General features: G+C 45.4%; 2 protein-coding genes and 1 long non-coding RNA gene across 3 annotated transcripts; 2 read left to right on the forward strand and 1 right to left on the reverse strand.

Moving 5' to 3' along the window:
* Positions 1 to 18,124: 18,124 nt before the first annotated feature.
* Znf704 (zinc finger protein 704) lies at positions 18,125 to 210,285 on the reverse strand. Its single transcript, XM_075971487.1, has 9 exons — positions 209,709 to 210,285; positions 154,621 to 154,859; positions 62,359 to 62,462; positions 58,751 to 58,977; positions 46,633 to 46,733; positions 39,956 to 40,214; positions 36,806 to 36,907; positions 29,976 to 30,073; positions 18,125 to 29,086 (listed from the first exon to the last, which is right to left on the reverse strand). Exons 1-9 carry the CDS (start codon positions 210,165 to 210,167, stop codon positions 28,975 to 28,977), a joined length of 1,701 nt encoding a protein of 566 aa, XP_075827602.1. The 5' UTR covers positions 210,168 to 210,285; the 3' UTR covers positions 18,125 to 28,974.
* On the forward strand, positions 198,931 to 200,557 carry LOC142850741 (arylamine N-acetyltransferase 2-like). Its single transcript, XM_075974657.1, is given in 2 exon segments — positions 198,931 to 199,561; positions 199,564 to 200,557. Coding segments are annotated over 2 exon segments (879 nt in total). The 5' UTR covers positions 198,931 to 198,967; the 3' UTR covers positions 199,849 to 200,557.
* Positions 210,286 to 210,492: 207 nt separating the features above from the next.
* Positions 210,493 to 225,323, forward strand: LOC142849419 (uncharacterized). Its single transcript, XR_012910574.1, has 4 exons — positions 210,493 to 214,120; positions 222,229 to 222,341; positions 224,463 to 224,658; positions 225,167 to 225,323. It is a non-coding gene; the product is annotated as an uncharacterized LOC142849419 (long non-coding RNA).
* Positions 225,324 to 288,358: the final 63,035 nt, after the last annotated feature.

Raw genomic sequence — 288,358 nt, forward strand, 5'->3', positions numbered from 1 at the left:
CCCTCACCTGAACAGCACACCATACAGAGGCTGTACTGGCCGGCTCAATATGGCATGGTATCAGGACGAGAATTGCACTCCACATGGCCTAAGACAGGGTGCCCTGTGATCTGCTTACTTTAAATCTTGCTAGATACCTTTTATTTGAGGAGCTCCAAAGACAGGTGACTTATGACAGGACATCCCCCAACCTAAGACAGGATACTGGGAATCCTAGGACGGGTAAGGGGGAAAAAAGGCCTGGTCCCCACTTGACCTAATATCATAAGGCACCCCTCTGTTCCCAGGAGAGGTAAATTGCTTCACCATTCAAAAGAAGGGTCTCTCCTTGTCCCAGTCCCTTCTCCTTAAGATCTGACACCATGATTGGACTCTGACCTGATGCCCTCCACTTAATAGCTGCCTGTCTTTATAAAAGAAAGGGGGAACTGTAGTGAGCTGGACAGGATCGCCATTACAAGATGGCACTGACATCCTGTCTTGTTGGAAATAAACAACTCCATATTTGGCTAAGCCTTTGGGAGCTGCGTGTCCCCCCCGCTTCCCGCATGCGCGGTGGTTTAGAGTCCTTGGGCCTATCCTGACGCAGTCTAGTGTCAGCTGATGGTGGCAGCCAATCACAGGGCGACCCATGTGCCTACTCCCTATATAAGCAGCTGCTTTAGTGCTCTCGGGCGCCTCTTGTTTCCTGCTCCCCTCAACCAAGGACACTCCAGTAAAGCGTGATCTGAGAAGAATCCTCGTGTGGTGGTTGTTCTTTCTCGCTGGTCGAGAAGTTCACCGCATACAAGCTTGACTATTAAAGATGACAATTAACTATATTTCTTAATTATACATTACATATTAAATAAGCTACACAATCACAATACCTTAATCAAGAACAAAAATATACATATAAAAAGATTGACCTTAAATTTTTATCAATGGAACAAGATCCATACCAATGCAAATCTTTATAGTATATCCCCCTTTAAATATAAAGAAACATTTATAAACAATATTTGGGAATATGGGTTCAATTCTCTCCAAACTGCTTCCTGCTATTTATTGAGCAAAGTAGTTTTTTGGGGTTGTTCAAAGTGACCTTTCAGGGGGTCTTGGTCCATCAAACCATATTAATCTGGAAAGAATCCACAGGTTTTCATCCTCTGTAGAAACAAAAGAAGATCCTCTTTTCCAAAGTAACATATCCTTAGACCCAAATTCTGAAGTCAAGATACCTTTACAATATACATGCTGGTTTAGCTTAGAAGCCTATACAATGAAATGTCTTTCTGTACTTAGCTCCTTCACAGTCAAAAATTCAAAGAAAAAACAATAATGTACACATTCCAGACTCTGTGTGTACAGTCCATCTTTATGTGACTTATTTATTTTAAATCTATTACTTTTTAATATTTATTTTATTATCTTTAATCCTTTAATCTATGACTGTCGGTACTCTGTCTCTTTAAAGACTTTATTTTGTTTTTTTATAAAGCGTTTACTTCTTTTTATAACTCTCTATACTCTTTTTATTCTCTCTCTCAAGCCTATGTACATCTTTAAAACACACTGCATCTCATTTAGAGGCCTTTTTCATCTGAATTTGTCTTTATTGCATACCTTTTCTGACCAGAAGTGCTTCTTAAAATGCTAAGTCCTTCTTATGAACTTAAGTGGTGTCATTACTAGGGGAAATATGGCACTGCCTGCTTGCCCTACCCAGTCCAGCATGGTGGAGCTATTTGCTGCCTCTGAGAGCCATGTACATTGCCCCATTTTTAGGCACACAGTGGGTCTATGTCAAGCCATTAAGCAGTTGTAGCACTGTGCTAGTTCATGCTGGCAGCACAGCCCAAGAAGCCACAGTTTCAAAATGGCACAGCTCTTTTTTTTCTGATACTGGTGAATCAGGAAAACCTCTCTTAAAGGAGTTGCAGTATGCTGCCAGCAAGCAAGGCCCATTTGGGAAAAAACATGTGGATAAACTTTGTTTTTTTTTCAGTGTCTAGAATTCCTTTGCAAGCCATCTAAGGTTTTACATTTATTTAGTTGGCCATGTGAGTGCTAATTTGTTGCAGGGAGGCCACTTGTTGGTTCCTGGCTGCTCAGCCCTGATCAGACAGAAACTATATTATTTAAATCACTGCTTGGCCTGTTAGCTCTAGCTTCTTATTAACCTTTACATCACCATGAGGTTGTGGCCTATCAGCAAAGTTTCAGCACATCTGTCTCCGGCAGTGGCTCCATGGCTTCTCTCTGACTCTGCCTCCTTTTTCCCAGCATTCAGTTTAGTTTTCCCTGCCTACCTCTATTCCCTTCGCAGGCCCAAGACAGTTTCTTTATTAACCAATGGTATTCACAGCATACAGAGGGGAAATCCCTCATCATGACTATGGGTTTCCCCTTTTTTCACTTTTCCTAGAAACCCCTCTCCTCCCCTCCCATCCAGGTCTGCCCCAATTCTGTCTCTCATTGGAAAACAAACAGACTTCTAGGGAATACTAATAAAATAAACTGATAAAGTAAAACAAAACTAACATACCAGACTAGGACTAAAGAAACAAACAGAAGGAAAGGAGCCCAGGAAAGGCACAAGAATAGACCCAGAGCAGAGATCCACTTGGTATATTCTGTAATTCCATAGCAATACTAAACCAGCAAGAGAACCTTTGTGTACCAAAGTCACAAGCATGTGGAGGTGAAGGCTCTGTGTGGACACCAGCTAGACTACTCTGTGTTCAATGAGTTGTGAAGATGCTGTCTTCAAGTAGGTTTCTTGCTGTCAGTTTGTGGGGGAGCAACCTATAGTTTTAGCAACAGACTGGGTTGTTTTGAGTGTCTCCATGGGATCGCTTTGTTAGATGTAAACCAGTCCTGGTATTGGAAGCTTCATTTGTTGACAGGAGATGTTCAGTTGGGACTCTGTCTTATCCATCATTTGGCCATTACCTCTCCTTTTCTTTCTTGTAACTACTTAATCCTGCCATCCCAGCCCCACCCTCCCATAACTATACATTCTATATCCTTTTCCTATAAATCTGTCTCCTAAATCTCTTACTCTGTACCCAACCTCTGTGGTTCTACAGGTGGTAGCTTGGTAATCAATGACTTAACAGCCAATATCTACATATAAGCAAATAAAGTCACATTTCTCCTTCTAGGTCTGATTTACGTCACTCAGGATGATTTTTTTCCTAACTCTATCCCTCTACCTGTGAATTTCATGGTTTCATTTTTAACAGATCAGTAGTACTCCATTGGATAAATGTAGCACATTTTCTTTATCCATTCTGTTGAGGGACATCTGGGTTGTTTCCAGTTTCTGACTCTTATGAATTAAACCACAATGAGCATGATTGAGCAAGTGTATCTGTTCTAGGAAGATAGTCCTCTGTGTCTATGTCCATGAGTGTTATAGTTGGATGTTGAGGCAGATCGACTCCCAGTTTCCTGAGGAACTGCCACTCTGATTTCCGCAGTAGCTGTACAAGTTTGCATTTCCACCAGCAATGGAGGAGTGTCCCTCTTACTCCACATCCTTGACAGCAGGAGCTGTTGTTTGCGTTTCAGCCATGTTTATGTTCTCTTTATTTATTTCTAATTCTGTTAGTTGGGATAATCTCTCAGTCTTGTTGATTTTCTCAATGAACTCGCTTTTGTTGTTGTTGGTTTTTTTTGTGAGACAGAGTTTCTTTATGTAACAGTTCTGGCTGTACTGGAACTTGCTTTGTAGACTAGGCTAGCCTCAAATTCAGAGGTCCATCGGCCTCTGTCTCCCAAGTGCTGGATTAAAGTTATAGGCCATCACTACCTAGCTGAACCAACTTTTTGTTTTATTGATTCTTTGTAATTTTTGTTGTCATTTGTTTCTATTTTACTGATTTCAGCTCTGAGTTTGGCTATTTCTCTTGAGTATGATTTGTTTTTGTTTTAGAGCTTTCAGGGGTGCTGTTAAGTCGCTAGTATGAAATCTCTCTTTTTATTTTTATGCAGGTGTTTAGTGCTATGAACTTTCCCTTTAGAACCACTTTCATTATGTCCCATTAATTTGGGTATGCCATCTATTCATCCTCATTCAATTCCAGATAGTCTTTAATTACTACCTTGACCCATTTTTTGTTAGCAGTGAGTTGTGCAGGCTCCCTGAGTTTGTAAGCTTTCTGCTGTTATGACATCCAGCTTTATTCTGCTGTGGAGAGCTAGGATACAGGGTGGTATTTCAATTTTCCTGTACCTATTGAGACTTGCTTTGTGTCCAAGTGTGTGGTCACTTTGGGAGAAGGTTCCTTAAACTGCTGAGAAGTACGAGTATTCTTTTGTGTTTGGGTGAAATGTCCTGAAAATATCTGTTGCATCCATTTGGTTTATAATGTTAGCTCCAGCATTTCTCTTTTTAGCTTTTGTCTGGATGACCCGTCCATTGGTGAGGGTATTACAGTCTCTCATTATTAGTGCATGAGGGTCAATTTGGGACTTAAGTTGTACTGGTGTTTCTTTTTCTTCTTGGGTGCCCTTGTATTTGGTGCATAAATGTTAAGAATGGCTATGTCCTCTTGGTGGATTTTGTTCTTAATGAGTATGTAGGACTTCCCTGTCTCTTCTGATTACTTTTGGTTTGAAGTCTATTTTGTCAGATATTAAAATGGCTATACCAGCTTTCTTCTTGGGTCAATTTTCTTGGAGCATTTTCCTACCCTTTCACCCTGAAGTGATGTCTATCCTTGATGTTGAGGTGCATTTCTCAGATGCAGCAGAAGGATGGATCCTGTTTTCATATCCATTCTATTAGTCTGTGTCTTTTTGCTGGGGAATCAAGACCACTGATTTTGAGAGATGGTAGTGAGTGGTGCTTGTCTGTTCCTGTTATTTTATTGTTGTGGTGTGTGTTTCTCTTCCTTTCATTTGGGGTCTGGGATTATTTATTCCTTGGGCTATTTTGGATGTGGTTAAGCTCTGTAGGTTGGAAGTTTTCTTCTAGCACCTTCAGTTGGGCTGGATTTGTAGATAGATACTGCTTAAATTTGGTTTTTTTTATCATGGAATGTCTTCCTTTCTCATCTATTGTGATTGGAAGTTTTGCTGAGTATAGTAGTCTGGGATAGCATCTGTGGTCTCTTAGAGTTTGTAGAATATCTGTCCAGCCCTTCTGGCATTTACAGTCTCTGTTAAGAAGTTGGGTGTAATTCTAATAGGTCTGCCTTAATATGTTACTTGTTCTTTTTCCCTTGTGTCTTTTAATATTCTTTATTATGCACATTTAGTGTTTTCATTATTTTGTGGTGAGGGAACTTTACTTTTCTGGTCCAGTCCATTTGATGTTCTGTATGCTTCTTGTACCTTGATCAGCATCTCCTTTTTTAGACTAGAAAAATTTTCTTCTATGATTTTGTTGAAAATATTTTCTGTGTCTTTGGCTTGGGTTACTCCTTTATTCCTATTATTCTTAGGTTTTGTGTTTTCACAGTGTCCCAGAATTTTTTTTGGTTTAATATTTTCTTTGATCCCAGGCATTCATTTCTTCTATTGTGTCTTCAATTTCTGAGATTCTTTTATCCATCTTTTGTAGTCTCTTGGTAAGGCTTGCCTCTGAGGTTCTTGTTCAAGTTCTTATAATTTTCATTTTTAGATTTTTCCTAGCTTAGGTTTTCATTATTGAATCTATTTCTACTTTCAGGTCTTGAACTATTTTATTTATTTTTTTCCCCACTGTTTGTGTTTTAATAGAATTCTAGAAGGGATTTATTAATTTCTTTTTAAGGACCCCTCTCTTATTTATAAAGGATATTTTAAGGTCTTTGTTTTATGCTTCAACTGTTCTGCAATCTTAGTTGTGACTGTGGTAGGTTTGCTTGGCCCAGGTGAAGACACACTGTTCTGGCTATTACTGGTAGCACTTTTTACACTGGCATCTAGCCATCTGGGTTTGGGAAGATTGTAATTCTAGGTGCTGATGTCTGGTCTTGTCTTTGTTGGGTGGGTGTTTTGTTCCTTAGTTTCTGTTGCTCTCTATGATTCTTAGGAGGGTGTGGTGTTCATCTGTTGCCTGGTAAGGAGTTTTGGGAATCTGATAGGTGTGGCCACTGGCGGGGTTCTGGGTAAAATGTTTCTAGGTATTGGGAGCTGACACTTAGGAATGCAGATGGGCTAGGAGGTGGAGCTACTGAAGGGCTCTAAGGAAGGGAGGAAACTGAGCACTCCCCCACCATCTGTTTAGCACCCTGAGAATGGGGAAAGGCCAGAACAGGTGGCCTGCTGCAGAGCTGGGGATGAACGCAGAGGGTTCAGTTTAGAGGAGATGAGGGAGAAGTGAGGAGCTGCAGTTAGGCTACTGCTTCCCTGGTCGGGGCATCCTGTGGACTCCCAGGGATAGTGATGTGTGGGAGGAGGCAAGTTTGGCGAGGAAGATCTGTGTGATCATGTGAAATTATTAAAGTTTTTCTGAGTTTGCTAAGATTTGTTTTGTGTCCCAGTATGTAGTCTATTTTAGAGATGCTTCCCTAGGCTGTTGGTAGGATCCATATTTTTTGGTGTTTGGGTGGAATATTCTGTAGATATTGTTTGGTCCATCCATTTCATGTATGATGTCATTTAATTCTCTGTTTAGTTTTTGTCTAGACAACCTGTCTGATGGAGGAAGTGGGTTATTGAAATCCCTTAGTATAATTGGTTGGTGCAAGTCTGTGTCTTTTATGCTTTTTATAAAATTGGGTGTGTCTGTGTGTATGTATGTCTGTGTGCATGTATGTATGTATGTATGTATGTATGTATGTATGTATGTCTAGGATTGTAGTGTCTTCTTGGTTAATTGTTCCCTTGATAAGAATGAAGTGTCCTTACGTATCTCTTCTGGTTAGTTTTAGTTTGAGTCTGTTTTGCCACAGTTAGGATAGCAATGCCTGCTTGCTTCCTGTTCCCATTTGTTAGAAATACTTTTCTCCATGTTTTTATTTAAGAGGTTGTCAATCTTTAAAGCTGAGTTTCTTGTAGACTACAGTACGATAAACTTAATACATTTATTTAGCCTGTGTCTTTTGATTGGACAGTAGAGGCCTTTAATACTTAAAGTTGTTATTGAGAAGTGTGAGCTGATTGCACACATCTTTGGTGTTATTGTTTGTGTCCTGTGTTTCAGTAACCCTACCTTCACTCGTTTTATTTCTGCAGCCTCTTGCTTGTGTTTATTCCTCTCTTCAGTCTGAAATATGCCTCTACTGTTCTCTATAGGGCTGGCTTGGTAGGCATGGATTCTTTTAGCCTGTTTACATCATGGAGGGTTTTTCTTTCTTCTTTGGCTACACCTGATAGTTTGGCTGGGTATAGTAGTCTAGTTTTGTATCCGTGGTCATTTAGGATTTTGAGTATTTTGTACCAGACTCTTCTGGCTTCCAAAGTTTTTTATTGAAAAATCAGTTGTTATTCTAATGTGTTTATGTGTGGCTTGTGTTTTCTTCTCCTTGCAGGTTCCAGCACTTTCTGTTTATTTAGTGTTTTTACTATGATATGCCATGAGGATTTTCTCTTCTGAATTTGTCTATTTGGTGTTTTATGTGCTTCTTGAATGGGGTATGTCTTTCCTTAGTTTGGGCAAGGTTCCTTCCATGATCTTGTTGAAAATCTGGTCTGTGCCACTGACCTAGAATTATTCTCCATTATCTATGTCCATAATTCAAAGATATGATATTTTAGTAGTGTCCTACAGTTCTGGCATGTTTCTGTCCTATATTATTTTTTTCATATTCTGTGCTTGATTGGTCTAATTCTTCTACTGTATCTTTGAGACTGATATTCTATCTTCTTCTTGCTCCACTTAATTGAAAGACTTCTCCTGCATTTTCTAATTGCATTATTATTTTTCAATTTCTGCCTCCAGTTCTCTCAGTGTTTCTACTTCTTTATTTAATTCTCTTTTCAGATCCTACATTGCCTCATAATTCTCCTCCGATACGTCTATGCATGTTTTTGTTTTCTTGGACATCATTCATGTATTTATTCAAGTTCATTCTCTTCAAGTTTGTTGAGCTGTTTGTAGCCTTATTACAGGCAAGGGCTTCAGAGTGGTCCAGAGCATTGGGTGTGGGAGCCAGGCTCATCTGAGGCCTAAGGTGAAAGCAAGAAGCTAAGGGTTAAAGTGAGGACTCGCTAGGTTGGACTGGAGCATATACCATGCTGGCTAGGGTGGACCTGGAGGATGGACATAATGTGGGCACCAACAAGTTAAGGTCTGGTGGACAAAAAATGCTAAGCAAGCACAGGACATGCATCCTGGTTCACGCCCGGAGGTTGGGAAGGTGTGGGCATGGGCCCTCAGATGGGATCAGGCTTAATCAAAAGTGGACTCTAGTTGTAGCTACTGTGTCAGTTGTGGCTTCCTTACTTGAGTAGAATAAAATATCTCTTAACACCTTGTCTGTGGCTACTGATCTCATACTTTTTTCCTCATACTTGTCCACATGGCTCACCAGAATTTACTGTCCTCTGGCAAAGCCAGCAATCTTACTTTCCTGTCATACCTAAGCTGTATATTATTTCTCTATCACTGCATCATAACTTAGTTCACAGGCATCTTAATGACCTGCTTCTTTCACTTGCTATAGCAATGGTCTATATTGATGATGTCATGCTGATTGGACCTAGTAAACGGTAGGTAGCTTTCTCAGGAAAGCATTTGCATATCTTAGAAAAGGAAATAAATTCCTTCCACACTCCAAAGCTAGCCTGACTATGGCTGTTGCTGGGTGCCAGATCTACCAGGAGCAGACGCCAACACAGAGCTCCTAATACATCATCACCCATGGGGTCACCAGGCTGTTACCGCATAACAAGCCGAATACATTGGACTGCTTCCATCATGGGGCGGGCAATGTTTTGTCCTTACTGGAATACTTACTCTGGTTATGGATTTGCCTTTCCTGATAATTCTTCTGCCAGAACGGCCATTGATGGACTCATAGAATGTCTTATCATTGTTATGTTAGTCTACAAGGAATTGCTTCTGACCAAGGAACTCATTTCACAGCCAAGTACAGAGAGCGGTGAGCTCATGCTCTGGAATTCACTGGTCTCACCATGTTCTCACCATCCTGAAATAGCCGGTTTGATAGTATAGTGGAATGACCTTTTTATAATGTACTTTCTATGGCAACTAGGTGGCAATTGCCTGGGACAGATTGGGCAGAGCTCTGCAGAAGGCTGTATATGCTCCGAATCAGTGTCCAATATAAAATACAGCTTTTCCTATAGCCGGGATTCACAGGTTTATAAAGTGCCGGAATTAAAGACATGTGCCACCAGCCTGGCTCCCATTAACAAATTTTTTGCTTTCTGTCCCATGGCCTTGTGCTCTGCTGGCTTGGACATTGACTCAGAGCAGTGTTTATTGCAAGAGACACAGCGACTATCCCACTGAACTGGAATCCAAGACTTCACCCTTACCACCTTAGGTTTCTGTGGCCCCAGACTCAACAGGCTAAGGAAGGAGTTACAGTGCTTGCAGGGGCGAGTGATCCTGATTACTGGCGGTGTGTGTGTGTGTGTGTGTGTGTGTGTGTGTGTGTGTGTGTGTGTGTGCAGATTAGATGGCTTCTCCTGAGAAGGTAAAGGAGGACGTTTGGTGTACAGGAGATCTTTAGGGTGTCTTTTGGTATTACCATGTCCTGATCTGAAGTCCCATAAGTTTGATGGAAGATAGCATTGAAAACCTGTTTGCTTCCCAAGGCTTTCTTAACCCTGGTTCCAGGCACGTGACCTGTTGATACTGTCTAACTTTGGTTCCTCCAAAGAAATTCTTCATCCTTCTAGTAAACTCTATAGTTGGATCTTAATCTTATCTTTTTGGGATTATTCCTTTTTTTTTTTTGAATTTTTCGAGACAGGGTTTCTCTGTAGCTTTTGGTTCCTGTCCTGGAACTAGCTCTTGTAGACCAGGCTGGCCTCGAACTCACAGAGATCCGCCTGCCTCTGCCTCCCGAGTGCTGGGATTAAAGGCATGCGCCACCACCGCCTGGCTGGGATTATTCCTTTTGACCAGCAACATAGGTGCAGTTGGCGCCCCACATCTCTAGCCATTGCTACAAGGCCAGCAATGAGCTATACTGCAGCATCTGACCTGGGATATTTTCCTGTGATGATCTTGGCATGATAGTGCCACAGAAAGGAACAGACTGTACACCAGGAGGCTCTGTGGTGGTGTTGAAAGGGGTAGTGACAGGCCTGCTAATTGTGGGCTGTGTGAAGGCAGGGTTTGTGGGTAGTGGACAGGTTTTACTTGGTGGTGAGAACGGTTGTTTTCAGGCTTCCCAGGGTATGCCACTCTTTGGGGGAATAGACTCGGGGGTCAGCCACCAGGCCAATGTCTGCTGCTTAGAGCAGTGGACATCACCCCTCTCACAGAGGGCATTCACTGTGACCAACACTGCTTGTCCCCATGTGCCCTGTCTGTGATATTGTGGGTTTCTCGGGTTCTATTTTCTGTTGCCTAGGCAATACTTGTTTAGAATTAAACTAAAAGATAAAACCAGAGAAGCATTCCTTGCAATACCCTGACCCTACTCCTGAAAGTGTTAAATCTTAATGGCAGCCTAGCCTCTCTCCTGTGTCAAAAGACCCAAATGTTCTCATGACTTCATCGCATTTGCTCTGTGTTTTAATAGCATAGACCTCTGCTGCAGCTTGTTTCACTTAGAAGCATTAGCTTTTCCTACTTATCTACGGAATTCTTGCTATGTGCAGGGCAATTCTACATAAAAACGGTACGTGTAATTCTACATTTTGTCTCATGTGTTGGGTAACTGTCATTTAATCGATACAGTCATTTGGGGTTGGCAATTCTGAAGATATATTTATTAAAAAGAAGATTCAAGGTTCTGAGTTATATAGATATCTGTGTCAGTCTTTAAAATGTCTCTCTCTTTGCTTTTGGTTTGGGTCAGGCAATGATAGTTTGAAAGCAGAGTGTATCTCTCTGAACAGTGTGCTTATTCATTTAAAAACATGTTGAGACTTGATGCACCACACACGGTGGCCACTGTGAGCAGGAGTCAGCCTGCGCCCCTGACAGAGTTCTTGGGCGGGACTTTTGGAGGCTTGGGAGCTTCATATTTTGCATTAGAGAAATTTGTGACATCCTCAGGTGTTTCCGCTGCTGTCCCTTGGGACAGCTAACATCGGATAGGAACTTGTTCACTGAGTAAAATTATTCCTCTGAATCAGTGGGAGCTTGGTTCTAGGACCTCCTTGGACACCCAGATCCTTATACTCAAGTTCCCTCTTTGAAATTGTGTGGTATTTTCATATGACCTACACACATCTCTTGGAACACTTCAAAACATCCCAAGATTTTTTAGTATCTTGTGTAGATGCTATCTGAATAGCAGTTATTCTGTTTAGAGAGTAATTTTTTTAAAAAAAAATCTGTATATGCCCAGTACCAAAACAACTCCCCTGCTCCAGGCATTTACAATATGTGGTTGGTTAAATTCTTGTGCAGTCCTCATAGAAAGGGCTAGATGATTTCACACTCCTTTGTAGGCAAGCATTTGTTGCCTAAGACTCTCCTTAGCTGCTGTCTGTGCAGGAGAGCATTCCTGGAGCTGCAGGATAGGCAGCTTAAGCACTGTTCACTGCTGTGGGACAATGGTCTGGATCCTGTCAATTGTATTTTAATAAAACACTGATTGGCCAGTAGCCAGGCAGGAAGTAGAGGCGGAACAACCAGGCAGGAAATAGAGGTGGGCAAATGAGAACAGGAGAATTCTGGGAAGAGGAAAGACTCAGTCTTCAGTGGTCACCCAGATGTAAAGGATGCAGATGAGAATGCCTAGCTAAGGAAAGGTATCAAGCCACGTGGCTAACACAGACAAGAATTATGGGTTAAGATGTAAGAAAGAATTAATAAGAAGCCTGAGCATATAGGCCAACTAGTTTATAATTAATGTAGACCTCTGTGTGTTTCTTTGGGACTGAACAACTGCAGGACCGGGCAGGACAGAAACCTCAGTCAACTGTTCACTGATACTGATGTTCTTGTCTGTCCTTTGTGGCTAAAACAAAGGCACCTGTAGTAATAAGGGTGGCGGGGCTGCGTCCCCAACACCCCGGCCGCCTGCTCGGCTAGCTTTACCCTAAATAATTACACGGACACTGTATTCTTTTAATCACTGCTTGGCCCTCTAGCTCTAGCCCTTACTGGTTAATTCTGATATACCGATCAACCCATCTCTAATAATCTGTGAGCACCGGTCTTACCGGGAAGATTCTAGGTCGGAGCTTCATTGCATGTGTCTGCCTGGGAGCAGGGCATGGCGTCTCTCTGAGGCATCTGCTCCCGAGAGAAGAGCTGTGGAGTCTGAGCTCACTTCCGCTTCCTCCCTGCATTCTGTTCTGTTTACTCCACCTACCTATGTCCTAACCAATAAAATGAGCCAAGGCAGTTCTTTTATTAGCCAATGACCTTCCTCCATCATTTCCCCTTTTTTTGGTTTAAACAAAAAAAAAAAGAGGAAGGCTTTAACTTTAACATAGCAAAATTACATATAACAGTTATCAAGTAAAAGTTACAATAATCTTTATCACAACTAAGGAAAACTATAACTATAACTAACTATTCTTAACTCCATCAAAGACTCCAGAAAGAAAAAAAGTAACTTTTAAAACTCTAGAAATGACAGAGACATCTCGCTGCCTGGACAGTCACCCAAAGTTCCTCTGTACCATTGGGGCATCCATCTTCAGTCTTCAGGCCCATGGTATCCAGCAGACATTTCCATAAAGCAGGAAAATTCAAAGTCAGTTCAGTCACTATCTGTTGTGTCCTGCAGAATGTCTCGCAGACTCTTTCATGAATCAGGAACCCCGAAAGATCATCTCACCTTAGGCAAGTTCAATAGTCCTCTCTGTGTGGGTTCTCTGTGTCCAGTTTATGCAATAGTCCAGGCAAGAGCAGTTTCTTGCCCAAATGGCTATCAAACTCCATAAGGATCCTCTTCGATGCCCATCTTCCTCTTGAAGTAGATTGGTGCTGCCAGGAGCAGAGTGTCTCATTGTCATGAAAAGTCCTCAGTTATTAAAACATTAAATGTCCTATTCTGTAATCTTTGAAAGACATGAAGAATGTCTATCTAAAATATATCTCTATATATCTAGAAAATCAAACTAACATGACTACAAGCTTTACTATTATCGATGATTATCCATTAACAACCTATATTTCTTAATTATACAGTACATATTTAAATGCACTACACAATCACAATACCTTAATCAAAATCAGAAACACTTATACATATAACAAAATTGACCTTAAATCTCTATCAATAAAGCAAAATCTATACTAATGCAAATTATTCATATCTATATCATATCCCCCTTTAAATGTTAAAGAACGTTTTATAAACCATATTTGGGAACATGGGCGCAGTTTTTTCTCTCCAAACTGCTTCCTGCTGAATGGGGGCGTCGTTAATTAGATCATTTAGGGTGTAACCTGTGTGCCAGGTTTATCTCAGTTGGCAGTTGAGTGAAGTAATTTTTTGAGGGTGTTCACAGGAACCTTTCGGGAGGTCGTGTTCTATCATACCAGATCGGGATAGATGCAATCCACAGGATCTGGTCCTCTGTGAAAACAAAAGAAGAATCTCTTTTCCTAAGTATCATATCCTTAGACCCAAATTCTGAAGTCATACCCTCATGATATCCGTTCTGGTTACACTTGGCAGCCCATATAATGAAATGTCTCTCTGTACTTAGCTCCTTCACAGTCAAAAATTTTAAAGAAACACAATAATACAAAGAATCCAGACTCTCTGTGAATTTTCCATTTTTACGTGGCTTATTTTTACTTTATCACTTTACTTTATTCTGTCTCTTTAAAGATTTTACCTTTTTTTTGACATTAACTTTATTTTCTATATTCTTTTTCTTCTCTCTCCCAAGCCTATGTACATTCATCCAACAGTGTGACTCATTTAGTGGTCTGAATCTGTCCTATTGTGAATCTGCAATTTTTTACTATCCAGGAGCACTTTTGATTTGCGCCCTTAAATCACTAGGCGCTTAAGAATCTAAGCTGTGACATTCCTAGGTTAACTTTTTGCTTTTTGAGCATATATCTTTGATCTGGAATAATTCTGTAGACCAGGCTGTCTTTGAACTCTCAGAGATCCGCCTGTCTCTGCCTCCCAGGCATTGGGATTAAAGGCGTGTGCTACCACACCTTGAAGTCACAGAGGTCTATCTCCCACTGCCTCCCAAGTGTTGGGATTAAAGGTGTGTACTACCACACACAACTCTCTTCCTTTTTTTGTTTTTTGCTTTAAGAACTTCAACTTTTAGTCTGCATATATTTTTAACACACAGTAAACCATTTAGAAATTTTCTTTGTCTTTGAATCTCTCTTTACTGTATATCTCTCTTTTTTGACCACATGAGTCTTTAATTTACCAAGCAATCTCAGTAGGAATAAAGGCGTGGCTTTGCCGGCTAGATGTAGCCCATTCCTTAGCTTTCTGCCATTCCAACCTTCTGGCTGAGGTACTGGCTGTAGCCATGTTTATGGCGTTTCAAGGTCCCTGCCAGCCAGCGAGCTACAACAGACAACACTCAAGTCCTCTCTCTGTAGCCGGCCCTCCTGCCTCAAACAGTCAGAGTTTGCCCTGGCAGGATGGCCCAGAAAGCCGGCATTTTTAAACAGTGCAGCTTTTTTCCTGCTACGGCTCAAAACCGAAAAGCATGCATTCAGCTTTTCGTCAACACCGTTTAAGTGTTTCGTGGCAGGACCTCTTAATGCGCTGTAGGCTTTGCAGCTAAAGCTGAGTCAGGAAGCCTCTCTTAGATGAGGCGCTTGCTTGCCTCTAGCAAGCAGAGTAGACGCGAGAGAGTGCTGCTACCAAGAAACCATGCAAAAAGCTGTCATTTTGTTCTAGAATTACTTCCCAAGCCGTCTCAGGCTTTATGTGGAAGCAGTTGTCCACGTGGGCGCCATTTGTAATAATAAGGAGCAGCGGGGCTGCGTCCCCAACACCCCGGCCGCCTGCTCGGCTAGCTTTACCCTAAATAATTACACGGACACTGTATTCTTTTAATCACTGCTTGGCCCTCTAGCTCTAGCTCTTACTGGTTAATTCTGATATACCGATCAACCCATCTCTAATAATCTGTGAGCACCGGTCTTACCGGGAAGATTCTAGGTCGGAGCTTCATCGCGTGTGTCTGCCTGGGAGCAGGGCATGGTGTCTCTCTGAGGCATCTGCTCCCGAGAGAAGAGCTGTGGAGTCTGAGCTCACTTTCTCTTCCTCCCGGCATTCTGTTCTGTTTACTCCACCTACCTATGTCCTAACCAATAAAATGGGCCAAGGCAGTTCCTTTATTAGCCAATGACCTTCCTCCATCAGGCACCAAGTCAAACATCTAGGACACTCCCCTCAGGGGTACAGAGGCTGGAGGCTGGCAGCACCGTCAAAGGAGAGCTGGCATCGTATCTGGGCCTCGCAGATATGTTATGGGTTAGAACAAAGAAGCTCTGGTTGTCTTCTATGAACCAAGCTCCCCTTGCAGTGGATTTGTGTAAGAGGAGATAGAGAAGATGAGAATGAACATCTAGAAAGAGGTAGAAGGACATGGTGAAGATGTGAAGCAAGAATGAGGTACAGCATGGCCCAGACAGCTTCAACAGAAAATCAGTAGTAGGTCTGTATACGACTCACAGTGGACCATGTAGAAATGGGTCTGGAAGGCAAGGAGTGATCATCGGGTGAACTCAGGGAGAGGAGAACCCAGTACCCTGCGCTCGGTGGACTCGAACCATTTAATTAACCTTTATGAATACGACTCTTGGATAAAGATGACTCAGCTGCTCTACTGTTGGACAGGAGTGAACCCTGTCCACTGTATATATGCTGCCTTCTTCACACCCATGAAGTCTAATATGTATAAGTTCTAGGAGGTTTATAATAGAGCAACTATCATACTATACTGTAATATGTATGTAAATGTGTTCTCTTTCATGATTTATTTTAACTGGTGCAGATGTGTAAATCTGTGTGTGGGAGCAAGCATGTGAGTACAGAAGCCAGGAGGAAGATGCCAGCTTCCCTGGGGCTGGAGTTGCCAGGCTGTTGTCAGTCAGTAGCCTGACCTGGGTGCTGGGAACCAAATTCAGGTCATCCAGAAGAGCAACCACTAGTTCTCTTAACCACTGAGCTCTTTCCAGCCCCTCTAAAAACACTGTACCAGCCTCTTTCTTGTGATGTGGGATGCTAAACTGCTTCCATGAGAAGAAAGTGAACACCACAGGCACTGGGATACAGTGCTAGGTTACTACTGACCACACGATCATTTTAAGGACCACTGTGAAGCCACGGCAATGCTAACTGACCACCTCTAGCTGAAACAGAGCTCCAGATGAGAGGTTCCACCACAATGCCATAGAGGTGTGGTGAGAAAGACCCAGCCCTGTTGCCTGGCAACGAGAAGCAAGCAGCCTTGGTAGCATCTCCTGCACCTGGTCCCTGTGCTGAAGACAAGGCAATCAAGGAAGTTCTGTGAGTGGGAGGTGACTAGGCTGGAGCAAGCGATAGGTATCTGTGCTGGCTGGTTTTATGTGTCACTTTAACACAAGCAGAGTCTCAGAGCGGAAGAAACATCAGCTGAGGAAATGCCTCCATGAGATCCAGCTGGAAGGCATTTTCTCAACTAGTGATCATTGGGAGAAGAGTCTAGCATGGTGCATGGTGCCACGCCCGTGCTGCTAGTCGGGGGTCTGTGAGCAAGCCAGGGGAAGCAGGTCAGTAAGCAGCACCCTCCATGGCCTCTGCATCCGCTCCTGCCTCTGGGATCCTGCTGTTTGAGTTTCTGCCCTGACTTCCTTTGGTGATGAACAGCAATGTGGAAGAGTAAGCTGAATAAACCTTTCCTCCCCAAATTGCTTTTTGGTCATGGTGTTTTCATTGGAGCAATAGATGAAAATATCCCTAAGACAGTATCCAACTGCATCCACTAATCCCCCACTCAGTAGGCAGATACGAAACCTGGCCACATAGAGCTCATCTTATTAACTGCCATGAATACTAACCACCGCACCCCAACGCACATGTGCAGGGCATTTTTATTTTAGAAGGAGCTGTACGAAGTTGAATTGAGAAGATTCCGGTATTTGACGAGAGATATCTGAGTATCAGAGGGCTCTGTATGGCAGAGTATTTTGGCGTTCATCTGTTGATGTGTACCTGGACCCCCGTTTCCCCATTTGTCTGAGGCTACAGCATTGGCCCTAGGTCAGCTGCTCAGGACCAGTAGCGCACACTCCTCACTCTCTCAGGCTGGCTGGACTAGAAAGGGATATTGCTTAAGCCAGGCTCATCAACTTTATGATCATCCTAATACTTTAAGATTTAAGTATTAAAAAGTGCAGTAGTTAGTTCATCTAGCCATAGGCAAACTGGCTTCCAAAGCTTCCATTGCTGCACACGTGTATCTGGCTCTTGGAGGTGGACACAGTCAGTTCTCATGGCAAGAAACCTGTTCAGTGGAGGCTTAGCATTGGTACCGACATGGGGCATGGTTTTCTTAACACAGGGTCGGAAACAGGCAAGCAGCTGTCGCTCTGGGCAAGGTGTAGGCAGGAGGGCTGAGCATGGGAGTGGCCTTGATGGCAAACAGTTGATATAATGAAGGTACGTCTTTGCTTTTAAACAGTTGTTACAATTCTAGGCTAAATCCCAAACGTCCTATTGAGTTTGGGTGTGCTTCACACACTTGTGTGTTTAAATGCTAAGCCTTTAGCTGGTGGCCCTGTCCTGGGAAGCTCGGTTTGGGGAGGAGACAGCATCTAGCTGGAGGCAGTGGGTCCCTGGCTTAGGGAGGAGACCGGCACTGCTTTTGACTGGAGGATCTGATTTCTGGTTTGCCAAGATGTAACTAGCTGTGCTGCAGTTTAGTTGTCATGGAAACAAAACTGTAGCCTCCATGCCCCCTACCATGATGGATTAGAGTCCCATAAACCATGAGCCAAAAAACCCTCCCTCTCTCCCTCCCTCAAGTTGCTGTAGACATTCTGCTGCAGAATTGAACAAGTAAGCAATACACTTATGACTCTGGATATAAATGGTAGGCCTTGCATAAATAAATGGCTCCAAATAGAAGCAGATACACAAAAATTTTTATTAAGTGGAAGTTAGACTTACTTCGTGGTGATTAACCAGTTACAAGTGCATCTAAATTCATGTGTGTGGACACTGTAGAAATCAGAAGGGTCTTACTGAAAGACCCGTATTCTGGTTTGGTTCGTGCCAGTGCAAGCCAAGGGTAGAACCATACACAGAGTCAGTACAGGTTGACGATGACGTCAGACAAGATTGGCAACACCATAGTAATTGTTACAGCTAAGCATTACAGAACATGAAAGTCCAAAAACCAGAAGACTATTTCTAGAGGGTTCTTACTCTACACCTTCCCCTCTACCACATGCTTTGAGGACCACCCAGCAAGTCCTCCTCTCTGGGGGACACAAAGGGCCAGCAATACTATGAACTTCTGCTGGTCCTCTGGATGCCCTCTGTAAGTGGACAGCAGCCGTCCCCTTGGGAAAGTGCAGTTTAACTGGTGTGAACATTTTCTTTTGTAAATCTTGAAACTGAAAAATTTTCTTCTTTTCCAATTAGCACCAGTTTATTTTAAAATACTTTTTCCTGGTGTTAAATTTTAGGAAACATTTTTTAAAACACAAAGTCCAGAACAATAAAGGACAAAAAAAATTTAAAAAATGTGTTAGGAACAGCATTTAGAAAAACAACATCATTGAAACATTTGACAAATCTATGTACAGTGGGCCAAAAGCTGGCAAGGAGCATGGCTGAGGAACAGTCTCAGAAAATGTCTCTCTCCACCGGAACCTCTGCAGGCCGTACTTACAGACAGAAACAGTATCGGAACATCTGGATTTGGCTAAAAATCATATAAAAAGACAGGCCGCCCCTCCCCCATAACTTCTAATAAGGTAGCAAACACATCCAGCATGACTTGAGTACCGGGTTTAGAAGTGTGTTTTCCCATATTTTACAAACAGCCTAGAAAGCTCAGCAGACACAGAAGAGAACCGGAGCAGCGGAGAAACGGAGTGCGTCCCTCATTGTCAGCTGGAGGACGGAGACAGCACTGAAGAGGAAAGACCCTTATCAGAGGGAAGGTCTCATGAAAACGCCTAGGAGGCTGGAGAAATTCGGGTATATTCTATACAGATTTTTCAAGATATAAGCGATCATCTCTGTGTAATTTTGAAAAAATTGACTATTTGCCTTGTCAGATAGTATTTTTATATTTTGTTCTTTGAAACTATAGCCTAAACTCTTTGAAGAACACTCCTACCCTGGCTGGGTGGAGAGTTAACCACAACAGACAGACCTTTCTACAGTTTCCTTTGCCGCTTCGCTTCTTCCTATTTCCCAGTGCTGGGGACTGAAGCCAGGCCCTCGCATGAGCCAGGTCAGTGCTCTGCCCAGCCCCATCCCTGGCCCTCATCCCCCTGGTGATCCATCTGACTACAGCACCAGTCTCTAAGGACTCGGCACAGTCTGTGAATGCCGCACGGGCAGTGTATCCTCAGCCCCTGTACTGGCTAGAGTTTGTTTTTTGCTTTTTCTGAGTCCGGAGCTCAGATGAAAGTCTTTGAAACCATCGGACAAGAAAACAAAGGCACCCCACACCCTTATGAAGATTTGTATTCTCATTTATTTTTAATAATCTGTAGTTGTTTCTATGAAAAAAAAAAGTTCTTGGATTTGATATAAAATACATGTTTCTCTCTGAAAATGCATAGTTTATAGTTTTATACATTCACTCATTATTAAAGACTTTGTAAGGAAGTACTTACCCCTGAATGATGGCAAGATTGTACCTCAAAAGACCTCTATGTATGCTGGATAGCACTGCCGTGACACCATAGCTGCCACCCCAGTGTCCCAGAGGCCACTCCCTCCACTTGAGTTTGGCTTCTGTTATGAGACAGCATTTCCCCTAACTACCCCACTTTAAATATTCGGTAACTTTTTCCCCAGATATTTTGGTGTAGAAAACAATTTCAAAGGTGGCTCACCTTTAACATCGGAGTTTGCGTGTATATCCCACCAAAGGGCAACCTGCAGCTAATAGTCCCCCTCCAGCCCCTCCTGTGCAAACAACGATCACAGGCCGCTTGACATTTGCTTTTGATAATAACCTTGAACCCTTTGGGGCCTAGTGCGTGTTTTCTTACCCTGAGTTCTTCCATGCATACGGGACTTTGCTATGAAGTATTCTGGAAACTTACACTAGGGCATACGAGCTGATCCATAGAGTGTTTGAGTGGCTGACCACAGTCCAGCCATTAATTACAAAAACAGGACTTTTAGGGCGCACCGTAGGGAAACATGGAGTAATGGCTTGGTTATACTGTCCGATCCACAGGCCTGACTCATGTTTACACCCAGGGTATTTTTAGTTGCCATAGGAGCTGTGCGCACTGGGAGGTACCATGTGCTTTCTGCAACCTTTGGATTTCATTGGAGCTTTCTCCAGTCGGGACACTGGGGTTGATCCTGCCATGTCACAGCCGCTGACTGTCATCTGTCAGTTTGGGGATGGATCCCCAAGGGTAACTCAAACTCAAGAACAGCCAAAAGCCCTTAGGGCGCCCTTTTCCATTTCTGTCTTGTTACCTATGCCTGAAATAAGGGGTGGTAAGAGATGAATGTTTAACAAGGTGAACAGATTGAAGTAGTTTTTGCTTTCCAGACACAAAACAGAAACAATTATATCCCAAAGGCACCCCGCCATCACACAGGGAAGGCCAATTCCATCCCTGTACTCCTATCCTCAGGCAGAAGCCAGAGCCTGGAAGGTTTTCATCCTAGGCCTCCCTTCTAATGCAGACACAGATGTCAGCACCCTCTGCCCAGCCAGCTCTCACCTCTGTGCAATGGCTGTAAGGAGAGCCCTAAGCCACAGGGGAGGCAGGGCCAGGGACTTCTCTCAGAGATCTGAAATGGATCTTCTGTGCTCAGTGTGTTAGGATGATGCTGAGGGAGACAGACCTGTTCAGACAGGGACCGGCACTTTCCCTGAAGGATGGCGGTAGCCTCTGCTGAGCAAGATGAGCAAGACAGGGGTAAGCATCCATGCCCTGGGAGACTTCAGAGGAACAGCCAGAAAGCAACCAGTGAAGAATGGCGCAACCCTGGCTTTGGAAATGAACCAAGACAACTCTCAGTCCTCTGGGTTGGGGAGATGAGGACCTTAAAAAAGGACTAAAAAAGTGTCCACCAGAGAAGCTGCACACTGCTGCCAGGTGGCTGAATATGGCAATTAGCTGGGGACTTCTCCCAGAGTCGCCAAGTTCTGTCTTCTTTGGGATGCTGGTTTCTTCTTCAGCTAGGGACAGTCAATGCAGACAGAAATGGGAGGCACCTTGGTTTCCCCAACTGTTTCTGTCTTTAATGATAGCTCGCTTGCCTTTTTCAGGGGTTGCCATGTTCCACTCTGGCTATTTTTTTAATTAAATTTTGGGGGAATTGATCCTATAAAGGAAGTCTAACAGTCAGCCCCCAGGATGACTTTCTGGTGGTATTGCAGCATGAGGGGTGCTGTCTTCGAATGCTCACAAGTCTATGGATAATGCCATAGAGGAAGAGTACTAAAAAGAGGATTACTATTTAACTCTGAACCTTACCTCAACGTCTAGTTATTTGCTCTCTTGTTCACGATTACTAGGTTCTTTCTGTGTGTACCAGTGACACCAGTGCAAAGCTATACAACGAGCTGTCTTTCCATCATTCTGCCTCCAAGCACTGAATTACTTACAACAGTACGGCATCGTTAATAATAAGTGACCCTGCTAATGAACTAGGTAACAGGGCAATACAGGTTTCTGGGCGCTCCTTCTAGTCCTCTGACAAGTCCTTGTGAACTTTACTCTGAACTGGGGATGCTCCAACTCAGCCTGGCACACAGAGCCTTGGATGAAGGACATTCATACCCTGGACAGCCTTTTACTCATCCCAGTAGATACAACCCCAAACTTTGCCTGCACTGTTTAACGTGCATTCAAATGTAAACGCAAGGACTATGAAAATCTAGATGCCAGCAGCAAAGTATTTTTCCCCCAAGGAGTCAAAATTTTTTATTTAGAATATTGCTTTAGCTAATAAATTCCTTGGTGACCAGCACGGTAGCTGTAGTAAGGGGTACACTTGGGGGTGACTACATTTCCATTTAGTAACACAAGTGAGTGTGCTCTTTACTTCTGCATGGAGAACATGGCAGCCTCTTGAGTCACTCTGGACCACAGCCAAGCCAGTCCCTTCTTCCCTCTTTGCAGGTAACGATGGTGCCGACTCACTGGGTTCAAGACTACTCTGGACTGCCATGGATTGGGGGAGTGACCTTCGTTTTCTACACTAGGTTCTTATGAAGATCAAAGGAAATAATGTCTGAATGAGACACGTTTTACCATAAGAACTGTCCCAATAACATCATAAGATAGACTTAAAAATAATGTAGTGGCTCCGGTGAAAATCTGTCCAGCCCCCACCCCCACATAACAAAGTTATTCTTATTTTGATTTTGTCGTCTAAGATGTGATGGTTTTCTATGTGGAAAAGCTTCCTTTTAAGGGAACGGGCACCCCAAACACCCAATGCCTATTAGTGTGGAAGGACCTTGACGGATCAGAGCTGAACAAGGATAAGAGTGGCCTGGGAAGCATGGAGAGGGCAGAGGGCTTTGGCATAAGAGGCGCCATGTGTCACCTTCAAACTTGAGGGGCACCTGGCGGTCTTCTACAAAGGCACAAGACTGCTTTCCGTTTTGTCTCGCCAGCCCTTCATCACAGTGGTCCCGGTAGCAGACACAGTAAGAGTCAGGATCACAGCTACTTAGTACTTTGGGGTGTGGCCTGGATGTGCCAGGAGGCAGCTCTCAGCAGAGCTGGGAAACGACTTAGTACGTCCTGATTGTGGCAAGGCTGACTAAGAATACGACGTGACTACGTTGCCGTCCATGAGAATAATCTCTCGGGATATTGCTCAGACTGTGCCCGCATGTCCATTCTGTGGTGCTCGGGGAGGAACGGGGTCTGTCAGCCAAGGAATGTGGGACTGACTTCCAGAGCTCAAACTGTGGCACAAGATCCCTCTGTCCCCACGCAGCTTTTCTTTGGTCTCTAGTACTGGCCAAGAATGTGTGTTGGTGGTCAACACTGAACTGTCTCCAGCTGGGATCTAGCAACCTGGCCTGATGTCTGTGGGTTCTGATAGTCAGAAGCTCAGTGGGGCTCAGTATGGGTGTTCCTTCTCAGAAGATGTCAGCTGCCTAGCCTAACACCATTTCCACCATTCCCTAGTGTGGTGTCTACAGGACTTGTCCAGGCATCCTAAAGCAGCCTCTGTACAGATGCTTCCATTCACAGGTGGAATGAGACGCACACAGTGCAGAACAACGTAGTAGTGAACACTGCTGGGCACAGAACAGATCTAACCCTTATGCGGAACTATGGCCTGGCTGGCCTTCTGACCACTTGCTGAGTTACCCAACAAGGGCTCGGCTGTCCTGCTGTGTCTGCAAACTTAGCAAAACCAAACTAGCTTTACGATCACTGACCACTTGGAAGGAAAAGACGCCTTCTTTAACAGTGCATGGGCTTGAGGACGTGGGGCAGCTTAGATCCCAACTCTCTGTGTAGGTCCCTGCGTGGTTCTTATGTCCCATGGGAATACTGCCACCTTCTGCTCACAACCTTGTGTGCCTGGGAGGTTTTCATCGTGAAAAACAAAAGTCAAACAAAGCAGTTATTCTGATGAGGAAATTATTCAGTCGGTGCTGAGAATAAAATCGTCTCAAACGCTGACTGGTTACAAGTTCTTTGGGTGTGTATCCTATGAGTCTAGCCATTCCCACCAAATGATACTTGTTCATTAAATGCAGGCATGTAGCTCCAATAGACCAACAGGAGAACACAATTCATTTACACTAGAGGGATACCTTTTCCATAGCCTAGGAGTCTATCTGTAAGCATCTCCTCTTATGTTTAATATATCAAACGCGAATCTTCACATGACCCCTCCCCCCCAATGCTCTGAAAACACACTGGTCCTGATAAGGGGAAGTTTCTGCTACATCGATTCTCTTGCAAATAACCTTTCTGTCTGTTCTGCATTCTGACCCCTGCTCAGAGGGTTTAAAAGGTACGCATCAAAACACTTGCTTAAAAGAGGCATAGCCCTTGGATTGGTGAACAGGAACTGTGTACCATATCAACACTTCCTGTCAGTTAAAATACTGCATTTTTTAAAAATAAGCTAAAATGTATAAAACCAAGGTCATTTCCCACAAAGTGTTCATGTTCTCTGTCATTATAAAACACTGTATCTTGTAAAATATTTCCAGTTCTGATAAACTTGAGAAGTATTAACGCTCATTATAAAAGTGACATGTCTCTTGTAGATGCTGAAGCAGTATATTTCTTTCATTTGGAAATTTAAGTTGTAATTATTATTGTACTTAAGATTATATCACACATTACAATTGTGATCCTCAGACCCACACAACAAAAGTTATAAAACACGAGATTGTCTTCGGAAAACAAGGAGCTATTTACAAAACAGGACAGGAGACGAACCTCTCACTTTGATTGCTCGTCCTGTGGCAGGTACACTCGTTAAAGCATGTGTATCACTGGAAATAGACCTTTCCAATGTCAGTCAGCAGAAGCAAGTCAGTCGAGAGTACATTTTGTACTTCCTTGCTCTGTTGGTGTGCGTTACTCAGGACAATTGGTACCTAAAAGTGCTAACCTTATTGAATTTACTAACTTTCCATTTGGCTAAATTTCTACAATGCAGAAAAGACAGGATGAAATGGTTGCAACATGGAGAAATCCCCATAGGTAGGAGGACAGGGGAACCTGTGTGCTGCTGGTGGGTTTCTTCCAGAAATAAACTTTCCAGTTGACTCATATGCTTGCATGCCCCACGCCGTAAGACCCGCGCCTCCATACTATCTGCTGTGTCGTCCATTTGTATCTACTGACACAGGTCAATGCTACAGATGACACGGGTGGTGGGAATCCCACAGGATGTGAGAAAGAGCAGCACCTTGTCCACAGCAGTGAGCTCCTCAACATGGCACTAGAGCGAAGCCCGGGTCTCCAACAGCGCTCTTTCACCTAGGGAACGCTGTGCAGAGCTGATCAACAACTGCCCAAACCAGGAGATTACAACAGGGAACAGCGAGGCTCCTTGTTCACAATCACATTCAGGGAAAGCCTCACCGTGTCTACGAATACCCGGGCTCAAACACCAGTCAGCTTTAGGTCGGCTACAAAAAGACAGTGGGTGCATCTGCCACACCTCACGGAAGCTGACACTGTCCAGTTGGCATGGATTTGTCTTGAAATGATACTGAGTTCACATGAAAAAAAAATCAACTTGTTCTGACAAGAAACAACTTGAGACCATACAATTCCTCCTAGTCCTGGGGTTCTCCAGATCTGTCTTCGCACATCCTTCCTGCTTCCCTGAGGGAATGAGCAGTGTTACAGTATTCTGCTGCTAAGCTCGATGTATTCTCCTGCGCAGATACAGTCCTCACCTCGTTCTCAAACCTCCTCCAGTGAGGGCCACCCTTGTTGTGCAGTGCAGTTGAATTGAGAGATGAAATGGACTCTTGCAAGGCTGGCTCACTAGAAGCCCAGAGATGACAGACTTCAACTTCTGACATCTTGAATTGCAATGGGGAACAATTCAATTTCAGAATTTTTTTGCAACATACATGTGACCATCTCTGAAGAGAGTGCTATTCTTTACTGATAATGCTCATTTGGAGCTTGGTCACAGGAGGCAGGGGATCATCTCCTAAGGAAACCTCTTGGCCATGGAGCTGTCAAGAGTCACTCTGAAGCCCACTCTGCTTCCGAAACCCATTGCTTTCTTCCTGACGCTGGCTTTTCTCACTCCACAGAGAAACTTCTGGACAAAAGATGGCAGAAGGGTAAGCCTCGACAAAGCAGCTCCTGTCCTGTTTCAGACAGTTGCAACAGACATGGAGGATCCCTGGCTGCTTAGCCCCAAGATGAGCTGGAGGCAGGGGGGCTCAGGTCTCCTGCACTGCCTCCTGGACATACTTGCTACCCTGGGGGTTTTCTCCATGTTGTCTGGCTAACTTCCATACACAAAGTGCCTCCAGGAAGGTTGAGGCTGGAAACTATTGCCTGTCGCGCCCATTGCGCTTGCTTTGCCTGGCTATACAATGTGCTGTCAGTCACTGAAATACCTTCTCAGGGAGAAATGAGAAACCTGTTTTGGAGAAAGGGACATCATGGAAGAAAAAGAATCAGACATTTCCACTGGACAGGAATTCAGTGTGCACATCCCTCCTTTGTAGACAGGGCTGTTAGCCCTGGGGATGCACACAGCTGCAGGCTAGCAGCCAGCTCGCCTGGGATACGTCTTCTCATCCATTCTCTCTTTGCTTCTCCACAAAATGCAGACACAAAAAGAACTTAGCTTCATGGAGATGGCATCAGATGAAAAGTCAGGCTTCATTTGGCACTTCATTTGGTTTCCCAAATAACAAAATAACTACTTAAAAAAATGTAACTCATAACAAAATGTAACTCATATAATCAGCAACTCTATGTTGCAATCCAGAGCTTTCTGGTTCCCTGGAGATTGCACCCTTCCATACTGGGAACGGGCAGCATGTGTGTCCAGAACTGGCCTCAGGACTTGTCTGCACTGGAACCCCGATGAGGGCTGGCCATGCAGAAGAGCTGGTGTGATGAAGGCTGCAGAGGACAGGAGGGACCCAGGCTCTGCTGACAATGTGCAGTTATGCAGAACTACTCTTGGGCTGTGTCTGGGGGAGAAGGCCACGACACCTTGCTTAAGGATTGTTCTCATGCAGAGAGCATTCCTTCACTCCGAAGTCCTTCAGGAGAAGATGGATTTGACTTCACATCATTGCAGTATTTTGATTAAAGTCTTCATCTGAGATAAAATAAATTCCAGGAAACTTTGCTGAGGAGAAAAACCTCTGGCCTAGGGTCCATCTATTATTTAAGCACATAGTGAGCTTGATCAGACAGCTGGCCATGACAATCTGTGTGTGGCTCAGGACTTCTTGGACCAGCTAGGACATCACTTCACAGCAGAGACTACTGGAGATAGGAGAGAGGACATACTCGAGGGGAGGGGGAGCGGGGAACACCTCAGCTCTGTGTTTAAAAAAAATGTTGTTTCCTGGTTACCGTCAAAACACCCAGGAGAGCCAGTGCCCTGATGTCGACTATCAGCCTATGGGGAATCAGATAGAGCACATTTTCTTGTCTCTTGAAATAATTTTTTTCTTTTAAATACCTGAAGAAACAGATCAGGATCTCTTTCAAGAAATAATCTTGTATAAAGTCACATGACTTTAAAAAATAAGATTGCCAAAATACATGAAGGCAGAAATTCAGGGCGTTGCGCTGCAGAACCTCCATATGACCCTAACATAAAAGGGGTCTCTAGATGACTTCGTCCCATTCTGTAAAAAAGCGCTATGTACAATCTTTAAACATATATTAAGCTTTTCTCTGTGCAATTTCACTTAACATTCGTATGGCTGACACCATGCCCCCACCCCAGTGCCTCCTCTAAGGTGCTCTTACTCTTACTTTGCATAGGTATAGGACATCCAGTTCTTTAAGCAGGGCAGAAGTGTTCTGACGAGGCTTGGTGGCTGCCTGCCACGCTCCAGTCCTCAAACATGCAAATCCACTGATTTAGACATTCCATAGGCATTCCAGTGCAAGCCCTGGCCCTACTAGATGGGGAGAGTCCTATACCAAGATGCATTTTCCTTTGGGCATCCCCTAAGTTAGTTTCTAAGCAAATTCTTAATTCATCTCTCTAATATTTTTGTAAGAAACGAAAGGTTTCTATCTGTTATCCATATATGCCACTCTGTCCATTAACTCACCCCAGGACATGTGGAGCATGCCATGGATAAAAGTGCACTCAGAAGGGAGGTGGATCTGCTGCCCGGGTGGAACTCTCTCACAGATGGGGGCACGACAGCCACCCTCTGCCTGGAGCACAGCTGTGAGGCAGTCTGGAGATTTCCACCTGGGCAGTGTTTGGAGAGCAGGATGACAGCCCACGGTCCTGGCCACAGATTGACCAGACAAAGCCAGGCACTGCCCCAGCTGCAGTTCCTGTGACATTCCTGAAAGAAGCGTCGAGGCTTACCAGATGGCCCCGGTGCCAGCTCTCACCTGAGCTGTGCCAGGCAGAGAAGTAGGTGGACCACCACTTGGGCGCCAAGGACAACTCCCAGATGCTTTCTGAAGTGGCTCGTGGCCTCAGCCTGCAGCTGAAGTCTGCCTGTGATTCCCACTGCCAGTCACTTTTGGCCTCAAGCTACCTGGGGCTCCAAGCTATCATCTTTACAAGGTTTCTCCTTGGGTCCTTCGTGAAAACAAAACAGACACAGAAAAAGACAGCCAGACTGCAGCTCTTTCTTCAAATACATCATGATCCAGACTGCTCCAAGCAGCTGGCTGGAAAACAGGGAGACGGCTATTCACAAGGTGGGTTACCCTTTGTACAAATACTAGCGAATATTGTGTAGCTTATGAATGTACTGTTTACGTGTCAAAACCCCTTGAAAATACCACAATTCAGAAAGCTTATCAAAATCTTTCCAGGTAAAATGGCCTGGTTGGTTAGGTTGCTCCAGAAGTCCAGTTTTAAGAGCAGACGAAGAGTAAGCAAAGTTACTTTTCTTTTGAAGGAAAAAGTCACTTTTGCTGCTCTTGTCTGGGCTCTCAGAGCAGTGCAGGTGCTGATTTTTTTTTTTTTTTGCTTTAATTCCACCATGGAATTATATTCCCAGAATTCCAGGAAAGGCTTTCCCTGGGCCTTGAATGGCTTCCTTTGGAAGGAGAGGCTTTCTCACCACCCGTCGTGAGAGTGAAGCAGGGATGGCTCAGTCGATGAAGCGCTGGCACGCCTTCTTCCAGCGGCAGGCGGTGCACCACATGTCCCGGTTTTCCATCCCATAAACTTTGCGGCACTTTTTGCCTTCACCTCTGGGCTTCCTGTAGGACAGACAGCACAGATATGTTCAGGAACAGGGCCTTCTGGAGAGAGTTCAGAAGAGTGAGGGGGCAAGAGAAAGACAAAAGCCTGCCCAGAGGGAGCAGAAGCTCTCTGCAGGCTGGGTATTTGCCCAGCCGCTCTACTTAAGCTGCTCCTAAATTTCATTCATGGAAATGTCCATCTGGCCATTTTGTAAGGTTAAGGAAGTAAACACAGGAGTTAGGGACTGGGAAGAAAGCAGCTGCTGTTCCAGCACGAGGAGTAAGTCTGGACCGCCAGAACCTGAAGAGCTGAACCTTACACAGCATGGCGGGAGGCACGGACAGGGAGATCCCTGCAAGCTCTCGGGCCAGCTCGCCTGGCATATGCGGTGGGTGAATGAGAGATCCTGTCCAAGTATGGTAGTAGGACTAACACCTGAATGTCTTCTGACTTACCCAGGTGCACCATGCATATATTCATACACACCACACACACTTTTCTGCTTCCCCAAATACCCTCCCTCCTGCAAAACAAAAACAAACAAACAAGCATGGAATGGCAGGGAGCAACACCACTCTTCCAAATTTTCAGTGTGCCTTTCTTTCCTTTCCTGTGTTCTGAAATCTGGTTGGAGGCTTCCCAGGAGACTCTCCTGGATCTAGATGCAAACCATAAACCGTCACTCATGTCATACAGAGTTAATGCAAGGCAGCGACCACCATTACCTACCCTACAAATGGAAGTGCTCTTCACTAGCTATGGGAATGAAAGAAAGCAAGCATGCTTCATGGGTTGAGGAGAAACTACAAAAGGTCGTGGAACCGGAAGGTTTTGGTTCCTTTTTGCTATTTTCCCATTTTCTAGGAAATTCCTTGAGGTGAAGTCTGCAGCGTCAAGCAATCATACCTTAGGCTGACTGTCCCTCTGGGCGGGGAGGACAGGACCGTGTGAGCGTGCTGTCGCTGCTCTCCGGAGCCCACTGGGTGGTGATGTGTTGGAGACACCTGGGGAACACAAGGAAAATCAGGTTGACAGGACAGACTCTCCCACACAGCTATTAGGCCTCAGTGGTGTGGGCAAGGGTCCGTGCGCAAAAAAACATGGAGACAAACTGTTGATTTTCAGCTGTAGGAGTTAAACAGGCAAGGCTGGAGCTCTGTAGCTGGAGGAATAAAGGCTAAGCTGACCAGGTAAGGAGGATCCTGCTGATTGGTGTCCCTGTCCCAGACCCCACAGAGTAGGGGACGTGCACAGTCCTTCTCTCATTATTATTATCTTCCATATGCCCACGGAAAAGCACACGAGGTTCAGAGCACACAGTGGCTTTTCCAGCTCTAAGCTCCACACAGTTCCACACTGCTACCCTCAACACCAACATGGCCAGGGCTACCAGGGTGGCCACTCTCCGCTGCCACCTGCACGAGGTGCAGGGACAGCCCTCAAGCTTGTCATCTGATGCAGCAAGCATTTACCACCCAGGATCTCATCGGCCCTGCTCTCTACATTTTAATCTTTGTTTTGTACCTCAAACTTTTTCAAAAGTCTACCTTGAAGTATATTTTACCAAGTATAAAACATACTTTGTAGTACTATGGATGGTATTAGATGCTATTATTTATAAATGAATACAATTATTAGGCTATGTGACCACAATATGTTTACTGAGTAGATAATGACTTCCAGGGGGTTTAAAGAACTCTAAACAATAGTGTTTGAAATCACAGCTAATCTCTCCCAGGTAGTGAGGACACTTGAGCTATACGGAGCACTTTCTAAACAGGAAGTCTGACTCTGTTGTTCTCAGTAACAACAGCAGTAAGCGTAAGCATCTCTCGCTAGCCTCATGCCAGGCACTGTGCTGAGCAACACGAGGTTGCTTTAGAAAAGTCCTGTGCCAGGCTTGAGATCAGAGTTCGTGGACGCTAGAGCAAGGGATTTTAACTGTGCCTCACATGGGAGCAATCATATGGATTCGTGGTACTTCTCTGTATGTGTTTTAGAGAAATTTCCTTGTGATCTTCTCTTTCTCATAGTGACTGGAATAATCTCTCAGGAGCATTTACAACCCTGTCTCTAGGCAAGCAGTTGCACTAGCTACTTTTCCTGTGATTGGGACAGAATACGTGACAGAAACAACCCACAGGAGAAGCTTATCCGGGCTCACAGTTCAGGGATTCGTCCATGCTGGGAGAGGGCACGACCTGCTCAGTTTCAGAGTTCACAAGGTAGGCCGGGCTGGAAGCAGATATGAACTTTAGGAGCCTCCAGCATCAACCTGCTTCCTCCAGCTAGGCTCCCCCTCCCCCTCCCCCTCAAGGTGTCAAACATTCTACACAGCACCAGGTGGGGACCGAGTGATGTCCACATGAACCTGTGTGGTATGTCACTTCATATCAGAACTACAACACTACCCCACGTGAAGCATGGGCTTTCTACTCACTTCCTCCCACTTTTGGGAACATGTAGCTCAGGCTGGTCTCAAATTTACTATGTGGTTGAGGTTGGCTGTAAACTCTTGATTTTTCTGTCTTTATCTCTCAAGTGCTGGGACTAGAGGTATATACCAGCATGCCTGACCTCCCCACTTCTCCTAAAATTTTATGTTGGGAATTTAAATCCTCAGTCTGGGTGTGTTGAACGATAAACCCTTCAAGAAATCAAGGTGAGATGAGGCCATAGTGTAGGCCCTGACCCAATAGGACCAGTGTTGTTATAAGAAGAGATGCATGCACGCACGCACACACCTCAACAAGACTAGATACCAGAGGGCTGGCATGCATGTGCCCCTTCTCTCTCACTGTTGACATTGAAGAAAAGCCAAGGGAAGGCGGAGCTCCAACTGCAGATGTCTCCAAACCAGGAGAGCTCTCACCAGAGGTAAACAGTCAACAGCCTGATGTTGGACTTGCGGCTTCCAGGAAGGAACTGGCTGCTGATTACACTGCCTACTGGATGCAGTTTTGCTGTGGTAGCTTGAGATGAAGGGACCAAGACCTCTTAGTTTTCAGTCAAAACAACAGAGAGCGGCATTTTGTAGCTGTGAAGACTAGAGGCCAGCCACCAGGACAAGAGGAGAAGGAAAGCAGTGGTAAGGATGGCCTGCTCCTCCTGCACACCCCCAGCTCAGGCTAGCGAAGGGCAGCGGTGTCTGCACAGGAGTCTCCATGGCCATATACCGGGAAGCGCTTGCACAAAAGTCAGCAGAAGCCTGCAGCCCTGGGGGCTGCTCTAAGGCTTCCTCTAGGAGTGTCCTCAGGGCTTTCTTCAATACCAGAGCTCAAAGTGCAGAAGGAAAGGCACCTGTGACCCAGGGTGACCACCTAGGGGCATCTGTCTCAGAGCACAAAGACAGAAGAAATGTCTATAACATAGAAACCACTGGGTTTGGAATTTTTAGACAGACTCATCCTTAATGTTCTTTATAATTTAAAAACTTGAGAGTTGCGATCTAAAACCATTTTAGAGTAGGGAACTTCAGTCATGTTCTTGGATTCTGCCCGGCTCCCTATTTTCTAGGGGTTAGGGCGAGCCATTGGTTGGCACGAAGTCCGTGGACATGCCAACCCTGCGGCTGTGGGATGGACTGTTCAGAATGCCTGCCCACGGGGCAACAGGCCAGCAGGCTCCGACTCTTTTCTCTCTGAAAGCACCGCCAGGGCACGCAGGAGCATAAGGAATACTATTTGTGCTCCATTCTTGTCTTTCTAGAGTCCAGCAAAGCTTTTAAAAATACACCAGACCCTTAAAATAGGAACGGCAAGTCTGACTGCTGCAGTGTTTACCTGAGTCCCGGCCAAAGCAGATTACAAACCAGAGAGACTGCAAACTCTCTGGTCTAAGAATAAATCAGAAATGGGGGACGGAGGCTGGGAGAGACTCAGTAGTTGATAGAGTGCCCATGGTGTAATCATGAGGACCGAAGTGTGGAAGCCAGCACCCCTGTAAAATGGACACAGTGACACCTGCAGCCCTCGTGCTAGAGGCGGGGCCGGCAGATGCGAGGAGCTCACTAACTGCAGCCCTCAGAGCTCACTAACTGCAGCCCTCGGAGCTCACTAACTGCAGCCCTCGGAGCTCACTAACTGCAGCCCTCGGAGCTCACTAACTGCAGCCCTCGGAGCTCACTAACTGCAGCCCTCGTGCTAGAGGCGGGGCAGGCAGGTCCCCGGAGCTCACTAAGCAGCAGTTTAACTAGATACGTGAGCTCCAGGTACAGAGACCTGCCAGGAACAAGAAGATGCAGAACAACGGAGGAGGACAACTGGTGTCCACTGTTGTCTGCACACCTTGTGCACACACATGTATACACGCATATGCATGCACGCGCACACGCACACACACGGATATAAAATGTATATAAACAACACAAAACCACACAACAAAATGAAAAGGATAAACGAGAAACAGCCACAGGAGGCAGAATCTCCAGTTAACCCAGATAGTGCATGTAAGTGCAATCTCGCTGCTAGAATATCCCTGGAAACTAACACAGAAATGAAATATTTTGTAAATAAATATGTACGTGAGTAAGTAAATAAACCAGGAATTCCTTCAGGCCTGGGGTGGTGGCTCCCAAAAGCTGAGCACTGGGTGTTAACTGACAACTCACTGGACCAAAAGAAGGCCAGTTCAGGGGGGAGGATTAAGACTGAAGGTAGAGACAGCTACAGTGTTCATAGAAGACTTCGAAGATTCATTGTTGGAAAACAAACACCATAAGGAATCCTGGCTGGCATCCTGCAGAGATATTTAGGAACTGGGAGGACAGACAGCTGGTTAAAACCCAGAATGAGATCTCTATGACAGTTTAATTTAAAAACAGCCCAGAAGAAGCTACGCACGGTGGAGCCCGAGGCAGGGTAGCGAATTCAACATTTGCCTGGGCTATAGTGTGAGTTTTTAAGTTCAACCTGAACAATTAAGTAAGATCCTGTATCAAAATCACAACTGGAAAGAGAGACATGGCTACACAGTGGAGCATCTGCCTGGTGCACGAGGCCAGAGCGCGGTGGAAATCAAGAGTTTGGACTGTTGGGGCAGCGGTGAGGAAACCCGAGGCTCCCCTGTCTCACTCTATCCTTACTTTTACACCAGATGAACGGCCGAGTGCTGGAAAGTCTTCCCGCGTTAAAGCAGAAGCTAAGGAGCTGTCACTGCGGGTCTGCAGCTTTCGGTCTAGGTGCGACCGTGTGTCACCTAGAGCACACACTCTGGGTCTTTCTGGGACGGCGTTCCAGAAAGGCACCAGGGAGTGCGTAAAACCTACCCTGAACCTGGGTTCCTGTGGCCTGGGCCCGGAAAAAGACTGGATGTGAGTGGAGCAGCAGCGTTCATACCTCCCTGCTTCAGACTGTGGACACAACGCGGCCAGTCACTGCCACACCCAATGCCACCATGGTGAAGACAACACGGCCAGTCACTGCCATACTCAACGCCACAATGGTGAAGACAACACAGCCAGTCACTGCCATACCCAACGCCACAATGGTGAAGACAACACAGCCAGTCACTGCCATACCCAACGCCACAATGGTGAAGACAACACGGCCAGTCACTGCCACAGCCAACGCCACAACGATGAAGACAACACGGCCAGTCACTGCCACAGCCAACGCTACAACGGTGAAGACAACACGGCCAGTCACTGCCACAGCCAACGCCACAACGATGAAGACAACACGGCCAGTCACTGCCACAACCAACACCACCACAATGGATACGACATGGTCATTCACTGCCACACCCAACGCCACCAGTCACTGCCACACCCAACACCACCATGGTGGGCTGTGAGACCAAATAAACCCTTCCTTCCTTAAGTTACTTTTGTTGTGATTTGGTCATAGCAACAGGGAAAGTAACTAAATGCGCTAGGCTATCAAAGAAGGCATCTTAGCCCCCCTTTCTGCTGCTGTAATAGAATACCCTGGAAAGACTTTATTCTGGTCCACGGTTCAAGGGCATACTCCACTATGATAGAAAGCCAAGGCAGTGGGAACTTGACGCAAGGACACATCGTGGCCACAATCAGGAAGCAGGGAGTGATGGATACACACTCATCTCTTGTCAAGTTCCCTTCATTTATACTGTCTAGATTCGCAGCCAGGAAATGGTGCCAACCATGGCAGGCCAGCTTCCCATTTCTCTTTCTATGTTCTTTTCTGCCTGCCTATCTCCCCGACCCCTACCGCCACTACCGCAGTCTTCCCATTCCTATCAACACAAGACAGTCTCCCAAAGGCATGTCCGGAGGCCTGCCTCCCAGGTAATTCTAGATTCTGTCAAGTTGGCAGCACTAACCATCACAGATGGGCTAATGGCAAAGTGCAAACAGCAAGGCACTCTGGGCCTTTTTATGTCTCCCAAGGGAAAGTCCTGAGAGGAAGTGGTTCTTATCCAATGGGAACAGGAGTGGACAAATGTCTGTGCTACAAACAAAACTAACGCAAGAGTGTCCACGGTCACTCCCTGAGAGTGGCCAGGGGTTACCACTATTCAGTGACTTTAGTAATTATTCCATGTTTATGGCAGTTTTTGAGAAATCACAGGAGTATTTTCTGGAAGCCAGCAGGAGGCCATTTGCTGTCACCAATCCCTTTGTTGAGTTTGGTAAATATTAATGGGCAGAACACAGCATAGTTATTAATCCTTAGGAGCTGAAACCTCTAGAACTTGCTGGGGCTTGCCAAGGAGTTGCTTTGTGTAAGTGTGGGAGAAAAAATAAGGTTTAACATCTGCTATTGTTAGCTTAGTTCTGAGTCGCATAGGGAGTCACACCCGCTTGTGGAGACGGGGACAGTGCAGGTCAGTCTCAGAGAAAACTAGGTCGGATCCAGAATGTTTTAAAATGAACTGTTAGGAGCCAAGTAAATCCACAGTGGTTTAGCAGGATCATTTAATACATTGAGCTAATTTTTATTTATCACCTAAATATGGCTGCACTTGTAGCATTCATTTACTTTATTTTATTTTTGCTTAGGCTTTGAAAGAAAAAAAAGTGATTTCAATTTATTTAACTTTTGGATCTTCAAATGGTATACCTCCAGGACAATATGTCAAACTAACAAGATTTACAGAGAGATTTGTAATGGTAAACAAGCTCTGTAGAAAGGTGGGTCAAACTGTTCACTCTACAGTCCTTGGAGATGCACACAGTGCAGCCCAGCATCACCAACTAACATGCTCTTCTGGCTTCCTAAAGTATCAGGAAAGCATCTTTTCCCAGAGACACTGCACCCACCTCAATTACAACAGCTTGCCCATGAATCTACAAGTGTCAATTCAGGACAATATACCTGGGATTGGAGAGATGGCTCAGTCATTAAGAGCACTGATTGCTCTTCCAGATAGGACCTGAGTTTGATTCCCAGTACCCACATGGAGGCTCACATCTGTAACTTCAGTTCTAGGGGATCTGACGCCCTCTTCTGGCCTCCAAAGGCACTGTATGCATGTGGTGCACAGATATACAAGCAAGCAAAACACACATACAAATAAAATGAAAAATAAAGCAATTTTAAAAAAGAAGGAAGCATGAGCCTCTGGAAATAGATGTGATGAGTGCACCTGTAATACCAGCATTCATGGGGCGGGGGCAGCAGTCATAGGCCATCCTCAACTACATAGGGCTAACCCGTGGTGGTGTTCTGGGCACCAACTCCATCTTTCTCATGTCTGTCCCACAGTTGGCTCTCTCAGTGTCCATTTGGCTCACCTCGCCATGCTTCGGTACTTACGGGAATGCCGGTGAACGTAACAGGAGGAGACTGCCAGGAAATGCTGAAACTGTTGCCGTTGGGGGTGAACTTAGACCCCGGAATAGTCACTGGGGGCGTGGCCTGTGAGACAGGAAGCAGAGAGGGCTGTAGGAAAGATTGGCTGTCCAGGGTCTTGGCCCTCATTACCAAAGCTGGGCTACGGGGACAGGCAGGACAGCTCTGGAATGTACGCTAGCAGGCAGAGACTAAACAGGGCCATAGAGTATCCAGAAACAAGCCTTTCATATACATATAAGCAATCTTATATATGCTTATGTAGAAGCAATCTTATACATACGCCTCAATCTACTTGAGGCATAGGACATGGCTTTTGGCTCTCAGTTTCTGAAATTTAATCACCAAATTTTTGGACATATACAAGTAATTCTTGACTATCAAATCAGAAAATAAATACCTGAACAATACATTTGGAAATGGGTACATGTGAGTTATAAATATTTTATAAGTGTAATTTAGTGATATACATTGAAATTCTCATTGTTTTGTCCATCAGACACCTCACGTTTAAGGGTTGATTCTAAGAAAATGGACACAACGATATTTGCTGCACAATCGTGTATTCGGAACATGTTTGGAGGCTTGGCCAGTGATGTGGTTCAGCAGGTAAAGATGCCTACTGACAAGCCTGAAGATCTGAGTTTGATCCTTAGGACCACAGAGTGGAAGGTCCTGTGACCTCTACATGTACAATGTCAAATGTGTGTGCATACACATGTACACAAAAGAAATGAAAGTTTAATAAAAAAATTTAAAATTGATCAAATAGCTATAATGGAGATGACAGAAGTCAAGTCTATATAGAAAGTGATTGCATCTGTCTTCTCCAGGTTTACTTGTTTTTGAATTACAAATATTCCAGCTAGTTATGGCGGTTGTGTTATCTGGCATCATTGGGAAACACGTTGGCAGTAGATAGAAATATCCATAAACTCTTTGTTCATGTTCTACATCACTCAATAACGAAATGACACTGCTGAGAATTACAATGAAAGCTAAAAAAGCTACAGGCAGAGAATGTTCATAGTAGCCCACCCCCCTTTTTCTTGTTTTTTATTTATTTTTTGACCTAGACTAGCCTCAAACTTGTTAAAATCCTGAGGCTGTCTCCACCTCTCAAGTGTTGGGATTAAAGGCATGTAATACTATGCCCAGCCCCATGTGGTCACGACAATGGAAAACCATGGTAGTCAGTCACATAAACTATCAGAATGATTAAAATGATTATTTCAATTTAATTAATTGGATACTGGTGTGGGACCATAATCTGTATTCTGTCAATTATATTTTAAATAAACGCTGATTGTCCAGTAGTCAGGCAGGAGGTATAGGTGGGACAACCAGACAGGAAGTAGAGGCGGGTCAGTGAGAACAGGAGAATTCTGGGAAGGAGGAAGCCCATTCCTATGCATTCGTTGCCCAGCCACAGAAGAAGCAAGATGTGACTGCCTTGCTGAAAAAGGTACCGAGCCAGCCATGTGTCTGACATACACAAGAATAATGGGTTAATATAAGTTGTAAGAGTTATAAGAAGCCTGAGCTAATGGGCCAATCATTTTATAACTAATGTAGATTATGGGAACCAGGCGAGACAGAAAACTCAGTCAACAGTGTACTATACAGTTATTTGGATTTTTTTATAAAATAGGTAGGGGAATGTAATTTCAAAAATGCAGGGAAGATTTTTATGAAGTTGCCTGAGGTACCCTAATTGTTAGGGTAGCCATGGCCTGTGTTAGAAGGATTTACTTCTAAGTCCCTAGGCTTTTGGAGTCCTAGCTATGACCCAGTCGATTGGTCTGGGTAGTGTTCAAACAATTTCCATTTGAAACAACTTCTATAGAGTGCTGACACTGTTGGACTGGGGAACACTAGCAGCCACTGGAGAGGGTTAGCTACTTACTTAGCAGTGGAGATGCTGAAATCCCAGCTACGTGGTATGACCTCTGTCACTGCTCCAAAGCTTGCCAAACAAGGCTCAACTTTTCATTCACTTTAGTTTTTATTAAAAATGTTAAATTAGCCAGGCATGGTGTCACACACCTTTAGCTCCAGTATTTGGGAAGCAGAGGCAGGCGGATCTCTTTGAGTTCGAGGCCAGTGTACAGCCAGGGATATTGAGGGATACTGTCTCAAAAACAAAACAAAACAAATGACATCTTTAAAAGAAATGTATTTCCTGTGGCCATGTGTATAGCATGTGGATGGCCAGAAGACAATTTCCAAACATTGTTCTTTCCTTATACCATGTAGGTCCTGGGGACTGAGTGACTCCTTAGGCTCGGGGCAAGCCTGATACATTGCTGGTCTCTTGACTTTACCCTTCTGAGACAAGGTCTCACTAAAAAGCCCTGACAGACCCGGAACTTAATACTGTAAATCAGGCTAGCATTGAACTCAGAGGTCCCCTGCTCAAAGGTGCATGCCACCATTTTTGGCTTAATTTTCACATATCAGATGCTTGGAAGCTATGCCAGTCACCAACCTGAGGACTTTACGTGGCTAAGGAGTTTTACCCTTTTAACAGCTCCTAAGGGACTGGGCCTTCAGCTGGTTCTGGGGAGTTCAAGAACAATCTCCAGGGTCCATGTGAATGAGGTCATGACTGTCCCCCAGCGGTTCTGAAGATTGGCAAAGGAACAAGTGCTCTAGGACTAAGCTCACCCCAAGCCCTCTGCTTTCCCTTTTACCACCAACTTGCCCAGGATGGTCATGGATGTGCCCTATCATCTTAGCAAGCTTCAAACTTGTGATCCTCCTGCATCAGGCTCCTGAGTAACCAAGAGCACAGCCCTGGGCCACCAGACCCTTCTTCTTGTTGTTTGGCTTTAGAGACCAAGTCTCAACTATGTAGGTCAGGCTGCCCTTAAACTCTATAGCCCAGCTCTGGCCTCAAATTCATAATCCTCCTGCCTCAGCCTCCTGAGTGCTGGGATTAAAGGCATGATCCACCACTTACGACTTGAGATCATGACTAAGAGTTTGAAAAATAAAAAAAAAAAACCAACTAAATTACTGGTTGCCATGCATGGAACTGTGTTTTGTTGAGTTCTCTTGCAGTTCTAGGCTGAGGGTGGGGCTGCTGCTTTTGACAGGACCCTAGCATGTTACCTGGTAAGCATGGTCCGTGTGCACGAGGTAGAGGGTGGTGGGGGCTGAGCGGCTCAGCGGTGTCATCGGCTTGGGGTCTGTTTTGGCACAAGGCGCTTCTGTTCGGCTGCAGTCTGGGACAGGAAACGTGGGAGGTGAGGTCAGGGACTGCGAGGGTGAAACCGGGGCCAGGCCCTCAGACATGGAGTCGGTGTTGAGCTTGATCTCAGTGTAGTAGAAGTCCTCCTCTCCATCACTGTAGTCGGATTCCCCAACTCGCCTAGGGAGGAGAAAGCAAAGCTCAGCGATCAGTCCATCTGCCTCCACCTTGGGCAGTCCACCCCTTCGACCTGGAACATTCTCCTCTCTGCCTGGGAGCCGCCACGTTTGCCTGCAGCACTCGGCGACCCTTTGAGGGAGGTCTTCACCAGCTTCCACCACCAACACTGTTTGCTAGGAACGTGACTTCCACACTCTTACACTAACGGTGTTAGGAAAAGTCAAGCGGATGTGGGCGTGATGGCACTAGTGGCTCCGAAAGGAGGCGAAGACAAGCAAGTAGATTTGGTTTGTCTGATCGTATCAAATTCACCAGATGCTGAACATCTAGATGCCTACATTAATGCTATAGATTCAGCATCCAGAACCGTGAGCCAAATAAACTTCCGCTCCTTTCACTTACTTGGCATCAGGTATTATGCCACAGAAACAGAAAATAAAGACTTTTAGAGCAGTCTTTTTACCACCCACCCACGCACCCACCCATCCATTCATCCACCTACCTCCCTATCCGTCCACCCGTTCATCCACCTACCTCCCTATCCGTCCACCCGTTCATCCACCTACCTCCCTATCCGTCCACCGGTTCATCCACCTACCTCCCTATCCGTCCACCCGTTCATCCACCTACCTCCCTATCCGTCCACCCGTTCATCCACCTACCTCCCTATCCGTCCACCCGTTCATCCACCTACCTCCCTATCCGTCCACCCGTTCATCCACCTACCTCCCTATCCGTCCACCCGTTCATCCACCTACCTCCCTATCCGTCCACCCGTTCATCCACCTACCTCCCTATCCGTCCACCCGTTCATCCACCTACCTCCCTATCCGTCCACCCGTTCATCCACCTACCTCCCTATCCGTCCACCCGTTCATCCACCTACCTCCCTATCCGTCCACCCGTTCATCCACCTACCTCCCTATCCGTCCACCCGTTCATCCACCTACCTCCCTATCCGTCCACCCGTTCATCCACCTACCTCCCTATCCGTCCACCCGTTCATCCACCTACCTCCCTATCCGTCCACCCGTTCATCCACCTACCTCCCTATCCGTCCACCCGTTCATCCACCTACCTCCCTATCCGTCCACCCGTTCATCCACCTACCTCCCTATCCGTCCACCCGTTCATCCACCTACCTCCCTATCCGTCCACCCGTTCATCCACCTACCTCCCTATCCGTCCACCCGTTCATCCACCTACCTCCCTATCCGTCCACCCGTTCATCCACCTACCTCCCTATCCGTCCACCCGTTCATCCACCTACCTCCCTATCCGTCCACCGGTTCATCCACCTACCTCCCTATCCGTCCACCCGTTCATCCACCTACCTCCCTATCCGTCCACCCGTTCATCCACCTACCCATCTATCTGTTCACTGTTCATCCACATTCCTGCCTATCCATCCATTTATTTGTCTGAGAATCATTTATTTGAATATATTACATATAAAACATTCCACCTCCTAACAGGAACAAAACATAGACTCTGCTTTGATGGAAATTTTTGTTTATGTTTTGTTTGGTTTTAGTTTTTCGAGACAGAGTTTCTTTGTGTAGCCCTGGCTGTCCTGGAACTAACTCTGTATAGACCAGGCTGGCCTCCAACTCAGAGATCTGCCTGTCTCTGCCCATTGTGTGAGTGCTGCGATTAAAGGCGTGCGCCACCACCACCAGGCTTTCTAGAGGCAGACAAGAAATCCCTAACACACAGCCATTTAGTAAGAGGCTTTGCTAAGTCCCAGTAAAAGAGATAAAGCAATACTTGAGAGTCCGTAATTAAGGATAGAGGTTGGGGTACTGAGCTGTACATAGGCTGCTCAGGCTAGCAGACACCTGCATGCCGGGCTTCAGAGGGAGCACAGAGCCTTCGCTAAGAAGCATCCCCCACAAGCTCATGTATTTGAAGAGTTGCTCCCCACCTGGTGGTGCTATGTGGAGAGGTTATATAACTTTTAGGAAGTACAGCCTGTGGAAGAAGTATATCACCAGAAGAGGCCTTGGAGGGTTTAGAGCCTCAGCCATTTCCTGCTTGCTCTCTCTGCTTCCCGCTCCTGCCATCTGCTCCATGTCTTCCTCTGCATTTCGGACACTAGCCCTCTGGAGCTGTAAGTTAAGAGCCTCTTCCTTCTGTGAACTGCTCTGGTTACAGAGCCTCCTCACAGTGATGAAAAAGCAACTAACACACTCTGGAATGGAGGCTCAGGCAGGCTCAGGTGGGGCTGCTTTGGCCTCTGTGACGGCTCTGGGATCCAGAGTTTATTCTGGAAATTACTAGAACCCCTAGGAATTTTAGGAAATGGACATTATTTTTAAAGGACCACCATAGTTTTTGTCTGAAAGTTGAAAAAGTTGGGAAAGGGCAGGAGAAAAGCCTTGAGGTGGATGCTGCTATCTGTAATCTTGAAGCACATCAGTAGTGGTAAGGGATGAGGGATGAGACACCACAGTCTAGATTCATCTTAAAGTTGGGGCTCAGGGCTCACCTGCTAGCCTTGTATGTTCCTTTCAAAGTAAATTTGTCCCTTGAGTTAATGCCTTGGTGTATTTTTGTAATTTTTTTCCTTTTTTATTTTTGGGGTTTTGTGTTGTGTGTGCTGAGATTCAAACTCAGGCCTCACTGACAGAGGAGCATGAAAAGCACATTAAGAGAAAAGAACTTCCTCTGGTCAATCGAATGAAACCCTCAGTCTGGGTGGAGAGCGGACCTAGTCCAAGTTAGGCTGGTCAATCAGGAACCATCTCCTAGGAAGGTACAATCACCCCGAGCAAGGAAGGTTCACTTTGAGCCACGTTTAGGACATAAATGGAATAATTATTCCTTTGAAGATTTTCTTTCTTTTCTTTCCTCCCTTCCTTATTCTTTTTTGAGAAATAGGGTCTCTTTATATAGCCCCAGCTGTCCCAGAATTCACTATGTAGACCAGGCTGGTCTCAAACTCATAGAGATGTGCCTACCTCTTTCTCCTGAGCTCTGGAGTTAGAAGCATGCACAACTATATCCAGCCTTCTAATGTAATACTGCGCCTTTCCTTCCCAGAATTCCTCCTGGGAGCTCAGTCCTTACAAGTCACTATGAAGGTCTGCCGGGTCTGACCCACCTTTCCGAATCTTGACTTTTCCTTATTTTTTCCCTGTCTCATGCATTAGATGTAGAAACTAGGTATGCTCTCTCTGGTACATTCTTACACTTCCTCCAGACCTCCTCCTCCCTATGTGGCTGCCTGCACCCAGGTGGCTCTCCTCTATGCCAGCTTAACTCAGTGACAGGGTTTCTGTTTTCTAACCCTTCTCTTCTCCATTCTTCCTCTAGGCAGCTGCTGAGATTCACAACTTGCCTGTCTTGGGTTCTTTTAAATTCTAATGATATTGTCCTCAAGCTTCCAGTGGAGTGTTTTTAAATTATTCTAATAATGAAACTTAGACCCCAAGAGGGGACCTCGATTTCCTGGCGTCAGTGCTTATTCAGAACACCCTTCACTGAGCCATCTCTCCAGCCCTGTTGTGGGCTCTGAAAACCTTTGTCTCCTCACTATGGCTATCCTTCCCCGGGCTGTTTTCTGCTGATCTCTGAACCACTCCACATACAGTCAGCATATTTGGCACTGACTGGCACCCACCGAATCCTGCACGAGTGAGTGATACACAGGCTGCGGTGGCTAGAACCATACTTTCTGGAACTGGATTTTTCAGGCTGTGAACATTCAGTGTAATTCTGGCAGCCCAACACGGTCTCATGCCTTGCCTTGGTGTCTTAATTTATAACATGCGATCACAAGAACAGTTCTTTGTTTACGACGGAGTAACCGTAACCGCAGAGAGCTCGCTACTCTCCCTGATGCGGGAAGCACTACTGAGTGTTTAGTAAATAAACACAAGAACTAAGCGCTAAAGCCTCCCTCGCCTGCCCACAAGACTATCATCCAGGGCCTTAACTAAGCGCCAAAGCCTCCTTCGCCATGCCCACTAGGAGACTATTACCCAGGGCCTTTAAACTTCTCTACCTGGAAGAAAATTGTGCTTTCTCACAGAAAGTTTTGAGTTAAGTAACTGTTATGACTCAACATTTACTAGCCTTGCAAATTTCCTAAGAACTAAATCCCCAAAACCTGACTCTCTGGAATGGCTGAGAGCAAGGGGCACCCTCAGTCCATGGGCACCCGTGGCAGCAGCCAGAGCAAGGGGCATCCCTCAGTCCATGGGCACCTATGGCAGGAGTCAGAGCAAGGGGCACCCTCAGTTGATGGGCACCCGTGGCAGCATGGCCAGAGGTGGCTAACTGAAAACTTGTTTCCCCTTGAGTCATCCCTGTATAGACCTAAAATAAAATGTTCTCCTCCAGCCTTTGGCTTGGCCAGATCAGTGGCTTCTCACAGCCTCGCTCCATTTCCTCTACGCTTCAGAGCCCTGGCATCTGGGGATGTGTCTCTGCGCTGTATCAGGTCAGGTGGGGCTTGGCTTTCTGACAGGCATGCCACTGAGGACCCCAGAGAGGGGGACAAGGAATGAGTGCCTGTTCTATTCCTGTCCCTGCTTCCTTTCTAGTCACAGGCAGGCTGAGCTGCAGCTGGCTGCCAAGTGCTACTAATAGACACTCAGACCTGAGGGAAATCATGAATTTTCCAGGGGGACAGAAGAGGATCAGCCCCTGAAGACTGGGAGCTGAGGAGAGGCTGAGAAACAGGAGAAAACCATGCACTTTTTAAGTCTGCATGGCGTGTCTGAACTTTCATCAGATGCAGGACCTGTTGGTTTTGGGCGAGGCTGACATGCCTCTCGGTCATTGCTTACTAACACGCCCAGTATCCAACAGTGGCACACCTGGGCTCATGGAGTAAGGGGAAAGACTGGGTTCCTCAGTCTGAGAAAGCACAGGCTGGGGGCTTGAGGTCCTGTAACCTTCGGGAGCTCCTTTCCCGGGCAACGGCTGGCAGGATGGTGAACTACAACTCACCGAGGTGACTGTAAGAGCATGCTGGTTAAAGGATCCTAAGGAAGTCAACAAGTGGCTGACCCAGGAATGCTGCCCCCCTAGGAATGCAAACTGCATGCTCTCTCAGTCTCTAAATACACATTCATGGAGCACAAGCGCTGTTTAGCAGGGCTTGTTGGCAAGCTCTCTGCTGGCATCTGGGGACGTGTCTCTGCGCCATATCAGGTCAGGTGGGGCCTGGCTTTCTGACAGGCATGCCACTGAGGACCCCAGAGAGGGGGACAAGGGATGAGCACCTGCTCCATTCCTGAGCTGTTCCATTGCTCTGAGCTATTTCTGCCAGTCTAAGCAGTGATCTGGGGGCAGACTGTGCAGGACTTCTCACTCCAGGGGGCAGGGGAGGGGGCACTGCAGTACTGTGACATTTCCTGAACACGCAGGCAGAGCCTTCAGTTAGGGTAACACAGCCTGGCCTCACTTGGCCACATTCCTGATGCTTGGTGACCTTATGGGCATCCTGCTCTACAAAGCTTTGGTGTGTCCCAAACATCTGCCTGAAGACTTAGGGAGCCAGCTCTGTGCTGCTTTTCACAGCCAACGGGGCCATGGCTGCAACCTCGGAACTCTTCCCGTCCACCTACACCACTTTCACACAGCACACACTTCCTGCGTGTGCTCCCTTCTGATAAGGTGACTCTTATTTCTCCACATTCATTTTGTTTGATACAAGAACCCTTCCTTCTGTGTTGAGCACTCAGATGTACTCAGATGCTGACATTTGCCTACTGCACACTGGTGATAACTATGGTCGTGGGGCATCCCTTCTAAAGCCCAGATAACTGGACAAAACAGAGCCAGGAGGAAAGCATGGCCAGTTAACCCCAGGGCCATTGGCTGTGAGCCTAGCTGCGGGCTCCTAACCCTAGCTGTGTCTCCGTAGGAAGGTTCTTATGAAGAAAACAGGCTCATCTGGGCAACAGACTGAGTCTGACCACCACATCTGGCTTTATCGTTGAAGGTGTGATGACTTTTTTCCTTTTGCCTTTGGGGGTGGGGAATGGTTCATTCGGAGACTCTCGTAAAGTGACAGTAGCTTTTGAGGGTCTAAGTCATGACCTGCAAAAACAATGAACGCTTGGATGTTTCATTTTACAGACACCAGGGGCTCAAGGACTCTTGGAAGTGTGCTCACCGCCCCCAGGGGAGGAGCCCTGGTGCTGTGCTCTATACTTTGTGTCTTTGCACAGCCTGTCTTTGACCTCAGTCATTTTAAGTGAGGACCTGAGTCAATGACCCAGGAAAGAGTTTAGGGAGGGGGGCTGGGCAGCTGGAGACTCTGTGGCTGCCTATCAGCAGCATCCCCTCCACTGCAGGGATGAGGAGGAGCGTGAGGCACAGTGCAGTGCACACTGTCTGAGAGCGGAGCTGCTGGGCTGTGCTGTGAGGCTGCCCCAGCTCCAAGGGTAGGAGCGGGCTATCTTACCCGAGGTGGATGGCCCGGATGTGCTTCTGGATGCCTGCTGCCGTGTTCAGCACCTTGCCACAGTTTTTCCAAAGGCATTTGAACATCACCTTCATGGAGTTCTATAGAAAGGGGAGGAAACAACGTCACAATGCATGCAAACCCGCCCAGAGTCACCTTCTTGTCCCCCTGACCATTTCCCCTTCATTAGAAACTTAACGGTGCGCCATGTTCTTGATGACTGAATTCTCCGCTCTGGGATTTTCCCGGCTGGTGACGAGCTTCAGAAGCTCAGACTCCTTCCATTTCTTTCTGAGAACCGAACTTTGCTGCTGATTTTAACCACATTCCCAGAGGCCCCCATTAGCAGTGGCTAATTTTAACCAGGTGCTTAGTAGGGTAAGGTGCTGTCCTGAGCATGTATTTAATCCCCCAAGATGGATGTCACAGGGGTCTCCATGTTACAGAGAGTTGCAGTGAACCAAGGAGCGGGGCTGGAATCTGCTCCAGAAGCCAGCCTTCATGCCAGCACACAATCACACAGCACCCATCAATGAGGGCTTAGCATTTTCAAGAACTCCCAGCAGTGACTGAGCCACCACGCGGACTTGTCCTGTCAACCACAGTGCTCTTGACTACAAAATAGGAATAGTAATGGAGCCCCTTACAGATGACCACGGTGCCTTACTGACATCATGGGCCGGAACCAGCCGACCCACGTAGAGGCAACCACTCACTACAGCAGGTGCCATGGGATTATTGTCGCTGTGTGCCTTGAACTGCATTTTTAAATTTTTGCAATGCTTGGGGCGGGACTCAGGTGCTTGCACACGCTAGGTAAGTGCCCTGCCATTGCCTCACTGTGGTAGCTTGAATGGAAATAGTCCCGCAGACACAGGGGCCGGCACTATGGGAGGTGTGGCCTTGTGGGAGGAGAGGTGTCACTGTGGGTGGGCTTTGATGTTGCAGAGGTTCAAGCCAGGACAGCATCTCAGTCACTCTTCCTGCTGCCTGCTGATCTGGATGCAGAACTCTCAGCCCCTTCTCCAGCGCTGCATCTTCCTGCATGCTGCCATGCTCCCACCGTGATGATAATGGACTAAACCTCTCGACTGCAAGCCAGCTCCAATGAAACGTTGTCCTTTATAAGAGTTGTCATGGTCACAGTGTCTCTTCACAGCAACAGAAACCCTAAGACGACTACATTCCCCAGTTCCCCTGGAATGAAGTCTTATTTAGTTTATATACGTGTATGTACGCATGCATGTTTATGAAGGTATGATGGTTTGGATGATAATGGTTCCCATATCATCATCTATTTGAATGCTTAGTCACCAGGGAAGACTCGGGAGGTGTGGGCCTGTTAGAGGAAGTGTGTTGCTGAGAGTGGAATCTGTCTTCTCTGCCTCTCTCTGCCTATGGTCAAGATATAGGATTCTCAGCCACCTCTTCATCACCAGGTCTGCCTGCATGCTGCCATGCTCCTGCCATGATGATTATGGAATAACCTCTGAAACTGTAAGCCACCCCAATCAAATGCTTTCTCTTCTAAGAGTTGCATGGCCACAGTATCTCTTCCCAGCAGTAGAACAGTGACTAAGACAGAGGATATAAGCCACGCTGTACATATGGAGGTGACGTAGGAGGGTCTTCTGTCTAGATGTCACTTTCATTGGTCAAATAAAGAAACTGCCTTGGCCTTTTGATAGGACAGCAGCTTAGAAAGGCGGAGTACACTGAACAGAATGCTGGGAGAAAGAAGCAGAGTCAGGCAGACACCATGAATCTCCGGCTCGAGACGGACATAGGTTAGGATCTTTCCTGGTAAGCCAGAGCCTTGTGGTGCTACACAGATTTAATGGAAATGGGTTAATCAAGATGTGAGAGTTAGCCAAGAAGAGGCTAGAAATAATGGGCCAAGCAGTGTTTAAATGAATACAGTTTCTGTGATTATTTCAGGGTATAAGTGGCCAGGAGTCGGGTGGCAGGAAGCAGCCTGCTGCTCCTTTTATTACAGTTTGGCGCCCATCCACTTAAAAACGTGAGAGGGCTTAAAAAGGAGAGAGAGAGAGAGAGAGAGAGAGAGAGAGAGAGAGAGAGAGAGAGAGAGAGAGAGAGAGATATTAACACAGTTTTTTGCTGTTTGTTGGTGGCGTGCTGCAGAGAAATTTCCCTGACTCAGCAGCCTTAGCAGGAAAAAGGCTGCGCAGTTTTAAAATGCATCTTCTGGGCTGTGCCGCCAGTGCGAACTCCAGCTTTAAACATTTCAATGGCTTTTATGAGACTGGATGTTTGTGTTCCTGCTTGGGATTGGGAAGAAAGTACTCCGAGACCATGCCAATGGCTCAGCGCTTCCCGCCTGCACCTGGGCAGGATCAGGCTTAGATAAGCCTTAGACAAGCAGGAGAGCATGGAGGATTTCTGCCGCCATACAGAGAGATGTTTCCAGGCTGCACAGTGCTCTGCATGGCAGATTTGGCTGTAACTTGGATGAAAAGAGTTTCTGTGCTGCACGCTAAGTCTCAGAGTTAAACTGCTACCTGGTGGCCCCAGAGCTAACAGAAATGGTACGTCCTTCATTTTGAAATTGGAGAGAGGTGGAGCCAACATCCAGAGCAGCCTGCTGCTCTGCAGCTCAGTAAACTCCCAGCTTCTTGCTCCTGCCTTTGCTTCAGTATCACGACTCTCTGGAGCCAGAAGCCCAAATAAACTCTTTCTTCTATAAACTGCCTTAGCCATGCTGTTTTATCACAGCAGCAGACAGGCGGCTGATACCATCCACGTACAGCGAGTATACACAGCAGCAGACAGGCGGCTGTCACCATCCACGTACAGCGAGTATACACAGCAGCAGACAGGAAGCTGTCACCATCCATGTACACCGAGCATACAAAGCAGCAGACACCATCCATGTACAGCGAGTATACACAGCAGCTAGCAGGCGGCTGACAACATCCACGTACACTGAGTATACACAGCAGCAGACACCATCCGTGTACACCGAGTATACACAGCAGCAGACACCATCCGTGTATACCGAGTATACACAGCAGCAGGTGGCTGACCCCATCCATATATACAGAGTATACTAAAAATGAAGCTATAGTGTACTTTTCATTCTTTAAGTTCCTTTTGAAAAGAATTTGTTTTTATTCATGCCTGTGGGCTTGCTTGCTTGTGTGTGCTCGATGGCTGTGCAGGTGCCCGGTGAGGCCAGAAGCACACACTGCATCTTCTGCAGCTGCAGTCACAGCGGGTGTGAGCTTCCTGATGCAGGGGCTTGGAACAGAACCCAGGCTCCTCCCCAAGAGCAGAGTGAGCTCTAACTGCAGTCACTCTCCAGCCCTGCACTTTCTGCTTTTCAGATTACATCTTATTTACTTGTGGGACCAAGCAGGGTGGGCAGCCAGTGGCTCAGCAGCTCCTCAGGGAATTCCCACGCTGCCCGGTTTGATCCCACAGGTCAGTCTGTTTGTCTCTCACCCTGCTCAGCAACTCCAGAGGTGGCTCCTGCCCGTGGGTTTCTGGTTGGAGGTGGTCAATGGAAGGGTGCAGGGGGCAGCAGAAAATCCTGATTTTCCTGGCTACCATTTTAGCAGGCACAGCTGTGAGTGGTTACATTTCTCTTCTGAAGTTGCCATTTCTGCCAGGGGATCACTCCTCCAGCTGGAATTCTAGAGTTCTGGTTATTCCTAGGTTCTGGTAATCGCCCTGGTTGTTTGGTTCTTCACGCTGCCGTGGTAGTGGGGGTGGGCTTGCCTGATTAGATCCTGGGTTGTCCCACCATCCCTGTTCAAGTCCCCAGCCCCAGCTCTAAGGACACGAGTGTACCACGGACGCCCTGCCAGAACTTGAACTATTAACAGCAAACACAGGCTAGCAAAGAACATGAATAATGGTTTCAGGGAGGGAGGGAGTAATAGTGTGATGTTTTTAGTTATCTGTAGGTTTTTTAAAAATAACAAAAGTTTGCAAATTAAAAACAAACACTGGGCCTTTAAGCCCAGTATACTGGAGGCTAGCTTAGTCCACATAGGGAGTTCCAGAACTGCCGGGGCTATGCAGAGACCCTGTCTTTGAAAACCAACCAACCACACATACAAACAAAAAACCGGGAAAGATAATTTTTATGTTAATTTTTAAATTTAAAACATTTATTCTATTTTTAGTGTTAGTTATGTTGTTTGCTTTCCCTACTGCTGAGTCCCAGGCCCCTGAGTGTACCAGGTAGGCAGACTACAGTGAGATCCGTAGCTACCTATTTTTAACTTTAAATTATTTATATGAATTATTTCCTAAATTTTAACTTTTACTTATTCCCTGTCTGCTGTCCTGTCACACCCCTTTAATCTCAGCTCTCAGAAGGCAGAGAGAGCTCCGGGGATCTCTGAGTTTGAGGCCAGGATGGGCTATACAGAGAGCTCCAGACCAGTCAGGACAAAACAAAACCAACCAAACAAAAACCTGACTTGACTAATGCTGCTTACCCAAATGAGGAGAAAAACAAACAGGATGGAGGGATTATCTCAGCCTCAACTGACCCGAGCAGCTAGCTTTGTTCTACACAGGAGAGGGTGTGCTCCCAAGGTCAAAGACACTTATGGTAGTTTAATTCTTCTCAGGGTCCCCTTGCTATATCCAGCTGAAACCAACCCTCTGTCCAGAAACAGACTACTTGCTGTTTTGCTGGAGCAAAAGCAAGCCACAGGAGGAGGAGAGCCGAAAAAAAAAAATAGCTAAATAAACAACGCCTAAATTGCCACACGGTCCAAGCTGTCTGGAGGAAGCCAAACCAAGCAAAGCTGCTGGCCAAGCCACGGCGGCCAAGTGTGAACGGCCCGTCTGTGCTCAACCTTGGCCTCTCCTCCAGGCTCCAACAGATGTGCTGCCCGCAAAAGCACAGGGCAACAGCTGAAAATTCACCCCCAGTGGAAAGCACTTTCGCTGAGCATCAAAGTCCCTGTCAGCTGAGCTGAACTCTTCACAAAAGGCCCTCTTCACAAAGAGCAGCTGACGGGCAGGAAGGGCAGGAGGAGGCCCGGGAGCGGGAGCTGCCACCTCCTTGCCTGATCTAATATTACAAAGACCCCTGAGGCCAGGCACTCCAGACCACTGCAAACTCATAATTTTAAAAATGTTCTAAGTAAGATGTGTGGACACTTCTGGCAAGCTCTTCAGATTACTCAGTTGGTGCTGTTGGTTGTAGAGAAATTCTAGATTCTTTACCTATGCAGCTAGCTTGAGACTAAGGGCCTAGGCAACTGGCAACCTTTGACCTCAGCTCTCAGCCAGTTATCTATCTACTACCTACCTACCTATCTATCTATCTATCTATCTATCTATCTATCTATCTATCTATCTATCTATCTATCTATCTATCATCTATCTTTTGTATTTTTGCTGTGTAGCCCAGGATGGCCTTGAACTTGCGACCTTCCTGCCTTAGGCTCCTGAATACTGGGACTATAGAGGTCTGTGTCACCACTCCTGACCCACAATCCAATTTTTGTCCCCAAGACAGGGTTTTTACTATGTAGCTCTGACTGTCCTGGAACTCACTATGTCTAGACCAAACAGCCTCAAACTCACAGAGATCCATCTGCCTCTGCAAGCCCTCCCCCCAGCACCCTCAAACTCAGAGATCCATTTGCCCTGTAGCCCCTGTCCCCGTACCCTCAAACTCACAGACATCTATCTGCCTCTGCAGCATCCCCCCCCCACCCCTGCCTCCATGCTGGGATTAAAGGCATGTGCCATTACACCTGGTCACAACCTTATTTTAAAATGGTTTCATACCTGGGCTATATGGAGTCCCCTTCTATTTTCCTGATAAACCTGGACTGACAGGATAGTTGCCTGAGGTAGCTTTCAGTCCCAGGGCTGGGAACATGGCTGAGATTTGAAGTATGATACAACATGCCTAGGAATACACTGGATTAAAGCAACAGTCTGGAAGCTTCATGACCACCACCACCACCGTAGCACCATAGCCTAGGCACTATCACACTGGCTCTTCTGAGCACTGGAGACTCCCAGGAACGTGTTATTATTCAAATGGGGATTGTGGGGTATATGCAAGTATGTGGGTATGTGTGTGTCTAAATTTCAGACCTGTGGATCAGGGCTCTGTCATACCACACAACCTTCTCAACTTGTCTCCAGGGCTTCTTCAGGGTCAGAAGAGCCACTGAGATCCTTACCAAGGGCCAATGCTAAAGAAATAAGCCCTTAAAGGATCCCAGCTATAATATTAACTGAGGAAGTAGCCTTATGGGTCCCCTCCTTTATTTGTAAAGTGAGCAGATTAAATGAAATTAGTAGGTGTATGAAGCGAACTCAAAGTACTGAATGAATTCAAACATTAGGTAAGCCCCACCCACATGCACGGTTTGTTGGTAGTGTCTGCCTAGCATGTGTGAAGCACGTATAATGGGCACATGGTACACACATGTAATCTACTACTTCAGTCAGTCAGTCATCCCTAGCTACATAATGAGGTCGAGACTAGCTTGGTCTTGAAGTGAGACTGTCTAAGTGTGCATGGAATGTATTCGTCCCTGGCGTCCGCATGGCGTGAAGACTGACATCAGCCCACTGTCCTGGGTATTGGCAGTGTTTCCTCTTTCTTGGTAGTGTAGCGTTCTGCTATACGAATACGCCGTCATTTCCTTTTCCATGTGCCTGCTGGCGGACTTTGCGTTGTTTCCGCTTTGGGGTGCTAATGAAGAAAGCTGCAATGAACACTTGTCTGTAAGTTTTTTTGTGGATATGTGTTTTCTAATCTCTTAGGTAAATACATATGTAACAGTAGAGTTGCTGGGTCATATGGTTAGCATATATTTAACTTTGTAAGAAACTGCCAAACTGGTTTTCAAAGTAGTTACGCCATTTTGCATTTCCACTGGCAATGAGTGTGCGTTCCTGTTGCCAGAACTCGGAACTCTGTCTGCACACAGCATGTCTCCACGCTCCCCCAGTGCTCACGGCCACACCGCAGCAGCGGGAATGCACCAAGGGGCACGGGAGTGTTGGCGTGGTCAATAGGAGTGGTGGTAACTTGGGGAAAGACATCGGTAGAAGTCACAGAATTATATATTAAAGGTGAGCTCATGTTATTTTGTGAAATCTATACTCAATATAATAAAGATGAATTTAAGATATTTCCCCTAACAAGCAGGTTCCTGAGCTAACAGAGATTCCTCGTCGTGTATTTTCGTTATCCATGGGTTCTAGACGTAAATTTCATCCTTGTGGTCACCTGTTCCCTCGTAGGTGAGGTCGAATGGTTGCATGTGGAAAGGTCAGGACGACAGTGGATGACATCTGAGGTCTCTCTCTAGGCCACAAGGCTGGCCAGTCCAGCATCCTGTTAGCCCAGATCTCTCATCTGCACCGGGTCCTCTCCTGGGCTAATCAGCGGGGCTAATCTTGGTGATCTGTGCAACAAGTGCTTAACTTGTGGGAAAAGAGCACACGGCTGCCTGAGCGCGGTGTTGGCACAGAGCTTCTCCCTGCACCCGGTAAAATGTCCGGAGTCACCACACCCACGAAGTAAGTGAAAGGGGACAGAAGCCAGAGCCCCCAAGTGTCGCTGAGGTGCTGCTGAGGGTCCTGCGTCAGGTTTCCTGGTGCACTTCCAGTTCCGGCCAGAGCTACCCTCACTGTGCTGCTAAAGTGTTCTCACGTCAACCCGAGTTCACTGGGCGACTGAGGGCCTCAGTAACCCTGAGCCGCTTGGCGCTGCTCCCCCACACCCCCCACAGCACGGTACTAGTGGCTGCATTTATTGTTCTTCCATCTTTTCACATAATGCGCACAACAGTCTCATCAACATGGCACCTCCAGAGGCGACACCCCAACTTCAGAGGATGTTCAGGCTCTAGATCTGAAGGAACCAGGAATCTGACATTTTCCTTACTTGTTGGCACTTCAGGCTTTCCAGGAGTCAATTCTTAGCCTTCTGTAGAAATGGTTTTCTCCTGAGACTACCAGAGTGCCCATACCTTAGGTCATTGCATCACCTTGTGGTCATGACAGGAAGTGCAGCCTTCTCAGAGCCCCACTCTACCTGAAACCAGAGGGAAGTCTGCTAGAAGGCACCCTCAGGAAGCTGGCCTCTAGGGCCTGTGCTCCTCTCTGCTCGCAGTCTCCTCTGCACTCTCAGTGTTTCCCTCCCACCTAGCACAGAGTGTTGGTCCAGGGACGGCTGACTATGCTGCCCACATGCCACTCTCCTCTGTGGGCAGCGAGGATCAGTAGATCCTCCAGCTCATTCTGCCTCAAGAGCATCGTCTTTATTATTTCTGCCAAGCTCACTGTCCTTATGCCAGGATACAAGCAACACAACACTGGGCAATACACACAACTCAAAATGAGCTGCTCCCGCAAACTGGGAATAAGGTTGTATCAGAGATTTGGAAGATGATTAAATGAAATGCTGCATTTAACTCTGACTAAACATGTAAACACAGGGGTTATCAGAAAATACTTCTCAGTAAGAGACAACACTTTTCTTGCCTATGCAATGCAACTCACACTTTGAACTTCTTTACATAAATGGATCCACAATAGTTATCAGTGAGCACCTGCAGGAGGTCAGAAAGATCACAAGTGCAGGGAAGGCTTTCCCTGCTGGGTTTGTAGCTCAGACAAGGTCTACTAAAACAGTTCCATGTTCCATCACATGGGGCCATATTTAGCAACTTCACAACTGTTCTTCCAGGCAAGACAGGCACACGACCAACTTTACGACTCAGCAGGTGAAGGGAGACAAAAATGGCTTTCTTAGGTTCTCAGAGCATTGTCTAAGGCTGGAATGCGGCTAGTTTGACTTTGGATCACAGCACCTAGATTTACCATGCACCACAGGGAGCAGGTGCTTCCAAACTTTTGTAATGATAAGCTATAGTATGAAATGCCCCCCACAGCATCCGCTCACACGTAAGTAAGTACACAGCGGAAATGAAAACCGGAGAAGACAATGTTGACCTTACATCCAGCACATTCTCTCCCGTCCTGTTGGGTAAAGAGTGTTGTTCATCTCTCATTAGATCGACTCACAGCCTACTCGTGAGTCAAAACTCCCATGCTGGAAGGATCTTGTCTAGAAATTTCTCAAACAACCTCACTAGATATGTGACCACTGCAAAGACCAAGAGTTCAAATGCATACTAAGAATCTAAAAGAATAGACAGAAAAATAAGATGAACTCCACCAATAAGAACAATGTGCTCAGGCAAATGAATTACTCTTCAGTTCGGTAACTCTGGCACTTGGTAGTCAGCACCAAGGACTACAGATGTCTGGACCCTCAGGCAGACAGGCGACTGAAGCACAGAGCCGACTCTTCATCCTCACCGCACTTTCTGGCTGTGCACAGGTATGCTATGGAACGTTCCTTTTCCCACTGTCCTAGAAGTATTGCTGAGCTTGGCTATCAATGCACACATCTGGAGTTCTTGTAATGATTCTGCGTGAGAGGGATCTTGGCAGCAGGTGGGTCCAAACCACAGCAGGGGAGAACCCATGCAGACAGAGCTTAAGTCAGTCAGTTTAATGAGATAAAGGGACTGAAGGGAAAGGAGAAGCAGGGGCGGGAGAAAGGGAGAGGAGGAGGAGAAGGAGGATGAGGAGGAAGAGGAGAAGGAGGAGGCGGCAGTTTCGTCTTTTAACTGGGACAGGGTACTGTCTGCCACATGCACAAAACTGAGGCACTCTGCCAGGTTTCCATGGAACAGGGCCAAGGTGCACCTTGAGGGAGCCCACTCCCTGGATGCATGTGCAAATGCTGATCTATATTTTAAGGTCACCACTTGGTTGATGACAGAATAGTCCTTTTTTGCAGAAACCATTCTGCCTAGCCATTTGGTCCAGAAAGAAAGGGTATGACTGTGACAGAAAAAGTGGCATTGCATGAAGTTAAATTAATTCTGTAGAGACCTTTTGAGACACGGTTCGAAATGTAAAAGACCCGAATGACAGCGCTTGCATCCTGCAACAACATCTGAACTGCTTCCGTCTCTCAAACTAGTCTAGCCTTTTTGTGCATAAACCTCTGCCTACCCAGCTCTCAGCCTCTGAATGAAGCAGCTGTTCCCTGCCTCCAGGGTGTTTAGCATTTTGCCTGGTGGTGCTCAATGAATACCAGTTCACCCAGTAAACAAAAAGATGGATAGCAGGTGTCCTGTTTTCTTGCTATTTTTTACTACTCGAAATAATTTTGAGGCCAAAGCAGTAAAACATTAGTGACTATCAGTTCCCTCATCTCTAGGAAGGCTGAGCCTGGAGGAAGAAAACACCAAGAGAATAAACAGTTCTAAGGACCGGTTAGTCTACCACCTAGCATTCTGTGAAGGAAGCCTGTGCCCTTCAAATGAATGTGTATGGGTGTGTGCATGCCACGGTGGAGGTCAGTGGACAAGCTGGTGTCAGTCCCTGCCTCCCATCATGTTTAGACACCAGGGTCTCTTGTTTACCGCAGAGACTCTGTCTACAGCAGAGCAGCTGGCCTGTGAGAGTCTGGCGAATCTCCCCACTTGCTGTCGACCACGGGGATTATGAATTAGTTCTGCAGATCTGAACTCCGGTCCACACGTTTGCACAACAGCACTTTGCCCACTCTGTGATGAGGCTTCCTCCTCTTTTTCCTTCGGTGACTCAGCTGTTTGTTAATTTTCTGAAGTGTGTAGACCTGAGTCAGACCAATGCAGTCTCACCAGAAGGCGAGAACAAAACTTTTGGTTCCACACCACATTATAAACGTATCTGTAAAAGACGGTCATTAATGCACTACGAAAGCACCGGAGCCCCTGTTCTATGAGCTTCTGTCACACACTGTCCACACCGATGTCAGGACTGCTCGCCCAGAAACCCTGGGAATGGCAGGCTAAACAAGAGTTCAGCTCCAGACAGCTGTCAATCATGTTGGCTGCTGTCCATGGCTCCAAGCTCTAGCTCTCCTTGAGTCATCAAGTGAGTCCCAGGGTCTCGAGGAGCCCTTACATAGACCTGGCTTTTCAGGACACTTTCTCCAGGAAGGACTCTCTTCTCTGAGTCACGGTGGCCCTATTCCTTGGGGCACACCCAAAGAGAACTATTGTACTTCCACCCCTACACGTTCCGAGTGATGCTGAGGGAGGCAGCAAGGGTGCTGGACCAAGGCCTCCTCTTTGTTTTCCTCTCTGAATGCGTTAAGGGAAGAGCAGAGTTGCAATGGTCCTCAAGGCCTCGCTTTGTTTTGTTTATGAATCATCATTAAGAATGATAACACCCGTGTAAAATTTTAAAACCAGCATACAGAGTCACATAATTTTCAAACAATGCTGTAATGTTCTCTAGGTTTAGTAGCAGTGTTGCTGCAGCCTATGAACTAAAAATGCTTCTATACACAGAGGGTGAAGGGTCATGGAGAAGGCTCAGAACCTACATGGCAGATGGGAAGAACCAACTCCCTCCAGCTGTGTCTAACCTCTACACGCACACTCAAACACACACAACATGAACAAATACGTGTTAAAAAATCCAAACCCTGAAATTGGTGCTAATCCAAGGTTACTAAAGAGAATTTAGAGACTATGGGTTTGGATGGCGGCTCTGGTGAACTCTGCAGGCAATTATTAAATTATTAAATACATCCCAGGACATCTATATAGTCTATAAAGTACTGCCGGGAGGAACAAATGGATTATAGTCAGTTAACTACTGAGCCCAATACTTAGCACTTCTTTACATATTTGTTTAGTAAACATAATTTTTTGAGATGGAAGCATACACATTCATATGTTAACTTTTACGTATCTAGTTGTGTAAAAATGAACAAACCCTTTTGGACTGACTGAAGCAGAAGAGAAAAAAATACTGATTATCTTTTAAGTGCATTTAGGGACAGGAGGTCTTAGTCCAATATTTCAGCTTCAAACACAGCAATGCACACAGAGGATGGAACATGCACACCGACAGGGCACGGCCATGGATATTCTAGTCATTTTTGTCTCGAGACAGGGAAAATGGCTATGTCAAAGACAACTAGAGCAGAACATGGCGTGTGTGCTCAGTCTCAGGAGTGACTAAGCACCAGTACCTTGGGTGCTGAGTGACTAAGCACCAGTCCCCTGGGCACAGAACATGGCGCGTAACCCACCTTTCTCTTCCTGGGAATGGGCTCGTCGAAGAGCAGGTTGCTGGCCTCGGCCTCATCGATGCCATCGTCAGGTGGTGCGGGGCTACGGAAGGGCTTGAAGCTGTCAGCGGACAATGGAGGCGAGGGCGTGGACGGGTTGGACTGGTCGCTGGGAGCACTCCAGCTCCAATAGCCGCTGCTGCTGCTGCTGGAGGGTGCGCCCTCTTTCCAGGACCCGCTGAGGCCCTCTGTGAGCACAGGGGACAGCGAGTAAGGGCCCATGCTGCATGCAGTAACCCACAGAGGCTATAAGCAGTGAGCTATCACTTATCCCAATCACGTGACAGTTTCTAAGCAGTTGTTTTAGCAACGATGCAACATGGCTGTCTGGCTCTCTGGTATGTGTGCTTTAACGTGCAGTACCCTTTCCTCGGGATTGGTGGAGATTAAACAAAAACAAGAAAATAATAGTTATTTCTTGTTCTTGTGGGGCCTCTGGGTTTGCTGGCTGCAAGGCTTCTGCATGTGGTATCCTACATACTAGCCACCAAGTTGCCCCCTCTGGTTCCAATTCCCCCCTTTTTAAAAAAAGACATTACTCATTGACTATGGTTCTTGGGATGTATGTCTAAGAAATCAGATTAAGACTTCAGACTATGGGAAATGGCGCTTTCCAGACCAGTGCTGAGCAAACAAGTAACTGCGTCTTTCACTCTGACTGCTGTTAGGCCCTTAACCTTAATTTTCAACGTTAGTGTGTAAAATAGTGGCCTTTATAATGGCATTTCCACACACCTGCGTCCTACACCTCATTCCACGCTCCCCCTTCCCTCTGGGCCGTCTTACTAGTCCCTTCCTTCACACCTATTTGCTCCCCAACTTCTGCGTTCACACTGTGCATCCCCATTCCCTCTACTTAATGGAGCTCACCTGCAGTTTCAAGCAGTTACACCTATCACTCAGAGCAGAGCATCCCCACTTGACAGTGGCACAGGAAGTTCATCTACCTGCTGCTCTCTAACTGGTAAGTGACCCTGGGCAGCTGAGGCCAGGGCCTGGTTTGCTGGAGGCCCTTGGTCCTCCAGAGCATCCTCCATCTGCAATTGTTGGCAGCCCCACTGACTGAACTGTGCTCAGCTGAACTGTAGGAGTCTGATGCACAGATCTCTTCCTATGCGCCAGAGGAGGGGACCTGTAACCACTGTAGATTAACGTTATCTTTCAAGATGTCCAAGCTTGATTAGCACTTACGTAAATTCTACTTTCTTTCTAGATAATTCTCTTCCATATTTATGTTCATTGTGAATATATTCAAACTCTACTTGTGAGGGAAGAGGAAATCCCAAAATGCTTCATTAAAATCCTATTAATGTCTGTGTAATTACTAATGAAGCAAAAATGAGTAGATTAGTATTTGTAGAGAAATCCCTACCCTTACCTAGTTACGGAATTCCAGAAGTTACTCAGTACATCAAGCAAAACGTTTAGTAAAAGTCGTTAAGTTTGAATCGAAGTAGAAGTTGCCCACTTTATGAGGGTAAGACTCTGGCAGAATTACATGGTCTTTTTTGCATGCTTGCATCTGCTGGCATCACAACGCCAGCGTGGTATTTCCTCCCTGATGGAGAGAGATGGATGCACACAGCACACTGCACTACTCTCCAATGACAAGACAGCCTACACAGCGGTCCTGCAGCCAGCATCCTCACATCCTCCATAGAGGCTTGCACAACAAAACCAGGTGCTGGGTGTGTGGTCGCAGGACGAGGAGGAAGGAATTGCTTTTGAGAACTAGCTATTGTCACGGTGGTATGTTACTTCACTTCACGTGAACGTCAGCGGTGTATTTGCCTACCAGTCTGGGAATACTTCTTTCACTCCTTAGCCAGGAAGACTAGCTAACACAGTTTCCAAGGCTGCAGATTTCCTTATCTTAAGCGAGTATTAGTCAAACATGCAGATGGGCCCAGTTGGGCTCTTAGCTCTTCGCAGAGCTACCACTTAACAGGAAAACTCTCCTTAGTCACAGAAAAGAATCACAACAGGTACCCCAAATTCACTGATAGACCTGAATTCTGGAGAATGGCTTTCAGCCTCTTAAAAACTAATGGATTTACTATTATAAATTGCTTTCCTTACTTAAAAATTTGCGTCCTTTTGCAAATCAAATGAGAAATATCAAATTCAGTAGCTGAATAGTTTTTTTAAAAAAAATATTTTATATATTTTGAGGCAAGGTCTCTCTATGTGGGCCAGGCTGGCATCATTACTTCACAGAGATCCATCTGCTTTTGCCTTTTCAGTGCTGAGATTAAAGGCATTTGCCATCACGCCTAGCTATGTTGTTATTTTTTAAAAGCCATAAACGAACACTGACATACTCTATTGCTGTGCTAGGGAAGTGCATATTGATGTATGAAAAGGTTTATTTTAATTTTAACCTTTAAATACAAAGGAACAGTAGAAATGTTCTCGAAAAAAGAATCATATAGTAAAAATAATGATTAATTTAAGAATATCCTTTTCCCTGTAAGAATTCAAAGTCATTCCTAGAATATTTGGGGTCACCCCAGTTTTCCTCCTCCAGCAATGCTGCTTGGCTGAGAAAGGCAACTCTGGGTGTTCATTTGCCAAGAGGCCCCCAAAAGGTCAGACCACTAACCAGGAACGGTCACGGCACCTCAGTGCATGTGCTTCTGCAGTGTCTAAGTTCATCTACGTATACGTACACACATACAAACATGTATGCAGCCTGACTTCCTAACCCTAACTTCCACTGTCTGGATGGATCACTTTAGCAGCCTGCTCAAGGCTCAGAAGACAGACTTCCAGCCAGGCATATAGGACCTGTCTCAATGAAGCTGCTATTGTCCTCTGCCCAACTTTGCCTCCCGCTGTCTGCTTTCCCAGTTTATCTCAGGGATTAAATGAAGCAGTTTCACCCCACGATTAGGAAGGCAGATATGAAATCAGGAAGACGGGAACTCCACACATACCTTGGTTTACCTTTCTGTAAAGCAGTGATAGTAACAGCATCTCATATGCTTGCTGGTGGAAATACAACGAGACAAAGCAAGCAGAATACTCTGCAGATAATTAAGTCAGTGCTTAATTAGTATGCTATTAATGAGGCCATGACTGAGTCTTCTTTTCCTAAAGAGACTGTGTACTCTCTCTGAGCATGGACACTCTTTATACTCTATTGATACATTCAAATCATCTAGGTCGTACCTAGTAGATACTGAATTCGAGACTGGACTAAATAATTCTCTTTGGTTATGAAGTGTGGGATAATGCTTTTACAAACTGCTGGATCTTCAGTGAGTGCACTGATCCAACTATCTCCCAATCAGAAAGAAATTATGTGAGGAAAACAAGTTCATTAGACAACTCTCCCTTTGCCTGGGGAAAAGGAACATAACCACTGCACAGATGTGTCCTTGGAAGGCAGCAAACACGTGACAGAACTCAGAAAATGTGAGCTGCCCAGGTGAGGACCTGAGAATGCTGGGGTCTTAGGAGGATGAGGTCGGTAGTTCCAGGGTCTCCATTTCCCCCATTTCACCTGATTTGAATAAGGTCCCCAGGAGAGGCCTTGCTCTTTCCCAGAGCACATACCCTAGGCTTACCATTGGGCCGCACCGGAGGACTTCGGACCAAAGGGCTAGTTGACAAGCTGGTTAGTACCATGGCTGCGGTCACCTTGTCCATGTCCAGTTCTTCTGAAGACTTTCTGTAAAACAGGAAGAAGTGCTGTCTGTGTGTGCCACGGTCAACCACAGTTATTTTTGAACGTATCCTTGGGGAAATTCAGCGTTCCGCTAGTGGATTTCTAAGTAAGAGGTCAAGCGGTCCAACCAAAGCCAAATACACAGGAAGAAGGGGCCCTTCTTCATCATTTGTCCAGCAACTATTTATTGATGTGCAGATGAGCCAGGCAGACGCTGCTGCGGGCACCAATACACAATGAATAACAGACAGACAAACAAACAGGAATAGAAGAATCTCTGACAGTGGCAAGCGGTAAGAAGGGTACTAGTGTCGACATAACAGTGCCTGAGCATCTGAGGAATGACTTTTGGGTGATGGGAGCCGAGGAGGCTCAGTTCTGGGAGTGGAGAGACATGTATCTCTACAGCAGCCTGAGGTACACCAGACAAGCTCTCCAAGGAGACAGTGCCCACGGAATGTTCGCCTTTGAGCCCATGACATCATACGGTTAGTATCTGTGAAACAACAGCTGAGCTGGCATCATGCAGAGCAGAGGTCAGGAAGCGCAGATGAAAGAAACGGTGCCTGGGGCAGTGGCTGCTGACTCTGTGGGACTGGTGGGGAGACCAGAACGGTGCTGTCTGGATCGGATGTTCCCTAGAGCCTCCACTGAGATGACAGCAACTAGGCGAGAAAAACATCCAAGGTGTTTAAACCCGAGAGTCCCTCCCATCTTGTGTGTGTGTGTGTGTGTGTGTGTGTGTGTGTGTGTGTGTGTGTGAGAGAGAGAGAGAGAGAGAGAGAGAGAGAGAGAGAGAGAGCGAGCAGAGGGAACTGCCTGAGATGGTGATCTCATCATCTTGATGGCATTTAGAATCACCATAGCAACAAACCTCTGGGCCTGTCTGTGCAGAACTTACTAGATTGGGTGACCTGCGGTAGAAGACCTGCCTTAGTCATGGGCTGCGGCATTCTATGGCTTGGAGGCTATACTCAATCAAAGGGAGAATGCTAGCTTAGCATAGCCATTTATCACATTTATCACTGTCTGCTTCTGACTTCAGAAACAAGATGGACTGCCCTTGGCTTCCCGGCAGTGATGGGCGGTTCTCTCAAACTGGGAGCCAAAACAAGCCTTCCCTTAGGTTGCTTCTGTCAGGCATTTTGCCATAGCAACAAGACAGGCACATAATACATTGCTCAAGTAATTTCAGCATGAAGTTACCAAAAAACAGTTTGACTTTCTGATACCCAAGCCAGTACTAAATTATTATAAGTTTATTGTTTCAATCCAAGGCACTGGAGGATGGCAACCTTTAACATTTTCCCATGTAATTCTTCTCAAAATCTCTATGTGCTCACACCCCAGCCTGTGCGATCAAAAGGTGAGTTGTTTCGGTGACTGGCAAGTAGAAACACCTGTATAAGCAAGCGGGAGGAGGGTAACGAAACTGCTCCCGTGGACGCTGGTGAGACAAAGGCCTATCCTGGGAAGCAGGAATCTCTGTGCACACACTCAGCCGCTCCGATGGAAGGCCATGGAGATCTCAAGCTCACTCCAGGTGGGAAGCTTTCTCCATGCTGGCTGGTCTTCGGACACTCATGCTACACTACTGGGCAGGGTGTACCCAGAAGTACGTACTGGAACGTCTCAGGGGACAAACAACGCTTCCTGTTGGAACTGGATCCTCCCTGCAGGAAGGCACTGACAGCTGGTGCTGTGAACCTGGCTAAAAGCCTGTGGCGGGGTGGGCAAGTGGCAGCTGCTGCTTCTGAGTGAGCGCTGATGTCCACAGCTGAGTGCGCCTGTAGCTTTGCTCAGAACAGCCTTTCTGGGTGGACAGCAGGAAGCACAGAGACCTAACCCGTGCAGGGCTGGAGATAACTGACTGTTGAATGCCCAGTCATGAACGGGACATCTCTGTCACTCCCTCCCAGGCTCAGTGGAATGCTGAAGTCAAAGGCCCCTGTGAGTACCCGCATTAGACCTGCCTAAAAGATGGAAGGGGCAGGGCTAACGAGGTCCACCCCTCCCTAAGGATGGTTGCTAGAGGAAGCAGAGACTTTTCTTCCCACTGTTAAGCCACTTGGTGAGGTATACAGTCCTGTAAATAACCTATCACACCCCTAGACACCCTCAACGATTGGCTCACCTAAACAAACACACAAGTCAAATGGAAATTTAGGAAAGGGCAAAAAAAAAGATATTAAAGTAGAGAAAAGAAGAAGGGAAAAGGATAGGGAGGTAAAGAAGGTAATACATATAAGCATGATCAACATACATTATATAATGTATGAAATACCACAATGAAACTGTTTCCGTACAACTAATAAATGCTAATAAAACATTAATAAACAAAAACCAAAAAGCTGGCTTATGTGATTTTAAAATGAGAAACAGTAACAAACACATCACTGTACATTTAATAATAAGCTGTACATTTATTTTATATTGCCAAAACTACTAGTACATTTCAAAGTAATTACTGACTGTCATAAAACAGATTTCCAAAGACGAGTAAGAAAAGAATACAAATTAGTGTAAGCAAATATTTTTAATGTTTGTTTAGTTTTTGCTTTTTTTTCTTGGTGAGCAGCGTTTCACTATGTTCTCCTTGTCTGCTTGAAACTTACTGTGTGGACGGGCTGGCCTTGACTGCTGCAGCAATCCTCCTGCCTCTGCTGGCGCCCCCAGCTAACCAGAGTGTTCACTTATCTGGATTACCTTTAGGTTTTCCATCAGTCCTGGAGGTCACTGCCACCAACAAAACCAAAGGAAGGTATGGCTTGTGATCACTTCATCCAGATCTCTTAAGAATTTGGATCAAGTTATCAGACTACAGCCTCGTGCTGAGTGGTGCTTTTGTTTTTATCTTTGTTAATTTCTTTTGGTACAGTACTATCTAATTACTGATTAATTAGTGCTGCAGACTCGAATCCTTATAATTAACACAAAGGGATGATACATGAAGTTGACTCTGCTCCACTGGAGGAAACCGCTGTTAGGCCTGCTGGTAGATTCGGAGTGGCTGAGGGGTGCCAGGAGCCATAATGGATGTTCTCCCTTAATGTGAAACTGAATTTACTATTGCAAACCACACCAATCCCTCATTTACTAAAGGCAGAGACCTAACTAAAAATTAATCTCTCTGCCACACTTGAGTTTTATGGAAGTGAGTGATACTTAGAATTATGGTTAAGGGGACAGGAATTTTCACTGTCATTTTATGTGCTATCCAGACCTGGTGAACAGGACAAGTCATAGACGACTTTGAGTTGCTGTCTCACCACCTGCAGGGCCCTGGGTACATACTTAAGCTGAGTCTCTAAATGGTTTCTTCATCCAGACAAGGCCTCGGAGAGGACAAATGAGAAAGCAGACATGAGCACCAGCGTGAGTCTCAGTGTTCCTGCCCAAGTCCAAGCTCCCCAGCGGGTACTGACATTCACATCCGTGAATCTATCCATGGCGTGTCCCCAGAAAGGCATTCTCTGGCTCCTTACTCAAACCCAACAACAGAAGTTGTCTTCTTTCTCCTGCCCTTCCCCTTCTATGTTCCCCTTAGTGGGTGTGTGCACATGCGCATATGTACGCACGCATGCTAACGCATGACGTATTTCATGAATGGCAAAACTGCTCCCAGCTCCTCTGTAAGAGGCTTGTGGAGACACAGCTGTGGGCTCCTGGCTAGGACAAGTTGGTGCTGTGACAAAGACAGACAGCCATGTGTAGCAAGCCCGGGCAGACTCTACAGAAAGAGTCCATGCTATTGATACTCTAGGAGTGCTGTGTGCTGGAGGCTGCACCAGATGAGAGTTTACTGTCTCCAGGTAAAACAGCCACCCGCCCTCTGAGTTCTAGTGGAGAACCAGACTTTAAAATGCCTCCCTCCCTCCCTCCTCTTCCCTTTCTCCCCACTGCCCCTACTTTCTGGCAATAATACACACCAAGAGGAAGATCATGTGAGAGATTGCCCAGGTGAGTGGAAGAAGGATGCTGAGGTCGAAGCCAGCCTGGGTGCTACAGTCTCAGGAAGGACGGGTTTCTGGGTGGTGGGTGAGGACAAGATTGATGAGGGGGACAGCCTGGAATGCAGAGCCTTCTGGGAGGGTTATCGTCCTATTTTCAAGACTCTAAGAGGCACCAGACTCATAATGGATGTAGTGGGGACAAGCTGGGAAAGGTTCATGAGCTGTCAGATTTGTCTTTCAGAGAGCTCCCTCTGGCTGCCTGTGAAAAACAACGTCCTGGGTTTAACACCAGGTCTGTGCAACAGGCTGCTGGATGACGTCATCTGTGAGATCAGGGAAGTGTGGGCTGTCTCATTGAGCTCAGGCCTCAAGTCCCAGGATCTCACAGCTGGGCACTCAGCTATGGCAGGGGCTTGTGTGCTCAGCCACTGTTTTTGCCTTTTATTCTTTGCAGCTGTGCACTGTCTTAACCTCTGCTCGGAGGAGTGTCAACTAACACTGTCTCCCCTGCTCTCCTCTACCAGCCACGGGGAAGCACGGGGGTGTCATGAATACCATCTACCTACAATTAAAGTGCTGTAGTAAGAACTGGAAATAAAGATGAACAATACCTTTCTTAAATTAGTGTAAATCTTCTTCCCTGGCAAACTACTAAAATCTGCTGTCTAGACTAAAATCAGTCACTTCTCTTGCTTTCAGGGTTGGGCTCAAACCCAGGGCCCTGCACACATGCGCTGAAAGTTCCGCAGCTTCAGAGTCTCAGGAACGTCCAGAAACAAGCTAGAAATGAAATCTTTTCTTTTGAAGATGTTACAGCATCTATGCTCAGTTTTGGAATCCAGGAAGGTTTTACTAAGAGTTTGGGAAATGAGATCTGACAACTATTCATGTGATTAGGCACAAAAGCTTCTTTTTCTATAGGAATCTTGTAAGAATTGATGCTGCAGTGGTTTGAATAAAAATGGCCCCCATATGATGTGAGATGCCTCTCTGCATGGTATGAATACCATTGGTTAATAAAAAAGCTGTCTTGGCCTGTGATAGGACAAAAGAATAGAGCTATGCAGGGAAAACTAAACTGAATGCTGGGAAAAGGAAGGCGGAGTTTAGAGAAGCCATGTATCCCCAGCCAGAGACAGATGCCGGATGGAACTTTACCTCGCAAGCCTCAGCCACGTGACAATACATGGGTTAGAGATGGGTTAGCTTAGGATATGAGTTACTCAGAAATACGCTTAAGCTATTGGCCAAACAGTATTGCAAAGAATATGGTTTCTGTGTGATTATTTCAGGAATCTGGGCAGCCGGGAAACGAACAAGCAACTTCCTTACTATACCCGTAGGCCATATTTGAATGCTTAGTCATAAAAAGTGGTTCTTCTTGAGAAAGATTAGGAGGTGTGGCCTTGTTGGAGAAAGTTTGTCACTGGGGTGGGTTTTAAGATTTCAAAAGCTCAAGCCAGGCCCAGCATTGCTTTCTCTTCCTGCTACCTGTGGATCCAGATGTAGAACTCTCGGCTCCCTCTCCAGCACCATGTCTGCCTGCACACTGTATCCTGTCATGATGATAGTGAATTAAACCTCTATAACTATAAGCAAGCACCAGTAAAATGCTTCCCTACATAAGAGTTGCTGTGGCCATGATGTCCCTTCACAATAGAACAGTGACTATGACAGACGTTAGCACCCCTAACTTAGGTACTGTCTACCTTGTTTTGTTTTCTGATCTAGGTCTCTCACTGGGCCTAGAAGTTGCTAATTAGGCTGGACCAGATAGTCGGTGAGCCCCAGAGATCTGTCTTTCTCTGCCTCCCCAGCACTGGGATCACAAGTGCTTGCCACCACGCCTGGTTTTTCACACGGATAATGGGAAATCATATTACATGACTGCATGGCAAGCATTTTACCAAATGAGCTATCTCCCCAGTCACACGTTTAGCTGCTGAATCTTTTAAGATTACAGGGAAACTCAGAGAAACATTTTGTGGTCTCGATCAAACAACAGAAAAATTAAACACATCCCTACAAGGCAGCATCAACCAAGACTTCCGAAACTACCTGTGTTGAAGATCATTTTTAAACACTTCTAATGTATTGATGAACAGATACTTTTATTAAATACATGAAAAGAACGGCTCTTGGAAATCACTGCACATTTCTAAACCATTGGAAGACGGCAGGGTCCACGATGTGGTGGTTGATCAATGGCAGGGTATGTATCCAATAGCCATTGGGTTCATCCAAGTGGTAACAGGATTGAGGACAGAACACTGTGGTGTGGGTCTTTGACAAAGCAAGAAGGAGCAGGATGCCAGCAAGGAAGGACAAAGATGGAAGGAGCTTTAAAGCAGCAGGCTTATCCAAGAACCTTCAGCACAGGAGCAATAACAATGTGTGTGTGTGTAGAACACTACAAACACAAATTGTCCAAATAATGGAGCAATGGATTAACAGCCACGGGGACAGAGAATTGCCTTCTTGGGAGTCCCTCCTGCTTTAGGATGGAGTTTAAACCTCACACGACAGACCTCGGCTCTCTGTATTCTGAGTCTTTTAATTCCACCCCCTTTCCCCAAAAGTACAGAGCATGATCCTTTTCCAGTGCTCAGCAGTCCTGCCCAAGTCGCCAGGCCCCTCTTCCCAGACCTTGATTCTAGTACTGGGCTCAGCACTACTACTAGGAAGTCCCTTCTACCAGCTGCTCACTGTATACTGAACACACTTGCTCCTGCCCCGTACAGGCCAGGGCTCACTGTATACTGAACACACTTGCTCCTGCCCCGTACAGGCCAGGGCTCACTGTATACTGAACACACTTGCTCCTGCCCAGTACAGGCCAGGGCTCACTGTATACTGAACACACTTGCTCCTGCCCAGTACAGGCCAGGGCTCACTGTATACTGAACACACTTGCTCCTGCCCCGTACAGGCCAGGGCTCACTGTATACTGAACACACTTGCTCCTGCCCCGTACAGGCCAGGGCTCACTGTATACTGAACACACTTGCTCCTGCCCAGTACAGGCCAGGGCTCACTGTATACTGAACACACTTGCTCCTGCCCCGTACAGGCCAGGGCTCACTGTATACTGAACACACTTGCTCCTGCCCCGTACAGGCCAGGGCTCACTGTCTCTCTCTACTCTCAACATCCAAACTCCCTTTCTTAGGTTCAGTTCTCATGAAGGATCCAGGGGCACTGCTAGTGACAGTTGCTGAGGAGTGATAGGAAGAGAAACCAAAACATCTAAAAAGCTCCTGTGGATACCCACTCTTCCACTGTCCTGTTGAACTTGGTGATTTCTTCACTTCCTCAGTGGAAAGCAAAGGGGGTTTTTAGCTTTGAAACACATCACCCCTGCACATATTTTTCTATTGGCCTTAAAAATCAATAGATCAATCAATCAATCAATCAATCTTTTTTAAAATGCTAGTTTATCTAGGCAATATTGATTTTTCTCCAATGTCTGTGATAATTCTTCTATATTCACAAAGCCTCAGGGACCCACTGGTGAACTCTAGGATGTCAGCAAGAACATTATTAAAGAGTCAAATCCCCTGAAAAGAATTCTGTGTGCTTAGCTGGAGTTCTTGATGTGAGTGAGCGGCTCACGGAGCACAGCTCAGAGTCGCATCTCCAATACCCCTCAGAGGCTCTTCCACTTCGTAGGTCTGAAGCTTCTGACTACAGCTCACATGCTCTTACAGGAGACACGGGCAGTCTTACACTGTGTTCTCTGTGAACATGTCATCACAACCCAGGATATTTGTGGGATATTTGATTGCACTGTGAAAGCCGAGACTGTGCTAATAAAATCAACCTTGGATCAGGGGGCAGAGCCAGGAACTAGCTGACAGAATTAGCCACAGAGAGTACGGAGAAGCCAGAATGACGGACAGAGAAGCACACAGGAAGAAACAGAGGAGGACTTAGAGATTTTTAGTCCCTTTGATTTGGGACGGCTGGAGAGACACTCTTTTGTTGGGTCTCTGGACAAAAACGAAGGTCAGTGGTTGCTTCTTGACCTCTCTGAGCCAGCAGGTTTTCACCCCAATATTTGACTCCCAAGTCTTTATTGGTAAATAGAATGATAGAGATTTAGTTAAAAACTACATTTGATGGCAACGGCAGGGCAGTGCTGGGGGGACCTGAAGCCCCACCCTGTGGTGGGTGCTGACTGAGGGACTGTGGGGTGGTGGGTGGTGGTTAAAATAGCCATAGATTCAGGTGCAGCCACTAAGCCGACAGGAAAGCAACAGGCCACCACTTATACACACTGTGATGGCAAAGACCCGGGAGAACGTGACAAAGGCTGAACGTCTTCTGAGAGCATGCACTTTGTGGGCCTCTGTGTATCTGTGTCACTGTGGGTTAGTGTCATGTGTTTTGCAGTGCTTGCATCTGGGTCATATCCACGTGTGTCTGGGTCCTGTGTGTACGTATGCATGTGTCTATGCGCATGTCTCTGTGAGTTAGGGTCCTGTGTAGTTGTGTGCTGAGTATCTGTATACACGTTTGAATCCTGTATGTATGTGAGTCTGTGCTATCTCTGTTATACTGGAACATGACTGTCCCTGCTTCTGTCACCTTTTAGGGACAGCCAGCATTTTCCTTTTTAACTCTGTGAGATGAAGTCCTTGCTAGTTTTTCTCCATCTCACTGAGGAATGTACCTGCTGTCTTCAAAAGTCCATGTAAGACAACCGCTCTCTCCAGGAACCTCTTCGCCTGGCTGCCTCTGGCCAGGCTGCTGTCTGTTTGGGCTGCCAGCCAGCTGTCCCACAGCACTGCCTTGTCAGCAGGGCCTACATTCATTCAGGGAGAGCAGAGTCTACTCTAGTGGGAAGGCAGAGCCCTGCATCATTCAGGAAACCTGAAGTTAGCAGTCTACTCAATAATGGCCCAGTTACTCATCCGAACTCCATCTCTCATGCATGTTCCTGATGTACTGTGGGGCTCCTTATGTCACTGCCTGGAGGCCTCAAATCCGTTTTTGCCCCGCGAATGTAGAGCGGTAGCCACAGTTTACGGAGATAATTACTTTATGCAGGAAGCTGGAGAAAACAAGCCCAGCCAAAGGTATGTCAGTGTAAAAACTATGGAAGAAGTCACTGCCCCAAGACAAAAACGAGCCAGGAGCAGCAGCAAAACCCACCAAGAGAGAGTTAAAAAGACAGGAGTTCTTATTTCTGCTGCTCCCCGGCCCCACACACACCCATGACAGCAACCGCTATGGCAGCAGTGAACTGACCACGGCTCCCTGCCATTTATCTTCCCAGCTATTATAAGAGAGGATTTTAATCGTCCTTGCTAACCAAGCTCCCCATACACATCCCAGGAGCACTAGTGGGGCCCCCACTCCATCTAAAACAATTCTGCGGCTCTGGCTGCCCAGTTATCAGGAGGGACTGGGACAGAGGCCCTGCCCTTCAGAGTGACCATGTGAGCTGGACACAAAATGGCAGGCTCTACTCCCTCACAGGCCCTGGGATGCGAGATTGATGCTACAAGTCCAAGGCGTCCATACCTGAAGCTCTAACAGGGGTGGGAGAGGGTTGGTAGGTGCGGAATCAATCCCTCCTTAGGCAATTAACTTCCACATCTGGCTTCAAAAAGGAAATAATACAATCTTCAAAAACTGTGTCTTCTCTGCAGTCACAGATACTGCTGACTGTAAACCAAGGACGCTAGACACACACTATTGTAAACTGCCACTGTGTATTGATGTCTCTACCATGTTCTACTAAGAATCAGACTTTGGAATTGTTTTTTAAAGGAAACTCGGCCAGTTGGTCCAAGCAGTGAGTCCACATTACAGGCATATGTCATCACACCTTGCCATGACTTCATTTTCAACTGGAGGCATACACATAAGTTTCTATGACTGAAACAGTCACGTGAACTAAAGGGCAATCCATTTCAGACTTTTGTATTCAATTTAAAAATATAATGAAAAGAATTTTGTATTTACATATAGATGGCTTTGTCTACATTAGTGAGAACATAGTATATAAAAGTTGAAGTCTATACATAGATTAAATTATAGGCCATCTGCCAATTATGAAGGTTTTTGTGTTTTTTCTTTTTTTGAGACAGGCTATTATTATGTAGCTCTGGTTGGCCTAGAAATCTCTATGTAGACCAGACTGGCCTCGAACCCACAGACATCCTGATTAAAGATGGTAGTCACTTGGTAGTCACTTTTATAAAATTATTTCAATAGCTTTCCTTTAGTAGTCTCCTGCTTATCATCCTTTTATCCTTTAGGGCCACACTTTATTTTAGGTACAGCAATGTCCTTTCCATTAAATAACACTGCAACAGAATGGTTTTAGACAGAGGGCAAAAGGGAAAATTTCAAACTACAAAAATCTTCCCTCAAAACAAATTTCAGAAATCCTCTTCCCAAATGGGTCAATGTAAGAAATACATCCAGTGGCTAGTTCTGTCCTGCTCTCCTGCACTAACTGTCAGTGGGATGGAAAGAGAGCCCACATTCTTGGTCTGCCTCAGGGACAGCATGTGCGGACTCACGAGAACGAGAGAATGGTTCTTCCACGTAAACACCCAGGAGCAAGGGACATAGGGAAGAGGGCATAAAGAGTGTTTGATTAGATTTCAGCTCACCTCCTGTACTCACAAACCCTACCACAAATGCCTTGATTTCTGCTATTTGGTTGGACCATATGAAATTGCCAACATTTAATAATCTCTATCTATATAGATCTATGCCAATTTCATAAGGTTGAACCTGATTATTTTCATGTGTTTTGTGTGTGTGTTGGTACATGTTTGTGAGTGCACACACGTGTATTACATGTGCACTGGGAGACTGCAGGCCAGCATGAGAGTCATACACCTTTTTCTCTGATCTGGAGCTTCCTAGGTGGCTGCCAGTAAACCCAAGGCCCATACAGCCCGCGGGCCATAGACAGCACACAAAAGTTCAACTGTCACACCGGGGGACTCATCTCCACGCCCCCAGTACTGGGCTTACGCGTGACCGCCACCACCTCTGGCATTCCCCATGGGTTCTGGTTTACCAATGGCTCAAGGCCTCAGTCCACCTGGACTGCCCACTCTGGTTTTCAAGCTTACAAGGCAAGCACTTTACTGACCGAGCGAGCCATCTTTCCAGCCCCTCAAACTGATTAGCTGTGCTCATTGAAATGCTTACCTTGAGTTTGAGACCAATGAGCCCGTGCTGGATAGTTTCATGTCAATACAACATAAGCTAGAGTCATCTGGAAAGAGGGAGCCTCCGTTGAAAGAAAAAACTGCCTTTACCAGATCAGATCTTGTGGGCAAGCCTGGGAGGCATTTTCTTGCTTAATGATTGATCCCTGTGACAGCCCTAACCCTGGGCTGGTAGCCCCAGGTGCTGTAAGAAAGCAGACTGACCAAGTTTGTAAACAGCACACACCTTGGCCCCTGCATCTTTCCTGCCTCTGGGTTCCTGTCTTGACTTCCTTCAGTGGTGGAACCTGACCTGAGAGGTGTAAGCTGACATAAAACTTTTCCTCCCCAAGTTGCCCTTAGGTAATGGCATTTTAGCATAGCAATAGAGACCCTGGAGGAGGAAGAGCCCAACAGTGGTTCTCTTTTCTAAGGTCTGAATTAAGTGTTACTGAAGATCCTCCCCATTGGTAAAGCTCAAGGCCTCAGTCCACCTGGACTGCCCACGTGCAGAGTGCTGTTTGCACACTGAGCAAGGCCAGCTGGCTGCAGGAGCCTACAGTGTCCAGAATGGGCTGGCTCCAGCGGCCTTGCTTAGCTAAGTCCTTGAGCGAGAAGCACAGGGAAAGTATGGACTTGTCGTGGCTATGAATCCAGGAGACACAGGCTGGTACTGCCACTCCCTCCAAAGGTGCTAGTTCCTTTGCTGAACAAGTAATTTTACCACTAGGACTTTAGCAACTTAACATAAATCTCAGTAATTCTCAGGTGGGATACTGGCCTCAGCTATTCTGAGACACACCTTGAGGGAAAGTTTTTGTGTGTGTGTGGGGGTGGGGTGGGGGTGGTTCCGTGCCTTTCCTGACCAGGCCTACTGTGATGCCTAGCTTTTATGTCAACCTGAACCAAGTTATAGTCATCTCAGAGGAGGGAACCTCAATAGAGAAACACCTCCCTCCATAAGGTCGGGCTGTAGGCAGCCCATGCATAATTTTAATTAGTGATATGGGAAAACCCAGCCCATGTGGGTGGGGTTGCCCCTGGGCTGGTGGTCCTGGGTGCTAGAAGAAAGCAGGATAAGCAAGCTATGGGGATTAGCAGCTAGCTTCATGGCCTCTGCATCAGCCCCTGCCTTTATGGTCCCATCTGGTTTGAGTTTGTGCTGAAAGACCCTACAGACCCCCTCCTCAAAAACCGTAGCTAACATGCTCCCGGGGGAACGTCCTGTTTGCTTTTAAAAAACCTCTCCGGATCAGCAGCCAGCCTGCTCCCGTAAGAACATCCCATGTGCCTGAGAGAGCAGGAGATCTATGAGATAGAGATAGGAAGACTGCAAGGCAAGATGTCAATAAGATAGGACATCAACAAAGCAGGTTAGCTATAAGATAGGAACAGGATGACTGTTGCCAGGCATCCATGCTGAGAGAGGAAACCATTCATGCCCCTGCCTCCTTCAGGTCAACCGATAACCACGCTTTTGCTTCTGTAAACTTGCTTTTGCTCTTCCCTATAAAAAGCCCGCCCTCCAGTTGGCAGGTGCGCAAATCTTCAGAGAGATCTTGCTGCCCACAGGTACCTGTGTCTACTCAATAAACCTCTTGTGATTTGCATCCATGTGGTCTCGGCCTGTTCCTTGGCGTTGGGGAGGTCTCCTCTAGAAAAGAGGTCCTCGTCGAGGGTCTTTCAGTGCCATGGCTTTTCTCAATGGATTATGCTTCAGGATAAGCAAAGGAAATAAGCCCTTCCCTCCCCCACTTGCTTTTGGTCACGGTGTTTGATGACAGCAATAGAGCCCTATCTAGGACACCTAGGTTTCCCACCTTTCGTGGCAGAGAAGGTCATGGATTTAGGACACCGCCCCCCCCCCCCAAGACAGGGTTTCGCTGTGTAGCTCTGGCTTTCCTGGAACTCACTCTGTAGCCCAGGCTGGCCTCGAACTCACAGAGATCTGCCTGCCTCTGCCTCTTAAATGCTGGGATTAAAGGCAAGCACCACCACCACTTGGCTTAGGACTTGGGCACAGTTTAAAGGAAGCATTAGAGAAACCAGAATTGTCACACATAGGATTTTTTCAGCAAGGCAAGGAAATAATAGCTCCTGCTCACCATAAGGCTGGAGTGGATGCTGGGTTGCTCTTCTGGTAGTCTGTGGAGCCAGCCTTCACCCAAATCTCCCCAAATCCAGAGCATTGCTTAGGCACTAATCCTGAGCTTTGTCTCTCAGTCCACAGAACCCATCCTTATGGCTCTCAGGGTCAATATGAACCCATCCTTGTGGGAAAGGTCACAGGTGCTCTCTAAAGAGATGCACATTCTGATGTAGCCGTGCTGTGTGGAAACTTCTTCACCCCAGAGTTCTACTGTGTTTAAATGCAGAAGAAAAAACCACTCCATCAGACTCCAGAAGTTTTTGACCCAGCACCAGCTAAAGTTGTGAAGACCTGATAGTTTCCCTGCCGACTGTGATGCCTGCAAGGACCCTCACGTTCTATTTCAGACACCATGAGGGCCACTCTAAAAGGTGATTGGAATTGCCTTTGCCAAGCTGCTCAAACCCAGGGCATAACCTCTCTCCTCAGGAAAGTTGAAGAGTGAGGACTTTATACTTCAGTTTCTGTAGGGTTAAGCCCAGTCTTAGGGGGCGTGTTTGCCTCGGGCTAATGTTTACCTATAAATCTGCTGGGCATACGCCCAGCCGCCCCTTCTGCTTCCTGTTCTCCGAGGGAACCTTGGTACTGTAAGTCTATTTCCCCCATTAAAGCTGTATATATTTTTTACAACCTGTCTGCATTCATTTACGCCGCTACAAGTTTCTGTTTCAATCGCAGGTTCTAGCCTTGGGGAGCCGCTGTTGATGAACTTGGTCAACCTGAGAACCCATGAGGTCCACAGTAGTAGTATCTCCATTGTTAGAGGAGGACACCAAGACCAGAGAGGTGCAGTGGGTGATGAAGCCTGGACTGCATCCAGGCACTTTGACACCAGGTCTATTTGTGATAGACTGAATGGATTAACCTCTTCAAGACTCCTCAGTTAGTCCTAGCACCCAAGGTAACAATATCTGGAGGTGGTGTTTAGAAGCTGAGCAGTTTGAGGTGAGGACATGAGAATATAGCCCCCTATGTGGTAGACTGTGCCCTTGTCAAAAAAGGAAGAAAACCAGAGTCTGCTCTCAGCCTTGCAGAGACGGCCATCGGCAAGCTAGAAGAAGGACCCACCAAGAACCAAGTTTGCCAGCACCTGGATCTTGGACTTTAGCCTTTAGGAGAACAGAGTGAGGGCATCCTGTGTGAGCCACCAACTTGTGGCATTTTGTTACACAGCATAGATGAGGACAATGCTTTCACCAATGTGCTAGGGAAGGAAGCTTGGCAAGTGTCAGGTTGTGTGTGACTCCAGACATGCTGGTGAGTGGCCCTTAGCAGACAGTGACAGCACTTCTCAGAGACTGGATGCCAGTGACACGCCCCCAGTTAAATGCTTTCTTTTTTAAGAGTGGCCTTGGTCATGGTGTCTCCTCAGAGAAGCAGAACAGTGACTACAACTAATAGTATAGATGTGTTTAGGGGTAAGTCCTTGATGATGTGTTTAGGGGTAAGTCCTTGATGATTCCCCACCATTCACTAGAGAGAGGGGTTTAGTGGAGCATTTGTCTGTGGTTGTCAACATAAACATGGATCAGTTTCAGGCAGTCAGTCCACTAAAAGGAGATACGACGTCTATACGCTGTATGTGTACAACATCTATATGCTGTATGTGTACAACCTCTATACGCTGTATGTGTACAACATCTATACGCTGTATGTGTACATCTATACGCTGTATGTGTACAACCTCTATACGCTGTATGTGTACAACCTCCATACGCTGTATGTGTACATCTATACGCTGTATGTGTACAACCTCCATACGCTGTATGTGTACAACATCTATATGCTGTATGTGTACATCTATACGCTGTATGTGTACATCTATATGCTGTATGTGTACAACATCTATACGCTGTATGTGTACATCTATATGCTGTATGTGTACATCTATACGCTGTATGTGTACAACATCTATACGCTGTATGTGTACAACCTCTATACACTGTATGTGTACAACCTCTATACGCTGTATGTGTACAACATCTATATGCTGTATGTGTACAACATCTATACGCTGTATGTGTACAACATCTATATGCTGTATGTGTACATCTATATGCTGTATGTGTACAACCTCTATACACTGTATGTGTACGACATCTATATGCTGTATGTGTACAACATCTATACGCTGTATGTGTACAACATCTATACGCTGTATGTGTACATCTATATGCTGTATGTGTACAACCTCCATACGCTGTATGTGTACAACATCTATACGCTGTATGTGTACAACATCTACACGCTGTATGTGTACAACATCTATACGCTGTATGTGTACATCTATACGCTGTATGTGTACAACATCTATACGCTGTATGTGTACATCTATATGCTGTATGTGTACAACCTCCATACGCTGTATGTGTACAACATCTATACGCTGTATGTGTACATCTATACGCTGTATGTGTACATCTATATGCTGTATGTGTACAACCTCCATACGCTGTATGTGTACATCTATATGCTGTATGTGTACAACCTCCATACGCTGTATGTGTACATCTATACGCTGTATGTGTACATCTATATGCTGTATGTGTACAACCTCCATACGCTGTATTGTACATCTATACGCTGTATGTGTACATCTATATGCTGTATGTGTACAACCTCCATACGCTGTATGTGTACATCTATATGCTGTATGTGTACAACATCTATACGCTGTATGTGTACATCTATACGCTGAATGTGTACAACATCTATACGCTGTATGTGTACATCTATACGCTGTATGTGTACATCTATATGCTGTATGTGTGCATCTATATGCTGTATGTGTACAACCTCCATACGCTGTATGTGTACAACATCTATACGCTGTATGTGTACATCTATATGTGTACAACATGTATACGCTGCATGTACAATATCTATATGCTGTATGTGTACAACATCTATACGCTGTATGTGTACAACATCTATATGCTGTATGTGTACAGTTTCCTTTCCTAATTCGGTTTTTACGCCTGGCCTGTCATTTATAATGGGTTTCTTCATTATTATTTTATATGACAAAACCTTTATTATTTCCCATATCCCTGAGAACTGCTGCTGTCTGGCACTATCAATTAAAAAGTGGCTCTCACAGAGAAGAAGGGTTGATGGGAGTCATCACCTTCACTGTTTCCTCTTCATCCACATGTGCAATATCCCAAACAACTACAGCACATGAAGCAAGTCCATATGCTTCTGGTTACAAAAGCCCAGGCCAGGCTGTGTGTGTGTGTGTGTGTGTGTACCAGGATGTAGCTCTCAGTTACTGTTCCTTAAAGCTCACCCCAGTGACACACTTCCTCCAGCAATGCCATACCTCCTGATCTTCCAATCCTTCTCAAATAATGCCACTCACTAATGACTAAGTACTCAAGTCCACGAGTCTATGGGAGCCATTCTTATCGAACTACAAACTACCCTTACGTTCAGGAAATGCTGCGGAAGAGTGCTTATGTTCTTACTCTAGAATGGAAGAGTAGTGGAAAGGCAAGGCAAGGCAAGACAGCCATTGTAACTATAAAGTCAGCAACTGTGGATGCCTGTCCTGGGTTTGCACAGGAACGAGCCTGTCACAGGCAGGCACAGATGGAAGAGACTTCAAGGGGCCCCTCCCTGCCCCGCCCTGTGGAACAATTCAGGAAGGGGGGGTTCACTGCCTTCAGTGTGTACCTACAGGTGACACCACCAACCTTCGAGGGCTAGTTCTAATCCAATGGCCACACAGATGACCCTGGATAAACTAACAGATCATAAAACAAAACTAAAAGTCATGGATCTAGGAAAGGAGCTGGTGGGGGACAAGAAGGAGAGGAGGAAATAAAGGATGGGAGAAAGACTAATCAGAATGTATTATACACATATGTGAAATCACCAAAGAACAATAAAATGAAATAAAATTAGAAATTTTATTTACAAAAGGGGAGTGGTGGTCTGGGGCTAAGGGGCAAACCACCAGTTTGCCTACCGTGTAAGGAATGTGTCCAGGGTTAGTACTAAGTATTGAGGCTCAGATTTATTACTTTTTTTTTCTGGAGAAATTAAAAGAGTGAGACCCTAGAGCACAACATAAATTACATGACTTCTGCTAAAGCAAACAGGCTTGCTTCATGTGCTATAGTCGTTTGGGATAAATGTGGATCTTTGTGAGTTTGAGGCCAGCCTGGTCTGTAAGAGCAAGTTCCAGGACAGGCTCCAAAGCTACAGAGAAACTCTGTCTTGAAAAAAAAAAGTAAATAAATAAATAAATAAATAAATAAATGACAAAAATGTTGATGTATTTTACTGTGGGAAAGCTCAAGGTTATGAAACACAGGAGTCCTGAAGGTCGAGGCGTGCAGGAGAGCTGAGTGGGAGTTAGAAGCTAGAAGCTTCCTAGGATGAAATGACAGGATTCACTGAACAAAGAACTAGCGAGTCACCAATCACTATGGAAATCAATACAGCAGTGGAAGCCATTGGAACCTTCCACGTGTTCCCACCAGCACCAGGGAGCTTTTCTCCCACTATTCCCGGGGAGGTTCCTCTTTTCTTCGGATGATCCAATGCTTAGAAAGTTCTCTGCACTGAGACAATACCCTTCCTTACACAGTCATGTTCCAGAATGAGAGAATGGCTTAGACCCCTCTTCCATAAAAAATGCCTCTTAAATTTGATAAACCAAAATGTCTGAGTCATTTTCTTTTAAAAATGGGCTAATTGCCCCTTACACTTTGTTTTGCGTGAACAGCCTAAACGTCTAATACTCATGCTGTATTTCCATGAAGGAAATAAGCTCTAGTTTGCTCTGTCTTACACACAGGATGGATCCCAGTATTGCTGGCACGTCAGGACCTAGGATCTATGGAGGGGACTCTGTGCAAGGTGTATGTGTGTGTGTGTGAGAGAGGGGGGGGGGGAGAATGATTTAAGTTTTCTTTTTAATAAGAAATATATGTAAAACTTACATAGAGAAAAAATTATGCTTTCAGAGTGTAAAGTTCAGTGGTTTTCAGTATACTGTAACAGGGTGCTGCCAACTGTCACCTCTTCCAACACTGCCAGCAATCATCCCAGGAAGACTGTCCATCCTCCAGCCTCTGCCAACACGGTCCATTTGCTGTCTACAGATTTGCCTATTCTGAACATTTCACATAAATGAACTTGCAATCAACTCCCTTCATTATCACAGTGCTTCTGGGGTTCACTGTACTGAAGCAAGTGTCAGTCCTTCACTTCACTTATGGACAAACACTGCTCCACTGCACGGACATGCCACACTGTGCTTGCCTACTTATCAGAGGGCGGGGCATCTGATCTGCTTCTACTTCATGCATACATAGGAATTTTTCTGTGAGCCTAAGTAAGTAGAATTGCTGGATCACAGAGTGATTATAAGTTCAATCTTTAAAAGAAATGTCCAACACGTTCCACATCAGCTACAAGTCCCAGAAATGCTCAAGAGGGTTCCTATCCCCACCCCCACCCCCTTTTCCACATTTGTCCATCTTGTCGTCATAGCCGCTCTTACTTGCACTGTCCTGATGACTAACGACGCTGAACATCCTCACGAGTCTCATTTATGCTTGCTTATTTTTAATGGAAAAAAATAGTTACTCAAATCATTGGCTCATTTCTTAAAACTGTATTGTTTTTTAATTAGAGTTTTTGGATACTCTGAATGTTTTCTGCAAATACGTTCTCCCATTCTGTAGACTGTCTTCATTTTCTTCATTGTTCCCTTTACTGCATTAAAGTTTGGGGGTTCAGTAAAGTCAAATTTATCTGTTGTTTTCCTGTGGTCACTTGTGCTTTTGGCCTATGTTTAAGAAACTACTAGCAAGCCTGAGGTCAATAAATGTACGCCCCCATTTGTTCTAGGAGTTGGGTAGTTTCATCTTTACGTTTAGGTATTCGATCTATGTTGACTTACCCAGGAGACCTTGTCATTTGTTTATAGATGTCCAACAGTCTCAGCACCACCTGCTCAAGGGCAGTTCCTGTTGACACGAACTGTGACTAGGGACTCATTTCTAGTAATGATATCAGACATCTGCTTTCTGAGCTGCTGACCGATGAGTTTGGTATCACCAAAGTCCCTTAAGTACATCTCAGGTGTCACTGTTAAACAGACTTCCATCCATTCTGCCCTTTTACAGATGGTAACTGCAGCTCAGCAAATGGGCTGCACTCTTACTGCTATTGGATACCCTCTTTTTGGTTCACTTAGTCATTTCTGAAAGTCCAAAGTTCAGCAGCGTCAACACTTCACCTCAGCTTCGATCAGATGGCTGAGATAGGGACTGGTGTACCTTATCAGACCAGGCACCTGCAGACATGGTGCAGACATGGAGATGATGGATAGTACAGACGTCAGGCAACACTTCTAAGAGTACTGTTAAATTATGATTCCACATGGCATTCATGTCTTCATGTTGCCTTAAAAGCTGGCCATGTCTACAAATCATTGCTTACGATTTACGTCAGAGAGGGCTGCACTCCAGGAGCCCTCCCTCCTTAAATCCAGCACTGCCATCAAGGCAGTCACCCCTTCACTCCTGCTGAGGAAGGCACTGTATGATGACTGCCAGGCCTCACCCAGTGCCTGTCTTGCTTTGGGTTTTAGAGGAAGACATGATGTTGGGTTTGAAAAAGAATAGTTCATAGTTCATAAATATGAATGCTTATCATTATTATTGAGGAGAATTAGCAGGTGTGATCTTGAGGAAATAAGTGTGGCCTTGCTGGAGGTACAGTACCATTGGGGGAGCACTGAGCTTTTGGAAGCCCAAGTCAGGCATTGGAGTTGCTGTGCTTTTTTTCTTCTTGTTTGTTAAAAAAAAAAAAAAGAACAAGTGGCAGGAAGCAGGTTCTAGAAGGTGGAAGTTGATCTGGGAGGAGCAATGGATGTGAATATGATAACAGAGATTCTAAATTAGATAATAATGAAATTCTAAAATAATGAATTAAAATTTAGATTAAAAAGAGGGTCTACTAACATTGGTATGACTTTTTTCCCATGTAAACACCGGCAGCTGTGGGATGCAGGTCTACTCTTAGAGAAGCCACAGTTGTAGCCATCGGCACTCCTATTTAAAATCTGATGTCTGAAACCTTTATCCAAATTAACCAAAAGGCAGAGAGAGAATAACCAAATTAACAAAATCAGAAATGAAAGGGGGGACATAACAACAGACACGGAGGAAACACAGAGAATCATCACGCCATATTTCAAAAACCTGTACTCCATAAAATTGGAAAAATGAAAGGAAATGGACAACTTTCTGGTAAATATCACTTACCAAGATTAAATCAAGATCAGATAAGCAAATTAAACAGATCTATAACTGCTGAATAAATAAAAACAGTCATCAAAAATCTCCCACCAAAAAAAAAAGCCCAGGACCAGATGGTTTCAGCTCAGAATTCTACAAGACTTTCAAAGGAGAATACCAATACTCCTCAAATTATTTCACACAACAGAAACAGAAGAAACATTGCCAAACTCCTTTTATAAGGCTACAATTACCCTGATACACAAACCACAGAAAGACATCACTAAGAATTACAGACCAATCTCAATCATGCACATTGATGCAAAAATACTAAATAAAATACTGGCAAATAGAATCCAAGAACACATCAAAGCCATCATCCATCATGATCAAGTAGGCTTCAGTCCAGATATGCAGGGATGGTTAAAAATACGAAACTCTGCCAAAGTAATCCACCATATAAACAAGCTGAAAAATAAAAACCACATGACCATCTCATTATCTGCCGAAAAAGCTTTTGACAAAATACAACATCCCTTCATGATAAAGGTCTTGGAGAAGGCGGAAATACAAGGAACATACTTAAATATAATAAAGGCAGTATACAGCAAGCCAACAGCCAACATCAAACTAAATGGAGAGAAATTCCCAGTAATTCCACTGAAATCAGGAACAAGACAAGGTTTTCCACTCTCTCCATATCTATTCAATATAGTTCTTGAAGGTCCTAGATAGAGCAATAAGACAACAAAAGGAGATCAAGGGGATACAAATTGGAAAAGAAGAAGTCAAATTCTTACTGTTTGCTGATGATATGATAGTTTACATAAGTGATCCCAAAAATTCTACCAAGGAACTTCTACAACTCATAGACACCTTCAGTAATGTAGCAGGATACAAGATTAACAAAAAAAAAATCAGTAGCCCTCCTTTACACAGATGATAAAAGGGCTGAGAAAGAAATCAGAGAAACAACACACCCTTCACAATAGCCACAAATAGCAAACAAGTGGATACTTGTATGACAAGAACTTTAAATCTTTGAAGAAAGAAACTGAATAAGACACCAGAAAGTGGGAAGATTTCCCAAGTTCTTGGGTAGGCAGAATTAACATAGTAAAAATGGCAATCTTACCAAAAGCAATCCTCAGATTCAACACAATGCCCATCAAAATCCCAGTAAAATTCTTCACACACCTCAAAAGAACAGTACTCAACTTCATATGGAAAAGCAAAAATCCCAGGATAGCCAAAACAATCCTGTACAATAAAAGAACTTCTGGAGGCATCATAAACCCTAACTTCAAACTCTACTACAGAACGACAGTACTGAAAACAGCCTGGTATTGACATAAGAACAAATAGGAGGACCAATGGAACCGAATAGAAGACTCGGATATAAATCCACACATCTTCGAACACCTTATCTTTGACAAAGAAGCAAAAAAAAAAAATCATCAAATGGAAAAAAGAAAGCATATTTAACAAGTTGTCCTGGCATAACTGAGTATCCCATGTAGAAGAATGAAAAAGACCCATATCTATCACCATGCACAAAACTCAAGTCCAAATCGATCAAAGACCTCAACATAAAGCCAGCCACACTGAACCTTACAGAAGAGAAAGTGGGAAGTACACTTGAACGCATTGGCACAGGGACCCACTTCCTAAATATAACCTCAGCAGCACAGACACTGAGAGAAACAATTAATAAATGGGACCTCCTGAAACTGAAAAGCTTCTGTAAAGCAAAGGACACGGTCAACAAGACAAAATGACAGCCTACAGAATGGGAAAAGATCTTCACTAACCCCACATCTGACAGAAGTTTCATCTCCAAAACATACAAAGAACTCAAGAAATTGGTCACCAAAAGATCACATAATCCAATAAAAAAAAATGGAGTGCAGACCTAAACAGAGAACTCTCAACAGAGGAATCTAAAATGGCTGAAAGACACTTAAGGAAATGTTCAACATCCTTTAGTCATCAAAGAAATGCAAATCGAAACAACTCTGGGATTCCATCTTATACCTGTAAGAATGGCCAAGATCAAAAACACTCATGACAACTTATGCTGGAGAGGTTGTGAGCTAAAGGGAACACTTCCGCATTGCTGGTGGGAATGGAAGCTGATACAGCTCCTTTGGATGTCAGTGTGGGGATTTCTCAGAAAATTAGGAAACAACCTTCCTCAGGACCCATCAATACCACTTTTGGGTATATACCCAAAGGAGGCTCATTCATACCACAAGGACATGTGCTCAACTATGTTCATATCAGCATTGTTTGTTATAGCCAGAACCTGAAACAACCTAAATGCCCCTCGACCAAAGAATGAATAAAAAAAAATGTGGTACCTTTACACAATGGAGTACTACACAGCAGAAAAAAAAACAGTGACATCTTCAATTTTGCAGGAAAATGGATGGAGTTAGAAAACATTATTTTGAGTGAGGTAACCCAGACACAGAAAGACAATTATCACATGTACTCACTCATAGGTGGTTTTTAAACATAAAGCAAAGAAAACCAGCCTACAAACCACCATCCCAGAGAACTTGACAATAATGAGGACACTAAGAGAGACTTACATAGTTCCAATCTACATGGGAAGTAGAAAAAGACAAGATCTGAGTAAATTAGGAGCATGGGGACCTTGGGGGAGGATTGAATGGGGTAGGGGAGAGGCAGGGAGGGAAATAGAGAAAAATGTAGAGCTCAATAAAAATCAATTTAAAAAGTCCTATTTGAAATGTGCCGGAAGACAGTCCTTTTGTTGAACTTGTATCGCCTTGATGTGGACAACAACAATCATGTCTCTAGAGACCAAACAGTGGCTGGCATGGAAGACCCAACAAACATTTGAGAGATGATAAGCAAATCAATACAAATCCTGCACTCTCCAAAATTTTCTTTCAGGCTTTTGTGGGAGGGGTGTGTCCAGGAGGTTTGTCCCTCCTGGAGTATTCGAGTATAGACTGAGGTTTTGTTTTGTTTGTTTTGTTTATTTTGCCTTATGACACGGAAAACATTATTAATAGCAGGGCCATATTTTCAATCTCCCATAGTAATAGAATGAGAACAGGCCAGATTAAAGGCAGAGTCTCTTTATATCAAGCAAGCAAGTGATTAAGAGCGGAATTCTGCAGTTATTTTTATGATCATGGGAAAGGTACATGTTTACGGTCAGAGAGTTAACAAACCACCAAACATCTTATGGTCAGTCAATTCTTTGAACATGAAAAGTATAATTCACACTGTTGTTGAGGAAAAACCACTGAAAAAAGTTAACCTAAGCAAATGACCAAAATCTAACATCGTTTAATTAAAAAGAAAGTGAAGTCAGCTGTCTTTAATAACCCAAAGGCAACAGGAAGTGAACGATCTCAATGGGTATGACTTGCACACATGAGCCCTCAGAGCCAATTCTTCCAATGAGGCCCTACCTCCTAATACTCACACTCACTTTGGGGGCCATTTTCTTCCAAACCACCAAATTCCACTCCCTGGACCCCAAGGGCTTGTAGCTATAATCATACTGCGAAAGCGCACTCAGTCCAAACTCAAAAAATGCCCCCCCCCCCCCCCCCCATCTATCAGTCTCAACACTGTTAAAGTCCAAAGTTCAGAGTCTCTTCTAAGAGTCATGCAATCTCTAGGGGTAATCAATCAAATATCAAAATCAAAAATCAAATCACACTTCCAACATATAATAAACACAGGGAAGGGAGCATAGTGAGGAAATAATGGACCAAAGTAAGACTAAAAACCAGCTGGGCAAATTCCAAACTGTGCATCTCCATTAGACAGAGGTTTTTATTGCTGTGGTTTGACCTGACTTTAATTCTTTCATGAGTAATGAGCTGACTAAGGCTCTCAGGTAACACTAACAATTGCTCGGGAGCCCTGGCACCCCTGGACCAACCTGATTCACAGCCACTCTAATGAAATGAACCCTCTGCGCCGCCTACTGTGTGGGCTTTTTCCTCTTCCCAGCTTCATGTAGTCACATCTGCAGTATTCTTCAAAAATCAACTTCTCCAAAAATTTAATTTTTCCTATTGACCATAAATTCGCACTTGACTAACAAGCCTTACCTGTGAATAAAGGGTAGCATACTGGGCCTATTTTAGGGCATATAGGGAAGTGGTGGGAGAAGTTTCTACATTTATTTATTGTGTGTGTGTGTATGTGTGTGTCTATGGGTGGTGGGAGAAAGGGACAGTGCCTGGACTGTAGCATTCCAACATAAATATTTTGCTCAACAACAACAAAAATCTATTATAACTGGCCTTCCTATTCTCCTATTTGTCTCCAACAGAAGTCAGATTTAATATTTATCAGCTGAACAGATTCCTTGGAAACAATGGTGATTTCTAAGATGAAAAAGAACAATGGATGAACAAATACGGTTATATTTCTCAGCTGTAAAAAAATCAAAACTCTGACTCATCAAATTAAATTACTCATTAAGACCCAGGCTAAGTAACTGTACTCTGTATTCAGGCACTGATGAGGCCGGGCAGAAACAAGGTGATGCTGCAAAAGGTAATTCACTCCCTGCCCCTCTGGGCAGCAGCTGTATCTAGGATCACTGATTTGCAAAAATTTCTTTAAAGTTTCTACATTTATTTATTTAGTGTGTGTGTGCCCGCCCAGCCATGTGTGCGGAGGTCATCACATCGTACAGGAGCCTGCTCTCTCCTCCCACTATGTGAGTTCTGGGAAATCACATTCCGGTCATCAGGCTGGGCAGCAGGACTTTATTGCTTCACCCCACCTAGGATCACTATCAATGCCTTAGGCCTACACAAGATGAGTATTGTTCTTTCCTTTGTCCTCAGCTAGAGTGTCTGGGGTGGATGTTGAAAGTGAACATCTTATTCTTCTGCTGGCACAAGATGCTGATTTCTGACGGAGCAGTCTGCAGACCTCAGCTAAGGCTGCGGGGAGGTAGCATTCTTGGCGAGGGTTCAATCACAGGGTAACGTGCTGGGTGAGTCAGACTGAATGCTTAAACCTTCAGAACTACTTTTCCATCTCTGTGTGGATGACGTGAGGCCATGGAGGGGCTGATGCCCACGGAAAGTGTGGGGATAGATGTTGCTGACTCCTCCACTCTTCAAAGCCTTCTGCATGGCATGATCCCCATCAGCGAAGCGTCACATACGACTACTATGAGACTTTGGGGTAGCGCTGGGACATGGATGTTTCAGAAGCTCCCAGGAATCTCTGGGAAGGGACCCTCCATGACGTCCACTTTTGTACTTCATTATTGCTACCAGGGTGAGGAGCATTAGACCCAGTCATGTGACCTGTAAGTACCACAGGAGTCTAACTTCAAAGGCCTGGGCACTTCCCTGTCAAGGAGATCCTTTTAGGATTCTCTCCCATGCAAACCAGGAAAAGTCTCTCCCCAGTCTGTTTGCAAGTTCACCTCTTTCCTGTCAGGAGGTTTTGAGGCATCAGGTCACGTGCAAAGAAATGAACTCCATGTAAGGAACCTCGGTCCTTAGGCCCCTATAGTGGTATAGTACTTGTGCTTTAATAAATAAAGCTTGTCTGAAGATCAGAGTGCAAAGCAACCACACTAGTCAGCCATCCAGGCCAGGCAGTGGTGGCACACACCTTTAATCCCAGGACTGGGGAAACAGGAGGCAGATGGATCTTTGAGAGTGCAAGGTTACTTTTGGTTACCCAAGATCAATCCAGAAACAGACCCAGGCATGGTGGTTTACACCTTTAATCCCCATGTTTGGGAGTCACACATCTTTAATGCCAGCACTAGGGAGGTAGAGACAGAAACTCAGTGAAGTGTGGAGTCTGATGATTCATGGAGCCGGGATCCCCCCTTTCGGTCTGAAGATTTGGTAGAGGTAAAAAGTGTCTCTAGTGATTGGCTGCTTTGCTTGATCTTCAGCTTGAACCCCAGTATCTGTCTCTGAGTTTTTATTATTCATGTTACAGTCCCCTTAACCCTGACTCACCCAAAGAAACCCTCACTGAGGTACACACACTGCAGCCAATGTCCAGGAAAGTCCCCTCTCCTAAAACTGACCAGAGACATCACACCAGGAAGCTATGGTGTCAGGTACAGACCCATAGGCCAAGTGTTTACACACACACTGAACATGCCCCAAAGATGTCTAGTAAAGTGTTTGGAATCACTAACTCATGAGTCAACAATTTCAAGCAAAATAACCAAATCTGGGGCACTTGTCTGTATCCTTAGGATTGCATACTTGTTCCCCAAGTCTGCAGACAACAACTCAAGAATCTGTTCATACTGGGATTATAGGTTTATTAGCCTTTATGTACCAGAGTCACTGTGGATTAGATTTTACAGGGAAGACTGTGAGAGCAGGGACCGTCCCTAAGTGCTGACCAGCAAGATTTGTCACTTGCTCTTCACCTCACATGAGCTGCTTCTGCTCCTTGGTTTATTGCCTCGGGGAAAACTAAGAAAGGCCAATTAAAATACTGCTTAAACTTTACCACATTGCAGTTCCCAATCGCAAAGGCGCTCTGTACTCTTAAAATAGCCCAGCATTTAAGGACTTTCTGACAAGGTCGCTAATGGAGAAATGTATGTGTGGAATGTCTCGAGTTCAGTGGCATTCTACCCATGACTCTGTAGTAGTTGCCATGACAGCAGGTCTAAGACTTACGGTGAGGACTTACTCAGCTCTGTAAGCTTATAGCACCACTAACGCACAGCGCAGTACTGATCACATAAATAACTTCTCTAACTACGCATCCATCCATCCTACCATGTACAAGTTTCTACCAGGCACCAAGGACACGGTGGAAAACCTGTGCACACTTCTGAGAGTTCCTAAGCAGGGTGAAGTGGTGTACAGGGCTGGAGTAAGGTTTATGCTTTGCTACTGATTCTATTACTCCATTTTATCAACTATAACTGAAAACAGGGGCATTGTGACCTGACAAAGTGCTCCAATCCCCTGGGCTCTTCTCCGTCCCCTTTGCCAGCTGGACCAGTTCTTCCCATCTTTCCTCGTCTTCTGTGGTCTTTTGTGGTGTGGTTTCCTGTTGCAATGGCTAACGGCTGTGTAGCTGGCACTGCCTCCTAAGTTTTTTATCTCTTAATCACCTCTTCCAGCTGTCTCCTCTAAGATTTCATTTTCATGGCTTCTCCATTTCTAAACTAGAAGTTGTGACTCCATATTACCCAAGAAGTAGAGTCTAGCTTCCCTGGTGTGCAGCCAAGGCCACTCACAAGTTGTTAAGCTGTTTCCTCTCATTTACCAGTTTTTAAATAATTTATTTTTTATCCTTTAGGTTTTTGAGATAGGGTTTCTTTGTGTAGCCCTGGCTATCCTGAACTCACTCTGTAGATCAGGCTAACCTCAAACTCACAGGAAAGCCCCTGCCTCTGCCCTCCGAGTGCTGGGATTAAAGGTGGTGCCACCACTGCCTGGTTTATCACTGGGGTTCTACTTACATATAAATGTTCGTGTACCTGCACGTTGCCCTAGGATAGTCTCAAAGCATTCAACAAGCCCTCAACTAACTGCTAGTGTGTTCGTTCCTAGCCTTTGCTTCCATCTTCCAAACACCCCTAGCAGTTCAAGGCCTCAGTCACTCAAATCCTACGGGGAGCTTCCATCACCTCATGGAAGTATTGTTTGGGATTCTCTTTGTTGCATTTGCTCTTCTGGAAAAAAGCCCCAGCTTGTATTACTGAGATCACCTAAGGTTATCTCAAATATCATGTTCTCCAGAAGCTAACAGATTCCCCCACAAGAATGAATTCATCGCTATATTATGCCACCCAACATTCTGACCTTTGGTGACACCACTGCCTAGGTCTCCCTTTGGAAGTAGAGGGTCACCCCCACCATGCTGTCGGAGGGAGCATCAGGGAACACGGTAGATGCAATCGGGGCCGCTGTCCTGTGGTCAGGCCTTGGGACAACAGCATGTGTGTCTTGTCTGTTTTGCATTTCTGTCCATTATGAAGAGAACACGATGAATTGACTAGCTTGCTGATCAGAGGCACATGCCAGTCATGTGACAGAAACCTGAACCCAGCTACAGTGTGGGCCAGCCCTGCCAGGTCCAGTGTAGATCAGCTGACCTAGGGTTAGCCTGCATGAGAACAAGGGGTCACAAAAGCTTTGTTTTAATGTGTGAAGTTTGGGGTGGTCTGACACCTTGCACTACTGTGCCATTGGCTAACCAACGAAAATTCGTACTGTAGGTTCCCTTTTACGTGACTGATCTGCTTCCCCCAACTGTGAACTTCTGGTGGGCTGAGACGTGCTGTCTTTATCTTTGTTCTGTAGTGACTTAATTCGCTTCTTGCATAGCATGAGCACACTGTATATTTTTGCTGGTTGCAACTGGGTACTAATTTACTGAGGTTTAAAGTCCCAAGTGGAAGTCATTAGTCAGGGATGGCACTATTATCCAAATCTCCCTCCTGCGCTTCTAGTGAGGGCATCAAAACAATCTGACACGCTTCCAGGAAACAGACCAAAGTAACAAAAGCCTCAGAGTAGTGCCCAAAGAGCTGTTAGTGACTACGCTGTGATAATGGCAGGCTACTCTTTTCAAATGTGACACAGGTCAATTATCAGGAAGAGCTAGGACAAAGCCCTAACATTCTCTTCTGGTAACCAGCAGATTTGGAGCCTGTCATGCTCGCTGAGAAGGGATTCGTGTTCCTACCGATCTTTCTGAAGAGCATTCTCTTCCTTGTCACCAAGGACTTCAGCTAATTCACAGATGTTTAACAGGTTTATCACCGGTTTCTCGGGAAATGTGCCGGGAGGGCACAGGTCTCAGCGGCAGCCACAGGAGGCTACTAAGCAATGAGAGATGAGCACACTTCAGACAGACGCGAATTTGCTCTCCATCCCTGGCCTGCTTTCACATAAGCAATTGTGTAACCTCAGGGCATCATTTAGCTTCTCTAAAATGGGAAGAGCCAAGACTGACAGGATGCAGTGCTTGGATTGACTGTCTACATGCCTCATTTAGTTCTCATAGGGACATCATGAGAAAAGCCAAGAACTGTAAGAGGTTAATTTGTCCAAGGTCACAGAGCTATTAAATGGCAAAGCCAGGGTTTAAATTCAAGGTCAGATCCATACATTTCCCTGGGCACCACTGCCTCCTTGAAAACCAACTGGAACCACATCCCCTGTACTGGGCTTCACTTCCTCCCTTGGAGGCCAGCTCTCATCTTTCCCTTTTTCTACTATTCTCCAAGCTCCACGCCAAGGTCATGACTAATGTGAGGACGTCTAAACTTGGACTACTCCCATTTGCCATTAGGCCGAGAATAGGAAGAGCTCTAGATTTCCCCAGGCCTCACATCCTCCACTGGGAAGAAAAGATAAAATGCTACCTGCAAGATACGCTAGGTCAGCGGAGGCACAAAGACTGTGTTAGTAACCAACCAATACCTGATTTGAGCTAAGGCCTATTCCCACATGATGGGACCCACACCCAACACTGCTTGGGGGACCAAGAACCAGAAACTAGATAGCCCAGGGACCTAGGGTAGAACAAAATTCTACTGGTTTAAATAATAATAATTTTCACAATATATAAAACAGCTTACCATGCTTTTGTAACTAAACCAACCAAGCAAATTCTGGAGAATAAACAATACCTTACACACCCTTTCTGCCTTAAGTCTCTAAAACTACTATTATTAAAATTCTATCATCCACAAAACCATGATACACATCTGCTTGACCAGTTTAATCAGCTCATTAGCAAAGTTTTTTAAAGAGGTAAATAGTCAGAATATTAACAGGGTTTCCCTATTTTCTGTAGGCACATGGGTCCACAGTGCCAGTATATTCATGTGTAGGTCATCCATCTGCTTTTGTTTTTGTTTATTTATTTTTGAGGTGGTCTTTACACTGGGAGCTGTGGCCTACTGATTCTGCCCATCAGCAAGCACCAGAGATCTGCCTGTCTCCACACCCCTACTGTGGAGACTGTAAGTGCCTGCCGACAGGACAAGCTTTTGATGTGGGTTCTGGGGAATCAAACTCGGGTCCTCGTATTGCACATCAAGCACTCCACTGGATATCTTCCAGCCACGACTATTTTAAACTCAAAATACAAATGTAAACAAGACCCTTGGAAAGAACTACTTTTGAGCAGTGTGCTGACATCAATAAGAACCTGGGTATACTGGGATTTTTCTCAGTTTTCTTTCCCTACAACTCAAAGTATCTTCTCTAGTTATTTCTCAAAGTATATTTCTCTAGTATTTTCAGTGAGTCTTTACGAAATCCTGTGAAGTGGGAAGGAGGTGGTCAGACGGGGCTGCAGATGAGATATTCAGTCCAAACTGTGTCACTGACAACAAGCAGTTGTCCTGTTTACGAACACATCCTGACACAGAGTGACGAGGTGTCACTAACAACAAGGAGTAGTTCTGCTTACGAACACATCCTGACGCAGAGTGACGAGGTCATTGTAATGACTCCCTCTTCTTTTCCCAAGCTGGAGCTGGGTTTAAAGACATCCTCCTGCGTGTCTTTATTCTCCTCACGTCTCTGGGAGAAGACGCCATCCAAGACCCTCCCTCTATGCTTTCAACTTTATTCTCCGCCCCGTCACTTCATTACTTGTTGTGGCATGAACTTGGAATGCTCTCTGTCTGACTGTTGTCCAGACCTTTTGAAAACCTTCATCCAACAGTTTTATAGAAGCCAGAGAACAGCCACTGGGGCGCCTAGGCTCCTTCCTCATCTTTACTCTGTACACGCAGCCAATCCAAAGCTCTATTGATTCTGCCTCAGAAATAACCTAGTCTTTATTGCATTCTGAGTTTTCATCATCTCTCATGGAGACTTCCTCTTGAGGCCATAACTTCTTTATTGGAGAAGTCCCTGCCCACACCACAGACATCTTCTGTACATACCGCAAGACCACGTGTGCAGTCACCTCAGCAGTCAAGGGAAATCAAGCCATCCCAGGTCCGAAATCTTTCCTCTGTCCCTAGTGTGTACCACTGACATCCACATTTCTAGGCACAGTTGGGAGCACATTCCCTTCCTGCCAGCTTGAAGAACCCATCTTTCCTCAGGTGCAGATCCTAAAGCTCTGGGATAAGATGTGGTAGTTGTGTTACATGATGGTAGTGCAAGACAATGCTCCACGCTGTATCTGGGGCAAACTCACTGCTTATGTGAAATTCATATCTGACTCGGCTGTGTGTGTGTGTGCCACCACCACCCAGCATAAAGACATTTTTAATCAGTTTGACATTCAGCTCTGAAAAAAAAAAAGAATTCAAATAATATATGTGCTTGCAAATCGCTTTTTATAAAAGTCTAGGCATTGAGTAATAAAAAATTATAGAAAGATACTTTGGAACAACTGAGGAAGTTTGAAGATGGAATGGACCCATTTCAGCGTGGGGGTTATCATAACAGTGGCTGAGCTCAGACAAGTGGGAACAATGATATAATGTCTGCGATCTGCTCTTGAAATACTGCACTCAAACAAAGGAAGCAGATGAAACAGGCTGCCGGAGGTTGATAACTGTTTCAGGGTAATCAGTGTGGGGTTCAGTCGGTGAGCCTACTTCAGTGTATGCTTAAACTGTCCACGAAATCTAAAATAAAACAGGCCTTCTGGAGTGTAAATAATTTTCTTAAAACTAGACCATATGATACCTTTACTTTCTTCTTTTAATCCCTACTGCGGCAGCTGAGAATACAGGTAATTGATTAATGATCCCTCCCTGCTTAAAGACAGTCTGTGGAGGAGGCACTATGCTCAGTGCCTCCATGCAATGTTCATTTAATGCTTACAACCACTTTCTGACCTAGGCTTGGTTGCAAATACCACAATTTATATAGGGAGAAAGCAAGGTCTGCAGAGTGACAGATTTCATTGTCACAGATAGTACGCTGGCTCCCATGGTGACCTACACTACCAAGTATGATATAAACCAAGATCTCCCCAGTGTATAACATAAAAAGTGTGGGAAACCACTTGGCAATGGTCTCTGCCACGCAGAGTGACTCAGGGTCAGATCTGTTGGCTCAGACTCGGCTACTGTTTAGGTAGGAGAGGGGACACAGTGCTCTGAGCAGAGCAGAAGCAGAGAGAGCCGACAGAAGTGTCCTCTCATTGATGAGAACTATCCTACAACTGTCTTCTTACTTTCCTTTAAACAATCTATGACCACACAGCTCGCCTTGTGTGTGTGTCTTCTGAAGACTGGTTATCTTTTGCAGGAGTTCACCTCAGGTCTTAAATAATTCATTCCCAGCCTCTTGTTTGGCATGCAAGGGAAGAGAGGGTGAGCAATCCTCTAGGGTGAACATCACACAAGCGAGGAGCTGGCACAGCTGCAGCCCCGGAGACCCCGCCCGGATGAGCTCATCCCTTGGCAGTGCAGATCAGGATGACATCATGTTTCTGGAGAGCTCTCTCCAGCCCACTGCAGTAGCAGCGATCTTGCTTTTCCTGAGCGCAGTAAAAATTAGCATCAGTATTTCTAGCTGCTTCTAAGGCAATAGCATTTTATTTAGCGTGCTGTGGGATGCATAACACATTGCCTGCGTTACTATCAGCTCCCGGCTCATCAGTAAGCAAGTCCCAACTGCTGCAGTCACTGCACTTCCCAGGCCGACAGGGAAGGAGGCACTTCAAAGCCACAGTCCCAACACTGCTTCTCTATGTTCTTTCAAAGAGTATCAAAGATGACCACACCAACAGGATTAAGTAATAATACGAATTATTATTTATTTACACCGGCTTTGTTTGGGGACGGGGCCTTGTGAACCCCAGGCTGGCTTCACACTTTCTATGTGGCAGCAGACGACCTTGAAGCCCTTCTTCCCCTGTCTAGTGCTGGGACTACGTATAGGTTCCAAAGAAGCTACATCTTTCGCCCTCATTTAGCTTTTGCGTGAATTTCGGAACTCTGCTGAATGTTGATCATATATTATCTGATCTGATCCTGCTCCAGGCTAAGAAGTAGTACTGCCTTGTCCACACGTGTACATACTTTTTCGACAGGACACTAAGGCACAGCCAGTTTGGCTGGCTAACAGCCCATAACTGAATCATCACACTGCAGTGCTCTGCGGGCCACACCCCTAAGGATGGCGCTGTTTGCTGACAATGCAAAGAAGCTGGCTATAGTGGCACACATGAGCAAGTCAGTGTGCATGCCTGTAATTCCAGCACTGAAGGCGATCACGGCAGGAGCACTGCTTCCAGTCTGAGGCCACACTGGCTACAGAGTAAAACCGTGTCTCAAAGGGAAAAAATTAAATTAAATACAGAAATGAAGACTGTCTTGATGAAAGCTAGAAAAGCTTCGTACCTGGAATTCCCACCCCAGCAGGTACTCCAGTGGGTGGGTGACCATGAAGCTGATATTTTGCATGATGCAACCACTTAACACAATAAATGTCTCATGTTATAGTTGCCAATGATCCTAGCTTATGGACACTTTCCATTCCAGTACCTGGGAGTCTGGGAGTCCTATGTCAGCTAAGGCTACATAGTGAGACCCTGTCTCAAAACAAAACAACACAACATAACAGAGAAGTTCTGGTTTAAAGGCCCAGAATGACGGGGTGTCTGGGGTTTGTCCTCAAAGCAGTTTATTTCTGAAGTAGCCTACTGTGGTAACACATGCAGAGCTTTGGGAACGAGTAGATCTAGGGCAATTGTGTTCTTATGTTTAGTTTTTTGTTTTTTTCTGGAGATGGGCAATGAGTATAACAAAAATGGTATGACAAAATCTTACCCACGACATTGAGTCCCCTGGATCTGCATTTACAGGGGATTTTGGCCACTTCATGTGGGTGCTAGGAATTCAACTCAGGTCCTCTGCAAGAGCAGCACAGGCTCTGAACCGCTGGGGTGCTCTCTAGCTTACCATGAAGCTCGGGCTGCCTTGAACTAGAGGGCTTGGCTTGTACCGTGCCACCATCTCAGATTACACCTATTAAACAAACGGACCAGACAGTTTGATGTTAACTACACAAATGCTAGGTACAAACTATACCAGCAGACACGTTATGGTGGTAACCAAGGAAGGAGTGCCAAAGCCCAGCCACATGGCAAGGAACTAGACTGAAAAGTGCAATTTCTGAGAAACGATTGCTTCTCTTGTTGATATAGGCAGAAGTGAAGTATCCAGAAGTATTATTTGTATACCCCAAGACACTGCCTCATCTCACGCTGTTTTGGTTGAACAATCTTAGGAAATGGTTGTGGATTTAGTTAATTGTGGTCTGAGGGGTAAAACAGAAAACACCACATTTCTCCACTTATTTAAAGGGCTGCATCTTTGCAGGCAGTGCTGATAGTGAGTCTTGTCTTGGCACAGTAAACCATGGCGAATCACTCCAACAAATGGGTCACATCTGTGACAACGTGGGAAACAAAGGGTGTGCCATGAGTGTCTCCGTGCTCAAGTTCTGATCACACTCTGAAGAAACAAAAAGATTCACAATTTGATGGCCAGAGGTGACTTTACAGGCACTTACTTCAAATGTTTTCACAAGGTCAGTTAGCTTTTGTCATTATAACAAAATCCCAAAGATCGCCAGCTCATGAAGAGAAAAACATTTATCCTGTCTCAGTGCGGACGGCTGCAGCCCAGCACTGTGCAACCTCATCACACTGGGCCTGTGCTGAGGTAGCTCCAGGATGCGAGCATGAGCCAGAGCAGACTGCTCCACTGGTGAGCATGCCACCAGAGACACAGGGATCTCCCCACAGATCCTACCTCCTACTGAGAAATTCCACCACCTCCCAGTAGCACTGGGGACCACACCTTTAAAACATGGGCCTCTTCAGGGGATGCTCAACACCCAAACCACAGGCCTAGTCATAAAGTAACAGATTTAGTCTGATTGTGCACTTGTTCCCAAACTGATGGGCGAGGAGGGATGGCAGCCATTTGTTTGTACCTGGTACAAAAGACCACATTTACCTCTACACAGACAGTACTCATGGTTTCACAATGCACACCAGCGTCTAAGGAGTCATGCACCAGAACTTCTATTGGCCATTGCTATTATTTAAAAAGTTTTCCATTTAAGGTCAGTAGGATGCTCACCACCAAGTCTGACAGCCCAAGTTCAATGAAGAGGAGCCATGATGGAAGGAAGAACTGACTCCTACGTTGTCTGACCTTCTCAAGGAGACCACGGCACTCATACCCACACACAAGTAAAAAAGAAACAAGCAAATAAATATAAAAGTACTTCCATTTATAAACAATAAAAGCAATGGTTAAGTTTTATAAACAAAGCCATCAAGTTTAGCTCCAGCTGACATAGCAGGTCCAAGGAATAGAGTACGCAGTGACCCAAATTCAAAGACCAATGCTACTCACATAATTTTTAAGGTTAAAGGTGCCATAAACAGTAAAAGACACTGGATGATTTCACGCCCTGGACAGTTTCACGAATTTCAATCTTCACTACGTCCCGCATGCAGGAGAGTGCTCTGTAGTAAAGGCAATAATCTGATACCCAGTGTCAGCTGGAATTTTAGTCTATTGGGCTTACAGTGCTTCGAGCAGACCTGAGGATTAACTGACAAATATCAAAACTATTATAAAGCACAATTACACTGAGGTAGGACTTTTCCAAACCTGCAAACATGAACAGCCCTGTTGAAATCAGCATCTTCACTCAGAAGCTAAATACACCAAACGCCGATTACATGTGCACTGGAACAGGAGAACCTTTGGTTGTGTGCTGCTTTTTACTTGCTTGGGATCAAGGGGGTCCTGAGTCTGTGTCTGGCTATCTTCCACATGCAGACGGCGAGAAGGCTCACTTATCTCCTCATATTGACATCATTTCTCTTCTCTATTCTGAGAACAAACTAGGCAGTGAGTGACTCTGAATCTTCACTTCAGCTCTGTGTCCTGTTTCACTCATCAGTTCCCTTTCTTTCAATTCTTCCTTTTCTGTGTCTACACCGCAGAGAGCTACCGGGGTTGCTGCAACAACCCTTCCCATCCAGTATTCTCTCAGTAGCTCAGCTCACCTGCAGCACCAGAGGACTAGGTGGAGTCATAGTATGTCACTTTGACATTACCAACCCTTAGTGCTTCCGCTCTGTTTGAATGGATTTCTAGTTTTGAGTGAAAACAGTTACCGAGCCATGAGGCCACCTGAGAAGCAGTCTCAGAAGCAAGCATTGCCAGGGACCAGCTTGACATCTATATACCTGGGCTTCCTTTCTGTGGCTCCCGTCACAGTAAAATCTGAGCTGTGACTTCAACCTTAAGAGAGTCCTCCAGCAAGAACTCAACCAGTCAAAGATCTGAATGCCTGACTTGCCGGAGCATGGGGTGGGGAGACGATGGCCGCTACTGAAGTCACTGTGACGTGGGGCCATTTGCTACACGGGGTAACACAGCGCTCTACCCATCTAGCAAGTTCCCATTTCTGCTCCTCAACTTCTCAGGGAGCTCATTTTGGTAGCTGCCAATTCAACTGTAAAATTTCTAGTCTTTCAAAATATCTCATAGTACATACTAACTTTTAAAATGTCTGTCTAATAAACTCTATGAAACTATACAAACTCAGATGTCTATTATCTGTAACTCCCCCCTCCATACACACTTTTGTACTGTTTCCTCATGATCTTAGTTACTATTGGCTAGGGTCATGGATCATGTATGTGGAAACCACAAGGTCGCAATCCTACACAAAAAACTGCAGGTAACTAAGGAATACTGCGAGAAGGAGAAACAGTCTTCCCCAAGGAAGAGCAGACCAAATGGTCAGCCCTAAAAAGAAACACACAAGTAACATAAACCATGTAGGTTATATTTAGGAATATATATTCATATGCATGTATCCATATAACAACAGTGAATGAAAACAGAGGCCATGAATTTGAAAGAGAGCAAGGAAGGCTATATGGAAGGATTCGGAGTTGGAAAAAAGACAGAAAAAATGAAGTAATTATATTTTAATCTCAAAAGAAAAAAACTGGAGCTCCAGATGACATGCTTGTCCTTGAGCAGGACCTGTTGCTACCAGCAGGCTTAAAACCCAGCAGCCCAGGGTATCCTGACACAATTTCAAGTGTTAGGAAAGAGGGCCCGTTCTCACACCAGGGGAAGCCAGCCAGCGTCCCATCCTACAGTAAGAGTTTGCTATCTTGTCCTATCGTGTATCTGTCTGGCGCTGTAAGTTCCTTTCTCCTTTCTCCTGCCGAAGCCCTGCCGTGTTTCTCAGCCTAGGTCTGGCAGGATCAGCACACATCCCAGTGGGAAATTAGCCCCATATAGTGGGCTCCACTCTCCCTTTCTCTCATTTTCCAAGTGTCCCTCAATTTGGCCTTGCAGCTATTTAATATCTTTGGGCTGTTAATTCCTTTTAGCATAGCCCAACCACTGTTTACTACTCCTGTGGGGAAGTTTGGTCTAAATGCTCCCTATCAAAGAAATCCTATTTTATTAGCTAAGGTGGAGTCAGTCACCTCAGAAAATACTGCAGAAGGTCATCTGCATAACTGAGTGTGCTCAGTCCAAAATCATGACTTCTACGAAATCACTCCCATCCTAAAGGAATAATCAATATTTTTTATTTGTTTGGTTTTGACTTTTTAAATACAGGATGGTCTCAAACTCACATGGAGTTTAGGATGGCCTTGAACTCCAATTCTTCTGCTCCCATCTCCCAAGTCCTGGGATTATGGATGTCCATTACCCAGGCAGAAATCAATATTTTTTAAGATGAAGTAGCAAAGAGCTGTCAGTCTACTCAATTTATCTCTTGTTGAGGGAGAATTGTTCAGATGGCGATTCCACTGTGCCAATGAAGTCACCCTGAATCAAAGGACACAGTCAGCAACTGGCTGATCAGGGATTAGCGGAGAGACATTGGAGGACTGAGGAGGTCTGCTGGAGATGGGTAGGCAGACAGAAGAGGGATTTCTGAGGGGATTTTCAGGACTGATAGATCTGGAAAATGTGGAGACAGGGCCAGTCAATCGACTGTCCACTCTCCCTTGGATTTATCAAGTCTTTGTCTCAATTTCTGACTCCCGAGTTTTACTATACAAGAACAATTTAGGAAATCATTTCAGTCAGTAGTAAGCTGGTCATAATAGAACCATGCAAACCCTATCCGTAAGAAACAGACAAGTTGTACAGGGAATGTTGAATCTGCAAGATCACTGCCTCAGAGTGGTTCTACTCATAACCAGTCTTTGAAAGAGCGCTGGAACTTAGCACTGTGGAGCGCTAGCCGCCAAGCCGGAGAAGAGTCAGACAAGTCCCATGGAAAGGTGCATAGAGCACGGGAATATTTTCCCAGCATTTTCTGGATTCACTAATCCTAGCGTTACACCAAAACATTAACCTGAAAGTTAGTTACTAAACCAGAAGAAGGGAAATTGTACCTGCAGGGATGATGTGACTACCAGTAATAAAAATGAGACGTCTAGTATAATACTCAACAACATTAGCTAGAATTGAACTTTTAGGTACTGCAAATTTAAAAAATGGAGGAAATAGGTTTGGAGAAATGCTCAACAGTTAGGATCATGGGTGACTCTTTCAGAAGACCCAGGCTGGGTGCCAAGCATCCACCTGGAGGCTCACAGTCATCTGTAACTCTAGCTCCAGGGAATCTGGTACCCTCATGGGACCGCACTGCATTCTCAAGGCACACAAAACCCACTTATACACATAAAATAAAGATAAGTAAATGTTTTTAAAAAATGAAGGCAACAAATCACTGAATCTGACAGTATGGCTTTAAAGGAGATGTTGAGAGACAAAAGCCTTACTTCTTATGTTGTACAGCTGGTGTTATCTAAATCAGGAAGATGAACAATTCATCACAACGCCTTGGGAAGTTTTATTACATACTCTACTCCAGTCATACTTTATAGGAATTACAGCTCAACAGGATTATTCTCCCAATTTTCAATTGTGGGATGTAAGTGTTTAAAATTCGTTATCTCCTGGTTGTATTTCCAGCATCATCTCTACCTTTGATGGCTATGAGCCACTCGGAGCTGGCCCCCAGCTAAGGTGTATGCATGGCAGGGTGTTTATTTATCCAGTGAATCAGGTTCCTCAGTTTTGTTTCCATGTCTCAGATTTGTCCACTTCTCCAACTTCTACTCTTTCCAAACCATCCTGAAAATTACGCATTCCTCCTGCCACACCCTCTACAAACACGGGCCAATTTGGTTTGCGTGACAATCTTCAATGGGAATGGGTCCTTCACCTGGCTTTCAAGGTTTTGGTATTATCTGGTCCTAATCTACCTATTCCACGCCAGCTTCCACTGCCTTTCGGAGAACTCCATCCACATCATTCCGTCACAGTGCCTGGCTGGTGTTCACTGTGGGGTTTCAGTTCCCTCCGAGCTTCTGGTTCCTTTCCTTCTTACCAGATCATACAGAACATGGTCCCTTAAATACAAGCGACCACACACAATCACGTCTTCTCTGATTTGTGTTTCTTATTTCTTTCTTAAAATTTAATTTTACTCATGAGTCAGGAAGCAAAAGTCCATAATGTCTTCATTTACCCAGTGTCCTAGAGATGCTGAGCTAGCAGTCTTCTCATATGCCACATGCTGTGCCCAGCCACACACACCCTATCCAGCTACATGCCGTGCCCACCCATACCAGTCATACACCCTGTGTCTAGTCACATACACCGTGCCCAGCCACACACGCCGTGTCCAGTCACACATGCCGTGCCCAGTCACATGTCTGTCCAGCCACACACACCTTGTTCAGTCACAAAAACCATGTCCAGCCACACACACTTGTATCTAGCCACACACCCCGTGTCCAGTCACACACACCGTGTCCAGTCACACACACCGTGTCCAGTCACACACGCCGTGCCCAGTCACACACACCGTGTCCAGCCACACACCCCGTGTCCAGCCACACACACTTGTATCTAGCCACACTTGTTGTGTCCAGTCACACACACTATGCCCAGAGAATGCTTTTTAAATATTTCAAAGTTACATCTAATGCTGAGTTCAGTTTGCTTCACTGAACGTGCTGGGTGTGTCGGTCAGGACTCCACCACTTGCTACCCATGTGATCTTAAACTCATCTGCATGCCGATTATACTCAAGCGTGACATAGAGGGCTAGCTTCACACCGGCACTGTGTGAACGGAAGGAGACCTCAGCACAGCGAATGGTAGGAAGTGTTGGCTTTATAATCAAATGTCCCTAGCTGGTAATATTTTAAAGATCTTTTTAAACAGTTTATGGCAAAGCAGTGCTTGACTTCTAGCCTGCCACACACAGAGATCTTTCTAGGTTTGAACATGCGTAGTATAAACTGAGACGTTCTGGAAGTGTCCAACATCAGATTCCAAAGGTTTATTTGAAAGGGAATCGTAAATAGATGAGTAATATTTTAAAATATTGATCATTTTGAAATAATTTTCACAGATGACTTAAATAAATTAAATTATTAAAGTTAATATTACTGAGGCTGGGGATATAGCTCAATGGTAGAACATTTGCCTAGTATGCATGAGGCTCTGGGTTTAATTCCCTGTAGCACAGACACAGGAAATTAGCAATATCTATTTGCTCTAACTTTTTCAAGCATGAATACTTTAAAACTTAGTTACATGTGAGTCTCACAACACTTTTTTTGACTTTATTATTGTAGACGGATAAAGCGGAAGACAATGAGTTTCCTCTGTAGTTTCTGAAAGAGCTAATGTGTCTCCCCAGGGTGCTACTGAGTCCTCAATCACAAGATAACACAAAGCAAAGCATGTCACACCCTGCTAATCACGTCATTAAGGACGGTCTCCCTGGGTACAGAGTGTAATCACTGATGAGAATATAGCACTCAGGGACTTTGGGTAAATTTCAAACACCCATTCAAGGCATCTTCTCATCCCTGCCAAGTTTGTCATGATCTAATCTGGGTGCAATTTAACGCATGGCATTTCTGTCACAATTCAAGAATGCACTCAACTGGTACAAATACATTTATTTATTCACAGAGCTGGGAAAAGGGTGGTCTCTGTTCACTACTGTGCCGAACCAATGGGCTATCTCATTGTTCAGGGGTAAGGCCAGCGGTGATGAGAAAAGAACATTAGTCAATATTAAATACTCAAGTAGTGAATTACATGGTTTGCTCAAACTTGCAGACACACAGATACTGCTGTAGTTTATTCTGGTCCTCTGAACTGCATATCTTCTAAATTTTCATTTATTCCATGACAACAGTAAATTGCTATAGAAAAATCTAAATTGTAAAATTAATAATAATAACAACAACAACAACAATAATAATAAAGTAGAAAGCCAGACATGGTGTCACACACCTTCAATTGCAGCACGGGAGGCTCTCTGTGAGTTTGAGGCCAGCAGTCTGGTTTACAGGGCAAGTTCCAGGACAGGCAGTGCTGTATTATGGAGAAACTCTGTTTAGAAAAACCTAGGTAGGTAGGTAGATAGATAGGTAGACAGATAGACACACAGACAGAAAGATGATAGCTACCTAGCTAGCTAGATGATAGATAGATAATAGACAGGCAGGCAGGCAGGTGTATGCACTGGTAAACTTCAGTGTATAGGAGAGAACTTTTCTGTTCTCTCATTCCCCTTTTCTCCTTACTTTGTAATATGTATAGCAAAATCCAATATATATGACATAAAAACTTGATATTCCAAAATTCACAAGAACTAAATTATTTTTACACTTTTGGGATGCCTATATATTTCTGTTTTTTTTAAAATGTAATTTTAAACTTTATTATATACTTTTGGCTCTTTTTGGACAAGGGTCTTGTTATATAACCTAGGCTAGCCTTGAACTCATGATCTGCCTTGTTCTCCTGAGTGCTGGGTCCTAGTGAGTTCTGATGCCATGTCAAGCTATAGTTTTCATGGCTGCTCCTACTATGTTATTTTCTACTGTATAAAGATAGTCAAGATGGGTGTGTGGGGGTGGGGGAGTAGAGTTTAATCTCAGAACTGCCAAGCATAGGGAGAAATTCCTTGGTTTGGGTTGGTGGGGCTGGGCCAATCCCATAGTAGAATCCTAGCTCTAGGAAGAACTCTTTGAGAGAGATTTAGGCATGCATGGACATGATATCTTGCAGAAGTAATTTTAGAGGCTGGTAACACCAGGATCAAGACTAGGCTGATATAGAAATGATGGGGGGAAAAGGTAGATTATTATGATAAAAAGGGGCAGACTATTGAATCTACTTTAATGTAAAAAAACAGCTGTTAATCTCAATATACTTTACATTGGTATTGATTTTAGTTTATTGATACACATTTAAGGTCAATTTTGTTATACTGTATATATATATGTGCGTGTGTGTGTATATATATATATATATTTCTACTCTTGTTTAAGATATTATGTTTATGTACCTCATTTTAAAATGTTATAATTAAAAATACAGATTAATAGTCATCTGTAACAGCAAACTTATAGCTGTACTAGTTAGGTTTTTTAGGTATAAAAAAGATATATTTCAATTATATAGGTAATCTTCAAACACTTCAAAGGCCTACAGAATAAAAGATTTAAGATATTTTAAGAACTTAAGACTTTTCTCAAGAGTGAAACACATCTGCTCCTGGCAGCACCAATTACTTCAAAGAGGATGATGGGCATCGAAGAAACTTATGATGACAGTTTGCTTTCAATGTGGCAAGGCTAGCCATTTGGGTAAGAAACTGCTCTTGCCTGGATTGCTTGGTAGTTTGCTGTATTAACCAGACATGCAGGACCCACAGAAAAGTGACAGATAAACTTTGCCAAATCAAGGCAGAATTGTCCTTCAGGGTTCCGGTTACACAGAAGAAACTGCTAGACATTCTGCAGGTCACAGAAACTTTGCCAAGACAGGTGGAACAGCCCTTCAAACTTCCTGCTTCACTGAAAAGTCTGCCAGACACTTTGGGCTACCGGCTGATGACGGATACCCCAATATTAAAGAAGAACTTTGGGTGACTGTCCAGGCAGCCTGCTGTTTCTGTAATTTCTAGAGTTTTGGAAGTTACTTACTTGTACTTCCTGCTTACTTAGATAATATTATATTCTTCTGGGGTCTTTGAAGGAGCTGAAGACTAGATAGTTATATGTTTTCTTAGTTATGATAAAATATAAATTAGATATAAAACTTTAGACTTACAAAGATAGGATAGATGGTAGAGTATTTAATTTTATCAAACACAAATAGACTTAATATTGTAACTATAATTCTTGCTTGATAACTGTTTTATTATATGTAATTTTAGTATGCTAAGTTAAAGCCTTCCTTTTTAATTAGTTAGAAAAGGGGAAATGCTATGGATTATTGTTCTGCACCCTGTGAATATGTGTTGCTCTCATTGGTTGGCAAATAAAGCTCCTTTGGCCTATGGCAAGGCAGGATAGAAGCAGGCAGGAAATCCAAATAGAGATACAGGAGAAGGGTGGAGCCTGACAGACAGCATCCAGCCATACAAGGAACAACCTACAAGCAGATTGGTTATGCCATGTGGCAATACACAGATTAATAGTAATAAGCATGAGACATTGGTCAAACATTTATAATTAATAGTAAGCCTCAGAGTGGTTATTTGGGAACTGGTGGGTAGGAAAGAAACCTCCGGTTACACTTGCAACCTACTTCAGATAATGTTTTAAATAAAGCATGTACCTTAACACTAGAAAGAAAAACCACTTACAAAATTCACAATCAATTTTGCCAGCAAGCATGATTATCACTCACATGAGAACTAAATGAGAGTGCGCCTGTCAAAAAAAAAAACCCCATCTTTTTTATCTTTTCCTGTAATTTTGTGTTTTTGCAACATACCACCAAGTTCTAGTATCAAGACTGCAAACACACTGTACTTCAAAATAGGCAGAGAAGCTCTTTGGAGCCATGCAGACTCTAAATGCAGGGTGTACAGGACAGAAACAAGCCAGCCTTTCAGAAAAAAGTGTGAGCATCAAAATCTTCCAGAGTATTCTGAGTTGATTAAATATATTTCTGTCAAGGGAAAGCGGATTTAATATCCTAGTACAAACCTGGCTCTTTCATAACTTGGGCTTTCTCAGGCCTGGGTGAAGACTGTAAACCAGCGCAAAATGTTGGAATACAGTTCGGCAGCCTCTTATAAAATTAGAGCATACATACTCTCTGCTCCTAGGTCTCTGCCCAAGGGAAATGTAACCTCATATAAGTATGTTCCTGGAATAGTTATGAAGATTCAATTAGGACCAAGAACATGCAAGAGGCTTGGAGGAACGGTGCATGTGGGGAGATTTGGGATGACACACGTGATCTTTCCTGGTTAAGTAAAGCATGACAGAGCACAGGATTTCAAGGTGCAGCCCAGGTAGGGGTAGTGGTGGTGGTGTGTGCACACAAATACACAGCTGTGCATGCAGAGCAGGTAGATGCTTGGTGCGTTCCTCCACCATCCGCTGCATCATTTACTGAGGTAGAGTCTCTCACTGAACTGTGGTGGGACAATCTTTGTGTACACTGTGACGATGTGTCTTTGCCAAGGTGTCTTTTGATTGGTCTAATATAGAGATGAATGGCTGGGACTTCCAGGGAGAGCGAAGAACTTAGGGTCAGAATCTAAGTGTGCCAGAGATGCCAGCGAGACACTGAGGAATTAGAACGTACAAAATGGAGGAGATAAAAAGTCAGGTGGTAGAATGTAGATTAATAGAAATGAGTTAATTTAAGTTGTAAGAGCTAATTGGGAACAAGTCTAACCTAAACAAGCTTTCATACTTAATAAGCTTTCTTGTCACTATTTGGGGGCTGGCAGTCAAAAACAAGTCTGACAAGAAAGACCCACTAGCTAGACTGGCTGGCCAGCAAGCCCAGAGATCCTCCTTCGTTTATTTCACAAGACACTGAACTGCCACACCTAGCTTTCTCTTGCATGGTTCTGGGTATCCAAACTCAGGTCATCACGGTCTCATCATAAAGGCAAGCACTTTATCAACCATGCCATGACCCCAGCCCTGAGACCTGGTGCTTTATGCTGTGGCTCTACAGTAATCCACATTACTCACCTGTAATTCAACCTGAGACCTATGCTGGCCTATGTCATCTCCTAAACGCTGGGCATACTGCAATGACTTTGAGATTCCAATCCATCCTCGTGCATTTTTGTCTAGAGCCTTCCATAAGATGCTGGAGTTTCCCCCTGTGTGATTCTACTCCGTTCGGCACTTCTGACACTCTGAGTCACACTGAACCGTGACCACAGGAACCAGCTAGGAACCTGAGAGGGCAAGGGCTGTGAGCGACACTGACCGTGGCTTCAGCAGGAAGGACTGATCACAGGGGTGAGTGAGGGGCAGATTCCTGAAGGGAGAGCTTGTATATGCAGCTGGTACGTATACACTGGTGTACCAGTCTACTAGGAATCCATGTCCTAAGGACTGGAACACGAGAATACAGCCAAGAAAGCAGCCTGCAGCCCATGAAGTCCTTTGTGACATGAAGCAATGCTTGCTTCCATTTTAAGGGCAAGCATATTAAGTTGGAAAATTGTTGTGAAATCCTAGATCTAGTTTATACTATTTGACAATATGTTGTCTTCCTAACACATATGCTTAATTTGGGCTTCCCACATCTGTTTCTTCGACACCAGTGCTTCAAATGTTCTGCTTGAAGAAGCTGGGTAATTGAATGAATTGTTTTCAATCACATGGGGCCAATTCTGAGTTCTAGGCAAGTTTTTGGGACTTGCTAAATCCAGTTTATAGCCTAATTCTGTGGTAGGCCACACTGGCCTCAGAGCATGAACCAGCCCTCCCAAAACAACCAGATGCTTGCTATTCTGGAACATGCCAAGCTTTCGTAAGATTCTGTTTTCAATTTAATTGAAAAGTTCTGTGTGTGAGACTTAAATAGAGATTCTACCACAAATAGCAGGAGTATCAAGTGACTCCGTTCACACTAGTTCTGATGAAAGACTCATCTATATTTGTTAAGTTTTTAGAGTATGTGTATGTGCATGTGTGTGTGTGTACCAAAACACAGATACCAAAATATGCGTGTGGAGGTCAGAAGACAACTTTGTTGATACTTTCTCTTTCTACCTTTATGCAGATACTGAGGTTCACGCTCAGGTTGTCAGGCTGGTACCTTGTTGGAGACAAGCACCTCTGCCTGCTGAGCCACACGGCTGGGTCTACCACTTATTTCACATGCCATAAACTTCTGAAGCAGTCCTACTGAGAAGCAGAACTAGAGGCAAAGGGTTAAAAATGACTCTTCCCATTAAAAACAGACAGAGATAGGGATGGCATTAGAGAAATACTCAGGCTGATGGGAAAACTTCATGGTGGCATCAGCAGTTACAGTAAGAGCTACTCCAACTATAATGGACCTTGTCCCATTTAAGACTTGTGGGGTGAGGGAATGTTTGCAAACCTTCCACGTTTTGTAGAGCCTTGCAAACAGTCCTTCAATAGAACCCTCCTGTAAATTACAACAGCTCAGGAGAATGTCACTTTCACTTTTAGAAACATCCAGATTATCGTAAGATGTCAGTGATTTCTGGGGACTGCAAACCCCCAGACCCTGAATTTTCTATGGCCCTTCTGCCGGAGTAAACAACTTGTTTTCCTGTGCTTGCAGCTGCCCTGAGCACGAGATCCTCGTGAGTTCTGATGGCAGGGGAGTGGTTGCTGATGGGCTTGCAGCTGAAAAATTCCGAGAGCTAGGGCATGGCCATTAGTCAAAGGCAAGCCCTATATAAGGTGTCATGGAACACAATAAAAGGGGCATTCTTGTTTCAAGGACCACCCGTGTCTCTGTCTCTCTGTGTGTGTGTGTTTCAATTTCAGCTCCTTGCCAGACTTGCGGACGGACCCATGGTACAGACTCTACAAGTAATGGTTCCTGGATTGTCAGAAAACAGCTATGATTGAGAGATACCCCTTTCAAAAACTCACAGTGAGGGTGTACTCAGAGCAATGCAAGGCAGAATGATAGCCCGCCCCTAACTCAGCTACACTCCAGAGCCATCCATGAACAGGGGCGTGTGTGGTGAAAAGAGAGTTGATGTGGGATTCCCCTCTGTAGGTTGTGAATATGTTTTATTTCGTGAAGAAGCTTCTTCAGCCTATGGCAGGGTAGAAAATATCCAGGCAGGAAATCCAAACAGAGAGATAGAGATAGAGATAGAGATAGATAGGTAGGTAGGTAGGTAGATAGATAGATAGATAGATAGATAGATAGATAGAGAGAGAGATAGATAGATAGATAGAGACAGAGTCAAAGAGACACCACATAGCTGCTGAAGGAGAATGATGCCAGAACCTTACTGGTAGGCCACAGCCTCGTGGTTATACACATATTAATAGAAATGGGATAATTAAAGATGTAAGAGCTAGCTAGGAATATACCTAAGCTATTGGCCAAAAGTGTTGTAATTAATATGGTTTTTGTGTGATTATGGGTGGCTGGGAATTGAACAGTCTCCATTTTCTAAGAATGATGAGTTTCTTGGTTGCTTGAACACACAAATCAACAATAGGTGGCAGGTGCCCATGTGCCCAAGATACCAGGTTATTAAACCCTGGCATCAATGCTTTAAGCTTGTAACCAATAAGCCATTTGACCTCAGGGTTTGAACTTCTGGATGGCTTTGCTGAGGGCCAATGTATGCTCACCCATTCACCAGCACCATCTGAACTGCGGTGGTCTCCATCTTTAGGTGCCCAGGAATGGCTGGAGAGCGGAGAGTGAGTGCAGGAAGCAGTGGGAGAGAGAGCAGCTTTGCTGAGAGAGCTGGAGGAAAGTCCCACAGACCAAGTCTCGAGGGTAGCATGCATGAATTAGAAAAACACGAAACTCTGGAAGGAAGAAAACGGGGGGGGGGGGGGGGGAGGAGGAAGGGAGCAGCTAGTTTGAAAGCATTGTTTCCAGCATCTAGAAACCCTTTGGAAGACACAAAGAGGACCAGAAGGGAGCATACGTATTCAGCCCATGCTCAGAGGCAGGGAACTAGCACTTCTCAGCCACGATTCCAGGTTGGGATACAGGCACTTAGGAACAGAAACTAAAGCTCCAGCAACTTAGTATCCAGGTGGTTAAGGAGTAAGTTGTGAGTTCACCCCGACCAAAGCTCTGTATCAAAGGGTTCAACATCAGTGGAATTAATCAACCATGAATGTGAAAAACCTGGAAAAACCAAAACAAACAAAACAAAACAAAAACAACTGCATCTGCCTAACATGGACAGACCTTTTCCTTGTCTTTAGTCCTTAAACAATTCAGTATAACACTGTTGCTGTCCTAGACACTGTGGGCGCTCTACAGAGATTGTCAAGCGCATGAGGAATCTCGCAGGCACAATGCATATACTGTTCCAGAAGGCTGAGTGTTATGGCTCTAACTACCAGTATATGACAAACGGCGTTCACCCACCTGATAGATATCAGTTTATTTGTTTAGGTTAGGAACTGTATTTATTTTTAAATGCTAAGGAAGAACCCAGTGTCTGGCCCACATTTAATATTTCACAAATATATAGTTAGCATCTAGTAAGTATCTTATGAGAGAAAAGTGTCCTGCAGACTGTGGCAATGCACCAGTGACCCATGTCTGTGACATCAGTAACAGAAGCAGGAGGGGACCCCTCCCTGACCAGGAGTGACTTCTGAGGCTACTCCATCAGGCTAGATTTAACAGTCTAGCTGTGTGAAGATCTTCCCTTGCCTGAGTGTGCAAATGGCTTTGGGAAGTGAGTTTTCTGCTAAGAGAATCACTTTAACTTCTGGCTAGAATTCAGCACAGTGCGCTGAAATTCCTACTCAACTGTGCTCCTGAGTAGACAAGTACACTCAGGCCAAGGTTCTGGGCCTCCTCTCCTGCTCAGCTAAGGCCTACCTAATGGATTCTGTCCTAGTCCTGGCACATCTCCCTGGCAGCTGTGACACTGATGGTAACTGGTGCAGAGATTCTACAGAGCTCTGGAGAAAGGCCTGCTCAGAAGAGGTAGGGACTGCCAACAGAGCTGGCCCCGTGCTATTCCCCACTCACTGACCCAGAGGGCAGGGTCTCACAAGATCCTACTACAGTTCCACTCAAGAGAAAACACTCAGGCCATGTCCACACTGAATCCTAAAATCTCTAGTGGACACCCTGAGAAAAGGAAAATATCAGTAATAATTAACCATGCATTTATATAAAAGATAAAAGATATGGAAGATGACATTTGATGTAGAATCAATATAAAATTACAAACAATGTATTTTAGTTCACTTTCTCCACACTGTCTGACAACTAGTGTTCAGTTGTCATCCACCAGGAGTGATTCTCCGAGGCTGACTCTGCCCAGGCAAGGCCTGCAGGACCGTTGACTCTAGAAACTGTTGCAGCTTGGTGTCTCCCTAAATACCTGCACTGTAGTGTGTAATCTCATGTGATGTGTATATGCAATCTCATAATTACATCTCAATATTATGAGCACATATGTGTGGGTGGTCAGGAAAATGAATTTTTATTTAGCTATATAGTTTTGATATATACAATATACACTGGGGCATGCTTCATAACTAGATCTATTTGTCCCATGAGGGCCATGGACACTAAAAAGCCTCCTTTGTTCTTCTGCCTAGTCTAACTGCACACAATTAGCTCACTTTCCCCTCAGAGCAAGTTCAAACTAGACTAAAGGCTTTCTGTAAATAGATCCTAAGTTTAAAACCTTACAGCTATGCACTAGGTCAGAGCTGCAGATGTCCAACCAAAGCTCCTACACGGTGCACCCTAAGAAAGACATAGCAATTCTTTGCTTGCTAGTCTATTAACAAAACACCTACGTCTCAAAGCTCAAATCTCACTGGACACTGTGCCCCACCCACCCTGTCTAGTCAAGGTCTTGGTCCTGTAACCTTGGATGCTTGTGCAGCCCTGGCGATGCTCAGCTCCTAATCGCTTACCCTAGGAAAGCGCTTTCGGCCAATGAGAGGGAGCTCCTGTAACTTCTTTATCACAGTTTTATGTTAGAGGAGAAGAAGCTAGGAGGAATTAGAAGTAGGACAGGAGGATTAGACTAGATGCAGAACAATAAAGAGACTGAACTGGAAAAGCACATGTGAGAGAATTTGTCCTCCCTGAAGAGAAACTTGGAGCTGGACCCCGAAGGTTCTTGTTATGTCACAACCTATCTCACACCCTAAACTTACATCTCATTCCAATTCTAATCCCAAGTCTACACAGCTGCATGCAGGGGGCAGCTGTATGTATGTAGGCCACTGTAGGAGGGAACATATCTCTGAGGGTCTCAGTGCCACCTTTAAGGACATTTCGAGTGACTGTTCCAAAATAAATCTGAAAATAATTCAAGAAAGAAAAAGAAAAAAAAAACCCAAAACACTGGCAAACTTCTCGTCAACGAACAAATCCTGCATGAATAAATGTTTCTCAGTACAATGTATAACTCTATGAAAATAGTTTAGCTTCTTTTAGTCCACTAAGATCTTACTATCTGTGTATAGTAGAGGAAGGAGGGGCAGCAGGCATTTTAAAACCTTCCCTCTGGTCTCAAAGGAATGACCTCACCAGAAAGGCAAAGTGGGTGGGTGGAGCACTGTGCCCACGCCAGAGAACAGTTCCAGGGTCAGCCTGCTCCTGCCTGTTTGGCTTCTACCCACAGAGGCAGAAAAAGAGCCCTTTGAACAGTCACAGAAATAGCATGTTAGCTTCCAACATGTAAGCCTCTCTACCTGCCTAGTTGAACACTGCAATTGCCCATCAACTGGGAAGTTTACTTTTCAGTGGTAACTGTTTACTGGCTACTAATTATGAGGTGTTTTCAGGGACAAACAAAACCTGTAAGATCATTAAGAAATGTTTCTGAAAAACAATACTAGAAAAATAATGCCAACAAATCTCTAGCACATGTGGCCTGCCAAAGTTGAGCCAAGAGGCTATAAACGACCTGAGCTGATCTACTAGAGTGTTGAAACTGAAAAAGAAAACTGAACCGACAAAAGGAAGCCACAGGCCAGACAGACTCACCACTATCCCTAGACGGTTTGAGAAGAGTCAACAATGCACTCGCTACAGTCTGCTGCCTGTTGCTGTGACAAAGGCCAGGACCAGAAGCGACTTGGGGGAGGAAACCATTGTTTGGCCTCTGCTTCTAGGCCACAATCGTCACTGAGTGAAGTGAGGGTGGGAAGTAAAGCAACAGAGGAGCTCCATCACCTGCTTCCCTACTGGCTTCTGCTCAGCTAGCTTTTCAACCGCACCACCCTGCCTAGAACTGATGCCACCCAGAGTGAGCTCAGCCCCACCACACCGACCAATCACCAGCCAAGATGACCTCTCACAGTGAGTGAGCTCAGCCCCACCACACCAATCACCAGCCAAGACCATCTCTCACAGACATGGCCACAGGACTACCTGACAGAGGTAATTCCTCAACTGAGGTTCACTCTTCCTAGGAGATTCCAGGTTATGAACTCTAGATTAAGAACTATTAAACATAGTTCTTTAAGTGCTCTACCAAGTAGGTAGGCTTAGAAAGGATTCTACCAAAACTCACTTTTCAAAGCCAGTATTACCTTAACACAACATTAGGTAAGGAAATTATAGTTTGGTTTCCTTGATGAACACAAATACAAAAATCCTCACTCAAACACGAGTGAACTGAGAGGCTGACAAGATAGCACAAAGGCACTTACTCACTGTCAAGCTTGATGGCTTCAGTTTGATCCCAAGAAATCACAAATTGTCCCGTGCACACGTACACGTACGTGTACACACACCCCCAAACAAATCATTAAAAATACTTGCAAAATGAATTTGAAACATTAAAAGACTGTATGCTATAATCAAGTTGGATTCCTTCCAACAATCCAGGATGATTCGGCACCTGTGGGTCAATGCATGTATATAAATGGAGCCTAGGAACAAATAAAGTAAAATAAATCACACAATCATTTCAAATGAAGAAACTGCCTTTGATGTGTTTCTTTTGTTTTCCAAATATGCCTTGAAGATCATCTAGCAATACATAGTAAGACACGAGTATGCTGCTTGGTGCAACGTGTAGAGGAAAGTTCTCAAAAGGAAGCTGCACTTCCAGGGACCCTTCTGTAAAGCTGATTAAGTGATTTCAAGCCCAGAGCCCAATTATCCGGGGCCATCTTTAAGCCCTTCCATAGCCATTTAGTGTTCTCCTCTATTTGGGAGCTTATAGTGTCTTTTGTGATTGAGGACAAATCCTTAGCCCTCACTCACTATGGTGGTTTGCATGAAAATGGCCCCTACAGGGAGTGGCACAACTAGGGGGTGTGGCCTTGTTGGAGAAAATGTGTCCTGGAGGTAGGCTCTGTGGTTTCAGCCAGACTCCCGCTGCCTGTGGATCTGGATGAAGAATTCTCAGCTACCTCTCCAGCACCAAGTTTGTCTGTGCGCCACCATGCTTCCTGCCTCTGAACTGGAAGCCAGCCAAAACAAAACATAAGAGCTGCCATGGTCACGGTGTCTCTAACTAAGACCAACCAAAATGCTAACAGTGCTATCATCTAACACGATGCTTGTAGCAGAGCTATTTCCACAGTGCTTTAACCTGCCCATTTAATGTCCACTAATGTCTGGGAAAGGAGTCTTGCTCTATGATGTTCTTTGTTCTCTTACTATAAAGATTAAACTGCTTCCATATTAGAACATAGACATTGAGGAATCTAATCTAAATCTGTGTCTTCAGGCCATGGTCACTCATATTTGGATCCAGAATAAACTATCTCTTATCCCTTTGAGGTCGGAATTGTACGTTTTTGCTCACTAATCACATGTCACTGTTTCTGGAGTTAGATGCTACATAATGCCATTTTACTGTTCTTGGAATGGTAGGGCTTGCTGTCAAAAGGACCCTCCCCGATGATACTGTCCCAGCTGGTGATTGAGTTAATAGTCTCTTGCTATGAAGCATGGAGTTTTAGAACCAACTACATGCTGAGTGTAATTGCTGAATGGCAATGCATTCAGCACAGATGATTTCATTACAGAATGTGGACTGGCTACTTAGCAGTATTTCCTGAGGCCTCATAAGCTTTTAACATAAAAACCAAATCAACATCAATCTCCTAAAGATGCCAGTGTACATCCACTGCCAAGGGAAAAAGACAAAAAGAAGAAAAAACAAGTAAAGTAAAGTAAATCTCTATCAAGACACTAGACCCAAACAATGATCAAACCAGCTCATTCTGTCCCTTTGGGGAGCTGAGGTTTCAAAGTCTATTATACTTAATTGCTGAAGGCAAGAGAACAGGTTTTGAACCTCAGTTCTTTGTGGTGCTCTCCCTCCCCTTCTGCAGAAAGCAAGCTTTTACAGGCAGTGTTTTTATGGGGTCCATAACCCCCCAGTGCTAAGAAGAGCCAACCAGTAGAAGAGCAAAGGCGCCATCTGCAAGAACAGGTGAGAAGGGCTGCAGGGCTGGGAGATGATCTAAAGCACCGCGTCCCGGTTTTTACACCTTTAGAATCACTCTGTGTTTAAACAAGGGGGTATCCAATGCCTCCTTCCCAGTCTCTCACTGCTGTCATTGTTGAGTGTTTAATTACACTCCTAAATCCTAAAGAATCAAAACAGCCAGCAAGGTTGATCTGCATATTTTGTCTGGAGACACGTGTGCAGGAAAACCTGCCCGGCTCATGTTTCCACACTCCTCAGCGCAGCGTGCAGCGCAGCCAAACTTCCTGCTGGAGATGGCTAGAGCATGCAGCACACACCAGTTGCCTGCATAAGGAAACATCTTTCTCCCCACTCCACACTATATTTAGAGCCATCTCTTGGCAATGCAAGCATGTTTCTGGGCTTAGTGCCACTCAGACAAAAAAAAAAAAAAAAAGGAAAAAGACAAGAAAAACTGGTTTGGTTTGGTTCCAGTGCTGAATCCAAACAACAAAAGTTAAATGTGGCTTTGCTCATTGATGCCTTTCTGTGTCAAACATCATTCTTTCTTCAAAAGCAGTGGGGACTGGATGTGGCGCTGAAGAATGTTTTTCTTCTCCCAACTCTAAAGAGGAAAATGTGTCTCACTCTCTAAGGGGACATTTACTAAGGAAGGAAACCACCAAGCAAATGAAGCAGAGGCCACAATGTTTTGGAATTAAAAAAAAAAATACTGCTCATGCTAGGGCTGTCTGCTTTCTCAGAGAGCAACCCAGGAAAAGTTTAGCCGCAAACTACCGCAGAGTTGATGGGAAGGCTGTGAAAAGCTGCAGGGCCCTGCGCCCCTCTCAGCTGCACACCCTTGCTCCCTAGCACGGTGTGTCCCCCACAATCTGCATCTGGGAACACCTGCGCAGAGGCATGCAGCTTTAAGGGAGTAGCTGCAGGTCCCCCTCTCCAGCTGCAAACACTGCCATGCCACACTGTATTATCAGAAACAAGCAAACTCAATGTCTCCTGACTCTTCACGTCCAGTGTCTGTGCTTGCAACCACTTCTTGTGTGCCATCTAGCTATGGGGTTCGCTAACAAGGCCACCACTGCCCATGAAGGTGGGTTTGGGGACTGCCTTCACATCAGAACACACAATCTTCTTTAACTAGTGTAAGAATATATAAAGGGAGAGAACAATATTCCTACAGCTCTGCTGTCATACAGTCCCATCTAAAAATTGTTAACAAAAATTAACTTGAGTAATTAGTTCTTCTAAAAATTCACAAACTTGAAAATACTAAATGGTATGTATAAATTGAAATAAGTTCATCTGACATGAAATATGAACTCTGGGAGCTCCAGGTCAGTTCTGTGTAAAACTTCTTCCTGCACTGGATTTTGTAAAATACAGGGAAAAAAACCATGAACTTGACAAATATCTAGTCTAGACGCTGCTCACAGACGTCCTCCTTCGTGGCCACTCTGATGTGGGTAACTGTCCCTGGAAGATCCACGCACAGAGGCCCTTGGGGTGGTACTACTGGGAGGAGCTGTGGGCGTAGGGCCCTGCAGGAGTTAGGACGGCTGTCCCCATCCTTCTGGGCTTTCCTCCTTTTCCTTCCTGGATGGTGATGCGAGTTATTCCGCTCTGTCCTGCACACCACCAAGTGACACCACAAGGCCAAAGCAGTGGAGCCAGCTGACCCTGCACTGAGCCTTCCAAAACCATAAACCAAAAGAGACCCATTCCTTTATAAATTAGCTTTATAAATTAGCTCGGGTTAGAGCAGCAGGAACTGGCGCACAGGTCTAAGGTGGGACTGTCAACCTGGCTCTGCGGAAGTTGGTTATGTCCAGATGTGTGCATGGACCTGAGAGAGGAGCCCGGGTGTTAGCTCTCTAATGCTGCTCAGTCAACTCCCAGGCTTTCCTGAGTTCTCAGTGGACACAAGGCAAATGGCAGAAACACAGCTCTGTTGTTCAAACACTGAAATTCCGGGGATACCTGTCACTTTAGCAAACCTAGTATAATCTGCTGATACTGAGTATTAGTTAAAAAACAATCATTATCAATAATTACCAAAACATAATTATGTCCATCAGTTTTGCTATCCAGAACAGATAGTGAGTTATTTCACGGTGGCTCCACCCACTGAAGGCTAAGATCTGTATCCACGTGACTTCCACAGTTCCTCTCAGTACTGCTCTTGAAACTGAGACCAGACCAGACCACTTCAGAAAAAAAACAAAACAAAAACCCAGAACAGAAGAGGCCCAGCAAAGGAGGACAGACAAACTGCTGGGAGCCACAGTGGCTGTCAGCTTCTCTGAGGTGTTCACACAGCCCAACCCTGAAGGTGGAACCCAGGTATCCAGCTGCATCTCCCTCAGTGATGCGGGTGGGCATGCCTGAGAACTCTGTCTTCACATGAGGAGGGGCTTACTATTTTTCAAAATGCAGTCCCAGAATGTAAAATATTTTAGGCAAAAGAAGAAATGCACACATGACCATCAAGGCCACATAGAAAATGTAGAATAGCCACAGTGTCCTGGGCCCTTCAAGGCCACGTAGAAAATGTAGAATAGCCAGTGTCCTGGGCCCTTCAAGAACACACCCTGCTGGATCGGAAACTCAAGTCTTCTAGGTACCAAGACAGAATGCTCATGGGCACCACCTCTCACTCGTACAAACAGTCAGTCTCTCAGCACCTTTGCTGCTACCTCATCAGGCACAGCAAGGACGGCTCCCTCTTACACTCACACCAGCCCACGAGCGAGCACTACTGTGATATCCGCTTACAGGCTGGCTCAGACTACGGTGTAACGACCCACCCTGACACATGCTGGTGCGTGTGAAGAGGCCTTGAAGAATAATAAGTCCCACATTGCCCCCAAATGTGAAGCAAAATGGGGGAACAATGGGCTTAGAACAACTTTCCTGTCTTTTCTAGAGTCACAGAGCCCACTCTAGACATCAGTTTAGCCACTTAGAAGAACCTGCCTTATTCACAGTGGACCAGGGGCTTAATATTGACAAATGCAAAAAAGGTAATTATCATTTAAATGTTTGCAGAGTTGGTAGCAATCTCCTCCATGAGGGAGGAGTCGGAAAACCTCCCAAGCACTAGCTTCTGCACAGGCAAGAGCAGGAGGGCAGCTCAGTCACAGACGCACAGACAACGACACAGCAATGACGTTGTGCAATGATGGGACGGTATTTGAGGTCTCTCAGGTCTCCGAGGAGACCCACGAGTGGCCAGCTGGGCACACTAGGCTTTGCAGTCTCGTTAGCAGCTCTCCTCCTGGCCAGACTTTGGTTTACTACAGTGCTCTGTTACAGCGGAGCATACAGCAACTGCATCGGTATCATGTTGCTTCAAATCCATCTTCACTGCCCTTTGAAGTACTGCCAGCCTCGTGAATAAAGGCCTTCCTTCAGTTTTCTGCAGAGCAATTGCTCAGCCAGTCACCAAATTATCGGTTATCACAGGCGCAGGCAAGCTGAACAGAGCTGCATTAAAAGACCCTCTCGACCTGCCCAACTCCTAAGCATAATCTGGGCCTTTATTCTGCCTTCACGAAGAGACGAAAAGTGGGAAGCCCACTTTCCAGCAGAGCCTTTGTCAAGTGTCACACCCATTAAGCATTTCAGATAGAACTGCAGGTCATTATGTATCATCTGGATTGATACAGTCATTTTGCTGATAACCCAGTCCTTTACAAAAACCGACAATAGCCTCGTAGATCCATTTGGCAAATTCAGCTTCAAATACCAAAAAAGAAAGCAAAACATAATAGCTCATTTTAGGAACTTGCAGGATGATGACCATAAGTGCCAATAATAAAATAGCTACTGCTTGCTTTGTCCTTACCGTGGGAAAGGTGCTGAGCGCTATGTGAATGTCATCTCACTCAGACTTTACATAAAAAAATCTCAGGTGAGCCTCGCCAGACTTCACCCATTCTAAATCATACTGTGTTGCATTCTTTGATCCGTTCAAAATCAGTTGACATGTTAAAAGCAATCAACTGTCTGCATGTTTATTGGGTAGTTTTTCTCTGTAAGTCGTACAGAAAACAATGCTTTCTTAAATTTGGTTGCCTTGGCCTCATCTTATTCATGACCCAAGTCTGCAGACTGACTCAGTCCCTGAACTCCCAGCGATAAGTTATGTGATGATGTCAGGCTTCAGAATGGCCCCGCACACTGTTTCACATCACAAGCAAACCCTCATTCATTCACTACTTGATATCCATTATCGTGTGGAATGCTGGGGGATCAAAATGACAGAGAAAGCTTTTAAAACAGCTCATGGGGGGGAGGGGTGACCTTGGATGTTCAGCTATTTTTTCAGCTTTTATTCCTACAGATTAATTTACGAAGTATCTGTCATTTTCTCTTACACATATAACGTCTACTTTGATCACGCCTCCTCCCCGCCCATCCGCCCATCATTCTCGTCTCCCTGCTTCCCACCTGCTTCCTTCTTCCATCCACATACTTCCTTTTTTCATGCAAGTGTCTACTTACTCTTTAATGCCTAGATTTTTCATGAGAGGAAATGTGGCATGTCTTTCTGCGTTTGGTTGATTTGCTCGACATCATCTTCACTCCAGACCATGGTCCCGCAAATGTCCTGACTTTATTCTTTTTATGGCCCAACAGTACTCCAGTATGTACCTACACTAACTGGGGTTACTGGCTCCCCCACTGACGGACCCTAGGCTGACTCCACATGTCGGCTATAGTGATGCAATGAAGATGGTACAGGCACCTCCACTGCATGATGTCCTGGAGTCCTTGGGTACATGCCCAGGAATGGTATTTGGCCTCACAAATTTGATGGACCCTAGGATTCCTTTGAGGGTCCCCCCTCCCCCCAGAGAGGCAGTTTGTTTTCTTTCCCCTAAACAATATTTCTACACACAAGAGTAGGAACTGCTATGGCAGGTGGGCTAAGACTGCTCCTCATTACTCTCATTTCCCATCATCCCCATGTGGGAACAACTCAAGGTTTGCTGATGACCCACAGGATACGGTAAGTGATGGGTTCTCTGTGCTTAGGCTAAGGCTGTGGCTGCTTTCCTGTTAATTGTTGGCTTCCTAAAGCACATGGCCACTCTAAAGAGAACCAAGTAGCAAGAATCTGTGAGTTGTCTGTGACCCTCAGATTGACCACCCAACAAGAAGTGATCTAGCCAACGACCACCTAAAAAGCTTGGAGGAGGATCCCTGGTCCAGGGAAGGCTGGGCTGCCTGAGGGGAGCTGCCCGAGAAAGCCTGACTCAAGCCGATGCCTTACATTTAGAATTATGAGGGGGTCCTTGAGTGGTTGGCCCAGAGAGACTTGATCCATAAGCATTAGGTGGCCGTGACAAGCTCCTGTTCAGTAACTGCTATGCACCGATGCTGGAGGGGAGCTTGGTGGCTAAGTACTTGTCACACAGTGTGAGGACTGGAATTTAGGTTTCCGGAACTCAGGTAAACGGTGGGTGGGCACCATGGCCTGCCTGAACTGAAGTCTCAGAAGGCAGCTAGGGGTTCCAAGAGCAAGCTGGATAGGGAGGCAAACTTGTTTTCTCTTTCTTTTCTTTGTTTTTGTTTTGTTTTTGTAGACAGGGTTTCTCTGTGAAGCCCTGGCTGGTCTTGAACTCAAGAGTTCTGCCTTCTTCTCTGCCTTCTGAGTGCTGGGATTAAAGGCATGTACCATCATTGCCTGGCAGAAAAGACTACATGTTTCAAGCTCTAGGTTTTATTTAGAGAGCCTCACTAACTGAACCTGCTCCACGTGGAGTTTCTTCAGAGCTCAACATTCTCTTGGGAATAGATCAACGCTGCCAGGAGCAATCGTGTCTTACAACAACAGAATCCTAAGTTATTTAAATGTCATATTCTACAGTTCTTTGAAGTGGTTGAAGATTACCTATATATGTAGAATACAATCTCTATGTATCTAAAGACCCTGATTAACTATAAGTGTGACGAACATGGATGACTACAGACCTATAATTCTTCATACCTACATAGCTCAAAGAGTAAGACTTAAAATTAGAATATTAAACAATCTTTAAACAATTGTGCAGAAAATGAGGACAATGGCCTTAAATGTAAACAATGTATAAGAATTTCGATCAGAGGTAGAAATGTATAGTGCAGTATGATAAATATATCCTAAAATTGCATCAATATACAAAATATCTTAAGCAGAGGTAGAAACATCCATGCATACAATATGACAAAATAACTTTGTCTAGGTACACAAATATTGTAAACAGAAATAGGAGCATATTCAATATAAGTATAATTTGCATTTGTATCAATATACAAGAATCTATACCAGTGTAAACTGTCTATAATAATAGCTCACATTAATCTACCTATTATCCCATTCAATTTTTTTTAGTATCCAATGTCTCTTATACTATGGTTCAACTTAAGTTCTAGATTATGTAGTATCTGCTACACACACAAAAATGATTAAATCATAAAATCAACAAAACTGTTTCATTCTCCTGTTCATGTGTGACTTTTAATCATAAGTGATAATGCATATTGAAGAAGATATGGGAATACAGAGAAGCAGAAAAGGAAAAGACAATCACTCATCTTTTCTGAAATGGGAATAGGTAATGACCTTGAATTTGTAATATTTGGCTCACTTTTTGTAAAATTTTTAGCATTACTGAGCAGCTAAAATTTAATGTCCCACATGGCCATCAAGACAAAACGGCAGCCCAAGAATGGGAAACGATCTTCACCAATCCCACATCAGACAGAGGCCTGATCTCCAAAATATACAAAGAATTCATGAAATTGGTCATCAAAAGAACAAATAATCTAATAAAACATGGGTACAAACCTAAACAGAGAACTCTCAAAAGAGGAATCCAAAATGGCTGAAAGACACTAAAGGAAATGTTCAACATCCTTAGTCATCAGAGAAATGCAAATCAAAACAACTCTGAGATTCCATCTTACACCTGAAAGAATGGCCAAGATCAAAAACAGTGATGACAACTTATGCTGGAGAGGATGTGGGGAAAAGGGAACACTTCTGCATTGCTGATGGGAGTGCAAGCTGGTACAGCCCCTTTGGATGATTTCTCAGAAAGTTAGGAAACAACCTTCCTCAAGACACAGCAATGCCACTTTTGGGTATAGACCCAAAAGATGCTCAATAACACCACAAGGACATGTGTTCAACCACATTCATAGAAGCATTGTTTGTCATAGCCAGAACCTGGAAACAACCTAAATGTCCCTCCACTGAAGAATGGATAAAGAAAATGTGGTACATTTGCACAGTGGAGTACTACACAGTGGGAAAAAGTAATAACATCTTAAAATTTTCAGGCAAATGGATGGAACTAGAAAACATACTAAGTGAGATGACCCAGACCCAGGAAGACAAATATCCATGTACTCACTCATAAGTGACTTTTAAACATAAAGCAAAGAAAAACCAGCCTACAATTCACAGTCCCAGAGAACCTAGACAACAGAGAGGATCCTAAGAGACATACATGGATCTAATCTACATGGAAAGCAGAAAAAGATCTCCTGAGTAAACTGGGAGTGTGGAGATCATGAAAGAGGGTAGAAAAAAGGGAAGGGGGAGGGAGGGAGAGGAGCAGAGAAAAATATATAGCACAATAAAAACAATAAAAAAATTTAATGACCCGAAGAACAATCTTTAGTAGTTTAACCGGTGCCCCAGATATGCTCCTACCCCCCTCCACTCAGCCCTTTCCTGTTTTCAAAATTATTTCCTCAAGACACTCTGGAGCCAGGCTCATCAAACCACTGTGGCCAGGGTCCCTTAATTAACAGTGCAAAATTTAAGGATACCTGGGTCTCCTCATCACTTTGAACTTTAGAAGAAACTAGAGAGGATCTCCCAAGGTCTTCTTGCACAAGTTATCTCACCTGAAATCTCTATAGCAACAGAACTGCACATAAATCCTTGGAATAAATAAACCCTGATAAAACAAGAGAAGACTGGCACAAAGGCACAGGCTGCAACACCAGCTCACAGGTTAATTTTGCAGCAGCTGCAGGTAGAAGGAGGGGAAAACGCTTTTTGTGTCCTCAGGATAGAAGTGATGTGTCCACATTGGGAAACAAGCCTACAGAGCGAAAATACCTAGAAACGTCTACTCCTGTTCCTTAAAAATGTAAGGCTTCATTTAGATACTGTGGCCTTTAAAGTGTGTCTCATAAAAGTAATTACCCTCAAGAGGAAATAAGAGCATTGATTTAAAAAAGCATTAACCTTTTACCTGGAGTCAAGACTGCTGTGGACGACTGCCATCTCTACTTTTGTTAATGCACCTCTAGAATGCAAAAAGGCTTATATCCACTAGCAATAAACCATATTCTTTCTATTTTCCTTTCTTTCCTTTCCAGAAAAGCTATGAGAGCTCATTTCAAGACAACTCTGATCCTCAGCAATCTCTGTACCAATATACATGGAAACAACTGGGTGGTAACCCAAGGCCCACATTTTCTTTACAGTTTGAAATGGACTACACAGGTCTAGCATTGGAAATAAAGACAGCTAGCTAATGATGCTATCTATTTAAGTCAGTTCCTTCTGTGGGAGCCAGCCATGATAAGGGTCATGATATGGGCAGGTCACCCAAAGGAAGTCCTTTACTTCCAACCATTATCACCTGCCAGAGTAGGACCCAGCCATTGATAAATTTAACAAGAGTCCTGGGTCTCAGTAGTTTACCCTGAAGCAGTGCCTGGATGCAGGAAGAACCACAAGCTGAGATTACCTGAGCACCACCCAAAGCAGACCATCCAAAGGAAATGCTTAACATCCAACTGCTGTAGATAGGATCACCTGCCAGCACACACTCACCAGGACATCCCTAGACAAATGTCAGCCAATCAGGGGTCCTGAACCTCAGAAACCCCTCATCCCCACCTTCACTACTATAAAACCCTACTCCAACTAAGCTCGGGGCTCTTCATTTATCCCAATACGCTGGATATGTGGAGACCGAGTTTGCATAAAATAAAGGCTCTTTGCTTTTACATATGGGACTTGGTCTCCTTGTTGGCTTTTGCAGGGACTTCTAAAATTTGGGCATAACACCTTCCTCAGCTATATGGGGTCAACTCATGCTGGCTCCTCACAGGCAATTCTTAAAACCTAATCCCAACCAGACATTATGTTAATAGGTTAAGACTGGAAAATACAGAAAGGAAGGCTTCAGTTTTCTTCACTGTTAAACATCGATCAGGTCCAATCTATTCATTGTACTTTCTGAACAATCTTTACTGAAATCTAGCTAGACTTTCTAATAAGCCCCATAACTGCATAAACAATAGTCCCCTATAACCATTTAGTTCTCTAAAACATGAGAATCAACCAACTACCATCACTTTGAAGATATTTCTTTTCCAGCAGACTGAGACGGTCTGTGATGATACTGGAACCTTAAGAGACTCTAGCAAGTTGTGTGAAGACAGGGAAGAGGAACTTTTCCCGGTTTGTGATTTTGCTGGGGATTGAAGCGCAGGGCCTCTGCTTGTGTGCTGGAGCCCCAGCCACATGAAGGTAGGGCTTAGGAGAACCGAGGCACTGTTGGAGTGTGTGCTGGTGATCCCGCAGAGGCCACATGCTCAACACTTTCTCCTGGAGGTTATCTTTAACTTGCAGGATCACAAGTGTACACTACCACTACTGGAGTTTTTTTCCATCTTTTTAATATGGTTCTAAGGACTGAACTGAGGTCCTCATGGCTGCAAGGCAAGCGTTCACTGTGTTTCTCCTTAGTGCCCCTCTGCACAGAGTTCTTGGGGGTGGAAACTGATCATTCGTCAGAGACTTTTCCTCTTTTCTAATGCATGTTCTTAATACTGCATTAGCTTGCCCTGCAAATCTTCATGTGCTCTATTCGTGCTCACGTACTATACTGCATTCTAAACTTTCCCGGAAGAATTCATTCCTTTTGGTTCACAGGTTATAGAGAAGAAAGTGTTATGTATAGTTTCAAGTACTAAGTGAGCTTCCTATTTTTTACATTTCACTTCTTATTTAACTTCATTATGGTCACAAAATATACTATCCATGATTTTAGTTCCTTTAAATTTTTTGAGTTTGTTTTATTATACATTTTTTTATCCTGCATTTGAATGCATTACAATTTTAAGAATCTTTTGTTTTGTTTTTCTTTGTTTGAAACAGGGTTTCTCTGTGTATCCTTTGTTGTCCTAGAACTCACCAGGCCTGCCTTGAACTGATAGGCATCTGCCCGCCTCTGCCTCCCAAATGCTAGAACTTAAAGCATGCACCACCAATGCCTAAGAATTTTAATTATCCACAGTTTGTACAGATTTTTGCTCATCTAGATATTACATTGACTGTATGTTACCTTATCACAGTATACTGCTGTACTCCTAATTCAAATGAAATATGAAATCTCGACTCTCATATCTTTCTCTTCCTCTTCAATATTTGAGATGTTTTCTCTACGCAAACTAGTATCAGGGACCATACCTTGTTTCAGCCATCAAACACAGTGGTAAACTCGAGAGAGAAACAATTATTCTATTCACACACATTTTTGTGCTACACAGCCTGCCTTCTTTCTTGACATTCTAAAGATCCTTCTTTTAGTATTAGGATAACTCTTTTCAAGCATTATCTTTAGATGGGTCTACTGGGATACCTTCTTCCCACTTGCCACCATCTGAGAGGTCCTGACTTAGAGCTCATTACTGAAGTAGGTGTTCTCTGGCTATGGAAGCTGGATTGACAGTTCTTTGAGCAGATGAAAAATATTTTGCTATGTTTCTGCCTCTGGTCTCTCAGCAGAGATTATTTTCTTGTTGAGCCTATTTTTCCTTTGTTTCAAGCATGTTCATAATTGTTAACTGAAATACTTTTCTCACATTTCTGACACTTTAGTGTTTGCTGGATTATCTTGATTAAAGTTTTTCATTCAGTTTGAGATCATCAAGGCTTTTTATATTATGAGTGACTTTGATTTGAAACCATTTTTGTGTTACCTTATGAAACTGAATGCCATTGAAAACTCTTTATTTGGCCTTTTCATTAGGAAATCTTAATTGCACAAAATAATAGGTTTCATTATACAATTTTCATGTATGTGCGTCCGTTGTACATATTCCTCATTCTTCATCTCCCTTCTCTCTCCCATTGGTCCACTTTTTCTTCCCAAATGATTTCTCATTCTCTCACTATTTTTCTCTTAATCTAGATTCTACATATGAGAGAAAATATATTTGTCTTTCTAGTTCTGTTTTAATCCATTTTCCTAATGTGATTTTATTCTTCTTGGATAATTTCACTGTGTATATATACCACAGTTTATCGTTCAATGAGCACTGTGGAGGTTTGAATGAGAATGGCCCCACAGACTCATATACTTGAATATTTGGTTCTCTGTTGGTTGGAAAGAACTGGGAGGCTTGGCTTTATTGGAGGTGGAGTGGGGTGGGGCTTTTAGGTTCCAAAAATTCATGGCATTCCCAGTTAGCTTTCTCTGCCTGTCTGTGTATATGGGTCATGTGTTTATGGATCAAGATGTGAGCTCTCAGCTCCAGTACCATTCATGCGAGCCTACTACCATGATCCTTGGCATGAGGGTTATGTTCTAACTCCTTGAAACTGTAAGCCCCAAATAAACTCTTCCTTCCACAAGTCACCTTGGTCATGGAAACTTATCCCAGCAATAGAAAAGTAAAGACAGGCACCCGGAGTAGCTTTCTTTGGAGTAGAGAATACTGCCCTGTGGTTGCCAGGTCATGGCAGAAGTCCAGGTCCTCCTTATGTCTAACAGTAGGCAAGGAAGGTTACTTCAGTTTGGTTTGAGGTCCATGGGCACCATGGGAGGAAATGATGCTGAGCTTCACTTCTGAAAGCCTTCTAATGTTTCACAGAGCAGAGACGCAGTCTCTCCACAACTTTCGCAGGCACAGGCAGGATGGACCCACACATTTTCTGGGGTGTTCAGCTGAATCACAATGGATAATGTATTAAGAGTTTTTCTTGCTAGAATTCACCTTCTGGCAAAGACGGGCTTTCCTAGAGCTTGGGAGTTTCAGTTGGCCAGCTTCTTCAGCTTAGACTACATACAGCAAAAATGAAAACCCAGGAATTTACCATTCCAAAGGGAAATTCATGACCCAAGGTTTCTGGCCAGTTTTGTCTTTTCTTCATCTTTTATCCTTGTGATTATGCAAAATCTCTAGAGGTTTTAGCTTCAGTTTAGGGAAAACTATAGAGAGAAGGGGTCTACTTGGCCTTCCCAAACAGAAACCTCCCACTCAACTACTCCTGTCGTATTAGAGATAACAAGAGAGGCTAGATCCCTCTAACGCAGCTGATATTCTTGCTACAACTACGAAGCACAAAATATCATCCTTTTAAAAAGCTTACAAAGAATGTTAAGAATGCATGTAAGATGGTGAACTCTGTGATTTGGTTTCATTTCTATTGACATGACGTATGCAGTAGCGCTAGCAGTGGGATATTTCCACTTGTGACTGGGTAACAGCATGGATGCTAATGGCTGGCCATCTCTCTGCCTGCTCTCTGCTGTACTTACAATGTGACCACTGAGAACCCTGGAGAAACCCGATTTCAAGAATTCCTTAAGATAATAAAATTAATATCCAGCAAATGAGATTCCAAATCAGTCTCTTTATATCTGCTAATATAATGTTATAGTTTTACATATAGTTAAATACTTTGATTCTTTTGTGATTTGTCCAATTTACTATAAACTTATGAAACAACTCTTGAGGCTTTTTTCCTATGGCATTTTATCTTCCAGCTGTGATGGTTACTTCTCAGTGTTGACTTGGCTGGAGTAGGAATCACCTGAGACAGGGCTCTGCGCATGTCAATGAGGTGTTTTCAGAGAGGACTGACCGAGAAGTCAGACTCATGATGAACGTGGGTGGCACCATCTCACCACCTCATAGGGTCTTAGAGTGAAGAAAAGGATGAAAAAGAGGAATCTAAGCACTGGCGTTCCCGCTCTCTTGTGGATCTGCCCAGATGTGGCTGGTGGCTTTCTGTTCCTGCTATCCCAGCTGTAAGCCTCTCCCGCTGTGAAAACTCTCCAATCAGGGGGACTGTGACCACAAACTGGGACACAGTAAAACTTGCTCAGGCTGCCTCCTGTCCAGGACGTGGTCACGGTGACAAGGAAAGTGCTGGGTACACTACCCAGTAGAATTCAGGTCTGTGTTTTCAGAAGAACAAATTAATTTTTTCCCCGTTGATAACTGCTCAGAACTTACTCCAACATGTCACTAGATGAATACGCCTGGCTTCTTACTGAATTATCATTTAAGAAATAACCACAGCAGGTCTCCAGCTGTTGACTCAGTCCACTGATTGCTACATGGGCTTGTGCTGTGACAGTGTCATAGCTGGACTAGCAGTACAGATGTGGTGGTCTTGCTCAGCACATGCTGACGCAGCAGGCTTAGTGGCCCTCAGTACTATCTCAAAGTTTCCCCTGACATTTTCTGTCTATTAGTATGCTTATTTTTGATCTCTAATACTTTATTTTTGTAAAAAATCAAGGCTATAAAAAACCGAAAGAATACTATAAAGGATAATGGTATATACTTTACCTAGATTCAGAAATTAATATCTTGCCAAACTCTTATCTCCCTTCAGCATTTGGGCATGCGTGTGTGTGTGTGTGTGTGTGTGTGTGTGTGTGTGTGTGTGTGTATTTCCCAAGCACGACTTGCAAATAAACTTTAAGCATCATGACAGCTTAACACACTGCTCATAAGAACAAGTCCATCATCCTCTATGGCCACGGTAGCATTATCATTTTCTATACTATCAATCATCCAAGTCCATCATCCTCTATGGCCACAGTGGCATTATCGTTTTCTATACTATAATCCAAGTCACTATCAACATTTAGATTCTCATCATTCACTTCATAGCATAAGAAAAGAACTAATCAAGAATCACTAATTAAACTTATCAACTGTAGATGAAACAGACAAAGCAGCAGAGACTAAGATAGTGCTGAGTGAGCAGGAGCCAGGCCTCCAAGCTGTGTAGCAACTACTAGGACAGGACAACCCTGCTAAGCTCCTCCTTCTTCCCCATGTGTTCTGCTCTGGTTACTCCTGTCCTGCACATTTTTGTCTTCAGGAAACAAAGCCGCACATATATCCCCTTCTTAAGGGCTGTGTATCATCTGCCATTACATTCTTTGGTACGACCACCATTGGCCTGTGTGGCCTTGGCTCAAATTTGAACTTGATGGTAATTGTCAACCCTTCCCAGAACCTTTTTTGTTTTAATGGGCATTGGTGTTTCACTTGCATGTAAGTCTGTGTAAAAGTGTCAGATAGCCTGCAACTGGAGTCACAAACAGTTTTGGCTGCCATGGGGAATTGAACCCAGGTCCTCTGGAACAGCTGCTCAGTGCTCTTAACTGCTGAGCCATCTCTCCAGCCCCAATGGCTGCTCCTTTTGCCCTAGTGTTTCCCAAATCCTAGTTCCTTGCATTTCATCCCTGCTGTAAGGTAATATTTTTGTACATTGTAAAGATTTGTCACTCGTATTGGTTTGATAAAATACTCATTGACCAGTGGCCAAGAAGGAAGTATAGGCTGGGAAACCAGACTAGGAGAATTCTGGGAAGAGGAAAGGCAAAGACGTAGTCATCATTCAGAAGCAGAGGAAGCAAGATGAGACTGTCCTACTGAGAAAAGGTACCAAGCCACATGGTTTAAGCATATAGCCATAGTTCTTACTATGGGTTAGTTTAAGTTGTAAGAGCTTGATAGTAATGAGACTGAGCTAATAGGCCAAACAGTTTATAATTAATATAAGCCTATGTGTGTTTCTTTGGGACTGAATGGCTGAGCGACCAGGTGGGACAGAAACTACACATCCCCTCACCCACAGTTGTTCCCCAGATCCCCTAGTCTATTACAGCAGTTAATGGTTTGCCCTTACCCATGCACTGGCTAAAACCCAGGAAGCACTTCAGTTCCCCACTCAAGCAAAGTAAACAGATGGGGTATAAACCAGGGTATATAATCCAGAGGATAGGACGGAGTGTTCAGTCTGAACGCTTCCTGGGTTATATAGCAAGGCCTTGTCTCAAAAATAAAATTAAAGTAAAAACAAAAACAAAATAAAACCAAAACTCTCCTTCCTTTGGGTCAGGCAGCAGGGGCAGCATTTCTTGGCAGTCATTAGCCAGATCCAGAAAGAACCTCAGGAAATTCTATAAAGCAAGGTCTAAGTTCCTGAACCTGTGGCCCAAGAAGAGATCTGTGTGCCACCAGCAGGAGCAGCTGGACCTGTTGCACAAGTAGTGGTCAAGACAATAAATCACAAAGCTGACTGATGTTAAAAAGAAAACCAAAAAACTCTCAAGATATGTTGTTATATTTAGCAATCTGAATTACCTTAATCTCATCCAAAAATGATGAGAAACTAAAAGAAATTCTAGCATTTAGTAAAATGACCACAAACAATAAAGGTAAAAAAAGGATCATATAAACTTTTTTAAAAGTGGGAAATAATTACTAGTTTTTAACAGGTAAGAAAGAGAGAGAAGCAGAGGGAGGAAGCTCATTTGGACATGTGCAAGCAGTAACATATCGAGCTCTTATTTCTAAAGCTATTATTATTACTCTTTCAGCACCAGAGGTCCTATGCTAGCTGAATGAGAAATATCATGTACTAGACACTTGGACACAAGCTTGGCCTCTTCCCAAAGAAGCCTCTATCACAGTCTCTAAAGCCAGGCAGCTCCAGCTTTTGGCCAACAGGCCTTCAATGTCTACACATGAGGGGAGGTTAGGGAGTCATGAAGACAATCTACTTGGCAAGTGTCGGTTTTGCGAGGCAGGCTGACTGCTGGCATCACGATGCCTCCTGTGGAGAGCTGGGATGACATAATACTGACAACTAATTATCTTCAAAATCATTTTTATTTCTAGTGCATTGTATTTGAGCTATAAAAACGGGCTACATTGGCTTTTTGGAACTACCCCTTGGAGGCTTACTTTATGGGACAGTGTACATGGGAGCCAAGGTAAGTAACTGAAGAAAAAACAGAAGTCAGGTATTAGCTCAGATTTTGTGAATACTGAGTAGCTGGGCAATATTAACCAAACAAATAAAGACAAATGTGAATTCCCAGCAATGCTGACACCCAGCAAAAGAGAAAAGGTAGCTGATTTACATCTCCTCCTATTGGAGCTTATGAACACAGAACAGAAAAACGCCGTGTGGCGGCTGCTGGTTTCTGTCTGAATGTGACGTTTTAAACTGAACAAGTATTTATTTAGTGACACTTACAAAAGTCTTCATACTACCATCAGGAAATAGAGGTAAGTCAATAGTAACATACAATTTCATAATATTCCAGGTTCTTTACACACATTTCTTTAAGTGATCCTTACAACACTGTTTATGACGGAAGATCACAGGAAGGGGAGCTGAATGACCTAGTCAAGGACCCAAGGTTTGATTTAGAGACTCTGTCCTTCACCACTCAGCGACACTACCTCTCTCAGTCCCTGACTTAAAGAGAACGGACACTTGATGTTTTGGGTATTAAGCAGGTAATTACGTTGGTTCATTCTTTATATCGTGGTAAGGAAGTCTTTGCCTTCCCCTTTTGGATTGGGGTTCATAAGAACTTTGAATAATAAACTCGGGGCTGATCACAGTACTTGCTGGATCCTCCCGATTCTGTCTTCTGTTCCTCTTCTAATTCCCTCCTTAATCCTCACTCCTCCATTCAAGCACGGACAGACAAGTCTGCTGGACCAGATACACATATGCACATGTGTACGTACACACACACACACACACACACACACACACACACACACACACACGACAAAGGATAGACTGGAGAGATTCTAAGACATCTCAACAGACATGTACAGGTGGATGGACTGTGCAGAGCCTAGGAGAGGCCCAGCCAGGTAAATCTCGGCAATGAGCTCACAGACACTACTGAGTGGCTGACCCTTAAGAGCCAGCAAGCTCAAAAACAGAAGGCAGAAATCCGGGATACATCTCACATGGAATCAAAGACATGAAAAAAAATGGCTTCAGCAGCATGAAAGGCAGTAGACTAGGGATAGTCTCACTTCACCTATTAGATTAAGGACTTTAAACAAAGAATGGAAAACTCATGTACCCCTCTGAACTGCTGATGTGTAAGAATTGGGAATGAAACATTAACAAACTCTAGAAAATAACTGGACCGCATCATATGGAGATGGTTCATGGGACAGCATACCATTAATGGCTCCCAGGGACTCCTGTCTGCTGGTATTCACACACTCACATAGTCCCTTCCCCGTGAGTGCAGATCTGCCAAATAATACCCATCTAACAAAGAGCACAGCCAAGATGATGGGACAGGAAGTCAATGCTTTGGTTATGGACAAAGGAATATAACTTCTATCCTGCTAGCAGACTTTCTCCTTGGCTGTACAAACACACCAAGAGTAAAAGACTCCTCTTTCTGGCTTTGCTGAAACAAAAAGTCATGTTCAAAGGCCACATGACAAGCAGCAGAGAGTCAACAGCCTCAGGCTGGAGACCCTATACTCAGCACCTCCTTAGGCAGAGAACTCTGTAGCAAGCACAAGTTGAGCAGCAGATCCATTCCAGCTGGGCTCTCTGATAAGACCCTAACGTGACAGCACTGGGGCCGTAGACTTGAGGGACAGACTGAACCAGAGCTAGCAATATCTGGTTTAGTTAGGCAGAGTGCCATTTGTAGTAACAATGAGAACAGAGATAAAAACCTCTGCTGGGATGTTTGTTAAATACAGTGATATACACGTATGATATAAATCTTTATCCATTTAAATTACACCGTACAGTATGGGTAAAGATTCATGATATAAGTTCATGATACATTGACTATGCTTTTATAATCTCAAAGCATATGTCATGTAACTGATCATCTGGAATAAGCATGTTCTGTACATGCAAATAAAAATCAATAATTGAGATCAAGGCACAATGGCAGTTATCAATAAATGGTTTGGCTCCTTTCATTCCTTTTCTTTTGCTAATCTGTATTGACCATTGTTTAAAATCAGTGTACTCAGTCAGGCTTTGGAGGTGCACACCTTTAATCCCAGCATTTGTCAGAGGATTAAAGGTGGGTGGATCTCTGAGTGTGAGGCCAGCCTGGTCTACAGGGCAAGTTCCAGGATAGCCAAGTCGACACAGAGAAACCCTGCTCCAATGTTGAAAAACTAAACGACAAAGGGAACAAAAGATGGGCATTCCTAATACACAGAGCGCCATCACACATTAAGCAAGTTTTATTCATGAAGTTATTTCAAGTGATTTCCCAGAGAGAGTCACTGGTTATCTAACACAGCAACGCCACCTCTTTGTCAGTGGAGGAAGGGCAAGAGGTTTGCTCCTGCCTGCAAAAATGCATTGAATCACATCTGATATAAATAAATAGACCATTTTAAACACTGTGGCAGACACATCTGTAGGAGCGCATGGACTTGGATCTCTGCACAGACAATATCTAAAATTTACAACGGCTCAGATGTCCCACTAGGGAGGAGGTAGCACAAGAGTCTCATAAAATGCATACATGTTACAAATAATGAAAAAATTCACATTAATTGTACAAATTGAGGTAATAAAGTTATGCAAATGAGAATGTGAAAGCAGTGAAATCAACTACGCATTACCCAGCTTAAGGAAAGAGAAATCGAGTATTTAAAGAGAATTTAGTATAATTTTGAATTTCTGCATGGCTAATCTATTCCTTAGGAATACAGAGGCCTGGTCTAGGGAGACGGCACAGTGGATAACGCACCTGAGGTTTAGGAGTTTGGATACCCAGGGCCCACAGCAAAGTCTGGCAGGCATGGCAGCCTGCCTGTGATCCCAGCACTGGGACGCAGAGACAAGGGATCGATGGCTGCCTTGTTAAAACTAAGCAAACTGGTGAGCTCTGGTTTCAACCAAGAGACCCTGACTCAGTTCAATAATGTGAGGAGCAACTGGAAGGCATTGAAGTCACATTTGGGTTTCTGCACACACGTGCAAACACATGCATGCATGTACACAAACATGCAAATGTGTGATATAAAATGCACACCACATACATACAAAAGGGAAAGAAGAATATAGACTTCAGTTCTACCGGCTTTAAGGAGAAACCCAGGCTTACAGTAATAATTTGCAGCTTAGCTTGACTTTATGATAATTAGGTGAAAAGAACAATTAGATCAAGATGCTCATCAGACAAACTGCAGTTCATCTTGTAGCTCAACATATCAACCAGCTCTCCAAGAAACAAAGACAGCCCCTCCCCCATACAGAAACTCTTCATTAGACCTATAAAGCCTCTGGTAAGCAGCAAGCTGAAAGGGATTTCACCTGCTCGACATGTCTAAGGTATTTCCGGGGAGGAGGCAGTGTAACCAGGAGAGGCCCCAAAACAACATGCCTTTGCAGACCAATGCAGTTCATTGTTGGTTCTGCTTGTCTGGACACACCCAAACTCTGCCGTGGAAGAAAGCAAGCCAAGTGTGTGGAAAGATGAACAAGCAACTACACTTGAGGCACCTGTTGGAGAGGAAACCTAGAATTATTTTCCACATTTTCCCCCCTATGATCCCATAAGTAGGATCCTGGGAAACTTTTCCACCTAAGCCCTATGAAAACGAAAGTGAAAAGGTCACGGTAGACATACATTGTACAAACATCAAATCCCCCAGCTGTGGACCAAGCATTCACTACCTGGGTCAATAGGGGCATTTCATATGGAAACCTCTGCACCTGACAGGGATCAGAGGGCAGACAATGACAGGAGATGAGGGACAGGCTATTTCCTGACAGATACTGGGGAAATGTCCCCACCATGCCCTCCTCTATACATGAAGAGCCTCCTGAAGACAGACCCGATGCTCTGGCTCCTAATATGAGAAGGCCGTGTGAATGAGCACCCTTGGGTTTCTGAATAGAGCTTGTTTGTCTAAATGCTGTCTGTACTGTTTTAACGACACAGAATAAAAATGGTACCCTAACTTGTGAATTTTAGATATAAAATGAGAAACATAAAAGAAGGGGCTATAAATCAGCTTGAGACTAATTAAAATACTGAGACTGCCACTCAAAAACACGCACAGAATATAAAAGATGCGTCGGCGCTTAACTCTACTTCCATAACTGCAGACAGCAGGAAGGCTTAATTTCTCCATCCAGCACTGACTGAGACACTGGAAATACAATTTTATAGTAGATTAACCTAAAGAATGAAATAAAGCGCCACAGAGTGTCTGGTTCAGAGCCAGGCCCATCTGAGGTCAAACTAAGCTGCCTGCAGAGTCCTGGGACATAGGGAAATTCTCGCAGGTCATGCAGTAATGGAATTTACCCAGCTGTTGCCCTGCTACTTAAGGACAGTCAGGAAGTTAGCCAGTTGTCCTCAGCGAGGGTACTCTGAACTTCAACAGAAATAGGCACCCTGTACTAGTCCTACAACCCAAAGTGACCCCCAAACACCCCCGACTGCCTCTGTGGACAGAATGGGTGTGGCGGCAGTGCAGATACTCACAGTACACATGAAAACATTCATTTGGCTGCTAGAAAATGTGTGTTCCCTAGATGGAAAGCTGCATCATGTTCCTTGGAAACACTGACCCCCGGCTAGCATTGTCACTTCAACCTGAAAGCTCCCTGCAGGCTCACGTGTTGCGTGTTTGGTCTACTAAGTAGTGGTGCTGCGCTGAGACATTCTGGAAACGCCTGGAGATGGAGCCTAGAGGGAGGAAAGAGGGAGCTTCGGGAACTCCGTTCTGTCCTAAGCTCCTCTCTTTCCCCTCTCCTTCTGTTCAAAGCCACACCGAAAAGCTCCTCTACCACACATCCCTGCCACCGTAAGATCTGTACCACACATTCCTGTTCCCAGTTCTCTACCACACGTGCCTGTCACTGTAAATTCTGCCCATGCACGCGTAAGTGGCAAGATGGAACCCTCTCAAAGTATGAGTTAAAAGAATTACTTCCTCGTTCAGGTTGTACACTCAAGTATTTTGTCACAACCAATGAGAAAGCTAACTAGTACATATGCTGGGAACCAGACATTAACCGACCAATGAGAAAGCTAACTAGTACATATGCTGGGAGCCAGAGATAAACCGACCAATGAGAAAGCTAACTAGTACATATGCTAGGAACCAGACATTAACCTTCCAAATTGCTGGAAGCTATCTAGTAACAACATACCAAAGAGTTGTAAAGAGTAATCTCAATACTGTGTTATGCTGAAGTTTTAAATCCTGAAATGGTTCAGGATTTAAATAGACCTTCAAATGAACGCTGCTTTCTCTCAAAATTGCACCATACCTAGGGGTGAAATTTGGTGTCTCATACATGGAAGCACTTTTATAAGTCTGCCTGTTATAGGTAACAAACAAAATAAGTAACAGAAATAGGCAATTTATTTCTTTTTACCAATTTGCCTCTAATGGCTAAACATTAGGATTTCAAGACCCCCAACATATCAAAAGGTTAGTTCCAATGGAAAGCTGCTAACATTTCTGTTGCCCATATTTAAATATTAGAGACAACCCACCACATGTTTTCACAGAGGACAGGAACATGCTTATCTCACAAATGCATAACTGGCCAGGAAACTTCAGCTAGATGGGTGCATCAGTTGTGTTTCTCATTGCTATGCCTAAACTCCTAACAAGAGGCAACATAATCACAATTTACCTGACAGTGGGAAGGTGCAATCCATTACAAAGGGGGAAACATGCTCCCGGTTGTCATGGCAGAAATATAACACTATCTGTTGACAGCTGGGAAGGTCGAAAACAAAAATGGGACGGGAAGCAGGACCCGGCCATGGACTGTGAAGCCTGCCCCAGCAATGCACTTCCAGCCTCAGAATCCACCTCCTAAAAGGCTCTGCAGTCCTAAAACAGTCACCAACTGGAGACCGAGCATAACAACGGGCAGGTGCGGCTACACCACACCTGGATTTTCCATTCATTGCTTCTTCCCTCCTAAGAAGTAACTCAGACGCCAGACAAGACTGGGGCCAGCAGAGTGCCAAGGCTGTGGGTGAATTCATTCTTTCTTCTTTTTCTGTTGTTGACAGTTTGTTTTGTTTGTTTGAGACAGCCTTTCTCTGTGTAACAGTTCTAGCTGTCCTGAAACTTGCCCTGTAGACCAGGCTGATCTTGAACTCACAAAGACCCATCTGTCTCTGCCTCCCAAGAGCTGGGATTAAAGATACGTACCACCACTACCCAGCTCTAATTCTTTCTTTCTTTCTTTCTTTCTTTCTTTCTTTCTTTCTTTCTTTCTTTTTTTTTGGATTTATTTATTTATTTATTAAAGATTTCTGCCTCCTCCCCTCCACTGCCTCCCATATCCCTCCCCCTCCCCCAATCAAGTCTCCCTCCCTCATCAGCCCAAAGAGCAATCAGGGTTCCCTGCCTTGTGGGAAGTCCAAGGACCTCCCACCTCCTTCCAGGTCTAGTAAGGTGAGCATCCAAACTGCCTAGGCTCCCACAAAGCCAGTACGTGTAGTAGGATCAAAAACCCATTGCCATTGTTCTTGACTTCTCAGCAGTCCTCATTGTCCGCTATGTTCAGCGAGTCTGGTTTTATCCCATGCTTTTTCAGACCCAGTCCAGCTGGCCTTGTTGAGTTCCCGATAGATCATCCCCAACGTCTCAGTGTGTGGGTGCACCCCACGCGGTCCTGAGTTCCTTGCTCGAGCTCTCTAGAAAACACTATCCTGAGTGAGGTAAGCCAGACCCAAAAAGAGGAACATGGGATGTACTCACTCATATTTGGTTTCTAGCCATAAATAAAGGACATTGAGCTTATAATTAGTGATCCTAGAGAAGCTAAATAAGAAGGAGAACCCAAAGAAAAACATATAGGCATCCTCCTGAATATTAACCTTCATCGGGCGATGAAAGCAGACTGAGACAGAGACCCAAATTGGAGCACCGGACTGAAATCCCAAGGTCTAATTTCTTATTTCTAATCATCACTTCAGTTACTGAGGTGACAAAGATCTACAATTCTACTTTTAAAATGATACTGCGGAGTTCATAGTGGACATTCATGTCTATAAATTCAGCACTTGGGAAGACTGCCATGAAGGAGTTCAAAGCTAGTCTGGGCTATTTTAGTAAGTCCACCCAAGACAGCCTGCGCTACATAATGAGATGCTATCCCTATCTACAGCCCCCGAACACTAGTGTGATGGTACTCCAAATTAATTATCAAACTATAGAAGTTAAATATATCACTCAAGTAGGAAAAACTAAATACAACTCTACAACTGCTGACAGACAGGCTCGCTTCGGCCGGGAGTTCCCAGTTTGGAACCCACTCCATCACTGAGGCATTTTTCCTGGCACATCAGGCTTCGTTGTGCTGTAGCCTCGGAGAACACGGAGAGCCGCCGGAGGGGTGAATGCCTGCTGCTGGTGACACGCTGCACTGCAGCTGACCTGGGTGCCCACCGCCTCTGCTGCCGGTTTCTGGGATCATGGCGAGCCCACGCCTAACCTGATGGCTGAAGCCACGGGAAATGCTGTTTGTGAGTGAGTTCACTTGGCAGGGAGAGCGGAGTCCCAGAGAGTCGAGACTTGAACACAGAACTCGGTGTCATCTTCCTCACTACAGCTTTGCTTTCTCATGGCTCCCGTATGTGTGTGCATGTTCCCAAACACACACAGCCTGCTCAGTCTACAGAACGTCACTTGTGTGTGTGTGTTCAGGGCCCACCGTTTGGTGTCAGACAGCCAATTGCTGTGCTCTTCCTAGGGGCTATTTCCCCCCTCTCAGCATCCCCCAGCTGCCTGTAGTCGTCTCAGGTTCAGACCTCCTGAACTTCCCCCTCCACGTTAACATGTCTACTGGTGTTCTCTTTGTTCAGGTCAGGCTTAGACAGCCATGCTGGATACAGCAGCGACTCTGACATTTCTAGGAGACACAATCTCACAATAAACTGTTTGCTCCTCTGGCTCTTTTAATCCTTCTGCCCCCTTTCATGAATTTTTAGTTTGTTCATTTGTTTCAAGAGTCCATAAGACAGAAGTGTCCAAAACAAAGTAGGGTTGGAGAAACAGTTCAGTGGATACAATCGTTTGCTATGTAAGAGGACACAAGTTCAAATCCCAGCACCCACATAAAAAGCTGGGTGTGGCAATATACACTGATAACCCCAGTGTGTGAAGTAGAAACAGAATAACTGGGAATTGCTATCCACCAGCCTAGATTCGGGTTCAGTGGGAGACCCTGTCTGTTGTAGTTTGAATATGAATGTCTCCCATGGACTTGTGTGTCTGAACACTTTGGCCCCACCTGGTGGCATTACTTGGAGAGGTTATGGAACCTTTACTGGACGGAGCTTTGCTGTAATGGCAGTGGTGGCAGTGGTGGTAGCCCTGGTGATAGCGGTGGTGGTGATGAGGTTTATAGCCTGGCCCCAGTTCCCATTCTCTGTGGTATGTGTAATTCTGAACTGGAGATGCCACATGGCAGGCCTTTTTGCTTACCCCCAAACAACAGACTATAACCTCAACTGCAAGCGCAAACTTCCTCCGCTCAGGTTGCTTTGGTCAGAGTATTTCATTCCAACAACAGAAGAAGGAAGGAGGGCACTGCCTGCCTCAAAGCAATGAGGTGCAATCTGATGGAGCAGGACAAGCAGACGGGCGGACAGACAGACAGGTGGGCAGGGACACACATACACACGCACGCACACACTCACGGATCGGGGGATAGGGAATGAAGCATCACACATTCCAAAAGACAAACCTTCCTTCTGATTACACCGACCATGCTGGGTTTTTCCTGTGGGCAGATGGACACAGAAGCCAGCTTGATTTCATTGTACCTGTCCTCTACTGCCCAAGGACCCCCTCGGCTCTCCAGCATCTGCAGATAACAATACCTCCCACAGGCTTCTGTCTGCGACTCCTTCCCTCTTGGAGCCTTTGCCATCATCACTGTCACCTTCAGACAGCACTGCTGGGCTCTGCAGACAAGTGTCCTTCTCAGTGGAGAATGCCACGAGACAGGTGGCAGCTTCCTGGGCTGAAGCAGAGAGCAGCAGCTTCTCCTTTCTACAAGGAGATGCTGAGCACATCAGGACGGTATTCGGGCACAATGAATGCCAAGTGCTGCCTTGTGAATGACAACGTGATAACATTTGAGAAAACAGCTTCCAGAGAACATCGGAGTCTATTATTCAAACCTAAACTTTAAGTTTTCTTTCACACCAGTTTTCCCATCTTTTAAATAAAGGGGACAAAACGGATGACTTTCAAGATGCTAACAGAGCTCTCTCCTCAGAGACCTAAGCTGCAAGTACCCCACTTAGCTATGCCGTGGCACACAGTAATCTCTGCAACACACCCTACAGGTACCAGAGCACTAAGAGTCCCACTGCCCTTGCGGTCGAGATGGGAACATTTGTGCTGTTTTTAGAGGTAGGTAATTAGAAGCAATATGATTAAACCACTTGGAGCACGGGAAACTAAAAAACAACATTTGGACATCAAAGTTTCTGTTTACCATTTCTGTTCTTGGAAAATGTTCTCTTCCCCTCCCACGAAGGCTAGCTCCTGAAGCTAAGACAGACCAAATGGAGTTTTAATGCTGTGAAGGCAAACCCCATATCCAACTACCAACACAGGAGTGAAGGAACTCTGCCCGACACACAGCAGAGCAATAGCCTCCATGGCGAAGCCACTGACACCGGGTCACTCTGGGTGAGACATTAGCTGGACACCATGTATACATCAGGCTGCAGTTTCGCACTTTTGCACAAGCCAGAGACGGAAAGTGCATGCCACAGTTTCGCCACACAATCAAGCAATGTTCAGACTGGTATGCTTTCATGTCTGAGATGAGAGGAAGCCAATATTAGCTCAGCTTAGCTGGGGATGCATCCACAGCACGAGCCAGCATGGAAACGCCAATATAATGACATCCTTCCACTCACAAGGGTGAGCCCGAAGACACCGTGCACACCAATGACAAGCTATGCAAAAAGGCCCTGTTCCTTACCCAGCCTCCCGCCTGTCCAGAGGGTGGAGGACAAGTGTAGGTACCACACCCTGGTGGTCTATCAACTACTGTTTGTCACTGCTGTGTGAAGCTTGCATATATGTATGTGTCATACAAAAGAGAATGAGAGGGAAACCCACAAAATCACTTGTGCTAGCTAGAGACTTAGCTCATCGGGTGTGTAAGAGCCCAGGAAACCAGACCGCGGGTATAGGAAACTGAAGTGATATCTTGAGAGCCATGGAATTAATGTGCTTACCACCTGGGGCCAGAAAGAACATCCATTCAAAAACAGGGCACAATTACCAGAATGTACAATCTGTCTGTGTTTTGTTCAGTAGCCCCGGAGGAACTCAGTTAAACGTGACAGCACTCCATACCATTCAAGTTCGCTTATCCAGGCGCAGCAAGTCCCAGATAAGAAAGATATACGTTTCTACCTGGATTTGATGAAATCTCACATTCTGCTGACAAAGCCACATTCCAGCCTTTTAAATACAACAGCAAAATGGATGTAGGAAAAAGCATATGACCTTATAAGCAAGCTGGGGTTTCTTAGAAAGGGCAGTAGAATGAACCAAGTCTATTATGGGATGGATTTTATCTGAGGGATAACTAAGGGAAGCTGAGGTCACAAACTGCATTCAAGACGTAAATGTTTGCCAACTAAATTAAGATGATTCCCACATGGAAAGGAACAAGCAGTATCTTTTCACCATGCAGAGACGAAGGTATGCATGCAAAGCTCACACCACGACAGACGTGAGCATGGGCTTCTGGACAAGTGCGTATTGTAACAAAATACAAGACAGAACACTTCACACTAGCAAGCACTTCTAAGTGCAAGTATTCACATCCAGTGTTTAAGGCAGCCTGCACTGTTCTCTGTAAACACCTACTGCCCTTTGGTTTTCGCTGAAAGGCTTCCAGCCTTTGGTAAGAAACATCGCTAAACTGTTTTTGTTAAGTGCCCCTGATCTCTAAGCCTTGCTCCCGCCGCCCACATTTACTTCCTTCTGGATCGCTCCTGGATTGCCTATTGCTTGGATTAGCATCACCAACCACTTTCTCCAGCTAGATGCCCGGGCTGGAATTTCTAGACATCCTGAGCACCAGTATCTCTCAGTGTCCTCACACGCATGGCCCATCAGCTCCATTCCTGCCAGGCACCATGTAGTCTGCACACTGCCCTCTTGAGTTTCTGTTCTAATCAAGGTCTCATTAATTACTTCCCCCAGATTTAAAAAAAATTAAATGATTTATTTTTATATTTTGTACATTGGTGTTTTGCTGGCATGTGTGTCTATGTGAAGGTGTCAGCTCCCCTGGAACTGGAGGTACAGACAGTTGTGAGCTGCCATGTGGGTGCTAGGAATTGAACCCAGGTCCTCTGGAAGAGCAGCCAGTGCTCATAACCAGAGCCCTCTCCCAGATTTCTGTAGGTGTTTCTTAACTATTCTTTTGCTTTTTGCATAAATCCATGCCTATCCTTCCCACCTTCTCATCCCCACAGGATATCAGAGCATTTTCCTATGATGTCAATCAATGTGTATCACCCTAAATAGCTATCACTGCCTAAAGATAAAAATCAAGCTCTCTAAGTATCCCAAGTTGTCTTAATTCTCAAGCCTTATCTCTTAATTCTCCAACCAGAATGCTGGAGGAAAGGAAGGGAAGAGCTAATATTTAAAGGATGCAGAAACTAACAACAGGCGCCAGTAACCAAATAAAGCCCTTGAACTTGGGAGTCCTTAAGAAAATGCTTCGTATTTGTTACATTTCCAGTTTTAAAGCCACACCCACTAACTAACTTCTCTCACTGCTGTACAGAAGAATAAGCAAAACCAGACGCACTGTGGGGTGCCTTGGCTTTACTCTGAAGCATACGTACTTCTGCACGGGACAACCGGATCCAGCAGTCACTGAAGAAGTTCTCCCAAACACTGGAAATGAAGTGGCTTCCTGTTTCTAAAGAGCCAGAACTGGGATGACGCCTGCTTAACACCGGACTCAGGTGGAATCTAAACAGCTCCCCAACAATTAAACAAAGTATCACCTGTTAGGGAATCTGCTGAGGACTTCGTGTGTGCTGGAGCAGAAGAAATGAAGAAAGAAACTGGAGTCTCAGGGATAAGCAGTAAGTCAGGATGAGATGGCAAATTACCCCATACCTCCCTTCTAGGCTTCATGGCTACCACAGTCATCAATAGCCACACACGGCTTTGATCACTGAAAGGTATCTGGACCTTACCATAGGACACGGCAAATTCTGAAGATAAAATGTGCTAAAAAAGAATATGAAATACCTTTAATAATTTCATTACAGGTTAAAAACAACTCGAGGTATGAGGGATTAAACAGTATTTATATTTATTTCAGCTAATCTTTTTCCTGCTCATAGGTGCTGAGAACATGTGAAGCTCACATTCAGTTCTTGACAGAGGCACTCAAGTAGGAAGTGAACCAGGGCAAACATCCTACCACTGAGCTATATCCCCAGCCCTTTAAGTATAATTCTTCAGACAAAGCAAAACAAAAGACCATAATACATTGTTTACTACCTGTCTTTTCACAATAAAAACAGTGCAAAATCTCACTGCCAGGCCTTATGGGAAGCACAGACTTCAACTATTAGTACCACCCAATTATCCAAGTTTGAACTTGTGTAAGGAAATAACGAATGCCGCATCAAATGTCTACGGGAACCAGTTCTGCAGATGGAGACCATGACAGACGCCATGGAAGATGGGATGCTCTCCTGGGCGTGTGGAAGATGCTCTCATGGGCGTGTGGGTATTCCCATATGCATCTGCACAACAGGCCAGGAGTCCACCCGGCCAGGGACTCCTGGTCCACCAGAGGTTTGAATAGTTTCCCCATCTATGCCCAGAGACATTTCCCCAGAAGGGTTTCCCTACAGGGCGTTTTGGAGGTGATGCCTACAAATCTCTTGAGTGCTTCATTAACTACCCAGTTTGATCCGGAGAGATGAGCCTAATATTCTAAATTCAAAATGCAATCCTCAACAAGAGGGAACAGGAGGGTTGAGTTGGGGGAGAGAGGGAGTGGGAAAGCAAGGAAAGAGATATCTTGATAGAGGGAGCCATTATAGGGTTAGGGAGAAACTTGGCACTAGGGAAATTCCCAGGAATCCACAAGGATGATTCCAGCTAAGACCCTAAAGCAATAGTAGAGAGGGTGCCTGAACTGACCTTCTCCTGTAATCAGATTGACGACTACCTTAACTGTCATCATAGAACCTCTATCCAGTACCTGATAGAACCCGGTGCAGAGATCCACAGCTGAGCCCTGGGCTGAGCTCCTGGAGTCCAGCCAAAGAGAGGGAAGAGTGATAATATGAGCAAAGGGGTCAAGATCATGATGAGGAACCCACAGAGACAGCTGACTCAACCTAGTGGGAGCTCCCTGACTCTGGACCTGCAGAAGATAAAACTAGGCCCCTTGAATGTGGGAAACAGTTCTGTGGCTTAGGCAGTCTGTGGGGCCACCGTCAGTGGAACCAGGATTTATCCCCAGTGCATGAACTGGATTTTTGGAGCCTATTCCCTATGGAGGGATACCTTGCTCAGCCATGATATAGGGAGGAGGGGCTTGGTCCTACCTCAACTTGATATGCCAGACTTTGTTGACTCCTATGGGAGGCCTCACCCTTTCTGAGGAGAGAATGGGGGCGGGGTTAAGGTGTGTGGGTGGGAGCAGAGGGGAGGAGGAAGAGAGAGAGAACTGTGGTTGGTATGCAAAGTGGAAAAAAAAAACTTTTAAATAAAAAATTTAACAGAAACAAAAAAATGCAATCCTCAACAAGTGGTATATTCTAGTTTGGTTATATGTACTCATGAATAATGGTTATAGTACACAGTTATTGGAAAAATGGTGGATTTAATACGCTATATTTTAAAATGAGCACAAGAACAGTGTAAAGTTCTTTATAAAAGCATATCCACCCATATCCACCCACTTTCCCTCCGTCCCCACACACAAAATTAATAAGGCAATTTGTGTCACAAAACACAGGCTTTCGGGATAGAGAGATGGCTCAGTGGTTAAGAGCACTGGCTGCTCTTCCAGAGGTTCTGAGTTCAATTCCCAGCAACCACATGGTGGCTCACAACCATCTGTAATAATAAGATCTGGCACCCTCTTCTAGCGTGTGGGCATAAATGGAGGCAGAATGTTGTATACATAAGAAATAAATAAATAAATCCAAAAAAAACCCCAACAATACAGGCTTTCTTAAGTTACAAAATGAGAATGAAGCCCATATCAATGATATCACTGTTGGTCAAAGATATGGAGTACTATCTGGGAGGTTTCTCCTGCTCACCAGCTTGCTGGTAAGCGCTGGCTGGTGTAGTGGAGGGCAGCAGATCCGCACTTAAATCTCAGAAATCATCTGTGGGCAGCTGGCAGAATGAGAAGGCTATATTTTAAAACAGTCAGGAACCACATCAATCTCCTCAATGGGCTTTTGCTCCCTAGTGAGAAGAGAGGCATGAATGACTTCCCTTTCCAGTGTCCCCTGTCTTTCCTCAAAGACGTGGGAGGGGTGATGGGGGCCAGAAGATACCAGGAAGTTTTAACAGTACCAGGTAATCTTGATCTCTGGTTGGCATAAGCATCCTAACCCAGCTCAATGGGACAGTGTACAGACTCCACGCAGCACTTTGGCTTCTGTGAAGCAAACAGGCAACAGTGACTTCTGACTCGAATTTCTGAGATGGTGGGACAAGCGGGGAGGGGAGGGGCCTGAAAAAGATATTTGTTCTACTGGATAGAGATTGTGTCAGTGACCTATGAGATCCACAAATAACACAGTGTTAGTGTTTCTTCAACATGGTGAGAACATTTACAGTCTCCATACACACACACACACACACACACACACACACACACACACACACACTTTAAAGAAAATATGCCTTAAAACATTTTAAAATGTTGGAGCGACCTTTCTCAGTGGTCTCATATTAGCTACAGAGTTGGGAACCTGACAAGCTCCTAACATGTATGAAACACTAATTATTTTCCCCAGGAACTGGTGGTCTTAATTGAGATTCAGAAGTAAAAGACAGTAATCCTGAAGGCAGATATGGTGGCTCATATCTGTTACTCTAGGGAGGCTGTGGGGAAAGGACTGGTACAAACTTAAGGCCAGCCTGGGAAACAGAGGAAGACCCCATCTCAAATAATAAATAAATGACAGAAATTTTGCTTTATCTCGTTTACTTCCAAGCTCATTGCAGGAGACCTTGCTATAAGGGACACTGGAGGAGAACTAAACTCCACTAAACTACTGTGGGGTTTTTACTGCGCACATAAAACAAGGTGTATGGAGTAGGTTATTTTCTAACTTTGAACTCAAAGGTGAACATGAAGTGAGATGTGATTACCTGCCCTTGACACCTCTCCTCTGGAGGCAGAAGCTGGAGGATCTCCAAGTTAGAGGCTACCTGGTTCACATAATGAGACCCTTTCTCACACGAATAAACACACACAGGCACACACACACATGAACGAACACACGCACACACACACGCAAGCATTCAGTGCATCCACTGGTCAAATACTGAACTGTATCTTCAAAGGCTCACAAGTTTTTGAAGATCCCCTAAATCATGGTTTTCAGACTGTCACCTATAAGATGACTTTGTTTATCCAGCAACTGATAAGCAGCCGGCTTAAAAAACCCAGGGAACAACTGGCACTATAACACCTTCTGCTTTCGTCCCGTGGTGAACTAATCACGTGTCATATGCTAAAGTTCTGCCCTTTGGTCTAGGAGTACATGGGCTTCATTTCCCTCTTTTCCTTAGTGTAGCTGGCTTGGTGATAGAGTTCTTTAGCATTAAGGTTATAATTAGAAGTTATCACTCTGCATAAGCAAATTGTAATTGCTGTTTGGGTGAAGTCCAACGATTTTCCTCATCAGTATCCCGGAGAAAGCAGAAACAGAACAAATGCCGTGCTCTACATTAGCGGTTCAAGACCCCATTGGAGTCATGATTCAGATATTTACATTACGAGTCAAAACAGAGACAAAATTACAGTTATGAAGTAGCAACAAAAATAATTTTATGGTTGGGGTCACAACGTAAGGAACTGAATTAAAGGGTCGCAGCATTAGATAGACCACTGGTCTAGATGACTAAGCAGTGTCTACTTAACTGCTGGTTTCGTTTAGTAGTTAGGTAGGGAGCTAGTGTTATTATTGTAGTAGTCAATATTGTAGATATATTTTACGACATCATAGATGACAAGGATAATAAATTATTAATATTCTCCCATAGACAATGGTGACAATGATGGAAAAAAAAATCCCTGTGGGGCCAGAAACATCCATGTATTTTCTCTATGTTCTCCTATGTGTTGCCTGATAGTCTTGAATCTTTGCACTAATTTATGAAGTGGGAATTATAATGCCTAACTGTAGCATCTGTCATTTTATCCCTGCTGGTGGCTGTATCTGCCCCTATGTTTGCGGATTTCTCCCTTTAGCTCCAGAGCCCAACTTTGGATGTTCACCCCGCTCACCCAGCTGTCGATTGCTGACCTGCTTCTCCAGGCTCCCCAGGACTCTGGGATTGAACTGGTGGTTTCAAAACAAAAGATAAAATATGTACAATCCATCCTTGTTAAATCAGCCAGAGCAGTTTTCTATCTCTCACAACCCAGAGGCCTCCCATCTACCTAAAACAGCAGCTCTGCCGTCCACTTCTTTCATCTAGACTCTCTCCACTTCAGTCCTAACTCCCATGACACCGTCTTGCACTAATATGATGCTATCCTAAATGGTCCTCCTGTGTTCATTCTTATATGAACTCTCCCACTTAGCCCATTCTATACAACCAAAATGGCCTTTCCTAATGGATGCCTAACACTGACCTCTATAAAATCTTTTCGATCATTTAACAGTAGAACACAACCAACAACTCAACATGATTTGGTTCCTGCCTCTCCAGTGTCAAGTGCCCATCAACCGATGAGGGACAAAAATGTGTCACAGGCACAGAATGGGGTGTCATTTCACGGTCAAAACACAAGCACTGCTGCATCATGTAGATGAAACTGAAAACAGGACCACTCAATACCTGTCTATACTCGTAAAGCTTCTTTTCCTCAACTTTCCCTAAAGATCAATGAAGCTTGCATTTCTCTTAGAGATACCTTTAAATATTTAAGGATTCATACTTAAATTAGCTAATTCCTTGTCTTCAATTCACAACTGCTTGTTTGGTAGAGGTCAAGTCTTGTCTTTTGTAAGCAGGCCAAGTGACTTCAGAGACTACCAACTCATTACTTGTGCCCTTGATTTAAACCAACACTGCCATGCCTGCTTTTCCATCCACTCTCATTCTCTTAGGTGTGGTTTTATCCTCCGAAAAATGTGGGATAATGGGAAATAGAGTACTTCAGTTCTCAATGGAATCTAACGGTCCTTATCGCTCCCCCCAAAGAAACACAGCTTCTTCCTGAATCCACTCAGGCCACACTGGTTGGGTCCCACAGCAAGGGGTTCTCATAACAGTATCTCTGCCCATCTGAGGCGGCTCAGAAGGGAGACACCTTTCCTCTTGTTACTCAAAAGCACAAGTCTTTGCAATGCTTGAACCAGCAGCCATTACTGCTTTGGTTCATATGAAGCTTGGTTCTCTAGCATAAGAAAGGCTAATGGCCTGCACTGACAGTCCAGCCCTTCCTCCAGCCTACACTACAGAGGACACTTAGGACAGTGTTCCAGGAGGAGAGACAGTCAGGGAAACAGCACTGACTGGCCCAGGACCAGAGCTGGGCTCCAAAAGCATCGACTGGACTCGCTTAGGTCCCAAGCATCACAAGCTGCTGTGAGCAGAGATGAGGACAGAGCAGAGGCACAGGGAAGCCCTCGGAATAGGCTGTGAGGCTGCCAGCAGGCGGTCCTTCCCCGAGATGAGGACACAGCAGAGGCACGGGGAAGCCCTCGGAATGGTCAGAGATGAGGACACAGCAGAGGCAGAGGGAAGCCCTCGGAATGGGCTGTGAGGCTGCCAGCATGCGGTCAGCCACCCTTCCTGCACTCCTTCCCCGCGGGCTCAACCTTGCCCTGCCTGCTCCCCCACCTTCCCACAAGCACTTCCCCTAATAAATTGCTTGTGTGCTGAATTCTGTCGTGGCTCTTGCTTCTCAGGTGGCCAAACATAACACAGCTGGGGTAATAAACTTATACTTTCTGATACCAGCAACCTTCAAACGGGTCTCAAAAAACTGGCATTTTTTTAAAAAATGTGTAAAACAGACCACAGGTTTGAAGTTTTTCCTTCTCCATTCCATTCTTCTTATCTTCAAAGGGACACTAATAATAGAAAAGCAGGCTTTTAAATAGCCATACAAATGTATCACTCTCCTAATATTAAAGCCTTTTTTTAGTTATGAATTCACCCAGTTCCGACGAGAAGACAGACAATACTAAATAGTTTCTTGGACTTAGTTATTTATGTGTCCATCTGTCTGACTGCACCATGAGCTTCTGGAGGGAAGCACCTCTTCCATTCAGGCTTTAACAAGTCCTACATCACTAGTACAGGGACTCAGTAGATAGCTGCTGATGGAGGAAAGACATGAAATCCGAAAATTCAAAAATGGGTCAGAGATCAGGTTAGCCAGGATTCCCAGAGATATGGAAAAACAATTAATATATACACGCCTTCTGCTTTCATGTATGAACTCTGGGGAATAAACTTCATGTTTCCCTTTATAAACTACAGGAAGCTGAAGAATAAGGAACAGATTAGATAAGAAACACTACAGGTAATCCTAACGTGCCCAGGAGCTCTGAGCCAGTGATACTAACAGCCCAAACCAACCGCCTGCCTATATGGAGCATCCAAAACAGTCTGGAAGAGGGAGAGTGGGTTGTAGGAAATTGTGCAGACAGACAGACACGAGTGGATTACACATTAATTACAGGTCACATTTAATGACAGACATACAGACTTCTCCATTCTAATACACTTCACCACACTCCAGATTTACTCAAACATCAGCAGATATTTCTGACAGCTGTAATTATCTCTCTTTTAGGAAGCAGAAAGAAAAATCTTGTTCCTTTTTCCCATGTGACTGAAAGTTTCCTACCACAAAGTATCAATCTACTTGGTCAAAAGTGAGCATTTACTAAATAACTTAATGACGGTAAACAAACAGAAGAAAATGTTTGGGAATTACATTCTTCTGCAGAACTTGATTCTTTCAAGACTATTTGATTAAAAAAGCAATTTGTTTTGCCAAGTGTTAGCATGTTTAGGATGATTACATTTTTGCTGCAACAATGAAAACAAGTGTATTCGTGCAGACCCCACACTATGACACTTTAAATAGCACTTCTCATAGCAGATTAATTCATCGAAATTACACCTTGTCAGTGGGGAATTTTTCTCTACATATCGATGATTTAAAACCCAATTAACTTTCTCCCTACTGTTTAAGAGCTCACGACAATGCTGGCTTGTGCAGTGTGCTTCTGCGTACATCTAATGGCTGCAAAGAGTGTAACACTCTGGAGACCTGCATTAGAAAACAGAAAAGCAGAAGTATTTTCTTCCCCCCTTTTCCAGACGGCACTAGAGGTGGAATGAAGCTGAAGAACAAATGCGCAGGGCTGGGATGTGCTTCCGTTGGTAGCACACACAAGGCCTGGGGTTCTGTTCCCAGCATGGTGGCACATACCTACAGTTTATGCTTAGGAGGGGAAGGCATCACACTTAGCTATAGGGTGAGTTTTAGGCTAGTCTGGGCTACATGAGACCTTGTGCAAAACCGAAGTAAAGATACACTCTACAACAATCTGAGAATATAAAGTAATTAATTCCAGGTCTTTTACTACATATGGAAGATTCCATGGGCAATGGTGTGTAAGGTGAGTCCTACAGAACTCCAAGTCAACCCCGAACTTTAGACAGACTTGGGAAGCACATAAATCCACAGTTCTTCTCCTTTCAAGTTGCTAACATGTCATTTATCAAATGAGTCAGCCATGCATACATATGAATCAACATGTCTACCTGCTTCAGGGCCTATAAAACATTTCACAATGAAGCCACAGTGAAAACTAATCCTTAATAACTTAATTAAGTATTTTATATAAAAATCATAGAAAATCAAATAATAACAAATAGTTGAACAGACGGAAGAGATATATGAAATTGGCAATTAGAGGTTAAACAAAAAGGCCTATAATTTTAAAAAGCCTGATGATGTGGCAGCTGGATAGGGTAACATGTAATTTCCTAGAGAAGATATGCCCTCTAATACAGAAAACAATGGAAATGTTAATTACAAACATGAGCAGGTGGGAAGGGCCAGTCATTCCCAGCCCCCAGGTACGATTTTCCCCATGAGCTGTCAGAAAGCATGTGAATAAATGCAGGACTTCTCAAGCAACTGCTTGTCAAGTTTCATGATAATCATTTCCGACATCAAAATGGGGTACACGTGTTAATAATAAGCAACCTGCCATGCAGAGCGAGTACTCCCATTCCTTCCTCACCTGACATGTGCTCACAGACCCTCCCTAGTGCCCACTAGGCATTGTTCTAGTCCAGAGACAGAGGATGAGCAAAATGGTCTCCAATTCCTGAAGCTGTGTGTGTGTGCGTGTATGAGTGTGTGTGTGTGTGTGTGTGTGTGTGTGTGTGTGCGCGTGCGCTGGGTACAGAATCAGGAACAGAAGTAACAGGGTGTGTGTGTTCTGGATACAGAATCAGAAAGAGGAATGACAGGTGGTGTGGGAGGGCCTTCTGTCTATGTGTTACTTTCATTGGTTAATGAATAAAGAAAACTGCCTTGGCCTGTTGATAGGATAGAACTTAGGTAGGCAGGGAAAGCTGGACTGAATGTTGGGAGAAGGAAGGCGGAGAGAAAGAAGCCATGGAGTCGCCAGAGTCAGACATGCCAAAACTTTGCCGGTAAGCCACTGCCTCGTGGTAATATACAGATTAATAGAAATGGGTTAAACTAAGATGTAAGAGTTAGCTGATAAGAAGTTAGCCCTAATGGGCCAAGCAGTGATTTAATTAATACAGTTTCTATGTGGTTATTTCAGGACTAAGCTAGCCGGGGGCAGCCAGGATGAACAAGTGGGCTGTGTTCTACTCTGCTTTCATTCTGCCATAAGAATACCCTTCAGACCACTAGGTAGGAGTGGAGAGAAACTGAAAGAAAAGGAAGAGGGGAAGGAAGAGAACTGGGGGAGAAATTTCAGGCTGGAAGGTGTGAGAGAACAAAGTTGAACAAGAATTATAACATGACAAACTCCACCATGTTTAGTGTTACTCTATCCTGCATGTGCATGTGTGTGCATGTGTGTGCATGTGATGTGCATGTGTGTGCGCGTGTGTGTGCATGTGTGTGCGTGTGTGTGAGTGCGTGTGAGTGTGTGCATTGTGTGCGTGTGTGTCCCACCCAGTGCATGTGATGTGCACCTCAGAATACAAGCTGCATGCTGGCCTCACTTTGTTCTCTGCTGTTCAGTGACACGCACACCATGCTAGCTGCCCATGAACTTCTGGCAACCCTCAACTGCACTGCAGAAGAACTGGGCTTAAATAAGTGTCTGAGATGGCACCCGACTGCACGTTCTGCGGATGGAAATTCGGGTCCTCATGTTTTCAGGGCGAGCTCTACTCACTGAGCCATTTCCCTTGTCGAAATAAATCTTACAAAAGACATACATGACATCAGCTAGACACCACTGAACATCCCGATACACTGAAGACTGTAGGTCACCGACGGCCTGTGTCACTGTCACCTTCTTTTAAGAAGCTGTTAGAATTGTTAAACTCTCCTCTCGCAGTCCACACACAGAGGCAAACTGTAGCTTACAGACATGATTTGGCAGCCCCTCCCCTGGGATCTATGCATACTTGCCTCCGAGTGTCACCAATTTTACACAGTACGCGTCATTCTGTTAATGCTTCTGCAGTTACTTCTGTCCTTTTCTATGGCTACAACAGTTTCAACTATGGCAGCATCAACGCCAGCTCTACTTCCCAGAAGAGACCGACAACCTGAGAGACAACTCTTGCCAAGCATACACCCTGTGGAACAAGATGGAGCCGGCCTCTCCACCCATTTCCTGCAGCAGCAGTGAACCATGTGAGATGTTCCTACCTTGCAGGAGGGACGTCGATATTAGAGGAAACCACTTTCCGCTTCTGCTCAAGGAGACAAATGGATCGAGTGTTTTCTTTTTCTTGGTCAAGGATCCGGTTGGCTTTTTTGGTGTCGGCTGCTTTCACGTCTTCCTCCATGGCCAGTGGGAACAAGTGGTGAGAAGTCTTCTTGCTGGACTCGCGTCTTAAGTCCTCTGGTTGAAATGTGAAGGTCATTTCTCTCTTAAAACTCCCCACCTGCAAAACACAACAGAGAGAAGAAATCTTACACAGCTCTGCCAGGCTGTGGTGAGGAAGTCTACACGCTCTTCTCTTTGCGCTAGTTTGTGGTTTAGCTGGGGGAAACGCAACCCAGAAGTAAGCAGCTAGCATTACAACTAGAAATAAACAACTAGCTTGGGGCTAGCCTGTCTACATGGAGCATGCCAGGACACCCAGGGCTACACAGAAAGATTCTGTCCCAAAACAACAGCAACAAAGTGTCACGAACTCAAGAAACGCCTTCCTTTCAGGAGATGAAAGCACTGGCTCTCTATGCCGTTTGTACTCAAAGCCATTATCGTGCGGAATAGAAGACGGCTAGTAAGCACACGCACACTGTCTTTGACTATTAATACTGACCTTAGCTTCCATGAACAAGGTGTAAGACAAATATGAAACCAAAACTGAGTGAATTAAATCCCACTGTTTCCAATTTTGGAACCATTGGGAAAAAAGTAAACTAAAAAAGTTTTTATAAGTTGCCATTCACAAACCAAGTCAGCAGCAAATTGATTCAAGTCTTGAGTAGAGCAAGAAGAGCCTGACTCTCCAGCAATCAGGAATCCATCTCTCCATTCGCCAAAAGGGCATTTCACAGACACACAAACCAAGCCAGCCTCCCTGTGAGCTCAGGGAGTCTACCCAGCCCTGCTTACCACAGCCCAGCTAAGCTTGCTTGTTTCTATTAAGTTTAGATAAAAGACCTGAGTCAAGCAGAATTGAAAGCCATAAGCAACGTACATAGTAAAATGAAAATGTGTGTAAGAACAGCAAGAGTCTCTAGAATTAATCAATCACTACACATTCCGAGACCAAACAAAAACTCAGGTACGTGTGTGCTTACCTGTGATTATCCAGACAGATAAGTACAGGACTTATCCAGATAAGGCCATGTCCAGAATTCACGTGAACACCCAGAGCTCCAAGGCGTTTTGACCTCCCTTAGCCTTCCAGAGATAGAGAGTGGAGATCAACTTCTAGCGGGCTGAAAGGCAAATCCACACCCAGCTCCGCAGGAAAAGGCCAGCCACTTTTGGTCTACTTGCCACTCATTAGGAGGTCACCATAGATTTCAGAATGACTTAGTGAAGTAAAGCAAGCGTCCTAGAAAACTGGGTGTCTGTTCTCAAGCAGTAACTGTTGATACTCACATGCAGCAAGTGAGCAGAGATCAGGGAGCCTGCAGCAGTCTGACCTAGGTCCTCTGCACATATGCTATGGCTGAGTAGCTTGTGTCCTTATGGGATGCCTAACGGTGAAGGTGAGGGTGGCCGCTGACTTTTGTCTACTCATGGGACCCTTTTCCTCCTACTAGGTTGCCTCGTCCAGCCTTGAGTGATGGTATATGCCTAGTCATAGAGTAATATAACATATTATGCCATGTTTGGTTGATATCCCTGGGAGGCCTGCTTTTTTTCTGAGGGGAGACAAAAAGAAGGTGATTCTGGGGGAGAGGGCAGATTGGGGGGTGAGAAACTGAAGGGAGGGAAACTATGGTTGGAATGTAATACATGAGAGAAGAATTTAAAAATTATAGTTGAGAAAGTAAATGAGTTACAAAGATTCTAAATGTCACTAATCAATATTCTACATAAATCTTTCTGCCTTGACAGGGTGGGTGATAGGAAGGTGGTATTTTGCTTCTGTAGTGGCCTGTTCCCAGCTTGTGTTGCCACAGGAGACTTTAGAGTCCAGTAAACAAAAAAGAAATAGAGGCCTTGGTGTGCATGATTACCAACAGTGTCTCCTGAAAGCCAGGTACCACACAGACTGAACGGGAATGGTGTTCCAAGTCAACAGTCTTCAGCTGAACCAGGATAAGCCATGCCTCCCCTGGGGTCAGCTGAGCTGACGAACCAGCTCCCACAGAAGCTCTAACAGTGGAAGACTGAAGACATGTGGCTTTTTGCCTCACAAGTTTAGAGAAATATCTGAGGCATATAAATACAAGTAGAATGAACTTCCCACAGCAATGATGTAATAACCATAAGCTATGCTCTTGGCCAAGAATACATAGGAAAACAGAGAGCAATAATATTCTACAATGCAGGCTATCAATCTAAAATGCTTCCTGAACAAAAACTCTCGTAGTAAGCACAAATTCCAGAAACAGAATGAATTCCACAGGCAACTAATCCCAAAGTCTTTGTTTAAAAAATTATTAAAAATGATCAAAAGACCAAAAATAACTACAAAAGTAAGAGGTGTTAAACCACTAATAGGAAGAGACACTGCTGTGCTAGCTACTGCAACTGACCACTGAGCAATGGACGCCTGTTTGGGGCTGGAGTGGGAGCGAGGGACCCTCACAAAGTGGTGGGACTGCTTGACAAACAGACCACAGTAATGTCTGCTCGGCGACAAATTCATTAAAACCCACTGGCCTGCATTCTACAATGGGATCAATGCTATGATCAAACTGATTTGAAGGAGCCACAGAGGACAACCAAACTGGCAGTGGTGTAGAGGGGCTACACCCCAGAACCCCTAGACCCGAAGTTTGAACTTGTGAGGCAAAGAGTAGCCATAACATACAGGAGTCTGTTGTTACATATACTTTTAAACCCTGCTACGAGCAGCAGCATGGTTATACCCCACGATGTCTAAAATCTAGTCCCCATTCAAACTAGGGCCTCTAAGCTTCCTCATCTGGGCAAGAAGGACATTTTCTGATTCATTCACCTGGAAAGAAGCTTTTTGTACTTCATCTGCTCAAATATACATTCCCCCTGTGTTTTCACAGCTCCTGTGTTCCTGGGGCTCTAAGGTGACTCGGAAATACAAAGTATTCTCTCAATGGAAATGATACCATCTGAGAAGTCACTCTAGGCTATGGCTCTAAACAGGCAAATAATGACAATGACAGCCAGAAACAACAGTAACAACAAAATCTGAGTGGAGAGAAGCCAGCAGTAGCAAAAGGAGGAGAATCAGCAGAGTTCAGCAGCAAAAGGCGGCTGGGGCTGGGGGGAGAGAGGGAGGGTCAGCCAAGGAAGGGTGGGTAGAGGCTCTGAAGTATCTGTAGGAGGAGCTGCGGGCTTGCTTTTCATCCTGCCCAGCTCCCTCCACCAGCTAGCTTTACCCGAAATAATAACACACAAATTGTATTCTTTTAAACACTGCTTGGCCCATTATATCTAGCCTCTTCTCGGCTAACCCTCGCACCTGGACTAGCCCATTTCTAATAATGTGTGTAGCACCCCAAGGTGCGCTTACCGGGAAAGATTCAGCATGTCTGACCTGGCGGCTTGCTTCATTGCGTCTGCCCCTGAGAGGAGCTGCATGATTTCTGAGCTCACTTCCTCTTCCTCCCAGCATTTTGTTCTGTTTATTCCACCCACCTATGTTCTAACCAATCAGGGCCAAGGCAGTTTCTTTATTTAACCAATGACCTTCCTCCATCATTTCCCCTTTTTCTGTTTAAACAAAAAGGAAGGCTTTAACTTTAACATAGCAAAATTACAATAACAAAACAGTTATCAAGTAAGAATTACAGTTACAATATTTATATCTACTTTATCTTTTCTCATAACAAAGGAAAACTATAACTATCTATCTATTCTTCAACTCCATCAAAGACTCCAGAAGGATATAATATTACCTAAGTAAATAAGAAGTAAGCAACTTACAAAACTCTAGAAATGACAGAGACATCTCGCTGCCTGGACAGTCACCCAAAGTTCCTCTGTACCATTGGGGCATCCATCTTCGGCCTACAGGCCCATATTTTCCAGCAGACATTTCAATGAAGCAGGAAATTTCAAAGGCAGTTCAGTCACTATCTGCTGTGTCCTGCAGAATGTCTCGCAGACTCTTTCATGAATCAGGAACCCCGAAAGATCATCTCACCTTTAGGCAAGTTCAGCAGTCCTCTCTCTGCAGGTTCCCTGTGTCCAGTTTATGCATCAGTCCAGGCAAGAACAGTTTCTTGCCCAAATGGCTATCAAACTCCACAAGGGACTACAAATGGGTAGACACAACAGTTGCTTCCAGAGGGTTAGGTCGCAGGATTCAGGTGATGTGTTCCCTCAAAAACAGATGCCTGCTTATCTTGCTGGAGCCTGAGGCAGTTCTGAAGCCTCCTAGTTCATCACCATCACCATATCTTTATATAATTACAGGAAATACCTTAAACACTCATCCAGGGAAACCTATAATTAGCTAAATTTTTAAGTTTTGTTTTTCCCTTTCTCTTTCAGCATGTTAAAGACTAGAGGGCAAGGAAGGTGTTATACATGAGAACAGGCAACACAGGCCATAATCTGATTCCCTACACTAACACATTCCTGCAGCAGAAACCTGAGAGATGGGCAAGAATTTCCTCAGTAAGAGAGTCACTGACCCACAAACATAGTTTTAAGAAGCATTTGGGGATGAAGGGAGAAGCATACAGGTAAAGCTCCCAGGGTGGAAACCTGGGAGACAGTAACGGTGAGGAAACGGCAAGATGGAGGGAGTAATTCTAAGGGAAAATACAGAGCAGAGGTTTTGGAACTTCTGTCATGTAGATGTAGTGTTCCCTAGAAAGGGCTGTTGCAGCCGGCAGTGGTGGCGCATGCCTTTAATCCCAGCACTCGGGAGGCAGAGGCAGGTGGATCTCTGTGAGTTCGAGGCCAGCCTGGTCTACAAGAGCTAGTTCCAGGACAAGAACCAAAAGCCACGGGAAACCCTGTCTCAAAAATTGAAAGAAAAAAAAAAAGAAAAGAAAAGAAAAAGAAAGGGCTGTTGCATGTGGAGGGTAACAGACTGGGCATCCCTAGCCCAGAAATCCAAGCCCTCGCCAAAATGTTCCAGTTCTCACAAGTTTATAAGCACTGACAGGATATCAGACAGAAAACTGTGCACCAGCAAGTTGTGCTTCAAGTACAGTTACTATAGGTGTTATAAAATGCCTTCAGCTATGTGCGTAAAACAGACATAACCTGGAAAACTATGTTTGGACTTGAGACCTGCCTGTGATATCTCACTACGTATAGGACAATATTCTAAACTTTTAGCCCCAAGCCTTTCAGATGAGGGACAACCCACCTGCAGTATCTGATTCAGGGTACCACATCTTAAAACGTCACTAGTGATCTAGAAGAGTAACAAGGTGGTTTGGCTCAGTGGTGAAGACAAGCCGCGTATGGGTGCAGGCTCTTCTACAGGCCTGGCAGGGCTTCTCTGAAAGCAGCATCCTGGATCCTCCAGAACCAGCCAGAGTGTGGTACCCACCTGAGCCTCCCCTCTGTTCTTTTCCTGCTTCCTTCCTCTTCCCTACCGGACTGAGTAAAGCACTTTGTACCCACAATAAATCTTCACATCCAGCTGTGTTTCCAGGAAGCACTGAGTTTAGTAGGCACAGGGATGCCAGGAGCCACTTGCCACAGTGTAACATTTAAAGTGCTGAAAGTTTCTATAGCATTGAAATGTCCTTTTCATTTCTTGTTTCCCACAACATAAATGCCTATAAAGATTTCAATTAAAATGCATATAAGGAAAAGCTCACTCTTCCCCAATCTTCCTCACCTTGCCCAACCAGCCCATGCCTTCAGAGAACAGCTCTTAATACTTACCACAAAACCTCAATTGCCTACAGTGCGGTAACTACCTGTGTGTCTCCAGAAGCTACACAGAGAGCTGAGGCATGGGCACAATTATGCAGACAGCCTGACTGGCCAGACGAACTGTCCTGGCCATCTCTGCAGAAGTATATTTCTGTATTTTGAACACTGTATCATTTTATACAATGTCTTTTAGTTAGTTTCCTCATTAATGTTTAGGTACTTTTTGATTTTTTTAAGTTATTAAAAGTAATGAGCATCCCATGCGTGTGTCTTTATGTGCTTGTCTACGAATGTAGGAAGATTGTTTTGAAGGGAACTGCTTAATCAAACCACCTGAATTTTAACAGTGAGCAAGCGCGACACCCCCACACAGTGGGCAGCAAATGTATCCACACTTAATAAAGGTAACACATTTGGGCCCCACCTACTGAGAAACACATATAAGCTACAGCCCACAATGGACATGATTTCTCTGACTTTGATGGACAAAACAAGTATGCCCAAAGCCATATTGTTGCAATCTGCTGGCCTGGCCTGTTACCTGGGTACCCTGTCCCTTTAGGAGACAAGCCCTGCCCACTCCCAATCTCCTCCTTTCACTGAGGCAAGAGGATCTTCTGCCTCCTCTTCAGCCCCCTTTCTCTGTCCATCCTTCTTCTGGAGAGGCAGCTTCTGCCTGTCTTTCTTCTTCCTCCCCCCCCCCCCCCCCCCGCATAACCCACTAAATAAACTCTACACCCAAGCTCTCTCTGCATGGCGTATCTATCTGTCTGTCTCCCGAGCAGGGGACACGCTGAGGCCTCGGGTCACCCCGTCTTATAAATGATAACACATATATCTCAGGGCAACTGATGATGACATGGGCCTCAAGGATTCATTTATTTCATATAAAACAAAGTACACATATATACAAAGAGGCATAGATAATTTTAAAGTAATAAGATCATGAGATTTTTATTTTATAAACAGAAAAATTAAAATAATGAAGTAGGCTTTATTCCTTATGAGATTCACAAAAATTGTAAAAATAATTCTCTATGCTTTGCACTGCTTCACTCTGGTTTGGGGTTTTTTTGTTTGGTACTTTGAGATAAGATACCATCCCAAGCTAGCCTCCAACTTGTACTGTAGCTAGGGATGACCTTAAAGGGCTCATTTCCCTCCTCTACCTCCCAGGTGCTAGGATTTCAGGTTTGCACCCCCACACCTAGTTTCTGTGGTGCTGAGAATCAAAGTCAGAGCCTTGAGCATGTTAGGCGAGTGAGCACACCTCTGAGCTTCGTTCCCTCGTTCTGTTTTCTGCTTTCTAATGTGACACTGAGCAGAACTCTGAAATCGTATTGATAGGAACATACAAAGTTTAGAAGGCTGACCTGAAGTAATGAAGCAAAATCTGTGGACCAATATAGCAATTCTACATTTCAGTAAAGAGAGAAAATTAAAGAAAGAAACACAAAGATATTTATCACAAAAATACAGTATTACAAAGTTAAATAATTACCAATACGTTATCACATATGCACAAATAAATGCATGGAGAGAAATTATATACTGGCCATAAGAAGGGTATTACAAATGATTTTGTATAATGTGATCTCAGAAAAGAGGAATAAATATAGGTAAGTGAAGAAGTCCTTTCAAAAGGGTATTTTAAATGTTAACAAATGTGTTCATTGGTAGTAGATATGTAGACAGACCAAGTGTTCTATCATGTTTATAGTTTTTAGTATCCACATGTAATTTGGTATTTTAAAACTTGTATTACCCTACAATGAAAAAGATATATTCATAATTATTTATTAAGAATCTAGCATTTGCACAGTATCTTTCTTCTACTAGTTTTCTATGATTAGTGTGTAAGTACAGCTTAAAAGAACAATAAATTACTTCTAATAATGTGCCCCCTGGCACTCTCAGGTCCCCTGCCCACTAGCGCCCTCAGCTACGGTTACCACTCAGTTATCACGGACTTTCCAGCCCCTCCTCCCCCAACCCAGAACCCCTCCACAGACGTCATAGACGCACATTACCCAGAACCCTCCACAGACGTCATAGACACACATTACCCAGAACCCCTCCACAGACATCATAGATGCACATTACCCAGAACCCCTCCACAGACGTCATAGACGCACATTACCCAGAACCCCTCCACAGACGTCATAGACGCACATTACCCAGAACCCCTCCACAGACGTCATAGACGCACATTACCCAGAACCCCTCCACAGACGTCATAGACGCACATTACCCAAAACCCCTCCACAGACGTCATAGACACACATTACCCAGAACCCTCCACAGACGTCATAGACGCACATTACCCAGAACCCCTCCACAGACGTCATAGACGCACATTACCCAGAACCCTCCACAGACGTCATAGACGCACATTACCCAGAACCCCTCCACAGACGTCATAGACGCACATTACCCAGAACCCTCCACAGACGTCATAGACGCACATTACCCAGAACCCCTCCACAGACGTCATAGACGCACATTACCCAGAACCCTCCACAAACGTCATAGACACACATTACCCAGAACCCTCCACACACATCATTACCCAGGGTAATTTCTTGCAAGAGAACAAAGTTTCAATGTTCAATTATATGAGAATACTACCAATTACCAATTACCAACTGACAAATAACTCAGAATCTTTACTCCAGTGAAGAGCTTTTGTTCTGAAGAAGATAATCAGTGCATGTATAAATAGGATGCACTTGAGGGAACTGCAGGTTTTTTAACAAGAAGTTCACAGCATCTGTTTAAGTCTTGGATGCCTATAAATGCTGGCCCCTTAGTGGGCACTGGAGCAAAAAAAAAAAAAAAAAAAAAAAAAGGTCATCTGGCTTCCAAAGAAATGCTAACAAGCTGCACAGTAGCTGATACTGACCCAAGGGCACGGCAGTTTTTCTCCGGACATGCTCCCTCCACATGTATTATAGTAGAAGATGCCAAAAAAGTATGTGTCAACTTGAAGTTCCTGTTACTCAAACTCCACCCAAGTCAACTGAGGAGCCTGCTCTGGAGAGCAGCCGGATTTCCAGGAATAATCTGTAGAAAGCTGACCCAGCTGCCCTGACTTTCTGAGCAGTAAGAAAGTGTGTCAGAAATCCTGAGAGACAGCATGAAGTTCAACCCACTGTTGGGGAACAGGCAATGAAGGCCTGCGAGTGGTCCCTATCACACTCTTAGCACCCCCAATTTTCTCAAGAAAGTCATAAGGTCATCCCAGCAAACTTGGTGAGAAAGTTCTTCCTATTTCCAAATACAGGTCACATATTTGAATTTATTTCTAGAACTTTCTTCCATAACATACAGTTTACATGTCTAGTGCCTGCTGATGACACACCACACACCATGTGATGGGGCAATCGGCCTGAGGACTTAAAAACATGTCACAAAAAGATACAAAAAACTTCTACTAACAACAGAATGAATTCGGTTGCTCTGAAAATGTTACTACTGAGCAGAAAGCTGGCTCAGTGGCGAAGGGCTCTTCACTGGTCTTTAGGAGGAGCAGGGTTTAGTGCCCATGCCTGCAGGGCAGTTAACAGCTGTCTTTGTCCAGACAAAATACTCAGACATACAAAAATAAAGTCTTCAGAGACCAAATAAGCATCCTAGTAAAATTCAAAGGAAGATTTATCAGAGTCGTAAGAGAATTGATAAACATTACCTCTATAAATAGCCAACATACCTCTATTCTCTTACATCAGAGTTAATTCTTCAAATTTCATGCTAGGTACACAGAAAAATAAGTTATATGGTAAATCCACCCAGTTCTCATGAATATCCCAGTAAAACCAATTTAAAAACAATTGCTTCCAATTACTAGCCCTTGATTCTATTCGTCCCTGGGCCCTCTGCATCTCTGTCGCTTGCTCTACATGGAGACAGAATAAACGACCCATGACAACCAGGCTGGTCCAGTGGCAGTGCCTACGGCATCAGAAGCCAAACTGAGGGACAAGGTTGGAACCCTCTGATAGGTTCGGAATCACACACCCACTCGTTTACCATCAGGTGCATTCACTTTAATACTCTGCCAGTTTAACATCCAGGGAAGCATGACTTGGCTTGCTTAATCGGAGATTAGTCAGCAACACATTCAGGATGGAAAGTTATGTCACAGCGCTCTAGTGGAAGCCTGGCTACACTCCAGGCCTCTATCAACATGATGCAAGAGAGAACACACAATTTGGGGTGTTGTGGGTTTCTTTTTAAGATCCTTGCCTTGAACAGAAATACAAAAGCCAAAACAGCAATACCAAACAAAACCATTCCTGTGAAGCCCAATGTTAGATCCAAGCTCAGCTAACGTCATCTGTTTATCTTTTCCATCAAATATAAAATCGAAGGGTAAATCAGTATCACTATTGGTCAACCTTGTATAACTTTGTAGTGTGCAAATTTGAACTTGCCACATTACATGATAATCTACTCACTTTACTCAGTTTAAATGAACCAACCACAGGCCCTCCCGCAGCAGTCCCATGGACTTGTCTTTTAGAATATTTCTAGAAGAGAGTTATGTCCCACCATCTCCACAATCACTCAGTCAGGCAGCCCTGGGTCCTACCTGGATATACACAACTGTCCCCTACAACTCTGCTTTCATCTTTGCCCTACGGAAGGCTTAAACAGGTCCCATTTATCCTGGCTCAGAACCCTCCAATTGCTACCCGTTGTCCCCAGAATGAATAAAACCCAACTCTTCACAGTGGTGGTCATGCGAGCTACGTTTCTGACTTTCTACCCTCCACCCTCCACCCCTGCTATCATTCAGATCTCTGCTGGCCCTGCAAAGGCCCATATGTAAAGGTCTGGTACCTAGATGGCTCTGCTAGGGAAAGTGTGGGCTCTCAGGAAAGGTCTTCACTGGAGGATGCCCTTAAAATCAAGCTGGTCCCTGGGCCCTCTTCCTGCTGTTCCTAGCCCATTCCTGCACGGTAAGAAGAGGCTTCCCTCTCTCGCCACACACTCCCAAACATAGACTGTTATCTCCAAGTCTGTAAAGAAAACTAAATCTCGGCACTCACTGGACGTGGTGTATACACCTGAAACCCCAGCACCCAGAAGGATACAAAAGGAAAACTGGGAGTCCTAGGCCAACCTGGGGAACATAGCAAGAGCCGGTTTCAAAGAAAGAAACTTGATTCTCTGAGGTGCTGTGTTACAGTAACGAGCCTGACCATCACACTGTGACATACTGGCCTGAGCACACAACACCACTCTGTGAGCTTTGCAATGCTGTTCCAACTTCCTAAAAGGTATCCTTCTTCTAAGACCAAAGGCTCCCTCACCTTTTCTGTCTTTATTCAAATCTAAGTTCAAAACCACAATACCCCCTCCTACTTACACACCCGGCTCTGTTCTGTCTTACCTACGGATTACAGCATTTTCACTGTATCATAGCCTAAGGAACGCTGTGCACTTAGGGTCAGGGCTGTTCTCACAGAACAGGTCTGTGTGGAGTGGACAGCAGGAATTTGTTTGCTTTAGGGGCAGACTGTTCCTAGGACTAGGAAGAGTCTGAAGCAGGGCCATCTTCCCTTGTGGAGCTCCAGTGAATGCAGAGCGCACAGCAGCCCACGGCGAGGTCCACAGGGGCCTGCGAGAGAGCGGCTGTGAACGCCACATAACGGCTACCACCTTACTTTTCCTTCTCTAACTTTCAGCTTCGTCTCATGGAGGACTTCATCTCTGGGGCTGCAACCTCTTTTAGAATAAAATCTATACAAAATAGGAGTCTGTTTGGTTGCTAAATTACAGAATTCTCAACCTTCTTTCTACAGGTTTCTGTGGGTTAACCCAGAACAACCCTTTTGAGAGGTATGAGAGCAGAATTCCAGAACAAGTCAGTGTTTTAATATTACAGAAACGTCAATGTTCTGGGGAGTAATGATCCCATCATCCAATGTGAGAAGCTTAGGGTACATGGGAACCCCAGGTATGCCCTCCTGACTCTTCTGCCCGCCCGTCTCTGGTTAACTTACTTCCCACATGTGGTCTAACATTTGCAATCAATAATCAAATCAATGATGATAAAAGCCATCTAGCTGTCTCTCATTCTTGTTTGACGGGGGCTACTTTATGCCCTACGTAGACATCTAATTTTTTTATAAACACCTTTCCAAAGAAATAGAGGCCACAGTTTCCCTGAGAGGCAATCAGTCAGTCTACACCAGTCTGTCTACAGATGACTATGGAGCTTTGCTAGTAGACGGTCAGTGTCATTCCCAGGGAGCCGGGACACAGTCGCCTCTTCTCCCCTGAAGCCCATAAAACCCCATCACGTCCATAGAGCCCTTCTGGAGATCACAAACTTACAGAGCCCTGGGAGGACCATGCCTCTCTCCCCAGAGCACCTTCTTCTACTTGGCTGCCACTCTGAACTCAGCCCTGTGGGCTCCATTCCAACTAGGCATGAATACAGTCAGGGAGAAAATTCAGAGAACTGAGGCAGGATTAGAGTTTCAAAAGCCAAACTGACATTTGCAGCTGGCGGAGATAAAGACACATCTTAGAGATAAGATTACCCAACCAAGACGCACATCTCAGGGGCTGAACAAAGCACTACGAATATATTACTTTATTTTGTTTTGATTTTTTTTAGACAGATTTCGTGTAGCTTTGGCTGGCTGCCCTAGAACTTGCTCGATTGACCAGGGTGGCCTCAAACTCACAGAGATCATCTGCCTCTGCCTCCTGAGTGCCGGGATGAGAGGATTTCACAACGCACCATCCTGATGCACATAAATAAAAGGGAAAAGCAGTCCCCACTCTGCCTTTGGTACTAGAACTTGAACTGAGGGCCTAGGGAATGCTAAGAGCATTGTAAAATTTCTCTAGATACAAACATACAGAGCCAAATGAAGAGACCCAGACTCCAATTTTAATTAGCTACAAATAGAAGACAGCAGAGTGGCCTAGATCTCCGCAGAAACAATCCAGGGAGTCAAGAGGAGGCAGCAGCAGGGGGAAGTGCAGGAGGGACCCTGTCCTAGTGTCCTCTCTGCTACTGTGGCAGACACAATGACCCAAAGCAAGGAATGCAGAGGAAAGGGTACACAGCTCATCACAGGCAGAAGGCAAAGACACCTAGGCAAGGAGGAATGCTCTCTACTGCCTGGTTTCCCTGGACTAGGCCAGCTACCTCTCTTCTGCAACCCAGCCCGCCTGCTCAGGGACGGCACCGCGCACAATGGGCCACACCCTCCTGCATCAATTAGCAATTAAGAAAATGCCTCACAGATATGGCCGTGGGCCAACCTGATCTGCGCAGGTCTTCAAACTGAGGCTTCTTCTTCCCAGGTAACTCTAGATTTGTGTCAACTGGACAGCTGAAGTTATTTGGGGGCGGTGCTGCACAGGGACCAGAAAGAGGGAAGGAGGGACAGATGGAGCACGTAAGAACAGACTGACGGTGGCAGGACTCCTGACACCCTCTGAACCCTGCCTGTGTCTGGGTCTGAACCCCTAACCTACTCAGACTGCCTCCCTTAAAGGGGGTGGGGGTATGAGCTGGTTTCAACTTCTTCAAAACAAAAAGCTGGACTAATCTAGTTTAATTTATTTGGCAATAAGATGGGCCTAGTAGCGTAGGCCTATATAAACCCCAGCTATTTCAGAGGCTTAGGAAAGAAAATTATAGTTCAAGACCTGCCATGGCCATAGCCAGAGTAACTTCGAAAGACCATTTCTCAAAATAAGGTTTTTGTTTGTTTTACTTGTAAAGAGGTCGGAAAACCTAGGATTGGTTGTGAATACTTTTAACCTCAGCACTCAAGAGGCAAAGGCTGGCTCCCAGTGAGGCCAGCCTGGTCTACATGGAGAATCCCAGGCCTGCCAGAGCTACACAGTGAGACTCTATCAGAACCAACCAATCAGTCAAAATTCAGAGGGTGGGGCATCTAGTTCCCAGGTCGTGTTTGCCTAGCCCGCAGCTTCCCTGGCTAAAATCTCCATTCCTACAAAGAACTAGAAGCAGGCTCTTTCATATTCCTGCAGGGTTCTTAGGGCCTTTCACACCATTTTAAAACCTGCAGACCATATTAGTAGCAAGAGTTAAGTAAAAGGGAATGTGAGTTTCTACGATTTCCTCTTTCGGGGCGCACTGCCTTTCAAGTACAGCCTACCCTCTTTTTGGGCAGTAAACAAATGAAGCTGAAGCTGATGGATTCACAGTCAGTGAATTTTACTAGCTGAACAGATGACTAAATAAAACCTGTTAATCAATGCAGCTCGTGTATTCGAGGAAGCAGACAATACGCATTAGAATAAATCTGTGTATCTGCTCATCATGATGCAATGCTCTACAATCCAGGTCTGAGTGTGTACAACAGGGCAGAAGGGAAACGGAGCGGGCTACTTCTCTGACTTTAATAGACTTCATACAGTCTATTATGTATGAAGCGGAGCCTTCTGCTCCAGAGCGAAATAGGTGGACGAAGGCCGCAGGATGAAAGGGAGGGCTCCGGATTGGGGGTGTGGCTTGGTGGTGGAACGCACACACAGTGTAAATGGGAACCTGGGTTGGATTCCCTAACTCATCCAAAGGAAAAGAAAAGTAAAATGGGAGATTCTGCCTTCCTCCCTGGGATTTCAAATTGCTAAACCAGCCAGAATAAATATGCAAATCTGTGAAGCTGGGATGAAATATGTTTATTTCCTCTTCTCTCAGTGTTCAGAAAACTAGGTGACAGAGGACACTTTCCTCGGTGCTGCATCCGAGGCTCATCATCTACTTTTTGTTTGGTTTGTTTTAGTCTTTTGAGACAGGGTATCTCTGTGTTAACAGTCCTGGCTGTCTCTGTAGACCAGGCTGGCCTTGAACTCACAGGTCCGTCTGCCTCAGCATCCCGAGTGCTGGGATTAAAAGTGTGCGCCACCACCGCCAGACTTATCAACTTTTATCTAGCACACACTAGTTTATAAATGTTAGCTAATGTCATTAAATGAAGGTAATAAAACAATGGGGCTAAAAAAAAAGATCTGTAAAAATGGGTCGAAAATGATAGCTCCCCTATCTATATCCACAGTGCTCTAAAGAATCCAGAGGACAGCGAGACAGCCATAGTGGGAATTGTATAGCTATGGTCACCAAATCTAAAGTCAAAGACACTCCATTAAAATTTGCCTAAAATGTATCAGCAGCAATCTCAGAATTCCTAAGAGGAGCATTCTACCCAAATGCCATAGTTGAGGAGACCGAGGCAGAAGGAAGGGTGGTGACTAACTAAGGTGTCTCACCATGTACTCTCTTTAGGATCTCCCTTCTAGACTCTTCTCACTGGCAATTGAACATATGCCTACATCTTATACTAGCTTCTTTTGACTCCATTCTGCTCATCCGCTGTCCCTTGGCTCCAGGCCCCGACACGATCAAGTTACCCACGGTCATCTCCTCAGCTCTAGGCCCTGTATGATCAAGTTACCCATGGTCATCTCCTCAGCTCTAGGCCCTGTATGATCAAGTTACCCACGGTCATCTCCTCAGCTCTAGGCCCTGTATGATCAAGTTACCCATGGTCATCTCCTCAGCTCTAGGTCCTGTATGATCAAGTTACCCATGGTCATCTCCTCAGCTCTAGGCCCTGTATGATCAAGTTACCCACGGTCATCTCCTCAGCTCTAGGCCCTGTATGATCAAGTTACCCACGGTCATCTCCTCAGCTCTAGGCCCTGTATGATCAAGTTACCCACGGTCATCTCCTCAGCTCTAGGCCCTGTATGATCAAGTTACCCATGGTCTCCTCAGCTCTAGGCCCTGTATGATCAAGTTACCCACGGTCTCCTCAGCTCTAGGTCCTGTATGATCAAGTTACCCATGGTCTCCTCAGCTCTAGGCCCTGTATGATCAAGTTACCCATGGTCATCTCCTCAGCTCTAGGTCCTGTATGATCAAGTTACCCATGGTCATCTCCTCAGCTCTAGGCCCTGTATGATCAAGTTACCCACGGTCATCTCCTCAGCTCTAGGCCCTGTATGATCAAGTTACCCACGGTCATCTCCTCAGCTCTAGGCCCTGTATGATCAAGTTACCCATGGTCTCCTCAGCTCTAGGCCCTGTATGATCAAGTTACCCATGGTCATCTCCTCAGCTCTAGGTCCTGTATGATCAAGTTACCCATGGTCTCCTCAGCTCTAGGCCCTGTATGATCAAGTTACCCACGGTCATCTCCTCAGCTCTAGGCCCTGTATGATCAAGTTACCCACGGTCATCTCCTCAGCTCTAGGCCCTGTATGATCAAGTTACCCACGGTCATCTCCTCAGCTCTAGGCCCTGTATGATCAAGTTACCCACGGTCTCCTCAGCTCTAGGCCCTGTATGATCAAGTTACCCATGGTCATCTCCTCAGCTCTAGGTCCTGTATGATCAAGTTACCCACGGTCATTTCCTCAGCTCTAGGCCCTATATGATCAAGTTACCCACGGTCATCTCCTCAAGCTGCTTTTCCTTCACTGCTTTCTCTTACCTCCTTACTCCAATTCCTACTTTTCCCAAAGCAATAACAACATCAAATGTATTTTTGCTAGAGTATCAAGTTAATTATTTACCACTAAGTTTAATAGTAAACAGCTTTCAATCGCTGTTCTTGTCAATATTATACACAATTAGCTTCTGTGAGGCTTCGTTTTCTTGGCTCTCCAAGAGCAGCAAGCAGCCCCACTTCCTGTTTGCAGGCATAACAATCACCTAGCTAGTTCAAGCCTGAAGATTATTGGCAGCTCCTGCTACAAACTGAGGGAGTGTGCCTTGATGTTCAATATTACAACTGCACAGATGAAGGAGCAAAGCCGAAACCTACTGCAAGTCTGAAGCCCCCACCACTCAATTACTATGGCAACAGGGACCAAGAGCTCACGCTTTGCCACAGATGATCCTGAATCATCTTACGTGAGCATGTTGTCACAGGCTTCAAAGAAGTATATCGCCTTGGTAGAGCCCAAGTCCCACATACAACTGTAGCTGTAAGGAACTCTGAGAAATTCTAGCCACAACAACAGAGGAAGATATTACAAAGGAATAGCAGAGGGATTGAATGGGCCAATCTGCCGTATCTGCCACATGCCGTAAGTCCTGGATTGTTCTTCCTTTGCAGTTCCTCTGTCCACTCTCTCGAACACATTTTCAATCTATGTCTGTCTGTCCCTTCTATTGTCATCATAGGTTTCCACTCCAAATACCCCGGCTACTCACCCCACTTCTTTCTATTCTTCACTTCCAACAATCCAAATGCTACTGAGAGCCAAATAAAATGGCTTTTTAACTTCGATACTGAATCAAATGTTGTTGCTAAAAACCATTTCTTGGTTATAAATATTAAACTCGACTTAAACACACAATTTAAGTAGTGGCATGAAATCCCTGATATGAATTAAGGTGTTAGAAAGAGCCCCAGGAGAAGCACAGATCCCAAAGTCTAGGAATGACTCCAGAAACCTGTGTCACGTTTGTTATTAGCCCAGCGGCCTGGCTACACCAGATCTCAGGGAAGGAGTCTATTTGCTAGGGCTGGAATCAAATCCCAAACCTGCAGACTGACCTGGGAGGGGTTCTTGACGGTGTTTTAGTATCTCCTTGTTCAAGGTCTGCTTCTCTCCTACACAGCAGGGATGTTAAGTGAAATGACTAAATGGCAGTCAATGAACAAGAACGCTCGTGCAATAAAGAACCAAGAATGGGCTTCTGACAGGGATGACTAATGAAGAAGCGAGACTATTCGCAATCTCACACATGCTCAGAAGTAACAAGAACTGTAACACAGAAACGGCTGAGTTTAGAGGGAATGAAGAGCATAGGCCACCAGTAATAGCTAAAGCAGGTAGGGCCTGAGAGCCTGGAGCTGGAAATGAGCCCTTAGCAGAAATACTAATAAAAGCCAACACTACTTAACACTATATAGTGAGACCCTGTCTGGAAGCAGGGGCAAGGGGGAAGGAGGGGAGGGGAGAGGAGGGAGGGAGACAGAGAGAAGAGGGAAAGAGACAGAAAGACAGACAGTAGAAAGAAGAAAGAGCAGGGAAAGCAGATGAGAAACTAAAGCTCACTTCACTGTCAAGAGCTTCTGCCTTGAGGAAATCCAATGAGGGCACCAAGGTCTCTGGCCACTGCCCACCATCCCCCGGCTTGAACTCACTACACTCGGGAAACAAGCACTACAGTGGGCGGTGGATCTGAGCAGAGACAGGAGGGAACCTGCCTTACTCTGTCCCTATGTGCTCCTCACCACCATCAAATCAGTGGAACCTCCTGGTCCCTTCAGAGAGGACGAGCCCACCAGCCAGGAACCACAGTATTCACAGTCTCGCCTGCCATGTCCTGCTCTCACCACAGCCACTGGAATGTCCCTGGCACCTGTGCATCACCACAGACAACGCAGAGTTGATTCTCTACCGGTATTCCTCATATTTTGGACCTATTACCTGACTTAGTAAGCAGCTTTTATAAAGAGGAACCTATGCTTTGAATGTCCCTCCAAAACCCATGCTGAAGCTGCTGTCTCTGTGATGGTGCTGAATAGTGGCTGGACTGTGGGTGACTAAAGCCACTCTCTGGATCTGGTCGGCTTTGTTATCCAGGCCGAATTTAACATTCGCCACCCACATGAGGACACAGAAAGCAGGCTCTCATCGGATGTGTCCCCTCAGGCTTGTACTCCCCAACTCTCAGAACCGTAGAAATACATTTCACTATAAATGACCCATCTGTGGTAGTTTCTTCTAGTAGGATATGAGTTAAGAGAGTTCAGAAGGACTTTGTTTCACTTAGTACTTCCAATGGACGTTGTTGGGAGAGGGATCTCTTGGGTAGCTTTACAGATTTCCTACACCCACAGCCTCCTAAAAAGTACAAACATGGGACTCTTGATAGCCCGAGTATGCAAATGACAACTGGCTGCCTGCCAGATACTTATCATACTCCACAAGCAAATGATTAATGTGTTTATGAATGTCAAAGGCCATGCAGTTTTAAACAAGTTGAAGCCTTTAACAAATGTGTTAGCCGTCTGAAGGTCATCTACCAGAAGAAGTAAAATATGTGTAAGTCGTACTCTGCGCTCTGGCTTCAAAAGGCAAATACGTTATCTACAGTCGGAAACATGTACATTCTTCCAGGAGCGTAACAGAAGAGTGACAGACTATACGTAAACACCTTCTGTGTCTCTGTACAGCACGATTTCACAGAATGTTAATGCATTAATTCCCAGCTACAACACCTCCCAATTTCCTTATTAAAGATCACTTTCAATGGATTCTTCAAAGACATTGTATAAGAGATTTCGAAGGGGAAAGTTCTAACGCTTGAATATTTATTCCAACCTGCATATACACCAGTCTCCTCTTCCCAGAAATGGTTAGGAATAAAGATTTTTTTTGGGGGGTAGACCTTTGAAAAAGGTGTTTGCTTGAAAAGTTGTCACTCAGACAAATACTTTTCAGTAGGTATTATAGGCAAAATAGGTTAACAGTGCTGTGTGTGTGTGCGCGCATGTATGTGCGTGTGTGTGTGTGTGTGTGTGTGTGTGTGTGTGTGTGTGTGTATACAATGTCTTTCCCGAGGAGACACAACACAGATGCCTCGCCTCCTCACTCCAGATAGGCCGTCTGGGACAGACTAAAGCACAGATAGGAAAGCCCACCTTGGTGAACCAGTGAGTTTTCCTGGTGTTTACATGGATATGGGTAAGGGATTAGACACAGGACCAGAAATGACTCAAAGACAGCTGCATTGCCAAAGCCCACCCCAGCATGGGTGACGGGTGACAAAAGCTGGAAGCATGGAGCACACTGCAGGCACTCAACACCTCGGAGAGTGTCCTTTCCGGGTGACTCTGGTCTAAACCTGTCAGGTACCTCAGCTGTTTTCTGCAAGTCTTCTGTGCAGCTTGGCTTTTCTGAGGGCACCCTCAGCTTTCAAGACTTACTCTGGCAGAGGTGGACCCAGAGAAAATGGTCAGTTCCAGGGACTTCCTGAAGCTATTTTGAGTTATCTATCTTCCCTGCAGGAGGGAACCTCAACAACTTCCTCAATCTCAGAGGAAACCATTACACATTAAGTTTGTGACCCTGGCACATTCCCTTCTTCTCCCTCTTCCTACCCCTCTCACTGTGTGTGTGTGTGTGTCTGTGTGTGTGTGTGTCTGTGTGTGTGTGTGTGTGTATATGTGTGTTGGTTAAAAAGCCTCACCCCATGATAGCCATCGCCATGGAGTTTAGGTTTCCATCTCCAGTAAAACTCATCTGTGCTATAAATGTCTTCCCAACGGAGAGAGCAGTGACGTTACCAACTCACTGTGGTGTCAAAATCCAAACATGTTGAAAACCTGAGGCAAGAACCACCACATTCTAAAATAAAATTATTATAATTTACCTCATTTTGGAGATTTTAAGCTTGAAAAGTTTGCTACTGAGGGCTGGAGAGAAGGCTCAGTCAGTGAGGCTCACCACACAGCTGAGGACCTGCGTTCCATCCCAAGAACCCATGGAAGGAGCCAGGCATGGTGATGCGAGCTTGTAATGGCAGCTCTGAAGGAGGATAGGAGGACTTGCTGAACAGCCAGCAGTCCAGCCTAAGGGCAAGTCCCAGTTCCCCTAAGCTCAGCAGTTAGGAGCACTCCTTGCTCTTCAGAGGCTCACGGCTGGCTCGGTTCCCAACACTCACAAGGCAACTCACGACCACCTTTAATTCCATTTCTAGAGGATCCAGCACCCTCTTCTGGCCTCCATGGACACTGCATGCCTGTGACGCACAAATGAACATACACGCAAGCACGGAAAATATACAATCTTCAAAAAAAAAAAGAACCAAAAAAGGAGGTTAGGAATGCCATCTGAGGTGACCTCTGGCCTCCACACACAAGCATATACATGTGAACACACATACATATGCCCACATACACAATCTGCTTTCGAACGTGTATGTGGAGACAATAGTCATAATTTAAAACCCGTTCCTGGGTGAATAAAACTGGGATGTTCCCTGCCTTTGGCTTTAAGACTGTGTAAGGATTTGAGAGCTGAGAAGGCAGCTCAGAGAGGAAACGGCACTTGATAAACAGGCATAGGGACTGCGTTTAGGACTCCAGCAGCCACACAGCAGGGCTGGGCTTGTTGCACAGTGTGCTGGGTGGCTTTACGTCAAGGCAGAGTGGACAAGCCAGTGAGGAGCACTCCTCCACGGCTTCCAGCCTTCAGGCTCCTGCCTGGGTTTAGTCATGACCCTCACTGTTTTTGAAAATGAACTGTGAGTGAAATAAACTCTTTCCTCCCCGAAGCTGCTCTTGGTCCTGGTGTTGAGTAACAGTAACAGTAGCCCTGGTGACGGGAGAGGCAGGGCAGAAGGACTGCACAGGCTCATGGGCCACCAGGCCTCCTCCAAGGTAACAGCAAAGCCAAGAGTGATTTAGCAGGATGCTTGACACCCTCCTCTAGCCTCCATGCTACATGCAAATGTACTACACACCACACACACACACACACACACACACACACACACACACACACACACCTCTTCAGTGTTTGGAGTGTGTTCATTATGAAGAGCCCTGAGCACATATTAGAGAGGATCTATCCTATTCTGCTTTTATTCTTTCTGTTCCCTTCCATGATGTTTAGCCTCTTCTATAGAACTATCAGTATATGAGACACACAGTCTACCAGACATAATGAGTAACGTGAAGGCTACAGGACGTAGGCCACTCTTGCACTGATTCTGACCTTATAGCCAGCAGCCCCTGAAAACACCAAGTGATGGGGGGGGGGGGGGGATCTGCTAACCCAGCCCTACTGCAGATCATTTCCTGTGCTTTCACTGGGGTTTCCTCTCACAGGAAGCTGACCTTGCTGATAAGAAGTCTTGGCAAGCTGCCAGCTCTGGGGATTGGAGTGGCCTGCACTGCCATCTGAGGCCATGGTGACATCCCAGCCCAAACTACTGCTGAGGGCCACGTTTGGGTCTATGATCCTGCTGCAGCTGGGATCTGTGTCAATGTCTATGGCTCTTCTTACCACCGAGGGCTGTGTGGACATCCAGGCACTGGTCAGCTAACTACCTGAGGCCATGTTGGTATCTGAGGGCCAGGCTGCTGCTGGGGTCATGCTGGTCTGGGTGTCTTGCGCTGCCACCTGGTGTTGGGGACTGTGGACCTGCAGACCCTGAATTTTCTATGACCGCCTTGCCTCCCGGAGTAAACAGCCTGTTTTCCTTACGTTTGCAGCTGCTCTGGGGCAAAAGACCCTCATGAGCTCCTGATGGCAGGGGAGTGGTTTTTGGTAGGCTTGAAACTGAAAAATCCCGAGAGCTAGGGTGTGGCCATTAGTCAAGGAGAACCCTATATAAGCTGCCCTGGAACACAATAAAAGGGGCATTCTTGTTTCAAGAATGACGTGTGTGTGTGTGTGTGTGTGTGTGTGTGTGTGTGTGTGTTTCAATCTCCAGCCCCTTGCCCGACTTGGGAACCTTCCTGTGGTAGACAGGCAGTACTGTACAACCTAGGTCATGATGACATCCAGCTGAAGCTGCTGCCAAGGGCCATGTCTGGGTTTATAATCCTGCGATAGCTGATGTTTGTGTTGATCTCTGTGGCCCATATTACCACAGAGGACCACAGGAACCACGTATGTTAAAACATGAGTATCTCACGGGCCACTACAGTGGAAGAACTGGTTCCACACTTCAAGAGAGACCTGGTGCCCCTCAGGACAGATAGCCTCACCCTCACCATTGAAGTAGAAGAGTTGGCTCTGTCCCTCACCTGACGGGTCAGTCCCAGAAGCCCAGACTGACCACATCAGCTACCACCCAGACTCACATCCAGGGATTTGAGTTGGCCCACCCCAACATCTACCCATTTGACCTGCAAGAGGGTTTGAAGGAGTTGGTCCTGCGTAAACATAGCTGCAGGATCTCCATCTGGTGAGGGTCCAGTATTAACAGTGTTCCAGAAGCCAGAGATCTCTAACCAGATCAATAACTCATTCCAATGACAATTTGCAAGTAAAGCTGATAGACAAGAGAGTCTACTGCGTGACACACTACAGCTCCCAGTGCCGCTAACACAAATGGAGAGGTGGAAAGATGAAGGAAAAAAGCGGGGGTTTTGTTTTGTTGTTGTTAATTAATTTTTTTCAATTTTCTTTTGGGGGGAGGATACAGGGGTAAGGGAGGGATATGGAAAGACTGAGAAATGAGCAGGATTGGGGTGCATGATGTGAAATTCTCAAAGAATCAATAAAAGAAAAGAAGTCTTGGCATCCTTAAAAAGCTCCAGCATTTAGCTCTTCACTTTTCTCCCTCTATTCGGCTGGCTTGGGGCAGATCAAGAGGAAGGGGCACACTTTAGTCCCAGCAAATGGGAGGCAGAGACAGGCAGATCTCTGAGTTCGAGACCAGTCTAGTCTACAGAGCAAGTTCTAAGACAGCCAGGGATGCACAGAGAAAATCTCTCTCTCTCTCTCTCTCTCTCTCTCTCTCTCTCTCTCTCTCTCTCTCTCTCACACACACACACACACACACACACACACACACACACACACTGGAAGTGCTCCCAGCACTCATGAAGAACTCAGTGTAAATAAAATAGTAAGGAGCTCGCGATCCACAGAACCATGAATACAGACTTGCTCATAAAGTTGTTTTTCAAAAAGAAAAACACAGAAACCATGAAAGCAGAGGGGAAAGAGTCACAGCTCTATGCAATAACTTATTCAGGTGTGAATGGCTCAGAACCCCATTAAAGCATCCAAGCTAAAGTCTGCTGAGAAACGGAGAGTCTAGGCAACTCTGTTCACTGAGTCCAGGAGTCCAGGAAGCATGTGGAACTCTTAACACACTCTGTTCAAGGAAGGGCCTACGACCCAACCCTCTGCTCTATCAAAATTATAAATAAAATATGTTTTTATTTATGATACTTCTGAGTGCCATGTGTATTGCTGAAGTTTTCAAACAACAGATCATGTAGTTACAGATGTTGGGTGTCAAGGCCAGGGCTTTGCCCACACTGGACCACGCCCCTACAGGGACTGCTCCTTGTGAGTCGTGGATACCAGATGAGTCTTTAGGTTTTGGAGGTGTGCATCTCCGCCCAGCTAATTCATGCCATAATGATCACTCGGACACTCATGACTCTCACACGCCGCCAATGGCTTTGTTGTTGTACTGTGGTTTTCAGACAGAATTTCTACACAGGCTGATCGATCACTGCTCTCCAACTACCTTAAACAGCCAAGGACGACCCTCCCTGTGAATCTCCTGCCTCCACCTGAAGTGCTGGGATTACAGATATGATGTATGGAGTGTTGGAAACCAAACCCTGGCCTGTGCATGCTAGGTAAGCCTCCACCAGCTAAGCTACATTTCTGGCCCTTCTGCGGTCTTCAGCTGCAATGAATTTGCAGGTAGTTTCCAGCAGCACTTGTTTAGTTTTAATCAGGTATTCAAAATATAGTTGATATTTTATCTTAGGAAATAAGAACTAACGGCATTGCAGACTATCTAAATTTTTGAAATTCAAAAGATTTTCACACATTAAGTCTTAATTATTTTGAGAATAGCGTTTCCAGACCTTTTGAAAATTCAGCAGGAAATCTGATTTACTGGGAAACTATGTAGTATCTGAAATCAAGCATTATTCTCCAGGCAAGGATAAAGAAAATCTACAATAGGCAGATTTCTTTCCAGGCAGGCTTTGCAGTGTTCCAGCGTTGCCTAACTAACCTTAGGCTGTATCAGATTTGCCCAGGAAACTACCCTAACCCATTTTTATTCATTTCACTGTCACTGGGGATTAAACAATAACTCACTGGTCAATTTTTTTTAAAAAAAAAAAATTCAGGTTCCTAAAGGATTCCTGGAGATAACAAGACAAGCACGATTGCAGGGTAAAACAGTGACGTGGCAGGGGAGTCACATTTCTATACAACAAACCCAAAACACTACAATACAAAATCCCACTTACAATCATACCAAAGAAAATAAATAAATCTAACAACATATACAGGACTTATATCTTGAAAATTAAATAACAAACTACCTGTGGAAGAAATAAAGATCTAAATAAATGGACAGGCACTGCAGTAAGTGATCCAAAAGACTCAGCAGAGGCGAGAGGTGCATTCTCCCCAAGCTGATCTAAAGGTTCAACTCAGTTTTTATTAAAAACCCAACAAAGGCCGGTCACTGTGGTACCTGTCTTACATCCCAGCACGGGGAGGCAGATGCAGGTGCACCTCTGTGAGTCTGAGGCAAGCCTGGTCTACACAGAGAGTTCTAGGACAACTAGGGCTATGTAGAAAAACCCTGTCCAAAAGAATAAAACAGCAATAAGAAGAATTCTATAAACAGAGCTTATTCTAAAATGTACGTACAGGACTGAAACAAGAAAGCTAGTGAACTGCCTTACTTCTGCAGCTAGCCTACTCAAGACAATGCAGAATCGGTCAACGGAAAAGAATCTAGAAACAGACCCCACAAAAATAATCAACTGAGTCTGGTCAAAGGGGGGAAGGCGATTCAATGAAGGGAAGATGGTTGCTTAACAAATGGCACTGGTGTACTTGATACCATAAACTTCAACACACAACTCACATATTCTATAAAAATTAAACCAAGACACACTGCTGGTGTCAAGATAAAATGCATAGCAACTGCGTTACTATGGCAGCCTCTTACAAAAACTAAACCTAGCCTTACCTTAAAACTCAACAATGGCTTGAGGCCAGCCTACTCTACAAAGCGAGTTCCAGGTCAGGACTGTCATACAGAGAGACAGTCTCAAACAAACAAACAAAGCCCTCAACAACCATACGCATAAGTCATCTGCTTAAGAAAAGTGAAAATTTAAATTTACACAAGAATGTCCACATGAATGTTCAAAGCAGTTTTCTCTATAAAACCTCAACAGGAAATTCTCCTGTCCTTCAGTGTGCGGTTACAGACTGCGGCATCCACCACTCACAGTAATAAAGGAACTCGGAAGTCTTCAAAGAAATGATGTTGCACATGGGAAGAGTTACACAGAGCCAGGCATGGGGGTACACACCTATCATCCCAAGATCCACGACATTCAGGAGGATGTTACACACAGAGCCAGGCACGGGGGCACACACCTATCATCCCAAGGTTCAGGACGTTCAGGAGGATGTGGTGCAAGGAAGACAAGTTCAAGGCCCACCTGGGAAACTTAATGAGACCCGGTTTCATAACAGAGTTAAAGGGGTGGGAGGGTGGGGTTGAGGGTCTAATCCAATAGTTGAGCATTTGCACAACATGCACAAATAAGACAGGAGCTGTGGCTCATGCTTGTAATCCCATAATCCCAGCATTCAGGAGGGAAGACAGGAGAATTACCAGGATGAGCTCCAGAAAGCTAAAGCTAACAGTAAGACCCTGCCTCACAAAACAAAACCACCACCAAAAAGAACACTGCCAAAAAGAACCAGGCAGGAAAAGGTGTAAGCCAACAGAGACATCTGAGGAAAGGGAAGGCAAATCACTCCACCGTTGGAGAACAAGCAGGAGTCACCTGTCTGCACAGAGCCCCAGATCTGATCTCCGCTGACCCACCACAGGCAGAAACGGTGGGACAGGTGATCTAGACTCTCCTCCATGTTAAAGGGTTGGTTGTCAGCTTGTCCCTACTGGGAGTGGGACCCTGGGGAGATGTGCCTGATGAGCGGTCCTCTGGTCACTGAGGGCTGCCCTCAGAGGGCACAGGGCTCTAGCCCCTTCCCCTCAGTTCTCTTCTAGTCCTCTGGGGTCACTGTCCTTCTTCCAGGGCTCAAATGCAAATGACCTGAGCCTTCTGGTATCTGTCACGGTGACCAGACTTGACCAAGCCATTTTTCTCTCACCCTCCTTGTACCCAGGACAAGAAACCCAAGCTATCTGAGCCAGACAGTATTTCCTTCAACTCTAGATTTGAAATTACTACCACCATAATCTGTGGCTCAGACAGAATACTCAGGGCCAGCTGTGAACACACAGACTGCAACTGAACCATAAGAGAGCTGCAAGGCCATGTTCTAGCAGATTTTACCCACAGGCCACTGACGTGCTGCAGTGAGTTCCTGGAGAAAACACGTGCTGTGGACTCAAGAACTGGAGCTTTAAGGCCCCGGAGAAGGTAATTTTCAAGACCTAAAGATGAACATTAAAAGCTGTAGGACAGTCTTTTTTCTTTTTTTGAACAGATTTTTACATGTTCATACCCTGAGTAGTCACTGAACTATATTTCTGTTAGAATACGGTTTTTCTGTTGCTCCCAATAAAGGGTTTTACTGTACTGTGTGTCCTGTCCTGGGATTCAATTTGTTTTATTACATTTCATGTCTGCTTTCTAAATACTTTATTGTGCTCATAGGCAACGGCATCTCCTTTAGGATTCTGCACAAATTTATTGCTGCTAGCTTGTGTTTGCTGTTGCTCTGGTTCAGAATGGAAACTCTCCTGCTCAGTTGTCTACGCTGCACCAATTCCCATTATTTATTGCTGCTAGCTTGTGTTTGCTGTTGCTCTGGTTCAGAATGGAAACTCTCCTGCTCAGTCGTCTACGCTGCACCAATTCCCATTATTTATTGCTGCTAGCTTGTGTTTGCTGTTGCTCTGGTTCAGAATGGAAACTCTCCTGCTCAGTTGTCTACGCTGCACCAATTCCCATTTTTGCTGTGTGTCACATGCACAGCATGGGGCTAAATTCACCAGAAACACAAGAGTTTGATGTCTCTATCTTTCCATAACTTGTTTCTCTTTAGGCATCTCACTTTAAGTTCTATTAGCAGCTTTGGACACAAGCATTTAATGCCTCCCCCTAGTAACATCTCCTGGCAATACTGAAATACATCATAGACGGTGTACAATCAAACAGTGTGCCACTACCGGAGACATGACGGCAAACACCATCGCTCCATCCTGCTGCCCTGCTCCTCCCCTTCTGCCCCTTCCTGCCCCATGGTCTCCGCACAACCTAATGTTTTCTACTGTCTTGCTGGGTGGCCAGCACAGGGCGTCATCCATCTCATTTGTATCTTACATTCTGTCTTCAACCTTTAACAAAGTTCTAGCATCATTTACTCCACAGCCTTCCTGGCCTCCCCTCCAAGGTTAGATTTCTCCTGTTTGTTCACTGTTGAGCTCTTTACCCCAGATCTCAAAAGCCAACAGAGACTAGAACAACACTAGCACTCAGTTCAGCCCTAAACAAACCGCTCTTCCCTTTTGAGAGAAAGGGTTAAACTAAGGATGGCTGTGCTCATTCAGGCTACTGTGTGTCAGTAGCTACATGGCAGTGGGACTTCATTTTCCAACTGACTCAAGAGAACAATCTTAGCAAGACAGCAACATTAAGAGAGGAGATCATGCCGGGCGGTGTTGGCGCACGCCTTTAATCCCAGCACTCAGGAGGCAGAGGCAGGCGGATCTCTGTGAGTTCGTGGCCAGCCTGGTCTAAAAGAGCTAGTTCCAGGACAGGAACCAAAAAGCTACAGAGAAACCCTGTCTCGAAAAAATACAAAAAAACAAACAAACAAACAAACAAAGAGAGGAGATCAGAGCCCGTCCCCAGCAGTATCCCCTGATAGTAATATAGATTATATGCCCCGTATGTTTAAGACTGCTGTGGGAAGGCTATCCCAAGGATGCTCACATACACGTAAATAAAAACAGAAATACTGACTTAAATAACGCTCTTGCCATGGCTAGACATAGTAGTAGCCTATGTCTTTCATACCGAGGATAAGGCATTCAAGCCAGTATGGCTACATGAAAGTCTGTTTCGCTCCCCACCCACAAAGTTACTAGCTACATAAAACGGACTTGAAATGTTATAATTTCTTATGTTATATAAATATCTGCACAGTTTCCATCAACACCAATTTCATGCTTGTTACTCCAATGATGCTGAGCCTAAGTAGAGAGATCTACTTTCTTCCTGAAGATATCCAACTTTGCATTTGTTGTGGGCCAGAAAAACTGCAACAACACACGCCAGGATTGAGTCCCGGGTTAGGGACTAGGACAATGCACTGGTGTTCCTCATTGGCTAAGAACTATGCTGTGGCTTAAGTAGGAAATGCTGTAGGCTCATGTGTTTAACACTTGACCCCCAGTCGGTGGCGCTGTTTGAAAATTTCTAGGAGGTGTTGGAGGGAGTTGAAAACCTGGGGCATTCCTTCCCCACCATGATGGACTCCATCCCTCTAAACCTGTTAACCAAAATAAGCCCACTCTCCCTTATGTGGTCAGGTCATTTAATCTCAGCAACAGAAAGGCACCTAATACGAACTCCCATAAGCTCAGAAACGTTCATTTCTAGAATGGGACCTCAAGTGTGTAGTGTATTTTTGCACAATGTAGCAACAAACAAAAGCATCCTGACTTGAGTAAGCAAGTACATGTGCTGGACTCTGACTCTGTTTTGACTGCTAAAACAACACGGTTAGCTTGCTTTCCTTGCTTTAAGGTGGGTGATAGAGGGGAGCTTGGCAAAGGAGTGATCTCACTGTGACTCCGCTCTGAGAGCCCAGAACGACAGGCCCAGCAAGAACCTGTGGAAGATGAGTGAAATCCCATATTATTAGTTCCTTAAAATGTTCTACAAATACAGCTTCTAAAATAAGAAAAAGTTACGTAAAACCCAAGATTATTTTCACAGTTCTATAGAAAACAGTCTTAAATAAGGAGGGAATTATAGGGGAGGAGGGCAATGAGGAAAGTGCTGGAATCAAAAGTGAACGTTGAGGAAGAAAAGCCATCACAGGAAACTGTAGGACTTGGTAATAGACGAACTGGAGGGAGGAGGAAGCCAGAGAGAAGCAGAGCAGAAGACGCTGCTCCTTCCATCTCTAGTCTTGAAACACTTGCTGACAGAGCCCTCCCCATAACCACATCTGCTGGCAGCAGCATGGTGAGGGAGAGTAGGCAAGACATCGTGATGGCCTGAAAGTCGCTAGGAAAGCTGTCGCCGGGGGCGTGACGTGTACACAGACGACTAAGGGAAATGAGTTATCCTGAAAGATTTCAACAGGAAAATCTAACCGCACGACAGATGAGAGAGAAAGGGGACAGAAATGAGAGGATCCACTCCACACAACGGCCACAGATTAACCTAAGTAGCAATGACTGTAGTGTGGGAAAACATTATCCTGCGTGGAGAAAGGATGCTAGCTAGTGTGCAGAGAACTGGACCACACGAGAAAACAAAATCGGTCTTTTGCTTCTGAAATCCACAGGTAAAGCAAGCACAAATACTCATTTTCCTTGATGCAATTTACTTAAGTGAAGCTTCCCTCCCTAGTGAGAAGCTCCAAGTCTTGAGTTTCTCTGCTTTTACTCCCTGGTGCCATCATGTCAACATCACCAACTTCTTTACAAAAGCATGCGCGCACGCACGCGCGCACACACACACACAGACTCGCAAAGCAAAGCCCAGGAAGCGTTGAGCTGTGCTCCCATCTCTCTGGCCTCTACTTTAGAAGAGAGTATCATTAGGGAGTGTTTGAAATTCTAACTTTCAAACAAGGCTTTTACAACAGCGATGGTAAAGTGGTAAAGCTACCGTCCCATCTCCCTTTGCTGGGAACTAAGACCAGAGCTCTTGCTACCTGACCCTAGCCATGGTGAATGTTTAAAGTCCCAGTCCCTTTCCTGTGACAGCAGACAGAAGAGGAAGACGGAGAGCGTAGCTGTGTTAGCTAGAAAATGATTAGTCTCTACTGGGTCTCGTGTTGCAAAGCGGAGCCTGCACTACACGCCCCGTGCTTCCCTGCCCTTCTCCTGCCATTTCACAGCACAGATGCCTGTTTGCCCCCAGGGCCTGCTTGAAAAGGGGAACTCGGCAAAGTGGAGAAGCACAGAGTACTAAATGAATACACCATGCTTTGATATACCGCAATAAAAGTGACGGGAGGAACCTATTTAATCTCTTCATTTACTTTAACCGTATTTCTTCAGCAAAAGTTTTGAATTTTGGCAACATTTAAGAACTGCTTTATAATTAACGTTGTCTGGATATCTGTGTCTTCCCTACAATGTCATCTTTGCCTACTCAGAGGTAGCAGAGGTGGTTTCCTTGGTACAGAAGTGTGCAAGGCCATCATCAGGCTGGGTCCCACCCTTCATCCGATGCCTGTCCAAGTGTGCTCGTTGAACAGAGCTCACTGGTTTTCTGTTGTCATTCTCTAGGAACTAAGAACTCACATTTTATTTTTCAAACTTTTCTCAAGTGCTATTTATACTTTAACTAGTTTGTCCATCTCTATTAAAAAGATTCTGCCAGGCCAGGTGTGCTAGACATCTTCAATCCTAGTAGCTGGGAAGCAGAAGCAAGCACAGCTCAATGAGTTCGAGGCAAGTCTGGTCTACATAGCAAGTTCCAGGACAGTCAGAGGAATATGGTGAGACTCCGTCAAAACAAAATGAAACAAAAAAATTGCTGAGGTTCCGATCGAGACTATGGAATCTATAAAATTTGTGGAGAACTGTTAGCATCAACACATAAGATCTCTGAAGACAGAAAATCAACGTATTCACAGTAAGTCTCCTTGACGTTCGCTCCTCCATGTTGAGAGAATTCAAAGACTTGTTTTGAAGTGTTCATTAGGTTTATCTACTCCTATTTAGTTTTTGGTGCTTCTGTCAACGCATTTCAAAGAACTTTTTACTAAATTCACAAGTGCATCTTTTCCAAATATTTGACTAATTTTGTGAATACCAGGTTTGGTGGACATACAAAATGATAGAGAATGCCTGATCCTGGGGAAGGGTGGGGCAGTTACGCTCAGACAGCACCCCCTCCCTCCACACCTCCCTGCCTCCCTCCCCTCACTCAGAGAGTCTCCTCTGAACAAAGGAAAGACGGCAAAATGCCCAGTTCTGCATTCTTGGCAGCTACTGCAGCTTCCTCCCCTAAAGTTGCATTTTATCATTTATGCCCCAGCTTAAGCATGCATGGGTAGCCTGTTTATGGCGGTTCTCCAGTTGTTGCTATCCTGGGCAGTCCTAGATGCTGTGTTATTGTCACACCCAAGGTTCCTTTATGCTGTCTACTCAGTGTTTTGGGGGCCTTCCTCTTTGCCTTATCCCATGCACTCCTCCAAGCAGTGCTGTCTTCGGGTATCTGCCGTCATTGATTCTCATAACATGGCTGATGTATCTCAAGCACCGGTTCAATATCCTGTAGTTTACTTCCTTCTGTAGATGGAGCTGTTTCTAAATGTCATTGTTGAGCATCCATCCTATTTTAGACAGCAAGAGGCAGACAGGGATAGCAAGGGCTGCATTCCAAGCAGCAGGAGACATAACAACAACACCAATAACAAAATAACAAGTCTATGAGACCCTTGTCTTGAGCTGCAACTCTGAAACCTGGACAATGAAAAGCTCCTCAGAAACAGTGGCTGAATGTTTGAGATGGCAGGTCCCAGGAGGATCCTAGGCGACACATGAAGAGATAGGCTAACCCAGACTGTGGTGAACACATTTTCATCCCTCTCCTATAACCCATAAAAGTCTCCCTGCTTTTGTTTGGGGGTACGATTTCTCTAGCCTCTATCTCTGGGACTAGAGAACCCACCTGGGAGCTGCTCTGCTCAAATATACCTGTTGTTATACTTTTTCAATCGGCTTGATATGGCTGACTGAACTGATGGAGAAATTTATTATTTGGGGGAAGAAAACCTATTCCAAACAACGTATTTTATCATAATCACCCTCAACTCCTCCCTCATCCCTACCCACCCACTGTTTACTCTCTTTTCCCCCATCCAGATCAAGTCTACTTTGTGCTGTATAAGACTCCTGGGCACGGGGCCTGGAGTCCTGGAGTTGGGCTGACAAGCAAGAGTTGGAACATAAAGAGAGACTTTCCCTCTCCTGGCAGCAATCAAACCAAGGGTGGGGCTTGCTGTCCAATTCCCCTTCATGCTGGGATTGTGTCTGGCTTGAACTTGCCCAGGTCTTGTGCATGCTGTCACAATCACTGTCTGTGCGTGTATCTGCCCTGTTCTGTCCAGGAAACACTGGTTCCTAATGTGGCATACAACGCCTCTGGCTCTTACAAGCTTTCCTCCCTCCTTCCTTTTCTGAAGATCTCTAAGGCTTAGGGGAGAGGTCTGATACAGACATTTCATTGAGAGCTCACTATTCCATAGTTTATTTATTTTCTGCATTTTGACCAGTGTTAGGACTCTGTGCAACTGAGATCTACTGCAAGCAGCAGCTTCTCTGATGAAGGCTGAATGAAAATGTACTGATCTTTGAGTACAGCCATGAGTCATCAGCAGTCATTATAATACCATGTCCATTTAGCAGAACAAAAGCAGGCTGTCCCTCAGGGCCTAAGAAGCCACTGGTTCTTAGTCTCATCAACAGCACCAAGTATAAGTTCTATCTTGTGAAGCAGGCCTTAAATCCAAGGAGCGTGGTTGGTTACTCCCATAACGTTCATGCCACTACTGCACAGTGGCTGTGTCTTTGCCACATCATTCATGACAGTAGCTTTCAGGCTTCAGTTGGGAGAGATGGATAACTTTCCTCCTCCAGGGTAACATGCATAGCACCATTCAACAGTGTGAAAGCTGGGCAATAAGGATGAAACTTCCAGGCGGGTTCCTGCTTGGTATCTCCATTTTTATGACTCAAGTATGCCGTGTCTTCACCAACAGAGGTTTACTGTCAAATTCTGAAAGGCGACCAAGAGCATTGGTAACAGCATTGCCGGGGGTGAGGTGGTGGCAGTGGGGGTGTGTGTGCTGATCTATGGAAATCCAGAGGCCAACAGTTTATAAAACATAACCCATTTCTGGCACTAGGAGGTATTACCCCATCACAGAGCGACTTCACTGACACTCTGTATTTATGCACATATTTTAAGAACGTTCTGCAGTAGTAGGTTTCTGTGTAGTTTTTTTTCAAAGGCTGTTAGTGCCCACTGCCAATGGAGTTTTTAAAAATCTCATTTAAACAGCTTTTGCTGCTTCCTTAGGATTTTCTGTATGTATACCATAAACACAGTTTCTTTTTTTCTCCAATTTTTATGCTTTTTAGTTTCTTTCTTTTTTTTTTAAATCACTTTGGCTCAAACCTCCACTACAATGCTAACTGAATGGGTTAGAAAAGACATCTTTAAGTTATTCCTGATATTCATCGAATGGTGTTTTGCCACAATATTATGGTAGTTAGATTTCTAATACATTGTATTAGTTTAGAGAATTTCCACGATTTGCCAAGTGTTTTTAAATCATCAATGAGGGGCTGAGAGATGGCTCAGCAGTTAAGAGCACTGCCTGTTCTTCCAAAAGTTGCTGAGTTCAATTCCCAGCAACCACATGGTGGCTCACAACCATCAGTAATGAGATCTGGTGCCCTCTTCTGGCCTGCAAGCATATATTTAGGCAGAACACTGTATACATAAGTAAACAAACAAATAAATCTTAAAAAAAAAGAAATAAATAATCAATGAATGATTATTTTCCCTTTCAATCTGATACCATTGTAAATTATACTGACTGACCTTTAAATCATTAACCAACCTTACATTCCTAGAGGAAAGAAGCCAGTCTTAAAATAGCACGTTTTGTATGACTAGATCTTATTCACTACCTTTAATGCTTTGTCTGAGTATGTGAAAGTCTATAAAACTCCTCATTTATAATAATACTGTATAATTTCAGTGGAAAACACGCTATGTTCTTAGGAAGGAAATCATCTTATCTCTTTTTTGATAAGAATTTTGTAAGCTTGGTATTATTTCTTCCATATATTCTTATATTTGGTTAAACATAGAGATATACCCTGAGAAATACATTTTCCAAGGGTTGTATAGCTATACAAACACCCTAGTGTCTGCGTACAGAGACAGCCAGGCAACATAAACTTACAGGTCTAGGTTCAGCACTGGATATGTAGTCTGTGCTGCCTGAAATATCCTGAATGCTGTGTGACTCTCTTTGACAGATTTCACTGGTGAAGGTATCACCAGACCAATGTGGAAAGGATCTCAATTATAAATTCCATTTCTCTGAGCTATGGTTAATTTACTTACTTAAATATCTCACTATTCCATATGGTATATTCTGTTCATTTATGTTTCTCAAAAAACTGGCCCATTGTCCAAATTTTTAAATTTTAAAGTTATCAGTGGATTAATCCATCGATCAGATTAGAACCCTCATGGCCCAAACACTTCCCCTCTCAGGTAAACACATGGCCTTCTGGGGTATTCCAAATCCAAGCAAAAACAGGTCAGTGTGTGAATGTTCGCTGTATAATAGGTTTATTTTTAAACCGTTCAGTTTTGTCTTCTATGACAAAGTATTCTATGAACATTAATTAGATTAGTTTTGTTAATACTGCTTTTCAAGTATTCTCTACTTTCTTAATTTTTTGGCTACTATTCTATCAATAATTAAAATATTCAACAATGACTGTTCATTTATCTATTTCTCTTTTTGGTTTTTGTTTGGTATATTCTTGAACTCTGTGATGTGATATTTAGGATGTTTGCTTCCTTCGTAAAATGATTTGCTTTTTACATTTTGTGTGTGTAACACGTGTGTAGTCAGTCAGAAGACAGCCTGAGGGCATCAATTCTCTCCTTTACCATAAGGGTGCCTCTGCCTCTAAGACTGCACAGCGACCATGCCTGGCTGAACTGACTCTCTCGTGTTATGATCCCCCCCCACACACACCCCACCCTCTCACACACTTTTTTTAAAATTACATCTCTAGTCACAGATTTAAGGTTCTTGGGAAAGAAAGTGGCCTTTCTGAGGAAGCTGTGGGTGTTTCAAATCAATGGGTCAAGTCTAAGTCATGTCAAGTCCCTCTTCTAAACTCCTGTACTGAAGTAATGTGTGGCCCAGGCCCCCTTATGGGCACTAGTCATCACCCTGGGTTTTTCTCTTTCAGAAGTAGCTTTGTGTCCTATGGTACCATAAAAAGATAAATCTTGAAAGCAAACTGGTAGACTGCAAACACTGTAGAGGGGAGTCTATCACAAGCAGGTCGAGGATTTCCCTGTTGTGTCTCCACCTGGACCACTGTCAGGATAAGGTAACAATTCTCCTACAGCTGGGGCTCCAGCTTCAGGTCTGTTGCCTCAAGGGTTCACTTCAATGCCATTATGACCTAGACTGTGCTCCCTATATTATACCAACAGCTCCTATATTATACATATACAGGTATGTACAAATGCTATTTGTTGTATACTTTTTCTTTTATTTTTCTTACCATATTTTTATTTTATATTTTTCAGTACATAAATCTGAAATAAATCTTGCATTATGCTCTTAGCCACACAAGTAACTAAGAAACGAGTCATCAGCCAGGCCAGGTCTCTACAACAGGACACTTGTACCACAGACAATGACTCTGACTTCACTAAATGACTGGAAATAAGCTTGAAGAAAGTGACAAACAGGTTAACATTGCTGACAGGGAGCCAGTGAGATGCTTGCAACCAATCATAACCTAAGTTCGGTCCCCAGAAGCCAAGTGGGGAAAGACAGAGTCAGCTCCTGTGAGCTCTCCTCCAACCTTCACCCGAAAGCCCTGGCATCCGAGTCCCTACCACCAAAAAAGGAAGAAACAAAAAGGAAAGTTTTTAAATGACGATGTCTTTTTTAAAAAAGAGGTGCCCAGCCTCTTTTTACACACACAAAGCTTTTACTAAAGGCATCAACTGCGGGACACTGTCTCACTTTCCTCTATCTATCCTCCATGGGGTCACCCCAAGTCCAGCACATGCACATACACACATACACACATCACACAAACCTCTTTATCTAAAAACCTCAAGAAACTGTGGATAAAGCAAGAATTTAAGGATGAAATTTCTTTATTCCCATACTGCACTGGATTTTTTTTAAAACAAAATCTAATCTAAGCTTCTGTTGGCTTAAGGTGTTAAGTGTAAATGGGAGTTTCCTTGGAATGGTCCCTTTCCTAGTAGAGAAAAAAGGGCTTTATTGCCAGCGCGTCTGCTCAGTACACACATGCCTTGCTGACCATGTCCACATGTCGGAATGTGACAAACACAACTGAACGCACTGGCTGTGTGCGTCTCCTGTCCAGTCTTCTCTCCAAATCTCGACCCTTAGACTACAGCTTTCTGATTTATCTGAGCCCTATATCCATCACAATGGATATAGTAACCACTATGTGGTCTAGCCTGTGCTAATGCAATGCAATCTTCTTTTTAAGGTTTTAAGGCATCTATTCTGTTTTTACAAACTTCTTTTTTGTATTGAAAGAAAAAAAAGCATTTACTCCTTTTTATTTTATGTATAGGAGTGTTTTGCCCACATGTACATATACCACAGTGTGTGCAGATTCCAGAAAAGGGCACTGGACGCCCTCAAACTAGAGCTGCTGGTGGTTGTGAGCCATTACATGGATGCTGAGGTCCTCTGCAAAAGCAGCAAGTGCTCTTAACCACAAGCCACCTCTCCAGCCCCAGCGAAAAACATTCAGTCAGGAAACGTGTGTGTAGAAAAAGCGGGGCAGTCTTCACCAACAGAGGACATTACTCGTCTTTCAAAAAGCTCCTATCTTGCCCTTAGCCCAAAAAGCAAGAGACACGTATATATTTAACTCCTGGGGTTAACAGCCTAAGTCTTCTGTAAAACCCTGAACAAATGTAGAATTTTTAGCCTTGTTCCCAGTCCCTAGCACTCTGGGAAAGTTGATTCTTTACTGTGCTACAACAGTACATTTGCACTGTGACACCTACATGGACCAAATGTGTGTATTTACCCAACCCTCCAGGATGGAGAATGAAGAGCGAAGGAAGAAAGGTTTCCATACAGAAACCTGAAGAGGAGAGTGTCCGCCTGACCTACCCAGCAAGAAACCCATGGCCCCTGTGGCCACAAGACTATCCCACAAGCCAGACGTCACAGTGTGGTGGGTGCCTGCCATCCCAGCATTCTGCTGACTGAGGCAGAAAAAGGAGAGTCCGGGGCCAGCCTAAAGCTGTACAGTAAGACTCTATCAAAAACAAGCAGGATATAATGCCTGGATGTAAGTCAACTCTACAGTTACTGCTCAATGCCACAACTTTATCTGGAATTTACAAGGAAAGTCAAGAAGAAAAACGAGGACCCACCTGTATCCTTCTCCTTGAATTCCTTTCCCTTTGTCCCTAAGACTTCAGGGCACTAACCAACTGCTTGGGCCATACTGAACCCATATTTTGTTTTGCTATTCTGGTTTCTTTTCCCTCACTGTCCCCTCACGCTTCCTAATATATTAATCCATCCTCATTCCATTTTTTCTTCCTAAGAAATCACAACGATCACACACAGACTTAGTGGCACTGAAAACAAAAAAAAAAACCCAAAAAACAAAATCATTTGTGTAGCTACAAGTATGCAGCAAGTGGTGACTGCAGGGGGGCTGACTTCTGTCCAGAGCGACGCGTCTCTGGGTAGTGTGACAACGGCTGCGACTGTGACTGTAATTAAGTGTCCTGGGTCGTATCCGTATGAGCTGGGGGCTGAGGAGCAGGCTCAGATGGTAGCACCCAGGGAGACAGTGAGGCAAGGCGGCATGCATGCAATCCCAGCGCTGGGAAGGCAGAAACAGGAGGATCCTGGGGACTCACTTCCTGGTCCCAGGTCCCAGCAAGAGATCTTGACTCAAAAATGTGAGGACTGGAGAGAGGGCTCAGCAGTAAAGAGTGCTTCCTGCTAGGTCAGACACTTCATGCCACGCCTTCATCCCAACAAGTGCAGAAGCGGGTAGATCTCTGAGTCCACGGCCAGGGTGCAGGTGGATCTGAGTTCAAGGCCAGTGTGCACGTGGATCTCTGAGTCCAAGTCAGTGTGGTCCACAAAGTGAGTTCCAGGTCAGCTGAGCCTCACAGTGGAAACCCTATCTCGAAACAAGAGCGTCCTGCTGTCGCACAGGACTTAAGCTCCCAGTACCTACATGAGGTGGAGTGTGACCGTGTGTGACCGTGTGTGAGCTCCAGGGGTTCTTACATGAGGTGGAGTGTGACCGTGTGTGAGCTCCAGGGGTTCTTACGTGAGGTGGAGTGTGACCGTGTGTGAGCTCCAGGGGTTCTTACATGAGGTGGAGTGTGACCGTGTGTGAGCTCCAGGGGTTCTTACATGAGGTGGAGTGTGACCGTGTGTGACCGTGTGTGAGCTCCAGGGGTTCTTACATGAGGTGGAGTGTGACCGTGTGTGACCGTGTGTGACCGTGTGTGAGCTCCAGGGGTTCTTACATGAGGTGGAGTGTGACCGTGTGTGAGCTCCAGGGGTTCTTACATGAGGTGGAGTGTGACCGTGTGTGAGCTCCAGGGGTTCTTACATGAGGTGGAGTGTGACCGTGTGTGAGCTCCAGGGGTTCTTACATGAGGTGGAGTGTGACCGTGTGTGAGCTCCAGGGGTTCTTACATGAGGTGAGTGTGACCGTGTGTGACCGTGTGTGAGCTCCAGGGGTTCTTACATGAGGTGGAGTGTGACCGTGTGTGAGCTCCAGGGGTTCTTACATGAGGTGAGTGTGACCGTGTGTGACCGTGTGTGAGCTCCAGGGGTTCTTACATGAGGTGGAGTGTGATCGTGTGTGACCGTGTGTGACCGTGTGTGAGCTCCAGGGGTTCTTACATGAGGTGGAGTGTGACCGTGTGTGAGCTCCAGGGGTTCTTACATGAGGTGAGTGTGACCGTGTGTGACCGTGTGTGAGCTCCAGGGGTTCTTACATGAGGTGGAGTGTGACCACGTGTGATCGTGTGTGAGCTCCAGGGGTTCTTACATGAGGTGGAGTGTGACCGTGTGTGAGCTCCAGGGGTTCTTACATGAGGTGGAGTGTGACCACGTGTGACCGTGTGTGACCGTGTGTGAGCTCCAGGGGTTCTTACATGAGGTGGAATGTGACCACGTGTGACCACGTGTGACCGTGTGTGACCGTGTGTGAGCTCCAGGGGTTCTTACATGAGGTGGAGTGTGACCACGTGTGACCGTGTGTGACCGTGTGTGAGCTCCAGGGGTTCTTACATGAGGTGGAGTGTGACTGCCTGTGACCCAGCTTCAGAGGAGCCACCGCTTCATTCCTGCCTCCACAGACACCAGCACAAAAGTAAACATCTGCACACACACATGCAGAGTTAATCTTTGGGCTGGAGAGATGGCTCAGAATGTACGAACACTTGCTTCTCCTGAAGAGGACTCAAATGCAGTTGCCAGCAGCTACACTGGACAGATCACAACCACCTGTCACTCCAACTCCAGCGGCATCTCACGCCCTCTTCCGACTTCCTCGGGAACCTCAACACACACAGAGTTTTAAAATAATGATAAAAATGAGGAAGGCCCCTGAAAAGACACAGGTCCTCTGGAAGAACAGCAAGAGCTCTTAATTAGTGAGCATCAACCAGGCAGTGTTGGCTGAGCAGCAAGCTTCCTCACCTGGGCTCTGAGGACGGAGTTCAGGTCCTCAACCGTCCGAGCTCTTCCTCCACCCCAGCACTGTTGCTACAGGCACATATGACGGAGCAACACTAGTTCTCCTCCAAACAGAACATTTCACACTGGTTTTCTGTTCTAAGATGGTCATTCAAATCTTTTTATTAGTTTTCTGGTATTTTATTAGGTTCACTTTGAGTTAAAAGAACATGGATCTACTAATTGAAAACACTGTCCAAAACATGCATTTGAAGAACGTGTTCTTAATTAAACTTTTGATCTCGACCCAAATTAACAGAAAATGTGCAGCTGGGTGTTCAGCGAATAACACAGCTGACTGCGTGGCACAAGTCACGTGCAGACACTTGACAACTTACGAATTCACATTGTTTTAATTTGTAAGTTGATCCAAAAAAGTCTCCTCTCTCCTTGAATTTCCATTGTTGCTTAGGTACCGACTCCAATTATTTTTTAAATCTGTTGGTCCCAACTGTTTTCTGAAATGTTTGACAAATATCTGTGTCATTTGATATGAAATTACCTCATATGAATTTCTTTCCACAGAAGCTGCCATTTCTGTGCTTCTCCACAACCATAAAACGAGGAAATTGTTAAGAACCTCTGTGTTTATCCAGAGGGTCTAACGAGGCTAGCCATGAGGAGCGCTGTAAGCTGTGAGGTGCGGAGTGGGGTCACGTAACAATGTTTAGCAACATCCAGGAGTCCGTCCCATGGCACTCGGCGCTCTGTGCCCACAGAACGGTGTCAATCCCTCATCTTAGTCAACTGAAGAAGTCCTTTCATTTATGCTGCCCTGGCATCCCCATCATTATTCTTTGGGGACGTGAAGACAGATTAATAATCTGCTGTAAATGCCTTGTGGTGTTTTGCTCCCTCAATATTTTTAAATCTATACAACCACATTTCTCAAACCTCCCTATTTGGCCTCCTAGAGAGTTAGTGTTCTCTACCTTTCACAGAGAATGAGGCTTATAGCTAGAAAAGCCAAAAATGTACCAGATGAAATAATTCCCCCAAAATCAATATTGAATCTACCTGTCAGGCCCACTAAGAACACTTTATTTCTTCTCTGTACATGACAATGTTTGTTGTTTATTTGCATATGGGATCTTACTGTTCGCCAGGGCTGGTCTCTAACTCCTGGGCTCAAGCGATCCTCCTCCCTCAACCTTCCAGAGTAGACAAGTTTACACCTGGGTACCACCATGCCTGTTAACAGTTTATTAATAAGACCATTTAGAGGGGCATAGGGGTTTACGTTTAATCCCAACATTCAGGAGGCACAAGTAGGTGGATCTCTATGAGTTTCTAGCCAGATAGGACTGTGAGACCCTACCTCAAAATGATGATGATGATGATTGTTTGTTTGTTTGTTTTTAATGGGGAAAGAGTTTACTGTTTAGGCACTCACTGGTCTTACAGAGGATGAATTCAGTTCCCAGCAATCATGCAAGGCTGCTTCTAACTGCCTGTGGCCCAGTTCCAGGGCACCCGACACCCCTTTCTAGCCTCTCCAGGTACACTCATGTAACATATGTGTGCGCTAAAAATGAACTGCCAGGTGCGATGGTTTAACCACAGCACTTGAGAAGTACAGACAAACAGATCTCTGTGGGTTCAAGACCAGCCTAGTCTACACGGCGAGTTCCAGGAGAGCCAGACTTACTTAGTGAGACGCTGCCTTAAAAAAATAAAATCTCAGCTGGGCTTCAGTGACTTGGGAGGCAGAGACAGATGGGATCTCAGTAAGTTCGAGGCCAGCCTGGTCTACAAAGAGAGTTTCAGGACAGCCAGGACTGTTATAAAGAGAAACACTGTCTCAAAAAACCAAAAAAATCTCTAAAATAAAATAAATTTAGTATGGCCATCAAGTATGAGCGCTGGGGGCGGGGCGCTGGGGGCGGGGCACACATGCCACAGCAAACAAGTGGGGGTCAGAGCACAACTCTCTGAAGCCCCTCCCACTCTACTCTGAGGCAGGGCTAGCTGTCTTCCTTCACTGTGAACTCCATGTTTCTGAGTGGCGTTTCCGTGTCCACCTCCTATCCTACCACAGGTGCTGGGATTACAGGTGGGAACCAACACAGGAAGCTGTTCAGCTTTGTTTCCCAGTTCCCCACACACACACCCCCGTTGGTCTTTCAAGACAGGATTTCGCTATGTAGCCCTGGCTGTCCTGGAACTAGCTCTGTAGACCAGGCTGGCCTCGAACTCAGAGAGATCCTCATGCTTCTGCCTCCCAAGTGCTTGGATTAAAGGTGTGTTCCAACACTGCCTAGCCAGCTTTTTTTTTAATGTGACTCTTGGGGGTTGAATTCGGGTCATCACACCAGACTCACACAAGCATACATTTTTACCTGCTGAACCATCTTCCTGGCCCAGGTTTTCAGTTCTTTATCAAGTCATTAGGCAGACACTTCTGGCTCTCCCACCGAAAAAAAAGGAATTATAAACCAATATTTCCTAAAGGTACCCAAAGGAAAAGTGCTCTTAAACAGGGGAGGAGCGTTCAGTCTAAAAAGCTTGTAAAATAGACAAATGACGCAATTGTATTCATCGTTGCAGAAGCTGCCAATGGCCTTGGTACACACGCGAGGACTCCTTTCCTGGGGTCTGTGCTCTGTGACTCTTCCAACTCACTCAAAGGTTTTATTACGGGAGAAAACCTCTTCTCTGTTTTTACCTGGATTTTCCAGAGCTGACTCAGAATCCTGTCTCACTGGGCAGCTCCCTCCCAGGAGATAAAGTACAGCACATAAACTTCAGGCTAAGGATCCGATCCACCCTTCACCAACTCCCAGAGACAGAAATCTAGGAAGGGCAAGCCCACACCCGAGATTCTTAGTCATGCAAATGAGGAAGAGAGGCTGCAAGGGCGCACACACTGTGGTCACTGGGGCAGCAACTGAGTTACAGGTCCAAACAGACCACAAGCAGAAGAGCAACAGCCTCTAGCCTCCCGGACTAGATCAGGCTGGGAGGGAAGGATAAAGCTCACTACCCAGCCCCAGCTCAGCTGGGTCAGCTGGGGAGGCAGCTCACTGGAATGCCTTGGGGGCACAATACCAGAGGACTGGGGACTGTAAATCATTTACAAACCAAAGCTTTCTGAAAAGCTTGAGGGACCTGTACTGCCATTCACTGCCACACTGGGGAGGTCTCTGGGCCACGTTCTCCAACAACTGCTAACACGGAAGCAGAGGAGCCTGTCAGTGAGGCCGGTCACAGGCTTGAAGCCAGAGCCTGCTCTGCAGCGTGTCCCGATTGACAGAAACTAGCAGTGAGCTGGGGGCACTGCGGGGTCGTCAGCTTGGACTCAAGTCTGCTCCTGTGGCATCTTACTAAAGAGATGACACTGAAGGTCCCATCAGCAGAGAATTACCCTGACTGCAAGATTTGGCAAATAAAATTGTAGGATATACAGTCTTTAAAAGAAAGAGAAAGAAGGGAGGGAGGGAGTGCGGGAGGGAGGCAGGCAGACAGATTGAATTTAAAACGCTGTCTGTCACACTTGATATTCACTCATTTTGATTGGCTACTCGGTGTGTCCTAAAATAGAGACAGTACTATCCTTACACCTTCCACTATGAAAGGGACACAGGGGAAGCCACAGAACCAAGCCCTCGCAGAGGAGCCCAAAGGTACTTTCTGCTTCTTCACCCTCAGGGACCTGAGGGGTCCTACAACCCAAACCACCCCAATCCAAATGTACATTTCTGTGATGTTTAGATTCTCCAAAACTCTACAGAAGAGGCTGCGGACAGGGCTCCGTCAGTCAGTAAACCACCCCAATCCAAATGTACATTTCTGTGATGTTTAGACTCTCCAAAACCCTACAGAAGAGGCTGCGGACAGGGCTCCGTCAGTCAGTAGGAAGCTTGCCACACAGCAGTTCAGATCTGCGGTACCTCCATAAAAAGCCAGGCATGGCAGTGCATACCACAATGCTGAGGAGGCAAAGACGCTGATCCTGAGGGCGCTCGGGTCAGCCAGTCTAGCTGAATCAATGGGCTCCACATTCAGTAAGAGACCTTGTTTCAAAACACAAAATGGTGGCTTCCTGGTCTTCCTGGCCGCGGTCCTAGTAGCTGGCGAACCATGGACATTGAACCATACTTTGAACGAATTGGTTATCAGAACTCCAGGAACAAACTGGACTTGCAAACGTTAACTGAAATCCTTCAGCACCAGATACGAGCTGTTCCCTTTGAAAACTTGAACATCCATTGCGGGGAACCCATGGAGCTGAGCTTAGAGGCCATCTTTGATCAAGTTGTGAGGAAGAAGAGGGGTGGGTGGTGTCTTCAGGTTAATCATCTCCTGTACTGGGCTCTGACTAAAATGGGCTTGGAAACCACTATGTTGGGAGGCTACGTCTTTAACGCTCCAGCTAATAAGTACAGCACTGGTATGATTCACCTTCTGGTCCAGGTGACCATCAGTGACAGGAACTATATTGTTGATGCTGGATTTGGACGTTCTTACCAGATGTGGGAACCTCTAGAATTAGCATCTGGGAACGATCAGCCTCAGGTGCCTGCCATCTTCCGTTTGACGGAAGAGAATGGAACCTGGTACTTGGACCAAATCAGAAGAGAGCAGTATATTCCAAACCAAGAATTTGTTAACTCCGACCTCCTTGAGAAGAACGAGTATCGGAAAATCTACTCTTTCACTCTGGAGCCGCGCACTATATTGAGGACTTCGAGTCCATGAATATCTACCTCCAGACGTCGCCAGCATCTGTGTTTACAAGCAAGTCATTTTGTTCCTTGCAGACCCCAGAGGGGGTTCACTGTTTGGTGGGCTCCACCCTCACCTATAGGAGATTCAGTTATAAGGACAACATAGATCTTGTAGAATTTAAGAGTCTGAAGGAGGAAGAAATAGAAGACGTACTGAAAACTATATTTGGCGTTTCTTTAGAGAAAAAACTTGTTCCCAAGCATGGTGATAGATTTTTTTACCATTTAGAATAAGCAGCAGTAAAAGTTTTTGGTGACACTCCATGTAATTGAACGTTTTATGATAAATTTCAAACAGATATGCAGTATATATAATCACTTGAGTCTTTCTGCATCCATTCCCCAGCTTCTCAGTTATCGGTAACTAACAATCTGTTGTACCCTCGACTTCTGTGTTCTAATTAGCAACAGTTGTGCCTTAGATAAACCTCATATCCTGCCACTGTGCAAGGCTCTACTCCTATATCCTAATGAAAGAAAACCCTAGACATTTTGTCTATAAAACATCAGCACTTCTGGTTGCATGACTTTTGAATGAAACAGCTAGAAATCAGCCATTCAAAGAGCACGTTACTGTTGACATGAACATACTGGTGTCCATGCTGATGGGTGCTAGCGAATTCTTGACATTGCTTATTGCTAATTCACATGGAATTTGTGCTAATAGATGAATAAAAGAATAGTGAGAGAAACATTGCCATTAAATTCGAACAGCATCTATCCAATATCTAATTTTTATGAGATGTTACCTTATAACTTAGGATATGGATGCAGCAAAGAAGAATGGGTGCTAATGTTTGTTCCAAATACATTTAAGACTATATAGTCTATCAATATATGACTTCGGCCAACACTTAGAGAGATATGATTAGGACCCAAGAGAACCAGTCACACAGCTAATAATTTCTTTCTGTGTTGTTTTTTATCCAGTCCTTTTAATATGATTTTTCTTACTATGTGAACAAATAACGATATTTAGAAATTTGAGCTTCTGTATTTTTGAAATGTATCACTAACATAATTAATATAAATGATGTAATATATATCTAAAACATTTTCAAAGAAATCTATTAAAACATATTTACTAAAAAAAAAAATGGTGAGACTGGAGACATGACCCAGCACATGGCAGCTCACAATGCTGTCATTCTAGCCACAGGGGGACCTAAGTCCTCATATATGATACGTGGACATACATACACACACTCCAAAAACACACAATAAATAAGTTTTTAATTACTTTAAATGGTGAATGATATACCTAACAATGACCACTGGCTTCCATATGCAGATGCATGTATGTGCATGTGTGTGCGCGTGCACACACACACAAAACCTCGACAATTAAATCTGTCTTTCCCACAAATTCTAACACAGGATTTTCCAAAACAGTATCTTCAGTGAAATGAATTTAATCATTCCAATTCTACTCCCCCATATTTCAGAGTTATATATTCTGTTCCTTCTTCCTAAAGAGCAACAACTGCAGGCACTTGCAAAATTCAGTCTAGGAATTACCTCCTGGCCAGACCATATAATTTTTTTTATATGAATTGTTTGGTTGCATTGTTTTAAGGTATATATCAAAATTGCATGCCAAGTTGTGACCCAGTAAATTGGCCTGGAAGAACGAATCATGATCGTCTGAGACGCGAAGGGAGCAGAGGACTTCGCACCTCCCTACAGAGCATCTGACAGGCTGCGGACTCCTGGAAGCAGAGGCAGCCCGGGCACTGCTAGTTCCCTGTGAAGAATGAGCACAGCCAGGAATCATCCTGGTTTGGAGTCAGGTATCTGGCCGAGCCACAAGGTTGGTCATGAGAGCTTGCAGTATTGTGAAATGCTTCCAAAACTCAGTCAGAAGCTGTGCCTTCGCCTAAGATGAAACTGTATGGGGCAGCTGAAGGTCTGACTTAGGCAAATATCACAGCTCTGATCTGCGGGTGCAGCAGGGCAGGAACAGCAGGCATCCATCCCTCATGACCGCCAGAACCCAGAGCGCATGCTCATCTAACTGGGATGGGGCTAAATGAATCCAGTCCCGGGGATTTAAAGTTCAGCCATGTGCAAGCACTGTTGCTCGCTTTGGCTCCTTCTCATTAAGAGGTAAGGGGGTTCAGGTACCCTTTTGATAATCTTGTGGTATGGGCAGTCCTATACAACCATGGCCAAGTGCTAAAAGAAGAGACCCTAGGCAAACTTACCAGGTACACGCTGCACAAGGGGTCAGGGCCAGCTGCTCACAGTGACTTTCTATTTGTAACCACTCTCTTAAGAATGCAGTCCTTTGAAAGACTCACAGAGAGGGGGAAAGGGACCGGCCCAGGCAGGATTCATACCAGTGGCAAGTCAGGCATCCCACCCCACCCCCACAGTAACACAGGAGAATGAGCTTTTCAAAGTTAGAAGCTGAATACTTTGGAAAACGGTGATGTCCCTATCCACAACTCCATTAGAGTTGTGTGAGGGTCATTCCAGGAAGACTACGGGTGGGCAGAGAGGCCTGGTATCAAAAGGCAGAGTTGGACAGGTATTTGCGTCCTCCACAGACAAGGCAGGGAATTAGATTATTAGTTGATCTCCATGTCCCTTCTAACTCCAGCGGTCTACAGGTCTCTAAAGGACAACTGTGTGTGGTATCTTTAGCACACACCTTCTCTGTGAGCCAACACAGACAATCTGTAAAACATGCACTTGTTAGCAAACTGGAAGGCAGTGTGGGATATGGGGTCCCTGCCAAAGGCGCCTTGAGTCATCTGATGGTCAAGAGATAAGCTGGAAAATGTGTTAGCCACCCCTGGAGAGCTGGCACACAGCCATGGACCATGTCTAATTAACACTAGGGGCACTGAGAACAGTCTTGCTAACATACATTCCTTCATTTAAGAGCATTCTCTCCGCAGTTTTTCAATGTAGGAAATCTTGATGAACTTTCAGGTTCCTCGTAATTTATTATATCACTGAATTATCAAACTCTCTAGATTGCTGAGTTCTGCTTGGTTAAACTTCTACATAGCACTGGAAAGCACTGTCCTGGGTCTTGTTATCCAAGCTCCCCACTGTTCTGTCTTTGCCAAAAATGGAGATATCATTAAAGCCTTCCTCTGTTTGACACGGCCCTTTTATTGGGTTGTTAGGAAAACCTCGGTTGAAGTATTGCTCACCATGTCAGTCAGTATTTGCAGAGTCCTCTCAGGAGAGGGTCAGGGTTACTGGGGAGGAGTGTGGGTATGCAAATACACCTTCCGCATGGGAAACAGACATCACTGTAATATCGAGTTTTTCTTCTTGTTTCAGTTCATGACGAAATGTAGGGAGGGGCACTACAGCAATAAAGCAGTGCATCCCAGATACTCAGCAGCATCGATGTTTCTGCTGTCTTCGCCATCAGTGAAAAATGGGCAGTAGTTCCTAGCTGCACATCAGAGGGTTTCAGACTGGAACAGCCAAGTGAATGGAAAGCCCCCTATATACACACACCGTTTCCAGCAATGCACTCGGCAACCTGGGACGCCCAACTGCACTGAGCTGCATCTACCTACATCCTGATTTCGGCTTCCAACAATGCACTGGTCTCCCTTTCTCTGGCAGCTCCTTGGTAATTCTCCTTTTGTGTTTAGTTTCTGTTTTAAAATGTCCTGGTTTGTGTCTGGAAACTCAAGGCAGAGGGCCAGTCCAGCCTGAACCAGTTAAAAACTGCAAGGCCAACTATGCAACTTTGAGGGGAAATCCCCTTTTCCCACCTTATGCCTGGGTGTGCACACGCATGTGGAAAAGAACACACACACTAAAGAAAGACTCACATACCTCAAGCTTGTCAATCAAAACAGAGGATCACTTGTGCTGCTCCCCATAGCAACCTACTCCTCCTGGACCCCATTAAAGGAAGCCCCAAACAATAACTCTACTCTTAGCCATTCTAGCTGAAGTAGTGCACTCTGTATAGTCTCTCTGAGTAAAGCACACTGGGATTGTGAGAAAGTTCAGCGGATCAAAGCATTTGGGCAGAAGAAGCCCAAGGGCCTCAGTTTGATACAAGAGGGAGGTTTTTAAAAAGGTGGATGTGGTGGGAAGCATCTATACACACATCTATACAGTGATACACATGCTTACTGTAAGACAAAAGGCGAGAGGCAGGAACAAGAGAATCTCCTAGGAGCTAACAGGCCAGCTAGCCCAGAGTACACAGTGTAACAGACAACAAGAACCTCACCTCAACAAAGCAGAAAGACAGACCCAACTGCCCCCAGAGCTGTCCTGACTTCCACATGTACATGCAGCACATGTGCACCTGCCACACACACACACACACACGCGCGCGCGCACCACCACCACCACCACACAGAAATTTTTAAATGAAATAAAACTTCCTGCTAATTTACTATGTATGTGCATTTAAAATTATTTGAATATGGTGGTAAGAACCTAGAAACACAAGACCCAAACAGACCACAGAGAACGAGGTGTGGATAAAAGCCCAGGCTATGGTGGCAAACTCATGCCTCTATTTGCAACCATTTATCCTGAAGTGGTATATCACCTACGCTGGTATCCCCAGCTGGAGAACAGAAGCCTCAGGAAGTCCTCTTTCAGGTGAAATATTTAGGATAATTCCTGTCTCAAAAGGATGCAGTAAACACTCTTAGCACTCTTTTGAAACCTATTGTCATGGCTTTATTGACTTAACCTCTGTTTCCTCCACAACTGTTTTACTACTCCGCCCCAGTCTCTCCTGCCCTTATTATTCTGTGTCCCTGGTCCCACAGAGCCCAGGCAGCACCAGCAAGAACCAGTCAGTCCCTCTCCTTCTTTCCACAGCCAGGACTCCCGCCAAAACTCCACCCTCCTCCACCCTGCCTTTTCCACAGGGGCAGCTGGCAGAAGACTGCCCAGGGCTCCATCCAGTCGAGCCCTGCGTCTTAGCGGTTTGTCCCTTCCGTAAAAGTAACAAACAGTCCCACCTGGCCTGCCTCTCACTCATGCTGGCTATGGTGCCTGGTGAAGGGGAAGGCAATTGCACTGGCCACGTGAGTCACTCCATATGTGTTCGCTGGGATTGCTTTTATGATTATCATTCTGTGCAGGAGGCCAGAGCATGGAGTTGGGGAAACCACACGCCCAGGCAAGCTTCTTGCTCTATAAACACGGAACCGCAAACCCCAGATGGGCTCTCTATGGAGTCTGGCAACTTTCCTGCTCTCCCAGACACGTCTCCAGCTCGTAACGCCCTCAGGTCACTCTCATTGCTCCCGCTCTCTGCATGGGGAGGACAGAGGCTCTCGGCATGCGCTAGTCACCTGACCATCATCATCCATATAAAAACTGGACCCCAGCTAGTCCTCCACCGTCTCTGCCTTTCCAGTTCACTGAAGAGTTCAAAGGGCAGTTTTCTTCCACCTGGGTTCCAGGTCCTCCCTCTACAGCTTTCCAGGTGCTTTCCCTCTGCAGTGACACCCCCACCCCCTCTGCTCCAGTTTCCTTTCTTACTTCCCAGGGATGATGCCTGTGACCCTCACATCTCCACCTACTTGGATAATCTCTGCCTTTTAGACTAGGCACAACCTGTTAACTTGTTTCCAACCAAGATAATGTGGCAAAGACAGGGAGTTCATGTCTGCCCATAGAAGATAACCCTACTGGTGGCCCCAAGATTCTCCTTGTTTGTTTGATAAAACAAGAGGCCATCCTGAGGAGGCCTACATGAAACAGCTGTAGAGGAGACACTGGAGGAATAAGAGCTCCAGGAAAGACGAAGCACTTAGGTGCAGTCAGCAAGAAGCTGGGGCCCTCCGTCTTTCTCATTCAGAGAAATGAATTCCGCCCCTTCATTCTGCACCTAGCAGGGAATTCTTTCTTGGCCAAACTCCGAATGAGAAATCAGCCCATCTAATCCGTGGCTTTGTGAGACTTAGCAACAGGTAAAATTCAGGCTGAAACTGGAGTCCTAACTCATGGAAGACTTGGCTATGTCCAAGGAGGGTTAAAAGTATGGTAATCTGGAACAAAGTTTCAAAGCAACAGAAAACCACCAGGTGTGCGGTCTTTCAGACAAGGCCTGGCATTCTCATCACTAGTCCTGAGCTCACTTCACCTCACCTGTAAGAAACAAAATAGACCTTTCTTACTCCCGAGAGTTCTATACACATACCCTAACAGCCTCGCCTTGCCGTCAAGGCTCAGTCCAGCTGACTATAACACAAACTTCTATCAGGAATAACGGGTGGGGGCTGGGATATGGCTCAGTGGTTAGGGGCACTGGCAGCTCTTTCAGAAATCCTCGCTTCAATTCCTGTACCCACATGAGGGCTCACAGCCATCTAACGCCAGTTCAGGGAGATGACACCCTCTTCTGGGCTCCATAGCACTGCACAGACACGGTGCACACACAGACATGCAGGCATAGCATCCAGACACGTAAGAATGAACCTTTAAAAAAAACCGCACCAAGTTCCAGCACAAAGGAATGTCTCTTTGTATTTATTCAACATCTTACTACTTGTCCCTCGGTTTTTGAAGCGATTTCTTCTCTTGGTTTCTAAACATTACATTTTCTACACATCTGATACTGCTTCGACCACCTCCACCAGCTTCTCCTAGAACCCACTGAAGTGGTGTTGCATCCAAAGCCCGGCCCATATGACCTCTGACATCAACAGGCTGCTGATTTTCAAATTCCCTTTCTAGCCCAGGCCTCCCCCTCAGATCCTCATCCTAAGCACACCAGCCTGCCTGCAACCTCCCCCGCCAAGCCTCCCATCACCTCACTCTTCATCTGTCCTAACAGAGCCCTCCGGCCTGCAGTTCCCCCAGTCTCGGCAAAGGGCTCACAGCATCCTTTGCCAGGAATTCATTCCTCTCTTCCTTTGCGTCCTTCACCCAGGCCATCAAACACTCTGGCAGGATGAGCTTCACAAGGGACCCTGAATTGGTCCACTGTCTTCAGCTAATGCCAAGGAGCACTCAGTCTCCGAGGGTTGTGTGAGCGACAGTACCTCACTGCTCTCCATCCTCCCCCTACCAGCCACCTGGCGAGCTCTTCCTGATGAAACCTCCCAGAGACACCACACTGTATCTTTATTTTTTATTTATTTATTTATTTATTTATTTTTTATTTATTTATTTTTTTTTTTTTTGGTTTTTCCAGACAGGGTTTCTCTATGGTTTTGGAGCCTGTCCTGGAACTAGCTCTTGTAGACCAGGCTGGTCTCGAACTCACAGAGATCCGCCTGCCTCTGCCTCCCGAGTGCTGGGATTAAAGGCGTGCACCACCACCGCCCGGCTTCACGCTGTATCTTTAAAGGGCCTCCTTTCCTATACTGGCCCAGGCCTGCCTCGGACAGGGACCTCCTTCCTGCCAAGTTCCAGCTTCTCACCTGAGAGTTACAACAGCTACTTCCCGGTCTAGGATCTTGGGAGGATCCTGCACAACACGTCTCTGCTTAAAGATCATATGTCCCCTCCCAAAAAGGGTTTTGCCCCCCCCCCCCCGAAGCCTTCTCTTTTCTTTCTAGAATCTAAAGAAAATTAGCACCATTTCCCTCCCACTTACCCCAGGTCTGCTAGGCAATCCTTGTCTTTTTCCCATCCCCCACTTCTTTGCTTCGATTTCCTCAGTCATGAACCAAGCTCCAGGCAGGATCAGCTCAGGCACTCAGTGCACTTGATTTACATCCGTAAGGAGGATGTAGTGGGCAGAACCAGGCTGTTTCAAACTGCTTGCCTGCCATCCCGCCACTGGCTGCCCTCCCGCACTCCGGTACTCACTGCAATACACAGCCATAGTAAATTTCCACCCACCGGCTCCAGAGCAATTTCTGCGACAGCTCCTAAATCAGACAAACGTGGTTCTTAAGCAGGAAGGAGGAAACAGAAGTCTTAGAGGTATTTTCCTGCAAGTGGTAAGTAAAACTAGTTGAGATGTCCAGAGGGTGGGGACATTTGCCGTGCAAGCATGACAACCTGAGTTTGAGCTCTGGAAAGCAGAAAGGTGGGTGGGAAGGAAGGACTCCATACAAAGCTGCCCTCTGATTTCCCTACGCATACCACTGCAAATGTGCACGCTACATACACAAATATAATTGTAATATGTTTAAAGTACAGGTCATAAATATCTGCGCACTGATAAACTGCTAGACTTGCTAAGATGGGAAAGGAGGGGAGATCTATGAAACCAGTTAGGAATCAAGCCCCATCTCTTTGCTTAAACCAGCTCTGGCATGGTCACTGGCTCCCCTCAGGAAGGCTGAAGTTGCTACAGCACAAATCCTAAGTGTCATGATCACACGTTGGCTGACTGCTATGCTATGACGTCGCACACATGTGCAAGCATGATAAAGTCATACCCTGCTGTGTTCCACAGTAGCACCTGGCACAAAGGGGGTGCTCGGTAAATATTTGTCAAACAAATAAGCACATGGATACACAGAAATGCAAATGAATTTGTTATGTTCCATTAAAAAAATCTCTTCAGATGCAGTATCAGGATAGCGCTAAAGTGATGAAAGAAGATAAATTATACCGCGGCATATTCAACATGTAACTTCTCAGAAGTTGTGAGCAATGTGCTATAAAACTTGTGAGCAAAGCAATGTGTTAGAAATTTGAAAGAATTTGAATTCATTTGGAGATGTGAAAAATTTTTTCTGCTAATGCTAACGATCACATCCTATTCTGGGTTTAAAGAACAGGCTTCTACATGGGGCCTGCTTGGATCACAGAGCATAACTTATTAATTTTTCCATCTCAATTTGTGTAATCACTGTTCAAACCCCCTGACACATTGAGTGTGTCTGAGCAAAACCGCTAAGGAGTCTGTCTTATTCGGTGTCACTGATGCTATGGAACTTAATTGAAACCCAGCTATATCCTGTTGCCACACAAAGCAGGCTTTTCAGCAGGCCGAGTAATGAGTGTGGGCACTCCGGATTCCAGCAGGCAGCTGTCAAAAACTATCACCCAAATGACCATTTGCTCAAATCTTCTCACACTGGGAGCCAGGCAGTAGTACTTCAGGGTGGCCTAGAAAAGAAACACATTCCCACATTCCCACATCTATTGCGGGGCTGCCCTAACCGCTGTTGAACTTTTCATTGTAAATATAAGTACAAGCTTCCAGCCACTTTTGAGAGCGGATACAAGGAGATTTTAAAAACAATAATCTCTATCAACTTGTCTATTATGCATTTTCTTCTGAAAACTCCCAAGAATTTTGGCTATTCTGCTATCTGGAGAGAAACAACTCTCCCTCGTTTGCCACTTGCTGCCCTCAAAACTTCTTAGCAACATACACGGTGCATGAACCTCAACGCAGTTTCTTTGTCCAATAGCGTGCATGGAACCTCAGCCAGTCAGTTGTGTAATAATAAACCCTTTATCTCCTGAAGATACAAAAACGGAAAGATCGCTCGGTGCTTTAGTGCGGATGGGGACTTGGCGAGCATTAGCCGAAACTGGCAATCACTGTGAACGTCACCACACCACCACCACCTTTCTCGCTTTCCTCTTCCCTCAGCTGTAACCTTATGAGCGGGGAGGGGGCAGACACAAAAATGTTTAGGACGTCCAGTTTAAGGAAGGCGAGGAAAAGCGCGGGGAGGGAGGGGGACACCAGCAAAAAACACGCGGGAACCAAGGTCCTGGTCATTGCTGCACAGGCTCACGATTCCTTCACAAGTGCCTGTGATGGAAACGGATCAACAACTGCTCTCAGGTGGAGGGAGGTGGAGCAGGCTGCTTGCTAGTTTCCAGAAGCTTAAACAAGGGAAACACTCCTGCGTCCCCAAAGCAGAATAAAAATGTCAACGCCGGGCCGATCAGGGGCGATCCTCTCCTACCTCGTCCCGCTCCCAAGTTCCCCACCGTGCCCGGGAGAAGCGTTCTTCTCCCACAGGCACGCAGGACCACGAACCCGCCCGGCCTCTGAGCAACGCCAGGCCGCCAGGGCTCCGCCGAGCCGCAGTTCCGCGCGCTGCCCACGGCCGCCTGACACACCCCTCCCGGCCCGCGCGGCACAGCGCCGCTCGGCCTCCCTCCCTCGCTCGCTCGCTCCCCGGCGCCCGGCTGCCCCGAGAGCCCGCGGCGCCCCCGGCACGCACCTTCGCCGCTCCCCGGGCCGGGCCCTTGGGAAGCGCACGGCCGGGTCCGAGGGGCCCGAAGCGCTCCTCCGCGTCCTCGTCGTCCTCGTCGCCGTCCACCACCTCGACGACCACCTCTTCGTCCTCTTCCTCGTCGTCGTCGTCCTCCTCCGCGCCCCCTCGGGGCTTCTCGGCCAGCCGCCCGCGCGCCCTGCGCCTCCGGCCCGCGCCCTCCTCGTCCTCGTCCTCCTCGCCCAGCAGCAGCAGGACCGGCGACGAGGCGGCGGCGGCGGCGGCGCGCGAGGGACCGGTCCCGCGCGGCGGCGGGAGCGGCGGCCTCCAGCTTCCCGGTGCGGCGGCGGCGGGGCTGGGGCCGGGGGGCGGGAGCCCCAGCGCGGCGGCCTCGGAGGCGGGAGCGGGCGCAGCGCCCCCGCGGCGGCTGCCCAGGCTGGGGCGCTTGGCCAGGCGCCTCGCCTGCATGCCTACGCCGGGCTGCGGCCCGGGACGCCGGGCTCCTCGCGCCTGCGGCGGCTGCGGCAGCTGCTCGGGCCCGGGGAACGCGCGGCTGCGGCGCTGCGGGGCCGCCTCCGGGGCTGGCCGCGGCCGCTGGCTGGAGGACGCGCGGGCGCCGCCTTCGCTGGCCCGGCCCGCGGGGACGCCGGCGGCTACGGCGAGGCGGCGCGCCGGCCGCGGGCGGGGGTGGGTGTGAGCGAGCGCGCCGCTGCCGCCGCCAGTGCCTCCGCCTGCAGCGCCCGGGAGCCGCGGGCCGCGCTGCGCTCCATGCGGCCGGCGGCCCGACCGGCGCGCGCCTCTCCGGGCCCTGCGCCCGCCCGCGCGCTCGGGGCCTACCGAGGCGTCCTGGGCGCGAGCTGTTTGTGTGGTGTCTTCGCCGCCGCCCGCCCCCTGCTCCAGTCCCCGCAGCCTTCCCGGCCCCCCGTTCAGTCAAAACCCGGACTGGATTTTTTTTCCCGACCCACGCTCTCTGAAAATCTGCCCGCTTTCTAGCAGTTGGCCGGGACACTGAGGCCGCGGTTGCCCCTGGGGCCCACTACTCCCTCTGGTGGGGAGAGCCAGGAAGAAGGTGTTGGGTTAAGAGATTGGCTGAGAGTGGTTCTCTGATCGATGGCGACCTCAGGGGAGTTTAAGTGGCCTCCAGGTGTGCCGATCCGAGGTTTAGGGTCAGTTCCCAACGTGAGTCCCCAGTCACTGAAATTTCTCCAACATTTTCATGGCTCTCTCTACCAGGCTCCTCTGAGCGCCCGGGCTTTAGGCCTTGCCTTGTATCTCCTTCAACGTTTGTTGGTTGGTTGGTTGGTTGGTTGGTTGTTTTTTTCCACCTGAGGACGTTACCTGTTGATGCCGGCTGAATTCTAAAAGCTTTCAGCTCTCTTGGTTTGGTCTCCTGGCATTGTCCGAGTCTTGAGGGAGCAACAAACCAGGGAGTCAATATCGCTATTCCAAAATTTTTCTGTGATGTAAGGCCTAACATAAGGCCAGTTTGCCACGTAATGAATGATTGCCACTTTCTGAGGACTTCCCCGTGTGTTTGGCCTTAGGCTGTGGTAAACCAGGCATTCTGCATCCAAATCATGCCCCTAAATTGCACTGTTTTGGCTAGGGCTGGGAGGGCCGTACTCATCAGTTGTTGAGTAAAGGTACCGCATAATCCAGCCTTTCTTATTGGGGGTTGAATAGCACTGCTTGCTAGACACGTGATGGACTCATTAATGCTTGCTTAGTATGCCTTCCCAACGCTGAATAGGGATGAGGACAAGGATTCTAAACTGTACTAGGTCTTCCAGGAAATTGATTGCCTTCCAGAAAACGCCGATTTTAAGTAATCACACCCAAAGAGTGAGGCGGTTTCTCTTCTTCATATCTTTGAGGCATAGGACAAGTCTTGTCTATTGTTCTTTCTGAAATGCCTTTCCTACCAGCACTTCCGTTCCGGTCCCAAAGCTCTGATAATAGAAGTGCAAGTCCCTAAGCTATAAAAAGGGAGGCGTACAACCACACAGTTTGGCTGCCCTACTGAGACACCACCCCAGGATTAGTCTCCCTCAAGCCTCTGTTAGAACACACCCTCTCTAGTGAACTTTTCATGTGCAAATGTCCTGCTCGGGAATTTAGAAAGAGCAAACATTTGGAGCATTGTAATTTATGGGTGTGTCTTGATCCAACCCTTGAGTGGCTAATCCCTCCCACAAGGGAGTAAACTGTTTCTGCGAGTGGAGTGCGGAAGAAGAGCTGTGGGGAGCCGAGGTGCTCTCCTCCGGGGTCTAGAAGGGAGCTTGGTTGGGTTGAGAAATGATTTGGAGAGAGGTAGCCAAGTGCAGGGATCTCGGCCAGGGGTAGGCAGGTGGCTGGCTCAAGGACAGTGGCGGGGGTGCAGAAGAGAATGTGTTACAGAAGGTGAGGATTAACGTGACAGCTGTCAGTCATCAGAATAGCTGTGACGTGCGCAGGAGATCAGGCTATTGACTGTCCTCAGAAGAAGGGGATAGAAAGGATGAGATTCAGGCCTTCCCTCTGCATCTCCTACCGTTTCCATGGAATTTTGCCCTCACTGCACTTGGCTCTGTCCCAATAGAGATGCTAGATTACAGAGTGTGGAAGGTTGGGTAAATCATCATTTGTATTGGGGTAAGACCTTTCTGATGGTCAGCTGCTTTTGGGTCACCCACGCTCCTGTAACTAACCCCTTCCTCATGCTTAATAAGTAAGCCCAATAAAGTCACTGGTCCCCAAGGTGGGCTTTGGCGGGACTGTTCATCATTGGAACTCTATGTCATATGACAAAACTTTTCCTGGGGAGATAAAACACATTACTCATCTACTCATCCCAGATAGGGAACCCAGGACAGACCAAAGTACGGGTACCTCCAAAGTCCCACTTAGTGAACCAATGAGCGTAACTGGGGTTACTTACAGGAATATGGGTGAGAGGTTACTTACAGGAATATGGGTGAGGGGTTACTTACAGGAATATGGGTGAGGGGTTACTTACAGGAATATGGGTGAGGGGTTACTTATAAGAGCAGGAATGACAGCTGCCTCATGAGCTGCTGCAGCTGAGAAAAGCTTCTGAGGGAAGGCGAGCCAATTTTCTTTAGTGGTGTAGCTCCCGGGAGGTCAACAACCAACACATACATTGGAGTTGATTACATTTTAAAGATCACAAACTTGGGGGGATTAGGAGGTGGATAGATCTGAGAGGAGTTCAGGGGAGGAGTTGGAATGAAAATGATCAATTGTGTGAAATTCTCAACGAACTCTAAATTTAGTAGGCTAGTGAGTTAATAGGTACAATCAATTTAAAAGTGATGTATGCAATCAGTTTAGAAGAGTGTTGTCATCAGCTATGAACCCAACCATTGCCCCTCCCTACCCCTGACGTCACCACGGAGTTCATGGCACCAACCCCCTACAGATTAGGGCATTTTCTTGCTGAATTTTTCATTTGTAAATTATCCAGTTAGGAATTCAGAAGTCTTCACGGAGGCTCGTTATTCTAAACATGATCTTAGAAAAGACAGGATAACTTGACACAGCCACAGGACAACTCTCTGAAGTTGGTTCTCACAGTCTGTTTTCTGCCACTCTGTATCCAGTCCAGCTGGCTACAAAGAGCAGAAGTGATACTTCTGCCTCTGCCACACCTACCAGATGACTACTGGGCTCACAGGGCACAGTACCTCAATCCTGCATTTCTCTGGGTTCCTGGGATGGAACCTGAGGCTCAGGCCTGCTTGGCCAGCACTTTTACCTAATGAGCTGTCTCTCTCATCCACACCTAGCTTTCCTCTCTGGGTTATAGGGATCAGACTCAGATCTCCTGCTTGCAAGACAAGCCCTTTGCCTCCCAGCCCGAGGCCTGGCTGTAAGCACTGGTGTGCACAGTGAGCTATGGACCCCTGCTGCACAGGGAAGTAGAGAACAAACAAGAAAAAGTGAACTGACTTCAGAGGTATAGTAGGCACTAGAGAAAAGGCAAACGTGGGAATAGGGTGGTGTTAGTTTAAAATAAAGAGATATGGGCCCCAGCATGGTGGCGCATACCTGGAGTCCCAAAGGATTCTATTTCTCTGTTGCAGAAAGGATAACACAGATCGGAGCATCACCAGTTCAAGGCCAGCCTACTGGACTACAGGAGCAATCCTGACTACACCTATTCAAGCATAAACAAAACAAAAGAAAACAAGAAGTGTGCATATGTTTACATCAAAACAGACTCAAGCAACCACGGATCACAGTGTGAAACTAAAATAGCAACATTCAGTGAACCAGGTTTCCTTCCTTCTGCTTTGTTGTGCCATTTGGTGGTACTGATCCACGGGGACAGGTCGGCTGGAGAGCAGGTGCAGCTCATTACTCTGTGATCTCTGTGATCGCTGACAACTTGCTGTCTCTTGTCTGGGTTCCTGTGATCCACAGTGAGTCTTAAATCTTTGACATTTGGGTCCCAAAGATGTGTTTAAAAAATGATTGAAGACAGCAAGGCTCATTTTTGACATTTTGTTTGATATTTTTGAGATTCAGAAAAATAGAAACCATGGCCCCCAAACTGTAACCCATGCAGAGACACAATGGACTCACCCACCACTGACTGCTTTGGTGTCGTTATCAACCTTAAGTAATTAAATCTTTTGATCATGGTAGCGCCTTCCAAAAATTATTTTTAATCGAAAAGTAACATTTTGCCCTTTATAAAGGTTATAAAAGTAAGATTAGGTTCATCTTCCAGACTTCTGGGAACCTCAGGAATGATCTCAGTTGATGACTGTCACCACTCCGTATGAAGACTAGATGAAGGGTAGGAGCGTGGCTCATCTCACAACTTTCTCCGACAGCCTGACTCAAACTCACAGTTTCACATGACAGTTTCTTCTGTGAGCAATTAACTCAGACCCTTTAACCACACTGTATTCCTGTAGTTCTGAATAATGCCTCCCAAAGACCTGATGGGAGGGCATATTATTTTCCATCCCTCCACACGATTGCTGTGTGTGCACATGTGTGTGTGTTTGCATCTTGGTTGTGACCTCATCTGTTGCGTCTTCCTCCTATACGGACATGTATGCAATGGATGAGCAATAGAAAGAACACCTGACTAGGATTTTAGAAGCATAGCTAGATGCTGTGTGTGGCACTAATTTAGGCCTTCTCTGAGGAGTTCACAACTTATGGTGGCTGAGCGGTGCTCCCCACTTTCATAGTAGACGCCTGTGTTCAGATGGAGCAGTTGCCCGCTCTTAGCCCTCACAAATAGGCCCCAGTATATACCCACAAATGTGCAATGATAAGCTTGCTTGAGATTGGGTGTCCTCTGAGACAAATCCCGCTGATTACCTCTGTTTCTTTCGATGGCTCTCCCTGTTTGGTTGGGAACACAGACTCCATGAAATTATGATTTGGTTGCTCTGATATTTCACTAATGTGCTCATTCACTGTTGAGATGCCTGATGGCTTTGTACATTGTAGCATTTGTCCTAGCTTCCCTTCCTGCAAAGGGCAGCCTGCCTAGTCCAAGGCAGACAAATTTTCCCTACCAGGAGGTTTTCACAGTCCTGAAGCTCCTCTGTAGCTCTTCCTCTTCTGATCAGTGTTTTTGTATGGGACCTTTCTGGTGCAGTGATGCGAGTCCTATGCATGGCAGAGACGAGCCAGAGAGTGGAAGGTAGACCATCTCAGAGAACTCAGGCGCGGATGGGGCTGAGCCAGAGAGCAGAAGGTAGACCATTTCAGGGAACTCAAGCACATGGGGCTGAGCTGGAGAGTGGAAGGTAGACCATTTCAGGGAACTCAGGCGCGGACTGGGCTGAGCTGGGGAAGGGTTTAAAGTGGAGGTTTAGCTGGCGCGTGGCCGTCTGTATTTCTGCCCCACTTTGCTTTCTGTTGTTGTGATAAACACCATGACCACAAGCAGCTTGGAAAGGAAAGGATTTCTTTCACCTTAAGTTTTACGCTCATGAAGGGATTTAGCGCAGAAACTCAAGGCAGGACCCTGGAGGCAGGAACCGAAGCAGGGAATACGGAGAAACACAGCTCTCTGGCCTGCTCTTTGCACCTTGCTCAACCTGCTTCTTCTCAACGTAGGACTAGAGCTTGCCCAGGGACGGCACCATCCGCATTGGGTTGCGTCCTGCAACATCAAACGTTTATCAAGAAAACATCCCGCAGACTTCCTACAGACCATCTGCTGGAGGCCTTGTCTTCCCTCATCCCTGAGAACTCTATCTTATACCATACTGACAAAATAACTGTGACCCTGTCTTTGTCTCTTAACATCCATATATGACACTTGTTTCCTTGTCTACTGCAGCAGGCTTTCTTGGACCACCAGCCCCCAAATCATGACATGGAGACTTATTATTAACTATGGAACTTGGCCTTAGTTAGGCTTGTTTCTTGCTAGCTTTTTTAAAAAAAAAAAAAAAAAAACAACCTCTTTCTATTAATCCCTGAGACTTGCTTATCTCAACCATGTACTGTAGGGTTTGCTTTCCTGCTTCCTCAGTAGTTGACTGGCTGTTCTCTGTGCCCATCAGCCCCCTCTGCCCCTCCCCAGCCTAGCTATTGGCTGTCCGCTTTTTATTAGACCAATCAGGTACCTTAGACAGGCAAGGTAAAGCAACAGACATCTTTACATAATTAAACAAAGGCAGCATAAACAGAAGCGACACAGCTTTACATAGTGAAACAAATGCAGCACATCTTTACTTATCTAAGCAAACAATCTATTCTACGACAGTCTGCTCCGCTGGAGTAGGGGCCACACACTCGGCCTTGTGATAAGGGGGATGGAGAAGACGAGACGTCTGTAGCAGCTACAGCTGTACCACCACGGTGCTCTGAGTGGACGCCATCTTTGTCACTGTGGAATGTAGTAGTAGGTGACCTTTACCAAACCAAGTAAAGAGGAAAGTACTGGTTCCTGAGCAAAAGCAGAGCAGATACAGCTACTATGTATTATGAACATTACAGCACTTTGTAAATGTGAAACAATTCGTTAGGACAAAGGCACTAGTGATGTCCCTTCCAGAGCCAACAGGACGACTGTTTCACCGTGGTGTTTCTCATTTCTACTCACTTTCTTTTTCTCCACCTAATTCTTCATATAGTTTTCCACCTAACTTTATAATGGTAGTAATGTCAATAAATTCCCGAGATAGCATGACAAAGTCATGTAAATAGACAAAAAAGGTGAATGTATGTGTCCATAAACTCTGAAAAATGACGACTTCAAACTCGATAGCCAGGCAGAGCAAAAGGCTGCTAAGCTTGAAAACAAAAAGCCTCTATGCCTTATCACAGATGATGCCATTAAAAAGTTTTAGAATAAGGGCCTGGAGAGATGGCTCTGCAGTTGAGAGCACTGACCGCTCTTCCAGAGGACTGTGGTTTGATTCTCAGTACCTACATGGTGACTCACAGCTGGCTATAATTTCAGTTCCAGGGGAGCCAGTTCCCACTTCTGGTCTGCACAGGCCTCAGACACCCATGTAATCCACAGACATACATGTAGGCAAAACGCCAATACATATAAACTAAAAGTGATATTCAGTCATGTATGTCTATAGTCCCAGCTATTCAGGAGACTGAGGCAGGAGGATTGCTTCAGACCAGGAGTCCAAGGAAGGCCTAGGTAACATAGGGGTTGCCTCCACCACCACTATAGTTGAATGTCATGTAATCCAGGTTCTCAAACTCAATGAATAGCAGAAGATGACTTTGAACTCCTGATCTTCCTGCTTCTACCTCTCTTGAGTGCTGGAATTATTAACAAGTACCAGAATATCCACCTTTCTAAGACCTCATCCCTTTAAAGAAAAAGTAGCAGAAATAGTTCAATCGGTAAAGCATTTGACTTGCAAGTATTTGCCTTGGTTTAATCCCCAGAACGCATGAAAAGTGCCAGCCGAGCTCTGTTTTTATGATCCTAGTGCTAGGGAAGCAGAGACAGGAAGACGCCTGGCAGATCTTGACCAGCTTGTCTGTCATAACTGGTGGACTCTAGGCCAATGAGATCCTGTTTCAAAGGAGCTATACATTGTTCCTGAAGACAATGCCTGAGATTGTCCTCTGCCTTCTGTGCACACATGCACACAAATCTAAAAAGCAAGAGAAAGGTTTAAGTGAAAGATAATCAGACAGTATTTTCAACATTAAGCCTAGCATCAATAGGTCGTCTAAACAGATACGCTATTGGCCTATGAGCCTGAGGATAGTTCAAGGTTTTGATAGTATGTAGTGTTGCTGAGGACATGGGGAAACACACTTGTGGAGGTCCACTGCTGAACATATTCATCTTATGTATGTGTATTCGATTTCAGTATCACAATTCCAAGATGCGCTTGTCAGCAGAAGTCAGAAACTCCTCTGCTGGCTCTCCATTGTAGAGACGTTGTGTGGACAGAAAGAATGGTGTTGCAGCATTGGCTTTCACAGCAAGATAGTAAAAATCCAAGTATTTACCAAAGGAGAGGCGCGATGTATAAATCTTTGGCAGTGTGTAAACTATGCTGCTATTGAAGAGGAAAGTGAGGTCTCTGTGTTAGTGACAAGGACAAGCTCAGAAGTGCTCTTCACAGTGCAGCTTCACTGGCTTCAAGCCCAACCCTCTGATGTGTATCTGCAGAGTGGGTTTCTAATAGGCGAACTGAATGTAGGTTACACACCTTCGGGTGTGAATTGGCTTCAGGGGGGAGGTGAGGCTTCCTAAATAGGTGTTCAAATACTGCAGTCACTTTAAAAGTCCAGGATAGAGGCTGCAGAGCTGGCTCAGACGATAAGAGCATGGGCTGCTCTTCCAGAGGACCTGGGCTCCACTTCCAGCACCCACCTGGTAGCTTACAAGCTGAAATTCCAGCCCTCTGTGGGTGCTACGTATCAGCAGGGAAAATGCCCATACGCATTAAATAAATTTTATTTATTTATTTATTTTGAAACAAGGTTTCTCTGTGTAAGAGTCCTGGCTGTCCTGGAACTCTCTTTGTAGATCAGGCTGGCCTTAAACTCACCAAGATCCACCTGCCTCTGTCTTCCAAGTGCTGGGATCAAAGACGTGCACCAGCACCTCCCGGCAATAAAATTTTTTTAAAAAAAGAACAAAAGTCCTCACAGCCGAGCTTTTGCCACAGGCCACTCCCCGTTGGCCTGCATGTTCCTACCCTGCCTTGTCTTTGAAACACAGCACTGCCAGCATTGGTCCAGAAGCTTCTTAGGGATTCTCCTCAAGACCCCGTTAGGATGGAATGCATGGCAGGAAAGCATGCACATTTGCTCACTCTGTTTTTCCTGCATGGCTTCCTGGAAACGGGTAGGGGAGTAGGGATTCAGAGGGGAGCTGCTACTCCACACACTCCCCTCCTTCCAGGCTACTGTAGTCAGATGCTCTATCATTGTTCTTATAAAGGATTTATTGTTGTGAAGAGACGTCAATACCATGGTAACTCTATAAAAGAAAACGTTTAATTGGGACTGTGGTGTAGGACAATTCTGTATTCTGTCTTATGTTTTAAATAAACGCTGATTGGCCAGTCGCCAGGCAGGAAGTATAGGCAGGGCAACCAGACAGGAAGTAGAGGTAGGGCAATGAGAACAGGAGTATTCTGGGAAGGAGGAAGCTCATTCCTCTGCAGTCCTGTCCAGACACTGAAGAAGCAGGATGTGACCTGCCCTGCTGAAAAAGGTACTGAGCCATGTGGCTAACATAGATAAGAATAATGGGTTAATATAAGTTATAAGAGCTAATAAAAAGCCTGAGCTAATGGGCCAATCAGTTTATAACTTATGTAGACTTCTGTGTGATTTTCTTTGGGACTTATCGGCTGTGGGAACTGGGCAGGACAAAAACCCCACCAAGCAGGCCCTGCATGTTATAGGACTGGCTTACAATTCAGAGATTTAATCCATTGTCATCATGGTGGGGAGCATTAGATGCTTGCAGGCAGACATGGTGCTAGAGCGTTCTAAATTCAGATTGGCAGGCAGCAGGAAGTGAATGTCACACTAGACCTGACTTGAGCATCTGAGACTTCAAATCCCTCCCCCAGTGGTCACTTCCTCCAGCAAGGCTGCATCTGCTTCAACAAGGCCACATTCCCTAATAGTAACACTCCCTATAGCCCTGTGGGGACCATTTTCATTCAAACCACCGCATCCATCAAAACCCATTTTGTTTCAGTTGATTTCTTGATCACTGAAGAATTTCCCTTTGCATTCACCTTTTTTTCCCACTCTGCACATTCTTGTCTTATCATCTGCCTGTGTGCCCAGACACACGCATGCCTTCTCGTTCCACACTAAAAGCCCAATGTTCACATTTTTTACCACGTGCTTCCTTAGCTTTGCTGTCTGTCTTTTAAAAGTGTTAATGGTTTGCCCACAATCTTCAGGGTTTCCTACAGGCCTTCCTTTCCCTCCTTTGCTGATGTCTCCACAAATTCTTACCATGATTCCCCCAGTGTTTGTAGTACTGACTTGTACAGGCTGATCCTTTGTTCTTTTCTTGGAAGACCAAGATACATTATGCTTTAATTCTCTCTCTCTCTCTCTCTCTCTCTCTCTCTCTCTCTCTCTCTCTCTCCTTTAGGTTTTTCAAGACAGGGTTTCCCTGTGTAGCCCTAGCTATCCTAGAACTAGCTCTGTAGACCAGGCTGACCTCGAACTCACAGACATCTGCCTGCCTCTGCCTCCCGAGTGCTGGGATTAAAGGTGTGTGCCACCACTGCCGGGCTTAATTTCCTTTGTCCTGCAGTTAGTTTTGTGTTTCAATCATGCTGATCTAATTTAATCACCTTTTACAAGGATGCACTATTCCGGTGTGATTGGGTGACTGGGGTCAGCTTGAAAGATTTAGAATCACCATGGAAACACCATGCATTTGTCTGCGAGAACTTCTCAAGAAGGGAAGGCCCTCCCTGAATGTCGGCAGCACCATCCCATGGGCTGGAGTCTTGGACTGCATGGAAAGAATATGAACTCAATAGTAGCCTTTGTTCTTCTCTGCCACTGGCTGTGGACCTGCCGACTCAGGCTCCTGCTGCCATGACTTCCCCACCACAATAGACCCTACCCTCAAAATGTGAGCCAGGATGGGCTGACAGTACTCCCTCTAAGAGCTGATGTGGGATTCCCCACTGTGTGCTGTGAATATGCTTTATTGCCATTGGGTAATAAAGAAACTGCTTTGGCCTATGGCAGGGCAGAATAGAGCTAGGTGGAAAACTAAAGTAAATGCAGGGAGAAAGAAAGCAGAGAGGGAGACACCATGTAGCCACCCAAGAAGCAAGAGGTAGCAAATTATGAGCCTCATGGTAAAATATAAAATAATAGCAATAGGTTAATTTAAGATATAAGATTCAGTTAATAAGAAGCCTGAGCTAATAGGCCAAACAGTGTTGTAATTAAAATAGTTTCTGTGTGATTATTTGGGTCTGAGCGGCTGGGAACGAAGGAGCAGCCTCCATTTACAAAGAGCCAAAGAACACCCAAACGAAACTTCCACAATAGCAGGCATGAGACGCCCTCTTCGAGTTGTTGGTCAAGGTTGTACAAAGAGACTCCCACAGTATGTAGACTATTGCTGCTGTCCTCAGTTGCCCCACTGCCATCCCCTAACAGTGGAAGGACTGTCACTATTGCTGAAGATACCATGCTCTTCAGATACGGGATCAGAGGATCAGAGGCTGCTTTATACAGGCCCATATCTCTACGTTGAGTGGACCTGCCACACAGAAGGTGGTTGCCTAGCCCTCTGATAGTGAGACAAACTGATGCCATCTTAAACAAAGGGTCAGGATACGCTAATGTCGTTCTGCTCCTTCTTTGTAATTTGGGAGGTCACCTGGGAAAGAGGTGTTAATCCAGTCTACATGACAGAGCAGGCATAGATAGGAAGACGTGACCAAATGGACATAGAAAGGTGTGGACAAGACCACAGTCATTCCCTGGCTACCTAGGAAACAGAATGCTAATAAATTTTCCCTCAGTTTACGTTTTGGTAAAAAAGCTGTTTGGAAAATAAAGATGGGTGACTTTTCAGGATGTAAACTCAGGATTTCATAAGGGATCCCTGAAAACTCCCTACCGATAAAGTCATATGAGTTGTGCTTCAATTATTCCCACACCTCCTCTCTGGATCAAAAAAAATAATTTATGGTCCAGGCTGGCCCTGGACCTCGACACAGAGGTACCTGAGCTGGAACTGACCTGAAAGCCACCTCCCCAACTACTAGCTTTCTTGGTACAAGATGATGCCGTGCAAGTTTCCAAAGGAGGGCGGCAGCCAACAGTGAGAGAAATAATCCATCCCAGGGAAGAGCACATGGTTATCTAATACCAATGGCCAGCCCTGCATACATAAATCCAGTAACATTGTTGTGAGATTTTGTTTGTGTTCTGACAAATAAAGCTTGCCTGGAGATTAGAGGGTGGATCTAGGTACTAATTAACCATAGAGGTTTTGATGTGGGAGTGTCATATATCAATCTGTTGATTTCATTGGTTAAGCAATAAAGAAACTGCTTGGTCTTCACAGGTTAAAACATAGGCGGGAGGAGTAAACAGAACAGAAGGCTGGGAGAAAGAAGCTGAGTCAGGAGTCTCCATGATTCTCCCACTCCAGGCAGATGCAGGTTAAGATCATTCCTGGTAAGCCAGCTCGTGGGCTACGGCATATTATTAGAAATGGGCTAGTCCAGGTGCAAGAGCTAGCCTAGAAGAGGCTAGATAGAAATGGGCCAAGCGGTGTTTAAAAGAATACAGTTTCCGTGTAATTATTTTGGGTATAAAGCTAGCCGGGTGGCGGGAAGCAGCCCCGCTGCTTCTTATTACAACAAGGTTTGGATATCTGTACAGTCATAAGGCTGGTCAAAGAGAGGAAGCAATAAGGCAGGGCAGAGACCAGAGCTCAGCCCTTCTTTGAGAAGTCAGAGAAGTAAGAAGTGACTGTGGCTGGTCTTTACTTCTCCTATCTTTCAGCTTTTACCCCGATATCTGATTCTGGGTTTTTATTATTAAGAGTAATTAGGATGGTATATAACATTATACAGACTGGACAGGTTACAGTAAGGGTAGGTATGGAACACCTAATGACATAACAATTAATGAACGAAGAGCCTATGGATTTTCAAGAGAGCAAAGAGTAGTATATGGGAGTGTCGAAGGGAGGAAAGGGAAGAGGGAAAAGATGGAATTATATGTCAAAAATCAAATGAACAATGCAGTATAAATAATTCAGACAGAGAGGAAACAAATGTAAGCCAAAACAAAACCTTCCTCCTCAAGTTGCGCTCCTCAGGCATGTTGTCACAGTGATGAGAAAAGTAACTGCTATGCCCTAGAAAGGAATGGTCTTGTTTCTACCATCCTTCAGCCTCAGCGTCCTGATGGTTGTGATCCCAGCTGTGCCCCCGTGTGTCTGGCACTCAGGAAGCATTCTTAAATTATACTTTTCAGATTTGATTCTCATCTGTGTAGCTATTGGCTACATGCCTGCTTGTCTATATTTTAGCAAATCACCTTCATCGTGATGTAGTATTTCTACACTCATATAACAATAGGCTGCATAATGGTTCAGTTAAAAGCACAGACTGCTCTTCCAGAGAACCCAGACTTGATTTCCAGCACCCGTGTGAGCTGTCTGTAACTCTAGTTTAAAGAAATTCAGTGTCGTCATCTAGCATGTACAAGGTACACATTCATACATACAGGCAAAACACCCATGCACATAAAACAAAAGTAAATTAACCTCAAAAGGGAACTCAGTAATCATCATAATAGCTCTAGTAAGCAATACTTCTCAACCTAATCTTGATACATTTAAAGACATTAGTAGCACGGCTCACCTGCTAGCTCATGTTGCAGAGACGGAATTAGCCGCTATCGGGGCTATCCACTATACAGTGGCCGGTCATCAGCCACATGGCGTGATGGAGCACTTGAGATGTGCCCAGGATGAATAATCAAGTGAATTTACATTTTATTTGGTTTTCATTAAGCCGGAGAGCTACATGGGACTAAGGGCCTCTATGCAGGCACAGACTTTCCGAGGGTCGTTTTTAACTTTCTAGACCCATTTGTGGGTGAATCTGGCTGGGCTAATTAAGGAGGAAGAAACGACCCCTGGGATATTTTGCTGCAGCTCTAAATCTGAGCAACCATGACTATTTTTTCATCTCTACCTAACTTTGAAAGGCCATTTTTTTTGTTTTGTTTTGTTGTTGTTGTTAATGTTTGGCTTACATTTAACAATTCTCATTTATTACCTTCACCAGACCCTGTGAGGGTCTTTTCAGGCTTAGGGATGGCTATGATGACAGAAACTTCTAGTCTGTCCTTTTTGCTCTTGATGCAACTCTTGTCTACACCATTTTGGTTTCTCTTTGTTATTTTACTCTTGAGCTAGGCTGGAAGATGGTGATGTCCTAAATGAATCCCAGTAACCTAGTCTTAAAAGCTGGGAACTAGAGTGCGATCTCAGCAGGTGCAGATAGCCATGCCCCGGGGTCTCCTCTTTCTGATCTTACACCTGTAGATATGAAATGAAGCGTGGGGGCGGGGGGGCAAAGTGAGAGTGACTTTTGTAAAGAGTGTTCTTCATTGCTCTCCTTACTTCTTACTACAACGTGGAACTTTCCTTAAGTTAGCTTGGAAGTTTGCCTGGCTCCCAACACACAAGGGTGGAAGTTGAAGGGGTGATCTCCAGGCTTCACTGTGTGTGAGTGCAAAGGTTACTTACAAATGACCCTTCTCTGCCTGTAAAATCCACAGTGCAGATGCTTGTCCCCGCAGCTTCTGTGTATGAGTCCCACTATTCCCACGTTGGCAGTAGCTCCAGCCATTGCCTCGTCATGGTCGCCATTGCCTGTTGTTCAGCTTCCTGTCACATGGCAGCATGGGGATTCAGAACCCATTTGTCATAGGAGGATTATGGATTGTGTTGAAGGAACTCGGGAATTTTGACCAGGTAAGGTCTGTGGTTCACCATGGGTGTCAGATGGGTCTTTCTGGCAGCAGCGTGGAACTTAGCCCAGTATGGAAGTTAGGCCACAGAACTGGGGAGCAGCCTTGCCCAAGGTGAGAATGGGGAGAGCTTGAACTGAAGATGCCACAGTGTCCATAAACGTTAAGTTTACATTCCTGAGCAACAAACCTTTTCAGCAACACAAGAAAAAAGTAGAAGAACAGTTGTCTGGTTTGAGCTCATGAGACTGTTTAACAGTCAGAAGTGGGAGCAGCAGACTTGCTGAGGGACCATGGCACCATTTGGGAAAAGTCAGTTCCAGGTGCCTGTGAGGATCCATGTTGCGGCCTGTAGTAGTTACCAATGTTTAAGAGGGAAAACTAGGGTAGCCAAGTGACAGCGCACTTGCCTGGTATGCAGGAGACCCTGGGATCCACCCCCTGCAGAGAGAAACGGTAAAGGCCAGGATGACATGGGATCTGCTGCCATGGGACTCTGCTTCTCGTTGCAGATCATCAAGTCAAGGAGGTTGCTTTTCCTTGGCTCCTCCTTGGTGTTCCTTCGAGGATGCAGATAGCAGGGAATGTTTCTTCCTCTTTCTGCTTTAGAGCATCCCCCACATCCTTATCTCCTCCCAGACTCCAGGCCCATGTGTACCAGTGGCTCATTTCCACGGGTCAAGAGAGCCATAGGCTGTGGCAACCCCACCTCCCAGGAGACCCGCAGCTTTCTGTCTTGGCTGACTTCTGAGCTGATCTTTTCCCGCTCTTCTGTTACCTATGGAGATTAAATTCTGTAAATCTTTAAATGTGTTTTGTTTTCCTGCTCGAATATTGCCTGACACAGAAATCATGAACATGCAGTGAGCACTGGTGTGGTTAAGACTGTAGGGGGCTGAGAGGGTTCAACAAGCAGAGGCACTGGCCAACAAGCCAACACAAGTTTAGTCCCTGGGATCCACGTTGTCAAGGAGAGAACTGACTTCTGGTGTAGGAGGTCCTTCTGTCTTTGTGTTGCTTTAATTGATTAATAAAGAAACTGCTTTGGGCCTGTTGATAGGGCAGAACTTAGGTAAACAGGGAAAATTAAATGGAATGCTGGGAAGAAGAAGATAGAGTTGGAGATATGCCATGGAGCCGCCAGAGACAGACACTGGGAATTTTACCCAGTAAGCCACTGCCAGGTGACGATAAACAGATTAATAGAAATGGGTTAAATTAAGATGTAAGAATTAGCTAATAAGAAACTAGAGCTAATGGGCCAAGCAGTGACTTAATTAATACAGTTTCTGTGTGTTTATTTTGGGGCTAAGCTAGCCGGATGGCCGGGACGAACAAGCAGCCCCTCCTTGCAATAGACTTCCACAAGTTCTCCTCTCACCTCCATCCATATTCCATGGTACGTGGGCCTATGTACACCCAATACACACATGTAACACCTGTGTTACTCTCTATGGTAGTTTGCACTACTGTAACATTGGCAAGCCGTGCAAGGGCCTGGAGATTAAAAGAACATAAAAGACATGGGTCATTCGTGAGGAGATAATGACGAATGCCATTTATTCACGTTTAGGAAAACGTTATATACCTAGCTGTTGCACAATGGAATTCCCCCAAGGCAGGTGAGAAATTACCAAGCCCAAGATGGAGTAAACAATGGCCCTGTAGCTAACCACCAGGGAGGGCAGAGGGAGCAAACAGGATGGTTAGCAGAAAATGCAACAAGATGTCTGGCCAGAAACCCTGGGAGGAGGGGTAGACCAGTGGACCCTACACACACACAAAGTAAATAAAATATAAAAAAGTGAAGAGGAAATTATAATTGGGAGCTGGAAATTGCCAATGCATCTTGTGAGAAGTCGGTGATGGTAGCAAGGGCACCGGAGCAGATGATGGTGGATCATTAAAGGGACAGAATTGAAGCAGTGACATGCTCTTCAGGCTTCCATTTTCATTCTCCACAAGTGTGGTTATTAGAAGAAGGACAAAGGAGCAGCACAAAGAGAAAGGAGTTTAGGAGATGGGAAGACTTGGGTGTCATTAACACACAGAAGACATGGGAATTAATAATAAGTGGAGAAAGAAGCCTCAGACAGGAGTTGGTGACAGATCTTGAGCCTGAGCCTGAATAGGACAAGCTATCTGTCTCCTCAGAGAAAGAGCCTCCAGCATGCATGCCTATGATGATGTGTGTGGAGGACCAGGCACTAAGTGAAGATACTCTTTTTTTATTGTTTTTATTGAGCTATATATTTTTCTCTGCTCCCCTCCCTTCCTTCCTCTCCCCTCCCCTTCTACCCTCTCCCACAGTCCCCATGCTCCCAGTTTACTCAGGAGAGCTTGTCTTTTTCCAATTCCCATGTAGATTAGATTGATGTAAGTCTCTCTTAGAGTCTTCATTGTTGTCTAGGTTCTCTGGGATTGTGAATTGTAGGCTGGTTTTTCTTTGTTTTGTCTCTAAAAGCCACTTATGACTAAGTAATAAGATATTTGTCTTTCTGGGTCTAGGTTCCCTCACTCAATATGATGTTTTCTAGCTCCATCCAGTTGCCTGCAAATTTCAAGATATCATTATTTTTTTTCTGCTGTGTAATACTCCATTGTGTAAATGTACCACATTTTCCTTATCCATTCTTCAGTGGAGGGACATCTAGGTTGTTTCCAGGTTCTGGCTATGATAAACAATGCTGCTATGAACATAGTTGAACACATGTCCTTGTGGCACGATTGAGCATCTTTTGGGTATGTACCCCAAAAGTGGTATTGCTGGGTCTTGAGGTAGGTTATTTCCTAATTTTCTGAGAAACCGCCATATTGATATCCAAAGGGGTGTGCCAGCTTGCATTCCCGCCAGCAATGGAGGAGTGTTCCCTTTACCCCACCACCTCTCCAATATAAGTTGTCATCAGGGATTTTGATCTTGGCCATTCTTTCAGGTGTAAGATGGAATCTCAGAGTTGTTTTGATTTGCATTTCTCTGATGGGTAAGGATGTTGAACATTTCCTTAAGTGTCTTTCAGTCATTTTAGATTCTTCTGTTGAGAGTTCTCTGTTTAGGTCTGTACCCCATTTTTTATTGGATTATTTGTTCTTTTGATGAACATTTCATGAGTTCTTTGTATATTTTGGAGATCAGCCCTCTGTCTGATGTGGGGTTTGTGAAGATCTTTTCCCATTCTGTAGGCTACCTTTTTGTCTTGTTGACTGTGTCCTTTGCTTTACAGAAGCTTTTCAGTTTCAAGAGGTCCCATTTGTTAATTGTTTCTCTCAGTGTCTGTGCTGCTGGGGTTATATTTAGTAAGTGGTCTCCTGAGTCAATGCATTCAAGTGTACTTCCCACTTTCTTTTCTATGAGGCTCAGTGTGGCTGGCTTTATGTTGAGGTCTTTGATCAATTTGGACTTGAGTTTTGTGCATGGCAATAGATAAGGATCTTTTTTTATTCTACATGTTGATATCCAGTTATGCCAGCAACATTTGTTAAATATGCTTTCTTGTTTCCATTTTATATTTTTTTGCTTCTTTGTCAAAAATCAGGTGTTTGTAAGTTTGTGAATTGATATCTGGGTCTTCAATTGGGTTCCATTGGTCCTCCTGTCTCTTATGCCAATACCAGGCTGTTTTTAGTACTGTAGCTCTGTAATAGAGTTTGAAGTCAGGGATTGTGATGCCTCCAGAATTTCCTTTATTATACAGGATTGTTATGACTATCCTGTTTTTGTTTTGATTTTCCATATGAAAACTGAGTATTGTTCTTTCAAGGTCTTTAAAGAATTTTGCTGGCATTTTGATGGGCATTGCAGTAAATCTTTAGATTGATTTTGGTAAGATTTCCATTTTTACTATGTTAATTCTCCCTATCCAAGAGCATGGGAGATTTTTCTACTTTCTGGGCTGGCATCTGTAGTCTCTTAATGTCTGCATAACATTTAACCAGGACCTTCTTTCACTGTTTCCATCGATAAGTCAGGTATAATTCTGATAGATCTGCCTTTATATGTTACTTGGCCTTTTTCCTTTGCTACCTCAATATTCTTCCTTTATTCTCTATGTTTAGTGTTTTTATTATTTTGTGGCAAGGGGACTTTTTATTTTTGATCCAGTCTATTTGGTGTTCTGTATGCTTCTTATATCTTCATATGCATATCATTCTTTTTTTTTGTTGTTTTTTCGAGACAGGGTTTCTCTGTGGTTTTGGAGCCTGTCCTGGAACTAGCTCTTGTAGACCAGGCTGGTCTCGAACTCACAGAGATCCGCCTGCCTCTGCCTCCCGAGTGCATATCATTCTTTTGGTTGGAAAAATTTTCTTCTATGATTTTGTTGAACATATTTTATGTGTTTTTGAGTTGGACTTCTCCTTCTTGTATCCTTATTATTCTTAGGTTTGGTCTTTTCATGGTATCTTATATTTCCTGGATATTTTGAGTTAAGCTTTTGTTAGATTTAATATTTTCTTTGACCAATGAGTCTATTTCCTCTATTGTATCTTCAGTGCTTGAGATTTTCTCTTCCATCACTTGTATTCTGCTGTTTATTCTCGCATTTGTGGTTCCTGATCATTTTCTCATAATTTCTCTGTTTCTATAATTCTCCCAGTTTGTGTCTTTTTAATTGTCTCTATTTTCGTTTCAAGTCTTTCATCTGTTTGATTGTTTTTTCTTGGTTTCTTTAAGGTATTTATTGATTTCTTCCAATTTTTTGGATTTGTTTCCCTCCATTTCTTTGAGAGAATTTTTCATTTCCTCTTTAAGGGCCTCAAACATTCTCCTAAAGTTATTTTTTAGGTCATTTTCTTCTGCTTCATCTATATTTGGTTGTTAAAGTCTTGCTATTATAGAACCACTAGCTTTGGTTGGTGTCTTGTTCCTCTTTGTGATGTTGAGTATGTTCTTACCATGTCTATCCATCTTTTCTCTGATTGGTGTAGTTGGGGCTGTGTCTTGATGATCAATCTTTCAGGTGCCAGTGGATCCAAGGCTCAGATGGTTGTTCCTCGTGGTGCAGTTAGAGCCACAGTTCCAGTCACTCTGGAGATTATTAGCTGTTCCTGGAAGTTTCTCAGTGCTCCCGGGGGACGCTCTGCAATACCAGAGGTCCTTTGGGCCTGCTCCCACCAAGTTTGCTTGCTTGGGGCTGCACCCACTGAGGTTGCTGCCTTGGGCCTGCTCTGGCAGAAGTCTCTGGCTCAGGCCTGCTCCCTCAGCAGCTGCTCCCAGGTCCTGCTTCTATGGAGGTTGTTGCCTCAGGCCTGCTCTGGTATATGTTACTATCTCAAGCCTGCTCCATAGAGATTGCTGCTTAGTGCCTGTTCTGTCAGAGGTCTCTGGCTCTGGTCTGTTTCCACAGAGGTCTTTGTCTGAGGCCAGTTCCCTTGGAGGTCATTGTGTCAGGGGTGCTCTGGTGGAGGTCCCTGGTTCAGGCCTGTTCCCTTAGACGTCCCTGACTTGAGCCTGCTCCTGCAGAGGAAGTCCCTGGCTTGGGCCTGCTCCTTCAGAGGTAGCTCCTTCGCATCTGCTCCTGTGAAGGGTACTGCCTGGGTCCTGCTCTGGCGGAAGTCTCCTTCTAACCCTGAGGGAAGATATTCTAATAGAACACTGTGCCCCTCCCTTTGGCTATCAGACTATAGAGACAGTAGACTCCCTAGGGATTATAATTTCCCCAGAACTCTCACTCTGGGAGAAGAAAGGGTCTGGGAGCCTGGTGTCAGCCCAAGGGGAATCCCCTCTCAGAGGGATTCCATGCAGTTCTAGATGTGGGTAAGAATCTGGACGGCACCCACTGAGATTCCCAGGTTCTTGTGTCCCAGAATAAAGAATTGGCCCAGGGACGTATGGACAGTACTAGAAATGGAGGCGGTTTGTTGAAAAAAGGCAGGCACTCCAAAGACTGGAGCGGGCTAGAGAGCTGACACAGCAGAGACCCAGAGCAGGCCCTTTGTAGTTCGTTCAGTCGCATCCACCTTCCGATGCTTCTTCACACCCCTGCCATAACTGAGCCTGGCAACCTCAGACCACCATATAGGACAAACTGGAGATCAGGCAGCTATGAGTTAATAATGGGTGGGACCACACACTCACCAGGGCTGCTAAATTATGCATACACCTTACCCTTTATTTAAACCTAAACCTTGTGTTAGGACGGAAGGATTGACTGCTTGTAAATGTAAAAATGTAAGTTTAAAAGGACTGCACAAAATAGAGGCTTGAATGTGTACTTCAGCGAAGTGTGAGGGTCGCTGTGTGTCCTAAGGTTTAGAGGACTCGGACGTGCATTACACACTACCCTGCAGACTTAGTTCTGAACACACTGCACGCACACACTGCACTGCCCATGTGCTTTCTGCACACAACGCCAGCTAGGCTGCGTGAAGTGTGCTCAGACTCTCATAGGCCTAAGAGAAGACACAGGTGGATAGATCACTACACAAGACTCCAACATCCATGATCATGACCTACACAGGAGTTTTGGTGTCAGGGAGAAAACAGGAGTGAGATAGCAAATATTAGGATTTAGATATAAAATGTTTCTCCAAAAGGCTCATGTTGTCAGCTGGGTCTGTGTTGTAGATATTTTGCTCTTGTTGCCATCCTAACACCTGACAGAAAGCAATTTAAGGAAGGAAGGGTTTTATTACAGTTTAGTGGTTTGATAGTACAGTATATCATGACAGAGAAGGCCTGACCCCCAGCACATGAGACCACTGTTCATATTGTGTCCACGGTTGGCAGGGGAGAGACAGACAGACAGACAGAGATAGACACAGAGAGACAGACAGAGAGACAGAGAAGAATGCTGCGACTCAGCTCTCTCTCCTTTTTACTAAGTCCAGATCCCAGCTCACAATGGTGCCACTCGATCTGGAGCAGGTCTTCTGACAGCCTATGCACTACCTCAGAGGCATGTCTGGAGTCTCTTAAGGGATTCCAGAGCCAGTCAAGTTCATCATCCATATGACCACAGCAGTCCCCAATATGCTTTTCATGAGTCAGACTTCAGGGAGCCGACTAGATCAGGAGGGTACTGCCTAATCAATGTATTATGGACGGATTCATAAATTGAACAGATTATTGGTAAGTAGTTAACTTGCTAGGAGGTGGAGCCTGAAGGAATGAGGGTGCATGGGTGCAACTTTAAAGGGTGCATAGTCATCCCAGTCCCACTCCCTCTTTCTCCTTCTCTCCTTCCCTCACCTCCTCCCTCTCTAGTGTCCTCTCCTCCCTCATTGCTGCCCTGATGTAAGCAACTCTGCTCCATCTTGCCCCCTCTTTGATGTTCTGTCCCAGCACAGTCCACTGCAGTGCAATCAGCCCACCTTAGACTGCATGCTCCAAAACGGACAGTTAAGATTCGTTTTTCTTCCTTTGTGCCTGTATGTGTATATGGGTATGCAGCTTATGCACATGTTTGTTTGGGTTTGTGTATATGTCTTTGGGGTGCACATGCATGCTGATACATGTGGATGTCACTGGGTATCTTCTTGATCACTCTCCACCTTTGTTTATAGGACAAGGTCTTTCGCTGAACCCCATGCTCAAAGATGGGCTACGTTGGCTGCCACTGAGCTCCTGGATCCACCTGTCTCCTCTCGCACTGGGATTATAGATGAATGCTACCTTCCTGGCTTCTTTGTGGGTGCCTCAGACTCAAACACAAGTCTTCATGCTTGTGCAAAGTGCACTGTACCAACAGAAGCATCTCCTCCATCCCTTTCTTCCTTCCTTCCTTCCTTCCTTCCTTCCTTCCTTCCTTCCTTCCTTCCTTCCTTCCTTGCTTTCTTTCTCAGATATCTGTCTGTCCCAGCAGCAGCCAAAGTGGGTCAAGGAACACGACAAGGTCCTGCTGGAGCTGCGCCCGTGGAGCTTGAGGAGAAACTGCGCTATCAGAAAGTGCATGGCAGGGAGGTACCCTTTGGAGCAAAGGTATTGGATGCCAGGGAGAATTTGGTAACTCCACTTTGGTGGTGTGAACCAGGGAACAGCTAGTTAAAATACCAGTTCTTTTTGGTGTTTCCAGTCTGAAGATTAGCCTTACCGTTCAGTGTGGTGTCTTGAATGAGGAGGGCTCCACAGCCTCATATACTTGAATGTGGGCTCCCAGTTGGTGGGCTGTTTAGGAAGGATTAGGAGGTGTGGCCTTTTTGTGCCAGGCCTAGCCTGCCTTCCTCCTGCTGCAGGGATCAGGTTGGAAGCTCTCAACTACTGCTCCAGTGCCATGCCTGTCTGCTGCTGTTCTTCCTGCCAATGGTGATCATGGACTAACTCTGTGTGACTGTAGCGAAGCAAGCCCCAGTTAAATGCCTTCTTTTGTAAGTCACCCTGGCCGTGGTGTCTCTTCACAGGATTTGAACAGTGACGGTGGCACTCAGAGTCAGTGTGGTAATCGTCGTGCTGTGCGGGGCAGTGGCTTTAGCAGTGCAGGGGATCACCAGCCCTCACAGAGGACATCACACACAGGTCAGTGCTCCTCAAGACACCGTCCCACTGTCACCCTCTCCTCGCAATCCGGAAGCCAGGGATGGAGGTTACTGGAAATAAGACTTCAGTTCACAACTTTCAAAACAGCATACAGTACTGGAGAGACAGCTCGCTGGTTAAGAAAATATCCTGTGCCAGGTATGGTAGTGCACACCTTTAATCCCAGCACGTGGGAGGCAGAGGCAAGCAGATCTCTGTGAGTTCGAGGCCAGCCTGGTCTACAGAGAGAGTTTCAGGACAGCCAGAACTGCTACACAGAGAAACTTTGTCTTGAAAAATTGAAAACAAGAACAAAACAAAAAAAGAAAAAAGAAAGAAGAAAGAGATTATCCTGCTCTCCCAGAGGATCTAGGTTCTGCGTCGTGGTGGGTGTCAGAGAGAGGAAGTGGATGCTTAATTAGGTTTAGATGACTTTTGAACAAGCTGGGGATGTAGTTCAGTTGGCAGAGTGTTTGCCAAGAAAGGAGTAAGCCCTAGGTTCTATCCCCAGCACCGCATAAACCATCTGTAATCCTAACACCCGAGAAGTAGAGAATCAGAAGTGGAGGCCATCTTGCTACACAGTGAGTTCCAGTCCAGTCTTTGGTACAAGAAACACTATCTCAAAAGTAAACAAAAAGTATTTTGGAAATAAATCCAGGGTATGGGAGAGATGGAGAAGGTAGAAGTAATCTTTAAGTCACTGTCCTCAGCTTCCCCAAAGCCACATAGGGCCAAGGTTTCTTCTGCCTTATAGCCGCCAGCATTTTGCAGTACTCCATGGTTGCTGGCCTCCAAAACAATGTATTTACAGGGGAAATGTTTGGAATATTAACATTTTAATAATGCCAAAGTTTGTGAAGGGAATGTGTCTCAGCTCCATGTTCTGCCAGGCTTCTAGCCTGTACTTTCTGCAGCTTAGACAGTACGTCCAGGGCATCCACACTGGAAGGCTGTGGTTCACCGCAGATAACTCAGCAGGGTTCTCCCTGGCAACTCCAAGCCTGGGCATTAACTGAAGTTGAACTTCTGCCTTGTGTTATTTAGAGCGAGAAGAAATAAGATCCCAGGCTTCAGCAGCAGAAAGGAGGCTTCATATTTACGACTATGGCTCATGGTTGGATGATGGGAGGATGGTTCAGGAAAGTTTCACATTTCCAAAGCATGCTCACTGGTGTGAACATGTGTGTGTGTGTGTGTTAAATTTCATTTAGATAATTCAGTTTACTGTGGGGCTTCTATCTTTTCTATACCGAAGTTTTTTTTATGTACTTTTAAAATGGAGTGCAATTCTAGGCCCAATTTTCTTCATCTTGCTTTCTGTAATTCTCCCCTAAATAAAAACATTAATGCTATCTCCGAGAATGCAATTATATTAGGGGCTTGACCTATTCTACACTTCCTGCTCACTGGGTTTATTTATGATGAACTAAGCAAGTTCTTAGCAAGTTTTAACCACGAGAAAAACGATTTACAGAAAATGGGGTGTAAGTCAGTAAAAAACTGAGTTCAAAAGTATGCCAGGCAACAAAAAAGGGCCTTGGTCTGGCCTTTTCCTGTATTTGACCATAGCGATGATCACACAGATGAACGTGTGCAGGAGGTCCACATGGAATTATATCCCTCCCCCACCGCCTTCTGCAGGCTAAACTGAAGAAGTAAACTGTGTGAATGTCAAAGTCCTGTTTTCATTACTGTCCAGAGTTACACAGGACGGTACATTAAAAGCAAAAGGAGATGCAGACTGCTCCTACAAATGTCCAGGGGTCTACAGTTAGCTCAGAAGCTTGAAAAGGAGGTGCTGTAGAGAGGCGCGGTCCAGTTGCTGTAAGAACGTAGAGTCATGAAGGCTGTACAAGGACGTCAGAGGTTTAGAGGACCCAGCCTTCTCTCTGGGAATGAAAGGGGAGACAGGCAACTGCCGGCGGAAAAGGTCCTCCTCTTCCTGGCCTAAAATGATGCTGTGGCGTCTTTCACGGAGTCATAAATTCCTGAAGGATCATCCACCAGATGCTGAAAGCAGTAATGACATTTGTTGACATATATTAGGTGCCGTGTGGTAGTCTCTTTGCAGGAATTGTCATAGCTGGTGCTCTTGATGGTCCTTTGGGCAGGTGCTGTTACAACATACAGTTTTCAGATGAAGCAAGCAAGGCCCAGAGAGGTTGAAGAAACCAGCAGTAACCAACAGAGACAAACCATATTCAATATGCTCAGCAGCAATGTCAGTGTCAGTGTGTGTGTGTGTGCTCACGTGTGTGCGTGTGTGTGTGTGTGTGTGTGTGTGCTCACGTGTGTGCGTGTGTGTGAGTGTCAGTGTTAGGTATGGTGCTCACTCTGTAAGGCAGACTGCTCCAGAGCCTGTGTGTGTGTGTGTGCGCGCGCGCGCGCACGCGCGTGTGTATGTGTGTGTGTGTGCGTGTGTGTGTGTGCGTGCGCGCGCGCGTGTGGGTGTGCGCGCGCGCGTGTGGGTGTGTGTGAGTGTCAGTGTCAGGTATGGTGCTCACTGTAAGGCAGACTGCCCGGAGCCTGTGTGTGTGTGTGTGTGTGTGTGTGTGTGCGTGCGCGCACGCGCGTGTGTATGCGTGTGTGTGTGTGTGCTCACGTGTGTGCGTGTGTGTGAAGTGTCAGTGTCAGGTATGGTGCTCACTCTGTAAGGCAGACTGCCCGGAGCCTGTGTGTGTGTGTGTGCGCGTGCGCACACGCGCATGTGTATGCGTGTGTGTGTGTGTGTGTGTGTGTGCGTGTGTGTGTGTGAGTGTCAGTGTCAGGTATGGTGCTCACTCTGTAAGGCAGACTGCCCCGGAGCCGTGTGTGTGGTGTGTGGTGTGTGTGTGTGTGTGTGTGTGTGTGTGAGTGTCAGTGTCAGGTATGGTGCTCACTCTGTAAGGCAGATTGCTCCAGAGCCTGTGTGTGTGTGTGTGTGTGTGTGTGCGCACGTGTGTGTGTGTGCGTGAGTGTCAGTGTCAGGTATGGTGCTCACTCTGTAAGACAGACTGCCCGGAGCCTGTGTGTGTGTGTGCGCGCACGCGCGTGTATATGTGTGTGTGTGTGTGTGTGTGTGTGTGTGCGCGCGTGTGTGTGTGTGCTCACTCTGTAAGGCAGACTGCTCCAGAGCCTGTGTGTGTGTGTGTGTGTTTATGTATGTGTGTGTGTAACTGTTGGAGTGCATGCACATGTGTGGGGATGGTCAGATAGCCTCAGGTGTCATTCCTTAGGCACCGTACATACCTCTCCCCAGGGTTTCTTGCTGGCCTGGAAGGACTTATCTAATATGTTAACTTGACCAGTGACTTTCAGGGATCCACCTGCTTCTTCCTCTGAGCACTGGGATTACAAAATGTGTTCTGGGAATCAAATTCATGCCATGTTTTAAGACAAAAACTATCCTGCTGAGGTATCTCTCCAGCCAGAACTTCTCCGCACATATGATTATTTCTAGAAGATTCTCTACTGTATTTTGGATACCACGTTTATTGTGTGCTCACTAAATGTCAGGCACTTCATGTGGGTTTTCATGTTAACCCTTCACAGCGAACCTATATGTGTCTGTGGGCTCTTTCCTGAGGAAGAGACGACTGCCCCACACACCGCATGTGCAGAACAGAGAAGGTGCTCTGGTGGGCAAGCTCCACAGCCGCCCTGCAGGCTCTTTTGCTTCCTGGTCAAAAACATCAACCTCAAAGGCACTGAAGTGTTCTCTCCATGGCCTGCCCCTGGTAGTCCGCTGTATCAGAGGGCATCCGGGGGGATGTCCTTACTATGTTGATGTACTGGAGACTCAAGATAAGGACAACAATCCTGTTTAAAGCGTCCTTGCTAATGACATTTGACTTTGAGAATCTGACACAGAGGCCAGCAAAGCATGTCACCAACCCATTTCTTTCACCTTTTTGTGACTTCCGAGCACCTGACAGGGGATTGAGTGCTTCCAGGGTCATCTCTGGTCCCACAAGAGACAAGTCTCTGCCATCAAAGTCAGTGACAGAAGTCAGGAAGCACTTGCCACAGCAACTTCTGGCCGGCTTAGGGCTGGGATGGCCCTGAAGATTCCTTCTGCTCTCTCTTCTCCGTTGGAGGTTTTGCAGGCTGCTTCCAGCTGCTCCGTGTCCGGGTTTTGGGGGTGCCTCTTGCCCGCCGCCGGTCCAGGAGGCCGGTAAACAAGCTGGGTGCAGCCAGCTAGCCTAGCCTCCCAACCTACCCCAGAGCTGCCAGATACTCCCGCAGGGTGAGCTAGAATTTGGCGCCACAGCTGAGAGTGTGGCTTTTGTTCACAGTAAAAACAAGGCTTAACTGGCTTTGCTCCCGCGCCCACCAGCCCAGGCAGGCAGAAAGGAGCCTCTGCAAGTGTTGCGTTATCATTATTGCCGCCTGCCCTCCCAGGCACCGCACAGCGAAGATGCGGTCAAGGATGCTCTCCCCAACCACACCCGACGGTAGTAGGAAGGAGCCGGAGTGCTGCAGACTGCAGAAGCTCAGGACCACAGTAGTGCAGGTGGAAAGCACGTTGCTGTTGGCAACCGCGGCATTTTCAACACTGGTCTCTGTCAGAGTTGTTACCCTTCGTGACTGAAAGGCTGCCTTCCACCTGGACCGAGTTAATGCATGGATTCCTTTATTCCAGGAGGGAAATTCTGCCATTGTGTAGGATACCAGTTCCCAACACAGAAACAGATTCTATTGTTGTTAGCTTAATTTTTAGAGGAAGGAAAGAAAAAAAACCCATCACTTACAGGGGCTGCAGAGATGACCCAGCAGTTAAGAGCACTGGCTACTCTTCCAGAGGTCCTGAGTTCAGTTCCCAGCAACTACATGGTGGCTCACAACCTTGCATTACGGTGTTTGATGCTTCTTCTGTCATGCAGGCATACATACATACAAACAGAGGACTTGTGCACATAAAATACACAAATATTTTAAAAGTACACTTATTTATGTAGCATGAATGTGCAAAACAACTGGTCAGAGCCAAGTCTCTGATTTCACCGTGTTGGTCAAGCCTTGCGACGTGGTAGCAAGTGCCTTCACCTGCTAAGCCTCCTCTCAGGCCCTAGTTTAATTTTCCAGTGCTAGGATCTTTGGAACACACCTACATCCGGTCTCAACACACTTGGAGAAAAGTAACCAGGTGAATTCCAAAGCCGCATAGGTTAGAGGTGATTGTTGTCACTTGGAAAAGACTTTTAGAGGCTGGAAGGGGATCTCTAAAGTCCTACAGTGAAAATTTAAATTTTACTTGTTTATGTACATTTATCTGCATGTATGTGTTTATGTGGGCCACATGCATGCCTAGTGCCGTCAGATGCCAGAAGAGGACATTAGATCTCTCGGAACTGAATCCAGGTCCCCTGGGAGAGCAGCCAGTGCTTTTAGACACCGAGTCACCTGTTCAGCTCCATTTTGATTTTAACTGTATAAGAATGAGTCTGTGTGTATGACTGAAAACACAAGTGAGCACCAGGGGCTGAGGAGGCCAGAGCCGCTGGCTCCCCTTGAGCTAGGCTTAGAGGTAGTTATGAGCTACCAAGGTGGGTGCTAGGAACCAAACCCCAGTCCTCTGTAGGAGCAGTAAATGCTCTTAATGACTGAGCCATCTCTCCAGCCTGGAATTTCATTCTTTTAGTTAGTCTTGCAAGAATAAAAACACCTTTGAGGAAAGGGAGATTTAAAAGATAATTGTTGACAATTTAGTGTGGATTATTTCCTGAGCTCAGTTATTTCTTTCTTGAAAGTACGTTTTCAGAAATGGGGATGGCTAGACATAATTGAGTTAAGCAAAACCAGGTGGTATGTTGTTGGAGGTTGCTTGTTCATTTCCTGGCCACCTAGACTCGAAATAATCACACAGAAACCGTATTAATTACAACACTGCTTGGCCTATTAGCTTATGCATATTTCTAGCTCACTCTTATGTCTTAAATTAACCCATTTCTATTATTTTATATTTTACCATGAGGGTTGTGGCCTACCAGGAAGGTTCTAGCTGGTGCCTTGTGTCTTTCTCCTCTGGTGGCTCCATGCCATCCCATTGATTCTGCCTTCTCTCTCTCTCTCTCTCTCTCTCTCTCTCTCTCTCTCTCTCTCTCTCTCTCTCTCCCCCCATATATATATACACACACATATGTGTGTGAATATATGTGTGTATACGTGTGAGATATATATATATATTACAACCTGGCTATATTCTGTGAAGCCATTGGCTGAAAGCAGCTTCTTTATTAACCAATAGAAGCAACACATATAAAGAAGGACTTCCCACACCATTTCCCCTTTTCTGTTTAAATAAAAAAGATTTTAACTTTCACATAGTAAAATTACATATGACAGGTAGCAAGTAAGAATTATAGTTACAATATTTATATCTACTTTATCTTTTATCATAACTAAGGAAAACTATAACTATCTATTCTTCAGCTCTATCAAAGACCCCAGAAGGATATAATATTACTTAAGTAAACAGAAAGGGCATTGTAAGCAACTTCCAAAATTTCAGAATTGACAGAGACATCTCACTGCCTGGACAGCCACCCAAAGTTCTTCTGTATCATTGGAGCATCCATCTTCAGCCTACAGGCCCATAGTATCCAGCAGACTTTTCCATGAAGTAGGAAATTTCAAAGACAGTTCTGCCTATATTGGCAGTTTGTCAGTCACTTTCTTCTGTGTCCTGCAAATGTGTGGCAGACTCATGAAGCAGAAACCCCAAAGGACCATCTCACCTTTTGGCAAGTTCAGCAGTCATTTCTCTGTGGGTCCTGCATATCCAGTTCATACAGTATAACATCAAGCAGTCCAGGCAAGAGCAGTTTCTTCTCCATAAAAAGCCTTTTGATGCCCATCAGTCTCTTGAAGTAGATTGGTGCTGCCAGGAGCAGATGTGTCTCATTGTCGTGAAAATCCTATGTTCTTAAAACATTTTAAATGCCATATTCTGTAGGTCTTTGAAAGGTTTGAAGATTATCTATCTAGCTGAATTATATCTCTATATATCTAGAAAACCTAACTAACATGACTATAAGTTTGACTATTATAGATGATTATCTATTAACTTATATTTCTTAATTAAGCATTACATTTTCAAATGAGCTGCACAAACACAATACCTTAATCAAGAGCAGATACATATATATGTATATAAATTGATCTTAAATTTGTATCAATAAACCAAGATCCATACCAATGCAAATCTCTATAGCATATCCCCCTTTAAATGTAAAGAAACATTTATAAACAATATTTGGGAATTTGGGCATATTCCCAAACTGCTTCGTGCTTTTTGTTAGGCAAAGTATTTTTGGGGGTGTTCACAGCAACCTTTCAGGGGGAGGTCTTAGTAAATCAAACCACATTAATCTGGAAGCAATCCAGAGGTTTTCATCTCCTGTGAAAACAAAAGAAGAATCTCTTTTCCAAAGTAACAATTCTTAGAGCCAAATATTGAAGTCAAGATACCTTTTATGTTGGTTTATCTTAGCAGTACCCAGAATCAAATATCTCTCTTCAGTCAAAAAATTAAAAAAAAAACCACAATGATATACATAATCCAGACTCTCTGTGTATATTCTATCCTTACGTGGCTTATTTTTCTTTACTCTTACTTTTTAAAAAATATATTTATTTATTTATTTATTTATTTATTTATTATCTATACAGTATTCTGTCTGCTTGTATGGCTGCAGGCCAGAAGAGGGCACCAGACCTCATTACTGATGGTTGTGAGCCATCATGTGGTTGCTGGGAATTGAACTCAGGACCTTTGGAAGAACAGGCAATGCTCTTAACCACTGAGCCATCTCTCCAGCCCCTACTCTATTACTTTTTAATATCTATTTTATTATCTTTAGTCCTTTAATCTATGACTGTCTATACTCTGTCTCTTTAAAGACTTTGATTTATTTTTTTAAACCATTTACTTCCTTTTATAATTGTCTATATTTTTTTCTCTCTCCCAAGTCTACATACATTTATTCAACACTGTGACCCATTTAGAAGTCTTTTTTTTATCTGAATCTGTCTTTATTGTGTATCTGTAATTATTTTGTGACCAGAAGTGCCCTTTTTTTTAAGGTGTTATGGTTTTTTTAATTTAACAAGACAAATACATATAAATTGTTATTATTTCTAAAAGGAATGTTAAGCTTCTAGTTACATCCTTTAGATATACTTTACTAACTGTTTTTGAAATTGGGCAGGGTGCGAAGTGCCCTTTTTTATGCTAAGTGGTCATGGCTAGGGCCCATGTGGCCCTGCCTGCTTGCTCCACCCAGTCCTTCATGGCAGAGCCAGGCTTTTGCTGCCTCTGATAGCCATGTATAGTTTTAGGCACATAGTGGGTCTATGTGTCCATTAAGCAAGTTGTAGCACTCCGCTCACAAAAACCATTCAAATGCTTGGTCTCCTGAAAGAGCCAGAGTTGATGCTGGCAGCACAGCCTAGGAAGCTGCCATTTTGAAACTGTGCAGCCTGCCGCCAGCAAGCAGAGCCCATCTGAAAAAAAAAAATGCAGCTAAAAAGTGACTAGAATTTCCTTCCAAGCCCTCTCAGGTTTTATGTGGATGCAGCTAGCACACGTTGGAGCACCAGTCTGTTGTTGGAGACTGCTCGTTCATTCCTGGCTGCTTAGGCCCAAAATAATCACTCAGAAACTATATTATTTGCAATACTCTTTGGCCAATAGCTTAAGCATATTGCTAACTAGCTCTTATATCTTTGGTTAACCCATTACTATTTACTTAGGTAATATTATGTCCGGGAGTCTTTGATGAAATTGAAGAATAGTTATAATTATAGTTGTCCTTAGTTATGATTAAAAGATACTGTAGTTATAAATATTGTAACTCCAATCTTGCTTGATACCTGTTTTGTTATATGTAGTTTTATTATGTTAAAATTAAAACCTTTTTCATTTAGACAGAAAAAAGGAGGTAATGTAGGATTTTCCTCTGTATGCTGTAATTACCATTGATTAATAAAGAAACTGCTTTGGGCCTATAGCAGGACAGAGCAGAGGTAGGTGGGGAAAGCTAAACTGAATGCTGGGAAAAGTAGTTAGAGTCAGGAGAAGTCACATAGCCCACTGGAGACAGACACTAGACAGATCCTTGCTAGTAGACCACAGCCACGTGGCAATACATGGATTAATAGAAATGGGTTAAATTAAGATGTAAAAGCTAGCCAATGAAAAGCTAGAGCTAAGCAGTGATTTAATTAATACAATTTCTGTGTGGTTATTTTGGGAGTTTGGGCGGCCAGGAAATAAACAAGCAGCTTCCAACTACCGTGGTACTTTGAATGTAATTAGCCCCCATAATCTCATAGGGAGGGAGTGACATTAATAAGAGAGGTGACTTTACTAGAGTGGGTGTGGCCTTGTTGGAGGAAGTGTGTCACTGTTGGGGCAGACTTTGCAGTTTCTTATGCTCAAGATATCACCCAGTGTCACAGCAGATTTCCTGTTGCCTGAAAGATGTAGGACTCTTGGCTACTTCTGCAATACGACATCTGCTTGCATGCCACCACACTCCCCACAATGATGATAATGGACTGAAACTCTGAAAATGTAAGCAAACCCCCTCAATTACATGTTTTCCTTATAAGAGTTGCCTTGGTCATGGTGTCTCTTCACAGCAATAGAAACTCTAACATAAGTGGTATGACCAGGGAAATTAAATTCTTTTTTAAAAAGACTTATTTATTTTTATTTTTGTGTGTGTGCATATGTATGTATGTATGTGTATATATATATATATATATATATATATATATATATATATATATATATATATATGTGTGTGTGTGTGTGTGTGTGTGTGTTTTGCCTGCATGTGTGTATGTGTATCATATACATGCTTGGTGCCAGAGGAGGTCAAAATAGTGTTTCACATCTGCCAAAAACTGGAATCAGAGACAGTTGGTAGCTACTGTGTGGGTGCTGGGAATCAAACATGGGTTCTCTTCAAGAGCAATAACTGCTCTTAACTACTGAGCAGTCTTTCCAGTCCTAAAATTGACTTCTTAATTTTATATAATTTTAATAGCCACCATATGAGTTATTGTAGTATTTTAAAGGATGAATTTGCCCACAAATCTGGAATAAGAAATCACATAAGGTAATATATTAGGCAGCATTATAGTATTCATGTCCCTGTCTGTTTTCTCTTCCGTTTAAGCAAAGCTTGACCATAATGACATGGGCACAGTGATGGGTGGCCACTTCCAGGACTAGGTTTTAAAGCGCCTTGTACATCACAGTTGGCTGCTCATCATTGGTGCTGAGGGAAGCCAAGTGCTATGGTGCTCTCAGCTGCTCTAAGGTGAGAACCCACTGGCAAATGACCTGAGTCACAAACACCCAGGAAAGCCCCAACGTCTGCAGACCAATGATTGTCACCAGAGTGTGAAGGGTAGTAGAATCTCTGCCAGCTGCAGCCTGGCTGGCACTTGAGCGTACCATGCCTGGGTTCTACACCCACAGCTCGTATGATAACAACTGTCTGCTCTCTGAAACCACTGGGGCCAAGGGCGGCTTGTTACACAGCAGTTCATTTTAACATGGCCAAGTTCATCTGAAGCTCCTGTGTACCAGCCAGAAGTTCATATAGTGAGCCTTAGCCTTTAGGATTTAGGAGGTAATTTCTCCTTTAAGAATGGTGACCATGAAAAGATCCTCAGATTTTGGGGATGCTCCCTAAGGAGGGATGGTCTGTGTCAAGGCTCTCTAGCTCCCTATGTTTCAAAGTGTGATCCTTTTCTAAAAGCCCATGTATGTTATTTTTCATGGGCTGTAGTTATAGCCAGGCATTTCAACCTTGCTTCAGCTATTTTGTGATACCAGTGAAAAATGTACTAGTCCAGGCCTCCATAGACAGAGAAACCTGCAAACACCATCCCCGTTGTATGAGCACTCCATTGTGGACATCGTCCTGAGCAATGCAGTCCCCGACATCTCTAGTTTGTGGCTGCTTTGCTTGCATGGCCCTAGGAGTTACTTTTGCCGTAGCTGGGAAGAGTGAGGTGGGTCTAGGGGCACTGGAGGTGATATATTACCTTTCCTTTCCTCTTCTCTAACAACAGTGTGAGAATTTCTCCTCTCAGGAAATCTTGCAGGGATATAGTCTGCGGGCCCAGAGGAAGGGGAAGCAGCCTCAGGGTCAGAAGGTTTGGTCCCAACACAAACTTATCCTTTTGAGTGGTAAGTTTTGAGTGGTAACCCAAAGAAGCCTGCGTATGCTTTGCCAATCCCAAGACCTAGAAGATGAGACTCGTGCATCGTGATGCTGGTGACAGAGGGAAACTGACAGTCTGCTCCTTGTTCACAGTGTCAGCAGAATTTTCTGGTCCTGTGTGTTTCTATCATTCAAGTGGAAGTTAACTAAAGCGAGAATTTTTAAAGAAAGTTATCATTCGGTCTTAGAAATGACAGCCAGGGAACACCTGCTTGCTTAGAGGGACCTCTTGAGCTCCAGGGTGGATCAGCTACTGTGTTGTTGAGATGTCCCAAAGAAGCCTGTGAGTGTGAGGTATAGAGCTTTTAAGGCCAACTCTGATATTCTGGCTGCTGCCTCCGTCGCTACCACCCTTAGACTCTACAGAGTTAGGAAAGGTTGGTGGGAGTGTTGATCGACAGGGGCTGTTTAAATAGTGCCATCGGTGTGACTGCACATTTTGTAAATATTAACTCTGCTTCTTTTCCTTGGACAGCTTCTACTTAGCTCTTCCCACAGTTTACCTTGTAAGCTTATTTCCACCCAAAAGAGACTGGGTGGGTCATTTATCCAAGTGCATCTTTTTTCTTAAGAAAAAAATGGTGCCCTAAATTAAAACATTGACAGAAAGAGAGAAGGCAGAGGAAGTAGGCCTTCATGCCCTACCCTACCTAAATAAGCCTTCCACTACCCCCATCTCACTTTGCTGTCACATGGGTTCTATTACCCAATTCTAAAGCCTTCCATTGCCACATACTACAGATAACAAAATGCACCCACCAATACTAATGTGCCATTGCTTTCTGTTTTATTGTTGCTTTTCATTTAGTTACAGAGTTTTGACATCATCAACATAATCCAGCACACTTTCCAATCTAAGCCCAGCCCTGTGTCGGTCTCTACTCGTTCTTGCCTTACCCGCAGAGACAGAGAACCCAGCCATCCAGTTCCTCTCTTGACAGACTTGCCCACTCCAAACACTTCAGGGAGTCACAGAGCCTATAGGATCTGGGGACCAGATTCTTTCTCACAGGACTCCGGTGTCAGGTTTCTGTGCTGCAGTCTGCCTCAGAAGGCATTTCTTTATTGCAGCGTCAAGGCCCACACGCCTGCCATCTTTGGATGACTATTGAGGTTGGACTTTTCCTTTCTTTGCTATTTTACAAATGCCCTTCTGCCCATCCCAGAGCTACAGGTGGGGTTGGTAGGCTTCCAGTCCCATCCGTTCCTCACTCACCTGGCCTCCCATACCTTTGGCAATTATCAGGAAGCATTTGAACCCTCCTTTTGATCCCTGGAAAAGGATTTGGAACTGAGATCCTGCAAGCTGTAGGTGCATTGCCCTCTGACCTCAGGGCCAATTAATGATGCCAGAAATATTGGGGGAATGAGGGTGTGAGAACTAGACAGATGAGCTGCTCAGGGAACCAATGGCAGGTACCGAGTCAAATGAACAGAGTCCTTTGACAACTTGTCTAGCAAGGAACTGTGCCTTTGCAGGAAACCTGAGGGACTTACACATGTAGCAGCGCTCGCCATCTGTGAGGAACATGTTTGCCGGCCATGTGTTGTGTGTGGAATACTATTCTCAAGGCTTGACGTAGGCATTGCCCCTTCAACTATCAGCAGCTATATTTGTCTGCAGGATACCTACACAAGATTGGGACCATTGATGATATGTCAGATAGCAGAGGCTCATGGGGTCTCACTCCTCCCAAGGACATGTAAACAGTTAATGGTAGCTGGGAGGAGAGGCTCATGAGCCCCTGCTCCTCCTCAGGCTGGAGAAGGTGGTGGTGGTGGTGGTGGTGTACTATGTGACAGTACGGTATTACTCCTGTACTGTGGCGCCTCCACTACAGGACATCTCCCCTTTTTCTATATAATTAGAAAAAAGAAGAGCAACTAACCACATCAACTGACTGCTCGTATATTAAATGTTGGTGCCTACTACATGATAGTCACAGCAGCAGTCTGGCTGATGACAATTCCCGCTGCCATGAAGGAGGGTGCAAATCCCAAAGTCTCGGCCATGATGGCTTGGCAGTTCTCCTCAAACTCCAGATCCTCCTGCCTCTGCCTCCTTTAGAATATCCTACTAGCATGCACCACCACAACTGGCTCAGGCAGCAGGCAGGCTCAGAGACCTTCTGCAGCTACTTCTCTGGTGCTGAGGGAAAGCCTGCCGCTTGCACCGCAGACTCTTGGGCGTGCAGAGCCTGGAACTGCTACCGCCTTTCTCTTGCCCCACTGCTTCCTTCCATGCTGCATGCAGAGGGGCTGTCTAGCTGGATCTGTGCGGCTCCAGCTTGACTCGGCTCCAGCATTTGTTGCCGCATTTGCTAATACTCCTGGCACGGCCATGGCGTCCCCCAGAGTGGGCACCAACTGGGCCAGGGAAACGTGCCTTCCACCTAGCAAAGCTCTGCTCCAGCTGACTTCTGACCCCAGCCACATTCACCCTCGGTCCAAACTGGTGCATGGGGTGGAGCAGAACTAGGGAAAGCAGGTTAGATGCTCTGGAACCACTGAAGGCCCCCCCCCCTTAAAAAATCTGTTAGGGAATTTGGGTTGAGTCAACCTGTCTGGCTACTTCCTGCTGAACGAGGGTGCTGCATTCTTGAGGGGTATTTATTTTATTGCAACACTTCAGGGGGTCTTGGTGAATCAAACCACATGAATCTGGAATGAATCCACAGGTTCTCATCCTCTTTTCCAAAGCATCAAATCCTGAGGCACGTTTTTTTAAAGTCAAAATACCTTTCTTAGCAGTTCTCAGAATCAAACGTCTTTCTCCAGTCCAGAACACAAAAAACAACACAATCAACACAATAACATACATCTCTACACATTTTATCTTATTGAGGCCCTCAGTTCACCCTCCTGCCTCCTCTTTATTACTTTCCTACTGGTCAGTCTTCTGGAGGGTGTCCCTGAGAGCATCTCTGGGGATGAAAACACACATACCAATCTTCAATCCACCCTCACCATTCCCGAGGGCAATCTCTCAGGGACCCCTAGTTCCCAATCTTGGTGGGATCTCCTCTTGGACCATCCGTACTACTACATGTACTACGTGGCAGTACGGTACTATTGGTACTACTCCTGTATTGCGGCGCCTGCACTAGAGGACCATTCCCAAGCCGGGCAAGGGCCTGGAGATTTAAACACACAAAGACACACAGACAGAGACATGGGTCATCCTTGAAACAGGAATGCCCCCTTTATTGTCTACCAGAGCCACTTACCTAGGGATCCTTAACTGATAGCCACGCCCCAGCCAAACCTGCCAGAAACCACTCCTCTGCCATCAGGAACTCCTGAGGGTCTCGTGCTCAGAGCAGCTGCAAGCATAACACGTTGTTTACAAGAAATTCAGGATCTGGGGGGTTCACAGCTCCCAACAGGTGGTGGTGTGTTTTAATGGTTATTTGGGATGGGTAAAGGCTCTTCTTGTAGCTGCCCATAAATACCCACACTCCTGTAAGGGATCCCCAATATCTACTCCACAGCAGGAGCCCAGAGTCTGACAGACTTGGGGGGCCATTTCAATGAGCAAGCATGGTAAGTCTGACATATAGAACTGTGGTCCTACTTCCCCTTGGCTCTGGGCCAATCAGAGCAGCTTGGGCTGGCACTACCTAGCTCTTTAGAAGGGGGCAGTTACATAGCGGCTGGTGGCAGTGCCTCTCTCCTGTGCCATGGGGTCCATCATTGATTGATTGATTGGTTTTGTATGTAAGTATTCATATATATATATATATATATATATATATATATATATCATACTATGTGCTTGCAGGTACTCACATGGCCAGATGAGGACATCAAGTCCCCTGAAATTCCAGTTCCAGGTGACTGCAGCCTGGCCTGCCTGGTGTGGGTGCTGGGAATTCATCTAAATCTTCAAGAGCAGCAAGCTCTCTTAACTGTCCAACTGTCTCTCTAGTCCCACAACATTAATTTTTTTGAGAAGGCAGCTCAAGGGATGGAGCATACAAGGGATGGAGTCTACTCCGGCCAGACTGGACTTGTTAACATTGTTCTCTTTAGTCTCATTCAGCTGCTGACTGCTGTGACCAGCTGGCGCTTGCTTGGAATGATGGGTAGTGGCCTTCAGAGACCTTGCTCACCCTTTATGGAAGGTTTCACCCACAGCCACTATATGCTAAACTCTGAGATGTAGACAGATGTAGAAAAGCACCAGAAAGATGAGAAAGTCTACCTAGAGGAATAAGGTTGGACAGTCATTGCACAAAAGGTGCACCAGGAAGCCACAGCTCTAAAATTTCTGGGAACGTTACAGTCTGGCAAAATGCAAATGCCACCTAAGAAGGGGAATGAATAAAATCCTATAACAGCCTGTGCCTCTAAATGTTAAAACAGTGATTGAATTTTTATTAAAAGTACCTGGCTGGAGGGAGGGCTCAGCTGTCAAGAGCACTGGCTGCTCTTCCAAAGGTCCTGAGTTCAATTCCCAGCAACCACATGGTGGCTTGCAACCATCTGTAATGAGATTCAGGGCCCTCTTCTGGCCTTCAGGCATACATGCAGACAGAACACTGTATACATAACATATAAATAATTTTTTTTTAAAAAAAGAATTAATTTTGCTGGGCGGTGGTGGTACATGCCTTTAATCCCAGCATTCGGGTGGCAGAGGCAGGCCATCTCTGTGAGTTTGAGGCCAGCCTGGTCTAAGAGTGAGTTCCAGGACAGCCACAGCTACATATAGAAACCCTGTCTCAAAAAAAAGCAAAAAAAAAAAAAAAAACAACAAAACAACAAAAAAAAAACAACAACAAAAAAAGTACACTGCACAGTCAAAAAAAGATGCTCACAGATACACCAGAAACATAAAGGCTGGACATGCCTCAGCTGCTGGTAAGGTGCATGAACAGGTTCAATCAGATGTACATTTATGGAAACAAAACCTTATTAAATAATTCTTTAAAAGATGCTTACAGAAATCAGAAAACTAAAGACCCTATTGCTGAAGATGTCATATGCATTAGTATGAGGAAATCAAGCTGGGCCTCAGCTGGAAGCCTCTTCTCTGGAAGGCACTACATAGGCCACTGAAGGGAAGTCATGGCCAAGAGCCTGACTTGGTTACAGACCCCGTCTCAGTTACTTTTTTGTTACTGTAAAGAGGCATGGACGAAGCAACATATAGAAGAAAGGGTTTACTGAGGCTTTGTTGTAGACTGTTATGTTAACTAGGCAAAGATGTGTTACATTTATTTATGATACAGACTATTACTCTATCTGTGCAAAGGTGTGTTACTTCTGTTTATGTTGCATTTGTCTAGTTATGGAAAACTCTTTTACCTTGCCTGCTGGTAGCACCTGATTGGCCAGTGCCTGGGCAGAGAAAGGACAGGCATAAGCCACCCCAGTTAAACGTTTTCCTCTCGAGGAGTTGCTGATACTATGGCGTCTCTTCACAGCAACAGAAACCGTAACTAAGACATTCCTCTTAAACTGACAGCAGCTATAATTACCTGGAGGAGACAAGCACAAGATTGAGCCCCCTAACATTTGTGAGGCCTTGCTCCTCCCACCTCCCACCTGGACACCCGAAGATGCATAAACTGCCAGTGGTGGGTGCTGGAAAGAGATTCTTAGGTGGTGCAGCCACTCCTAAATTGTCCATGATCCTCTAAGTAATCAGCCATGCTCTTGTAGGTAGCCCTGATAAACTCCTTGGTCTGTTGTTGATGCTCTACCTGGGGAGAGCTGGCCTTTTGTTAGCATGGCTGTATGGTGGCACAAGCCTATAGTCCTAGCACTTCTAGCAGAGACAGCCAAGTGGATTAAGAGTTGAAAGTTAATGCTGAGGTCCATTATTCATGCTGCCACCAGAGGCCATGTGGATGTCTGTGATCAGGGCTGCAGCTGGTAGCCATGTTGTTCTCTGTGCTCTGTGCAGCTGCTGGAAGCCACGCTGAGGCCTGGATTCTGTGCTGCCACCAGCAGCTATGGGTAATGAGGCTTCTTTTGCAGTGATGTTGATGGCTGCGGACTCATAACTGAGAATGAGAGACACTGAAGGTTGCTGTGATAATCCCCTAAACCAAAGGAAGAAAAAATAACAGTCCAGACAAGAGCTGTGGAAAAGAGTCCTGGAAAATGGTGATAAAGATGTTGACATGCAGTTCTTCACAACTGGTGACTTCTGGAGGTTGGGGTGAATCAGGGGGTGGGGAAAAGACTCAGTTTTCTTTAAGGGACTGCCACTGGGAGTTTGGCCTTGCTCCAGAGTATAGGGGCAACACCAATTAGACTTGATGTATTTTTCTTGGGGGAGGGTCACAAGGCTGGGAGAGTGGACCTGGGAGGAATGGAAAGTGAGTGTAATCTGGGTGTATTGTATGAACATTCTAAATAATTAATAAAAATATTATGTTAGGGGAAAAAAGAGTTGAGGGTTAATTTTGACCACATAGCAAGTTGAAATTCACCCTGGGCGACATGAGAGCCTGCGTTGAAATAAAGTAAGATAAAATAAAATGCAAATTTTAAGTTGTGATTTTAAAATATCTATTTATTTTGCATGGGGTTGGGCATGCTTCAGCATGACCGTAGAGGACAACTCTCAGGAGCTGGTTTACTCTTTCTACAGTGAGACTGCAGGACCTGACTCCAGACTAAGGCTGACGGCAAGTGCCTTTACTTACCGAGTCATTTCACACGGCCCGCATCAGTCTCTCTTAAAAAACTCACTCAAGCGTTCTAAAGCAAAGCTGGATGGTATTTCTAGTTCTTTGATAGAATATCAGTTTTAGAAACTTGTTACTTTGCCAAGAACCAATCAAAAGGAATAGAGTGGAGAGAGTCTATGAAGGTAGTGACCAGAGGCCTCCAAAGAGGCCCAGGCCTTCATAATCAGCTTTCTAGATCTCTAGAATGGGATTAGAGGGATGACTTGATGGTGAAGAGCACTGGCTGCTTTTCCAGAGAAACAGGGTTCAATTCCCCGCACCCACTTGGCAAAGCTCACAACCGTCTGTAACTCCAGTTCTAGGGGGTCCGCTGCCCTCTTCTGCCCTCTGAAGGCACCGCTGTGCTCTCAGGGCAGAGGCGTAGCTGCCATCACACACCCGTGCAAAAACAAAGAACACAACAAGTTACCCAGAGGCTTGCAGTCACCAGTAAGTGTTTTTGCTTGTTTGTTTCTGAGACGGGGTTTCTCTGTGTAGCCCTGGCTCTGTAGACCAGGCTGGTCTTGAACTCGGAGATCCACCTGCCTCTGCATCCAGAATGCTAGGATTGACTGCATGTGCCACCACCATCTGGCTACAAAAAAAAAAAAAAAAAATCTGGATATTGGGGTCAGCTGTGAACTGTTTGGTATTTTTTTAACTTTAACATCCATCCTAGCTTTAGGTAGCAGCATTGTTACAGAGAACAGCCTGAATTCCAAGCACCAGCAGGACAGAACAGACTTTATTTTAAAAGAGTAATAACTAGTTTCTTTTTAAAAACGCACTTGGCGACTCCTTGGAAAGCCAGCACAAAAGGCTTATCTTTATTTCTCTGGATTTGGAAGTGGCCCAGTGCAAAAGCCACTGGAAAGGAGGGAGGCGTTATTCAAGGGTATTCACAGGTAAATGTTTTGTTTGCCACTGCCTGAGCTGACAGATACAGTTGGCACAAACAAAGAGTTAAGGAGAAAAGCCTGGGAAATGAGAGGGCCACAAAAAAACATTGAAAAGTTCATGTGGAATTCCTGGTAATCTGAAAAGGCATTTGGATTTAGGAATGGCCTGGTAAGGGCCTAGGCTCTGGATAACCTCCAGTCTCATGAGTGGCCGCAAATGGCAAAGAATGTCGACATTAGAAAATCCATTTGCAAAAGTCGTTAAATAAATAACAATAGTCAAAATCAGCAGCAGCAACAAACCCTGGGGAGAAGAGAAAAAATTGAATTTCAGAGTTACCATTCTGGAATATTCAAAACATTCCGTTTTCATCCAGTGGGTGGGTGGGGAAGGCGCTCGTGAGTTTAGATCCTCAGCACTCAAAGACGTGCCAGGTGGGCATGGCACTCAGCCTGTAATCCAAGCACTCAGGAAGTGGAGAAGGGGGTGCCTGCTGCAAGCTGGCTACCAGGACTGTCACATCAGACACCCTGGGTCCACATGTGAGACCCTGCTTCAGCATACAAGATGGAGAGCAATGGAGAAAACATCTGACCTCAACTCTGCTTCCACAGGCCTGTGCACACGCTTGCACATAGCATCCTCCCCATAAGTGCCCATGTCATGGAAACACGCATACACACAAGCACACCACACACAGCCACATGCACAATAATTAAATAAACAAGTAAGGAGCATAAAGGGCCAAGTCACCAATTCGGGGGGGGGGGTGTTTTTCTTCTTTTTGAGACAGGGTTTTTCCTATATATCTCTGAAACTCATTCTGTAAGACAGGCTGACCTCAGAGGCTGCACAGTCAGAGACCTAGGCTAGAGCTAAACATGTGTAATGATTCCTAATGATATTCTGCTCTAGACTGACGGACTCTAGACTGATGGCTGTCATCAGAGAGGTTTCTCCCAGCAGCTGGTGGAAACAGGTGCAGAGACGCATAGCCAAACATTAGCTGGAGCTCAGGGGATCCTTCAAAAGAGGGGGAGGAAGGATTGTAGGAGCCAGTGGGATCAAGGACACCACAAGAAAACCCACAGAATCAACTAACCTGGGCTCACAGGGGCTCACAGAGACTGAACCGACAACCAGGGAGCCTGCATGGGACTGGCCTAAGCCCTTTGCACGCACAGTGCAGTTGTGTAGCTTGGTCTTCTTCTGGGACTCCTAACAGTAGAGAGGGGCTGTCTCTGACTCTGTTACCTACTTTTGGAACCTTTCCTCGTACTGAGTTGCCTTGTCCAGCCTCAATAGAGAGGAGGTACCTAGTCTTACTGCGACTTGATAGCATCTTCGGGAAGCCTACACTTTTCTGAAGAGCACAGGAGGAGGAGTGGCTGGAGGAAGAGGAGGGGGAAGTGAGGGAACTGCTGGGAGAGGAGAGAGGGAAACTGCAGTGGAATGTAAAACAACGAAAATAGATACATATAAAACAAAACCCAAAACCAAACCAACTGACCTCAAAATCAGAGATCTTCCTGCCTCTGCCTACTTCAACAAAGCACACTTTCCAGTGGTGCAACTCGCTTTGGGTGGCATTTTCTTTCAAACACCACAGGGGCATTCCATAGCTTCCTTGATTGCCTCCTGTCTAAGTCCTTGAGATCCTCAGGACCCCATGATAGCTCTCATGGCTGGGACTCAGGTAAGGGATGTTGTTAGCTTTTAATGTGAGGCTTTATTTATTTATTTATTTAAAAGCTAGGGCCAGGGCTTTACAATAGCTTGTTAGGAGGCAAAAACAGAAACAGGGCTTGGGTTATGTTTTAGGGCCCATTCACCTGGATTCATCGTTCATGTCTGTCTTCTACCCACAGAATGGTAGAAATGCTTCCACCAAGCCTGATGACTTGGGTTGGATTTCTGGGGCCCACAAGAGGGAAGGTAAGAAATGACTCCTATAGGCTATTTCAGACCTCCACAAGGGAGGCACCATAAGCAGTCCCCTCCCAAATGACCCGCTGAACAAATGGATTAAGACATACATAAATAAAAGCAAATACTTTTTTTTTGTCATTTTGAGATAGGGTCTCACTGTAGGCAGGGTCTTCTGTCTCACCAGTCTGCTCCCTTATAACCACACAGAGATGTATTATCAATTATAAATGCTCAGCTGATACCTTATGCTTATTATTAACCAGCTCGTACAACTTAAATTATCCCATATTTCTTGGAGGTACCTTTTTTCAGCGTGGCATGTTCATCTCCTGTGCATTTGGCTGACAACTCTGCCTTTCTTCTCCCCAGCATCCTGTCATCTCAGTCTGACTCTCCTGCCTAACTTTTTTCTACCTAGATATTGGCCAGTTGGCTTTTATTAACCCAATGGGAGTAATACATATTCACAGCATATAAAAAGATTATTCCGCAACATCTCACTAGGTAGCCTTGTCTGCCTTGGAACTCTCTATGTAGACCAGGCTGCCTTAAACTTATAGATATCCACCTGCCTCTCCCTACTGAGTGCTAGAATTAAGAATGGTCACAGGAAATGATACTAAAGAGTTGGAATAAGCCATTTTGCATGGCAAACTTTGAGAGCTGATGACAGTGGTCTGTCTGAAGTTGACTCACAACCCGAAAAAGCAAGGTGGGCTTGGGAAGTGGAAGCTGCCATTGAGCTCTGCTCTCTTTCTGGAGAAGTGGGCAGGTAGGATACACAGGGAGAACATGCAGGGGACACAGGGAGAACATGCAGGGGACACAGGGAAAACGCGCAGAGGACACAGGGAGAACGCGCAGAGGACACAGGGAGAATGCGTGCAGGGGACACAGGGAGAATGCGCAGGGGACACAGGGAGAACGCGCAGAGGACACAGGGAAAACGCACAGAGGACACAGGGAGAATGCGTGCAGGGGACACAGGGAGAACGCACAGAGGACACAGGGAGAATGCGTGCAGGGGACACGGAGAACGCGCAGAGGACACAGGGAGAATGCGTGCAGGGGACACAGGGAGAACACACAGAGGACACAGGGAGAATGCGTGCAGGGGACACAGGGAGAATGCGGGGGACACGGAGAATGCGTGCAGGGGACACAGGGAGAATGCGGGGGACACAGGGAGAATGCGTGCAGGGGACACAGGGAGAATGCGGGGACACAGGGAGAACGCACAGAGGACACAGGGAGAACGCACAGAGGACACAGGGAGAACGCACAGAGGACACAGGGAGAATGGAGGGGGCACAGGGAGAATGTGGGGGACACAGGGAAAATGCGCAGGGGACACAGGGAGAATGCGCGCAGGGGACACAGGGAGACTGGAGGGGGCACAGGGAGAATACGGGGGACACAGGGAGAACGCGCAGGGGACACAGGGAGAACGCGCAGGGGATACAGGGAGAACATGTAGGATACAAAGGGAGAACACGCAGAGGACACAGGGAGAACGCACAGGGGACACAGGGAGAACGCTCCAGCCGGGCTTGGCAGTAAAGCTGGTTAGGAAGAGCGCCTGCTGAGAAAGATGCCTCTGCATCCTCCAGAAGTAGATGACTAACAGTGAAAAAGTGGGTGAGCAGAGGGACGGCCTCCTGAGGGCCACCTTAAATAGACAAGGAGTCAGGAAGTATTCCAACCCAGCCCTCTAAGGGTTGGACGGAACCCTTGATAAGGGAAGGGGTGGGAGGCAGAAAATAAGAACGTTCAGCATTGCAAATGGAAAGAAACTTTTCTCCACACTGCTATGGGAAGAAAACATTCCTCTTTTAAGGGTTTGGGTGTTTGCTTAGATCTCTCTCTCTCTCTCTCTCTCTCTCTCTCTCTCTCTCTCTCTCTCTCTCTCTCTCTCTCTCTCTCTCTCTCTCTGCACTACAAATGGAGAGAAACTTTTCTCCACGCTGCTATGGGAAGAAAACATTCCTCATTTAAGGGTTTGTGTGTTTGCTTAGATCTCCCCCCCCCCCCCGCCGGGTGTGGGTGTGGGTGTGTGCACCACACACACACACACACACACACACACACACACACACACGGGAAGGATGCCCGAGGAGGACAGGAGGGGGTGTGGACTCCCTGGGACTGGAGTTACAGGCGGTTGTGAATGGCTCAGTGTGGTGCTGGGAACCGAACTTGTGTGCTCTATAAAGCAGTATTACAGCTACTTTCCTGATTCTGTGATAAACCCTGATGACTGAAGGAGGCATAGCAGCAGGCAGGAGCAGGATGCTGAGAAACTGCATCCTCAACCATAAACACTAGGCAGAGAGAACCAGAAGTGGCAGGAGCTTACTTCCGGTGGCATACTCCTCCAGCAAGGCTGCACCGCTTCCCCAAACAGCACCCCAAGTACTGACCAAGTGTTAAATACCTGAACATATGGGGGCCATTTCCACTCAACCAACTACAAGCTGCAGATGCAGTTAACCTCTGAGGCATTTCTCTAGCCTACTCTCCTCATTTTTATTTTTAAACCTGGTTCTATGCACTTGTATTAAGAATTCATGAGGTCAGGTAATGGTGGTATACACATTTAATCCCAACACTCTGGAGGCAGAGAAAGGTGGATCTTTGTGAGTTCGAGGCTAGCTTGGTCTCCAGAATTGAGTTTCAGGACAACCAGGGTGATTACACAAAAAAAGAAAAGGAAAGAAAAAAGATTTCATGGAATTATCAGTGGTACAACTGTTTATAAAAGATGATATATTTCACAGATAACATTGTTGTTACGAGCTTTACATAATATCTTTACCTGCTTTTTTGTGTCTATGGATTTAGGTCAAGATAGTTAATGATCATCCAACTGGAAACTGCAGGGTGTGGGAAAAGTGTCTTAGCTGAACAGGGACAGATGGAGAACAATACTTTCTTAATTGGGCAGAATACTATACATGCTGGCTCTGTTTTACTGGTTAAACAATAGCTTTACAGCAAAATAAGTAATAAATTATTCAATTTCTTCATTAAAAATAGAAAAGCATCGGACATTGAAAGTGCGAAGTATTTATAATGAGACAGAGATGTATCTTTTAAAAAGTCCTATAGCATTCTGGAGCTGAGGTGCGTAATATCAAATTTCACAGCTCAGTGGAGGTGCTCAAAAGTAGAGCTGATCAGGTGGAAGAATCGATGATTTGAAGGTGGTGATGGGGATGTTCAGTAAGAGAAGCAGAGAGTGACAAGAAGACTTAGCAGAGATGTAAAGACCCATGGGCCACCTGCTTCCACCTCACTCCAGTGCCAGAGGAGGGCAAAGAGCGAGGCAGCCCACACTGACAGGGAGAAGGTGGGCGGTGACGAGGTGTCGGTGAGGGAAATTGCGAATAACTGTGGAGTGGATGCAGGGTTTCATTTCGGGGAGACAGAAAAAACACCCTGAAAGTTAGCAGAAGCATTGATCAGAAGTGAAGAGAGATACTGGTCACTTTAGACGATTTTATCTTCTGTGACTTTCACCCCAAGACATTTAAAAAAAATGGAATATGCTGTTACAAGCCATGCCGCTGGTTAGCCTTGAAAACCGTCGGCTATGTGGGAAACACGAAAAACCCAGACACCAATGGCCACATACTACATAATACAATTCACATAAAATGTTCAGAATAAGAAACTCATCAAATTAGAAAACAGATTAGTGGCCTTGGGGTCCAGGCAGGAGAATTGTGACTGGCAAGCTTTCCCACTTAGTTCTGCAGTTGTTGATTTACTTACCTGATATGCCTGTGTGATGTGCATCCCTGCTCACGCTGAGAGTGTTTCCTCCTAATACAGTGTGGGAGCCCAAACGTGCATGGGCAGGCCTGGCAGCAAGCCCACTCCCTCTGAGCCCTTGTGCTAGCACCTGAAGGCAGGTCTTCCTGTGAGGTGGCAGAAGTGTCCTGTGACGGAAGATGTTGGCAAGCATGTGGCACGGTGAGTGTGTTAAACCCATTGGACTGCACACTTAGAAACGGCGAACTTTATGTTCCAAAACTTATTCACTTTTTAAAAAAGGAAGATATAGAGAGAAAATAGGGAAGTAGTCTTGTATACAGTAGAAAATTAAAAATTATAGGAAAATTCTAGATTTGTCGTTTTCAGCTTTGTTACATGTAATTGTTGTAATTTCTCCTACTCTAAAGGTAAGCTGACCTTTTAACCTACTAAAGTAGTACATTTTCTCCTAAGAGGGTTCCTGAACTTGATAAAGCTTCTGTTCCACAAAACCAGGATACCCCCTCCCCCTGGAAGCTTTGAAAGGCTAAGGAATTCTGTCACCAAACAGGGTGTGCCCTGTGCCAAGAGGGTCTACCTCTCAGTATCTCCTGGTGCCCCCACCCCAGTCCTCAGGGCCCTGTGAAATCAGAGGAAGGAGCCTCCGTCTGTTCTCCCATCTTCCATTGCTGTACTCCTCACTCTGCTTCCTATGGCTGGTCTAGTCCTGGGCCATCATCAGACTGCCTCAGAGCTCTTTTTAAAGCTATTTACATATTCAGTGGTTTGTTTGTTTGTTTAGACATGGTCTCCCATAACCCAGGCCAGCTTAGAATTTGCTGAATAGTTGAGAATACCATGTAATCCTCCTGCCTCAGCTGGGATAACAGCCAAGTGTCAGCGCACAAAGCCCTGCTGAGTTTCACCAAGCACTCATCTCAAACTGCCAGGCTGGGGACACTGAAACTCCCCTCTTGCCTCTCACCCCAGCTGAGGAGTCCATCAGCACCCGTCCCAGCCTCTGTTTAGACTCTCTCGTCTTTCCCTCATGAGAAGGGCCTCCGTCAGACTGTGCCAGCACCTGCCTATTTTCCCCCAAATCAACACATCTCTGTGCAGTTCTTTCTCCTCACCTTGGATGCGTCGCCTGCCTGGAGCCAGTTCCCAGGTAGCCCTCAGAAAGGCTTCGCACCTCCATCTGCAACATCGACACCTCCCGCTGGCATTGGCGAAGAGATGTGAGCATTTTCAACAGTCCGTGTTTGCTCAGCTTACACTGCTTCTGTGCACGAATGTATAAACATTTATACGCATTTGTGGGCTTATGTACGACTACATGAATAGTATATATGCTTTCAATTTATTTTCTCAAGAGCTAGTCATCTATAAACATGTCCAAGGCAGGGGCGATGCCTCGTTTGTTTACATTTGGAAGTCTTTCTGTTTTCAGTTTACAGTATGTGCGCACCCCGTGCCAATTTCTGCGCAGGAGAATGACGCTTTGGAGTTGAATTCTTTCCTTTAAGGGTGCCAGTCACTGAATACTGAAACCACCAGAAGAGCACAATTAAGAATGTTAATGTGCCGGGTGGTGGTAGTGTATGCTTTTAATCCCAGCACTTAGAGACGAGTTTGAGGCCAGCCTGGTGTACAAAGCCAGTTCCAGGATAGCCAGGAATGTTAAACAGAGAAGCCCTGTCTGGGTCAGGGGGAAGGCGGCTCTCCTCTGTGTTGCTGTCCCAGTGTAGACCGAGGACCAACCAGATAGAATGGGCGGTTCTCCTCTGCCACCGTCTCGATGTGGACTGAAGACCAACTGGGTAGAATGGGCGGCTCTCCTCTGCATCACGGTCCTGCGGCTTGGGTACTGCGGCTAAGCAAAGCACCCTTCCTAGAGTAGACGAGCAGTGGAATGGTGAAGCTGTGTTTTCAGGGTGAGGAGGATAGTGGTTTAGGATGTGGGTGGCAGGGCTCTCCTCTGGAGGTAAAAACAGGGCTAATGGGTAAGGGTGAAGCTGGTCTTATGGAGACAGGGAACTTCTGCCCTCCCTGTGGTTGGTCGTGGCACCTTCATGTTTTCTTCCAGCTTTGAGCTCTTCCCTTGGCCAAAAGGAACTACAGCAATGTAAGTCACTGTCCACACCAGTTTAAGCTGTCCGACATGAGTGGTGATCCCCTCACTCCCACCAGCGCCACCCAGTAAACAGCCATATTAAAGTGGGCAGAGGAGTCACTCCCTTTTAATGCTCTGCTTCTCCCAGTCAAGAGGAGTCCTTTGAGGCTTCACGAAGGACAAGGTTGCCAGGCTGCCTAAAAGGGCTTAGAGAAAATAGCAGGTGCTTGCTGGACTAGAAATCCCAGGTTGTAGAAAAAAAAAAAATAAGAGGAGCTGGGCTTGCTGGTGTGTGCCTGCTTGGTGGTGCATGCCTGCTTGGTGGTGCATGCCTGCTTGGTGGTGCATGCCTGCTTGGTGCATGCCTGCTTGGTGGTGCATGCCTGCTTGGTGCATGCCTGCTTGGTGCATGCCTGCTTGGTGGTGTACGCCTGCTTGGTGCATGCCTGCTTGGTGCATGCCTGCTTGGTGGTGCATGCCTGCTTGGTGCATGCCTGCTTGGTGGTGCATGCCTGCTTGGTGCATGCCTGCTTGGTGCATGCCTGCTTGGTGGTGCATGACTGCTTGGTGCATGCCTGCTTGGTGGTGCATGCCTGCTTGGTGGTGCATGCCTGCTTGGTGCATGCCTGCTTGGTGGTGCATGCCTGCTTGGTGGTGCATGCCTGCTTGGTGGTGCATGCCTGCTTGGTGGTGCATGCCTGCTTGGTGCATGCCTGCTTGGTGGTGCATGCCTGCTTGGTGCATGCCTGCTTGGTGGTACTGCCTCTAGCCCTGCACTCAGGAGGGAGGATCAAGTGTTCAAGGTCACTCTTGGTTATTTTGTGAATTTTAGGATAGTCTGGGCTACTTGAAACCCTATCTCAAACAAACAAAAACAAGCAAACTAGAAATGCAGACAAATTGAATTCTGTTTTGTCTAGGGAAGTCAGAGGGGAACTTCTCTTTGTTCGCTACTGACGACACCAACTATGATGTCACCAACTATGACGTCATGGAGAAGCAGATGGACACCATGTTTAATTTTAATGTAACTTTAAATTGAATTGTGTCACTGAAATTTTTATTTCAGTGTTTTATAATTTCAGTCTGTCCTTCCTTACTCCTCCTCCTTTTCCTCCCTCCTCTCTCTTTTTCCTGCACACACACACACACACACACGTTTTCATCCAAAGTCAGCTTGTGTGGTGTCCTGAGCACCTGAGCCACACCCCTGCCTGACAGTATGAGGAAGCAACACCCTGCCTGGGGCAGCACAGAGCTCCAGGGAGAACCAACATCTGAAGACTAGTCCAAGCAGGTGCTGGGGGAGGAGTGCTGGGGTTACTGTAAAGTCTGGAACTAGACAAACACAGCGCTCTGGCACTCGGCTCCTTTTTGTAACAGGCTTCTCTCCATGGGCTGAGCTGGCCCCGAGCCGAGTACTCGAGCTGTGAAGGGGCAGGAGAAATGGGGCAGATTGGCAATTCACAGTACTTGTGAAGGCTCCACCGTGTGGTGTGTAACAAAAGAGCTTCGGGCTGGGCTGACACCGTGACAGGGGCATTGGGCCAGGGCTCCAAGGCGAGCAATGCCATTTGGAAAGATTCACACCCACGGTGGCCATACAGGATCGGGGCTTGGATTATGAATCCTACTTGTTTTCTTTCCAAAGCACTTTGGCTACTTTCTCAATCAGCACCAAAGCACACAGAAGGATTTTTATTTTTTAAATTAGGATATGGGGACCTTAATAAGTGTGAAGTCCAAAGCCTGTCCACAAAGCCTGGAATCTGCCCTAGATTGGGGCCCTCGGGCTGGCGCGGCAGCCCACGGGTAGAGGGTACCTGCTTTCCTCGGGCTCTGGGGTAGGAGTGGGGGAGGTGCTTGGCATTTTCATTCACTGTGTGTGCTGTCCCTCCTCACCCCTTCCTGACAGTTCATTCCAGAGGCCCAGAACCTGGTGCCCTGCAAACCTTACTGATCTCCGAGGGGTTGCCTGAAAAGTATCACCTCAGGAACCTTCTAGGCCATGTTCTCAGCACAAAGAAGATTTATTTGACCCAGAAAGACAGAGAGCAGGGAAAAGAGACAAAGACAGAAGACAGCGAGGGAGAACGGGAAGGGAAGAAGAGAGGGACAAAGGACTGCCTGTGATGGAGAGGACGTAGACATGGCACACAGTTTATAAAGGTAGAGGGGGAAGTCCCATTGTAGGATGAGATATTGAATTTTAATTGGGCGTGTTAATTAGGTGAGTCAAAGGGGGCTTCTGATTGCTGGACTTTAATCCTTTGATAGCTGGACCTTGGTAGTCAGCCTCAGGAGGAGGAAGTGGCCAATAAGGGAGTAGACCTTGGTGGTTAGCTCTAGGAACATAACCTAACCGCTTTTAGGAAGGCAGAGGGAATGGGGGAGAAGGGCAAGGCCTGCCAGAGCCGTGCTCAGCGAGCTGATCAGAGTCCCTTCGGGTACGGTATTGGGAAGCAGAAGTCGAGTGGGACTTCCCACATAGTTTTAGTCTGTCACTACCAGAGTTCTCAGGAGGCATGGACAGGGTGACCAGACTTTTATTAATATAGAATTGGTTTTATGTGATGGCCAATCACACTTTTTTTAGTGGTCTCATGGGAGTCAGTCTCTCACCCCAAGCTAGGACAGTCAGTATTTACGAGGCAGCATCTCATTCATGTGCCCTGGGGACTCTGATAAATGCTTCAGAAACAAAGCCAAGCTCAGGCATTAAACCGGTCACAGAATTTGCGGAAGGTAGGCAAACCAACGGTCTTCCACAACCCAGAGAACGCTGAAGGAGACTTCTCGTCCTCAGTTCACCTTAGCTGACTTCACTGACTACAGTGTAAGTCTTGGCTAGGATATACAAGACAAATGTCTGCACTTGACCCCCAAGGAGTTCAGAGTCCAGAAGGGGAGACAGAGATGCCAACAATATTTACAGGGTAGAAATAAGCCGCCAGTGTGAGTATGCAGCGGAGTGTCAGGCAGAAGAGAGGATGTGCCCACACCGAGGGACAGGAGAGTCTCCGCGTCCTTTATGAGTGAAGTGGCACCGTGACTCTGCTAGGCGTTGAAGGGCATTTGGTGCAAATACACGTGGTCATGAGACTAAATGGCGTCTGGAGGCCATACTGCTGGAATGAGGTGATGGTGGCAGAAGTAACAAATGGGTCAGGTGATAATGTGAGATGGTGGAGGATTTGGATCAGGAGCTACACAGACAATGGGGAACTATGAGAGATGGCCAGGAGACATCCACAACTGGATTTTGGTTCCATGCGAGCATGCTAGCAGTTGTGTGGAAAGCTGATGAGGCAGAGCGCAGGCAGAGAAATGAGGAAGAAAGCTGCTCCAGGGATCTACACGGGGACAGCAAAGGAAAGTCCACAGCACTGCGAAGGTGTCAGTCATGCAAGCACTGTTGTGGGCACAGTCCCTGACAGAAACAATTTAAAGGAGAAGTGTTAGGCTCATGTTTTCAGAGGGTTTACTCCATGCCTGCCGGGGATGACGGGACAGTGCTAGTCATGGCCACAGGAGCACATGGCACAGGCCTTTCCCATCACAGCAGCCAGGAAGCAAAGGGCTCTCTGAAGCCAGGTGCTGGGTATAATCTGCAAAGTCTTTCTCTTAGTGGTCTACATTGCTCCTAGTGAGATCCCGCCTCCTGAAGGTCCCACAGCATACCCAAACAGCAGCACTAGCTGGGGAGTAAGCACCCAGAATATGAGCCTATGTGGGGTGCTTCAGATTCAACCCAAATCTGGGAGGAAATGGGGTGGTTACACATGGCAATGTGTAGGTAAGAATTTAAGGGCATTGGCAGCTAATTGGCTATGACTTGTAAGATATAAGAAGTCCACACTTAGGGGCTGGGGAGATGACTCATCTGGTAACTCAGACCAGACCTGAGTTTGAAACTCCATCACTCATGTAAAATCTGGGCACAGCAGCATACAGTACTGGGGGAGCCAAGATACAGGTCTCCCTGAAGCCAGTCCAGCTTGGTGAGTTTCAGATTTAGCCAGAGATTTCGTCTCGCAAGATAAGATGGAGAAGCATTGAGGAAAACACCCAACATTGACTTCTGTCTTTATATGCATGGGACATCCATGCGTACATACATGTACATGCAGACACATGTACACACACACGAATGCATGAACACATGTATACACTTGAAGTCTGTAATTGACCCCAGCTTTCTGCCCCAGGAAAACAGGGTAGAATGTGATAAATCAACTCCCAATACAGAAGAAAAAGAAAGGAGAAAGACAGAGGAAAGAGGGAATCAGACGGGCTGGAGAGTTAGTTAGACACAGAATTTTCAGACGAAACTTAGGCATATATCTTGAGTGGAAAGAGGCAGAACTGAAATGTAAAATGGAAAGCTTCTAGAATTTTGGTGTCTGAATCAAGGGAGAGGCTCAGCTCTCCAAGAGAATGCAGAAGTCGAGACACAGTACGGTCCCACAGGTTCCTGTGGGCAAATTGATTACCAGAAAGGCTCCACCAGTGATTCACTCAAAACTGAGAGGAAACTTGCGTGGAGAAGGTGGGTAAAAGCATCTGTTGCTACTGGGAGGTGAAGAAAAACTTAAGTAAGGATCTAGAAATGAGCAAGTTGTAGAAACTGTTAGGAAGACATCTTCTGTACCATTGGAATAAGAGAGAGGTTCAAGGACTCAGAGGAAAAGGAACCAGCAGAGATGGTTCCAGAATGTCAATTCTGAAATCATGTATGGAGAAGGTGGTTAGCTAGAAGCAGCACTGGGTTGAAGACTGATGTGGGGTCCCCACATGGATTCCAGAGAATGCTTGGGGACATTGATCTTCAACAGAAGGAGGAACACATCTCCATCTCAAACTGCTAGAATGTCAACGGACGGAAAAGGGAATATTGTAATGGTCTGTCCTGTCCCTTTAAGAGACAAGCCCTGCCCACTCCCTCCCCCCTCCACTGCCAAGGTAGGCAGATCTTCCTTCTAGCCTGCAACCTGAGCCCCTTCCTTTCCATCTCTCTCCCAAAGAGGAAGCTGCTGCTGTGGCTCCTCTCCTCTCCCACCGCTTACCCCCTCTGTTTTTCCCCTTGTCCTCCTTCTCCCTCCCTCTCCCCTTCCCTTCCATAACCCACTAAATAATAGCCAACCTCGCGCTGCATGGTGTGAGACTGGCTTCTATTGGCCAAGTGGCTCCCTGCCTGGGACCCGGCTGCCTTCATGGCCCACAGTGGTCTTGGGACCCGTTGCCCACTGCCACTACTGGGGGACCTGCAGTGTTTCTGCTGCTGTGCCCCTAGGGGAACTACAGCATTTTACTTAAACCATTACAAATATTGTTTGTAAAAATTTAGGAATTTTAAGACCACTGGCTTGAATTACTGAAATACGAAGGCCATTGTCCAGGCTGAGGAACCAAGAAAGGAGGAAACCAATGGAGAGTGTTAATCCCATCTGGGGAGAGTATGACCACTACCAAAATTTTGAGCCATATTTGAACAAGCTTTAATTAAATACTGGCTGGGGTGATGGACACTGGCCAGGTCCTTTCCTGAGCCATGGTGACAGTCACATTTTGCAGAAGTTTATAAAGACAAATCCATGAGACTTGTATTTCCCACAAGATCCAATCAGGGGGAAGTGTACATTCTGACATGCTTCCTGCCTGTGTGCCTCCTACCTTCATTTAAACAGGGACAATCAGACATTCTGTTGTGTTTCTTGTCTATGTGCCTCCACCTACATGTGATTAAGCACATCCCATGCAGTTGGGTGAAACATTAGGAGATCAAAATATTTGGCTTGTCTCCCATATAAATAGCTTCCAACATTTTAGGAAGTGTCTGTCCTTGGACAAAGGGTTTAAGGGTTAGAGGCATTTTTTGTTTCATGGATCTCTTATACACAATAATTAAAACTTAAAAACACAAGTTTGGCTCTCATAGGAGGAGATATTAGTTCTTATATATGCATGGTCAATGAGGGAATGAACTCCCAAAAATGAACTAACGGCAATAAACTATAGGAAAACTACAAACTAGCCTAGGAACTGGTCACCAGTATCCTAAGGAACCCAAAAGTCTTTCTCTAGTTCCCGCTACTGGGCCAGGTCTGCTACATCTTAGGTCAAATGACATCAATTCTAAAAGTTCAAGACTTCTAAATTAAATGCAGTGCAAGGAGTTTGGTAAAGTCACAACTGTGAAAACCGTGTACAGTGTGGCACCCTCAGCTTGCTATGGAAGTCATGTACAGGATGTGGGGCCCAGGGCAGCCAGCCCACACATATTGGGGCCCAGCAGCACCAGGTTCCAGGAAAAGCCGTAAGCTGACATCACCCAGGGAGGGTCAGCATCTAAAGGGAAGTACCTGACATTCCAACCACCAGAAGTCCCTGAGCCCAGGACTTACCTGTTCTCCTTTTGCCAAGACCCCTATATAAATGTCAGCTAGTCAGGGTCCTCACCCCAACCTCCCTTATGATAAAAACCCTTCCCTGACTGGGTTTGGCACTCTCTGCTCTCAATTGCTGTGTTGAATGAACAGAGCTTAAGCTTTGCTTTTACATACGAGTGCGGACTCCATGGAAGTCATGTATGGGACAGCTGTAATGGTAAAAATAAAATGCTGTGGATCTCCGAGTAGCTGCAGTAGCAGAAACGCTGCAGGTCCCCGAGCAGGCAAGAGGCAGAGGGTCCTGAGAACAGCAGTCCCAAGCAGGAACAGTGCACAAGACCATGCCATAGGTCTCCAAAGGTGGCTGGTCCCAGGCGGCGAGCCATGTGGTGGCGGCTGGAGAGAGACAGATGAATAGGCACGCCATGCAGAGTGAAGTTGGATATTTCTTTAGTGGGTTATAAAAGGAGGAAGAGAGAATGGGAGAAGAGGAGGGAGAGAGAGAGAGAGAGAGAGAAACAGAAAGAGGGAAGAGGAGAAAAGGAGAAGGCAGAAGCTGCCTCTTCCAGAGGGAGATGGAAAAGGAAAAGGCAAGGGAGGGAGTGGGCAGGGTTTGTCTTAAAGAGACAGAATAGATCATTACATTCCCATCTCTTTTTTTATAGTAAAAAGGTGGGAGGTTAGGCACCACAGGTTAAGGGAATTGGGGTTGCAGATTCTCAAGACTACTTCCTGCTTACTTATGAATGTCATCTTTGGAGAAGAACTTGAGAAAGCTGGGTGCTGGTCACATCCTGGCGTAGCTAATCTGTTTGTTCCTGTCTGGTGTTTGTGGTATGGAAATGTCTGGTGTCTCTTACACCTGTTTAAGATATTGGCAGAACAGAGTTTAGAAAAAAAAATTAGGACCAGGGAATTGAGGGGGATGTATCTGACCTGCTTAAGGTGGATCCTTCAATTCGGGTCCCTGAAACTCACAAGAATTCTTTGGGTTTGTGAAAACAGAAGTTTTAGACATATGCATTGTATAAACAGTAGCATATTTATGTCAGAATGACTGTAACAGATATTTTTGCATAATGAAAAGTAGTTTTGGTTTTTTTTTTTTTGAATTTTCGAGACAGGGTTTCTCCGTAGCTTTTTGGTTCCTGTCCTGGAACTGGCTCTTGTAGACCAGGCTGGCCTCGAACTCACAGAGATCCACCTGCCTCTGCCTCCCGAGTGCTGGGATTAAAGGCGTGCACCACCACCGCCCGGCTGAAAAGTAGTTTTAAGACTATGGAAGGCAGCATGAGAGAGAAATTTGATAGCATGCACTTGTCCTCACACTTTTATAACTTGCAGGTGCACACCTTAATAACTTGTATTGGTAATTTATTGAAATTTGTTTGGTGAGGTTGTCCTTTTAAACTGACAAAACCTCTCAGCTGTCAAACTGCATCAGAGATCTTTGAGAAGGATGAAATTTTACTTGAGTTACTGATTAAAAAACAACTGAGAACTTATTGGTTGGTACCTAGAGTCTCTCCTCAGTGTCCTCCATGGTCACTGAGGGTCGTATTTGCTTATTCTGTTTAGTGCAGGGCCTGCCAGGCTACAGAAGATCCTGTGGACTAAGAAGTCTGTAGGAAGACAAGCCTACCTTGACTTGAGCAGCTAGGCTGTCCATTCCAGAGATTCTGTCCACGTCTGGAGATCTTCAGTTTAGGTGAAAGGCAGTTTTCCTCAGTGGTCAGTGCGTGGCAGGTGAAGCGAATTGCAGATGGACGTTGTTCAGTGCCCATTTGTCTTCTGTCTTTGGATAAAGTAGAGTGCTGCTAGAGCCAACCTGTCTCTTTTTGTTATGAAAAGTTTTTAATTATTAAATATTTAAATGCCACATTCCCCAGATCTCTGAGCAGTTGAGGACTGTTTATCAGGTATAACTGCAGTATAGAATCTGCCTGGAGAGCTGGGTCTGAGCTTGACTGTACTGGCTCTCAACGTAACAGGTAAGATTTACACTCATAAGAAGAAAGAAAGAAGAAAAAATTACTTGCAATAGAAGGTCAATGGCAGAACTAAAATAGTAGAGAACAGTTTAATATATTTTAAATCAGGGTTGGATTACATATAAAGTATTTTTGTTTTTTGTCTCTCTCTTTTTTTTAGATTTATTTATTTATTATGTATACAACATTCTGTCTCGATGTATACCTGCATGCCAGAGGAGAGCACCAGATCTCAGTACAGATGGTTGTGAGCCACCATGTGGTTGCTGGGAATTGAACTCAGGACCTCTAGAAGAGCAGCCAGTGCTCTTAACCTCTGAGCCATCTCTCCAGCTCCCTATAAAGTATTTTTGTAAGAGACTTAAAAGTACATACCAATTTAAAATATGAGACTTATTGATTTTATAGTCTGAGATGAGATGCAATGAACAGACAATTATGGCATTTAACAATAAAAATAGGTGCATTTAAATTACATGTATGAATACACACACATGTGAACAGGAACAGGAATTGGGTGAAGTGGATGCTCTTGGTGGGCCCTACCAAAGGCATGTCACTGCACAAAACACATATGCCACAGAGTCCGCAAGAGGAATTTAGAGACAAAAACATAAGCAAACTGGGATAACAGGAAAGGTATACTTCAGTAAAGATGGTGAGACTTGGTTACCTGACCTAGCTCTCAGTTAAGATAGTGGTGAAGTCACCTGACCTCAGTTAAGATGGTGGTAAGATCATGTGACCTCAGTCAAAATGGCAGGGGTCACATGTATGGAAAAGCTACCCATTTAAGATGGTGGTGAAGTCACCAAAGTCACCTGACATCGGTCAAAATGGCAGAGGTCACATGTTGTACTAAAAGTCCACAATTTTAAGGATTTTAAGGGATTTTAAGGTTAATAATAAAAGAGACCTAGAGGCATGATCTGCCCTATGGCTGAGCTGCCATGCCATAAGCCGTAAAGGGGAGCAAAAGGCTGGAATTGAAAACAGCTGCCTCATGGATCTGACCAATCTTGTAGGCAGCAGTAGCAGTGGCAGGGACAGTTTGAGGAAACTCCTTCCATTTGCCTGTGTGCACTGACAGGAGTTAGAAAGCTCCCATAAAAGTGGAGCTGGTGGGACACCAGTGGAGTGAGGGTACCAGCTGAAGAAGTAGGGCATTATCCATCCCAGGGGGGGACAGACATGGATGGCTTGCTACCCATAGCTGAAACTGTGAAAACCCACAAAAACGGTGACACCACAAGGCCTATAATGGGACATCTCCCCCTATAGTTGGGGTGTAAATCGGTGCAAACACCACAGGACCCATGGGAGAGTGTTCTCTGACCCCTGCCTGGGGTGCTATTGCCTGACTGGGTCCAGTTGGGGCGACTTGGAAGCCAGAGAGGTCAGAGGCTGCTCTGAGCAGCCTTTAATGGCAAGGGGGGGATAAAGAAAGAGAAGTCAATGGGTCTCACAGAATGAAATGTGCAGCTTTGGACAGAGCTTCCACAAGTCACAAAAGCGTGTGCTTGGCCACATGGGGCCAACCCAAGGAAAAGGAAGAACTAGCTGACCTTGCTTTTTGCCTGGAGACACTGTAGGAGACATTTTTTTTTCTCTCATCCCAGAAGCAAAAGAAAGTTAAAACTCCAGTCCCCACCCTTTCCTTCCTGAGCATCTTCTCTATCCAAATGCCTGGCTTCTCTATGGCTAATTTGAGTCAGCTAGTGGCTGGCTACACCCCCAGTTTCACGGTAAACTTTATTGACAGTCTGGAGTGTCACAGTGAGATCAGAATATCCCACAATTGCTACCTACATCCAGGGTGGATCTTCCCTGGTCTCTTAAATCTTTAACACTTTCACACTGCGTGTGCCTCCTAGGTAATTCCAAATCTAGTGACGCTGAAGGTATTAATGGTCATGCTTTGATGTAAATTAATCTGAACATTAAAGTCAAGCAAGTCATGTATTATTTATTCATTGTGTCATAGGCTCTGTCAAGGGGGGTTCTGTTCCCGCCCACTATTCCCTAGCAGTCTTGCTGGTTATCTCTAGCTTGATTAAAGGGAATGATACTCATTTGTAAATGTATTTGGCAAACTTACCCTGCTATTGTTTCCATTATTTTGCAAATTACAGACATTGAGATGAAGGCTCTATAATTTCCTAGTGCTCCCTTTATTCCCTCTTGGGAAACTGGTGTTGCCCTGGCATGCTTCCACTTAGCTGTTATTTCATTTGAATGCAGCAAATTCTTTATTATGATTAACAAAGACTTCTGCTCCATTCCTCTTTGAATATCAGTCTGCTTATGGAGATGAGTTGATTGGGAGCCTGCTGTCTGCTTGAATCCCTGAAAGACTTTAAAGACAACAGACACCCAAGGATTCCTAAATGACATGTTTTTTTGCATGTTCTCCATTTTGAGTCTGTGATACGTTTAGTAATTTTGCCATTGTCTGGAAGTTTTTTCTTTGCTTCTTTCAATTGTCTGCTTCTAAGTGTCTCCTTCACCCATTACTTAAATGCCTGAAAAATATGCAAATGGCTGGGTTTGGGTGATTGTTGGGGCTCGGAAAAGTGACAGCCTGTAGGGAAGTCCTCAGCATCCAGACTTATCACTAAGCTTCTGCAGCTCCCCGCCTCTGACCGCTCTCCCTTCACAAGCCACAGAAGCTAGAATCCCTCTCCTGCAACCAGGACCTCTTCCTCCAGAGCCAGATATCAAACCCCTGAAACATGACTGACTTTACTGCCTTTCTTCCTAACAGCTGGTCACTGAAAAATAATCAAACTTGCCACGGTAACACGGTTCCAGAAACGATGCTGTGTCTGGAAGGCAGGTACACTGAACAGTATTCAGGAGCCTCTGAACAGACGGCTGTGCTGGCTCTCCCAGCTCAGCTTCATTGACAGCCTGCTATTTAATCGCACTTCTACATGAGTGTCTTTACAGACGCTTAGCCTGGGCTTTGGGTCTTCAATCTGAAGGCTCTTGAGTCACATAAACCTATGACCAAGCAGCTTTCTTATGCTTTGCTCTCAGTAGTTCCAGTTACCAGAGTGCTGGCCCTTTAAGATGAGCAGAACTCCCCATACATGCTCTTGCAATTTTAAAGATCTTCCTCCTTTAGCCTCCTTTGATCTTCTTTTCCTCGTTTGTATCTGTCAAGATAATTTTTACAAGATTTTCATAAACAGCCCTGATTGCAGCCACTTTGGTGTACCTCAAATGCACACACGGTTCCTCTCCAGTGATGCCCACCCAATAACCACTGAACCCGCATGACCTTTGTCCACACCAGGCTCTCCTTCCTTAGACTTCACCTTGGTGATTCCCAGTATAATGCTCATTGTGCAGATTCTCACTGGGAGTCTGTCTCCTCCTGGAGCAGGCACATGTAGGGGTATCACATTAAGAACACTCTTCTGTGTGAAATGTGCTGGAACTAACACAGGGGCATGACTACGAGTAGAGAGCCTACCTTCCAGACGAAATATCCATGCAGGAAATGCTTTTTGAATCCCTTCTTCCTCTCTGTTCTTTTGTCTTTTCTCTATTAAGTGATGTCAGCATCTTTGGTCTCCCTTCTTCCTTCAACCCCAGCAGTACACTGTACCAAGGTGAGGGGAGCTCAGATCCTTTCTCAACCAGAAGGGTGACATTGTGTGAAGGGAGGGCCATTAACAATTGCATCTCATACTGAAATGTCATGTGTGCTTGGCATTCCAAGCACATTATTTCTGTTGTTGACTTCATCTCACTCAGTCCCAGCCATCTGAAGATGTATATTAGGCTGGGTCCTCAAGAGGAATATAATGTATGCATATTTAGTTATGGATATTTACTAGATTGGTTCCTTTGACAGAATCTGGATAGTCCAACAATGCCCATCTGCAACACTGGCGGGTCTGAGAACTCGGAAGTTGCTAGTCCATGAAGCTAGATGCCCTCAGACCCCCAAACCCAGTGCTGAGAGTCTAGATGTTCCCTGCAGTCATTGGTGTGGACTACACATCAGAGGCCTAAGAACCTGGAATCTGATGTTGGTGGTGGGAAGCAGCAGCAACTGTAGATGCGCTCACTCTGCAAGAGGAAGCAAGGGCAGGCACCCACGCTGCCTTTAACTAGGGCCTCTTAATAGCTATGCGGCCCGTAGGGAGTGGTCTAATGTGGCTGCTCACACTGAAGACAGGCTTGTCTGCTCAGTTAATCCCCTAGATTAACACCACAGTCACACCCAGAGCAGTGCCCCCTAGGTGACTCCAAGTCCTGTCAGTTGTCAATCAAGACTAACCATCACATGAACTAACAGCAGGTAGAGAGGCCCACAGCTGGCTCCCATGTGGAAGGTGCAGGTTTCCAGCACATGACCAACATAGAGCCAGGCCTCCACTGCGGTGGAGCTCTGCTGAGCTTCCTGGGGTGCCTGTCATCAGGTATTGACCATGTTTGCACTGAGCACTACTGCATGGTCAGCCGGTTTGGATCTGCCATCTCTTTAATTTTTGTAATAATCCCTGGAATCAAGCCTTCTTTTTATAGTCAAAATGGAATCTCAAAGACATTCTTTCCTCAAGTTGTGACTCCCATCCATAAAATTATTTTTGTTGCTACTTCATAACTATAATTTTGCTTCTGTTATGAATTGTAATGTAAATATCTGTGTTTTCTGATGATCTTAGACAACCCCTGTGAAAAGGTTGGTTAAGCCCACAAAAGATCATGACCCAGAAGTTGAGAACCACTGAGCTAGGAGGAAGAAGCCCTACATAGTCCAGGGAATTGCTTTTTAGAACCCTCTGAAGGGTTTACTTTGGAAAACACTGTGGATTTTTTCTTATCAGACTGAGGGTGCTAATAAGGTTCCACTGATAACAAAAATGTAGAAGCCAGTAGATGTTTCTTCCTGTGCAAAACCTTGGTCCCTGAGTGTTGGAGGAAGCCACTTGTTGGTTCCCAGACATTTAGCCCCAAAATAATCACACAGAAACTGTATTAGTTAAAACACTGCTTGGCCCATTAACTCTAGCTTCTTATTGGCTAACTCTTACATATTAATTTAACCTGTCTCCATTAATCTGTGCATCACCAAGTGGCAGTGGCTTCCCAGCATGTCTGTCTCTGGTGGAGGCTCCATGGCTTCTCTCCAACTCTGCCTCCTTTCTCCCAGCATTCAGTTTAGTTTTCCCCACCTATCTTAGTTCTGCACTGCTATAGGTCCAAAACAATACCTTATTAGCCAGTGATATTCACAGCATACAAAGAGGAATCCCACGTCACCTCTGCTTTTCTGTTTAAATAAAAAGGAAGGTTTTAACTTTAACATAGTAAAATTACAAATAACAAAATAGGTATCAAGTAAGAATTATAGTTACAATATTTATTTATACTTTATCTTTTATTATAACTAAGGAAAACCTATAACTATAAATTCTTCAACACCATCAAAAACATCAGAAAGGATATAATATTACCTAAGTAAACAGAAAGTACATTGTAATCAACTTCCAGAACTCTGGAAATGATAGAGACATCTTGCTGCCTTGACAGTCACCTTCTTCTGTACTGTTGGGGCATCCATCTTTAGCCTACAGGCCCATAGTATCCAGCAGACTTTTCCATGAAGCAGGAAATTTCAAAAACAGTTTCACTAGATTGGAAGTTTGTCAGTCACTTTCTTTTGTGTCTTACAAAATATCTAGCAGACTCTTTTATGAAGCAGGAACCTCAAAGGACTGTCTCATCTTTAGGCAAGTTCAGTGGTCATTTCTCTGTTGAGGGCCAGGTCACCTGGGCTCATCATATCTCTTTTTGAGAGCTGTCAGCACCCAGTAGAATATTTTTTCCCCAAGAAATGTTTTGTATGTTCAAGAGGGGATGTGCCTTGCGGAACAGTAGGAGGAAGGACTCACACTGGTGTCAGCTTCATCAGTAGCTTGAGCAGAGGTGGAACTCTAATTGCTGTTTTAGCAATTAGAACAAAAACGTTGAGTTTGGCAGTGGTAGCACATGCTTTTTTAATCCCAGCCCTGGAGAGGCAAAGGCAGGTGGATCTCTATGAGTTTGAGGCCAGCCTTGTCTACAAAATGAGTACCAGGACAGCCAAGGCTAAACAGAGAAACCCTGTCTCCAAAAGCTAAAAGCCAAAACCCAAACCCTCCAAAAGACATGGGAAACTCTTTCCCTTTTCGGCCCACCCTTCACTGTCCATAGCTTTCACCCAGGGATCAGTTCACAGGTGGCACAGCAGAATTGGAACCCATGTGACGAGTGCCTCTCTCCATCCACACTCTTCCTCCTGTCCATCACCTCAGAGGCAGGTCTGTTCCATGGTCCACTTGCTAAGCTGAGCCCTCCTCTTTCTGCCTCAGAAGAGTTCTCTCAGAGCCTCCTATGGTGTGTCCACCTCATGCACAACACTCTAAAGCTCCTTCGAACTCAAGGGCAGTCTCTCTAAGCGCCCTGCCTCATTGTTTGTCTGTCTAACACCCAACCTCTTTATCCAAAGACCTTGCAGTAAATTCCTTCCCCACCCCTCACATCCACCAACCTGCAAGCTACAGGGCCCGGAAGTGAGCATGTAAACTTGTTTGACCAATCAGTGTTTTTCTTTGGAGGTTGCTGTGACGAATAATGCAGAGAAGTGAGGGGTCCGTATTCTGGGAGCAGCTCAGGCTCAGCCTTCTGTGGAGTCTGAGGCCATGCTGTCAAACTGCCCGGCGTGCTTCTGGCTCTGAGCTCTTTGGAGGATGAACGTGAGCTATCTGTGGGAGAAGACAACCACAGACACTTCTGTTATTCAGAATTCAGACTGAAATGGAATTGAATAGAAGGGTGATGAAGAGCATCTTTGTGGTCCTTTTTTTCTCACCTCATTCCTATTGACATTAGCTTCCCCACCTTGAGCGATCTTATGCTGGTCTCTTTTCTGAACTTGTCCCCACCAAAGTCCAGAGGCCTTGGACACTTTCTCTGCAACCCCATAATCCAGATAGCAATGTATGCAGTTGCTGTCTTCAGGACAGCCGCCCTGCAGTCTGTGCTGCTAGAGCCTCAACTCATCACAGCTCACAAAACAGATGACTCGTAGAGTTTTACGGCTCCATCTGTGAGCTGCTGTAAAAGGAGGCTTCTTAGGCCACACTGAGTTGAAAACACACATTGCGAGCCAGGCTGTGTCTCTCTTCTGCAGCTGCTGATGGTTCTGAGCAAGCAGCAGAAAGAATATCTTCAGGCAAGCTGATGTCTTCTGTCATCCAGTGGCCTGACTTTCATCAAATTACGGAGCCCCTTGGGGTCTCCATGTTTGAACCTGGAAAGATGAAGGCATTACAGTGGGCTTTCCTCAAGGTGCTTGCATTTCTATTGATTTAGGTTCTAGTGGCATTTGCATTTCAGTAGAATATTTGTAGATTTCTGAACACACATCACCGGTGTCCGGAAATGGAGTTTTGTGACAGGCCAATGGACGGAGGACAGAAGGGGAGGAATAAGGAGAGGTATCCAGTTTCACTATTCAACCTTCTGGATGTTACAGCTCACCACGTATGTCTTCTCTCACTGGACTGCATGTGTGAAGGGTGATCTACTATCCAGCAAAGAGGCCCCTGGTGTGCTTTGATATGTGGCCTAAGATACACATCTTCCTGGAGCTTCTGACTCCTGGCTTAAACTCAGAAACTGCAACTTCCCTGGGGAAGCCTTGCTTCAGAACACAGTGTGGCTCCATGCTTTCTCTCTGAGCAAACAAGAGAGTACTCACCATGCTGCTCCAGGCCATTGGGTACACCACGTGGATTCACGTCTTCATGTGTACGTGCCTCTGTGAGTGTGTGTGTGTGTTGCTAAGCAGGCTGGGCTGGCTGAAGAGATAGCTCTAGGCATTCAGCTGTGTCTGCCTCCCAACCCTGGGATTAAAATCTTTCACCAACCTGCCTCCCCCCTTTTTTTTGTGGATTCTGGGGATTGAAATCTAGTCTTCATTTTGCAAGGCAAGCACTTTACCAGCTGAGCTATCTTTTCAGCCTTCACTTCTTTGTATCTTCACCCCTGATGGGTCCGTCCATGTTTGTTCAGTTACAGCTCACAGACATGTATAGGGATGGTGCAGGCCTCCATCACCTCCTGACTACTTATCTTGCAGAGGCAGGGTTTAGAAACATCATAAATCCCATTTGACTCAACAGCTGGAAAAGATATGCTTTCCTCTTTGCTGTGACTGTGAAACCTGGATATTGAGACACCCAGCTGTTATGGTTTAAGTAAAATGCTGCACAGCCCCGAGTGGCAGCAGTGAGCAGCCATAAGACCATGATGCAGGTCCCCGAGCGGTGGCAGACAGTGGGTCTCGAGATCACAGCAGGCCATAAAGGCAGCCTGGATCCCAGACAGGGAGCCCCAGAGTGGCCCACAGGCCATGAGAGCCAGGGGTCCTAGGCACAGAGCCTCATGGTGGGTGAGAGACATAGACAGGTAGGCACAGCATGCAGAGGAAGTGGGTATTTACTTGGTGGGTTAGGAAGGGGAAAGGGAAAAGGGGAAGGGACGAAGGGAAAAGAGCAGAGAGAGATAGTGAGAGAGAGAGAGACAAAGAGAGAGGGAGAAGGGGAGAAGTAGGGAGAAGCAAAAGGGACTAACAGGTCGGAAGGAAGGAAATCAGCTTGCCTTGGCAGACAGGGGAGGGAATGGGCAGGGCTTGTCTCTTAAAGGGACAGGACAGACCATTATATTTCCATCACTTTTTTTGTAATAAAAATGCAGACGGTTAGGCACAACAGGCTAAAGGAATTGGGGTGGCACAGTCTTCCTGCTTATTTGTGGGTATCATCTTGGGGGGGAACCTGAGAAAGCTGGGTGCTGGTCGTATCCTGGGGTAGCTGGTCTTTTTGCTCCTATCCGGTGTTTGTGGTACGGAAATGTCTGGTATCTCTTACGCCTGTTTAAGGTATTGGCAGAACAGAGGACAAAGTTAAGTTTAGGGGAAAAAATTAGGATCAGGGAATTGAGAGGGGTGTATCTGACCTGAATACTTCAATTCAGCTCCCTGGAACTCACAAGAATTTTGGGGGTTTGTGAAAACTTAAGTTTTAGATATCAGAATGACTGTGACAGATGTTTTGCACAATGAAAAGTATTTTTTAGACTATAGAAGGCAGCGTAAGAGAGAAATTTGATAAGTTGTATTTGTCCTCACCCCTTAATAACTTATATTTGTGTTTTACTGAAATTTGTTTGGTGAGGCTGTCCTTTTAAACTGACAAAACCTCTCAGCTGTCAAACTGCATCAGAGATCTTTGAGAAGGATAAAAGTTTACTTGAGTTATTGATTAAAAAACGACAGAGAACTTACTTGGTTGGCACCTAGAGCTACTCCTCAGGGTTCTCTGTGTTTGCTGAGGGTCATATTTTCCTTTTGCCAGAGAGGCTTAGAGGCTGCTCCGAGTGGTCTCTCACAGCAGGGACAAGTGGTCCAAAAGAAAGAAAAAGAAAAAGAAAGAAGAAAAATCCAAGGGACCCTGAGCCCCCAAATTGAATGCACTGCACAGCGTGTGAGGGAGCACTAACCCTGGCTTGTTCAGTCACGTTTTTAGCTACGGAAAGCAACCAGAGATGCATGTTAGTGAAGCGCTCTAAGTTGCACAGTCGAGATGAGGTACTGCTCTGGCAGGAGCCTGCATTCATTTTGCTAAGAGCTATGGCTGTGGAAAGAGTTTCGATAGCAGGAATCAGGAAGACCCGTCCCCATTTGTCAGTGACCCAGGCCTAATTAAAAGCAAGATACAGTTTCTGCAGCTCATAAGGTGGACATGAGCGATCGGCCCTCTTTCACATAGGATACAATATTTAAAGCTGTAGTGGTCCCCGCAATTTTGTTCGGCAAAGAAAACAGGAAGCAAGCCCATTTGCCCCATGTCTTCTGTCTGAGAGGCCTGTGCTGACTTCTTGTCAATATTGTATTTACTCTCCTGGTCATATGAGCAGAGGCAGGAGGATGAGTCACAGTGAACTGACTGCTAAATTAAGAAAATGTAACCCATGTGCTTGCTGGAAGGCTGAGAGCCTTTCCCCTCAGCAGCCCTGCCACGCCCTCCAGCGCGGGCATTCCTGCGCCCCTGCTGAGCTGGCGCTGGGATAAGTAAATCAATGATGGACTTGTGGCAGTCTCTTCCAGAGCAGTGAGATTCTGAGGGTGTTCCTCTGTGCTTACCAACCCCAAAGCTCCACTGTGGCTCCACTCACGGCCACCCCCACCCCCCCGCCCCCGGCCTGACTGAAATGGGACAGGACACATTGAGCAGCGCCATCTCTAGGAACTCGGGTCCTGTGAGGAATCTGTTGAGATACTCAAGGCGACTTCCTCACTTTTTACACAAAAGGGTAAGAGACCCAGCAAGGCTGAAGCAGGTTCCTGAACTTGGACTTCCAGCTCCCCTGTTAGAGAAACCTTTCCCCTGAGCTCCTCTGGAGATCAGTGCCACACAGGGAAGCCCTGGTTTAGAAGTGGCAGATGTGTCAAGGTTAAGTAAACAAACAAGTATCACCAGAAAACACAGCCAGTTCTCATTCCAAAGGGAACAAGAGTCATTATTATTAGAGGGCAGGGCAGAGGGCTCGCTCAGTTAGTAACATACCAGCCTTGTGAACACGAGAACTTGAGTTCCATCATGTTGAAACCCACGTTAAAAAAAAAAAAAGTCAGCATCGCGCCATGTGCTTGTAATCCCAACAATGGGGAGTCAGAAACAGGTGGATCCCTGAGGCTCGCTGGCCAGTCAGCCTGCTTGGCAATCCAAGATAGTGAGAAATCTTATCTTCAAAAGCAAGGTAGGCGGTGTCTAAGAAAGGACAGCTAAGGTGGCTTTCTGACTTCCATGGTTATAGGCATACATGTGCACCTGCAAACACACACACACACACACACACACACACACACACACACACACACACACACACACAGAGCGAGAGCGAGAGAGTATCCTGAACTAGGTTTGTATTGCCCAGGATGGCATGCTGCAATCTACAACTGGCTACAAGAACTCTCAAGGCCTTAAAAACAGCCATAAATAAAGGGACTTAACTGAACACATTGGTGGGCTACCGCAAGGCAGGGGGCTCTACTGCAGACCGCAGATGCACACTGGTGGCTTTCTTAGCTTTCGGGTGGAGAAAGCTAGTGGTCTGCTGCGAATACATTGCAAAGGTCTCATCCGATAGTCAAGAGGATATTAGGTTGGATGCAGAGGTGGGTAAGAGTGATTATGAATGAAGCTAAAGACAATCCACGATTTTTTTGGCTGTCTGTTTAACTAGTCAGGAGGTTCCAGCGGTCAGTCAGGAGACAGGATTCACACAAACCAACAGATAAGCCTCAGGTCACACACTATCAGCCAGGCCACTCCTCGGGACCGGGACATCCGTTGATGGGCCAGGACTTTCCACTGGAGGGAGGTTCAGCTTTATCACTTCTACTCTGTCCCATCCAGCACCTTACCAGACCTGTTGACTTGACACAGGGCCTGATTTCTCGTCTTTCCCAAATGAAGCAACGGGGTCGGACACTTGGCTTTCTTCACACAGACATTAGATCGTCAGTTCCGATCTTTATTTTCATGGGATCCTACACTCCTGGGAAACCACTGGTGATTTTTCTCCAGATGAATGGGGTTCTGGTTCATCTCGTTCTGCAGTATTGGCACAGGCTAGCCCATGGGCAGGAGTAGGCATTAAGTAACCCTCTTGGGTGTGGTTGCCACTCCATCTTCGCCCCATTTTCACGGAGCATCATGCACCCGGGAGGCAGAGGCAGGAAGAGTACTCAGTCTGGGGCAGTCTGGCCTATCTACTGATTACAGTGCAGCCGGGGCTACAGAGTGAGCCTGTCTCAAAAAAATCTCTGTTTTGTTCTGGTTGGCCTGAAAATAGCTATGTAGACTAGGGTAGCTTCAAAAGTCGCGGTTGTGGAGTTAGGGAGATGACTCAGTGAGTAAGAACTTTCACCATTAAGGCATCAGAATTCAGATGTCCAGCACCCATGTTAAAAAAGCTGCTTGTGGTCAGGAGGATTACTGCGGTGGGCAAGGCACAAGTCTAGCTCCAGGTCCAGTGGGAGACCCTGTCTTTCCGAAAAATCGCAGATAATGGTAAAGACAGGACCTTTTGACTCACTCATAAGCACACAGGGGCATACATCACTGTACACATGCGCACACACATACACACACACAGGCATACATCACTGTACACACACACATACACACACAGGGGCTTATATCACTGTACACATGCACATACACATACAGAGGCATACATCACTGTACACACACACACACTTACACACACACAGGCATACATCACTGTACACACACACACACTTACACACACACAGGCTTACATCACTGTACACATGCGCACACATACACACACACAGGCTTACATCACTGTATACATGCGCGCGCACACACACAGGCATACATCACTGTACACATGCGCACACATACACAGGCATACATCACTGTACACACACAGGCATACATCACTGTACACATGCGCACACACACACACAGGCTTACATCACTGTACACACACAGGCATACATCACTGTACACACACAGGCTTACATCATTGTACACACACACAGGCATACATCACTGTACACACACAGGCATACATCACTGTACACACACACAGGCATACATCACTGTACACACACACACACTTACACACACACAGGCATACATCACTGTACACACACACACACATACTTTAATTCAAAACTTCTAAATCATAGGAAACCAAATATAAAAAAAAGAGGTGGGGAGAGGGAGGGAGGGAAGGAGGGAAGAAAAAGGAGAGAGAGAGAGAGAGAGAGAGAGAGAGAGAGAGAGAGAGAGAGAAAGAGAAGGAGGGAGGAGGGAGAGAGGGAGAAAGGGAGAAAGGGAGGGAGGAAGGAAGGAAAAGAGGAAGGGAGAATTTCCCAGCTCAGAGCTCTCCTTCTTTTGTTGACCTGACAAGTATCTCCCAGAGCATGAGGCATCTGGAGCAATATTTTCCAAGAGGAAAGAATCCTGTTTGTTCTTCCCACATGGGCCTCTTGGACTTTGGTTCCCTGAACATCTCCTGAGTTTGGAAAGTCTCCAGGTGGCAGAGAACAGCAGAGTCTCTGGGAAGGAGAGGCCTTCTGCTCAGGACTTGGCAGAGCTCTTTGCTCAGTTACTTAAAGTTCAAGGAACTTGACACACAGAGGTTGTTTGTTTGTTGAAGACTTGAACCTGCTGGTTCAGCCAGTCACCTCACACCTAGCTCTTCCATCTCCTTCCGGGGGGGGGGGTGTCTTCTTGCTGAGGAGGCTCAAGAATGGTATTTATCACGAACCAGAGCCAGTCTTGGGCCCTTCTGGTCTATTCAGCCTCACTGTGCTTGAAATGATAAATCTGTCTCTCTCTGTATCTCTGTCTGTCTGTCTGTCCCCCCCTACTCTGTTTAACTCAGACGATTGAGAAAGAAAACAGACAGCTAGACAGATTTCCAGCAAGCAGACGGTGACAGTCTAGACTAGCAGTAAAACAGTCAACTTATTTTTTTACTCTGTGATGATTAGTGATTTATTTTGTATTTAACCGTTTTCCAATCCAAGAAAGTAAGAAATGTATAAATGCTAGGCTTGTAAGCCCCCAGCCAGCTCCAGTGATTTCACCAGTAACGAGAAGCTTATCGTTCCGAGGAGCAGAAGGTACATGTTGGTTGGATGAAAAGGTTGTGATTCTTGAAAGGGTTCTACTTTTTTTTTTAATTCTGTAATTTAGAAAAGCAGCACATTCTGTTGTTAGGTATTGGCAAAAGGAGTTGAAACTACGGCTGCTCTTAAGAATACATGGTTTCCTGGAGCAAAGAAAGACTTGGACTTAGGTAGAAAAGGTTCCAATTATGGACCTAATGACATGATTCAGAACATGTTAATGTTGCTCAGAATTGCTTCTCTCTCCATAAAGGGAGCTCTTATTTGTCAAAGAATAGAGGATTGCAATAGACTTCTAGGCACAAAAATAACTGCTGATTTGGGGGCTGCTAAGAGGGCTCATTGGGTCAATAGCCTGTTGTCAAAGCGGACAGTGTGAGTTCTGCCCTTGCTGTGGTGGATGGAGAGTAGTGGTTCTTGCAGGTTGTCTTTGACCTTGACAAGCATGCCGTAGCATATTTCCCCCCTCCATCTGGTAAACAAGCATAACAAACAATTCAAAAGACCTTTCTTTCCATGAAACTTTGCATTACTTGGATGCCCAATAAAAAACCTTCTCCTCAGAAGTAAAGAGAAACATTTCCCCTCCTTTTAAAACTTACATTTATTTACTTCTTATTTTACTAGGGGGTGGAGCATACTTGGAGGCCTGAGAACAAAATTGCATGAGTTCATTGTCTGCATCTGTCACATCAGTCCCAAGAATTCAACTGGCATCCTCTGGCTTTATCTGCCAAGACACCTTTCTCCTCCTTTCTTTCCCCACTTCTCTTCTCCCCGCCCCCTTCTTCTTCCTTTTCCAGATAGAGCTGGGCTACCTTGGGTTGGCCCCATGTGGCCAAGCACACACTACTGTGACTTGTGAAAGCTCTGTCCAAAGCTGCATATTTCATTCTGTGAGACCCATTGACTTTGTCATGCTCTCCGCTCTCTGGTTTTGTCAATAATTAACACTTTGTTCATAACCCTGTGGATACTGGAAGCCTCACTAGCTGAACCTCAGCTGGAGCCCCTGGCTGGCCTTCCACAAAGTAGAGAAAGCACTGTGGATGACTTCCGTACTCCATGACAACCCTCTTCTTTCACCTCATAGAAGTGTCCTTCTGTGCCTCGCCCTTTCCAGGAGTTCCCACACTGCTTTCTTTGGGACAATGATCTTATACCCTGTAAAGGTTTGTCAGTTGTACTGGTTTAATAAAATGCTGATTGGCCAGTAGCCAGGGAGGAGGTATAGGTAGGACAATCAGAACAAGAAAATTCTGGGAAGAGGAAAGATTCAGTTTACAGTCATCACCCAGATACAGAGGAAGCAAGATGAGAATGCCTCGCTGATAAAAGGTAACAAGCTACATGGGTAACACAGACAAGAATTATGGGTTAATGTAAGGTGTAAGAGTTAGTTAATAAGAAGTCTGAGCTACTATGCCTACCAGTTTATAGTTAATGTAAGCCTCTGTGTGTTTCTTTGGGACTGGGCAGGACAGAAATCTCTGTCAACAAGTGTCCTCCCTACCTTACAGGTGGGTATCTTCAGGGTTTCCTTTGCTACTTCAGGACCAGAGGGAGTCCCACCTCCCTGTGTGTCCCTTTTCTCTCCCTCTGGCCTTGTGGGAAATAGAAGCAAAAATGTTTTTTTTTCAACAGCATCTTCCTCTACTGCTCAGGCCACAGAGTCTTGGTGGCTTCAAAGGCACACTTGCTTTTTCTGTTTGATTTTCACCATGGCCCTACTGTCTGGAACTTTACTACAAGGCTAAAAGGGTTGAGTACCTTCATCCCAGGACTCACTTGGGAGTCCCTCCTTCCTTCATCCCTTTCTTCTCCTTCCTCTTCCTCCTCCCTCCTTCCTTTCTTTCCTTTCTTCTCCTTCCTGTTCCTCCTCCCTCCCTCCTTCCTTCAACCGTTGTCTTCACTCCAAGCCTGTATATCCAGTACCTGCCCCTCCACCTTTCTCCCTTAGGAGACTTCCTTTCTTCTCAAGAGTAATCGTTCTGTGCCTAACATCCAAGACAATTCGGCACCAGCTGACTCATGCCAAATGCTTCTATGACCCCTGGGCTTCCATGCACTGTGTCCAGAGCGGAACAGTTCAGTGGCAGGGTTAATTGCTGAAGCCCAAATCTGAGTCAACAGTGACCATGAGAATAAAAGAAAAAAACTGGCAGACTTTGGATTCTCCTAGTCCTGGAAAAGTAGGTCAAACTGGCCTTGTTTAGGGCTAGCTGGCCGGACTACTTCACCTAACATCTGGAGTCCACATAGAGCAATCAGGACATTCTGATGAGAAGGGACATCTCAGTGCTGGAAAATGAATGTATCTGCAAGTTCAGAGAGGATTGTTGTTAGATTTTAAGACACTTCTACAATCCTACATCATTATCTTCAAAGTAATATTATTTTAAATTTAATTCTTTTTTTGAAATATTTATTTATTAATTTATTCTGTATACAATATTCTGTCTGTGTTTATGCCTGCAGGCCAGAAGAGGGCACCAGACCTCATTACAGATGGTTGTGAGCCACCATGTGGTTGCTGGGAATTGAACCCATTACCGTTGGAAGAGCAGGCAATGCTCTTAACCGCGGAGCCATCTCTCCAGCTCCCTTTAAATTTAATTCTTTAATTTAAAAAAGTGTTCATGCTGATATGCGGGAGGGTGCGCGGGCATGCAGATTGCCATGGAGGCCAGAAGAGGGCGACATATCCCCTAGAGCTACAGTTACCGGAGGCAGCAAATTGCCTGGTGTGGCTGCTGGGAACCAAAGTCAGATTAACGCTCTTAACCCTTGAAGGTCTCCCCAGCCCCTCAAACCTCTCCTTTGTTGGTTCATTTCCCGCCAACTCTTGAGAGCTGCTCTGGGGGCATTGTGTTTAAAAATCCCATCTTAGATCAGCTGATTTGTAACCTTAACCTTTCCTCTGATAAAGATTTTACTGGTTCTGGGGATTAGGATACGGGCATCTGTGTGGACCTCTTCCACCTGCTATGGAAGGGGATCTAGGGAGCGTGTGAGTGTGTTTGCAGTTAGGGTAGCAGAGGTCATGGTTGTGAGGTAGGAAGCTAGGAGTGTTGTACAGAAACTTAAGTAGAAAGCTGAGGAGAGACCACTTTGGTACTCCGGCGGTGGTACTGTTAGTAGCTTACCTTGAAGTTCACGGGAAGGTTTACTATGGTTCAGACACCTCCTAGCTCCAAGGCAAGAACAGCGTTTATACATCCTGCTTTGCTGCGGATAATTTAGGAACAAAGGTTTAAGTCTTCACACAGCATTTCTCTACTTTTCCCAACAAGACATTTTTTTTAGCTTATGAAATGAGGTGGCTATTGGACTCAGTTATCTCTGGAGTTTCTTTCAGACCAGCTTCCCTGACTCTTCGAGATCTGTTTCCATTTTGCTGGTCAGCGGATGGGAGATTCTTCAATACTGAATGAAAAGCTCTCTGCAAACATAACAGAGGGGCACTGCAGCAACATGCCTTCAACTGCCAACCCAAAACGACAAGAGAGACAGGCAAACGGGTAAAATCTGAACAAGGCGTGAGGGTACGGTCTGGACAAGGAAGGACGTGCTGGCAAGCTAAGAGCAGCAGGTCACATGGTTCCTGCCGTCAGGAAGCAGAGAGAGCTGCATGCCAGTTCTTAGAGCCTTCTTTCACTTAATTCAGTCCAGGACCCCAAACCATTCTTATTTAGAGTGGTTCTCTCCACCGTGGTTATCAGTTTAGAAATTCCCTCATAGACAAGGCAGGTCCAGAGATTTGTCTCTCAGGTAAGCCTGGATCCTGTCTGGTTCGCAACATGAACCATCACACAGTCCTTAAGACTGGAAGCTTCAGGCGGGGGAGGTATTTGGGACAGCAGGTGAGGGTACAGGAGAGGCTAGATTTTCTGTGTTAAGTGTGGCACGGATGTGGGCGTGGCCAAAGGCTGTCTGTTTAGTGGGGCAGAGATGTGGGCGTGGCCAAAGGCTGGATAAGGCTGAGGGCGGCACCAGGAGCAGGATTTGAGCAGTCCTTGGCACACTGTTGGCATCCCTTCCAGTTGTCCAAAGGGATCTCTGACTCTTGCCATCAAAGGCCAGTATGAGGAGGATGCCTTCATGACAGACGCCTTAAGGGTTTGCTTCGTTTCCTTTAGCCCTTCCTTCTTAGGCTTTTCCTCTCCAAGAGGGGGCTTGAAGTACCAACTAGAGAGAAAAAACAAAACAAAACAAAACCAGGTGAGTGTGGGGAAAAGGGGCAGAATAGAGCAGCCACCTCTGTCCCTGCAGACTTTGAGAGGACAGTTGTGAAGGGAAGGGCCAGGAAGAATAGGGAAGAAAATTAGAAATGAATTGGGGTAAGTGTGAGTTTGGTTTGAGTCACAGAGACAGGTGTCTTTAACGCAGGTTAGAGTCTTTAATGTCGTTAATGGATGGTTAGAGTACTTGTCACCAGAATGAAAACATGCCAAAGTGTGGAAATAGTGGAGGTGTACCATGTCCATCTGATCATTGGGGCCTACCAGGGGCCACTCCAGCTCTCTCTGCAGACTTGTCTGAGTACAGCAGCAGACTTCTGCTGGCTTTCTTGAGCTGTGATGTCCTGCCAACAGTGCTAAGAGACCCCCACCTCACTGAGGTCACCTTTCTGGCCACCCGTGATGCAGTTGTAGCTGAGGGTGCGTATGGCATTACTGTCTGCTGGTGTTCTGCTTTCCCAGTATTTCTGAATGGGGCAAGGATGCCAAGGGAGCAGCTCTCACCCCTCCAGTGTTGCCTGACAACCCATGAGCTGGAGGAGTGCTGGCTGCCCTGTTGCTGCCCAAAGGCTGTGGGGGATGGGCTCTTTGTCTTACCTCTCTCCTGCTACCTTGGGGTAGCACTTCCTGCAGCTGAATTAGAGCCTTGTACTTCAGCCCAAACCCAGTGTGGATTAGACAAACTAAAGATGCCTTTTCAAGTGAAACAAAGAAATTTGATTAGAGCCAGGCAGGTGGGAACCTGACCGAGGCTAGAAGGTGACAGAGCAGCCTCCGGGGAATCTGTGGCTGTACTCAGAGGGAGGAGGTCAGTGTTGTATGCGTATTTGCGCCTGCATGTGTGTGTCCATGTGTGTCATAGTTAGCTTCAGCCGCTGCTGTGGTAGAAACCTCACATGCCTGACTAGAGGGAATTTCAGCTGACGAATGGCCTCCATTAGAGTTGTCTGTTGCTGTGTCTGTGGGCATTTTTCTTTAAAAAGTTTTAGATTTATTTTGTTTATGAATATTTTGCATCTATAGGTAGATATTGCCTGCCTGGTACTTAGGGAGGTCAGAAGAAGGTGGCAGATCACCTAGACCTGGGCTTGCAAGTTATGTACAGTTGTGAGCCACAGTGCTTGGAATTGAACCCATGCTCTCCGCTAAACTGCTGAGCCACCTCTCCAGCCTGTGAGGCGGTTCCCCAGCCTGTGAGGCAGTTCTGTAACTGTTAACTTATTTCAGAGGGCCCAGCCCCCTGTGGGAGGTGTTATCCTTTCCTAGGTGGGTCCTGGGTTTGTGACTGGGTTCCTGACAAGGAAGGTAGCCAGAGATGAATCAGGGGGAGGAGAAACACTAAGCTGAGTTCCTCCACGGCCCCTGCCTCAGCTCTTGCAGCAGGTCACTGCCTATACTCTGCCCCTCAAGTTGTTCCAGTCAATGTTTTATTATAGCGACAGAAACAGAACCAGCGCAGTGTGTCTGTGTGCCTGCATGTGTGCAGCGTGGCACACACAAGTGCTGTGTGGTACACAGGCAAGGTGAGGGGAGAAGGACACAAAGGGAGACTAAACGTGCCCGGCAGAGGAGTCAACACTTCCACGTGTGCTATGTGGTTTAACGGTCTGAGCTAGGTGGTTACCGTTTTCTCAACAGAGCCCACAGGCAAACAGTCGTCGCTCCAATAAAGACTCCATGGGGAAGAAGAGGCTTGGGGTCTTTGGTGTCTGACACACAAGCTTGGGGACATCCTAGGTAGCACCCAGCCTTCCCCTCCAATGGTTCCCCCTTCCAGAGCCTGAGCACCTGAAGGACTTAGAGTAGCATCACTCTGGGGACAGATCACTCCACGTGTTCCTCTGCCTTTGTGTCTGTTGTCATGAGGTGGGCTCCAGCTGTCTCTTAAGCTGGGATGCCCTGACAGTACCCTGATGAGCAGCACCAAACTCTGTCTTAGCGTCTGTTCTTCTGGCCATGAGAAAATTCCCCAACAGAAGAGCTGAACCGAGGGATGGCTTGTTTTGGAACATAGTTCTAGGTGCAGTCCATTCTGGTGAGCAAGGCATAGCGCAACTGAAGGTGGCTGGTCACATCATCTCCGCGCTCAAGAGATGGAAAAGGAATGCTGTGCTCGGCTACCTCGCTCTTTTTGGCATTCCAGGGCTCACACGCAGGGAATGGTGCTGCACTTTTAGTGAGGGCCTTCCCCGTTCAATGAACCTAACCCACATCTGATGGAGGAAGGTCATTGGCTAATAAAGAAACTGCCTTGACCCATTTTGATAGGCGATCTCTTAGGTGGGTGAAGTAG

This window comes from Microtus pennsylvanicus, chromosome 5, assembly GCF_037038515.1.
Source record: "Microtus pennsylvanicus isolate mMicPen1 chromosome 5, mMicPen1.hap1, whole genome shotgun sequence".
NCBI lineage: Eukaryota > Metazoa > Chordata > Mammalia > Rodentia > Cricetidae > Microtus > Microtus pennsylvanicus.

Bases quoted from the DNA above. Each gene is read 5' to 3' on its own strand.
- Znf704 (XM_075971487.1), bottom strand. From the start codon at position 210,167: ATGCAGGCGAGGCGCCTGGCCAAGCGCCCCAGCCTGGGCAGCCGCCGC. The intron at 36,908-39,955 runs GTAACATGCTAG...CCTGTCTCACAG, and splicing joins ACACGGACCATGCTTACCAG to GCCACGCCCCCAGTGACTAT. The intron at 29,087-29,975 runs GTATGATTGCTT...TCTGTCCTACAG, and splicing joins AGAGGGACAGTCAGCCTAAG to GAAGCCCAGAGGTGAAGGCA.